This window comes from Rissa tridactyla, chromosome 5 (genome assembly GCF_028500815.1).
Source record: "Rissa tridactyla isolate bRisTri1 chromosome 5, bRisTri1.patW.cur.20221130, whole genome shotgun sequence".
NCBI classification, from domain to species: Eukaryota; Metazoa; Chordata; class Aves; order Charadriiformes; family Laridae; genus Rissa; species Rissa tridactyla.
The window spans coordinates 28,338,351-28,605,949 of NC_071470.1; the positions used below are offsets into that span (position 1 = coordinate 28,338,351).

The 267,599-nt window shown below is 39.1% G+C and overlaps 3 protein-coding genes across 8 annotated transcripts; 2 read left to right on the forward strand and 1 right to left on the reverse strand.

The window, feature by feature from the left end:
- Positions 1-1,115: 1,115 nt before the first annotated feature.
- Positions 1,116-101,198, reverse strand: PPP2R2C (protein phosphatase 2 regulatory subunit Bgamma). 2 transcript variants are annotated; one of them, XM_054203910.1, is made up of 10 exons: positions 91,947-92,005; positions 91,253-91,331; positions 59,951-60,048; positions 59,192-59,357; positions 54,873-54,985; positions 53,028-53,205; positions 31,979-32,143; positions 17,892-18,061; positions 13,194-13,285; positions 1,116-2,573 (listed from the first exon to the last, which is right to left on the reverse strand). In XM_054203910.1, exons 2-10 carry the CDS (start codon positions 91,329-91,331, stop codon positions 2,282-2,284), a joined length of 1,353 nt encoding a protein of 450 aa, XP_054059885.1. In that variant the 5' UTR covers positions 91,947-92,005; the 3' UTR covers positions 1,116-2,281. The 2 variants fall into 2 exon arrangements, with proteins under 2 accessions (XP_054059885.1, XP_054059886.1); XM_054203911.1 differs by lacking the exons at positions 91,253-91,331; positions 91,947-92,005 and adding an exon at positions 101,031-101,198.
- A 97,646-nt stretch (positions 101,199-198,844) lies between these two features.
- On the forward strand, positions 198,845-234,867 carry MAN2B2 (mannosidase alpha class 2B member 2). Of its 2 annotated transcripts, none has more exons than XM_054203109.1 (21): positions 198,845-199,284; positions 199,443-199,481; positions 201,800-202,029; positions 205,539-205,685; positions 209,388-209,493; positions 211,943-212,115; positions 213,466-213,581; positions 214,577-214,754; positions 217,875-218,073; positions 222,931-223,121; positions 223,980-224,166; positions 225,049-225,182; positions 227,321-227,577; positions 229,514-229,705; positions 230,656-230,908; positions 231,014-231,124; positions 231,240-231,432; positions 232,095-232,247; positions 232,615-232,727; positions 233,620-233,737; positions 234,635-234,867. In XM_054203109.1, the coding sequence occupies exons 1-21, from the start codon at positions 199,278-199,280 to the stop codon at positions 234,727-234,729; spliced, it is 3,192 nt and encodes a 1,063-aa protein (XP_054059084.1). In that variant the 5' UTR covers positions 198,845-199,277; the 3' UTR covers positions 234,730-234,867. The 2 variants fall into 2 exon arrangements, with proteins under 2 accessions (XP_054059084.1, XP_054059085.1); XM_054203110.1 differs by having other exon boundaries at positions 232,098-232,247.
- A 134-nt stretch (positions 234,868-235,001) lies between these two features.
- S100P (S100 calcium binding protein P) lies at positions 235,002-265,068 on the forward strand. Of its 4 annotated transcripts, XM_054203115.1 has the most exons (7): positions 241,585-242,158; positions 243,845-244,177; positions 245,625-245,738; positions 246,825-246,958; positions 249,708-250,028; positions 260,630-260,816; positions 264,371-265,068. In XM_054203115.1, the coding sequence occupies exons 5-7, from the start codon at positions 249,970-249,972 to the stop codon at positions 264,518-264,520; spliced, it is 396 nt and encodes a 131-aa protein (XP_054059090.1). In that variant the 5' UTR covers positions 241,585-242,158; positions 243,845-244,177; positions 245,625-245,738; positions 246,825-246,958; positions 249,708-249,969; the 3' UTR covers positions 264,521-265,068. The 4 variants fall into 4 exon arrangements, with proteins under 4 accessions (XP_054059087.1, XP_054059090.1, XP_054059089.1 ...); XM_054203112.1 differs by lacking the exons at positions 260,630-260,816; positions 264,371-265,068 and adding an exon at positions 235,002-239,863 and having other exon boundaries at positions 242,074-242,158; positions 249,708-250,841; XM_054203114.1 differs by lacking the exons at positions 260,630-260,816; positions 264,371-265,068 and having other exon boundaries at positions 241,585-241,856; positions 242,074-242,158; positions 249,708-250,841.
- Positions 265,069-267,599: the final 2,531 nt, after the last annotated feature.

Here is a 267,599-nt window from a genome sequence, read left to right on the forward strand (position 1 = left end):
GGTTTCTGTTTATTTCCTCTATAATCACTTCACGGTATTTTGGTCGGGTATTTCATTAGTTTTATAAAGCTCCGAAGATATATTTCTTTCTTTAATTTCAACATGTTCTTTTTGGTACCCAAAGCTGTAACAGAGTAAGGTACTTCAAATTAAAAACAAAAAATTGTCGTATTAAGATCTGCTTTATAATAAGTTACTATAGAATCTTACTTGAGAATGTTAAAAGCTAAATATATGTTTTACAGTACTAGCTGTAAATGCCAATATGAGCTGATAGCGTTTTATATTTTTTTTTAGCTGCAAAGGTTAATGGAGGAGGCCAAAAGTCAAAGAAATTGTATGACACCCTTGAAGCAGTAGTTTGGCATTAACAAGTTTTCTATACAATTTACCACATTCTTAAACCTTTTTACAAGGAAGAAAAAAAAAAAAGGAAAAGCGATTTTGTTAAATTTCATTAGAATAAATATGTACATATACTGTCCATGCCTGCTTCAGCATACAGTATTTTATAAACAAACATTCCTCATTCCCTTTAAAATGAACCTACACATTTCATACCGTATGTGTTTAGCGTGGCTGGAAACTGATGCACATGCGGCTGTGCTTCTACACACAAAATATACAGCGTTGGTCTAGAAAACTTCAAACATACATGTTTCATGTGTTGTGTTAAGAGGTCATATAAAAGCTGTGGGCTTTGTTTTTCTTTAGTTCTTGTAAGCAGATTTTTACCCACTCTTTCCCTCAAACCAAAATATAAAAGCATGCAGATCCCTTCAGCTGTCCGTTCTCCACTTACCAAGAAATCAGCGCGTCATGGCTTAAAGACTTTTTTTGCTGAGGAGTTTTAACATGGGCAGATTACCACGTCATCTGAGTTGTGCTCTTTTATTCATGGTTTGAGGAGAAATCCTTTGGGATATTAATTTTTTTCTGCCTGAGCTGTTAGGGATGCAGCAGAGCTTTCTTTTCCTGGATTAAGAGGACTCCCTGCCCACTGCACCCTTCCCATACAATCCCTGCACACCCTACACCCATTGCGTGTACCTTCCTTTTCCATTTACATCATTATTCATTTTAAAACAGAGATAGATCTAACATTGTGTGGTATGGAGGTTTTGATTTTTCGTGTTTCTCCAGGAATAATTTTGTCGCCCAGCAGTGGACTCATTTAAAAGCGTTAGAATTCACTGAGCAGGGCCGCGTCTCACAGTACCATTCTTTTTTACAGGTACAGATACCACGGCATTGCCCGCGTTCCCCAAAGGCCAGGATTAAAATAACCATGCTGCCATCAACAGGCGAGGGACTTTCTGAAGCGTCTAGCAGTGATGTGGCTTTGTCCCCACTGAAGGCAATGGTTGCCTTCAAGGACAGTACTTCTAGCCAAGGGTTTCCAGAACTCCAACCCCCAAACGGCAGGACGGGTTTGTGTGTTACCTGCCAGGCTACGTCTGAGCAGCCAGTCCCTCGGGAGTGCCAACACCACGGTTTTTCAATAGTTCTCCACGTGACGAAGATACTAGTTACTGTTTTAAACAGAGCAAAGAGTTCTACGAACTTCTAAGATCTATGAACTTCTTAAAATAAGCTGGCTGAGTAACTGTGCCATTCTGTCACTTATTCACTCAAGAAGTTGAAGCACAAAGTTAGTAATGTGAATAAATAAATAAATACGAGGGTGTTGTAAAGAAGGGAATGGGATGGGTTGTCAGCTTTTCACCAGCAGGGATTCTGCTTCCAGTTATAATTGTCATGAGGCCCCCTCCAACGTGCCACGTGCTCCAAAGGGATGTGGCTATTCATTCACTCAAACAGGCTTGGCTTAGTTGAAAGTCAGGAAAATGTTACTAAAAAAACCCCCCAATAATCAAGAGACTGAGGCAAAAAGCTCTAACAATGTGGTAAATGCTGTGGGCTGCAAAAGCAGGCAGTGCACCAGAACAGCATGGTCCTGCGAACCACTGAGACGCTCAGAAGGACTGACGGGGGTTGAGGAGTCTCAGCCCTCCTCAGGAACACCCCCAAAATGGATAAACACCCCTGTTTGTTTAAAGGAACCAATACAGACCACAGAACTGGATTTGCAGTCGTGCCTTTTACTCATACAGTTGCAGTGATGGAAAAGAGTTGGCTTGCCACCAATAATGATACAGGCTGAGGGATGAAAGGATGCAACCTACAAATCCCACCACAGAAGCCACAATTTTTGTGAAGATCACATCCTTCTACAACTCTCAAGAGGCTGGTTTGCAAATATAGAGGGATATTGATAAATCTAGTGCATTTCTGAGTTCACTTTATCCTGAAATATGTACAGATTGTTTGTCGCTGCTATAGCAATGATGTTCTCAGTTGGGTGCCACGCTGTGTGCAAGATCTTCTTTGTAAAGTCCAAACTGTCAACACTGATGTCATCTTTCCTCCGTTTGCCTCCGACGCAGACTCTCCGGGGCTTAAGAATAGCTCGTGGTTTACTGCTCTCTCGGGATGCCTCCAAGGTAACATCCCGCTTGGTATTTCGGTCAAACATTCGAAAAAAGTTGTTATATGCACCTGTCATTATCACACTGTAGAGAGAAAGAGAGAGAGAGAGAGAGAGAGAGAAAACAAAGACAACATTAAACAGCAGCTTGTGGGATGTCTGGGTCAGGCCAGTTGAGCTTTAACCTTAAGATGAGGCATCTTCTGGTTTCAGCTGGGAAAGCGTATAAACCAGGATATTTCCCCAGTACTCCGAAAGCGAACAGTTCGCTTTCACCAATGTGTTCCCCTTCCCTATTGCAGCATTCGATGAAAATTACAGGTACCCCCAAACTGGCATCCTGAAGCATGCGCAAATGTCAGGACCATCACGAGACTGACTTCCCAAGACAACAAATGTAATATGCTTTAATAACTTATTTTTAATTACCTTCCAGCTTTTTATGAGCTCTTAGGGGTGATACATTTCAGGTTTTTTTCTTTCTCCAGAGCTTTACCTTTTCCGACAGCTGAGATTTTACCCTGATTCCAGAAAAAGTCTTTAAAAAAAATTTCCAAGTATTTCAAACCTTGTGATACAATAGCAAGATTTAGTGCATAATTATGTATTTTAGTATTTTGAAGAAAGGTGTTTTGAAAGGTTTTGAAAAATCGCAGAGTTTGCACAAGTAAATTTATTTCCCTTCTGAAGCCATAGGCCTTGCAAGTCTCAACACCATTAAAATTTTTATCTATCTGTAACGCTTGTTAGAATTAAACACATTGATAAACAGGACTCTGTCATCTCTTGTACGGAGTTTGAATGAAGCTTCAAGTCAGGATATATTTCTGGGTCTGGGAGAAAGGGACAGAAAACATCCCTTGATCTGTATAAAAATTACCCCATTAATCAGCTTGTAGTTTGAAATAATGGATTGCCAGTTGCTTCAGTCCCCCAGTCCCTAGGGGAGGATATTTTGTCACTAACTTTAATGAATTCAGGATTTCATCCATGGCCCTCAGGTTATTGGATTAGCATAATCACGGGTTTCAGAGCCTTGTTCGAAAGCTCATCCCCTGTGAACTTTTTCCATATGTGAAACCAGGGCCACACTCTACTCTCCTGTCTCAGCCCCAAATAGGGCGTTTTTTTCTGAATTTCCATTCTGGAAGGGGAATCCACCCTGAACAGTCAGGTCTCCACAGGAAAAGCCATACCCTTCTAAGACTCAGGCAATCAGGAGCTATTTGCCTTTCTAGTACAGCCCAACAGAGCACATTTCACGTGCTTCGCATTTAATAAACTAACCTCCACCTCAAATGACGGTTGCTTTAGCGCTCTGCTGCTGCTTCCCACTTGGGGGGAATCTGCACCGAGCAGCATATTGGCCCCGAAACCATGGCACGTGCAACTGTAGGAGAAGTCAAAGGCATAAAAGTGTACTCTGCCATACAGACGCTCACTAGCTGATTAGATTAAGACGCTCCTGGATTCGGGAGCTGTCTTACACCATGTGCACAGCCTCCAGCCAGCGTTGCCTTGATCTCATTTGGGGCCATTAGGAGCTACCATAATACAAATGAATAATACACTGAAAGACGCACAAATGGGAGCTGTGCAGCTAACTGCTTTTGCACTACAGCTACCACGCGAGTGCCAGCAGCTCCGCTCCCTTCAGAGCCACTGTGGGGTAAGCGGAGCGGATGAGCTGGATTTGTACGCTATGAATCACCAGCAGAACTGCCAGCTCCATCCCGCTCCCATGTTTGCGGGTGGCATACTGCAGTTTGACGGCAGATGATTCCACACTGAGCTTTTTTTGCAGCTCCTGAAGTGCTAAAGGAAACTGCTGCGAATGGGAGAGGCGTAGCACGGAGGCACAGCGTGCGCTGCCCTCAGCGATGCCTCACCTACAGCCCAGAGGCTGCTTTCCTGAGGTCTACAGGCAGCGCACCGCTGGCTGCACGGCTGATGAGTTTGGGGATGGGTGACAGAGGCACTTGTCCATCCGTAGCCGCAGCCAGCCCTGGCCAGGAGCTGCCCTGATGCTCTCCAGAAGCAGCACCTGCCCCTGGGATGGCCCCAGCGAGGGCTCCCTTACTTCCCCCACCCGCAAAGGCCTGGCACAATCCTGCTTAGTACAGCACAAGTTAATCCCACCAGCTAAAGAAACAAAAGAGTCAGTGTGACAGCTTGATAAAACATATCCCAGAAGCTGCAGAAAGCCTATTGATCAAGCTTAGTGCCCGCTTCAGAAATTGAATCAACAGCAGTAAATCTAATGCTTCACTCCTTCCAAATCACCATGTCTTGTCATTACGGCTCCTGCTGTAACGGTTATTCACAACATGAAAAACTTGAGGTTATTTCATATCTCGGTGCTAACAAACACGATTTGTGACACAAACAGCCTGGCACAGTACTGCGGGCTTTCCCCGCCCCTCCCCCAGGCAAAATTTTGAAAGACGTTTCTAACGCTGAGGCACCCCGTGCCACGGGCTGCAGAGCTGTGGCTCCCAGGGGAATGAGGAGCATCCCTCCCGCTGAGGGCAGGAACTGTCAGGGGAGCAGTTTTCATGCAGGCAGAGAACCAGTGCGCCAAAGGCACCGAGAGGTGTTTGTCTAGAATATTATTTTTAGGAGGTTTTGTTTGCAGTGAAACTGCCTTTACAGTCCATTTGCTTTTTAATTTCTTGAACTCTCGCGTATTTTTAAAAGTCTGCTTTCCTCAGTTGGATTTACTGCAGTTATTCTTTTTAACATATGTAGATGACTACTTTTCATGCTGGCCCTGTTTTTCTGCAGTTTAATGGCTCAGTAAAAAATAGCATTATGTAAATGAGAAAGTGCCCATTCTTGTTCAAGGTCACAAACACAGATGGATTATAACCTTACCTGCTGCTTAAAATAACAATAAAAGAGAGCGAGAACTAGATGTAAGCCTGCAATTTATTCCCACTCAGGAAAATGTAACGTACAATAATGGGATGTATGCCATAAGGAGAATTTTTAATATATATATTAGAATAAAAATTGTGGCTGAGTATAGGAAGAGTCTGTTCTGTATTTCCAGACTCTGCTCTGCACAGCAGTGTCAACGACGAGTGATTGCACAAAACCTTTGCAAGCGAGGATGGTTCAAGAAACCAAACACAGCCCGTCACCAGAAACACCCTACACTAATTCAGGGGCGTGTAAGGGAGCAGCCTGGAAAAGCTCTGCCTAACCACCTTTAATTTTATTTAGCAAGCAGGTTTACAAGTTGTGCTCCACGTGGTCAGAGGTACCCCCATCTCAGCCATGCAGGGGCACTGAGGACACAGAACACACTCCAGCGCGCCCCGAGGAGCAGCATACTGATAGCGAAGCTGCTGATAGACCGCACCCAGCTCAGACCGCCACAGCTACTGGCTGCATGATTGAAAAAAGAAAATTTTTTAAAAAGGAAAAAAAAAAGAAAAAAAGGAGGAAAAACCCCTAACGGCAGCGACACAGCTACTGTTGCCTACGTTTCACGCACTGGCAGCCTCGCCGGTGCTCTGGAAGAAGAGGCATCACCCCGTATCTGCAGGTCCCCAAGAGCATTCGCGCAGCTCCATGCTACCCGCCCTGCGCTGCCCCACGAGGGGAACATGTTTTCCTCTCCGCGTGGTGCAGAGCGCACGGAGTACTTTGCACTCCCTCTTTTAGAGCTGCTCCAAGCAAGGTCAGAGGGTTTCTGGCAAGTCTTCAGGGATGAGTGTTTTGAGTGGCAACACAAAGCCCTACTAGCGCGTCCAGGCTGCACCGACACTGGGGCATTCTTGCTTATTAATGATGCATTCTGAGGCATCTCAGTGACAAACTTTGGTCCTCATGCAGGGTCACTACGGCCCAAAGTCTTACCCCACTTTTCTTTTTTTTCTTTACAAGCAGGACAAATATATTCTTACAAAAGGTAAAAGGGGAAGGAGAAACCCCAGTGCAGACCAATCCTACTTTTATTCATTGACTTTTCATCTTACTCCCTCCCTAGTTGCCATTCTGTTCTTTTTTTTTCCTCTTTCTTCCCCTCCAGTTCTGACTCTGGTCTCTACCACAATGTCCAGGCAGGTTTTCCTTTCCCCCTCTCTTCCTTCTCCCTTCCTCTTTTTCCATTTCCCTCTATCCTGCTCTACAATTTTATAAAACACGTTATCTGCTTCTCTCTCCTGCCAGTAAAGTATCCTCCCTAGCTTCATCCTCCATTCTCTGCTCTGTCCTGTCTCTTTTGCTTCACTTTGTCATGTCCCTTTCTTTGTTCCCTTTTTCCCCCTTCCACCTCTTCATTTTACCTTTGGAGGTCTCACCGCTCACCCTTTCTTTGTGATCTCCCACGACCTCCAGTCTTGCTTACTCTCACAGACAACTCACTCAGCTCTCAAGGGGTTTGGGCTTCCACCCTTGCCTTCTCCTGTGGGCTGAAGGCCGGAGAAATGAGCTGGTGGGTGGGTCTCCTCTCTCATCACATTCAAATGACTGGTTCCTGTGCTCTTGAATCTGGCAGGAATTTGGTAGTGGAGGTTGTGGCACCAGAGATGTCAGGATGCTGGGGGCTCTGCAGGGCTGGGCTGGTCATACACCAGCTTACCAGGGGATGCAGGGAAGGAAAAGCACTGCGGGTTGTCTATTTTGCAGGAAGTTTTATTCTTGCCAAGGGCTGCAAAAAAGCAGTTTGCATGCAACTGTGTGCGCCATCTGCTTTTCAGCTGGGCAATCACAACCCAGACATTGATGACCTTCCAGCAAACTCCCAGGAACTGAAGCCCATTTGGGCAGGACAGGTTGTTTCAAAATTAGCAGAACATTAACTGCTCCCTCTGTACAGTACACACATGATTCAGGTTTCTTCACCCAGTGCGAAGCTGATCTGGTAGCCAGCAATATTTCAGGTAAGGTACTTTTTAAAAAAAGTCGATTTCCACTCTGTAAAATTGTCTGGAGCAAAGGATTTGAGAAGAAAAGTTCTTCCTGCTTGCATTGTAAGAAGAATACGCCAGCAAACTAAACTAAAAACTTCAAAACTAAACCAGCAAATGTTTACCTATGGACAATTTTCAAAACCTTTTTATTTTGCATGACACCAGCAGTTGTACCACTGATGTTTAATTTAGTGACAGAGTTTTACGGTCTACAGAAGCACCCTATCAGCTATTGATGGCTTCAGCATCTTTAAGCATCCTAATACTTTAAAACATCTGGCTTTCAATATTTTGGTTTTGGTAATGACCCTTTGTTAAATGAAATGCTTCAGTACATGGCTTTCCCCTCTAAAAAGTTCTGCATCTTTTGGAAGGTCAACAAATTCCCTGCTTCACCAGCCTCAGGGGTATCTGAATAGGATTTCATCAGTTGTACTAAACTGCAATGAGATCCTCCACAATACTTTTTAGGCATTGAGATTCCATCAAACATGCCAGTCCCTAAGAACTGTCATATCCCTGTCTTTCTCATATCTGTTATTCCCATACTTCATTCAGATTTCTTTATTGCAAGCCAAGCTCTTAAATGTCATCCATGTTGCGGCCATCCTTGCACGCAACAGTTTTATCAATATTGCTCCATTCAGCTGCCTTCCTGGATGCCAAGGTTTACCCTGAAGCTCTGGGGACATCAGCTGGAATAATTCAGGAATAAAGGCTTGCTTTAAAACCAAACCATACTCGCTTCACATGGTTTTGTTTTGGTTTTGTTGTTCTTGTTGTTGTTTAAAGACTCTTTTATAACAATTTTTGAGCTAACTCTGGCCCAGATTAGTCTTTCTAGATGCATCGAAATTTTTATTGACCCACAGGTTCCTATTGTCCGGAGAAATTCAGCTCATGTCCCCTCCTTCACTGTTCTCAAGAGACTGTGGAAGCCATGGGGTGGTGTGACAGCACTAAGGCTGGGCAGGGCTTCAAGGACCAGCACACACGAGGCTTAAGGATGATAGAAAAACTAAAACAGCTAACCAGCCCCTCACGATAAATGTGGCAGCAGAACATCATGCTCTGAGGCAAGAGAGGCAGGACATCGAATCCAAGCAGGTGTGAGGGAAGGAGACTCAGAGAGCAGCTTCCAGCAGAGCCTGCCTCCAGACTTGCAAATCTCTGCAAAGGAGTCTCTCAAGCCACCCAGTATAAAAAGGGACCTCTTCTTTGACCTGAAACTCTCTCCCCAGTTATATTTTGAGCCCCTACATTTGCAAGGTTTCGCTAGCATGTGCACCAGCACAGAACAGCGCATCTGCAGCCTCCTGGGACTGAGACGCAAGGCCCACCAGATCTGGTTTTGTGAGAAGCTAACCTCATGAGAAGAAAGGATTGGTTCCAGGAAAACGCTTCAAAAACATAGGAATGAAAAATGGGATTTATTACAACAAAGGGAAATGAGGAAGCACTATTGCAAGCAGTGGGGGCCTGCTGGCATATTGGGGAACTTTCCTTTACGCTGCGCTGTGTGAAGCAACTGACTCCTCATCACAAAGAAGGAACTTCTTGAAACCTCCTGAGCAGTACACTGATGGAAAAGCTCAGGACACCAGATTCAGGGTTGTGGCACTCCGGTACAGCTGGCTGGGATAAGACTGGTTATAAGAACAGGGGATCCCCAAGTCCTTCCAAGCTAATATTTGATGTGCCAAGCCTTGAGAACAAAATGATGTCTTCTAGCTCTCCAGCATGGAGCTGCTGCCAGGCAGGAATAGACTGTTAACCACTGGGACCTGCCAACTCCACCTGATTAGAGTGAAGGCTGACGGATATTCAGTGGAATGAATGACAGTTCAGTAGGAACGGACTGACTGAACAGTTGTATGTGACTTCACTCATCTGCTTACAGCATATCACTTATCATGATGGCATTCAGAAGTCTCCCTGGAAGGGTTCCCATACACCCATTCATTTGAAATCTTAAAAAAAACCCCAGTAATTAAGGTATTCACTTACTACCATGTAGAATTACTACGTTGGGTTTGGTTTGTTTTTTCTTTTACTGGCTTCTTCAACGCACAAACAGCTGCAAAATTGTTAATTTTTGAGGTAAAACTGAAATAAAAAAGATGAGTTTGGTTGACAGTGGGAAGAAAACAGTGTCTCGCAGGTCATTACTAAAAGACCTGACTTTGGAAATGAATGGAAGAACTAGATTAAATTGCTGTATAAATAGATCTCAAACGTTCTACATAGTCATGTAATGATGTCCATACAATAAAGGTAGCATGATTTTAGTGTAATATACTCAACTACAGATAATATGTGCTCATCTGGTTGAATTAGCGTAAGACCCCTGCTTGACTCCCTCCCCTGACCACTGTTGTTGCCAAAGTACATAGTGATTAATGTGCCCTTCAGCAAATGAGATCGGCTCTGTCTGATCGTATTAGTTCCTGTTCATTGGAGTAACTGAGCATCAATCACGTTCTAATCAGAGCTCACGTACATTGATTTTTTTTGTAAACAGCCTCACCATCAGGTTCTATCATAGCCTAGATTAACTCCTTAGCAATGACAAAAATTAATAAAAACTATTGTCACCTAAACAATAAACATGCTTTCATTTTTAACTGAACAATCCTGTCACCCTAAATTGTCACTGTAGCGTTAAAGTCTTCAAAAGATAAAAATAACATGTTTAGAACTGCAGTTATTACTGTGATGTATACATTTCAATAATATAAGTACTGTACTGCAGCAACTCTTAAGAGTACCATTAATACGCATTGCTTGCTTGTAGCAGTAGTCCTTTTTAAAAAAATACATACCAAAAAGATCAAATTAAGTGACTTTACTATTCAAATGAACTGTTCTTTAAGAGTTACCAAATATAATTTAAACCAAATATAATTTAAATTATGATCTACCAAAAAGACATAATCCTTGTGGCGTGTAGCAAAACAATACAATACTTCTCATACACAGAGGCAAGAAGCTCCAAAGAGCGAATGCTCATCAAAAGATGAACATTGGTGCTGATACGTTTGACTTTTTCAAAGAAACAACTCCAATTGAAGAGAACCCTTATCTTTTGTCAAATGTTGCCAGCTACTCTACTCAACAGTTTCTTACAGTCAAGAGCAGTGTATTGTGTTTAGTGACAGATTTGGTAATTGTGCACGACTAACAACGCCTCAGTGTCTGGGCAGTACAATAAATGAAGCCCTCACAATCTAATGTTCCCACTTCATAATTACTCACTGCATTGATCTTTCTGATCAGTCAAGTAGGAATGAAAATATTATGCTCACTTTAAATCCTGATATTGAATAATATTTCTATTAGTACCAGGCAACTATCCAGAGAGTGGTCTTACCGCACACTGATGAGGACAGCAGCGCTTCATTTGACTGCAGGAGAAAGACTCTGGGCCTGGGAACAAGTGGCTGTCCGTCCTGTACAATGCACTGGGAATTCCCATCAAGGATAACCAAAACGGTTTGAAAGGACCTGAAAAGCCTTGAATCTTTGTCAAAGTTTCATGGTATCTAAATGATCTGACTGCGCTGTTCTCCTGTGCCATATTTAGGCGTGGGTCAGCACTGTCCCTATTTCCAATAAATGCTTTAATTTTGGTATTACTCGCAGGACCAAACTCAAGCAGTAACCGGCTACTGAAACAACCCTCTGCTAAAACATCCATTTGTGCGTGGGTTTGGGAGGCTCAGAGAAAAGCCCCAAAACCCACATCTTCCCCTAAAACTTCAGTGGTTCATTCCCACTTTCTGACCATATCAAAGCCATTTCCACAACAGCTGGTCCCCAGGTTGCAGACACAGCAATCTGGGAAGTATTTTGCCCAGTGTGGTCCACCTATCTCATTTTAAATGGACAGCACTTTGTATCACAGGGGATACTCAATGCTGAGTTAATCCTTGTCAGAAAACACATTACCCTGGCATGCAGACAACAGAGATAACGGAAGTATGTAGTTTCAATTGCATAATAAATGATAGAAGGTGAAAGTTTTATTTCTTAGTAAAGACAGAATCTCTCCATTGGGTAGGACAGGAACTGAGAAAAGGGAAGCAGTCCAAAGAGAAGATGCCCCTTGCACAGGGTACAGCATTACCCTTTATCCGCGTTTGTGGAACACAGGACTAGAAGAGATGTTGTTCTGCACTTCCAGGATCAGACACTTGTTTTAACCAATGTCTCATACAACTGCTTTCACGAATTTCCTGAGCGCCATCACCAAAACAGTTGGGCTTCTTATATCTCCACTACTTAGGATGGGAAGACTGCTCCATACTGTCACTGTCTGAACAGGTATTTCCAGGCTATAATTACCTGTTGTCACTCAATACCTATTTGCTGTTGTGTCATTATCATTCACATTTATCTTTAATATTCCCTTCCTCCCTATGTATACCTCCTTGATATACTTAATAAAAGCAAGTATAATCTTGGCTTCTCTTCTGCTAAGCTGATCAAAACCAAACTCCTGCCCTTTCCTCTCTTTAGAGCAGCTGTCCATTTGCCTGATTAGTTCATCCACCTTGGAGATGAGGGACAAGAAACGTGTAACTGCAGTGCAAAGGCCTTTGAATTAGACCCTAGCATAATGTCACCACTACTCCTTTCTCTGCTGGATATCCTAGTCTTGCCCATTCAAGGATCACATTTGCTTTTTTCACAGCTGTCCCACACTCTGTTTCATAGTCCCTGCCCAGTCCAGGGGGGCAGGTCTGCTTCAAATACAATGAGATGGACCCTTTTTCCCAAATGAGAGGCTAAGTGAGCTGAAGGCACCGTTCCAGGCTCTCAGCGAGTGCCAAACTTTTGCCTTTTGGCTCCTCGCTCTGCTCAGCCAGAAGTCACTGTGTGCCGTTGAAAATTGGCTCCTGTGCTCTCTTTCACATGCGTTTTGTAGACTGCTAATCCCTTCCACAGTCACCTAGCGTATGAATGCCCCTGTGAGTTGTTTCCAACTGATAAGGTGAAGGTTTGTATTTTCTTTTAACTAAAATCCTCACCTTGCATTATACTCTTGGACTTCATCCACTTTTATTATGCCAGTCTTCTCGACTGATCAGTTCTTCCTGTACAATATTCCTACTCCCCAAAGTACTGTCACCATTTGCTAATATTATGGCATTAGCACATTTCATCCTTGCTCGTGCTCTCTGGCTTCTTGTGCCAATATTTCTTATGAAAATATTCGACAAGATATTATGTCCCAGATAAAAACCAGGACCTCTCCTTCAGTGCACAGGGAAAGCAGCTGCTCCAATGGGGGGTAGGTATCAGAAGAAACTGGCATTTATGTCAGTGGGAAGGTGGCAGCGGCTTGGGGAGAATCAGTGGGTGCCTGTGACTGCCTTTCCTCGCTCCCTGTTTCCAGTAAATGAACTGGATTTCTGAGGCAGCTCACGTGTAAATACAGGATCACACAAGCTTCCTTAGTGTGCTGGTGGGGCTGTGCAAGTTGGCAGCATTCTTTTTAACTTTTGCAGCCTACTTAGGATTTTGGTGAAAACAGACAAAATTGGAAGGTTTCTTCCCCTCTAAGGCATGAGCCAAGGTTAACCAGTTATACGTTGTGTCTAATGAAGTCAGAGACACAACTGCACCACTATCCAAACACCTTTTATCAACCTGAACACTGATACACAAAGATGTAAATTGATGTGGAAAATAACCACGTGTAACACTTTACTTTCTGACTGCTCCCTATCATATGGGAGCTCTTTTGCTAAATGAAGACAGTGATGGACACAAGGATGGATTACCTGTCTGATCCATTCCATGCACATTCAAACTTGTCAAAGATGCAGTCATTTTCATAGAGGGAACACAACTTGCTCCTAAGGTAATCATGGACCTGTTTCAAAGAAAATAACTGTTGTTGTTATTGAAATAAAACGAAATATAAAAATCCACAACCAGCCCCCCCACTTTACCTCCCACGTTCCCTTTCCAAATATGCTGCACAGATTGGTAGCTTTGCAGAAGATAGATACTGTGTTTAAACTCTCAAGAAGCTATCTGTACTTTTCCACAGCCCAATTAACCAGGTGCCACAGAATTATTGTTGCAGGAAGGCATGAAGCATACCTCCCTCAGCAGGCTGCAGACCACCCCTCTTCAACATATTTGTTTCCTGCTTGGCTGATTTTCTCAGTGCTAGCCTAATTCCCAAAGACATTTCACCAGCTGATACCCTAGATGTGCTAATTAATGTGCAAGAAATCTAATTTAAATAGTAACAAAAATGTCATATTCCAAGATAAGTGGACTCTCACTTGTGGCAGAAAGAACTTGGCTCTATTAAAAGAATCTGTAATATATGGGATTACATATATTTGGGTAAGGTATTCCAGAAGCCAAATACGCTACAAGGTTGAAGTTGCACAGGCTGCAAATTACAACACTAATTTAGCTCAAGGATATCTCCTATTTGGCTGAGAATTAAAAACAACATTGTAAATTCTCACTTACATACTTGAAAAGTGGGACTAACCAGCAGAAGACCACTCCTCTGGGCCACATACATCTCAGCTGAACAAGGGTTATTATAAAAAGACAGATCTCATGCAAAATGTTTCAATCCTTGTCTGAGTTTGATTAGTTTTCCTTCTGGATGACTGGTTTCATTCCACAAGGAAAAAATGAGCTAGAAAACTCCTGCCTAGGCAAATTTATTAATGCACTTTCACTCCTGATGTCTCCTTCTAGCTGTTGTAGAAAGATGTGTAGATGGCCTCTCAGAGGGCACACACCAATCCAGTAGCTGAGGGGTGTAATTTCACTCTGGCATACAGAGGTACTGGTTCTTCTAAGTCCAGGGAGACTGTTCCTGGTCAGGGATGCTCAGCAACCTCCTCTCGCCTGAGGGCATAAATATTTGTTCTCATAAAATAACTTCTATCAAGTCTAGACTAGGTACAGTAACCTTTCACTTATATTTTCTTTAAACTAACCCATTTTCAATAGCCAAATTGTACAGTATCCTAAGAATATTTGTAATGTGAGGTTACTCAAGAGTATAAATTTTAGTCATGGGCCAATTCTCATTAATACATGAGTGAACACTGAGCTGTATTTCAACAGATAATGTCTTATACAGCAAATAATAGGTGAATGGTAGATGCAGATAAAACATTTCACAATTAAATGCCTTTACCCTCATGGTGAGTAATAGGTCAGAACACTTTTAGTACTGATGCAGTTTCTTGCACCCTCTGTAATCAAATCCTTTCATTTTCTCTTTACTGAAAGTCTTTTTATGGTAGCAGTGTACTTTGTTACAGAACTGGAGATCTTTCCTTTATCACCTTTGTGAGCTCCCAACACTTGGAAGACATCGAAAGGTTGGGTAAGGCAGAAGTAGATTGCGTTTGCCTTATCAACTGTCATTTCTAGGTCTTCCTCTTGCTACCATTTCCAGCAGCCATCTGTCATGGCCACCGTCACGTATGCACCCTTTGCAAAGTGCATCCAACTCCACAGCTTGGAGCCGTGCCTTTCTATATCAGCTCTGTCAGATTTCTTACTGATCTCTTCAAGGTCTCATCTCCTTTTTCTCAACTGACTCTGCCTGCAAACTTGCACTGCTGCCCCGAGCAACTAGCTTGCTCTTCATGTGGACCCTCTACCACATTTTGACTACATTCAGACCCTCAGAATGACTGAAAAACTAACTGGAAGAAACAACTTCTACCTTCTTTGCACGTTCATCAGCCACTACCAATTGAGGGTAAAATCAGATTTGCCTTGTCTGTTACATATTGTTCTTACCACACATGAATAGTACTTGAATCCCAACCAAATTGAGTCCTAACTAATTACCCTAGGCATCCTTCTTTTCTTAATTGCACTGTTTTAGGTCAGACCTTCATGGAACTATCTAGTCATTCTGTGCTCCAGTCTAACACAGCGACATGACTACGCGGGGAGCTACTTCACTGGGACTCTATAGTCACAATGAGGAATTGCACCGGTAAGTGACACACGAGTCCAAATCCCTACGCAACAGACGCTGCCAAAAGTGGATCAAGCTATTATCAGCTATGAACGTGTTCACCTCCAGTTGCTGCTGGGGTAATTCACCCGGGCAGCATCAAAAGAGCATCCTGTTAGGCAGGGCTGCTTTGCAACTTTCAGGCACTGGCCATTCCACAGGAGAAAAGCATGTTCAATCACCATCAGCAGATAAAGTGTTTCAGCAAGCCTGCTCTATGCAATAGACTTCTTTTAGCCACAGCATTGATCAGGGAAAAAACCTGCATGAGGAATATGTCTGGGTTTTTTGTGATATTAAGATTGTAACCTGATAATGAAGCAGTATAATTATAGACTTTGCTCTTTCTTACAGCTCTGGGGAAATCTCCTGTTGTGACCCTCTTCATGAGTCTCTCAGCTAGGCAATATCTAAGTGACTACCATGTAGGGGATGAAAAGAGAAATTCAGTCTTTTACTTAGTATCTTTTAGTCTTTTAATGACATGCATGTCATCATAATTATGTGGATACATAACTGAAAATGTTAGGTTTATTTGTTGTCTTTGGGTGATCCACCACAAAAAACATTTTGAGAGATTTCCAAGTTTATATATGAGATTTAAGTATGTCAGATAGAATACCTCTAAAATTTATTTAAAAGAGTAATTTAAACCAATTATTCTTAAGAACACCATTCTCTACCCTCTGCAGTTGAAAAACACAAAAGGTTGCCCAAAGCAGTTGGACAGTGTGAATTCTATGCAATCCTGTGCTATTGGCTTCCTAAGACCCCTGAGTTCCAGATTCTCCTTTAGTCCACTGTAATGCTCAGGAATGCATCTGTATACTTTTTACAAGGCACTGGATAAGTATTTCAAAATGAAATGCAATCCATAGGTTAAAGTAAGGCAGCAAGAACAGTTATATTTGCAGGGGTTTTGTTGTTGGGGATCTTTTATTTTCTTTAATAAGCTTCTGCAATAATCAGTACTGAAAAATTTACACTATATTCATTTTCCACATCTTAGCATGGAGAAATATAACTTTTTAATTGGGCCCACTGCTGGGTGTCAGACTGATTTAAATGAGGCCAGCTTGTTTCACAGATACCTACATGAGGAAATAAAAGCAGATGTCAAAGTCAAGACAAAAAGGTTGGCTTGACCAGCTATTCCTCTCCAGAGATGAGGTTGCCTACTCCATTAGCATAAGTATAAAATAACATATTACCTAAGTTCCTAAAATCTCATATATGTTTCTGTTATATAAAACACAGTCTCACCCTTGCCCTCCCACTTCATTTTCACAGCATACCAACATTTGTACCTTACTTAGCATTACAAGTACTGCCATTTTCAGAGCAAAACCAATTTTGTAGTTTTAAAGTTATACAGGCTGAGACTTTCCAATGCTAACAAGAGACACACCGAAGAGTATCCACCGAAATCCAGTGAGTGCATTGGAAAATACTGGGGCCCACTTTGTCTACTAAACACTAGCTAATAAACACCTCCAATGTTACTGATGTCAAATTCTAGTTATCTTGTCAAGTCACACTACCAAACTCTCACTACATCTTATTTGAAAACCAATCTTAATGATAGTTACTGTGAACTCCTGTACCCACCCTGCCATTATATAGACACAGAAAACAAGGGATTGTTCCAGCAGTGTCACAGGACTGTCTCTACATAAGCAGTACGAGCCAGAGGAATGACATTTTTCCTACTTTCCATACTCTTCCGTAGGTAGCTTAACAGCTTTTTCCCATTGCATTTTCATAACAAGCAGTTTCTGTGTCACAGACATATTTTCCTTCTTCAAGGCGGAGTCAAAAAATGTAAGCTCAGCCCTCTATTGCCAAACAGAACAGATGTCAGCGTACAAACTCAGCGCTGGCTGGAGCCACTGGCATTTTGTCTGGATAATATCACAACGAATTCAGGCAACCAGATGCATCTGTCTGGCATTCGCAAACTGCTGTGTCAGTGATGACGTTAGGGTTTAACACTGATCGCTTCTAGAACTAGGCACAAGGGAGAAACGCATAGATGAAGTTTTTAAAAAGAGTTTTGAAATTACAAAGGTGTAAACTCTCAGCAGTCCCAGCGGGAGCAGAATACTAAGCAATTCATAAAATCCTCTCCTCAGGTTCTTTTAAATTTTAATACTGGAATACATCATTTGAAAACAGATGCCCGAGTGAAGAGATGCATTCTCTTGTAAAAAGCATCGTTTCTTTCAAGAGCCCAGTCCCCAGCGAGTGTTAACCCTGACCACCCAGGTCTCATACTTCCTTACTAATGCTGAAATTGCTGTTTTCCAACTACAAGGATGCCACTGTGAGGATTTTAACCACCTTGATTAGCAGCTCTCTTAGCTAGCTGCTTCTCAGACCAAGCAATGAGAAGTTTAGGAAAACATTCACTGTTTGAATAATGAGACGCTTTTATATTGCTGCATTTCAAGACATAGGAGATACCTACCTGGTACGTTTCTACAGGCTTTGTTTCCATGTTCAGATCCCAAACCTTGACAGTGAGGTAATCTCTTGTTAGCATGTATCTACCACTGTGACTGAATTTGACATCTGACACTGAAGAGATAATTTCTGAAAAAAATGATCTGTTACTGGGGTCTTCTGGTTCTTCATAAACTGTTCAACAAAAAAAAAAAAAAAGCAAGAGAAATTAGAATTCTATACAAAAACGCTCTGTTGTACAATCTTTACTGTGCATTTCTTGTGCAACGATGTAGTTCAATGTATCAATGAACATGATATGCCCAGCACTTGATTCTTAATTTATTCTTTTATCTTTATATAAAAATACAAACTGTAAACTTTAAATATTACAATAATTAACCATATAGCTACGGGCCCAAAGCATCACTTTGGAAAATTACATAAATACACTAGTTAGTTCACTACAGCTACCTATAGCAAGGCAGTTCACCTACATTCATCCTTTCTGGGGTTCCCATATCCTGTTTCCTGACACATAACCAAAATTCATGTGTCCCTGTCAAATAAAAGGTGTACACGTGGTCTTGCAATGGTCTTGGCATCCTTGGGAAGGGTGGTTACTCAAACCCTGCCCTGGTTGCCAGAACCAGCTGGCCACTCTGCAGGCTACTCACTGGTCATGTCTTGAAGGCATCTGAGATTAAACATGGGAATTTTGAAAAGCAATTACAAATTGCAGTTACCTCTTCCTGAGAGGTGAGCAGAAAATAGACAGTGATTTACCATGTGGATACATGAACTCCTTTGTTCAAGTGCAATTGCTGACAGCTCTGGAAAGCACTAAACCCGCGGTATGTGCTGCTCAGCTGCTCTGTGTGCTGCACGATCCAACGAGGCAGGGAATCATCAAATATTGCTTACAGTACCTCCATACAGGGAAATCCAGCTCCTGTAGCAAGGAGATTGGTCATCCCCGTTCAACTGTACATAATAACGATGCTGGATAACTCACATTTAATTGCAGGAACTTGAAAGAACTGGCATTAGTGGGCTCTACTTCATCTGTTACAAGTCCACTAATCACCAAGGTCTCTTCATCCTACTCCAGAAGGCCTGCACTAACTCCAGTCCTGCCTACCACATGCCTAGAGCAACTCTGTTGCCTTTCTGCAGGTATCTGTGGCCCCGTGATCCAAACAACCTCATACGAAGAATTTTTGTAGAAAGTCAGGCTTCCGGGGTCTTTCAGTTCCCCGCAAAATCAGTAGGCTTTTGGCAGCTACGTCTAGAAAATTCTTTGAAAACTGGCAATTTGGTGAGTGGCATTTTCAAGTTTCAAAAGCGGGTGAAGAAAAGCCACGTGATGAGACTTGAAAGCGCACTGAAAGTTGAACAACTTTTTACTGTCAGTCAAAACAGAGTTTTTTGTGTAGTCCACTGTAACATTTCTCTCTCAATTAATTTATCTATGACTATGATTCAGACTGTTGAAAGCAACAAGGTTACACTTTCCATCAGGTGAAATAATGTTCTGCTGAAAGTTAAGGGTGAGTATGGGGGCGAAGTATGCGGGGTAATGCAAAAAATTATTGGCAATTTTCTTTGGGGGTGGGCAGTGGAATGCAGCCAGGCGTGCACATGAGAATAAGGTCTATATTTGAACAAGTACCACACATCTAAATGGTAATGAACTACTTCAAAAAGGGGGAAAAATACTTTTCTTTTCAGACAGACTGTAAACGAACAACTTTAAATAGCTTTCTAAAAATTTGCCTAGACATTCTGCGACGCAGGTATTTTGTAATTATCCTGTCAGATTTTCAATAGAAGTTTGACGAGCACAAAGCAATTATCATTTCTCATACCTCTTCCCTTTAATCTGTCCAAACTATGTACTTGGCTGGCAGGAATTTCATCCTCCTAATTATGATGTGAAGAAGTTGCTATTAAAACCAGGAAAGAAAAAAAAAAAAAAAACCAACCCACACTAACTGAACTATACCTTCATTTATAGCTGAGATTTATTTTCTGGGCTCTATGCGTCTCATCCAATTCTCAATGATTAGAAGAGCAGTAATATTTGTACCTGGATACTCTGTATTTTATTAATTAATGAGATTAAACCATTTCATCTCTTATCTCCACTGTTTATTGCTTTTCTATCCTTACCACAGCAAGTATTAGAAAGACTTAATTAGCTGCAGAAACTAATGCAGGCATGAAAGCCTCATATCACTACAGAAGAAAGATAGTGGTGAAATTTTAGTAGCAGCAATTCTTAGCAGATAGTTCCTACAGTCAGCATAACCAAGCCAGGAAAATTGTTACAGAAAATTAAGCAGCAGCTCCCCGTGTTAAAGCTTAGCAACTAGAGCAGCATACGCCTGAGCAACCAGAACAAGGCACTGGCCTCAGGAGATGAAGGTGAGATACGGTGTCCTTGGGTCTTAGCTATTTCTGGTTTAGCAGCAACAGAAGGTTATGCACACACTGCAAAAAAAGCAGTCTTCACTCTGTTCGGCTAATACAAGTTGAGTAATTGGAGACAGGACGGCAGTGACAGCCATGTGCCCTGGACTTCAGTTCAGGCAAGCAATTCAAATTTGACCCCGGCCTCTTCAAGCTGATTAGGAGCAAACATGGTGCCAGCCCACCGTTTGCAAAATCAGGTTTGCCAGCCTGCACGGGAAACACATTTTCTGTTCAGTCCAGTTTAGACTTATCTTTTGGAGGTCGCTCTTATGCCAGGGGACAATCAGCACCCAAAACATGAGACTTCAAATCTAGCTTAATTTTCTATATCTAAATAAATCTTGTTAGACCAGGACTTGGAATCAGAACTTTACTGACATTCAGTTACAAATTCTATTATACTCCTCGATTAATTTCTTTATTAACTTCTTAATAACTAACTTTTGCCATGAAAAAGGGTATTTAACTTCCATTAATATTATTATTATTAACCTTCACAGTGCGAATTATATGAAAGACACAAAGCTACCTGTCTAGTTGCAAACTAATGAATATAGCAACCACCAATGGTGTGGTGGGCTGAGCTTTCACATGACACTGCTCAGACTGAATATGACCTTGATGACAGGACTGCGGAATGGAGAAATATCATGGGATTACAGAGGGAAACTGAGCATATCTCTAAATAGAGCCAGTGTTGCAAAGAAGCCTCTAAGGAAGACGCCTTTCCTGCCCCTTACTCCACTGGCAGATACGTGGGTAAGCTGGGAAGTTGGCTTAGGGAAATAAAAATACCCAGTCCCTTTCTGCACAGCTTCCTGCTCACAAATTAAAAACCAGGGTAGCTTTTCACAGAAGAAGCCCAGACCTCGGTGAGAAGGATGGGTTGGGTGAGGGATACTTGCCAGAGCACTGTTTTCCTGAATCCTGAAGAAAATCTGCAGCATAAAAATATGCTGCTTCTTTCTCAAAAGGAACTGCCATCTGCTGAAAAACACACTCTCATCTCCCCTAAAAAAAAAAAATTAGTGTTTCTTGAATTTCTCTTATCTAGGGTAGACATGGAGACTCTCCTTAGAATCAGTGCACAGAAAAGGTATCTCTAAGGTGTGCATTTAACACACAGAAATATATAGAGATGCCTGAAGTGGAAGAAAAAAAAAAAAAAAAGTAGCAGTCAGGAACAGCTAGAGTGGGTGGGAAGGTCATCTCACTAAGCTTCCCTTCCAGCCACTGGCCAAAAGAAAGCAGAGGCCTTGGGCAGTAGCTAAGAAGAGTGTGGTGCTTGGGCACTTCCCACAAACACCCCTGCAGCTCTCATCAAGCCAGTGAGTTGCAGTCTGGGTGTTGGAGGTGCTGCCACTGCAACTTCACATTTATTTTAATATGAGCCCAATTCCACAAATTTGAAAGCTATACATTTTGGCCAAGATACATCCAATAAAGGAAAAAACCTAACTAAACTTATCTTCAAGTTCAATTCTAAACAAGAACTAGTGGCTGACAAAAATGAGGGCTACGCATGTGAATGTAACCTTTCTTACACATCTTGTTTCTTAGTTTTACATTAATTGCCAAATAGGTCTGATTATGTGTAGACTGGAATGTCTCCCTCCACTCAACAAACCTCATACAAACTACAAGGGCCACAAGGTGTGAATGCATGTTTTGAAATCCCACTGTAACGCTCTGGAGAGAGGCTTGGTAGTCACCGATACTGCCTTCCCTCTTCAGCTTTGCCAGCTACCTTTTGCTGCTGTACGATATTCCAGTTGCCTAAATACCTAATTGTGGAAGAGGGATATCAAACAGCTAGCAACAGAGGAAAGTGATAAATCAAACAAACAGCACTACTGTGCACACTCCACTGAAGAGCAGTGAGTAGATTGTAACTAAAATATATTTTAGGAGTCAACAAACCATTATCTCAAAAATAACTCAGCCTCAGAAAACATGAAAATCCACATTCTCATAAAAGGTTTTTCTCTTTGTTTGTCTCATTTCCAAAGACACACATTTTCAATGGAGTCATTGGTATTTTCCAGACTCCTGCACCACTGAAAATTAATATTTTGTTTGCTGGACAGAGCTTTAATCATTGCAGCGTGTAAATTTTGGCATATGTGAACTTCAGAAAAAAAAAAAAATGCTAAAAATGGCTCATATGGTGGGTGCAGTGTCAGAATCCAATATAGCAAACAAAATTCTGCATTCCTCCCAAAATCATGGCAACAAGGAGTATGAGCTATTCTCTACTTTACAGTATAGGACCTTGGGTAATACCTCATCTGAATTTTCAAAATTCCTTCCACTTCTCCTTTTCCTCTTACCTTCACTCTTTTGCCTGGATGAAATAAAAACACAAGCACTCACAGCACTGCTGCAAGACACATGGTTCCAAAATACAAATAGCAATAATGTTTAAAAAAAACCAAACAAAGAATGATCTACTTAAAGGCAAAGCAATAACAGTATCTGAGATAATATGGGGCAGGGGTTAGAAAACCTATCGATCTAATATAATGAAAGTTTATGTGCAGCTACTTTTTTTTTTATCTGAATTTATGAGTGTATAATGGATTGATGGGATAAAAGAAATGTCAAATGCATTCAGTTAAACAAAACTCTCATTGCTTTTAAGAGAGAGAAACATAGAGTATAAGCTTTGGCAAAGTTTTGTTATCGTGGCCTGAGCACTTGATAATAACTGCAAGAGTTTCCTGTGAAGTATCAGTAAACTAAACAAAGAGAAAAAGAGAACTAACAAGGGAGAAGACTCTTGATGATAACGCTGTGTACTCCTTAAAGATGTGAACCTTGAAAACTTCTATTACTGCCAACCAAAAGCAGAACTACAGATAAAACCAACTTTTTGCTATTACAAAGCCAAATGTATTTTAAAAGAAAAGCAAAGATGAATCATGCTTACATATACTGCAAAACATGTGATTATCGGAGGTAGGGGGGGAGGTGTTGAACAAAAACAAAACCAGTGAAAACTCAGAGATGAAAGCTTACCAGCTCCACAGATTTGGTAAGAAATTCCATCATTCATAGGATAAAATTTTAAGCAGCCTTAAAAAGTCATTCCCTATAGCAGAAAAGCCAAGCTTATTCTGAAGCTTTTTTTTTTCTATTATTTATGAACAAATAATAACTTAATAAAGCTTTTTTTCTAGCAGATACTGGTAATAGTTTGCATCCTGTCCTGAAAACTTCTGTTTTTACAGCATTTAAGTGCTGTTACTTAGATTTAAGTCCTCGGAAATCCCGCACCATGAAATAACTCTCTCTCTCCCTACAAAGACAGCTAATGGATGTAGAAAGCTGTCCAGTTCCTGTTCAAGGGTCACAGCTACAAACGGGTGAAGACAGTTTTGGCAACACTAGAAAAAGAAGCAACAGGGTTAATGAGGAGGGAGAAGACCACAGAGGCCAGAGCCAGCAAAGATGCTCAAACAACAGAGGGAGAATAACTTCCTTTTTTATTATCCAAGCATGCAAACAGTCTGCAGTTAGGCTGAATTAAGGACTTAATACAGATAACCTCTGGGGTACACACGCAAAAGGTGTATTTCAACTGGACCTGGAAATACTGGTGGTGGATCAGGTAATCTCCCAGCGGGCTTTAAGTTTCATAAACACAGAAAACAGATGCAGTCCCAGGCCAAACAATTTATCATCTAAATTAAGTTTCTCTCTCATTTCAGATCCCAAATGAAAATGGATGCAATACCAGATTAAAATGTACTGGAAAACAGCACTTTGATATGTATGGAATTTCACCCATCTTGACAGACTAGCCACAGCATCTTGCAAAAAGAAGAACCACCAATATGCTCTCTCAATACCTGATAAACAAACACTTTTAAATATTCTCTTTTTTTTTGTGCAATACATGGTTATACTAATTAAATGTTTCTCACAAAACATGATCCGAACTTAAAAATCTTACAAATTATTTAACTATACTCTAATATGTTTAGATGGCAAATTAGCACCACTCCTCAGGACAGCTGTGATTTGTTCCACCACATATATCTCATAAAGTTTAGTATAAAAAAAACTAAGCTAAATTTCACTGAATTTATATAAAAATACTAATGATATTAATTTTTTTAAGTCCATGACACTTATTACTATCCTTCAACATAGAAAGCATTATTTATGCTTTTCAAGATGTGCTCACATCTTGAGCTATGTGTAGTTCTAGTTTTGTCCCTAATGTGGTAGGGGTCTCAAGAAGACACAAAAATGGGAAGTAACAATGACGAGAAATATCAAATTACTTCCATACAGGGGATTACTAAACAGACTGTGACTCCTCAGACTAGGAAAGACTGAGGGGCTTGTAATTAAGAGTGGCATGGAAAGGATGAATAGGGAACGACAGTTCACTTTGTACCCTGTCTCTTCCAATCAACAAGTAGGGGTCACCTAGTCAAACTAGGAAAGGGTAAGTACACAGCAGATGGTTCTTCATGCTACGCCTAATTAAGCTACTAAAGATTTTACTGAAAAATATTGTGAATGGTAAACTTTATACACACATTCAAAAGTAACTGCACAAACTCAAGGAAAAAAAAACCAACCCCAAACGTTAGTTTAAGCGTTGTTAAATGCAACAAAGTCCCTGAACCCAAAGTTTCCAACTGCAAGTTGCAGAGGCTAAGGATTACACGCTTGCTCTGTTCTTACATTTTCTGCTGCTGTTGCTACTGCCCACTATCAGAGCCAGAACACTGAACTAGAAGGACCTCTGGTCTGCCCAGGTATAGTCATTATTATGCACTGTTTAATTTTCATTTTCATACTAAAGAGTTCCTGAGTTCATTCTAAGCGAATCAAGATCAACTGCAAAGCTCCCTTTGACATTCATGGTCTCTTTATGCCTTTTAGCTTCATTCTTTATGATAATAGTTTGATTTACCATTATTATTTACCCTGTCTTTCTCTATCTCTGAATGTTTTATTGTTTTGTATTAAGAAAATTCACTAATACATACAACTCCTTCAGAAATTATCTTTCAAGATCAGGACGTTTTGTTGTGTCCATCTTGCCTTCATGTTCTACACTGATTAATATGGTTATACGCGTGTAGGAATTTTAAGTCCACCTTCATAAGCAATCTAAAATACACTTATTTTATACGACATGAAGTATAAACAACCGACCACAATTATTTAACATTTTATATTACCATAGCCTGTAGTTGCTTATCCTGTTTTAAGCTGGAAAAGTAGTATCTTTTTATATTTAAATTCTCTATTTGTTTTTATATAATTCAGAGGGCGCTTCTTCAAGCCCTAGTCACTTACACATCGTTTTCCTTCTCTGAGTAAAGGCAAGTTTCTGAAGCTACCTCTACCACAAGACTGAAATTCCACCTACTGTAAAAGCATTCCTTTATCCAATGACCCAATATTAAAACCAGGCTTCTTGTCAATACCTCTAGAGAGTATGGCTTTTAAAAGTGGAGCCTCAAATCAATATTTAAGAATCTGTTTTACCATCTGCAGTGAGTTGCTGCAGCTTGTCGCAAACCACAAGGGATAGTGCATTAGCGCTGAAAGGCAAAGCCAGATCAATAGCTAAAGAACAGTGGGTGGGAGATTCACTACCAAGTTGCTTATATTAATGTAACTTTGCCAGTGAGTTTGTTAATAAAGAGAAATGGTGCTAAAGAGAGCAAGGAAGTGAAAAAAAATACAGAGCTAATCTGGAAGATCAAGCCTCTTTAAACCTTGGTCTCACAAAGACTTATGTGCGTGTTTAATGCCACGTGTTGTGCGCAATCCCATTGAGTTAATGGGACATAAAACTACTACTGCTTTACAGCCAAACTCAGGCATTAGTCTTCCCAGTCTTGATATATAAGGTTAGTGATAAGTGAGGGGTTTTTTCTCCCCAGTGAAACAGGATCTTGAAAGAATAATGTTGGTTTCATGAGACATTGCAAAGCAGTATTTGTTGCTATTAAAAAATTAAGCAAACAAGACAGGAATTTTAATAGACTGAATAATTAAAGCAATCTTACAGCGATTATTTGCTTTATCTGTGTGTGGTTGGGGGAGAGGGTTAATGAAACACCTCTTCAATCATAAATCATTTACCACTGCTTCAGGCTTTTCTTTTTCCTCTTACTATTTGATAGCTAGAGGTACCTAAAATCAGTTTTTATTTCATGTGATTTAATTCTAACACATCTAACACAACTGGAGGAAATACTATATAGACATAATTGCACTTCTGTAGAAACACTTTCAAATTTTCATTAGCCATGTTTTAAATGTCTTTATTATACATTCATCCAAACTGAGCAGAACAGAAGCTTTGGAGCCCATGCTAAAGGCAATCTTCTACCAAATTTCAATGGAATTCCTGCACAAGGAAGGATCCCTTCCAGGATCTAGTTTAGCATGCATGAAATTGTAGTAACAGATCTTTAGCGGCAGTCATAATTACAAAATTATCAGGATACAGGCACATTTTTTCATTGGGGATACATAATCAGCAATGAATTGTAGGTAATGAATCAGCCTTTGTGGTGCACACTTACAAAATAAATCCAGAATTAGGATAAGGAGAACAAGCCTTTACTAAAGCACAGGGTCACATCATTACGGAAGCTCAGATAAGTTTCACTCCTGTCACTTGAAACCTTGCAGATTTTGCCTAAAGTGGACATTACTTTGACAGTGGCCTCTCAATGCACAAAGGGAGAACGCCAGCTGTCGCTCTCAGATGATAACCTGACATGAGACCAGATGCAGAAATAAAAAGTGTATTTTAAATGTAAAGCTCACAAAAAAGAAAAACAAGTTGTCTCTTTTGCCATCACACAATAAGCATCATTCATTTGGAAAGGTCAATATTAATTAGCAAATCCAGCAGGGGTATTCTGTCACAGGCTTTTTTGTGCATCTGGTTGTTCTCTGTTGCAAATGAAAGATAATCCATATTCAGTTAGAGGTCTGAAAGCTGTCTTGTCTCTGAAATTCCAACCTCTAACTGACTGGTAAATATAATTAATTTAATTTAAAAAATTCAACATGCACAAGTAAATTATCCTTGATTTCTTTTTTGGCTGCTTCCACAGTTCTGAATTCTTAAATTCAGAAAAACCCAACAGATAACCAAACTGAGTTACACGTCAGAATGACAGGACAGAGGCATTTATCCTTAGGGAAGGGACGGCATTTCTTTCATGCCTGGTTTTCAAAAAAAAATGTGGAAAAGGACTCTCAAGGAAAAAAGACACCACCACCATCTTTGGGTGGCATCTTTGGGTCAGAAACCAAACCCCAAATTCACTCTGCATTGCTCCAAAGACTATTTTATACTTTCCAGATAGTGATTACCCATCCCAGGGAAGGCACCAGCTGAGATGCTTTGCCCCTTTGAGGGAGAGTGCAGAGAAGATGGCTGTTAGGATTGCCCGTCATCTACAAATGCTTCTTCGGTCAAAGGGACGGGGAATCTCAATGGCCCTTGAAGTCTGTATGGAGGATGGAACACATGAACTAATGGTGACAGGGGCTAACTGCATTATGCAACCCCAAAGTTTGTATTTTAAAGGGCACCACGGCACACGGAGCAATAAACTTGAAAACGTAGCTCCTCCTTCCTTGAAGTATTTTGTTGTAAATTTTGCACATGGGGAATTAGAAATAGGGTTTTAGTCTACAAATATAAACTAAGAAATGAACACTAAAAAAACCCCTTAAAGCAACATACTGCATTTAAATAGATTACAACTTCTGAAGTATGCAATGACTTTAAAATATTAAGGCTATTACATGGAATATCAATAGGAGTTATACTCTTGAGTGACTTAAATTTCCATGTTGCATAACTATACAGTTTCTATTTACCACTTAATATTGAATTTAATTATTCTGATGAACAATTGAAAAAGATCTTCATTTTTTTCCCCAACTTCACATGCTCAAGCTCAGTTTTCTTTCGCTGACTGCGTTATTAGATGATTAAACAGCCATATGTACCTATCTAGTCTACAAGCTGTTTGGAAGAATGATATTATCTCCATGCACATTTGTAAGGAGCTCTGAACATAATATTAGCAAGAAAAGACCAAAGCTAAATTAGCAATTATTTGTTAGTTGAACAGTTGCATATTATACTGCTATAAGCATTTTTTAGTCGGGACGCTCTTGCTGTAACAGCGTCCTTACACTTGTCTCGCTTGTCACCCAAATCCCTTGCGTGAGAATGTATGGAATTTGGAGTGGGGGGTAGTTCTTTTATTTCTTGGATGTTCCCAGGTAACTGCTCAAACAATGATACTTCTGTAGCTGTTAGTTTCCCTTGTTTTCCTGCTGTCACAGATGTCCCATATACTGCCTTCTTTCTATACTGCATTACCACGTATGTTGCCTGAATAACACCTCAAAGATGACCTTACACTATTTAGATGAAAGCTTCCATATTATTTAAATGAATTCCCTATTTCTTGCTGCTTGAATCTGACTTTCATACCTGTTTTAAATCTTTACCTATAACCCCGTGGACTGCAAGAACACCTTCATCCTTATTCCCATCCCTCTAATACTCTAAATAAGCAGGGACATTCATCTCTTTTCACCTCTTCTCCGGAATATTTTGATAGAATTCTCTCCCACTACTTGTAAAATCTGATACTAACACAGAACAATGTTACGTATGTATCTCCCCTATGGTTACAGATTGGGCTTTCCTGGATATCCATTTGTAACGGCCCCATATGTTTTGCTTCCAATTGCTCGCCCAGCATTGCATGATCTATTAAAGAGGTGTTATAAAAAGCAGTTTCAGGTAGTCTATTAGAAAAACAACACATTTTATCACACCTTATCGGTATCTCAATGACCATTTAAAACTCAGCTACTGACCTGATATTCTTTCAATGCCTTATGGATAGATTTGGTGGTCTGAGATAATTTTTCTAAGGGACAGAGGTCCCCATTACAACTCATCACACAAATTGGCAGCTTGCTAATAAATCTCGGCATAGGCACCAAGGATGAGTCGATATGGAAGAAGTCTCTTGTCTCTTCCATGTCAGAGCCATGAAAGATTTATAAGGGAAACCTTGTAATGTTGCTGTCACTAGTGCCAAACAGATTTTGCCGCTGAGTTTAGCAAACCAGAAATAATATATAATATAAATAATATAATTTATTAACATCCTCTGTCAGTGATTTACGCTACAGATATTAGCAGGTAATTTATTTATACCGTATGGCATAGTAATTATTCATGGCACTCTCTAGACTTGTACAAATGGAAGGGCCCATCCCCCAAAACCTGCAACAGACTTTAGCCCAGCTATAGAGATTTGGATAACAAAGGGTCTTGAAAGGGAGTAAACCCAAAAGTTCACAACACATGCTCAGTATCCAGGCATTTTTTATAAGTTTTACATTGGATCTTTTATCCCTAAAAATATGTACATCCTTTGCAATCTCAGAACAGCATCTGAAATACAGCACATAGTGATATTAGACTGAATTAAGAAAGTAGGGTTGCACGGCAGAACGTGAGGATTTACAGTGACTAGCAAAGTGAAGTCAGTTACGGGGAGAGGTGGAAAGGCGAGATGAGGAGAGTAGGGCACTTATCATGTGTATGCACCACACGTAAAGCAACCATAAAGAGAAATGAGATGCACAGTGAAGGTCCTGGAGAGACAATCATACAAATATTTGATTTCCCAGACTGATTGTTTTTTATGATATATCCTTTTAGGTTGCTATGGGCTTTATATAATTAGTTTTGCTTGCCTCCGAGAGCTATATTCAAACCACTCTAATCAGCAGTACATGGGCCTATTCCTTTGAATGCTTTGGAAGTTCTACCATTGCTGTATCAATTTTGTATTGTACGTGTGTGTGGAGACACATGCAGCTTCTCAATGAGCTTGACTTGAGTTCAGTGCAGCAATGCTACATTAAATGGCTATTTTCTAACTCATAGATCTGGAAAATAGGGTTTAATCAATGACCATTAGACCTTGCGCTCCCTTCTGGCATAAAATGCCTTCTTTCATCCAGGGTTACTCTATTGTTGTTTTAATAAGTTACGATTGGCATTTGGCACTGAGCTACAGGGGCACAGAGGCCTCGTTAGCAGGAAGAAATGAAAGTATTATGGAACAAAACAATTAAGCGGGACAGGATAAGTCACAACAATGTGCCAGATTGTGTCATGCTTGCATTTCGCTTCATGGTACTGTATTCCCCCTACAAGTACAAGGGGATACAGCTAACAAAGGTAAAACACTTCTCTGCTTAGGAAATTGTCCTGAAAGGTTATTTTCTGTAACTGAGATCACATCCTAAGAGGTTCTGAGGATGTGCGCTTCTCCTTGCAGCAAAAAGTCATAAGCTCTTTACTACATTTACTTCAGTTAAAAAAATAGCTTGCGTGCTAAATCCGTGCACCACTTATGTCTCACTTAAATCTACAAATGTTTTCTTCCCCCCATTTCCCACCCCTACTAATAAGATCCGCCTACCTCAAAAAGGTTCAAGTAGGAACTGACTGACATAAAACCTCTTACGTGCCCCTGGCACTAGGAGAATTTCTCCTGAATTTCCTTCCCACTGTTTCAACATTGCAAAAAAAAACTAGACTCAATTCTGGGTGAGATGGAAGTATCCTGGAAGCTCTAGTCCTGAAGATGGCTAAAGCAGAGCCACCACAGTTCATTCATTAGGTTCTCAGCTCCTCACAGGAACCAGCCACACAACACAATGACTTTGTCTGGTGGTTTTCAGCCTCAGAAGACCAGGAATAAAGAGGTTGTTTGCACCAGGCAAAATGCCCAGGCTTGCCAGGTTACTGGTGGGAAGAACCGTATTCTGTCTTATCTAGACTATAAAAAGCGGATAGCAAGACATTATGAACATGCATATTCCTTCATCCTTTACTTCAAGAACAAAGACAGCCCCACACTTTAACATTTCAATTCATTGTTCTTACGTACGTTTCAGATATGAACTGTCTGAATTGGTGGCTCCATCTCAAAACCTTACAGGCTACACAAAGTCACTTTAGGATAGATGACACATTCTATACCAACACAATATTTTTTCTTTTTTCTTTTTTTTCACCAATATTACTTCTTGCATTATTTCCTCTGTTTCTGTACAGACACATTATTGAAAAAGTACATATAGGGAATGCTGGGCTAAATTTTTAGGAAGGACTCCAACATTTTTTAATCCAGAAAATGGATTCAAAGTTTTGAAGGCAGTCTGAATGACAAAATTTACTTGCTGCAGTATTCAGAACAGTAATTGTGTATTCAGAACAGTATTCTCACCCACTTAAGTATTTCCCCTCCCGCGCAATACTTCCTTTGTTGGGAACCATCTCTCTTTTGCTAGAGAGTTGTGGGTTCTTCACTGATTCCTGCAATAAGAACTACAAGGGCGGCCAGTCACAGACATGACTGTAATCAAGTTTGTACGTAATACTCGTATAGATGAGAAAATTTTCTTGCTTTTGCCGTTTTGTTTTCAACTATGCCTGTAACTGAGAAGCTAATACACCGGGGTATGCACACATCTACGTGCTGTCCGTGAATAATAAGACTTTAATGACATCTGGGGTTCAATGAAGCAAGGACTTACGCTTGGAATGTTTGTCACAGAGAGCCGATGCCCTCATGTCGCAGAGTCTCAGGGATCCTTTGCTGCTGCTGTAGACAAAGAGATTGCAGTGATGGGGATGGAACTCAGAGGCTGTAATCACTTCCGTCAGGTCCTCCATATTGGCTGGCTTTATATCTACAATGTCTGAATGGAAGTTTCATTAAGGAAAATGCAGTTGTATGCAGGTAAACCACGACTCTTACTGCCTTTTTGAAGGAAGCACGATTATCTAAATGTCCATACATTTAATGCTTTTTGATAAAGATACACTTATTTGTTTAGCAGTAAGGTGTTTTTAAATTTCTATACCTGCCCCATCTACACCAAACTCAAAGAGCCAGTAATCAACAACGGTTTTACAGCAGATGCCATTAGTAGGTCAACATTTGTCCACGCTGTGCAAAAACATCAAAGAAACAGTATTCCAGGGGATTTGGAATTCTCACCTTCATTAAAACTAATAAGAGAGCAGGTAGCTGTATCTCCTGTAGTTGCTATTGAAATCGCTGCTCTATCCCAGATAATACTGATTGACAGGGAACAATGTACTGCTCAGATCTGCACACTCCAGTACAGACCAACTGGTTTTTATGATCATGCAAGTTAAGCTAAAAAATATATGTAGCTATATGTATATAAAAAATATATGTAACACAGAAGCATTTATGCAAATAGTTTTGTGTGAATATATACTAATATAATATCCTTTCTAAAAAATTTGTGCACAGTATTGGTTTTGCTATTTGAATTCTTGCAAAAGAAGGATCTGAAATGGCATTCTTGGTTTTTTATGTAAACGATGCTCACTACTGAAATCAATATGAATTTCTGTGACTGAGAACTGTACCTTTGAATCATTTAAACGGATATATCTGGAACAAAAATACATCTAAGACCTAGTTTCACAAGCACAAACCTGTCAGTTGGATCACCAAAGATTATCCACCTGAAGTACAGCTCACATAGTGCCTCCACAACACATATATATCTACTCATACACATTACCAGCCTTGGTGAGCTTAAAAACCAGGACCCAGTTAGCCTGTATTTAGAGAAGGCCAGCCTGTGCAAGATTGCTCATAAAGAAAAGAATGAAAGAGTCCCATGAGGGGGCTGTAAGAAAGCAGTAGGTGTAGAAGCATAAAGTGAAAGAAGGATATATATGTAAAGCAGTACATTTAAATAAGATTGTACATTTTCATATGGCCCTCAGCAATCCACTGTAGATAAGCCATCCAAATGTCAACAAATCCTTCGAACAAGAAGAGTAACATTACCCTATTTTACTGAGGAGGCTGTGTGAGAGGCAATAAAGGATTTGCATAAGACCACCTGGGAAATGCATGACAGAACAAACCCAGATCTACTGAGTCCCAGTTCAGTGCCCTAAACACAAATCATCTCAGCGCCTGGATTCCCCAAACATAAAATTTGAATCAGCTGACATTCAAAATTTAAACATCTCAGAGGATAAGATAAATGAGAAAATCTGTTTTACTGATGGCAAGAGAAATTATATATCATGATACTAAGCCTGTTTCTGTTCCCACGGTGCCCACTTCCCAAATGGAAGACCTTTAATTGATTTCTGTGGGAATGGGGTACAGTCTATCACCACCTTTACACTCTATTCTTTGATCTTTAAAAAAAATGCAGATCTGGGACACTGCATTGAAATTAAACATAATACAAAAGATTCGGAGATAATTATCTTGACTTTGCATAGACAAATACATCACACTGGTGGTGTTGGTTTTTTTACACCAAGTGGTTTAAAAAGGAAAATATCAGCAAAACTATGAATATCTTGTGACATTTAATAACAACTGGGAATGAATTAATGTTGCATTTCAGCTGCATTCCCACTTACTTGCACTATCACGTTTACATCCATCTCCCAGAATCCATCATGATTAGTATTAGTGCAATGAATGTTAAGATGTAGCAATATTGATTTACCCTTTTTAAAAAGCATCACTAAATATTCTTGAAAGTCAACAGGAAAAAATAACCTTTATTCAGTTATTTGTATTTGGTGAATCTGTTTCAAGAAATATCTTTAAGTAAAAGGAATTGCTTTCAGAGATTGAATTGCTTTCCGGAGTTCAGAGAAATCATAGTAACTCAATACAAGAATCTCACCTCTCAGCATTGCTAAGATGAATAATTGCTAAGTGATGAGAAAGATATAAAATATAAATAGAGTATGTGAAACAGTCATGGTTAGTATCATTTTTCTGGATGCTGAAGACAATATTGATGAATTTCCCTTCATTGTATGAAATGAATAACCCTACGCTGCATAATGAAATTAAATATTCCATTCTCCTGCCAGAAAAGCAGAAAATACTTGAAACAGACTGCATTTCCAGATGTGATCTAAATCTCCACTGAGCAAGAATGTCATTGCCTACTGAGGATCACAGAGAAAATGCACTGAAAATTCATCGTTTCGTTAGATTTAGACAAAATAAAACAATACCACTTTTATTGAAGTAAACAATCAAGGGAATAGAGGGTTGCAGAAAAGATTTACCCCAGATGCATTTGTAATAATAGATGGAAAAACAGCCTTTGCTTTGACAGCTACAGAACCCAATGTATCAAAAGAAGAACATGTCACACAAAAGAACATTTTCCTCCTCTCATGATTTTTGCTATCTATTTGAAAATAATCAAGTACAGCTTGACATGTGATATGTGGGAACTGTATTTAAACTAGCATGACATGGTAAGGGCAAGCACCTCTCATGGGACATTTCGCATTTCTATTTTTCCATCTTCTCTTTGTGTCTTTTTCTTCCTTTTAAGCACGTCTCATGGCAGGAAAATATTAAAAAATTGGACCAGACAGTGTGCTTCAGAAACAGGCCCTTTGGTGAACTTGAAGAGCTCAAAGAAGAGGGAATCTGGCAGACACTGATTAAATGAAAGTTTCATTGCTAAAGGGAAAAGTATTCTAATAGCACAAATCTGTAGAGTTCCCTCCTATGGTTATGGCTTCCCCTTGCAATCATATCTTCTGCAGGGATGTCCTGAGTGGGGCACAGTCCCTCTCCCCCAGTTCACTCACATCTGAAATACCAGTCACATCTGACTCCTGTTGTACCACACGTGATGTGGCTCATTTTCAGAGTGTTGACAAAACAACTAGGACCAAAGCTAAGACAGGAAGACCAAAGAGTTCACCACTAGCCCTGGACTAGGATATAATTCTGTTGTCCTAAAAAAGCTGGTGTTCCTGTGCCTGAACAGGGTAGGAATTTCCCTTACAAAATTGAAAAAGATCTTCACACTGCTTTGACTCCCACACATTTGCCAAGAACAAGGCATTTCGATCCCTGGTAGATACTTCCACTAAGGGAAGGCTGAACTGGTGCCTTGCCAGCAATCGGCTGGAATTTTAATTCATTTACATTAAAACAAGGAACAGAAAATATCTTCTTGCTCACAAAAAACCAGAACAGGTCTGTCCGTCCTAACCCAACTGTTTGCCATCTTATATCCAAGGTTTCTCCTCCACATCCTCAGTGAAACGGGATAAAGCTATGAAGAGGACAATAGATTTTCTAAATGCTCTTCCCACAGCAAAATGGAGATAAAAGCTCTAGCATGCTTGGAGACAACAGGGGTGAGAGGTGATGTTCTTACAGTCGGGTTACTAGAGCTACAAGACCAGGAGTTATTCAAGAACAGAGGTATAACATAGGAGAGGGAGCAGGCAGGACAGGACAGGACCTGACTTGAGAGGAGAAAGGAGACTTCAGGGAAAGATCTGAGGGAGGGGAGGGAGGGAAGCAAAACAGTGGTAGAGGAAGGAGGAAAGAGCATAAGGAAAGGCAGGCATGATTAACAACTTGCAACAATACGCAGTGTGAGGGATGCAATCTGAGTACACGATTCAGTTATATGGTACGTTTAGTTCTAATCCAGTATTTTGTGCTGCTGTTGTGCAGCTGATATTAAAATGAGGATGACAGGAGGAAGAAGATTTGTTCCACTGCCTCTGGGCAGTGGATCTAACAGAAATATCCTCCTCTGGGAGAAGTCACTCCATAAAGTTCCTTTTAGTGCAGGTTACAAAGATGACCCGCACCTTGATCCAAAATTCACATTAATCAGACTTCTCCACTTGATCAGCTAGAATATAAATGAGCACGCCTGCTTTATGCTCATGCCAAAACATGTATAATGAGAATGTGGAAAATACACAGGGTTCCTGCTGAGCAGAAAAGGTTCCAGAATGAATTTCCTTGTATGATAATGGAAACATAGCAGTCTCCTCAAAACAGATTAAATTCCCTTTGAAGTGAACAGTATGAATAAAGAAACAGCTACTTCATCTTCCTGAAACCATCAAGGAATTCTGTAAGAAACTGAATTTGTAGACAACAAACTTGCAACTCACAAGCTACAGCATACAGAGGACTGAATCTTATATCACTACTTTGGAATAACTTTTATATGATGTGAGGGTTCACTGCAAGAAGGAAATCATTGATATAGTCAGACGAAGGCTACAGGAAAAAAATTAACTGACTCCTCTTTATTCAACTGCAATGAAGGACAGAGGCTTTCTTTAGAAAGCCAGACAGAATTTTCCATAACAACTTCATAAAAAGCCCAAATTTCTCATCTTTCTTATTTCAATATATGCTGATGTGATACTTCATTTTTACCACTGCGTGGGACTTCAGTTTTTGCAATTTTTAAGCACTTTCAAAAAATAAACTTCTGCATAACGTATCTTGCCAAACCTCGCTGTTCCCTCTGTTTTCCACAGAGGTTTGTTCCAGCTCCTAATTTTGTCTGCATCTCACGCCTACATTCTAGCCTAGTCCTAGAAAGATTCACTGACTAGTAGTTGAAATCAATAGCAATTCATAGAAGCTGCCAAGGCTTCAGTTTAGGGTAATTGATTACTGTGGTCCTGCTGAGGCTCTACGCTTTTAATATAAGCATTTCTGTGAGTGGTTTCCTCTGTTAGCCATTTAGTGCACACTATTTTCATTACAAGAAGGGAACTGTGATGCTTACAAATCAAGCTCTACCAGTTTTACACTTCCTACATGGTGGTTATATCATTCCTATAGCGTGTACCAGCTGAGGGAATTAATTCCAAATGGCTACAGTTTTCTTCCAGTCTTCTCCTCCCATCAGGGGAGCAGAGACAGAATCAGGCCTCAGCACGCTTGATAACACCATGATGTGATTACATCAATCTTATTATGAAAGAAATAAGCAGGCCCTAACTTTTAAATAACCACCCACTTACTCCTTTTTTCTCACTTTCCTAAAGATGCGCCATATGTTTTCACTGCTGAATGACAATTGGATAGCGTTCAACTTCCGAATCTCTGTCTTTAAGACTTGTTGTCCAAGAGTCAAGGGTTTCTGGAATGGATTGTCAATAGGTTAATGGATTTGGCCTTTTCTTCAAATTCCAGTGTTTTACCTTAGGCAGAGAGATGACCCAGTATTTACCTAATAGCCACAGTGTCGATGCTTTTTATCACACAGCATTCACCCACCGCTCCACTAAAAGCGTGTACTGTATGGGTTATATTAAAAGCCTGGAGAGTTACAATTACATTGTCTGTACCATGTGACTCTTCTGAACCACAAAAGCAGAAACTGCTGCAAAAGTGTGGGCTCCTTCAAGCTGCCTTGGACCTAATATCTGCTAATGCAAGGTATTGATCCGTACTTAGTAGTAAAATGTCAGCCCGACTCCATTTATAGTTCCATGGTCTTTATAACAGCAATTCTTTAGACAACATACTGGAGTTGGGAACTCTGTCAACAGTCCCATAGTGGTTGTGATTTGCTGAAAATATCAATTTAAATGGTTTGATTTTCATTGGCAATAAAACGTCTCCATCAAAGGTGTTTAGATAGTGCCATTATGACAGTACAAAGGCTTCTGACAGCTTTTTTTCTGTATTTTTATATCACGATTATGAGATACATAAAGAGTAAAAACTGCTATGAGCTTTTAGCTCTGTGTGGAAGGCCAAGTCATAGACAATTATGTTAGGTGCTGTGCAAACATAAAGTAAAGGGATTGTTCATAATATAAAGAACAAGTACAAAGTGCATACAAAGAAAAGATTAAGTAATGGTAACACAGTTCTGCGGACTTCTGAGATTTCTTAACTCAAGGATTACAGCCTAAGTTACGTGAAAAAGAAATGTTACCAGCAGAAGAAAAGACATGGTCATAGCTAAGAGGCTCCAATAGCAACAAACTTTCCAGCTACTCAGACAGACTACCCACAAAATAGAATTTGGCCATGTTAGGTAAACAAGAGGTAGAAAAGCCAAGCTACTGTTGAGATCTAGCTCACACAGAGATAGGATGATATATTGAGTACATCCTCCTGTCTTATTTTAACACACATTCATACAGCGTGGATACTAAGGAGGTCTGCGTGCCGGAGTGGTGCTCCTTGGGCCTCACATTTACGCTCAGCATACCACTGCCGGCACAAGATGGCCTGTGCTGCCTCACAACCTAATATCTAAAGCTTCAGTCAGACTCATGCCTAATTTAGCTTTCTATTTCTGTCCTCTGTCGTGGTTTTGGTCAAATTGGCCAATGGTGGGTGACAGATGCTCCCCCCAGTCTCTTGTGCATGGAGAGGAGGAGTAGAGATAAAGAGATGTACGAGTTTAGAAGAAACCAAAGTACTTTAATGAACTATTAATAATAAAATAAAAAGGAAAATAATTAAATAGATACAGTATATACAAAACCGTATTAAGCTCCCAGGATGATGTCACCAGCAGGCACTAGGTAAGTCCCAGGATGGACTCAGTGATGAGTGGGAACCAGGTTCCAGAGTTGGAGTCAGGAACACACTGATCGGGATCAAAGGCAGACAAACAGACAGGGTCCTCCTCGGATGTCAGCCATTGAAGGAAGAGAGTTGACCCTTTGATCCCTCATCTTTTATACTGAGCATGGGGCAGATGGGATGGAATACCCTGTTGGTCAGTTTTGGGTCACCTCTCCTGTTTGGTCCTCCCCACAGGTGCGACCCTTCTACGCTTTTCCGCTTCCAACCCTCCAACGGGACACATAATGAAATTAGCTGACCTTGATTGTTATAGCAGTAAGTATAAGCAAGAGCCCTTCTGCATACCATTCCTTGGCACAAACTGTCTTATCACTCTGAACGAACCATTTTAGACACAACATGCTGTTAATTTCAGAGAATTAGGAGAGGCCTAGCTAAGAAAATAAAATTACTGAACAGAAAGTTGGTTCAGTTTTACCTCAAACCAGGACATCTCTAACACCATAAAACTTACAACACAAGGAGCACAGAGGTGAACATTCAGACCCTTTAAATGTGTTTAGGAACCAAGATGTCACTGGCTTAACTGTCAGCTGACAGGGACCAGAGACCCTCAGGACTAAGGGACTAACAAGATTTGTTCAATGCCAAACAGGAAGCCAAGGACAGTACTTAAATACCAAACTTCTGAACCAAAGCTGCAACTCCTGGACTTTCTGTATCAAGTTTCATCCACAATTGGAGATATCTGGCAAGAAATTAAAAGCAGTAGTAGGAAATATTTTCCATTCAGTAAGGTCAAAGCAAAGGAGAGTCAGTATTGGCATCAATGTTTTACAGATAATGAAACTAAGGCATGAAGTGGCAAAGATTTGGCAAAGGTCAGTTTAAGGGCCAGCAAGAGCAATAGTTCTGGATTCTGCTTTAGTGGTCTCTCCCCCTCCCTACCCACAGTTCTCCAGGCATGTGAGTATTCACTCAGTTCTTTTCTTGGTTAGTTGGTTTTGAGAGGTTCTTTTGTTACTATTACATTTATCTTGTGGAATTTTTCCCCAGAATGCAGACCAGTCCAAAGACTCATTCTGAATTGGAGAGATCTCATTCTGATCTTTGTACATCAGAATTATTTTGCATTCCTATTATGTTGGTAGAATATAATCAGAAAGCAGCAAGAAAGTCCCAAGTCTCCATTAAGCAAATGCTACTTGAAAAAAGAATCAACGTATTTCAAATGTACTTAGTCAAATTTTAGGAAATTGCTTTTACTGCCCTACATTCAGTAAACGTCACAGACTTTGCTGTATGCCAGTTGAAGAAAAACAGATCTGATATCGAAGAGAAACTGCCTATGGAATAGTTGCAACATTTGAATAAGTGTTGAAAGCAGAGAATTGTAGAATAGCACTGCTAGGAAATAAGAGTATTTAAAATGGTGCAAGTCACATCCATCTTTCTCATAGACAGGCCTGTTCATATACATTGCAACCATTAACTTAGAGAATAATGAATTTAGAAGTAGATACTGGAGAAATTTAATTTATTTAAGAAATTAATTTTTGACTTGTGTTTCAGAATAGAACAACCACATTTTCATCTGTAGACACAGTCACGCATGCCTGTGTTAGCCACAACCATAAGCACATTCAAATTTTCATGAGCAAATAAATCATTACCTGCATATACACAGCTGAGAGCAAAATTAAGTGGATGAGTCAACAGAGGAAGACCTGTCTTCATAAATGCACATATGCATTTTTCTTTGTACAGTATTCAATCCTTGAAAGGCTGCAAAGTCATATTTAGTTTATATATTTGCATATTAATTAATTATTATTTTATTGTGGGATGCTTAATGTTACATTTGGAACGTATCGAATACCAGAAGAACCTCGGGTACATATAGATTATTAATAGAAGAGACCTATTAAGTCACCTAGCTCAGCTTCTCCAGGCAGTACTCTTCTATGTAGTACGATAAGTGGCACCATGTACCACATACTAACTAGAAAGGTCTCCAAGAAAAGAGTGCAACTTTAACATAATAAGGCAAGGACAAATTATAAACTAAAGCAATATCACCTCATCATTCACAAACCTGCTTTCCTAAAAACAATGAGGTGTTTAAAAGAGAACTGAGAGGGACCTACTTGGTTTGCTGAATCCAGTCCCTCATAATATGGTGAAATACAATATACATAATTTCCTAAACTCCATCTTAAAAGTAGCCAGGGATTTTATCCCACATAACTTACAGGAAAAAAGAGATAGAAATTTCTTCTCGATAATTATTAAAATCCCATGCAGCTGAAGAAGATCTGCCTATTAAAAGGCAGACACAGAACTTCCAGCTGGAGGGTATACACTCTTTAGAGCATTTTGGTGGGGATTTTTCTTTCCCTATATGCAATTTATTCTTCCATATACCTTGCAGAAAACCCCAATACAGCAGTATTTGTACCCCAGTAGAGCAGAATAATTCCATATTTGAACTGAAGTTACAATTCAAGTCACAAAGGACTTATTTTTTGCAAAACTGAGCTAGCTACAAGTGTCTTCTAGAGCATAACGCTCTTCCTTTCCCTGAATGTTTGTTATGGAAGCAGTCAAATGTAACTATCTTCAAAAATACCCAGATAACTTCTGAAAAACAGGTTCATTAAAATACCATTCAGAATTTATACTGATATTTCTGCCTGTAACTAACTTTGCACTGCCAAGAAATCCTTGAACATGAGCACTGTGAAAATGAATATGAGGAACAGATTCAGTTCTCAAGAGAAACTCCATAGTGAAATTTTTCCAAATCATCTATATTAAATTATATAAGACACTTGATTAAAACCTTGGCAGGACTGATTATCTAGTTGATTAATTTATGTGAAAGAATTTACAAAAATGCCCATCAGCTTGGTCTCTAGGCACTGCAGAGAAATACGGATTCCAGGAGTCTGAGACACCAAGATCATTCTCCAAGGCAAAAGGGTTCAATATTCACAGCTGTATGCCTGCTTCTTTGCTTGATCTGCTTTCGGAACACTGATTCCAGACAAGTCACATAGCTTGTAGTCAGTATGAAAACAGTCAAAATAGTCTTATTCTTAACTGTTAGTGTTGTAACTTTGTTAAAGTTCATATTGCCTTTATTTACAGAGCATTTTTATGCCAAAGGCCCTAAAAGCGACCTCCCTTAACTGTCGCAATTTCACATGCAATGGCACTACTGAAGTGCAGTCCTTGCCATTGTGTATTACAAAAACAAAAAAGAGAGAAATGCCCACATCATTGAGAAGTACCCTCAATAGTGAGAAAAGCTTCCACAGTCTCAGGTTTTAAAGACTCAAACAGAACACAAAGGCACAGACTGCAACATCTGCAATACCGGAGATGATCGTGTGAGGGTTTTTATGACACCTCCGTTCTTGTACGGAATAATCTTCAAGCTAAAAGATTTTAGCCAATGAGCAAAGCAAGTTATATTTTCTTCTTTATGTTAATACTCTGCAAAAGATTGTGCTTTGCAAGGTTAATTTCAAGTCCAAACTCACATGGGAACGAGAATAATTAGACTCATTTAAGAGAATTCTCCCCTCTGGCAGAGCTGATTAAATTATTTATACATTATCTTTTCGTATAATTGTACCTAGAACTGTGTAAATGGTTTTTTTGTCAAACTTTCAATAAATTTGTAATACGTGTTTTTCAAGTCGGATACACCACCTGCACCTGTGACAATAGAGAATGGCTCATTTTTAAAATGCTTCAATGAGAAATTAAACCAGAGGGAAACAGAAGCATGCAATTTAAAAGCTTCCACAATGACACCATACTGATTAAAACTCATCAACTGAAGAAATAAAATTAGTAAGACAATAAATCTTGGACTGAATTCTGTAACCCATTTCCACAGGAATAACTTCAGTGACTGCAGCCACATTACACTAAAATATGAGTGCTACTTAGCTCAGTATCAGCTCCGTGATGTGACCCTTTATCTGTAATTTAATATTCCTTGCTATCATTCCCAAGTCCCTCTTTGCCAAGGAACTCAGACTCCAGATAAAACCTGAAAATTCTAGTGGAATAAACCACTATGGTGAAAAAGGAAGTCTGTTTGGTGATGCTAACATTCATTTCAGCTCTACTAAGTGCTCTTTCTCTCTTCAATAGCAATAAACTTGAGAAAGCCCGAGAGAATGATATTTTAAAGGGCATTCCTGGTCCAAAATAGTAACTTGTTTGCTACAATCAGAAGAATAACAGTCCCAATTAAATTGGAAAGCAATCGGCTCTAAGGAGATCTGTGAAAAGACATCTTTGCACCTATTGTAAAATTCTAAGTACCTTCTACAGTTGCATTGTCTAGGTCACTCTACAAACACATGAATACAATGGAATCCCAGTGCTGTTCTTTAATGTACTATTAAAGAGTTCTGAAATGGCTTTTACAGGCCCAGGATTTCACACTATTCTTTATCATTTGCTGCAACTCCAGTCAATTCTCTTTTTCCTTTTTGCAATTCACTATACAGTTTTAAAAACCAAGAGTATTTTAATGCCTCTGGCTATGTTTTTCCTTACCTCTGCAGCAACTGAATAATGGGTATGGCTCTCCATTTGGGGACAACTGCATTAGAAAGGACAGAGGGTTAGATAAAGAAATCCATTAAAAGGATAACATAATCACATACTTATTCATTCAAGTTGTGTATGGACAGGAGTGATAAGTAGGAAAATTATGTATTCTGATTAACGAATTAATATTTTTATTAAACAATAAATCTGTAGTGCAGTAATTATCCCAAGGCTACAGCTATGGTCAAATCACCTTAAATTAACTTCTTTACAAGCAACTCCAGAAAAAGGAAGCGACTGGAATTTGCCAAGAATGCAAAGGCCTCAGCTATAATTAGTTTTTCACAGCCGGGCTCAACTCTTCCAATTTATTTATTTTTGGAGGACGGCTAGATAGGGAATATTTTCATAGCACTATCCCATGCCCTGAAGACACTGATATCTGACACTCCAGCCATGTATTGTTTGCTTTTGCTGCAATGTACGTTTCAGCTGTCTGGCAGGAGGGTCTCAGTCAGTGATTCAATGCTAAAGTACTGTTTAACTACCTCTGATATCGCTCCTTTGGCTATCAGATGTGCTCTGTCATCCAGTTCTCTCTGACTGGCTGATAGTCAAATTCCTGAGACAGGAGTCTATTTAAGGTGATGAGAAGAGTTAAAAAGCAATTGTTTCTGACAAGGATCATAAACTATCCTCTGGCAAGAAACAAAACCAAACAAAAGTCTTGAAAGACTACTTTTGCAAATTTATTCATGGTTTTCAGAGCTCCCTAAATCTGGACCTAAAGTCTTCTAAAAGATGTTGAGACTTCTCTGTAGTTCTTGAAAAAAAAATAATCTTTAAGGTCCATATAGTCCCTAGTCACATAGTCTTACTGCTATAATTATTCTCTATTATTTGAATTACAGCAGTTAGTTATAAAGACTGCAATTTGCACAAGATAACGTATAAACACACAACTGTTCCCGCTCTGAAAAGCTTAAAAACTGTACTCAATTAAGATATTCTACAACAGATGATGACCACATCAGAAATAATGTTGTGTCCAAACTGGATGTAGTTTAACCTCAAGAGAAGCAGAAGAGCCGATTCAACGCCTGTTGTAGAAGCTGTATCTATATTAGTGTCTACAAGACGAAGTCATTTAGGTGATCCTAGACATGCAGTTCTCTCTTGGCACTTTGCATTAGGGACACACAGAATTTTTCTTACAAATGAGACTGTTGAGACTTCATGAAAGGCGCCCTTTTACTATAGGGACTCTATACAGTTCAGAGAAGATGACAACTTACAGTTACACATACTTACCTATTTACTAATTTTATTCCTCGATTGACACTAAAAACATTTCTTGTTTGGTTTTAGTAAGAGAATCCCTACTGCATTATTCCTAACAGACAGCCAAAACACACATCAAGGACTTTCCCAGCTACATTTCTAAAATCCTTATTCTGGTGGTCACATGAGATATTTCGTTTAAAGCTTAAAATTCTTTACCTTATGCCACGTTTGACTACGGTGGTTACAAAGAACAGGTGCCTGATGCATTGTTTAATTACACAGCTACAGAGCCAGCGTGGTCCCCAGTCTAGCAGTGAGAGACTTCTTTCTTCCTTTTATATTCTTCTTAATTATTATTTATCTAGTATTACATATCCAATTAGCGTGGACCCCTACAGAATCTAAAACAGTTTAAAGAAAAAATCAGGCTTTATTTGATCATTGTTATCTAGTAACACTGCTCAACAGCTCCGTTAAAATGATGACTGGGTTTATTCTGTTAATTCTGTTCTTTCTCCAGTTTACTGTATATTAAAATATTCTTTTTACAGTGTATACACAATTTTTGCATTGGAACTCTGTGTAGCTTTGCTTGTACACATAGGTAAGGTGTGGTATGTAGTTAATATTTTAACATAAAGTGGTTACTGTACTTTGTTTAAACCGTTCCAGTTTGAGGCTTAATGTTATAAACATCATATAAAGTATATGCAAATTGATACATGAAAAAAAAATATAAAAGATACCAAAATGCATCTCACTATACCTTTTTTGTGTCCAAAAACATTGATTAAATTTACTTTAAGTCTTACATTGGCTAACAAAGATTCAGTCACCTTCCTAGCTCTTGGATCTCCTAGGATGATGCATAAACTCGATATTTGGAAGTTCAAGCTATCAAACCCACCTGACTACAAATCTGTGTCTTGATTTCCAGTGGGGCTTATTTCAGATACCATTATTTGTGAACTTCTCAGCACAATGAGGAAGTCCTAAATCATTAAAAGATTTCCTAAAAAAAAAAAAAGTCCTAAACAACTAAAGAAAGCACAAAGCGTTTTTTACTTTCATGCAATCAATAATGTATTTCCGAATAAGCCCATCAAGAGGAAAATAAAAGGAAAATATTAGAATTCAGGTGGGTCAGCACTTTAGACAAGAAATAACATATATGTACTTCACCTTGACAATAGCAAAACATCCTTCTTTCCTCTTCAGTAACTAGTGTAGTCAGATCTAATAGTATAGTCACACTTACTTTTCCAGGTCCACAATACTAATTGAAAAAGCCCCAAAATACTGTATGGAACAGCCCAGCTCAGGCAACCATTTATAAATTTGATGTGTTTGTTAAGCTTTAAGTCAGTATGGAAAAAGCATGAAAACTCTAGTCAGATATGAAAGACACCTCAGACCTCCTTACAAAACAGAACTTTATCCTCTAGTTTTCTGGGGCATCTGAAAAAGACGATATGAATTGCTTATACTACTTAATGCAAAGAGTCTTTCCAGAGATGAGAGACTACTTTTCACGATTTCAATAATTCCCTTAAGTACCCTTAAAAAACAACCTGAAATTAATCACTAATTGTTAAACGGATAACCATGAATTTCCATCTACTTCTCCACTGTTTCAGATACGAGTAACTTAATCGGGAAATTCGTGGGAGTGATAAGCAGGCTTAGGTACTATGACACTTTTTCTAAATTCATCATCAAATGACTAAATGCTAAGCATTGTCAATGTAAAGATTCATTTCAGTTGACAGCAAAGGTTTTGCTTCTGATTACCTTTTGCAAGGTGAGAATTGTCATGGATTTTTTTAAGAACACTAAATTATTTTTCTCTGTCCATTAAAGCAAGTGATCTCTAGCAAAAAGCCTCTGTTGGTTCTCAGCAAAATTCCATCCCATTGCATTCTGGCAGTTAAGAGATCTTTATGGAGCAAAAATGCACTGACACATATTTTTCCAAAACAAAACACCTTCCTACCATTCTTCATTGCTGTTACCTGTTTTACAGGACTATTCTCTCTTCCTTGCTTTGCCACTTTATCTAATGCAGAATTAGAGTATGGATGGAAGTAATGGAAAGTGGGAGCTCACCAGGCAACACTCAGATTCTGGGCTGAAATTACAGCAAACTTATTTGGTCTAACAGTCTTTGTTTAATTGAGTATAAAGTGGGGATAAGACTGACTAACCTCAAAATTTTATTAAAATTATTTTAAAATATTTTTATTGCAAACTATTTGGTTGTGTTAAAGTATGCCAAGTACTTCAGTAATACAAAGGAGGAAAGACCTCTATCATGACTCTTTACAATGTAGTTATCAGCAGGTGAGAAATAGCAAGGCAGCAAAGAACATGACAGTTAATTATTGATACTTCGTGTGAACTTCATGTATTGACAAGTTTCATGCAATAGCAGCATTTCTTCTTTTTTATCCCTTTTCGTCTACATACTGTCCTTCCCCATGGCTTTGCAAGATAGGAGCCTTTAATCAGCATTTCTAGTAGTTTACCTCAAATTAGAGTACAATTCAACATTTATCAAAACACATAGAAAACCTCCAGTTGACAGTACTCAGATGTGACTTAGGTGTCAAAAATCTTTATTTTTACTAGTGTCAACTCTTATTTTCACTAGAAGGTCGGTATTCCCCTGCTGAAAAAAAGTGGGGACTAAAGAGTGCATTACATCAATCCAGAATCTAATCAGCTTGTTGAAAATAGCCGTCTTCTCATCCGTTGTTCAGGTAGGTGTGTTTTAATTAGAAAAACAAAGTAACCATTTGTCAATAGATAAACTTTAAAAGAGCTCACCAAACCATGAAAACAGGGTACATAGTACCTTGCAATCCTCTACTTCTAACTTACAGACCTGATTTTAGCTTTGCAGACGTTTTCATTCTCCTTTAAAGAGAGCGACAGAGACAATGTATGTGGGAGAGGGACAGACTCTGGGAAGTAAAGAATACAAGAACACAAATTTGAGGAAAAGCTACTCAAATGTTGCTGGTAGCAACTCAGCTAGAATATTACTCCATGGTATAATACATGATACGGATGGGCAGAATCTTTCTTGACAGAATAGGAAGTGCTAAAATGTATTACACAGAGCTCTCAAGAGAAATAATGTCTGCCATCTCTCCAAACAGAAAGTGGATGCTTGAGGAAAGCAGTGCTGCGGGTGGAGGTGGCAGCAGGTTCTCACACAGTAAACGCATTTTTTCGCGAGTGCAGAAAATGCATCCTCGTGCACACAGCTTGTGCACAGTCATCCTGGCTGAGGAATTTTTATAGAAACAACCTTATCACACTCAAGGGCTTAAACTTGCCAGCTTACAGCTCCCCAAATGCCAAGAGAATATTGCAGATTTGCTTTCAGTTTAGCATTCAAATGCTTAGCACTGATGCAGGTAACAGGGATTTTGTAAGGCTAGCTATCTTCCCCAGCCTGGGGGCTGCTCCCACAGCACTATATATGCCCTATATATGCACAATATATGCCCTATATATGCACTATATTCAGGTGCACAATGGGCTGCCACAGACTTGGTCTCCATCAATGTACCATGTTATTTTCGCTTTTCGATTTATTTTCTTTTTTGTTGTTGTTTACTTCTCAAGTAAATTAATTTCCCCAAGATACAGTGCCTAACAATCTGACTATCCATGATATGCTTCAAATACTGGAATACATTAGACTATAAGAAGGCCCTATGGTGATTTGCTAATTAGCTTAACACTTTTGGGACACGGAAGAAGGAATTTTTTATTAAAACAGGATAACCCTGGACTATATCGATCTGACTGAGAAATGAGTATTTTAGTCAAGATGAGTCTCAAGATGAGTACATGCTGGAAACGGTGATGTTGTTTCCATAGCAATGCCATGACAGCCTCTAGAGTGAAATAGTGCACTACCAGGAAATGAAGGGAGTTCAAGTGCTATGAGCTACATAGTTCTGTGAGCAATCCCAATACATTCTCATAAAGAATATTTAGTACAGCTAGATAGTCCAAAGATTGCTGCTGATATGAAGTAAGCCTTATCAGTATGCTTCCAGCAGTCCTGTTTTCTCATTCACTGCACCCAAGATGACTTATCTAAAGGCTTAAGCTATGGGCAACACTGCTAAGCCATTTCAGACCAAACATTAACAAATAGAGTAACCTTTACTTCACTTCTTTTCCAGTGAGGAGTCTCATCCATAATTAAGGACACTGACTCTCGTTCTCCATAACACAACCAAACACATTAAACCTTTTAGCGAAGAAAAGCCTCATATGTGCAATTATTTACCAGCTGACCTTCCCCCTTCCTCTTCTCTCACCTCCTCCTCTCCCTTGCCTCCCCTGCCCGACTGATACTGAGCAGATCTGCTTGCAAGTGGGAAGCAATTTACTGAAGTCTTGCATATTCCTCATGAAAATTTACACAGACATAGCATAAAACTCACTTGCCTGCTTTTTACCCCAGTTAGTGTTTATGCTAATACAGAAGCAAACCAGAAAACCACTAATTGTATTTTATTTGCCTAAGGCTTTACCTAAGGCAAATATTCTGGTCAAATTCTGCAAAGCTGATTTAAAACATTTTCCAAAGGAGACAGAAAGAGAATTAACTTAAGATCTGCATTGCTTTGTGTTTTCATTTTCAAAGAAATGAACAATCCTCAGTGATTTGTAAAACTGCTAAAATAACGATAATAACCCAACTGTTCTCAAATAAAATTCTACAAGACAAAATACTTTACTTGAAAAACACCCTAGCATACTGCTGCTAATCCATTCTTTCTCCAGCATTTCCCATGCAATTTGTAAAGATGGTCAAACATGAGCTGAATGTCCAGAAACTCTACCACTGTATTTGTTGTTTGTGTCATTGTCACAAGCAGCCTCTTGGGTAAACAGATTGTAGTTCATTATATGTAGCAGTGCTGCCTCTGAGGGAAAGCAGAAAGTCAAATACACATCACTGCCAGATCCCTTATTAACAAATGCCACTTCAAACCAAAATGTTTTCTATTTATTGTTTTAAACATGTATTTCAAGGAATCAAGCCTTGCATGTCAAACAGCAAGATGCTTCATTTCCATTTTGCAAAGATGTGAAGCAAGCACTTCTGAAACTGCCTGAGCCCCCTCCTGCCTGTCCCCCCTCAGTGTGTTGCAGAAGGCACCAAGCCCAGCAACATTCATTTATAATTTAAACTGTTTGCTTGGCAGAATTTTTTCATCTTAATATGTTTAGTCCTAATTGCAATCGGCACACCCAATGTTTTTCCCAGAAGCTCATCTAATTCCAGGAGAGTTTTATGGAACTGGGTATTCTGTAGGACAGAAATGCAATTTCTTTATGGGACAAATGTTGGAATCTAGTGGAAAGCGTGCCCCTGGAATTTTACAATGTCTTACAGGGCTCTGCATGGACAAAAAGATACCTGTGGAAAGACTGATGCAAATTTAACTTACTTATCTCCCCGTCTTCCAGCTATTGTGGTCTCCCAGTTAATTCCCCAATACGAATAATATTCTGTAACTACCTCACCTTCTTTTGGAATGCTTATCTCAACTTTTCTGTTTATCAAAGAATTAAGTAAAAGTAATCTGCCTGATGACCTGTCTTGGACAACTGAGCACAGAGACAGCTTGTATTGTCTGTGACAAACAGACACAGCCTATTTAACTCAGTCTACTCTCTTGAATACATACTGGTATCCAGCCACAAAAGTCAATCTACTGCCAGGTGAGCAAGAACAGGTTGCCCCTAGCATCAATCATACCTTTACCTAGTGTTCATTCCTATCACTGCCTAAACTCTCTCATCACAGCTCTCACGGATGTTCATTCATGTGGATCTAAAAGAAGCAGCAATATCTGTATCCCAATCCAGGACAGAAATCCAGTTATCCCAAAGCCACCCATGTAAGCATCCCAAAGCCACCATCTCAGATACAGGAAAAGTTTCCTACCCTAAACCTCAGAAACACACTCTTCATTTCCCCCCTCATCATCACCCTTGGAACATACTCAGAAATTGAGTGTGCTACTATACATTGTATCATGTTTTAAGAGTTAAAACAATGATTCAATCACAAACTCTAAACCACTTTTTATCAGTAAATATTCAACGACAGGAGTGTGCTAATGCTTGAAACAGAGTCTGTGCAGTTGTCAGTGAATACAACAGTTGAACACGCAGGAGTAGAAGCACTAACATCCTAAACGGTTATTCAATCTCAAATAATTTTGCTGTCCATGCTTTTCCATCAAGACATATGGTAGCAGTTGAAAATCGCAAGTCTGTTTTTCAGCTCTTTCCTAGTATATTGCTAGAATTTGAAATATCATTGGAGGCCAAGTACTTCTGAAGCCTACGTACAAGTGTTTCCATACAAAGGGCAAATGAAATGTTGCTAATCAGGGCTATGAAATGTATAGCTTTCATAAGCAATTTCTTTACATCTTCTGCCTCCATTTCCTCATCCACAAAATGGTAGACAAATTCATTTATCTACCAGCCTCTTAATCTTTTGTAAGGATAAATTGATCAACATATACAAAGATGTGAAGATAAAAAGCTCTGCATAAATGCTAAGAATTGTTTTACACTACCATATTCACAATAATTTTGCTCTGATTGTATCAATACTCCCTAGTAAGCCTTTTCTTTTCAAGACTTTACACATATTGGGGGTTTAAAAACTCATTTGGGGCTGATATTTCTGTCAGTAAGCTCTTAGCGTGGCAAATGTCAATAAAACCTCGTGTTGTGCTCACAAACTGTAATAACTATTTATTTGGGTTTTTAAAACTGGTCAGAAACATTTCTCTTGGCAATCTATAGTTTAGAAAACAGCTTTTAACACAATAAAAGGGACTGCCAAAAACAAAGACTTATCTTGCGTAAGTATTCTGGAATGTGATCTGATTATCATACACAGACATGCAGAGATTGCTGTGCCTGGTCTCACTCACTGCTTTGCTTTAGAAGAAAGAGGACAATGCACAGTAGAGAAGAACAGACAGTTGCCAGGTATATAGGTGTCCAGGATAGGGACAAGACTGTCAGGTGAAGCTATAGCGAGGATGACACTGTCAGAAACCACGCTGCTACTCCACATAGGCATGCTGGAAAACAATTTTCTCCACTCTGTTCTCTCTTACTAAAGAATGGAAATACAGTTGCTTGGATATCGAAGGCTGGACTTTGATGAACCACATATAAATTGGTCCTATATAAACAGTAACATTAAAGAGGGCACCATTTAACTTGCTTAACCTAGACAGGTGAAAGACAGAAAAAGAAGATGAATTTGGAAATAAATTGAGGAGGTACTCCCTACAATCCCTAGGGTAAAGGCATCTGTCACTTGATCCTGCAAAGGCAGTTTTTTAAGGACAGAGTTGTTTGATTTAATGAAAATGTTTCCTGTCACATTAGCAAAGCCTGGGTTAAGCTCCACAGATGATCTGGCCTACGAAGGAAGAAATATAAACAACCACCAGAGACAGGGAGAACACCCTGTCACACTGGTGCTTTCTTTTAGGAATTTGCCCCCAGTAGGACAACTTCACTTTGACATCTAATAGTCCCTCATACAAATCCACAGAGAAATATGCTTCTAACTCCTTTTGAAATGCTTAAAAAGAAATCACCAAAAGAACACAACATTCTGAGCTGGCCCCATAACCTATTTCTTTTCTTAGTGGCCCTTTTATGTTCTGAAAAACACAGACAATCACTTTTCTTGGCTACATTTTCTTTCGCTTCTCCTCCAAGCCACCCCGTTGTAGTGCAAGGGGCAGCCTCACAGATGACCAGAATGATCCCGCAACACAGCTTTCAGGATGATGCCAGCACCTGATACAGCAATGACTGCATTAATCACAGACATAACTCCTCACATGAAGCAGCTGAGCCTTACCCCCCAAACCGTGCACTTCTTGGACATTAGGGTTCTGGGAAGCAGGGTGATGGAGAACAGGGGGCACGGTCATGGTAAGGACTAACCTTTCAGCAAAAGAAGATGGAGTAGCTCAGCGTGAAATGTCTTCAGGAAATAACAGTACAGAGTATTCTAATCAGGTGGACAGTTACCATTCCTATGGTATGTATTTTCCTATTTCCTATTTACTTGTCATTAACCAACTCCAAGACTGTAATTCTTCACATAAAATTCCCTGATTTTTGCAACCCCTTAGCTGTCTCCCATGATATCTGAGCATTTTCTGTTACAAATACTGCAGATATTCTGATAAATAAAGGTATATTTTAAAATCTGCAGAAAAATATTTCAAAACAGCTCTCTTAAGCCCCACTAATACTATCAACACTGAGCAAGGAACCACAATAAAGGATACTGAAGCTCCTATCTGTGATTGCTAAATGCCAGAGGTTAATCCTGAGATCATCCGCTGACATGTATGTCTCACAATCACTGTTGACGGATATTGAGTTGACATGATAGGTGTGACCATTAGCAAAGATTCTCCGTGGAGTGACTTCTACCATCAAATCCATAGGCTTCAATACAGGCACCTGCCAAAAAAAACAAAACACAAACCAGAAAGGGAGTAAGATTTTAAATTATTTTTGCTAGGGTGATGAGAGTTTCAATGGAGAGCGAGCATTCAAAGACTGTAACATTACAAAACTTCTCCACAGTGTATGGAAGCTGAATTTCCCCATGGATGAATTGCTGGGCAAGGCCATCCCTGCAAGGGAGAAAGGGAGAGACAAGAGAACCATGGACAATCAGGCAGAGCAATGGAAAGCCTGGGCTGTGGAAAGGGAGGCACTGGCAGCTGCCCCAGAACAGGCCAGTCCTACAGCAGGAGCTACTGTCCCACGTATGCAGGAGGCTCTGGCTCTGACAAGCAGCAAAGTCCCAGTATTTTGCTTTTGCCAAAGAGTTTGCTGTTCGTTGTAAATCACTTACACTATTTATTTTGCTACTTGATGTCTCTATTTTAAAAAAGTCAAGTGGTGAAAAGGTTATCATCTCAGCAAAATATATAAATAAAGTCTTGGAAAACAAAGCCAACGTGTATATACCGTACCTACACACATACTCCTGAAAAGCCAAGACCACAGACTATCACTCATCATTGCGCCCTTGTTATTTCCCTGTGTGTCACTTCAGTGTCATGCTTCAATAACTAGACACTGTCAATTTATTCTCTATTGTTGAAGCATTAAACGCTGTAAGGCTGTGGTCCATGATTGGGACTATTTGATGTTGTTGAACATGCATCAGAAACAATACATCATACATCATTTCACAAGATAGTTTAAAGAGGAACTTAACCATAAGAAGTTAAAGCTTTGAGTTTAGCTTGCCACTAAAGGAACAAAACAATAGTCCGCTCAGTGTTCGAATTCTCAGACTATAAGCAATCTGGAATGGTTTTGTTTGCCTAATCATATAGAATGGATAAATATTCCATTAATATAGATATCTTTACACTTTGGAGGCTTTTTTCATAATAGACAATATTGGCCTGGTTTGCAGGTGGGGGTTGTTTGTTTGCTTTTAGTAATAAAGAAATGCTAGCTTTTATACCACGTAGCCTTTCAGTTCTAACCTTTAGCCACTTCTTTTGCCAAAACACCTGGAGTTGATTCAGCCATTAAAGTGTGAGAGCAAAAAACTATTACGTTGTCATACACGCTTATATGAGTTCTGTGACTGCGTCTGTTCAGCAATGCAGAACCTGACATTCACTGGAGCACAGACTACTGCAAATCCCACTCTTCAGATAGACAGAAGATAATTCTTTTATACTACTGAAATAAAGATGAGACTGAAATTTGGTGTACTGTCTTTAACTCAGTTGCTCTGAATGAGGCAAGAACATTGTTTAATATTAATTACAAGCTTCTGCATTCTTGCTTCCAGCACACCAGGCTAAATAATCCCGTGTGAAAGCACTTTAAGTCATGCTGATAGAATTTTATCAGGAAGAACAAAACTGACATAAACCCTCTAAACATATTTGCGTTGTTCTCTATATAAAATAAAGTATTTGTGACTTGAAAATGTGTGACATATTCAAGACCGTTATCGGTCAGCTAAAACATCAATGAGAATAATCATACATATGCTTATCATTAGGTACATATTTACATCTCTTACTGAGTTAGCACCCGTGACTACCTTCTTCACACAGAAAACAACTGGATTTTGGACAATGACAGCAGTTTACCTGCAGTGATGTTACTGTAGAAAGATCTTTAAGTTTTCCTTCTTCATCTTTTAAGTTGTACCCCTCTGGTCTCTTATCTCTTTCAGTAATTTTCCATAACTTGATTGTTTTATCTTTAAAAGAAAAAACAAACAACTGTCAGCGTATGAATTCTGAATGCGTTACTCACCTTTCACAATATATTCCTTAATGAAGTTTCTACACCTTCATTAGACAAGTCCCACGCTGAAGCAGTCTGGGTCACTTAATTTTGCGCATCCAGAAAATGTTGCCAACAGAAAAAATACTCATAAAGCACATCCCATATCTTCAAAATGAGCCAGAGGTTCCTGGCAGCTGACAGACCATGTAGAGCATGTGCTGCTCTCAGATCCAACTTGGCAGTTTGCGGGTGGAATAGACCAAAAACACTCAATGCTCACTGCTGAACTTCAGTTTGACAATTTGACTTTGCAAGGAAATCATCTTGATATTATAACCAGTTTTCTAGGTTACTTATAAACAGCACAAGAAGAGCATAGAGTGGACAGTCAGACCAATGATACCTGCCTAGCCCATTGTGGGAATGGGCAGTGGTGTATTGGTGTAACACCAGGAGCTCCAGCAAATGTAAGGCTGTGGAAAAATGAGACATTTCTCCCTCCTAAGGGAAAGTGTCTGAGAAATAACATAGAAAAAAAAAAAACCTGAGAGAATTGTGTTGTAAGGGTAAGAGAGAGAAATGGGGAGAAAAATATATTAAATCTTACATGGAATGGAATTAAATCTAAACTTGCCCTTTTTCATGATGGGTGAAGCATATGCTGATAGAGTAAGTATGCCTCTTATTTAGCAAAGAGCTTCTGAAGCCAACAAATATAAGTTTGAAACATTACAGATGGAGTTTGTCCTTGGTTTTGTAGTAGCTGAAAATGCAGTTTTCTCTAACTTTGATTGTCCACTCCCACTCTGCTCATGCACCCAGCCTGCCAACCCCAACACTCTCTAGGCTGAAAAATCAATGCCAACTCTTCTCCTGCAAAAAATCTGTCCCCGAGCTTCTAATGGTTGTTTCATTCATCTGTTCATGGAGCAGCCGAAGCCTTTCCAAAGCTTCTGCACTTCAGCTGCCACCACAGATTTCATTCACCTCAGTTCCTGCATCATTTCTGATTTCGCCCCACTTTCTTCCTTTACCCCTGTTTCCCCAAGTACATCAAAGAGCATAATTCTTTCCCCAGTTTGGCTGATCCAAATACCTCTTTTCAAATGCTAGTACAAATAATTTTAAAGGCAGGATAGGAATACATGAATCACTTTGCATTTCTATAGCAACTTTAACTTTGACCTTTTTTTATTTCAAAATCAATCCCTCCAGCACTCTGAGTGTTTTTACTATTATGCAACTCCTAACGATATTGATGTGTTAATTTGCAAGCAACAAAAATATTACAGTTGTTAAAATCTACAGAACAAGAGGTTAGTTCAATCTGCAACTAAAAAGCTCCATTTAGATATTCAATACATTTCATTTGTATTGGTCACATTAATTAATTACTAAAAATACATATAGGCCATGTCATACACTTTTTATTTTTATTACATGTAAATAGTGCATTCCTGCTTATCTATTCTAAAATTTATAAATACAGCATTGTAAAATGAATTATAAGAAAAAACACAAACAATTTTCCATTGTTGGACTTGACTGCTATTGATAAACCTATCCCGTTACTGAGTGAAAACTATTTTATCAGAGTTAAGGGTATTACATGTGTTGGTTTTCTTCTCCTTCATCTGCCTCTGGACTTTAAAAACTCCCTAGAAATTCTAAGCACGCTTACATTTTGCAAAATATAGAAACATCTCTGTGAGGTTCAGTATTCATTCTGTCTCAAGGGTGTTGTGAAGTTTAAATTAATTAATGTCTGGTAAGCAGTCATAAATCCTCAGATGAAAGGATCTGTATGGGCCAAATTCTGATCTACCCGATGCAGTTCACATCGAAAGTGGCCCCAATATATTCTGGTACAAAAGGTACCAATGCATCCTAATAATTTATTATTATACTACAAAATCAGTTCAGTTTACAGTGCAAACCAGAAATTTGCTAACTGCAAGCACTGTAAATCCACAGTGGGATTCAAAAGCCTTAGTGGTTTCCTTCTGCTTCCACTAACTAAGAGGCTGCAATCAAAGCTTAGCTGATCACTTGTTGGTAACGTATGACCTGGAAAGGAATCAAGATCCCCTCTGAGAGAGGTGACCTGTGCAGGAACAGCTTCAGACAAAAGTTTTCCTTAGAAGGACAGAAAAAGATTTGGGCAGATGCAGACTTGTCAAGTCTCATATATTGAGGGTGAGATTTAGACAGACTCTTCCCTCATGTTCCCTAACAGAGGGATGCTCCTCCCAGAAAATTTAATGGGCACTGTCCATGTGCCTGCGGAAAGAAAGGGTGCTGTTTCACAGTTATTTTTCTGACCAAAACTGCTTTAGAACCTAACCCACCAGAGAGCAAAACATCACAAATCGCATCAAAACATCAGGCTCAGAAATTAATAAATATAAACCAGTACTCAAGATGTTTCTACAACCTGCCCAATATGAGCATGTGTGACAGGTAATGCCCTCATACTCTACAAGTCAGGAAAAATTCTACAGGCATGAAATTGATATACATTGTCAATGACTTCTCAAAGGTAACCTATGAATCAGCGAGGAATTCAACATGGGCCTACCGTATCCTAAAGTTAAAACTATCTTTAAGAGCTTTAAGAGTATGCCAAGCAGTGAATCTTCAGACTTCAACCCTGCTGTGCCAGGAAGCTAGGAATCCTCCTTGGCACACAAAAAACGTTTGGTAATTCAAAGTCAGAATCCATCCAAAGGCTATGCCAGTGGCACCACTTCTGTTCTCCTCATCATAATGAGGTCTGCCACGATGCTCAAGAATTAAGAAGGGGGGAAAACAGAGGCCGAAGTATTTTTCCAGGTCCTACGCTTGCTCAGTGGTGGCTGCAACTGGCTTAACCCATAGCAATGCTAAGACTGATTATTTCTTCCTTTCTCTCCTCCCATATTAGTATCAACCAGAAAACTGATATAAAGGTCTATTAAGCCAACCGTAAAAGCAGCGTATCTGAGGACTTGGTGGTATTCCTCAGTGTTTCCAAAACCAAACATTAAAATTACAAGGGAGAAGCGTACTTTTAATAATCTACTTTTGTATCATGCACTTGGAAGAAGCCATTCTTAGTTAAAGTTATCTGAAGTAGAAGGGATATTTTGACCAAGGGAGAAGTGCGGCAGTAATCTCCTAAACTTCATAATTAGCTGACTAATCATAAACTAGCACAAATCACCTAGCTATAATAGATATGTTTAATTTCAAATATTGCAACAACGCCCCAAAAAAGTCAAAAGACAACCGTAAGGAAAACAGACTACAAAACATAAAATTATTTGCTATCTACTGTGAATTAATGTAAATATTATTTATTGCTATAGATTTTAACTAGAAATAATCACTTTGCCCTAAAGCGTCAATTCCCAAATGTGAGATTACACTATTTTTCTATCAGCAATTCCCAATTATGCTCAAACTTCTACAAGAAAAATTCTTGTCTGATTACAATGAGACCTCAGATATAAAATGGGATATTTTTGTCTCATGCATCACCAGCAGAAATAAAGGTTGTGGGTGTCGAAATGGTTCCTAAATGACACCTGTACATGTTAGGCTCCATTCATTTTCTTCCCCCTATGTCTTATCTGCATATCCCCTCTTAGCAATAAGACTGCATTTTTTTAATCAACAGGCCTTAAGCATGCTTGAAAGATGAATCGGTATCAATATCCTATTATTATTATTCCTACTGCCTTCCAAAGATTTGTCTAACTCTTTAGAACTTAAATAAACCATTCTGATGATAATGAAAGAAAAGAAAAAGAAATTCATCTCTCACCTACATTCATTTACACATCTACAAAGAATATAAGTTATGACAAATACAGCAGACAAAATTCTAAATCCCCAGTGAAACACAGCTGCTGAGTAAGGTGATGCCTTGTCACAAAATTTATTTCAGGATAGCGCTGAACGTTAATAGCTAAAATGGATAGCTTTCTAAATGTCTATGGAGAGTCAATAGGAAAAACCCTATGACTATGAATAAAATACATAATAACAGAGAACAGAGTCAGTATGACAGTCTTGGTAAACTCTGTAAGAGGAAATTACTAAAAGAGTAAATTAAAATCAACAAATATATACAGTCAGCACAAAAACGCACATGAGCAAAAAGCTGATATGTCCTGTATACTCTCATCTATCTTACCATTTGTTGATAAAAGTGAGTGAGCTGCATTTTGCTGTGGTAACCACTTGATCTTGTTTATTTTTTCTTCTATCTCCAAGCTCTTCAAATAATCAAATTCAGGTTCATGGCTCTGGAAAGTGCTGTAAACATTGTACTCCCCCTGATTGTAAGGCTCATTTTTACTCTATGGAGAATAAGAACAACAAAAAATTGTGGTTTATGATAACAATCTATCTCCATCTCTTAGGAAAGCTGTATAAGCAGCCTTATAAATATAAAAATTTGGAAAATGCAATTTAATTTCTCATTTAAAACATGATATTGACAGATTTGTTTCTATCGGAATGAAATTTCCTGTAAGTATTGAAGCAACGTTTAATAAAAGGCAGAATTTTTGAAGAGATGTCAACTATTCAGGAAAGCTTTCTACAAAAGATACTGCAGATAGACTGAATTTAGAAGTGAAACATAAAGGTATCACAGCAAAGGCATTGTTTTAAATGGAATGTTTCCATCAAACAGGCAAAAGCTATTACAACAATGTATAAGTAAACCAAAAATAACCTTTTTTCTTAACATTGAAGCATTTTTGTTTGGGACAGTAAACTACCGAGTAGAAGATGCTTACCCTCTTTCACTTCCTCTCCAAAGGGGTGACATCCTGTTTTATTAAATCTTTAGATTATAAACAAGTTTGTTAGTTAGATCCAATTGAAGTCTTAAAAATAAGGCCAGGTTTTAGCAAGCTATTAAGGACTACATTGGTAACTCACATACCTCAGGTTCCCTTTGGAATATAACAACCCGACCCCCCTTGTCACCAGTAGCCAGCAGTTCTCCAGTGTGGTTGAACTCAACTGTAGAAATAATATCAGCTGGAGGGAAAAAGAGAAAAAAGGCAAATTTTAGACTGCTACTACAACACAAAGCCATTAGAAATATCAATCACTCCACAAAAAATGCAACAAATGAGGGATTTGAAGGAATACAGATGAATTCAACAGCAAGTCACTAATGCAAACAGGCTGCATGCCATTACAATCTGAGGTTGCTACACAATGAAACAAGTGCAAACATAACGAGGCAAATTTGTGTTTCCAGCACATCTGCAGTTTGGGAGTGGAGGAGATCTCTGGAGAGGTTATGCTTCAATAAGAGCAATCTCAGGCTGCTATAAAGCTTTTTCCAGTATTGGAGATAGCAACGGCATTGGCCTCCTGCTATTTCCTCTAGCAAGGACCAACATAACATCTCAGTCCTGTTGTATGTATTATTTACTCTTCACCCTTTATGAGAGTTTTAATATAACCCCCTAACATTTATTTTCTTAAATATGTATTTGAGCCAAGAGTGCAAAAGCAAAGTACATGTAGCCTGTCCTACCACAGAGGAATGAAGGCAAAACCAGAATTGCTCACTGTGCAATGCTGGCAAGAGCCCACTCAAATCATCGTTTTTGGTAAATCATTTCAGCACCATAAAAATGTGTCATCAGAAGATAAAAAGATCCCAGTCTCTTCTTTTTCTAATTTTCAGCAACTCCCTTTCCCTAAGCAATTGCATCAGCTTAAACAAGAAACCTCATCAAAACCCGAGGCCAGTCTTGAGTACAAATTACTATACATCAGGATGAGAAGGGAGAAAGAGACTGTAGGAGCAAAAGAACTGGTTCTTCTGCTTGTATGGCAGTAAATGCTAGAATCATAATCCACAGTTAATCCTACACTATTAGCATAATTTAAATTAAAATGCCTAGTGCAAGAGTAAATTAAGAAGCCATCATACATACAATCACAGGCAAATGCAGGGTATTACTCAGAGATTGCATATATGAATCCTCTATAATGATCAGTATTCACTCATCGGAAACATGGGCCAGATTTTTAGAAGCGTCAGTAGTTTGCAGCTCCCCTTTAGGCATAAAAAGCTGTGGATTTCAAACACGTTCATCATCCATCAGTTTATACTGAGAACAATGAGGTGACAGTGGGCTAAGCTCTTTTGAAAACCTAGCCCCAAATGAGTTCACTAAAATTCAAAGGAATTGAAATAACAAGTGGATGTACCATTTACTTGATACATTTTATGAATTGAAAACATCTGTTCCTATTATTCTTTTAATAAACTAGCAGTTGAGTGTTAGAAAGCTTCTATTGCCAGTAGCTCTCATCAGCAACACAGCCATCCAAAAGCCAGATTCTTACTGGAATGTTATAAACAAGTCACCATCTAAAAAAAGAAAACTATACCCTAATTATGGTAAAGAAAAATATCTTTTTTTTTTTTGAAGAAATATTCACCATCAAATTGTTCCGTCTAAAAAAAAAAAACCAACAAAGCCAAACAAACAAACCAACCAACCTTCCTCTTTTTTTCCTCCACACACTACATGTATAAAGGAGGAAGGGGGAATCATAAAGCGTGTATGTCATTCTTTTTTTTTGCTGGATAAAAATGTATGGATTCTCTGAGAAAAATAGAACATGATGACTTACAATATTTTGGGTCTGAACCCAAGCCTTCTCAAAGTTAATGGCATTTGATTTTTATGTGGACTTCCACAGACTGTGTATTTTATAGGTAATAATCCCCAAAGCCCTAGTCTTATTAGAGTACAGTAAGAGTAGAAAGACTCTGCCTACGGTAGGTGATTCTCTGGGGCTTGGGATGAGTTGAGTTTGATTTTTAAAATTGCAATTTTTTTTAAACGCAAAAATCCAATCAACTTTCCTGGCATGTAAAGTTCATTTGTAGTGCCTCCAGTCGAAGAACATTTCTTGGCTATTTTGTTCTTATCTTGCAAAATTCATACTGATAGTAGGTGCGAGCTCCTGCTTATAAAATGATACCTGCATGATTTTACTCATTTAAAGTTTATCTTACCCCAACCAGAACTGCAGAAGTCTCGTAATGACAGTCCTTTTAGAATGGTGACTCTTATCTTAAGCATGCAATGGGGGAGAAGAGTAAATGCAGAGGGAAGGAATGTAATATCTATTAAAATATGTGTCTATTTGTGTGTGTATGTGGGTGCCTGCGTAACGTGTATGTGATTTTCTCAACAGGTCACAACAGAATCAGATAAAATAACTGTGCAAAAGGAATGAATGGCATTTGAACTTCTATGTGTGAATACACTTGCTATTGGCCTGGAATACTTCCACGATGGCATGAAATACTCTTCTCTGTGGTCACAATGGTCACAAAATATTATATTGCACTTTACAGAGGGTATCGGCCAATGCCCAGTAAAGTCCACAGGAGTATTTGGACAGACTTCAATAGTAACTGAACCAGGGTTATAATAAAACAGCTCTGCATTTTGCTGTATTGCATGTCATTAAAATACTGTGTGCGGCTAAGTGATTATTGTTTAAAGAAAAGCAGCTCAAACACTAAGAATCTGTAGGCAGTGTGCAATGATGTTGTTCTGAGGCAAAATTCTCTCCTCCCCAAGGTGTTTCTTCCAGATGCATCCCTCCTTTCTATTAGAAAAACTAATTCTGAACTGGAGACTACCTATCATTTTTAAATTAACTTGTTCTGAAAAAGAGCAGATCCAATATTCCAACCTTAGAGGCTACGCAGCTTGTTGGTAAAAAAATTATCCTTGAATTGGAAAATCAGTTTTATTGATCCTGTAAATAACAGCAGAAAACAACAGCTCCCCCAAAAAACCTTATCCAGCATATCTGTTAGCAGGCAAACATTAGTCATGCTGTTTTCATAAGAAAGATTAGCCAGGCTGGCTCTTCCTAAGACAGAGGAGATAGGAACAGAATCAACCAACAAAGCTCTTCGTACCCTTCTGCAGAACATTCACCTACATATTTATTAATGCTGCAGCAACATCAGCCACTATGGTCCCACCCTGCAGATTCTTCCATTGGAGAATGGCCGCCTGAGTGTACCGAGCAATTAACTGCCAGGTCTCACCCTCTCCAGGATATATAAATGCTCCACAATGGAAGAGCTGATAAATTTGCATGTACAGTAAGCCCTTGGCAAGGGATGGCAGAGATGAAAGACTCCTTCCAGCCTTCTTCTGCACTACACCTTCCATATCTCTGCTGGCAGTGCCAAGCTTTGCGCTAACGATTAGGATTACCAGAGACAGAGATAATTTACCTATTAAGAACAATTATGGGTAACCTCAATGTCAACTGGCAAGCATTTCCAGTCAGGTTGGAAATCCCAACTTTTATCCGATAATAATCTTCCTACTCTGTTTTTTAATTCCCCATTTTGTCTATGCAGAAATGTATATAAACTTGGATTTAAAAGTCATGATGCTCAACATTTTCACTCAGTTTAAAAGCAAAACTTGGACACTCAAAATACAGATGCTGACTGAGAAAAGCAAACTGAAGACCTCCAAAAGATTAAACTACTCTGGGGGATGGGGGGAGGAGTATACACCTGGTCTTCTGTTCCACATCCTGCCACAGCGTTCCAGCAGACGCATTACAGACTTCATTCCCCGGGCTAATTTTACATATTCACAGAAAGACATCACATTACTCTATAGCTTAAACTGACAGGAAGTTTCTCCTGATCCAGTCTAAAGTATTTCATTCTCTGACTCCTAGTCACCTCTGTGCTTTTGTACCTCATTAACTAATTCTGCTGCAGCTTCACAGTTTACACTCTTTAAATGTGCTTAATGGTTATGTTGTACCCAACAGCTGCTGCTTAGCTAGATATATTCAGCTTTTCTATTAGACCTAAGTCTATCAATGTACATCTGGGCACATCAAGATATCTCTAGCTGATTGTACTGCTCTTCCCTCAGCTTCACAAATATTGTTCCAGCTCGGATGGGGGCAAACGAACCCTCCAGCAGCTCCCCTCAGGTTCAGTGTGGGTGCGATGAAAAAAAGGTTGGTACACGCTGCCCAAATTAATTCTGGCCTTTATTTCACACTATCACATTTTGATGGTCACTTTCTTGCCTCTTACAAGTTTATTTTAAGGATTTTAATAGTTTATTCCTATGTAACACAAACAGGTCCAAATACCTTTACAATAATTAGAAAAGTGTTACCTATATAATAAATCTTTGCATCATTTTGGGGCACTCTAAAGCAACTGCATGCCATTGTCCACCTAGTATGCACTCAGTGAAGTAAAATCTGAACATACTTACACATCTTCATACAGTCTTTTGGTCAGAAACCTCAAGCAGCTCTAAGAAAAGCTCAACTATAATTTTCTGTATGTCCCATTACTAATAATTTCTACCTTTCTGAGCCCTTTCATTTGAAGGCTCTGGTATACTTTATTTTGCTTCATAAGATCATGAAAGCAAAGAAAATTTGAAAACTCTTTCCCCCAGCACACAAGTGCAGCTTTTGGGACAGCAGTAGCAAGTTTTGAGGGCAAACAACATCACGCAACCACACAGGGAAAAGAAGATCAGAGAATATAATATTCTATTGAATTGCAATGTAATCCTGATAGAGAATTAAAGGATTTGGAATGGGCCAGAACACTGGAATTAACATCAGTATTTTTCTCAAAAAAAAAAAAAAAAAGCTGTGAAATTCTACCAGCCAGAACAGGTCAGAACTTCTCCTTTATATCACAGTCACCGCAATCAGCATGGCAACGCTGTCAGCCTGAGCTGACTGGATCAGCATCTAGGCCAGGTTTTTGCTGTGCATGTTCCCAGTGGCTAGCAGGCAATCTTGTAGTCTACGTTATTTCAACCAAGTTCTGACCTGGCCTAACCTTGGTTTGTGAAATCCAATAAGATCACAGTGCAATCTGGCATGGCTGCAAGCAATGTTCAGTCATACTGATACAAAAGTCCCTGAGGAGCATAATGTGGAAGAAACAACAGAGAAGCCTGCAACAGAGAGAGCCATAAAACAAAAGGAAAAATGGTAGATAAAAGAGGAGCAGTATTACAGTATCTTGTGTGAAGGCAAGGCCATTACACTGAGCTGTGTTGTCAGAATTTAGTTGAGACTTGGACACCAAAAAAAAAAAAAAGTAAAAGAAAAAAAAATGGACGGAAAGAAAAAGGCTGCTACATGTTTTTTTTAGGCTGAAGTTTCAGAGGTTTTCTCAAGCAGCTAGAAAACAAAGCATGCAAAACCTCAAAAGTATGAGGATCAGATGAATCCCTTCCTGAACTAGCTGTCAGAGACATCCTTGACAACAGAAAAGTTTTCTACTTGAAGCAGCAGACTGTAACACACATTCATTCGTGTTCATAGCAGTGTTATTCACCATCTTGGATCCAGGGCTTGTATGACACCAGAAAGTAAACACAATGCAAAGTCTCACACATCACACTGCCCACCCTGGCTGGGTCCAAAACTTAACACTAAAAGCCAACACACCAGAAAGCCAACTCCCCTCTACTGGTACACATAAACTACCTGATCACCTCTCCCAAGTCACCAAAACAACATAGGATACAAAGCCAGTATGCAGTTGGGTGGCCATATGAGAAGGACAGGTGAGAGAAAAAGAGAGCGCAAGGATGCACAAGATGGAGAGAGAAAGAGAGAGACCATCCAAACACATTAAAATGAGCAAGAGCATGAGAAAGGGCAAAAAAGAGTGTACGTGAGAGAGCACATGCACACACGAGAGCATGAGAAAGCATGAAAGGGCATAAGGAAATGCCACAGCAAAAGATAAGTAAGTAGTTTGAAATGAAGGATCTATCTGTCACTTTGCTCCTGGGATTATCTGTCACCTTGGCAAATCTTTTACTTTGCTTTTTTTCTCATTTATTGTGGCTTTAAAACCTGATGGAGTTTACGCTGCAAAATAGTAAGCATTTGTTTCATGTTAGATGGGCAATGCAAAACACAACAGTTTGGCCAAACCAAACTTTGAACATAGATGCTAATAGTGAAGTGCTTCAGGGATGGGCGTAACAAAGTGATCAATCAGTAACAGAATGAAATCTGGAGATGTGTGTCTGCTACACTTCATGGAGTTTTTTTCTAAATGACACCTTGCCTGGCTTCATTGCTAGCAAGGACAACCCTATCAGGGCAAAATCCACACAGCCCCACTTCATCCTTTCAAGCAAAACCAAGGAAGTTTATCGAGCTAAATAGCACCATCTTCCTAAGTGTAACAATCTCTTCCTAATGCAAAATCCAAACCCACAGGGTCGAATGCTGAACAGCTTTTGAAAGGCTGCTTGGAGTACGAACGCTTCAGCTGGGGATGGTAGTAAATAATAGTTTAAAAAAAATAATAAATAGAAGCAACAAATTTCCTATCCTCAAATCCTGGCAAGCACTGAGCAGATCTCTCCCTTTTTTCCATCTTTAATCTCCAAACTTCGGATTTTAGAAATTCTACACATGCACTGGCTGATGCATGAGACAATCACGATACCACTGAGTTTCAGAGGCCCATGCATGCCTGTATCCTCAGTGACCAAGGAAAGCACCTTCCCATTCCGAACATTTGAATGTAGGTTCAGTGCTCACTCAATGGGAGAACTGACTTGAAACAGAATCTAAAAACTAAAAGCAAAATTTGCACCCCTTCTATGAGCACCTATGACTACTGTGATTTATTGTTTCTAGCCTCCAGCTTTAATAGATTTGGGGTTTTTCTCCAATTTTTTTTAATGTATTTATTTCAAGACCTTAGAAAATGTTTTCAACAGCTTTTTAATCACATGCTAATTTCTAGCTGTATTTCTCAAATTAGAAAAGCAGGAAATGACACCCAACTATTGGAGCACAGTCAATGTGAAAAAAAAACCTGCCTACAGCACAAATATGTAAAATAGATTATCTGAGTTCTGTGCTCTGTGCTAAAAACACTTCACACCGAATACAAGTCACCAAGATTCAGACTTTCATGAAGTGACCCCCCACTTCTATTCCTAATTTAAAATCTTAAAGCCCTCATTTCAGAGGTTCTGGCACCCATCTCCCTCCTGCAGAGTACAAGGCCTCCAGGAAAAGACGCCAAAAAGATTTGAACTTCTGCCCACTGAGGTAAATGGAACGTTTCCCACTACTTCAGTAGTAAATAAGGTCAAGGAACATTTGTCAGATGTGGCGTAGCTGAAAATTAGGACACATTTCTCAAAATTTTGGCTATGGTTTACATGCACTTCAGTTTCTTCATGTTCAAGGTGACCTGCTTAGATCATTGCAAAGATTCAGTTGTTAGTTCTGCAGAATACCTAAATTAACATTAATGTTATCCTTACTGAAGTCACTAAGTGCACTGTTTGTGCCTTCATAATCTGAAACACTCCATGGACTGACAAAAAGCTTTCTATAATTTTTTTTAATACCTATTTAAGGGCTCCCAGGTAGTGGTACTGCACCACCCGCGGTAACGGAGCAGGCTCTCAGTGCCGTGAGGCTCCCAGTCCTCCGTGGGCACTCTGCTTGTGGCAGGTACCTCGGCTGCTGGGGATGTCCAGAGCAGCCAAGCCGGGAAGCACCGGTTCCTCCATCCTGTTCAACCTGAACAAACTGGAAAACTCACTGGAAAGCCTTTCACCTTCAGTAACACTAAGGCATTCGGTAACACTGCTCGTAGCTCTTCTTAAAAGCATCACTTAAAACTAAGAAAACACTGCAGATCAATCTTTTTTTTAGCATAAAGAAACTCACAGAAAGCTTATGAACTTCACATCCGCAAATAGCTTCTTCACAGCTTACCCCTGCATAACACAGGTTAGCAATTTATTTTCCTGATATTTCTAGAAAAAATTGCAGCTGGACATTGGTTTTTTCCTTTCTTTCTGTGTTTGCTGTCAGATGAGGCAGTCATCTAAGCTAAGGATTCAGCAACAGGCTTAAAAATGCTCCACTTTATAAACAGCACAATTAGGAAACGTGCCAGTCCACTCCTTTTACCAACCAACGCTAAAGGGCAAAAAGGGAAAAAATCGCCACAGACACCACATTATGTATTTATGACATCCAGAGCGGGCTTTAAACTGGTAGTCACAGAAGGAAGCCTGCCTGAGCTGGGGGCTTCTGCTCAGCTCCTTGTTACTTCCCACCGAGGAGCTGCAGAGCCTGGCTGCCAGCAGAAAACAGATTAGAAATGGTGCTGCCAAGTGTTAAAAATGCTAGGCAACCGGGTTTTACTGAGAGCACAGAAAGACCTTGAACTTCATCCCTCATTTTGGAGCAAATAAATGCCAAAAATGGAAAGTGTACAAATTATTAAAATATACTAATTTTACTTTCACCGTCAGAAGTGATTATGCTTGTGCATAATAATTGCAGTGTTCTACAATAAGCAAACACCAAGTTATGCTAAAAGGCTATTATAAAACAAGAACAAAAAAAATCCCGTCCATATTTAGAATTCTAAAGGAAAATCGTTAATTTAATATATATCAAAGAGTAATGAAAAGTCATCCAAAATTTAAAATACAATCCTGAATAACCAGATTCAAAATGAACATTATTTCCAGTGTATTACATACAAACTTCAATAGAATTTCACTGCCAGCTGGTTCTGTACTACTTTTTCTTTTTTCCCCCTTAACTGAGCAATTAAATTCCAGAAGCAAAGCTCTCAGTAATTCTGTCACAGCAGTTCTCCTGTTCAAAGCACTTTCTGGGCACTAAACCCCCCAGCAACCCAAGGAAGTCAGTAAGGAAATGTTAGCATTCCCATTTTACGCACAGGAAAAAATGAAACAGATCCTCCAGAGTTTTTATCCAAGATCAGAGAAGCAGTTTTGATTATACATATACTAAGGGACAGATAATCCAGGCTGTAGCTCTGCAAAACATTTCTATTTAATAAAGCTCTTAATCACTTGTCTAGTGATTTAAACATTCCGGTATTCAGTTCAAATGAGTATGCATGTTGTTAAATGAATATACTGCCAGAGCCCTAACAAATGAAGCCTCCCAATAGCATGCACTAAGGAAGAGTGAGCAGGCTTTTGGGTGAAGCGGGGGTGATATAACCTTAAAAATCATGAAGGGCGGCAGGTAGGAGCTGGACTAGAGCCAGAGTCTTTAAGCACAGAGAAATGACAAGGAAAGCAGAGACACAACAGCCGTATCTGCACTAGTAAATGAAGGAGAGCTCCAGGACGTTCTTGGGCTCTGCAGTGCTGTGATGCATACTGTTAAATGGCTAAGAGTGGACCTTGACAGGCTTTTGGCTGTGATAAATTGCTCTCCCCCAAACACCACTTCGGCATGGCTCAGGGGTTATCGCAAGCCGGGGACATGTCTCAACAGGTAGCACACACACAGCCGCGATGTTTTGGAAACAGTGGAATGTCACCCTCACAGGGACTGGGCCCTCCGTGCCAGCTGGGTGCAGCGCTCCCAAACATTCCATTACCTGGGCAGATGTACTTAGTTACTGCAACTCATAGGAATCAGTGTGGCACATAGACCAACAACGCTCACATTCTGCTATGTCAAACACTATTAGGGTTTTCTGCTACAACTTTCAGGGGCCAGGGGTTCCAGAGCCTGCAGAATTAGAACAGGGAGAACAAACCACATTTGCTTTTCTCAGTCTTAATGCACAAGGGTATTTAAATCTACTGCTCGGACACTTTGACTACAGAATCCAAATAAACTACATCCAAATACTGTGAGCAATGTACAGCTCTAACTTAAGACATCACTGGACACCTCCTCTGTGGCTCCCAGCAGTGGACCAGCAAGCTAAGGTCACACACAGAGCTTGTTGGCTGTCACGGGAGCTCAATGCCAAGCCGTGTAGATACTTAGCTAACATTAGCATCTGTTTGCTTAGCAGGCTCCAAAGGCAGTTCAGCTGACAACTCTGAATTAGCCTGTGGGTCTGTCACAAGATCATGTAACTGTGGGACTTCTGGGAGTGCCTAATACTTCTTTGATTAAGATCACGCACATCATAATATATTACATCCATTCTCAGCATCCTATGAAATCAGTGTTTGTGACCCCTCAGAGTTATCCAGGTAGTGTGGCTGGCTTAAGTGTGTAAACTAAAGCCAAGCTCAAGATACCTTCAGCAAGTTTATATAATGATCCCAAGACCAGAAAAATCTGGTTTTTTGGTGTTAACAGGGGTTGCTGCTACTGATAGAACACCAAAGGCTGCTCCTAATCTCGTCTAAAAATGAACAGGACAACTGTTCTGTATCAGCTTCACTATCAACCCTACTGCTTTAAGGCTTGATATGAATGTGGAAATAACATAATATAAAAATTTAGTAGTGGCTTACACAACTTTACTTTGGTCTAAAAGCTTATCTCATAAGATTCAATTCGCGAAAGGCCAAAGTCTTTATTTTACATACATATATATATATCTCTCCAACTAAATAAACATGAGGAAAGATGGGATTACTCATATGCTTAAAATGAAGGGCATGCTAAATCACCCTGCTATGTCAGGAACTAGAGGAACTCCTGTCCCTGAAAGATTTAATTCTAGATAGGTGGAGTATGCAAAATCCAATGATAAATTTATCCTCAAATTTAAATGCATCATATTTCTATAATTACTCAATTAAAAAAAATTACTTAAAAGAAAAGAGGACATTAAAAATCAATGCACCTTCCTCAGTTTGTGTCTGATAAAGAAACTTCAAACACTGTTAAAAGCCTCAGGAAATAAACATCCCTGTTTTGAGATAGTCCCAAAGGACACCAATTAGATAACAGGACTAGATCAGCATATATTACAAATGCTACGGACAATGTCTAAAACAACAACTGCTTGCTGGTCAGGCAGTTTCAGATATTTTTTCTACAAAGGAAACGTAGCTGCATGAAGGTAACCCAGTAATTATGTAAAACAGCCCTAAAAGCTCTTTCCAGTCTGATAATACAATATTGCAAGTGGGAACTCAGATCTTTCCCACTGCATTCACAACTGGGGAACGTGGAGTTCAAAGCTTCAAGCCTGTCATGTTTTAACACTAAGCACAATCATTCCTTCTTCATCAAAAAGTTAAATGCAAAATACAGCTTCTGCCAGCGTACCACTAAGGATGAAAAGTTAAAACCAAAATAGTCTGGAAAAACAAACATCACTAGGTCAGATTTCTGTCTCCTCTATAAAGATAGACCTAGAGGAATTTTCTTAGGAGCCTCCCCAGATCAGGAGGCTTCAAAGCACATGGCGATGTCTCATGAATCTGCAGGAACCTTCCCCAAGGCCATGCCTCCTGGAGCCATATAGTTTGAGAGCTGCTAATTTGCAGCCCACACAGATAACATTTAGACATCCAAGTCCTTGATAGAAGTGCAAGGCTTCAACACCCCCCCCCCCCCCATATTCTTGAATCTGTGCTGTGCAATCATCGCCGGTTGTTAAAACGCAATCCACAGTAATTATAGCTGTGCTCTGAAAGCAGAGCGGCCTTTGCTGCAATACAGCAGTTCTGAGGCATGAGGCCAACTGAAGCCTCAAGTCTATTTTAATCCCACTATAATTATAAATGATGGATATATAGCTGAGATGCTTCTGAATTTTTGTTTGCATGAAGGTGTATTTATGCATTGCAGAAGAGCACTGCAGAGGAATATCTGAGCTAGCACTGACTGAATTGGCATCAGAACCAATATAACGTTAGCGTGACGCTGTGCCCGAGACATCGCTGCTGTCAGGACACACCGCCACGTTCAGAGCTAACTACAAAACATACCTTTTCACCATCCTGCATTAAGCAATGTTGACATATCCATTAAATACAGAATGAAGAGAAAAGGTGTTGACAGGTTTCTCCGAGGCAAAGCAGTAGAGAAACACACTGGTTAGTTGTTCAAAGGACCGTGATAAGGGGAAAGTTTTACCCAAGTCAGAACCGCAGAGTAGATGCTGGAAAATTTGCCAAAGGCTGGTTGCGTGGAGAGACATCGTGTTCCCCAGCTTGCTGTTGCCACTAGACCTCGCACTGCAGTGAAGGGGACTGATGCAGACCCAGACACCATTTCTTAACCCTGGAAGAAACTGGCTCACTACAACAATATTTTTATATCACATTGTTATCCCCTAAGTGGTGCGGTACTTATCAGCGAAGTACCAAATAAACTCTTTTTACTTCAGAAAGCAACACATCACTGCACTTTGCTACAAAGACCTCAGATCAAACTTATGCTGGTTTTAGTTTAATAGCCTCGTATGAGGTTGCACAATTACCAGCTAATTCATGTGAGAAAGAGGTTTGCTTCTACACACGCTTTGCACTAAACTGGAGGGTCCAGTGTGAAGCAATATTGTATTAAATACATTGTTAGTACCTTTCCACTCAAACCAGTGAGGAAGAGCTCTGGAATTATTTACACTACAGGCCTTCCTCAGATTATAGCTGTTGCATATTGTTTTCTTCTCAAACATAGAAATTTTGTAGAAACAAAAGAATTTCCTCAGGATGCTGTCATTTGGAGAGGATCAAATAAGCCTCCTAAATCTTCATTTGGTGCCTTAGAATATATGTCAGCTCAACAAATTATTGTCTGTGAGCCGTTCATGTAGGTGTTCTTGAATCTCCTCAATTTCCAAGCAAAACGTGGACTTTTACATTATTGGAAGGTCATTCAATTGGCATCAACAAAAAATTGTGTAATCAATGCTTCATGACAGATTTGGGATGTGCTACCTGAATATTCAGCCAAGACGTTTACAACATGTAAGGGAGAAATACAAATTTCACCTTAAAAAAAAAAAATAAAATGAAAAATCACCAGGAGTCCTGCCTCAGTCTTGTCATGAAGGGAACTAGCTCTTATTTCAGTTTTCCGTATGCTTGGAACAGATGCCTGAAGAAAGCAGCCAGGGCCTGCAAATTCTTTACCTCTATCTCTCTTTTAAAGTCCTACAAGGCTCCATATTACTTAAGGCAAAAAGCTTGCAGCAAGACATGAGGAAATACGGGGACACTGCTCCAGGCTAAACTAACCTACCACAGGGAGGTCCAGTTTTGGAGGCACAATCCAGCCCTCAATAAGGACCTCAGGATTTCATCCTGAGTACACTCACACAGGGAAGCTGAAACCGGCAGTAAAGCTTCTTTCACAATGATTTTGCACCGATTTTTGAGTTCCTTCCAATAGAAGATATTCTTATATCTGCCCACTTTCATCACACTATTGCGCATTCCAAGTATACCCTGGGAAACTGTCTGCCATAAACATCCAACCATCAAGCAGTCACTAAAAAAGTTCCTTTTTCAGAAAATAGACAAAGGAGAATCATTATCATAAAGGCCATATTCCGAGGAAAGAAATTTATTGTTGCACTAATGCTTCTCTTGATGATGTGAGATGAAGAGTCATTCAAAGATGTCAGAGCAGTATCTGGCCAGTTGGAGTTAAGAGCATACTGACAGCTTCAGAAACTCAGCATGAAACCATACAAAAATGGGTATTTTTTGGTAAAGGAAAGCAAGACACTATGAACCACCCAGAAAAATCTGATGCTTTTCATCTGCTTTTTCTGTAACTGACAAGATTTACTAGCCAGCTGGTAAAATAATGAAGGAAAGAGGCCAGCAAAACTATACAAAGCTAAGAGAAACTGCTTTGTACTAATTAGAAACAACGTGCAGTCTGATGACACTTTATAGACTTCAATTACCATACTCGGCAGGAAGGAGCTTTCAAACATCTGTATGATGATTATTCTCCTCTGGGATGTCATTTACAGTGCAAAGTATTAAAAACAGGGCCAAAAAATCAATTATAATCTTTGTAAATGAGCATATTCTTGATCTAAGGGATTTGAACTGGTGTGTGGAAATTGGCTTTAAAAGGAGAGACAGAAACTGATTTGACAATGAAAAACAGGCAGCAACCCCCCCCATATCAGACTTGCACAAAATTAAACTTAAGGATCATTAAAATAATAATTTGTACATAAAGTGCAAGAACAAAAGAATATTATTAGAAGTCAAGCCTAACAAAGTAACGTCTAACCACAAGCAAGGTTCAAGCAGAGGCTTGCTTTATTTAAGTTTTCAGGTGAATACCCAGAAAGACTGTCCATTGACCAGGATGACTTGGATGAGTAAAGATATGTACACACTAGGCGAGAATACAAAATCAGATCTTTTATTGTTCTAAATTGTTCTAAAGAATTATTTTCATATTTACATAGAAAACCACAAATACACAAAAGTAATAGGGAGAGTAGGAAGCAACCAATAGCCAATGAGAATGTTACTTCAGCTGGTCACTATTTAATAAATTAGTGCAGAGAATTAAGGATTTTACCCTGTAATCAAAGGAAACCAAACTCATGTAGAAAAACATAACTTACCAGAAAAAGATGTAAGTATAAAATTATAAAATTTACCACTGCAAAATGAAAAAAAACTAACCAACCAAACAAAAAAGGTTATTTGAATGGATTGAAGGTTTTCTTGTCTCATTTACTGATTTTCAGGTGTCTGTTTTCTCAGAGAATATGCTTAGAAGGTATGTGAAAGCAATGCTGAGTTTTATTCAAGAGCAAATGGGAACAGCAATGGTCAACTGCAGAAAAGGGCTAGAAAATTTGCCAGCCATTGCATCAGAATCCCTAATCACAGAACAAAATCTGGCAGCGTTAACCTGACTTTGCTGACCACCGATATGAGGGAGCACCATGAGTATTTTGTACACACAGTAAGATAAATATAACTTTTTCTCTTGGAGGCAAAACTTTCTTGCCTTTGTAAGGGGAGATTAATGACCTTCCGATATTCTGCTGTAGTTCAAGAACATTTCAAAGCATGAACTAATGCAGAGTGCAGATACTTGCTTGCTGAGTAATGCCAAAAGCATGCTATTACAGTGCTCTAAAGGTTGTCTCCCAGTAATTAAGGAGGTACTAACCTAAAGTGTTGGGTTTGACCTTTAAAGCCCTAAGCAATCTGGAAATCTAGGCAAGAGACCAGGCTTTCTGTGCACTTTCCCCCTCTTTCTTCTCTCCTTTTGCTTTTATAGCGATGATTAGAGAGAAGCTGTCAGTCCCCCTCTGACATTCTGTCATTTGGTCAGACAGGACCTGGACCTATTAAACTCTCATTCAAACTTCACAGCTCATTTCTCCTGGTGGGTACCTGGGGAGAAACTAAGAGGATATCCTAGAAGAGTCATTTTATGAAGCTACCACTCAGTTTTGTAGTAGGCTACTACGCAGATGAGGAATTTTAAAATGCTACTGCGATTTTTACAGTTAAGGCAGTCCAGAACATAGGGTGGGATCCCAACCAGCTGTGTATAATCAAAGATGGAGGATGCTTTCACAGTCGCTTGCCCTCTTCATTGCCATGGATCATCATGGCTGTCACTGGTGTTCTGGAAAAAGGAACTGCACAATGTATTTAATGTTGTTTACTCCACAGCACTAAAATAAAGTCTGAATTTCACATGAAAATTCAAGATAACTAAGGTAATGCAGGATGTCTGCAGCAGAATCTCAGCAGCACAGCAGTCTCCGAAGCTATTTTGAGCAGCAGCAATTACTTAAGTAGAATCAGCGAGTGGCCACATTCCATATTGTTGGGAATAACAAAGCTTGAACACCTCTAACAGGCTACCTAGGGATTACTTCAGCTAAATGCAGCTTTGTTATCAAAAAAGAAAAGGATTTTTTTCAGCCTGACAGCACCATAAAAACTCTCGTTCATACTGAATGACACATGAACAGAGATTGGCATTTATAATTTTCTGCTGGTTAAAGACTCATTCTTGCTCCCATTGAACTAAATGAGGCAAAACTGCCATTGATTTCAATCAGATTGTCAGTAGACCTTAAAGATACTAACCATCAGCACTTATTAATATGGAATTATCAGTGGAAAACATATTGACTGGTTGATCTAAATACTTTATCTTCATTCATCAAAACGCTTACTCCAAATGAACAAAGACAGAAAACTGAACCCAGACCAAAGGTCACGCTGCACTTACAAATTGCACTGACTGCTGATACACATTACCAGCAGCAGAATGTGCATTGCGCCCAATCAAACCCACGGACATAATATAACACAGGAAACACACAGCACACTCCCCCCTCAGCTTCCCAGCACTTCAAATTCTGCCTCAATCAGAAACATCCTCCGCCTTTTCACATAAAAGATGAAAAATACATAAAAATAATTTCATATAACTGGCTACTTATTTGCTGAAGACCTTGAAAAATAAAAGCCAAAATCAAGTTGTGAGTATAAATGCTACAACTCTCATAAAAAGCTCTTGAACTCCATTAGTATTATTTTTAACTTCAGAGAAATAATTAATGTACTACAAAGGAGAAAAAGAGTGGTAAAAATTCTGAATTTAATTATATGAATGGTATTCTATATACACTTAATTGCATAGCAGTAACACAACCACTTCCATTACTCTTTATAGCTTCAGATGCCCATTAGCACAATCCCCAAGGTTCCTTATGAATAATTAGATCAGGAAAGGGGGACTCTCTGATGAAACGCAATAGGATGTGATGCTTATGAAACAGCACATCTTGAATCCAGATGCTGACATGACAACATCATGAAGAGCTAATTTGCACATCCAAATTAATACCATCAGGATGATAATATAAAAGAAAGATATGCATATAAAGTGAGCTACAGAAAATAATGTCAAAAAGAATTGAGGTACTTATATTACAAAAATACATCTTTTTGACATTTTAACCCAGTTGGAAAGGTGTAAATAGACTAAATGTCATATTCATGAGCACAGAGACTTAGGCAGACTTACTAGAATTTAATCCACTATTTGGCAACACATGGGCAAGCTGTTTAATAAATAGTTATACCCATCAAACATGTGCAGCGCTCACATAAACAGGTGAATAAATTTCATTACATTTTATTAAACATCTGTTTCCATTTGATACACAGAATGTCTTTGTATTGTTTGATGCTTCTTAGGTATATACCATCAACAAAATTGGCAGCGATATATTTTTAGAAGGATCTCTACATGGGGCAAAAAAACCACAAACAAATGGGGTTTAAAAATATTTTGAAGAGAAACAGATATTTCTGCAGCTGTCATGAGTTGTCTGTCTGCGTATTTACACGTCTGAATAGATAAGAAAGATCTCCCTCAAAACCACTTAGCAGAAAATAACAGGATCTTCATGGAAAGGGAAATGGTTTTCTTCTGCTTCTGTATTTCTCCTTCATGTAAAGTTTAAAACACAAATATACGTGTTACAAGGCAGACCCTACCTTTACAAGGCTACTCAGATGCAAATGTCAAAGAAGTCTGCTCCTCTCTACACATTTTACAGCATGTAACATACATGGATCCTATTTGCCCTATGCATTTGAGAATGTGTTCTGTCAAGGCAGAGCACATTAGCCTCAAGGATTTTCAACCTTTAAAAAAAAATAATCTAAATTCCCATCAAGCTGATGGGATCCCTTTGGAATAAAGAAATATATAAACTCAGAAGAAATTATAATACTGCCGAACAGGATATGGCAGAAACAGAAAAAGGATAAAAGTGAACAGATGGAACGCAAGCAAGAGGCATAATACACCAGGCATAATATTAAAGACATGATAAAGCAACAATTTGTGCAAACTTAACCATTCGAAATTTTCTCAAGATACAAGGGTAAGAAAAAACTCATTAAATGAAAAAAATACTTAAAGCTAATTATAACAATGGTCTACACTAAGTATTTAGGAATCTACTAGAAAATATCACAGAGACAGGATCAATAGGGTTCAGGAGAGATGTATGCACTTATCCACAGCACTAATTATGACAAAAGTTTACTGACTAGGACAGAAAGATAAATTTTAAAAAACAGGAAAAAAAACCACAACCAAAACCATTCTATATCCTCACAACAATCATCGCAACATTGTGGAAAATAAAACATTTTTCTGGACAAATGACAGACACTTCAAGGTAAGCGGCATGCTAACAGGGGGAAGAACAACAAACCTTTCCACTTTGCACTTGGGTAGTTATGATGAAGCATGCATTATTTTTGTACATAATATTACACCTACTACATGAACAAGGAGAATTACAGAGTGCTTCATTATTCATTCTAACAAAACACTTCCTTTTGAAAGAGGTTTAAAGTGCCAGCTTCTTCATTAGCACATCCCAACAGTCTTTGCTTACTGAGATTGATGCAACACTGTTTAAATCACTAGGAGTTCCTTCCAGGGACTTCAAGGGAAACAACATCAGGACCAAAGTCTACGAGTAGAATACGTTAACAAAACCAAAAATCAAATAACCAGCAAGACACACAGGCAACATGCAGTGAGGAAACATATGTGAGGCATAGGTGAAAGCTTTTATTGGTATATGAAAGCATTTTCATGAGCTTTTGCCACAGTAACCTCCACGCTTCCTGTACTTATCTGCCTTTTTTTTTTGTCACCTCTTGCTGTGCACCGTCTAAGTTACAAGATTCCGGTGGCATGTTTATTTTAATCACCTGTAAGGCATCATACACCATTTGTGGCACTGAAGTGAATAAATAACACAATGCCTCTTATTTTGCAAAGACACAACTAACTGCTCTTAGTCATGATGTATGTCATACAAATGAAAGACAGCCTCAATTCAATGTAGTCCTTCACTTCAAAGGCCAAATATTAAAAAAATATATCTTTAAAAGCTTCTGTGCATCATCCTAAAGCCAATAGTCAATGGTCTCCCAATGCATAAATTCACAAAGTACCATGCCTAAAACCAGAGCTGTCATGCTAGTTTTTCCTCCTCAGAGTCTACCTGCCACACAATCTGTGCTTTGCAGTAGCACTGAGACCAATTTTGGGACTTCCGTGGTGTAAATGGATGAGATTTTAGGTCCCTCATTCCCTCGTCTGCTTTCCTATAATTTTTCATTATGTCTGCACAGGTTGGAAGTTCTGCCCCAAAACATGCTGCTCCTGAAACACTGACAGATGATTTAGGATGGTTTTGGCAGACAATGGTTTCTGAAGTTACATCAGCCTAGGTCTGTACAATAATTGTACTGGCAAGATCCAACTTAAGTCCATGTATAATTTCATTTTATGGCTAACTTTTCTTGTGGAATGGTCTTACACGAAATGTATTATATAACACTAGAACTCACTAAAGTCAGGAGATACGTGAAATGTATCAAAAACCTAAAGAACACAGATACTAACTTAGGAGGACATATCAAAACATAACCTGGCATAAGAAAATTTGGGCAGGCAGTTTCCATGAAATATTTTAACATTACTTTATTAGATGCCAAAAAATACAGTAGGTAACAAATGCTAAAACAGTTCTGGAGCAGGTCCTAAGCCTGTCAGTATTTTCAGACTACAGGCAGAGGACCGATGGCAGAAGAACACTGCCACTGTGGCAACTGCCATTGTTTGGCAGAGCTGGCATACCACATGGCATGGATGTAACGAGTATTCTCTTAATATAGTAGTTATAAACATAAACCCTTTAAAGAGATTTAAAGATATTGATAGGACAAGAAGAGGACAAGGGAAGGTTGGTTTTACTGCTACCCCTGTTACATCCCAGCTGCATTCTCTTCTTAGATCAGTCTAGCACCTTTGCACAAGGACATTTATGCAGTTTTTTTTTAATATAAAGAAATAACGTACAGATAAGATTTGCAATAAAGCTCATCATTCATTCCTCCTCACTAGTCTCTTTATTACCCTCATTAATATTGCTTTTCTGTCTACAGACCTGTGCCTTCAAGTGGTTCCTCATCTTTAATTTCTCTCACCTGAATAGGCCCGTGGGACTTATCACAAGGGTAATATTAAGTATGTTCACATGGCTTTCCAGGATTTTTATGTATGCATCTAAGTCTCTGACTTGCAGAGATCATAACTGGAGCTTTAACTGTCCTTCTCTGGGAATCAACTAAATGCATACTAAAAGAGATGCAAATTTGCCTGATAGTGGTAACATTTCAGTCTATTCAAGTGCATTCACAGTTCTTGGTAGCCGAAGTCATTATTAAAAGAAACTCTTGGGAATCTATAATGTTAAATTTTCACTGAAGCCCCTGTATCTTCAGCCACATAGATTTTATAGTCGCCTAAACACCACGCACATTGAAGAGAGAAGTGTCTTAAAGACTGCATCTTTACGTTGTCATGATACCCTGCCCTGAAATAAAAATTAATGAACTTTAAATAAAAAACTCCTCAAAAAATGAACTACTGGCAGAGGGGGAAGATAATTATTGTTTCCCATCTGTTTAAAGCAAAAAAAAAAAAAAAAAGTGTACAAGAAGAGCCATTTCACAAGTCTTCAGCTAGATGTGGAATTTGAGAAAAAAAAATGTATCAGTTGATGAATTACAAGCTTAATTACATCTGGGAAAGACATTTTAGAACCCAAAGGAAAAATGATTTGCTGAATGTCAGTATGCTCAGATGCCCACCAGCGAGCAGTCCCTCCTCTATTCCAGGGTTTCAGTGAAGACAACATACATGTCAACCACAGTAGAAGAAACACAAACTAATGAAACTGTGTGTAAGCTGTAATTACACTGTCTCAGTGAATGGCACTTGGGGTATTGTGAACAGATTGTACATGTTAATTCACACAGGGCTTAATGAAGCATTCCCTGTTCTACAAACTTCACCTCTTGATTTAATTAACCTTCATACCTATACATGTACTACCTACCAATCATAAATGTTGGAAAACCCTTACATAAACAACAATGCTTTTGAGCTACATTAGAAAACTAACAGAGGTTCAGTTTATGTTCGGTTTGGCAGTTCAAAAGGGAAATGCAAGCAAGTTATAAGGTTCTTAGATGATAAAAACTCACACGGTGAATTTGGCCCTAAATCAGCGCTCCCAAACAGAAGACCTAGTCCCTTAAAATTAAGCTGCAACGAAGCAGAATCAATTCCTTCACAACAATAAAAACTGTCTAAGATTTTACTAAAAGAGAAATAAACATTTCTGCAGGAGGCTTTACCTTATAGAAGACTTTTAGATATTAAAATATGTTCTGTTTTGCAGAACAAAACAGATGGCTAACTCGCATCTTAGGTTTGTAGCCACAGATCTGCATGATACAAATATATAAATACATAAAACTATATCATTTTCACCAGCTCTTAAAAATAGAAAGGACACTCATCATTGTTGTCTCAATTGTAAAAATCATCATCTTGGAGACCACAGCAGTTAATCTTTTATGAGTTTAGGACTGAGCAGGCTGTTTACACACACACTGCAGGCCTCCCATTAGCCTGCATCTTCATCTTTTCCAGTACCACAAGGGCTGCACTTTCCAGTCTTGCAGTTTTGATCAGCTTTAGAGCCTGGATTACATGAATTCTCTGCTCTAGTCATTTATGGCAAAACACTGGGGCACTGCAAATAAATGGTGTTTTCCTGCTGACTTCAAAGAGTGAAACATGCACCAAACACAACCACTCATTTCATAATTTCGTCCCGTATGAGTATAAATTCACACAACCGCTCATTTCATAATTTCGTCCCATATGAGTATAAATTCCTAATCTGACTCCAGCACTCAAGGACAGGTATCTAGAGGTGCGAAGGGAGGCTCTGTCTACTCTCCTTTTCTGGTGGGAACAAACTGAAGAGGCAGGGAAACAGCAAAGCCTCATTTTGTAGATTTCTGCTATTGAAGGACAGCAGAAACTGCTGCCCTTGTACTTTGAGGGAACAAAGAAAAAGAACTGCACCTCAGAAAGGCACCTCAATGGCACAGGAGCTACCAGGGCTGCTCCTGGCAGGCAGGGCTCAGCTGAATTTACTTCACAAAGATTCAGTAGCTGTGTAAACAACAAAGCAAAACTGACACACTTTCTCTGATTTCCCTTCCTCCACGATTTACATAATATACTTAATATTTTACTTCATTAAAAAACCAAGCTGAAATTTCTTAATGCACAACTTAGAAAAACACTCGGTACTGACTTAGAGAACACAGGCTGCATTGGAGGAATATTAGTAAATTCTTCACAACAACGAGCAAGTGAAAGCTGCAGAGATAATTTATGTGAGTCTCCAAAGTAACTTTAATAGTATCTCTCATAAAAAATTAATCTGCAAAAGTTAGCAAGCATGACACAGAGGAGGAGAACCAGTGGACTGGATAGAAGTTGGCTGAGGGATAAAAAGGAAAGTTTGTCATCCACAGAAAATCAGGACTGTGTTTGCATTTTAAAATTGAATCATCTGTTTTTTCATCCAGTGCTAAAGACTTACATTACAAGCAAAAGGAAGCAGAAAGACCTCCCTGCAAGCCTCTGAAGCAACACAGATTGCTCCTTTAAAAAGAACAAAACCAAAACCACATAACAATAAAGCAGGGAAAAAGCAACAAAAAGCAACAACATTTATGGTTACATTCTGTCACTCCAGAAGAGAGATTTCAAGGAGGGGGCAGAAACCTGTGTAATAGAGGCCATAAAGCAGGATTTTAAATTAACTGAGAATTCAGCCAACCTTGACAACTTAAACAGAAGGTACCAAATCTGTCCTTTTCCTTGACTGGAGCTATGCTATTTGGTTCACGTGAGAATCTCGACCAGTGTCAATGTCATTTTGGCACAAAGGATAATAATAATTGTATTTATGATATATCCCTCCAAGGCAGCATGCAAGATCACTCAACCAAGTTAAGAAACGCCATAATACATCAAAATATTTAATATATTTTAAACCTGTACTTACTATTTTTCACTCCAGTAGGAAATCTGCAGCTACTGTAAAGCAATATAGGGTTTTGTCTTATGCCATTTTATTGATGCAACCAAATGAACGAGTGTGTTGCTCATTAATGTAACAAGAGGAGTGGCTAAGCACACTTGCTTACCTGCCCACACTGCTGCTAATTACACAAGGGCCAGCTTTCACCTTTGTTATTCTCTCCCTGACTCTCAGTTCTTGCATCCCAGCTGCGTGGTAGTAATTTGAACCTTACGGTACCAATACAGAAAGAAATATCGTGGTGCCACACTCCAGTGAGAACAGGGACACAGAGCAGGATGAATGATGGTGCAGTTGGTGTTGAACAGCTTGGGGGAGCATTTGGTTCGGGATGTGCTTAGATCCTGCTGTGGTGGTGGTATCACAAACCCTGTCGGCAGATTGTCTGTCACTACCCAGGGCGGTGGCTCAGTTGACAGCAGGGACACTGAAGGTCCCAATCCAGTTTTGCCTCTCAAATGGTAAAAAGCTAAATTGGAACCAGTGTCTTCAAACTCCCCTGGGATAAGTCCAAAACCAAATTCTCTTAGTTCCCAAGTAGCGTCAACGCAAGTAGTACACAAAAAAGGGCCCCCCCTTCTCCTGCCATTTTCTCCCCTTCTACAGCATTACCGAACAAGGTAGACAATCACAAGGCAACTTCACAGAGCTCAGCACAAGCTCATGGAATTCACTAAGACTGAACACATCTACAGCTCAGGACCCTCCACAGATTCAGTCTGAGTCTGAGTCCACCTCAACCAGAATTAAGTCAGAATTGGGTGGTTTTAAGTCAAGGCACTTCTGACTCGCATACTTAAGCATTTGGGGATCTTGTGTTTTAAAACAGAAGCGGCACCAATTTTTTTTAGAAACCTCCACAGGCCATGTGGTATTTGAGAACAGGCATTCCTATTTTGCGAGATTTAGACTCGTATAGACCCATTAACTTTGTGTGCACCAAAGGGGACTGAAAAGTGAGACATTATCCAGGACTTTGCAATCCTGGAAGCCACAGGGCAGAAGGTGATCTTTTCGGGGATGTCCACTTGCGCTCTCCTTGCAACAACTGACTCACAAACTCCCCTTACCGGGCTTTGCATTGCGTGAAGGTTGCTGCTACCCAACTGAGAACGCAAGGCTGCTGCTACCACCTTACACACTGAGACGCTTCACCAGGTGTTCACAGCTCTTGAAGGGCAGTACAAGCATCCAGGCTGCCATGGCAGGGACCTGGCTGGCTGGCAGAGTTTGACACAGTAGTACTTCACTGCTATGGTCCATACACTATCTATCATAACTATGAATAATCCTGGAAGACCTAAAAAAATCAAGGAAATGGTCAAAATGTGGTGATAAAAATTCTTGTTCAAACTGTTTTTTTCAATATTGAGAAAGTAGCTATAGCATTTATAAACATCAACACGAAGATGTAGATCCCTTAGGGCGATCACTTCCTCAACAGTCTGAAGTTCATGTCTTGTCTGGAACAGTGAAAGAGTAGTACACAGGCTATAACAGAATCATAGAATTGTCAGGGTTGGAAGGGACCTTAAAGATCATGTAGTTCCAACCCCCCTGCCATGGGCAGGGACACCTCCCACTAGATCAGGTTGCTCAGAGCCCCATCCAGCCTGGCCTTGAACACTTCCAGGGATGGGGCTTCTACCACCTCCCTGGGCAACCTGTTCCAGTGCCTCACCCTCATGGTGAAGAACTTCTTCCTAACGTCCAGTCTGAATCGTTCCATCTCTAGTTTTAATCCATTCCCCCTAGTCCTACCATTATGCGACATCCTAAAAAGTCCCTCACCAGCTTCCTTGTAGGCCCCCTTAAGATACTGGTAGGCCACTATAAGGTCTCCTTGGAGCCTTCTTTTCTCCAGACTGAACCACCCCAACTCTCTCAGTCTGTCCTCATAGGAGAGGTGCTCCAGCCCTCTGATCATCCTTGTGGCCCTTCTCTGGACACGTTCCAGCACATCCATATCTCTCTTGTAGTAGGGGCTCCAGAACTGGATGCAGTACTCCTGGATTTGTAAGAATTTTGAACTGAACAGGTAGAGAGTTAAGCTCATGGGAATTTTAACATCCTCAGATTCTAGTAACTGCAAATAAAGGAAATCTCTCTGGAGCTATCCTGGGCAGCACATTGGGTTCATTAGTGTAAAGGCAGAGTAATTGTTAACAGCAAGGAGAGCGGCCTCTCTTATTTCTTAACAAAACAAAACTCTAGATGAAAAACATACCATGGTACATGTACCACAGAAAACACTATGGTCTTCTGGGTTTATAATCAGACCCCTTTTTCAAAGTCCAAAGCTGCAAACTCATTTATGGCCCCAGTTCACTTGTATTTGCTATTAGGACAAAACATAAAGCAAATACAGCTGATACCTGGCTTCACAGTAAGGGCTTTTCATAACCCTAACTAAAAACCCTTTCTCTACCCTTACTGGTAGCATTATAGATCTTGTTCAATAATTAAACCTAGATTCCCCTTTCTTGCTGTTGTTGACAACAATCACAGGTGACAGAAACAACAGGTGTGTGGTTTTTCCTGGGACACTGAAAAATTAGCGGTCAGTGAACGCAGGAGTCCTCCATTGTTTGTGTACCTTAAAAATAAACCTTGGTCTGCAAAAGCCAAATCTTTATCATGCACTGCTTCAGAGTGCAACTGACTGGAGACATTTTCACACTGGTCGGCAATTTGACAATACAGTGCAGCACAGAATAAAGCAATAGACTTGGAAAAGCTATTTATAGTGCATATGCCCCAAGGAGATATAGCTAATAACTAATTCATTTCACATCACACATTTGAATGCAATATGAAAACTTCCCAGTTTCTTATCAGCACAGGAGAAAAGACTCCACTGTGGCTTTCTTTAAAATAATTAAGGATTCTTTACCAAAACATTTTAATCAAACTAAGTCTCCACAGCAGTCTTTTTTTTCCCTGCCTTACATAGGTTTCCTTAGGAGGTCCATGCCTATTAAAGTTTTGATAAAAGCATTTCACAACATAGTAGTTTCCCAAGCAATTAAAAAATGACACTCATTTTCCTAGATAACACATTTGTTTATCAAATAGTTTTCTTCAAGATGGATTAAAATCCAATATATTATTGGACATATCAACAGGAAACAAATGGAACAATCTGCTAAAAAATTCAGTGAGTGATTCACCTGGAATATCTGCATATGAGGAGGTTTTGTCTGGGTTTATTTTTTTGTTGTCGGGAAAACAGATCAGCTAAGTGTTATTCTGTGGACTAGATAGATGAATATTTTATTACTAACGATGAAGAATTAAACAACAGATAAGAAAAAAAGATAAGGACTTGTAGTACTCGAGACATGAATAACCACACTGAGCTTCCCTTCTGCTGCAACTGTGGCAGAAACAAAGCAGCAAGCAGACAATGCTCAGTGCAACGAGAGCCTTCTAATTTCTCCACACCCACAATTTTTATTTTCTTTCTCTCTTCTTCCACACGCTGACACCAGGTGTTATAACAGCTTGACTTCAATGAGAGTGTCCTAAGAACAGTGTGGTTTCAGCAAATACTGGTGCCAAAGCTGTATCATAAATAAACCGGTAGGGGATGCTGCAAGGAGCCCCAGCTGGTACTCCACAGGAGCTACTACTGTCATGGGACTGGGATAACTCATAGAAAAATAAGGATCCTTGTGAACAAAAAAAAAAAAAAAAAAAAAAAAAAACCACACCAAAAAATCCCCCCCAAAAAACTAACAAAAAAAAACCCAAACAAAAACCCAACAACCCCAAAACAACAAAAACCGCCAACATAGACTATCCCTATGGCTCAAAATCTTAGCAAACAATGACTCACTATTTAACTCGGGCCTTCTATTGCTTTATAATTAAATGACAAGGGTTTTTTTAACAGGTTTTATGCTTAAATTGTAAATAATTGCTATATGAAACAACGTGAATTAACTCCACCAATTTGTCATCCAGTGCCCCTAGGGCCCCTAATTTTTACTGAGTAACATGACAACATCCTAATTTTACTTTTGCCACAGCAGAAGCAGCATGAAAATTATTTAAAACACATGTTAAACATAAAATGTAACTAGATATTGTGAGCTTACACAGTCACTTATGTTGTAGGTTCAGTGAAAATGCTAGAAAGCAACAGGGAAGAACATATACATACACATCCTAATGACTTCAACATAACTGCCTTTCCATTTAGCAATCTATTATCAGAAGTAGTTACCTTATGGATGGAATGCTTGTTTTCAGATTTATGAGTCATAAAGTTTAATGGGTAAAACCTGGATAAACATATTCTAAATCCCTAATTAAATTTAACACAAAGAATGCAGATCTCCTTCAAGAACCCTTAGGGCCTTTTAGGGTTTGGTTTTTTTTCCCCTTTAGCAGAATATTCTGACAGCATTAGGAAGTACTGCCCAGTGACAGCTGAACATCCATTTCCAGATCAGACCTTTTTTTAGACTGTGAAAGGACACTACGTTGTGTGTGTGTGTTGATTTTATTTAGGAAATGAAGATGAGTCGATCTGAGATTTGCTCATATTTAGCTCGGGGGAGGGCTTCTGGGTTGTTTTTTTTTTTTTGGTCCGTTTTCACTGTTTGGTTCTGTTTTCACTTTTGCTGTTTGTTCATTTCATTGTATTTACTGTATTACGTGTTTATTGACCATGTGCTTTAGTCTAAATCATTGTACTACTCAGAAAAGAAATATGTCCCCATTGCAGAGCAATTGAGCAACAATATATTAACGACTAAGATTATTAAAGCAAGCTATCGAAATTATACTGGCAAAAAGCAGGTAACAAAAAGTTGCAAAGTGTAGTTGTAAGAGGGCTTAAAAATAACTACTGAATAAAATAGCATCAGCTGCTTACTTTTTCAAATTTTAGTCTGAGCTAGAACACGTCCAAGCTACATGCTGCACAGAACACGCAGAGACTCCACGCAACTTCTAAAGTCAGCTTAGCTGTTTAGATTTCTAAATATATTAAGATAAGGGTACAACATCAGCTATTGAAAGTGATTACCACTGTTTAATTTTTGCTCACATGGTATTTAAAATTTTGAAGAGCAAATGTGCTGCCTAGTCATTATATTAACTCTTTCATCATGACTTCTCCCTTCTGCTAAGTGGCAGATGACTTTTTTTTAAGTTCATATTTAAACTAATCTTCAATAATTGCTGCCACAATGTAAACTCGCTAATGGCTTCATTACACAAATAGATGAAGAAACAAAACCCAAACAAAGAAAATACTAAAGTGAAATAAGTAATACTAGTATTTGATATAAGCTTTTCTGTGTTTTCTTCAAAGGTCAGAATTATCTGTTTTCCCAAGGACATTCCACGTATTTAACTTTTAACTATTATAACAATGGAACAGTGCAGAAGTGTGTAAAGTTGCCAGAAATGTAAGCTCTTTAGTTATTAAACTTGAATATTTTAATGGCAAAAAACATAATACTGCATAATCAAAGAGACACGACAGCACATCAGGTTTTTGGAATCTTTGATTATGCAGTACGAAATTGCTCACATTAGCCCATCTCCATAATACGAAAAAGTGAAAATATCTTTGGAAACAGCAAGAAGAGAAGGCTAAGAATTGATCTCCTCCTGAAGTGTATTTATAGCCACTGCCCTGCGAGGGAACATGGTTACCGATCATCCTGTCTCCCTATGATGTACCAATACAGGATCCTGATGTGCCAGTACATCAACCTGTCAGAAGCGGCTAGAGCAGCATTAAATAGCAGGGCAGCGCGCAAGCCTTCAATGACGTTACAGTGCTGAGCGTACAAAAAAGTTCATCTCAGTATGCTGCTGCTGAAGAACCATCACTTTAGCTGCTAACCACGTTTGTTGTGTTTTTAGATGGGAATGCAGTGAGATAAAATGAAGCACTACAAAAGCAACACACTATTATATTCACTCCTCGTAGAGAACAGGGCAGAATAACAACAGTCCTGTCGCCTATCCATTGGTGTGAGGAACTGAAGCCTCATTTGGAAACCTTCCATTGTGCCAAATTCATGCTCTTATCATGAATTTCAATGAGATTTAAAGATCTGTTTATTCCTGTTTTTCTGCCTTATCTCCCACCATGTTTCCCACTCTGCACCATTTCATCAATGCAGCAAATCCATTAGGCCCATTGGTTGCCTATACAGACTGCTCTTTCTAAATGGATCAGATTTACCTTCTGTATTAAATCCATGAGTTGTTATTAATAACTGCTTTATCTCCAGAGAATTCCTTTTAATAGCTGAAAATCCAAATTAACTTTTCTCTCCTTACGTTGTAAGGTCTCTCTGTCTTAGTGTGTGCTTATTACATTAGCACAGCCAGCCCTCTCCAAAACCAACTTAGAGATTTCTTCCACCGAACACTTCAAATCTGCATCCTTTCCTACTTGCTTCCAATGATATTCTCCTCAGCCCCTTGTGCTGAACAGTTGGAGCTAATAAGATGATTTGTACATCATCATGCTCTAAGTCAAGCTCATATCTAGCTGGAGCATCTTGAGTTTTATTAAAAAAGTTTAATTATATATGAAGACCTTTCAAATAAAGGGAAAACTTTTGGGTCAAGCTCTCAAAAACAATGACAGAAGAAGCTCATTTGCCATGACTATTTTTCAAGATACCTTTCTATACATTTAATTAATTCATTGAGTGACTACTAAGCTACAGTAAAATTAGCTTGTGATTATCATCTGAATACAAAAGCAGCTGACATAAAACACGAGCAAATTTCCAACTTTTCCTAACTTTTGTGTACTTGACTTCATTAAACATGTTTTTAATTAAAAACATCCCTGGGTCTCCGGTATTTCTAAATTATGTAATTTGTGACTATTAAATCCCTTTCATTTATCAGCTGGATTTTAAAACTTCAGCATCTTACTACTGTTATAGTACTATCTATACTAACAGAAATCTGTCATCCCACACAAGCCCTAGTCTTGCTGCAATGTGTGGTTAAGGAGAGCCTAACCTATCCTCTCCTCTCTCCTTTATCAGGGGCTGGAGGACAGCCTCTCCACATCCAGCACTTCCACAGCAGGCATCAAAGTCCAGAGGCTTGAGCCAAAGCCTAAGGTTGGCTTCAATTTCCTTTAACAGCTCCCAAATATTTCCAGTGTGGTGTCCATTGTTTCTCTTGCAGGAGACAGAACATCCCTAAAGGCCTTTCCTGTTCAGAAATTATTTTGTTGGCAGTCAGAATTTTCCTAAGGATTGTAAATAAAGAGAGGAGCATGATACTTTATAACCTAAACCCATCATTAAACAGCATCAGAATTTCCTAGAACAAAGAAAATGAATTTACCTCACCCAAGTGCTTTGACCTGCTAAATGCTGAATAGATAGATACACGATAGATATAAAAACTTATCACAAAACACGGACGGTGGACAAGGAAGGGAAGCGTTTGACACAGACCACTACAGGCCAGCTGAATGTCATCACAGACACTATCACAACCCAGCAAACAAAGATGTACTCATATTCCTGTTCCACTAATGATACGCACAGAAAATTACCCATTATCTGTGTGCCAAAGGTGTGACCTGTTGCTGTCAATTGAAAAGACAGACATATTCTTCAATTATTTGCTGTATTGTACTAATTACGTAGGAGAATTATGGGAACTTTTCATTAACCTCTCAGCAAGTACATATATCTTAAAAGACTTATATTCAAAAAGAGAACCATCTGTAGACCAACTCTGCAAGGCTGAACACGAGTGGCATTCCTTCTTAAATCTAATATTCTTTTGCCAGACAACCGAAAACAGATTTTATGGAGCAACTTCAAAGCCATATGCAACTCACAAATTGTGTGTGACCTACAGACTTCTTTATTGTGGTCGGCTGATGATTTAGGCTATAGTTGGTATAGATAGGAACTTCCTTAGCAAGACCTGGACGTTCACAAGGGAACAAATATGCCAGCCAATCTGAGCTTCCAACCATCCATTCCAGACCCCAGATGCTCTCCCAAGTAGTTTGTGCAGTAGGGAGAAGCCACTGGAAGGTTTTGTATCTGGGCACAACACCAAAATAAGTGTAAAGCTCAACATTTGAAGATGGAAGCAGCAAACAGCCGCAGCCCAACATGCACCATGAAGGAAAAAAGATGACACACGCAGGAAGCATTCCCCCCCATCTCTGGCCAAAAGAAAAGACAGCTCTGAAGTCTTCCAACTCAGTATCTAAACCATGTAAAAAATCAAAATGTTAATAGCTTCTGTGAAATTGAATTAATATTCAACCAATGTCATGCTCAAATAAGACAATTTAAAAATATGCTTAATCAGCCTTAATTTTTAGATGTCACGGACAATCCAAGCAGAGCAATATATTCTATTGGATACCAAAGTCTTTTAAAATGTGAACCAACACCACCACTCCAAAAACACCTTGAAACTGGTAGCGTTCTGTGTTATCTCCCTTATAGTTCAGAGGAGATGCAGGTAGGAGACAGAAGATTTTTCCCATCTAAAACAAAAGCAAAGAAGTTCTGACCTCAGAAAGCAGGCCAGTTGGCACTGAGATTGCCTGCTCATTCCAACAGCTAGCTGAGGTACCAAAGCAGATATAAAGAAACCTGATTATTAACTATCATTTAGAATAGTACTTTATTGGTCTGGTTTTTCTTTTGATGATACAGCTGTTATTTTATAGTCAAAATCTAGGCTTTGTTAGAACATAGTCTGTTTTCATTTTATGATTGCTGAGCATACAAAGTCAATATAAAATATATGTCAAAAAAGGAAGTGGAGTTTTGTTTTAGTTTTTCACTTTTTTCTTTTCCATGGGTAGTAAACACAAATAAAGTTGGCTGCCAACAGTCCCACTGTCTACCTGCCACTGAAGGCAAGTTTGTAAATCTCAGGAGAGGCTGTTTCCCACCAAGCTGCAGACTCATAAGAAGCTGGAAACATCAAATGCCAGAGGCAAGCCACAAGTCTCTTTCAATTAATTTTTTTTTAAAAGTACTGATGAAAAGATAGTCCACAACAACAGGGACAAACTGTACTGTCACAACTACCCAAAAAGTAACAGAATCAAGAGTCAAATGAGATCAAAAATGGTTAGTATACATAACTGTACCTTGGTCTATCATTTGGAAGATATAATTTATCAGTGCAAGCAGTGCAGCTTGTCTACTATATTTAGGGCTAAACCCAGATGGATTCAGTCAAGGAAATCTGAGGATTCTAGATGCCACCAGAGTCGCCTTGTGCACAAGCTTCCTTATAGCTTTCCCTAAAAAACAAAGAAATTCAAGACAAAAAAATGGTGAAAACTTTCCTCATCTAAGGATAATTTTCCAAGCAGGAACAAAAATATTGACCCTGTAAGCAAGCAAGCACCTTGTTCTCCCAATCACTTTCAATAGCAGAAAAATACTTCTTCAGTGGACATTCCCAGACTTACAAGAGCGTAAGTCACAAGCTGCAGCCCCGATCTTTCTGTCTCTTATATTCACTTCCATCAGTGTAATTAGCTGAGACTCAAGAGAATTTCCTCTCTCATATTCCTAAACCCAAAGAAGTAGGTACCATTTTTAGAATTACCAGGGAGGTGCTGATAGTTCAGTCCTGATCTAAGTTACTGAAATAATTCCCTGAAAATTCCGTAGTGTGAAACCCATTGTAAAGCTGTTGAAGGGATTCCACTCAGATTAATCAGTTTACCCGCTATCAAGAACAGTTCAACAGAATGCTTCTTGAAGAAGGGTTTTAAGAAGCATTGACTGCTTCAGTTGATAAAATTTAAAATGGACCCCAGAAAATTAGTCTACAGGATCTAGAGAACAGGTGCTCTTTCCCTTTTAAAGGGAGGATCTTCCTAACAAAAAATGAAAAAGTGATAAGGAAAAAAGTTATCACACAAGCATAAAATAAAATGTTTTATTTCAGAGAAATAAACTGTATTTCTGTCATCAGAACATAAGGTGAGGAAGTTAAGGAACCCATTTTACATTAATATTGGTATTCAAAGCAGACCAGTCCAAGCTATCAACTCTTCATCCCAGGTCTGTATAGCATCAAAGAGAAAAACCTCATGGATCCGTGTGGAAATATATTCTCCATTTTCATTTGTATCTTTTACTTTTCTTCAAAAGCCTTTCTTTACTAGAAGACACATTGGAAAGCAAATACATACAAGTATTGAATAGGAAAAAAATTCTATTATACATGCCAGCCAGGATGATTTCAATGCTTATTTACCCATGCTTATATTTAAATTTGCAGAGCTTTGGAATTCACAAAGATGAAGTGCTGTATCAAAGCAGTCCTTTTTATGAAGGCATTTGTCATTATGCGAATCTAGTCCAGACAGCAGCAATCCATTCAATTACTCAGGTGTGTATCTGCGTGCATCCTACTCATGAGTTTTCTTTCTACTTATATTTGCACTATTAAAAGCAGTATTTTTGATAAATTATGAATCTGAATCAAGCCCAGAGTATTCTTTTAGTGGAAATGGGGCAAGTTCTCTGGGTATGTAGACCATCATTTCTCTATCAAAATTTCCAAAAGCAGTTGAGCTACTATACTTAGACCAGCAAGGAACTTGCAAAGATTCAGTATAAGCAGTGAAGAACTATCAGTATGCGTATACAACATGTGAAAGGTAAATAGGTGACATGCAGCAAGCCGTGTCTTTGAACAACAGATCAGTGCAGAGTATTTTTTATATAATCAAATTTAAATACACTTCACATCTCTACATTGTACTTTCCTTAAAAAGGCAAAGCTCTACTAAATTAAATCCCATCCCTTATGACTTGCCTTAAAAGCTGGGTGGTAAGTAGACATAGGCAGTTATTAGTCAAGGGCAATTTCCAAGTGAAGTCATATAGCAATAAACAGGTACTTTAGATGTGACCCTGAAAATGACTAAAATTAATATCTTAAAGAGATGTTCTTGCAAAAGTATTAAAATGTAAGGGCTGCTGCAGAAAATACTTTCAAGAGCTTGAATATTCTTGTCTACTTTCTGGTTTAAGAATTTTAGATGCTCAATGCTTTTTAAATTATATGATCAATGACTGTGGTGCTTGAATAAAGAATAAATTAATTTATCTCTAGATCATCTACGCCACCACTGAAAGACCTCATCTAAGCATTTATTTGCAGCAGACAACTATACGAGAACTCTGGCAAGTTGTATTTCTGTCGTTTCACTAAGAGTCATTTATTGAGGTTTTTCACTTTTACATATCAAACCGTCATCCCTTAATAAACTCACTATATCCCTGACTGCTGATCATTTGTACATGTCTTGTAACTTAGTAAATAACTCAAAAATAAGTTAAAGAACAATAATAAATGATAAGAAGCTCATCTAATAATAAAAAGCTCATCTGAAAACATCACAAGATAAAACATCAGTGAACTGTGCCATTAAAATCACATCTGTAGAAAGTGGACATGCTTAAAAACTCTATCACATGGATGTATGTCTTTTATGTTCTCAGACATCCAGTGGCAACTAACAAATGTGAAACACCCCATACATTAAATTTGGCTCTCCAAAACCATAAACTCTAAAAAAATATCTTGATACATCCAGATTTTTCTAGGGTTTTCATTTTACTGAAAAACGTGGGAGTTTCTCCCACGAGTATGTGTTTAAAGCATAGATTTGATATAAATAAAAATTAATAATTGACCTAAAAAGACTTCAGCCTGTTTAGCTAAATAGTCAATGGGGAGCTCTCCACGTTCCACTTATTAGGATGCAGGAATCCCAGTGCAATAAATTAAGACTTACTATAAACAAGATTTTTACTCTTCCTTTTAGTTTGCTGTGACAAGTTGTCTTTGCTCTGCCTTTTTTTTCTTTTTTTTGGTACTATCTTGGAAGGTGGATTTTTCATTCTATTTGATGAGCTGATGCACATCTTCCTCTTGATCTCTTGCAAAGTCATGTACACATGCTTAGAAACCTGTATTTCCTGAACATCACAGCTGCTTTACTATTCTGGTGGCATGTACTGAGGTCTACCTGGATGTCCAGTGACAATAAGGAATTCAAACACTGAAATGGGGCTATTAAAGCCTCTCCAAGATTCAAGCTCGTCATTCAGTTACTATTCTTAGACCAACCCTTGATTACTAGGTGGTTTCGTTTGTGCTCAGTGAGAGCAGAGATATCATTATTCACTGCCAGCATTTTAGTCCACAGTGTGACATTTTTACCTTCATAGAGAAAAAGAAAGGGTACCACATAAGGCTCTAGGAAAGAAAATGAAAGTTCTCATCGCACTTCTGGGAGTAATACGCAAAGGCTTCTTCAGTAGATCCTGCTATCCACTGGAAAAGGATTGTGCCACTGTATTGTACAGAGTGCACAGACAAAAGACATTCCTAGATTAAATCTTTACTTTTTTTGCATAGTTATTTCCAAATATGTGTTTTCACACATTGTTATCAGTTGCACTGTCTAGATTTTGATGGTGTTTTAGTATGTAGCACTGCATTTACAAGCGTGATTTCTAGTGATTTCTAAATTGAATTTTGAAAGTTTTATTTGTGGTATAGCCATGACTTCTGGAAGAAGTTGTTTTCTGCAAAAGAAGCTGTATCTTATATTTGTCCTGCTGATACAGTTGCAGACCGGGTGGGTAGGAGAACAACCTTGCCTCCAAGCAGACAAGAGCTTCTTAAAACCTGCAGAAGACTTGCAAAAGTCTGTCCTCCCTTTTTGGATAGTTCACGTATCAGAATATACCTCTCTCTAAATACCTTGTCTTTCTTATATCCTTCGATCACTGCAGCTACGTATCAGCACCACTATGACTTTAAAGTCCTTCTACATTATCTAGCAGTCTTCCAGAATTTTCTGATTAGCCAAACAGCAACACTAAAATTGAGAATACAAGTAGCAAGGTCTGGTAATCATCCACTAACAAATAATATCCTGTCAGAAACATACTACCATTTACTAACACAACACAAAAAAACCCAATAAAAAACCAGCCACAGAATAAAAATACCTGATCATTCTTTAGCTGGAAACTACTGATGCCTTTGGGGTGATAAAACAACATAGAGAAATTAGTCCCGTGATTAAATTTTTATTATCATCCTGAAAAAGGACTACTGCTATTACCACCATCACTAGCATTTAGTTACACATTAGAATATATAACATAAACACAGACTGTGGTAAATATTTTCTTGAAAGTCAAATTCTGCTGTTCTCCCAACCTCTATAGATTTTCAAGCCAACAATAGCTGCTCTTTTGAGCTAGCTGCTCTAGCCTGTGTGACTGATTTCTTATTCTGGTCTGAACCATCAAAAAAGCAAGGCGATTGGTTAAAATAAAATAAAAAAAAAGCTGAATACCATAGCAACTAGCTCGCAGCCTTTCTAACGTGCAGAAAGGATTTTTTACTTGAACAAGAGCTACAAGTGAAAACACTAGGCCAAAAGCAGATCTGGTGTAACATCAACAATACAACAGAACCACAAAAGTTCCTTAATTCCTCCTCAATCTCTTCCCCATAATACCTTTTCGGCAGCAGCAGATCTTCAGGTTCTTATTACAGTACAGTACAGGGAATAAGGAAAAATGCGTGCTATGGTATTGATTCTGCATATATGTATGTAGACACTGCAGACTCCTTGCCAAAACAAACAGGATTACATTTTGAAAAATCAAGTCGTGGAGGCAGAACAATAACGGAGCTTGACTTTTAGTTTTAATTAATAATCATATCACTCCATAATTAAAAGGATTAAAAGTTTCCGAAGAAACATCCCTAAATATACTTAACTCTACATTGTCCAAGTTAGTGACTCCTTTTAGGGACACATTAAAGTAATCAAGATATTGATAATAAAGACAATCACTTAATGACAATACCCTCTAAGAATTGCATTGGGTCCATAAGGAATACACTTGAAGCTGTATATTGCTCTGGAATAACAGTTAAGAGTCTGTGTTGGGCTTCTGTGGCAAGGTTTTGGTGGTGGAGGGTCTGCAGGGATCTCTGTGAGAAGAGATCAGGAGCTACCCCCTCCAGGGGCAGGAGCTGTGACCCCTGGAGAGGAGCCCACATAGGAGCAGGTTTTCTGGCAAGAACTGTGGCTTGTGGGAAACCCATGCTGGAATGAATCATAGAATAGAATCACAGAATGTGTTGGGTTGGAAGGAACCTTTAAAGGTCATCTAGTCCAACCCCCCTGCAGTAAGCAGGGACATCTTCAACTAGATCAGATTGCTCAGAGCCTCATCAAGCCTGACGTTGAATGCCTCCAGGGATGGGGCCTCCACCACTTCTCTGGGCAATCTGTGGTATGTCCCTAATGGTATCTTCCCTGTGGAAGGGGTCCATACTGGAACAGTTCTTGAAGAACTGCAGCCTGTGAGAAGGACCCATGTTGGAAAAATTAATGAAGGACTGTATTCCCTCAGTGGGACCTATGCTGGAGTAGGGCATAGGAGAAGAAGCAACAGAGATGAAGTGTTATGGACTGACCGTAACCCTCACTCCCCATCCCCCTGCATTGCTCAGGGGTGGCAGGAGGTGGCAGAAAAATCAAGAAGGATGGAGTGAAGTTGAGTCTGGGAAGAAAGGTGGTGAGGGGAAGGTGTTTTTAGTTTTGGGGTTTTTTGTCACTAGCCTACTATATTTTTAATTAGCAATAAATTAATCTTTCTGAAGTTGAGTCTATTTTTCCTGTGACAGTAATTGATGAGTGATGTCCCTCTTCTTATCCTTTTATCTCATTTTCTTCCCCTGCCCTGATGAGGAGGAGGAGTGACAGAGGAACTTGCTGGGCACCTTGCAGCCAGCCAAGGTCATCCCACCACAGAGTTCTTTTGTTTGAGGAAAGCAGAAATCTCTCCTTGGCAACTGAAGCTATGAAGTCTTTGCTTTGAAGTAGACGTGCCCATCTGTTCTAGGTTAGCTATAATAGGTTTTCAGTGCACTGCACTGTGAAGAATTACAGTCCTGCCTCTTCTCCACCATGTTTGGGGTGGCTTGTACTCTGGAGACCCTGTTTGACTGCAAAAGGACCTTCACAGAGTTTGGCTTTAAAGGCCAGGAGAAAAGTCATCTCTCTTCTTCTTTGTGCATTATTTAAGAGGCATTCAAAACCTGCCATGAAGTAACATCAAGTCAAGAGGACCAGGTACAATCCCCACAGCACAGGTACCTTAACTACTTTTAATGTTAGGGCTAATTTTTAAGCTAAAAAAGACTGTGTTAAGTACGTAACTCCACAGTATCAAATTAATTTACTTGATCTCTATAAGCATCATTCCTGAGCTTTCACTGGCGTTAAGGAGTGCCATAAGCCACCCACACCTGTGAAAATCCAAACAATTTTTGCAGTTAAAATGAGGGGAAGAGCTTTACTTTGGGTTCCTGAATCTGAAAAGAGTGGCCTGATTTTCTATTAACAAAGTAATGAATTATGGGGTAATATTTGTGTTAATTTTTTTTTTGATCTGACAAAAAATGGCCACAAAATTCTTAAGGTCGTTTGATCCTCAAGCTCATGCAGTCTCACAGGGAGTTTATAATCCCAGGAAACTCTTCCATCAGAGACCACAGACCTTGAATTAACAAAACACACTTTGGTTTTTGGAGGCGATTTCATCATACTAGTAAATTGCTTCACATGTACTACTCACTGCTGAAAATGGGCACATTTCTGGTTTGTTTCAGGTCTCTGATACATCATAATTCAGACACCAGATCAGTCTAACTGTAACCATACATTTGTGCTCGACATGTATATATCTCAAAGTATGTCTGTATTTATAATACAGAAGGTGTATACAGACTTTGTTATATGCCAAGAATACGTACCCATCTCAGAAGGTAGGCATGTCCTTTAGCTTCCAAAAGATATTTGCTTTATTTTACAGTCACATTTTTATTTAAATCACATTCTATAAAACAGTGCAAAATTCCCCAGTTTCGCTCCATAAATAGCATATACTCGTCATGTTGGTATCTCAAATAGAAGTAGGAAAAGCAGGACAAAGAGAATCCAAGAAACATAGCAAAGCTACATGCAAAGTTTTAGCAACCCTTGATTTTAAAACACTGGAGTTTCCAACACTTCCCTTACTCATCAGATTGTGTGCTGATCACAACAGATAGCTAGCTCTTGCCCATTCCTGATACTTTGAGAACGGGAATTTTTGTTGAGTTTGGTTTTATATACCTTTGGTTTTTTAATAAGGGAAGAAGCAAGGAATTGTCTTTTACTTAAGCTGATATCCAGCAATTCACACAGAGAGAACATACCGGTTTTCTGAAAAACCTGAAATGGTACTCTGTTAGCATTACTCACGCAAGCACGCTTTGTCCAAAAAAGCACCATACACGTAGTACACTGGAGACACTGAAATGCTGCTGTAAATATGGCCCTATCCCATAATTTATGGCAATGAAAATTTATTCTATTTCCCCAAAATAGTAAATTTGCTCTGAAGAGCTTACAATCTTAAGTCAGAATTCAAAAAGAAAGAGAGCAGGGCAAGCCAGACAAGCCAGTACCCATTCTGCGTACTTAAACACACACACACTCCCTCTTGCCTATATAAATTAGAAAAATGTAGATCAAGGACAGTAACTTATTATAACAACAAAGACTCAAGGAGGGCCGGGATACACAACTTTGACCTCAGCTCTGAAAGATTTTTTCCATGCTCAAAGTCGCATGAAAGAAATTATAGAGATGCAGTACTGCAGCAGAGAATCAGCAACCGAAGGACACAACGGTAAGGCCAGAAAACTGGCACCTGAGACAGGTTACAAAATAAAAAAGTAACTTAACCATTAACGGTTATAACAATGGCTCCAGATGTTTGAAAAACTATGGGAGGGGGCAACACAAATGGTCAGAAAGTCAACGGAAATGCTGCAACTCTATTACCCTTCATTCACCTAGCAGAAAGACAATACTTGAGCTTATACTTACAGTGTTCTTGTCATAAAATTTATTATGACAAAATAATTATTTCATAGACAGTATTATCAGGAATTTTAGAAGTAATTTGAATCACCAGGTTTTTCTTTAAAAAAAAAAAGTAAATTGTTTAAGGATACATAGCTACATGTTAGTCCAACTGACGAGCGTCTGGAAGCAACTCATTAATAAGAAGGAAACTCAGTGATAAAAGAGTAGAAACTGTTCCTCCTAGTACATAGGACTGCTGATACAGATAGGGCCCAGGAAAACTATTACAAAACTATTTAACACAAAAGAAAGCATCTTAGCACAAGCACAGTATACTCAGACAAAACCCAATCTGCCTGATTACAATCCAGTCACAGGAAAACATCTAAACCATCAAATTGATGGGCAGCACCCCAAGTCTTTGTTATTACAGTGTTCTGATGTAGAACCTCATTCTTTCCTATAATCTTTAGATTCTGAGTTCAAAAGTGAGTTGACCTAGGTAGTTCAAGGTATTCTGCAAACTAAATAAAGGTATTTGTTTAGTTAATCTCAGAGGAAGCTATGTTAAACAAGGAATTTAAAACAGATGGATCTGCCCGAAAACTCTGTCAAAGGTCCTCTGCATTATACGCAAAGAACAGCATCCATGTGGAAGCATGCAACCTTCTCTTAGAAGACGTTCACCCCATTATGAAGATGATTAACCACAGGAATGAAGTTAGCTAAGTTGCCAAAGGACACCTGTAGAATAGTAGCTAAGCAAGAACAAGGACTCTTTATTTTAGGTCAATGAAAAGTTTCCATCTACACGTGGGTCGCTAGTACAGAAGACAGAGTCAGTACCATTTCATGATGTTTTCTGCAGTGCAGTTCAAAAATACAAACAAAACAGTGTGTGCAATACAGTTACTCAGCAGGTGAGAGACAGAAAAAGGAGAAACAAAGAAGGAGAGAAAAAGCTACATGCTTTTACTTTTATTGTTAAGTATTTAGGGTTTGCATCATCTTTGGGACATCTCAGACTCTAAGTAACAGCATTTAGAATGTGCAGCATCTAGATGTGCCACTTCCTCCAGGACACAGTTGTTTTCAAAAATTTTTATTCACTGCTTGTAAAGTGACATAATACAATCAATGAACTTAAGACATCTTTATCACATACGCTTTTTGCGGCTTCTGAGATCCACTGTCATAAGGGCTTCCTGTAACCAGCCATCTGGGATGAAAGCAAAAATAAGTCATAGGCAACCTTACCTCCAAGACCATCTCCAGAATCAACCTCATAGAGGCTCTCCCCTTCCATGTTGTCTTTAGGATGCAGCAGAAAGCAAGATCTTCCTCAAGTGATTTGCTCAGGCTCCAGAAGGAAGCTGAATCCACCCACTCTGCAGCCAGCAGGTAATATCTTTCAAAGAAAAACATAAAAACAAAGCCATTGATTCACTTCTGCTATACAACAGAGAGGTCATTTAATTTCTCCCTTTCGCCCCCAACTTTTCAAAATTGTGTGTTAGTTAGTTCCACATCCAATATCTCAGCTCCTTATATCAACACAGTCTTTTCAGTGGGTATCTGAGCTCCTTTTCACATGTAAATTCAACTGCCATTCACAGGACAAACCCTCCACCTCATATAAAGGGATTGCATCAGCCAAAGTGCAGGACTATACCGAGGGGGGAAGCCTCAGCACAGAGGCCTGCTTATTCATATGGCCTGACACAACTAGGCATGGGCAATACGGAGAAATATACTACCCATCTACAGGATCAGCTCTTCTCTGGCACACTGTGGGTAGTGTGAAACCAAATCACATTCAGGTTGCAAACAGCAACACAGACTGAAAGCACACGGATCACGTGGGTTCGCTTTCCTAAGAATACTCTTACAGTCACTTTAAGTCTAGGTAGAGAGAGCGTCTCAGTTTAGCAATGAACTTGATTTGCAGATGAGTGTAAAGAAGAAAAGTGTAAAGATGGGTGTGGACAAAAGAACAAACCCACCTCCTGGCTTATTTAAGAGAAAGACAATAAGAGAACAAAATCTCTTTTTCCTGAATTGAGCCTGAATAGCTAGTTGTTTTTCTGTTCCTCTGCTCCAGTGTAGCTAGTTTTTACCACCTCCTTCTCTTTTTGAATACAAGAGAAAGAACTCTCAAGGAATTTTAAAAAGCACTAATGAGTCAGGAAACATCCACGCATCAGTGCCTTGAGAGGCAAAAAAAGACAAAAAGCAATCAGAACAGCATGGAGTTACTAGAGTAGTTTCGCAGCAAGCGGAGAACTGCCATGTATCAGGTACTCATGGTCCCGACAGTAAAGCAAGGATGAGCTCCACCACTCATCCCACCATGTAAGATTTGCAATCTCATTATTTTTAAAACAAAGGAAAACAGAAACTAAAAGCCATCTGAAAAGAGCACAGAGGCTTGTCTCTGCCACAAGTCCACTTGGACAGGCCAAGAACATAAAACACAATGAGAGAATGATGATCAAGCACATGACTGATGTGATACATAAAACATAGTTCAGGTACCATTAATAACTTAGAGCTAATCATGCAGCAACGTATTGACTGTCTCTTTGCCGTTTCAAATGAGCAAATAACAATTAAGTTTTATTTGTAAGTCTGTGGCCTTCTCTTTTGCTTTTCCATGTCATCGGGATTGCATTCAATTTTTCCCATGCCAGTGCATTTTATTGAGAGGGTGGAAAAGGCAAAAAAGTTCTGTATTAACATGAACTGCCCTATATGTTTTGTTCAACTCCCTTCTTCAAGTTTCTATCAACAAGAAAGCAATAAATATTATAAACAAATCTGTATTCAGACATCAAGTAAAAGAAAAATCAATAGTTCAAGTACTATGTCATTTTGTTGATAAAAAGAAGGGCATACCTAGAAGCTTCACACCAGATGACCTCTACTTCTTCAACTTCTTCAAACATCTCTCTCAGCATCTGCATGATTTGTCGATTTTCCGCTGGTTGAGCCAGTGTAGGTGTATGCCATGTAACAGAGCATGCATGGCACTGCAAAACACTGAGCAGACTTTCCATGGAGTGAAAATTGTAGTATAGCCATCTTATACTGCTGATGCCTCTTCTTAAACTCACATCAGTGATTCAAGGTGTTCTTCTAAATCAGCATTCATGTTTTTCAGAAGGTATGCTACTGCAATTTGCAAAAGACTGAAGACTGATAAAGGACCCATGATAACGCCGATTTTTAGTGATGAAGTATCCATTGCAAAAATTTTAGTTTGGGAAAAAAAATCTATACATTTTATTTTAATTTGAAAATACTTACCAAATAAATAACCGGAACACAACAGTTAAAGTATCAGTCTCTGGCTGCATATTCGCAACTGAAATATGTTTGTTCCAAATGCTGATTTAGGATACTCACAAGAACATTAACATTCACAGTTCTTGTTTATAAAAGCAAATGCCATCAAGCAATGAACACTGGATTCCCATGATCAAAAAAAGCTCTACTGTAGATGTCACAGGATTTAGTACTCTTTTTACTGGGTAAATGGGTCAGATAAGCAAATAACCATAATTTGAGAAAGTCAACCACACCCTTTCAAATAAAAGACCTTTTCTTGCAAGTTTCCTTTTGGAAAGGTCTTCTTACTCTGCTCAGATATTCTCATTGCCAGTCCTGGGTTTTATGATGATCACTACAGTCCTCCTGCATGATAATACAGAAACTGTGTTTGTATAAAGTAACTGCTGACTAAAGGACATTGTGCAATGTCTAAGAACAAAACACTGCATTTTTATTCAGGCTTTATGCTTACATATCTGGAGAAAAACAACCTGTGCCCAGCATAAATACCTACTTCTACGTCTGCTTAGACACAGGTGTTACACAACTTAATATGCCCATCCATCCGTAAACAAAAATGTGTGTCCTTATGAAAAAATCCATAGTCTCTCATTTTGCCTTATCGTAATGAACTAAATGAAGTCTGTGTGCCTTTATCAAAACCTGTAAGTGTAGAAAGTAGCAAGTATCGAGACATTCAATGCATAAGAGCTGACTACTAAAATCAGACATCAGTATTCCGAAATACTAGTATTTCAGTGCAAGGTTACTGAGACGTTAAGTGGAACCAAAGTCTTTGCTGCCTTTTAGAAAGGCCTAGTTAGAAAACTATTATTCTTCTTATGGATGACTGAGATTAAAAGAAGAGAAACAGAAGAAAACCTGTTTTTAAATCATTTATTATTTTACATCTGTTCCTTCTGAAACAAATTAATTGTTCTTTATTACATGCTTGCTGTCTCTTCCCACTTGGCATCTGTACAAATGTTGCTTTTAACAGCATTTCACTCACAGCTGAACCTTTTTTTTGAGGGGAGGGGCTGGTGGTGGATACAAAACCCCCTACTGTTCTGTTCCCTGGCTATGAAAACTTTTTAATTAACAATTGAAAGCAAAACGATGCAGCAGTATTGAAATCTAGAGCTGCTCAAATGTAATCACAGCAATGGTGTAACCACAGAGGTGGAATGGCTTAGTGCAGAACTGCTTCACACTTGGCTTTGTTGGCTGTGAGCTTACCCCCTCTTCTAGGGAGAGAACAACCTGAAATGTTTAAAGTTAGCCTTATCACAAAGGAAAAATTCCACAGCAGAGAAGCAGTGAAGAATGAGGTATGACTAAAGCTGTTTTAAAACAGATAGGATGCACTAATGAGTTTGATACTTTTTAAATTACAGAGCATTTGAAACCTACAGTACCAGGACTCCTTTGGTCCCATAGTTTCATTTTTTGGCAGCCTTTGCTTCTTGCTCATTCCAATCCTCTCCTTTGCTAACATCATACAGTAGGTCCCATTTTCCACCATCACACCAGAGAGTCAAGCCACCTGGGACCAAACCGTCATTTGGTGCTGGCATGTGGTCCTTGATGAAAATGCCATCATGAGAAAAAAAAGCAATGAACACGTTTGCTTAAGTTTTGTAATCTTAAGTCTTTGTCAGTTATTGGGGAAGTTGTTTCTGGTGTTGAGGGAACAGCACATGGAAGGAGGCTTGGGAAGAGTCTCAGCAAGACTGGCTGTTCACAACTTCCGCTTGAGTAGAGTTCACAGAACCACCCGTGTCAGAGCAAGGCAGTGAGTGGCAGGAAGATGAAGTCAAGAATGCATAACTAGATACTACTTGCACGATTTAACACACACACCCAATCTCAGAGCGGTAACAGAAGTCTTACTGCTGTTTTAACACGTGGCAAGGAGTTATATTGCTGTCGTGGTTTAACCCTAGTCGACGCACAGGACACACAGCCGCTCGCTCGCTTGCTCACTCTCCCCGGTTGGGATTGAGGAAAGAATCAAAAAAGTAAAAGTGAGAAAACTCGTGTGTTGAGATAAATACAGTTTAATAAGTAAAGCAAAAGCCACACACGTGAGCAAAGCAGAACAAGGAATTCAATTGCTTCTTCTCATCGGCAGGCAGCTGTTCAGCCATCTCTAGGAAAGCAGGGCTCCAACACGAGTAATGGTGACTTGGGAAGACAAATGCCATAACTCCAAACATCCCCCCCTTCCTTCTTCTTCCCCCAACTTTATATACTGAGCACGATGTCACATGGTATGGAATAGCCCTTTGGTCAGTTGGGGTCAGCTGTCCCAGCTGTGTATCCCTCCCAACTTCTTGAGCCCACCCAGCCTGCTTGTTCGCAGGGCCATGTGAGGAGCTTGACAGCCTAGCAACAACCAAAACATCAGTATTTTACCAACACTATTTTCATCCCAAATGCAAAATATAGCACTGCTAGTAAGAAAGTCAACTTCATCCCAGCCGAAACTACAATCCCCAAGGAGATGTGCAGAAAAGAGAGTGATAGATAAATTCCTGGTATCAGTTGCCTTCTTCAGACCAGTGCCTGACCCCAAGCACTGTATAGGGGTGCACAGAACCTTCATATGCTATCCATGTACTGTCCATGCAATCCCACAAACTGGTAAGAATATTTGTATTTACACACTCTAAACTTCCGGGGAACTTTACAGGTTTAATTCTCCAATTAAAGTCAGAAAGATCATAGAGTTTGCGAGATTTTGCATCAAGTGCTGAGATAACAAACATGCCAGAATTAAAATGCAAAGAGAAGACCAAAGTCACCACAGTAGCACCGCTTCTCTGCTAACTCAAAGACCCCAGCAGTCTGAAACACATTGTGGATGCACTTTTTCAAGCAGCATTTTTCACAACAGATTCCTACATAAGCTGAAACTTCTAGGCTGCAGCTAGACAGACCTTCCCCAGATTTATACTGCTGACTCCTGTCTGAAAATCTCAGAGGGTCCTGTCAGGTAGTTTATATACGAAGTCATTCATCTCCTTTCACCTCCCTCCATTCTTTTCTCTCTTTGGAACACACTGCAGAAGGCACAAAAAGGTAAGACTGCTTTCCTCTTCCTGCTCACCAGCCTTTTCTCTTCTGTTTGTTGGAAAGACCATTTTTTAATGTTTTGCACTGAGTATCACTGGAGAATGGTTCCATGTGAGAGCGTACTGGGCATAACAATTAGGTGACTGCAGAAACTGACTTTGGAGCTTTTAGGCACACATCTGGTGTCAAGGAGGACACAGAAGTAGAACAACATCATATTTCTAGCACTATAATGTTCTTATACCAACCTCATCACAGGAGCAGAATAAAACTGATTGGTAATTCTTCCAACTAGTTCGCCTGTCTTGGGGCAGGGTGAGGAGGAAAAAAAATAAATCTGAAAATCTGTACTACTACATCACTACAGAGGAGACTGGTCCCAAGATCTACTTCTGGAAAGGTTCTGTTCCTCAAAGTTTACTGTCAGGTGGAACCTACAATGAACTACCAGTGATACAACTGTCAGCTGTACTAGCTCTGTGCCTCTGCAGGCAGCCAACCTCACACAAGGGGTCCTGCTCAACCAGTTATTTTTGCTTTCTCTTCATTTCCCTCATTTGTTATAGGAATTTATTCAAAGTTAATGAATCAGTCAAAGATTCTTCATACATATTTAAATGCTTTTAAAAAAGAAATCTACATTCTGGAAATGGCTGGAAATCTTGTATTCAGTCAGGCATAACCATGCTTGAGTTAGTCCTGCTGTAATACCCTAACAGGAAGCTTTTCTGACTACCAGACTTGATAATCATAATTCCTTCCTAACAAGGCTTCCAGTGAGATTGTTTTGTTATTCACAGAAGTCTGAGTTTAATAGATTCACCTCATTTCATCACAAAGCTGAATTTTTTTTTGAGATATCTCTATATGGAAATCTTGAGGAAGTCAAAAGGAAGTTCATTATGGACATGGGCATTTTAAACTGACAAAATTTGCCATTTTTAATACCTCAAAATAAGCTCCAACTCAAGATTTTGCAAAATAAGATCAAGTGCTAACAAAATGGCTTGCTGGGAACAGCTGTGAAAGGAGATCCAACAGATGAATTTCCACAACTTCATTCCTCCAAAACATCCATCTGAAGTGGAAAGAAGAATGATTTCTAAGTCCAAAGTACTTCATTTCTGCACATATTTTTTTTTCCCTTAACAAAGTTTGTATTTTCAAATAACTGCATACCTGTTTTACCTACCAAACTGTTTTACCTACCAAACTGTTTTACCACTCACCACACACAGCACTTTCCAATTGCTTTCCTTTACATACATATTGTGACCACTGTGAAGAAAGTTATTTCATGCACTAGTGTGCAACAGGATTGGCAATTCAGTTTCTATTTTAGTATAACAGAGTACCACAAAACTTTTGACACGCTAGTCTCTTCTTTGTGGGCTAGTGCTATAAGGTGAACTGTGCACTGCAAACCAAGAATTCCCAACAAGCAAACACAATGTTCTCTGTTATCCTAGAAAAATAATTTTGCAATGTGTTTCCTCTGCTAATGTCAGAAACAGTAACTCTGACGTGTGCAGGAACAGTAGAGGCAAAGCTAGTGTTTGTAAAGCCACCTGATGATGTTGATTATGACCTGAAAACATACACTACATATTATGGTTTCTGCTCTAGGCATACTAATTCAAAAAACAGAGAGCAGGGGCAGGGTATTATATAAGAAATATTTTCTTTAAAGCAAATATGTCCAAGAAGCCAATTTCTGTAACTTGAAATCTGTTATATAGCCACTAGGAATCTGTGTATTGCAGCAAAGATTCATGAAAGGGTTATACATCTTTGACATTTACACAAATTGATTGCTGTGCACATTGTAGCTCTACTATCATAACCAACACAAAGCACACCTTAAAAAAAAAAAAAAAAAGAAAACAAAACCCCATAAGCCACAAAGAGCACCTTAAAAATACCCCCAAAACACCCCCTTGATTTTAGCGAACTTTCAGTTTACAATCTAAATACTCCTTCAGTTTAACAAGACTTATTTCTCACATTAGAGACAAAGCTAACAAAACAGCAGATTTTTCTATTTATAGTAGGACTATTTCCAAAGGAGAGAAACTATATGCCATTTGGAAACCCACATTCTTATTGTAATTAGCAATGACTCTAGGAGCATATAGCAAAACCAAGGAACTAATCAACATATTGATCAAAACATGATTTGCCAAAAACTGTACAGAAAATCTGGTTTAAAAAAATAAGGGAGACTAATAACAAGAAAAAGAACAAATGAAATAAAAAAAACCCCAACCCTTCAGTACTAGCATGTTTTAACTTGGAAGCTTGCAGCATTTGCTTTCCTTAGGTTTTAGCTGGAGGCCTAAATTAAACACGCAAAACATACTTAGAGTATTTTCTCATTTGCTTTAACAGTAATTTTCAAGAAAATGTTGAAAAGCTGAATTTATGCCTAGCTGTAGTTTTTATAACTAACCAAGAGAAATTCAGTTTGTATGCTAGAGCAACTGTGGAAATCAATTCTTAATCTATGACCTTGCTTACCACAGCTTGAAGTCTTCCAATAAATAAATGCCTTGAGCCACAAATAAGAAACATTTGGTGAATCAGACAGACAAATAACACAAATCTATATGTGTATATATAGCATTAGAAAGGTCATATAAAATACAATATTGGCTCTTTTCTTACTCTAACATAATAATGTTCGAAAGGCAGGACACAGTAATTGGCAGCATTAATACCCAGGTGGTGAACAGCCACGAGTACCTATTTTCTTTTCAAATTACAATGTTCGTCCCTTTAAAGGACTTCTTGTAGCCTGGCTGTTTTGTTACTATGGACTAGAAATACATAATTTCTGAAAAATATCTATCTTCTTTGTCCTAGCATATGCTAAGTTTTTCTCTAATGCACATTTAAGCTTCCTTGTGAAATTGCTCAATGTTTCATCACTAAGAACAGGGGATAAAATGCCAGGGCTCATGTATTAACCTGCACTCAGTCACAACCCCCCTTCTTTGTAAGCCAAATCTCTCAAATCCTCACCCTATATGTTATTACATGTTTCTCACAGAAGTATAAGCTAAAAGAAAAAAATCTTTAGTAACATCTCATTATTAGTATTTTACAATTATAATTCATAGAACATTCCTGTAAATAAACCTGTACCTCTTTAAAAACACATCTTCCATTCTTTGACTGACTGCAGATTTTAAAATCAAAAAGTACAAAATAGCACTAGTTCATCTAATTTCCCTCTTTTAATTGCCTAGTTCCTGTTACGCTGGAATTCAAATGTGACTGTGACTGACGCTCCTTTTTAGATTAGCATGGCGTTATTAGTTTGCACAGCAGGTGAACAAAGTAACTGATAGGAAGGTTTCCCTTATTTTAACCCTAAATAAAGGAGATAATCTAATAAGAAATGAAAGATTTTGGAGATTCATAATTACCCTTGAATTGGAATTTCACATAGAAACCAAATCAGACAAAAACTTGCTTTCTTTAAATACAATGAAAGTTTTAGTCAAAGTAGATCATTGGGTCCTTTCTCATTTTCACAAGACCCTGTAACATGTTGTGATCAGTTCTCAATTGGTGAAAGTTTTGCCATTAATACAAACAGAACCAAATTGAAATGCCCTTTTCAGTTCTTAATAAATATCACAGCTGCAGCATCCAAATGAACATATTTGAGCTCCTGTGGCTATCAGGCACTAACGTCAGATGCCAACACTCCCTGTACAGGACAGAGAAAGACATTGTACCTCCTTGTACAGGACAGAATTTGGAACAATTCTCAGAATACGTGACCAAGCACTCAGCATAATGGTTAACCGTGTGTGTACACAGTTTGAAAAGAAATCATACATTTCTCTTATTGTAACATCAACTTCTTTTTTTATACTAGGTGATGCTTTTCACTGAAAGGACACTGATCAGAACAGCAGCTTAATCCATTTTTGTTTTCTTTATTGTGTCCACAGTAACTGTAAATCAGCTACTGAAAGACAGGGAACAACATTTTTGGTTTACAGTCTGTGGAAGAGGGGTAAGTATAGTAAAAGAACAAGGTTGAAGGAACCAGTGATAGGTCACAGTCCATTTCAACTATTTTCAACTACTTTTAACTTCTTACTTACCGGAAGCCTTTAAATAAGTAGCAAGCCACTTATTTTGGAGCCAGAATCGTCATCTCATTTAGGGAGGGAAGATTAATTAGCAATGAATTATATAGCTCACAAGCATTATGCTTCTTGAGAGCACCCAGTCTGGGACAGCAGTACTGATAAAACCAAAAATGACATCAGAGGAGAAGCTAGACTTACACTGAAATTACTTGGCTCAGCCCACTTATTTCTACCTATGAGCACAGGCATGCTCAACTAATATCAAAAAACCAACTCGGGAGATTCTGAACTCTTCTCCAGGGAAGCAATGCCTTTTGTCCTCAATGTATGGCTTTATTCCAGACTAAGGGCAACCTTTGTAGAAATGATGCCTAGTATTTGCTGGTCAGAACTGATGTCTGGAAATAGAGGAGAAACTATGACATTCCAGATGCACGCAGTGTTTCCATACTGAAAAATAAGCCGAGCTTGAGCCTACTCCAGAACAGACCAATCTTACCAACAACTAAAGCAGAGTAGGAGGAAGTCTGATTTCACACGTGCTTTTCCATAGCTCAAGAGCAGGAATTTTAGCTTGGTGATGACCTGTGTTTTACACCTAGCTGCAGAGAAGATCTCGCATTCCAAACTGAAGCCCCTCAGGTAATAGCAGTAATTTACAGGTATAAAAGCATACACAGTTCCCAAATTTCCAAAGATTTTGTGAATGGCATTAACCAGACCTCTCCGCAGACATTTGTGGGAAGGGGCAGTATTAGCACGGCAGTTGCAGAAGTGGGGGAACCTGCCCAGCAAGCCCTCCCAAGAGGCAGCCACCTGCACCGTCTGGAGTCACCCTCGCTAACTTTGAGACCCTCTCCTCAGCACTAAGCATCAGTTGACAATGACTCCCTGCCCGACTCCACCTGCTATGGCCTATCTTGCATTTTAAATTAGTTTTCCTGTTACAGTCTTAAACTGATCTAAGTTCTAACCACAGGAGAGTTGCTTGGTGTATTAATTCGGGTTAGAGGAAACTACTTCCCCACCAAAAAACCAAGAAATTTACACTACAATGTGCAGCTGATTATAACCAATGACCCTTACAAAACAATTTATGATTCAATATTTGTGAAACAAAGCAATGTACTCACTGATGGCTTTGTATCAGCATAAATGACTAATTACTTCAATCAGGAAGCTCAACAGATAACGAACTTGATTTATTATAAATACAGGGGCTTGCCCTCTTATAAAAATGACTTGCTCTGCAGTTCAGGACACATTGATTTATGGCAGTACTTGTAATTCTCTTATTTTTTATTTTAACATTTAATAATAGGTGAAAAATCAATTAAAAGTAAACCAGAGCAAGACACGTTCCCAATATAATTGTATTCAATTCCACAGTAATACTCATACATTATCTATATCCTAATATTTCATTAATAGTAAAGATACAAAACTATTTTGGAAAACATGCAGAGAGTAAAAGATTAATTTGGCCAAGGTTACAGAAAGAATCAATATTCTTGACTTTCTCAGACATGACTATTCATTATTTAGTGATACCTGACATCTGTTGCTGAGACCAGCTAAACGCAATTCGAATCCAGTTTCTCTCTCTCTAACAGACAGTCATAAAAAAATCTCTGAAGATAGATTATGAATCAATTATGGCATAGGATCCCATCAGAGAGAGAGACTGAATCTGCCTGGAGTCTGGTAGTGGACAAGTAAGTATCTTAACATCTTTGCTGCAAAGCCACTTTGGAAAGTACTTTACTGTCTCCTGACCCCCAGTCCTTTACCTCACGTAAGGGCTGTTTATGCACAGATAGGGCACTTATTAGGGCATGTCAGGTCCCCATGACAGGGCTTGTAGATTTACTGCACTACATTCAAACTACACAATATAGTTACTAATTTTTACAGTACATATCTTTTAAATAACACAAAAAACATCCACATCTGATCTACTTACACTAATACTAAATTGTTTAGGACACTTTCATCCACCTGAAGTCCTCTAATTCTGTCCAAACAAGACAACTGCCATGGATTCCCTCTTTCTGCATATTTATGCTGCAGATTTTTGAGGAACGCCCAGGTGCACTTCTATATATTTTGCTGCATGGGTGAAGGGAGAAACAGCATGCCAGAGATCAGAAGAGACTTTTTTCATAGTTCACTGGTAACCAGCACTATTCTCTAGGTTATCTTAAGTTTTTGGGGTAAGCGCTGGAGCTCCATGGTGTCCAAGGAGACTGTCACACAACTGCGTGAGTATGAGTACAGTTGCTCAGTCAGTTATTATAGTGGTAATGATTATTGTTGCATTGGTACGTGCAGAGAACAGTGATTAAGGGCAACGTAAGAATATTTTCAACATGAGGAATGTTTTCATAGACAGGAAGATTTGCTTGATCTAACTTCAACTCTGAGCTCAGCTAAAACAAACTGTATTCCTCAGGGCACTGCAACAAACGGATTATCATCAAATAAAGACACTTGGCAGCCAGGTTCATATTACAGCTGCTTCTTGTGCTGACCAGCACAGTCATTGTGACCCCATGTTCCCCCTGTTTTAATATATCCTCACATTATCTCTTGTCTGATACTTAACACCAACATTCCTCCGGGCAGAAACCACCTCCTTCTCATGTGTTTACAGAAACATCTGCGCCTAGTGACTCTTAGCGTTTAAATAACAAGAAAGATATAAATCTGATTATGATTTATAGCAGAGAGTTGAACAACAGAATTAAATTTCTGCATTATCAAAATCAATGGAAATGTTTCTTCTTGAGGCTAGGGTTTTTCCTATTGCATCGTCATGGTTGGCACCTTGTTGGTAGAAATCTTTTTTCACATAAAAAACTTTTTTTTTTTTAGTCACCCATCAATTCTTATACCTTGCAGTTATTAGCACAGCCACATAAAACGGCAGTATGATTCATATTTTCAACAGCACTTTTGTTAAATAATCTCATTCTATCAAGCATTTCTTCCAAGCCCAGTGGCGCACAGAGGAAGTCCCACAATTTGGATTACTACAATTCAGAAGATATCCATCAAAAGATTACTAAAAGACGTCTGCTTTGGTCTGTGAGGAGCACACATGGGACCGACTTCTGCTATATTCTGTAACCACTCACTGATGCCCAGACGCCAAACCCAACTTCTGCATAGCTGCAGAAAATCAGCATGCTACTATAGTAATTAGAAAAAAGATCAGAAAGTATGGGATATCTACCAACATAATACAGGATTTTATGACTTTTAATCAGACTCAGATAGTTCTGATAGCCTGTGAGAAATTTGGGAGATCTTTACAAGTCTTTAAAATCTGATGTCATGCTACCACTCATGGATGTCTGAAACTACATACATAATTCTTAAGGACTGCTGATTAAGATTGCTTATTTTCTTTGCTGGTGATTCAGATGACTGGTTTCATACTTAAATCCTTTTCAAATAAAGGTGCCCTCATTCTATGAAGTGAACCATCTGGAGTTCTGCTTTTTTTTAATCCACAGTATTAGAGGTCAGGCAGATGCAAGTGTTCAGGGGAGGATTTGGAACAAGCTAAAAAATAATGAGAAATATAAATTCAAACAGAATCTGACATAAAAACAGGAAATCTCATCCACAAAATGAAATTCCACTATTTTACACAAAAAGAAACTGTCAATTACTAAATATACATTCATTGGTTATATCTGGGTTATATACAGAACTATTATGGCAGTGAGAGCAGAACTCCAGATGGTTCTCCAGAACAGAACAGCATTTACTGGCATCATGAAAATTAATCCAACCTGCAAAACTCTTTTAACTGAGTTTGTGTTTCAGAAGGAATATTTGTTTTGAACAGAAATTTTACATTATAGCTTATATTTTAAAAGGTACCTCTGTTGTTTCAGAGAAGCATTAAGACTGGAATCTCCCTCTTCCAGGCATTTATTTTGTAACAATCATTTAATTTCATATGTTGTTATGTTTGACAACTGTCATGGGGAGCTAAACACTTTCCTCTGCAGCTACTGTGATTACTGAGAAAAAAAATATGAAATAACTTTGAAAATTATAGATCCGGTTCTGCTGAGCTCAGCAAGGAGGAAAGGCTGCCCAATATCTTTACTGGTGCAGTCACTCCTAGAGGCTATTCTGACTTGCACTTGCTGGCAAAAGTCCCTAAAGGACCATCTGCCAGCAAGAACAGTGGGGGGGTGGAAAAAAAATAATCGTTCATGTGCACACTCACATAGTGCCAATTTCTTCCCAATTCTCAAAAATTTCAAATAGCAGAAGCTACCATGAGCAAGATTTAGGACTTTAGTACACCAACTTTACCTGCTGGGGAGTCCTCAGTATAGAAGCACTTCACCAGAAGAGACAGAGAGCCTCCATAAAAAGGGGAGAAGAAGAAAATTGAACAGATAAAAGTATTTATCTTTTATATTCAGAATGTTATGGTTAAGGTCACAAAGCCATGGTCAATGTTACCAAGCACTGCAGGTTAACTATATTGAAAAGGTATGTCTACAAAAGGCTTACTGGGAGGGTGGGGAGAAGTGTCGAATATACACAACAGCTGCGTGCACACTAAGGTCTTATCTTCAAAACTGCTGCTACAGGTCTATTTATTTAACTTATTACTATAGCAACCCATAACAATCCTAAAGCATTCAAAATAGGAGATGCATGCCAGAGTAGCCTAAGTTTCTGTAACAGAACATGCTGTTTCCATCAATCAGATTTGAAAGATGCAGATTAGAGAGAAAGCATTTAAAATTAAATGCAAGGCCTTATTCTGATTTCAGGAAAGAAAGAAAATAATCCAAAAAACATATATTGCAAATACATAGATATATGTCTTTTACATATATATATATATACACACACGTATCGCAAAGTTAGAGCTTCGTTGGCTAAGCCTTTCCTGTTATGTGTACCCATTCCCACCTTCACAATTTTATTTTTCTGTAAAATGCACTCTTGAAGGCATCAGCTTGTATAGAAGGGCAACAGCTGTTCTGTTCTGGGTCAAAGCAGATGCAGTACATTCCACCAGAGTTGTCTCTATATGATGCTTTCTCAAGAATACTCATAAAGCTTTTCTTTTTTTTTTTTTCCTTCTTCCTTTGCTATTTCTACTGAAAACATGGCTGTGCATGCTCCTGGCATGATTAGGATTTTCTTCCTCTATGGTACTGGCCGAGGTGGTTTAGGTGATCCTAAATGACTACGCTCTACAGTTTTACAGAAAATCTCACAATTCTAGGGTCTCAGTATTTATTCTGTTAACTTTTAATTTGCTGCATACTAAACTAGAAAAAAACTCTACTGAAAATTTAGATCCCATTAACCTCAATACTCTTGAGCCGTTAGGTCTCACTAGTCTTCCTAGGAATAAAACAACAAAATCGAAAACACTTTACATGGGGTTTTGTGGCTGATCTGAGAGTTTGACTTCTATGAAAACTCAACTCATTTGTGAGTTAGGTTTTTATGGAATGCAGAGGATGACAGGTACCTGTATTGTATTTGTGATGATGATAATCAGGTGGCATTCCCATAAGGCCCCTGAAAGAAGATTTACGTTCTGTATCACCTTTTCATTTTTTGTGTGTGTATCTCATCTTGTGCTTGCAGTATTTTGTCTGTTAAACTGTTTTCAATGTCTGAGTTCAAATAATTTGCTACAAGATTAAAGGTGACACCCTCAAAAGCAATTTCAATAGGCCTCAATTTCCTAGGTGCTCAAAAGAAAATAATTAAATGGTTGAAATTTCTGTTGTGGGATTTGGTGGACTATTTCCTTGTTTGTTCCTTGCTCAGAAACTGCAACAAATACATATTTCCTTATTGTCTGCATTACAGGAGTATCCAAAGTCTCAGGCAGGGTTGGGTTTCTGTGTGCAAACAGAAAAATGCATTTCCTGCCTTGTAGGAGTTCACAGCATCGGCAATGAGCCTGCAGTAAGTTCCATGTGTGCCAACGCTTGAACCTTTACAGATGCCATAGTAACGCTGCAGACTACTAGGAACTCAATAAATGCATAAACAACCATTTTTCATATACATTGTTACACAGCCATTGATTGATAATGATACCCTGGTCACTAATGAACTTGACTAGACTAAAACTGCTAATCTAGAGATGAATGGAGGGTAAAAACTTGTCCTTCATGAAACTGGAGAGACAGGTGACAAATTCCTTCTTAGTAAACAGTAATGTGTTAAGAACCTATGATAACTACCTGGTCAATCTATGAAATCAGTTGCACAGCCTGATATCTGAGCAATGAGTTTTCATTTTCGACAGCTTTGGTACTTCAGTCTCCTTTTTACATACAGCCACCAGTGACATAAAGTTTTGATTAGAAGGAATTTCCTTCTGCTACATCTCAGTCAGTCATTTTTAGAAGTTCAGTGCTGACACATGAAATATTTCTAAGTGCATCAAATAAGCACTTCCTTTTGAACAATCTAACATTTCACAGTTCCTTCCAGATCATCACACCGCGCCTGACGTATTCCACCCTGGCTCCAAACCTGCTACGGAAAGGCTTTTCAAGAGATACCTCCAGCCAACTGGGAATAAGCTACGTCCCTTCTGGATCACCTACATATAAATACAGATCTGTTTTATCTTCACAGATAGAAAGACTTCAAAGAGAAACAAAAAACATTTTAGCATGGGGGTTTCCCAACTGCGACCAAGCACATTCCACACATTATTCAGTGCAAACCTAAATAGACTTGCCTATTCTTTGTTTGCAACTTCTGCCTCCAACACTTGACACAAAATTCTGGGTATGTCCCTTAAACCCTGCTGTTACCTAGTGGTCGGTGAGAAAAATGAGTTTGTGAATTGAGCCTGAAGCCTCAAACCAACAACCCTGTAATTCAGGAAAGAGATTTATATACCCTCTCTGAGGACTCGTGTAACTTTCCTCTACCCCCAGTCCTCGGATATTACCAGTGAGGCTACACAATTGCTAGGATATAACTGGAGGTAAAGAAAAGGTGATAAAACTAAAGCTGGTAAGATAGGGATCTATAACTATGAACCTAATGCTGAAGCCTTTTCTCATGTGACTAGTCATAGTGGAATCAACGGAATTACTCGTACAAGTTAGAACTCCAGCATCAAGGCTATAAGAATTATGCTGCTCTGAGTAAGACATTATTTTACAAGTACGCTCACCATTATTCAATGTAAATATGCAGAAAAATCAGACTCTGTATTAATTAGAATTCACAGAAAGCATACGCAGAGACAGAAAGATGAGTATGGCATGAAAAAAATACAGTATGACGAAAATGGTCTCTGACCATTCTTTTGTGTTTGTACTGACAGTGATTTAACTGTATTTTTGTATTTGAATTTAAAATAAAGCCTATTATAAAAAAGGTTTAATTGTGATAAGGTATATAATTATCTTGAAAGGTATGTCACATAGACATAAAAAACAAACTCTGGACCTCTAGACAAACTCTGGACCTCTCTACGGCTTGGCCAGTGACAGTAAGAGGTGAGCGATCTGACTGCAGTCAGAAGAGCTGAAAAATAAAATCCATGTGATTTATTGTCACCACAAACATTAAGTAAGGTGACTTATTAGCAAATATGCCTAATATTATACTACCTAATGCCATGTATTGTCATGACATGGATCCTTAAACTGTTCTTCACTTAAAATGAATTTATGGATCAGTCCCAAATTACTTCCCAACAGGAGTCTATCACTCATTTTAATTATGAGCCAAATTCTGTATCTCCTGCTACCCTGACAAAAAAGAAGTCTGGAACTGTTTTAGCTGTATATGGAATGAATACTATTCTGATTCATATCCTTTAAAGTAACGACAGCAAGAAATGCCTTCAGGAATTCTATTCTGGTTAGGAAAAGTAACTCTTCTTATTCTAGATCTTGTGGAAACAGTCAGGAATAATGCTAAATCTATACAATTACTGAATTGGGCTACGTTGTCTTGTTATCATACCTGTTTACAAACAGCCATAGATACAGAGTTAAACAGACTTATGGGCCTCAACTACAAATGACAATCAAGCCGTTGCAAATCCTTCACACAGCGTCTGAAGCTACAAAAGTAATTCACCATGACCTAACAGCCTTGTTAAGCCTTTGTTTCCATTTTCTTAATTGTATTTCTATATTTAAGAGATGTGAATTTGGTTGAAAACAGAATACTTCTCACTGTATTTGAAGTATGTCGTACTTAAATAAATCCAGGTATGTATATGAGAATTCATTTGCCAAACTTGTGAGTACTCATTATTTTTGTTCTGAAAACTGGCATCAGTCATATTAATCCCTCTCACATAATTTATCACACATCATCTGGTTCAGATGACAACTATCTATTGTCACCACAATACATACCCAATACTTTCATAATGTAGAATGTTGCATGTCTAACTGTAGATAGGCAGATTTCATTAATTGTAAAATAATCTAAAAAAGAACATTAGTTTACCAGCTTAATTGGTGTTAATATCTAAATTACATAGTAATTATGAAAAGAGAAAATGTTAAGATATGGCTTTACAACAGAAACCTAATAGTTCATTTAGATACTGGAAACCAACATTCACTTTCTTATCACTTTTTGGTGCATTTCAAAGCATGCCTCCTGGTCTAGTGCTCTAAAGCTCCTCTTGCACACATGGCTGCCACCAGTAGCTGCTTTTCTGTATCACATTTACAACCAGACTGCATTCCGTTATTCGCATGCTACTTTGTAGACGTGTACATAAAGCATTGACAAAGTCTCTGAAAACAAAACAGTGCAAAAAGAAAAGAAAATGCAAAGGTGCCATCCAACCACAACGAAATACCAAAATGTGACAGCAGTCAAGCAGAATAATGCAACCTCAACGAATCCAGCCCACGCCGCTTTACGATACATAAAGTGATTATCTGTTAAAGACTGGTGGTTCATTCAAGACAAGGGGGCAGTCTCCGTCCAACAGCCTGTCCTGTAAGAACCACTGCCTGGCAGCTGTAACTGCATGGACAGAGACTCTTCCACCCACTCACCTCCAGAAGTGACCTCTTCAGAACTGGGCTGAGGAACATTGGCAGGACAATGTGGGGAAGCTTGCATTGCTGCCGCCCTTGCTATACCTGTCCTGTGGAGAAATAGAGGACTTAATTTCCAGGGCTGTCAGTCAGCACCTTCCACACTACAAGTGAAGGAAAAAGAAATGAATTTGACAGTGCCTGCTTCAAGCGAGTACATTTTGGGGTGTGGTGAAGAACCCCCATTTTCTACTGAAGTATTTGGGTTACTTTCATATCTTCTGTGGAGCTCCATTTGTTTGCCCGGCCAGCAAGCTGGATTCTTTGGTTCATGAGTTGATGATGCTCTTGCCAATTACCTATTACCTAGCTGGGATATGGCCATTGAGAATCAACTTAACTAGACAGCCTAAATAAAATAAATAAAGAAATCATGTTTAAATTAATCTCTCAACTCTGACACAAACAAGTACTTGCCATTGGGTAATTCTCTCCCTTCTACCTCCCTTTCGAAATGGCAAGTTTCTTAGTCTGCTCTTTATATATTTCCTTTATAGAAACCATTACTATATGAATTACCTAGCAGAGAAGCAGTTTGTTTACTTCTCCTGTCCCATCCATTCCATAGAGGCATTTTATTTTACTTCCACATTATCTAAATAGGGTTACCAAAAGAATTGATCCTAACAAAGGCAACTTTTAAAGGAAAAAAGGAAACTTTCCACTATGCTTATGGTTTCCAGCAAGGACAATGGTTTCAGCCACCAGTTTTTACTGTGACGCATACAAATGGTTTGTATATACCAAAGTGCACTCCATTAGAGAGACAGAGACAAAAAATCTCTGTTTGAAATATGTAAATAAATCATTCTTTTGAGTGTGGTGATGAATGCAATGTTTTACAAATTCAAAAGCAATTCTTCTAAAGCCTTACTAAAACAAGTGTGTTTGCTTCCAAGAGTGATCTCTGTGTATCTTTCAGGAGTATCATGATGGTTTTTGTTGGAGGAAATGTCAAGTTTAGACACAGAGAATTGGAAGCTAATGACCAACCATTTTACTCTGGAAGGAGTGTGCCCTGAATACTGATGTTGACAGGCAGGAACAATTTCCAATAATTAATTGGAAACATATCAGCCTTCATTGCATTTGCTTAACTTTGGTCAACAGCAACGTTAATCTTGCAAGTGAATTGAGAGACAAGACAAAGCCTATACATGTGAGGTTTATATATAATTCAGAACTGCTGAAAAGCATGGAAAGCAAGCCAAGAAAATGATGATTATAAAAATATGGCAGAGGAACTCTATTAGGGGAAAAAAAAAACCACAAACAACAAACCCAGCTTTTATCATACCAATTACTTCAGCTCAATCTTTCAGCTAGGTGTATGCTGAAGAGTAAACGTAGGGATAAATCAAATTGTTCACTTCTTGTTTGGGCAAAACAGACTTATGCATCACTCCCTTCCTAAACAAAGATGCCAGACAAAGTATTTTCTTAATTTTTATTTCTATGTGTTTATTTGCCACTGTGTACTGCTTTTCTCTTCACAAAGTTCCCAGTTTACAACATACTAACCACTTCAAAGCAACAAAACAGTTTGTCTCTCTGAATATCTACTACCTTGGACTATGATTATGGCTGTCCATGGGCAATGATTATAAACAGACTTTGGCCAAGATATTTGGATGAGGCATCTCCAAGAGAAATAATAACAATTGGTCACATATATAATACCACATTTAATAAACCCAGTATTTAAATATAAATTAAGATACAGAAGGTTGGCTCAAAGAAATAGGACAATGATTAATTCTGTCCTGAGCACTACAGATAGATGTTCAGTTCACTTTCTAAGACAGTGATTATTCTAAGCACTAACAGGAATTTTAGTAAATCTGCTCTTTTTCCTTATGTGACAAATGCTAGAAAGTATCAGAAAGAACAAAAATCATCATGGAACCCTGATGACCTTAGGTTTTACATACTGCCTGAACCCCTCTCAGAGTCATAAAAAGCTGCCCCAAAAATATCATGATACCTAGATAATCTGTTACAGTAACAATGCACAATCATCACTGATACTTTTCTCTCCAGACAGAGAAAAGAACTCAAACAACTTGAAATGTTTGGGGATAGCTTCTAATAATCCTTGGAAAGACTGGCATTAGTGGGAACAGGTTTCACCCCAAACCACAACTGTTAATGTGTTTACCCTCCCTCAAATGCAAACTGGTTAAAGCTAAAACTGGGCGGGGGGAAGCTACAACTGAAAGCAGGAGCTAAAACAGTCACAGTGGGGATTTTTGTTTGTTTGCTTTAGTAATCTACAAAAACATAAAATGCCAAGCATTTCACACATTTAGGGTGACCTACATTTGTTTCAAAAACAAGCCTTAAATTTTCAAAAACAAGCACCTTATGCATTAAATGCTTCGAAGAGCGTTTCCTTTGCTTACATCCTCCTGATTTTCTCCGAAGTTAACTATTGTTCTTAAACCTCCCCTACAATCTATGTTGACCTATGTATCCCAAGCACTTCAAAAGGCACTTTAACCATATGGGATGTTTCTATAAGGTAGAATCACTTTCACTGTCTGGGAGAGTAGTTCATGGAATAAAAAAGAAAACAATTTTGCCACAGGAGAAAGAGGTATGTTCCGGAGATTAGGAAGTTCTTCCATGAAAGAAAGCACATGCTATTTTTAGGATGACCTCACATCCTGCCACCATATCCAGCCTAGAATATCCCCTCTTCTTCCTTGTTTACATATTGGGCGGAATCTATTGTATTCATAAGGACTGTAATATAGTTTCTGGACTTAGTTCTCAGAACCACCAGAAATTTTCCCGCGAGTCCTATGGAAATCACTGATTTTTTTACAGATCATTTTCCATTTGGTAAATGAAGAAAACCTACTTTTCAGTCTCCATGACTGGAAAAAAACAAACAGTGAGAAGTCTATTGTGTGGACCTTTAGATGAATGAATCCACGCATCTATGGCTGCAGCAGTGGATTCCTCATCTCCATTCTTCACCCAGTGACAACTTTCAGGTGGTGGTTGAACAAACCTTTCCCGTCTCCTGCATGTGTGCGAGGACAGTACCAGCATGGACTGTGGTCACACCTGGGTCTCCTCAGCCAACATATAGCTGGTGAAAAAAAAAAATGAGCCTGACAATTTGTACCTACAGCCGAATCGTGTTGGTCATCACTGCTAGGGAGCCCATACTTACATTCCAGCATCCAGAAATGATGTTGCTAGTACCTGAACTTTCATGGATAGTCTCTAAAGAAAAAGGAATAATTTCAATATACTATATGCTATGCTAAGAACCTGTGAAATTTTTTTTTTTTTTTTTTTTTTTTTTACACAAGCTAAAAAGAATATTGATTTCTTTCAAGTCCACTGCACTCTAAATGCAATTTCCACTGTTGCTATTTGAGGTATTAGATAAAAATGCCATCTTTCTCACTAAGAAAAGAATCAATGAGTCTTTCATGAAGCAGAAATGTCTAAGGCTCTTTGGCATATTTCAAACAATCTTTTCAGCTGGCAGTAGCCAAAGAACTTACATTGATTCATGAACAAACACACGGAAAATTCACTTTGGTGCCATCCCAGCTTAGTATATATTCACCATGCACTGTGGACTGCAAGACACTGCCAATCTAAAAATATCCATAGTGATATAACTAACAATACAAACTCAGTGCTTCACATCTCCGTTACAAACTAAAGGAAGTCAAGAAATGGCTATAAATAACACAAAAAAAAGCCATCTCTGAGGATCTAGATGGACCCTGAGAAACTTCAGGAGGCTCAACAAGGAGAAGTGCAAAATTCTGCACTTGGGGCAGAAAAGGTCCATGCATTTGGCTGAAAAGCAACTGGCAACGTAGCAGCCTGGCTGGAAAGGTCCTGGGGTCATCCTGGATGCTAGGATGAATATGAGCCAACAGTGGGCTCACATCAGCAAACCATCAGGAATAATGTGGCCAGCAGAAAGAGGGAAATCACTGTCTACTCATCATCGATGAGTGTACACTTCAACCACTGTCCAGTTTCCAATTCCCCCTAGCTGAAGTGGAAAAACTGGACAAAATCCAGCAAAGTCTTAAGCACCTACCAAGTTGGTCAGGTGCTTAGGACATTTGCATAGACTGAGGGAGCTGGGGTAATTTAGTCTGGAGAAAAGAAGGCTGAGGGTAGACCTTATCGCTCTCTACAACTACCTGAAAGGAGGCTGTAGCGAGGTGGGTGTCAGTCTGTTCTCCCAAGCAACAAGTGATAGGATGAGAGGAAACAGCCTCAAGTTGCACCAGGGGAGGTTTAGATTGGGTATTAGGAAAAATTCCTTCACTGAAAGGGTTATCAACCATTGGAACAGGCTGTCCAGGATAGTGCTTGAGTCACCAGTCCTGGAGGTATTTAAAAGACATGTAGATGGGGTGGTTAGGGACATGGTTTAGTGGGATTTAGCACTGTTAGGTTTATGGTTGGACTTGATGATCTTAAAGATCGTTTCCAACCTAAATGATTCTATGATTGTGACTATTTCTGCATTTAGCACACAATTTTTAGTCTCAATGATGCAACTGTGTCAAAGCTTCAGACATAGGCTACTCCTTGACAGTGTGTTAATCTCTGAGGCGATGCCACAACCAAAGCACTCTGGAATGCTCTTAACAGTAATCACCAACTACAGGGAGACTCCTCAGCAGCTTAAGATTAAGTATTTACCTAAATGTTTTGCATATAGCTCAAAAAAACTCATTGTGTCATTATGATGCTACCACAATATGAACTTTTTGGAAGCTGTAAAAGCATAATTTAGGGAGACAATATGAACCTAACAAATAAGTACACACCCAAAAGCACACGAATGGGCAGGTCAAGGGAAAGAATTATTGTTTTGTGAAGACATGTATATTTTTTATAGTTCTGGTAGAGATAGCCCTGAAAAACATCTGTAACAAAGAATTTTATTTAAGGGCTGAAACTATGTTACTGACATTCACGAAATATCCTGTAATTTTTTTCAGAGAGATTTAATTATACCTTTCGTTCTACTCATCCATTGAAAGATCTTCTGGTTAGCATTAATTTGAATTCTATTGCAACATAAATTAATACAACTTAGACACACTTATCAGCCCTTTAAATAACAAACTGATAATGTGTCCAGGCAGTATATTCTTGAAAAGAAGAAAAAAAGACATACAATTAAAACCTGAACTACAATTATTTTGCATTTCAGAAAGTTAAAAAGTAGCCTGAAGCAAGATTACCTCAAGGAGAAAATCTGGACAGTAGCTTTGCTTCAAGCAAAGACATAAGATTATTTAAAAGAAAACAATGTGCAGCAAGGATAAATCATATAGGAGGAGTAGGCAAAAAGGTCAAAGAAAAAGAAATGCGCTTGTACCCATTCGTTATTATAAATTTGAATATATTAAGCTCCTAAGGACACTTGCAAAGATAGTATTAGGCCCACAGTATTCAACAGAATAACTTAAATAATACCCTAAATTTAACAAATTATATTATGCAGGAGAATTTCCAAGTAGATTTCCTAACCCATTATGCAAAGAAACAAAATAATAATTCTAAATGCTTATAATAGCTATGGAAAAACTGTTCTTTTGGCTAAAGAATAAGTTCTTGATAGGCTAAACATTCAGTTTGCTGGTGAACAGGAATGCAGTAAACCCTAAGAAAATTAACTACCACCTTTAACAAAACCACATTATTTCAGCTCCTGGGACTTTTTTCTTATGAAACTGCAGAATGTACTTACGTTTCCTGACAGTGTGTAGAAAAATCTAAGCTTTGTAGAATCTAAGATTTCTGAATATAGTGAAGTTAGGCCAAATTTCCACCTTTATCTTTTTTTGTCCCAAAGAACAAAACCAGTAATGGAATTAAAACTCTGAAGATTCAGCGCACTGAGATTCCCAGAAAGGTTTTTTGTAAATTATTACTTCATCCATTCTTGCAGTAAGTTAGATAAACTCTTCAAACAAAACTCTTGCAGTATCAGGGATTATACACTACATCACTACAACGTATATATTGTAGTACTGAAGACAAAAGTAACTAAGGTTACTGTACAAAGTCATTAGAAAAAAATAGGTGTAGAGATTAAAATCAGGACTGTCAAAGCACAAACAAAATATGGGGTTTGTGTATACAGACATACATTTTCATGGACGTAGAATACAGCTATGCAAAGCCACGCACCCTGATCCAATCCCACTGGAGCCAGCGGCAGGTTCTGAATAGACTTCATTGGATACTAAATCACAATTACATAAAGGCTGTAACAACCTGTGGGGATTTTAAAGAAGAAATTGTTGCTGTTTGATGGAAATGTGGATCTTAGTGTCCTAACAAAAATAAGTAGTGCATTCCAGTTTTTTAAAAACCTACCAGAGTGGAAAAAAATAAAACTGAATTTAAAAAAAAAAAAAATCTTCATACAACTGCCATTATTTCCAGTCACTTCCAGTTCTATAATAGAGTGATAAACTTAAAAAAGGAAACACCAGTAGCTTTTCCCTTATGATAATAAGGTAAAATCCTGACCCTACTCTTCAGACAAGTGTGTTGATACTAACCTATTTACCTAGCACCTTACCCAGGAAACCTGCCAGCCCTCCTTACAAAGTCAGAAATTCCTACTCAGTAGAACGGTGTAGAAGCAGTGACTTGAAATTTCAAAATAACCCTCCCCTTGCACCTACGGTCATATACAGATTAACCAATCACTCCAAGACCAAAATGGTTGTGAGTGACATCTGTGTCCTTTTATGACAGTAAAAGAATGGTACCGGGTGGCAATCCCTGGTCTTGCACTCACAAAATTCAATGGATATAAGTACAAAGAGCAGAACAAACTTGTCAGAGAGTGACAAATGAGTTATTATGGTTCTGGCTGGATTTCCGTTTTTTTCAGTAAAGATTTCTGGAGCTTGAAGAGTAGCAAGTACTGCAGATAAAAGCCAAGTATCACTACAATCAAGTCAAGCAGCAAATGGAAAGAGAACAATTGCAGTCAAGGAAGGAATGACTGTATTTCTGTCTCCTTATTTCTCTCCCCAGCACTGCTTGGATCTACATATTCCTGACTTCTCCAAAGTCTGAGCAGGGAGTATTACTTCCAGAAAGAGACATGTTGAGAATTTAAAGCTCTGGGGCCCTGCTTGAACAGAGATGGAACAGTTACCTTCTGGCAGGAATTAAAGGTGTACGGAAATTTCACAAAAGGAATGAAAAGATGGTCTGGAAAGTGGCCAAAAGGAGATTAAAGGAACTTTAGCAGCATGAAGACACATACCAGGAGCACATGAAAGAGGACTTCAAGGCAGACCATTAGGTTTAAGAAAGTATCTGTTGGCTGGGTAGCAGGCTATGTGAACCAGGGGAAAATGTAAATTATTCTTGTGAAATATTTAGTCCCATACTCCCTTGTATAATTTCCAGTCTTGACCATATCTCAGACACCTAGAAGAACAGATGTATTTTAGATTCAGACCAAATTTTTGAACTCTAAGAACTGATCAGCATATCCTTCATCCTCTTCTTCAAGTGTGGTATGTTACTGGATCTGAGATTCAGATTCCGGAAAACAACAACTATCTGTGAGTTAAAACACACAGCAACTATAGTTCACATCTTATATCACATTTATTGTGGTAAATATATGATACAGCACAAGTATGAGACTTTCCATAAACACTGGTATGATGAATTTCACCTCAACTAGAAACAGCGATAGAAGAAATAAATTTGGGAAGACTACATAGGGTACAGATGGACCTAGAGAACTTTAAATTAGCTGAAGACTCCAGTAAGCTTGGTTGCTGCTAATAGACCAACTATGGCAGCAGAGAGCTGTTATTTACCCCTGCTTTTTTGTAACATCATTAAAGACTTAATCTTTAGAAGTAGTATTAAGGGTAAAAAATGTGACTGCTATGTTTCCAATGTTGTCACACAAAGGGCTGATAGCAGCAGCAATTCAGGGGTGCATTGAAAGGATGGTGAAGTCACCACCACTGTGACACACTGCAAGCAGGAAAAAGAGCAGCAAATGGAGCACAGACAGAATCTGCATGCTTATCCACATATTTACTGAATTACCAAAGTAGTCGTCTTCTGTGCTTAGTTTGTCTGCAACATGGAAAGTCTCTCCTCTCTGACACATAAGCTAATAAAACTTTCAAAATTATTTTCTTGTCCTCTCTTTTTATACAGAGAAAGTATATACAGAGGGGGAGGACAGAACACGTCTTCGCTGAGACTCACTCACAGAACTGCAGTAACAAGCTGGCCCCGGAACAATCAGTTATTTTACAGAAACACAACATCAAGATTGGCCAGTTTTTAAAGCAGCTAGCTTCAAAAGAAGAAATGGACTATCCACGGATATGATCTGGGTAGCCCCAGAGTTGAAAAGAGGGGCTCTGGGGATTCTGAATTGGATAAAAGCTTCAGGGAACTGTTGGGTTATTGCTTTTAAGAGCTATTAGGATGAACAGGTGCTTTGCCTCATCTCTGTTTCTGCCCTACGTGCTAATATTGCACTTTGTCAATAAACTGTTCATCCTTCCATCAGTAAAAGCAGTTTTTGAAAAATAAAATGAAAACACTTACAGGAAAATCTTCCTGTGCTCCAGCAGAGGTTTCTCAGTGAGCCACAGAACAAGGAACAGAAAAAACAATGACTCTCTACATAAACTCATGCGAATCACAACTTACAAGGTAAAGCACAAGACTTCCCCATATTCCTTGTCCAGGATAAGCAAACTGGTGAAGTTCTTCTTAGGTGAAAGAACTGTGCTCAAGCTGGCTAGAATTGTGTTGCACCTCTTCCAGCATCAGGTTCCATCCATGAGGGTAGGTCCTAGTTAAAATGTTTGGGTATCGCTTCTTGTCACGTGTAGTCAAAATTCATCTAGCTACCTTTTATTTATTTTGGATGCAGGTATTAGCACTATTTAACTAATAGTTCTTGCCTTGCAAACTCCTACAGGGTTTCACTTATACAAAAAAGCCCCAAAGTTGGAGTCACCATTTCTGGACATTATTCCTCTCCTCAGGTTCACTTATTTGGATTCTATCATTGTGACAGAGCATACCTATCACAATAATAGCACCAAGCTGAGTTGTGTGGCTGACACACCTGAGGGACAGGATGCCATCCATAAGGACTTTGACAGGCTCAAGAATTGGGCCCATATGAACCCTCATGAGGTTCAACAAGGCCAACGTCAGGGTCCTGCACCTGTGGTCAGGGCAACCCCGGTATCAATACAGTCTGGGGGATGAAAGGATTTAGAGGAGCCCTGCCAAGAAAGACTTGTGGGTACTGGTGGATGAAAGCCAACCGGAATGATGGAGTACTCCACCTGGAGTACTGCATCCAGCTCTGGAGCCCTCAGCACAGGAAAGACATGGACCTGTTGGAGCAGGTCCAGAGGAGGGCTAGAGGGATGGAATACCTCTGCTATAGTAACAGGCTGAGAGAGTTGGGGTTGTTCAGCCTGGAGAAGAGAAGGCTCCAGGGAGACCTTATTGTGGCCCTTCAGTACTTAAAGGGGGCTTTTAAGAAAGATGTGGACAGACTTTAGGTAGGGCCTGTTGCGATAGGATGAGGGGTAATGGTTTTAAGCTAAAGGACAATGCTTTTAGACTAAATATAAAGAATTTTTTTTTTTTTTTTTTTTTTTTTTTTTTTTACAATGAGGGTGTTGAAACACAGGTTGCCCAGAGAGGTGGTAGATGCCCCATCCCTGGAAACATTCCAGGTCAGGTTGGATGGGGCTCTGAGCAACCTGATCTAGTTGAAGATGTCCCTGCTTATTGCAGGGGGGTTGGACTAGATGACCTTTGAAGGTCCCTTCCAACCCTATGATTGGATGATACCAATTCTATGATTCTATATATTTTAGGCATCTTCAGTTATGAACTTGTTAATTCAAATACTGACCCCATTAATATATGATACAGATATTTCAAAGCATGTGAAACTACAGAGCCAGTATGCTCTCATAAATTACTCTAAATCTGTCAAGCTGCAGAATGAAACAACATTTTAGAAATGGTAGCCGACAGATGAATACATCACAGAGATCAGACTTAAAGCCAGTCAAAATGGTTAGTGGCAGCTCTAAAGGTTTTTAACATAGGTTTTTAACATAACATTCCTATGTTTTTAACATAGAAATTTACATTTTAAGTCTTGGCAAAATTCAGAGAAAGTTTTCTATTTAGTCTTAAAATTTCAGAAGAGTTACTGGATGCAGTACTGTCTTGGACAATGAAGATCCATGAATGTATATGCTCATACGCACGAACAAATTTATGAATGGAGATTTCTGGATCAGAGGTGACTTAGCAAGAGGAACATTAAGAGCTTAGAAACATTTGCAACATTTCAGGAAAGGAAACTCTGCCAAACTGGATATTTAAAAACAAACAAACAAACAAACCCAAAAACCTGTGTAAATTAAATTGCTAACAATAATATGCCAGCCATAATGACTGAGTTCAGTCATTAAAAAGTAAAATAAAGAAACAGCTTCCTGTGCTAGCCTCAATATAACTACATCTATCAAGTCTCATCTGTAATAACCCAGCTGATGTTTGCTCTGTGGAGTCCGCATCGCTAATTCCTTCAATTTACACCAACTTCTTGGCTTTCAGGAACAAAAATCGTTTTCTGTCTAAATATACTTACACTTAACAATGAGAAATGAATCCCTCTGCAAACAATTCTCCACATTGGCAATCACCTTTGTTAGTAATTATTTATAGTGCGGAAGCACCAAAGCTTTCCGCTTTCAGATTTAACATTACTACTATTACTACCATTTCCGAGGTACATCCAGGATAACTATCAAACATTTTTCCAATATACTTATAGCTCATATTTTCCCCTTTCTTTCTACTGTGCATAAATATTACAAAAGCGTCATTAAAAGGTGGTTTTGAAGAAGCATTACAGTAAGCATCACTACTATGTAAGTCTTTACAATACTGACCAAAACATTAACACTTCTGGCGCACATTTCACAGTTTGCGTGGAGCAACAATGGGACCCTGATGACAAACAGCAACTTTGCACCTGCAGAAGTCAGCACTGCTCACAGCAAACTACTTGCTGCCAATAACTGCATCCACAAGCCATTTCAAATCAACCCCCAAATTTAAAATACCCTGAAATTAATGTGAAGGAATGAAAAAGTAAAATAAACATTCTCAGTATTTCAACCTAACAAAAAAACTGGGAAAGATCAACACAACAAACAACTGTTTCTGCTCCGTACAAATCATATTCTGCATTAATTTCTGCAGGGCAGTTCAAAGTTTAAGCAACTAAAAATCTTCACTTGGTCTTGCAGGTGGTCAGTCACAAAGATTTAATACAATTGGCCGTTTTGCAACAGATGCAATTCATTATCTGTTTTTAATCTAGCAACTTTTTAACATTTACATAGTGTCACAAAAGGCCTGTAGCTATTTTCCCGAAATGTTGAATCCAACAACTAAGTACATACCTAACCCTGGAAAATAAAATCCATGTCCAAGTAATCCATTTTTCAGAGAAACCGCATCTCATCACCGCCACAGGGGAAAATCAGAAATGCAAGGACACTGCTTCTCACACCACAGTATAAAGAAATCTTTGCTCCAGTCACAAACCCAGTCTCACTTCCCTGTTTAGCAAACACTGACATACATAGACCAAAATAGTCTATGAATCATAAGGGACTTGAAAAACTTACAGTGTCCTACATACAAGCTCTTACTGGCCCATCTCCCCATGCTGAAACTTCTACATAGCCATACTAATAATTCTAGATTCACATTTCAAGCATAGCAACTGTAGGGAATACAGACACACCAGAAAACATATACTAGCAGTCATCCACAAGACTTCTGTGAGTGTAACATATATAAAAAAGGACAAGTGAACTCAACACGCACAAAATCTTATTCACATTGCACCCCAGCAACAAGAGGCACCACCACCCTATGGCCATTACCTGACTCTTAGCATCAGGTGTTCTAGGATTTCCATAAGACATGTAATAATATACAGCTACCTATTTCAAAGACATTGCCTATGTGAATTCGTTTTTGAGCTTCTCTGCTGATTAAAGAGAATATACTTGACCTAAATCTTCTATTCAAAAGACGACTACAGAATACACATCTGACTTCATCTTGTACTGGTTATGCTGTATCACATTTCTGCATGCAGAAATGAAAGACATCAAATCAAGCAGTGTGTCAAAATTAACATGTAGTTCAAGAGCCTTTTGTGCTACATTGGTAACCAATTCTGCCCTGCATTTCCCAGTCCACTGTGCCTATTTGTTGAATTTTAGTAATTAATTATTATTACTGAATTTTTTAGTTGAATTTTTCTTTTTATCATATCATGATGTAGAAATAAAGACATTCTATCAGAAATTATTTATGAAATAATGACAGGCAGAGCCTGATTTACAGCTATACATTTGAAAACCCTGGAAAAATTTATTCAAGACGTTGTGCCAAGTTCTATCATAAATTGAAACCTCCTCTCAAAGTTAATAGAACGTGAGGTTGCATTGACTGGATAAAAGTTTAGAAATAAATTATTGAAAATTGGTGACCAGCTCACTGTTTGAGAACTACTTTTATTCTATTTGAGATACTCATTTAAAGTCTTAGAACAAGGAGAAATAATATGGATCCATTAAAAACAGAGAGAGAAGAAAATAAGCAATGATTTATTTTTAACTGAACACTGATGATCTTTATTTTTTACTAGAAACTGGCCTAACAGGCAGAGCATGCTATCACGGTCTTTAATGCAATCAGTACTATCACAGGGCAGCATTAACCTCAAATTTATGCAAACGGTGTTATTTTGCACAGTCATCAACCACTTGCAACGCCTGAGTCACATGAACAACGGAAGTACTACAAACGGGAAAAATTAAGGTGACAATTAATTAAGTTCTATTCAGACTTGAGCTGAACTGGAACTAGAGGATAATAAACCAACTCTCAGTCCTTTGCTTTCTTCTGTACTCTGCCGTAAGTATAACACACACCAATGTCATTATATTACACACAGATGTTTCCATCTTTTTCTTTTTCAAACAGATGAATCAGTAATTATGAAAGGAAAAGCACTGCTATAGTTAACATTGCAATTCACAAACCCCTGTCATATTAATAATTCACAAAAGTCACTGAACTGCATGACTTGTTGTGCTGAAAGATTTTATTAGGAATTGAGTCTCTTAAATGTACATTTTTATTACCTGTATTTGCACTGGCAAAATACAGTCTGCTCTCATTTGCATTTAAGCAATAAAAATAACAGGTGCAATAGTTTTTCATCAAGGAAATGTTCCTGAGAGCTAGGTGTTTTTTTGTTCTTGCTAAAGAACTGGGGATCTTTCACCAGGAACTGGTAATATAGACCATATTCATTAGTAAAGGCAAGCTTAGCGTTGACCTAAAAACTACAGAAATAGTTGATGAAGAATGTGCCTCAATATGGCTAGAAGTGGATTTAAAACCCTTTCTTGTTTAAAAGACAAAAACCCCCATAATAATTTCCACTGTTTTTCTGAGATAATTACCTACTCTACCATCCATTCCCTGGGCAAAACAACTACACTGATATTAGCCAGAAAATACCTTGCCTTCTCCTAGCATATGCTCCTCTATACAAAGCCTTACTGTGGTGGATGAAACAAACTGTGGAAGGAAAGTCTCAAAGATCCAGAAACTAGTAATGATGTAGTAACACAACATAAGCAGTAATGATTGATTACCTTTTTATGGCTGTAATAAAAGATACTCAGTTCTTTTTCTATTATAAAATATTCAGTGTTATTGTATCGTGTTTCACACTTTAAACTGATGTACGAATGACATCTATTATTCTCTAAACTCACCATTTAAATATATGATGCATTGTTGAAATGTCTGAGGTCTACGTAGAAAACAAAATATATTGCAAAGTACAGTTTTATTTCCATAATGATACATATGCTAAATAAACTGCTCCCATGGTGAATGATGACACTGACTCTACCTGCACGGTGTTGTTTAGTTTTACATTAATTCAATACTTCTGAATTGTCAGTTTTAATTAGAAAGAAATCTGGCACAGAGAGAGTGCTTGCACAGATCACATTTTATGTCTGCATTTTATCCTACACGTACATTGTGCTGTTGACCTCTTGAACTTAACATTTTTAAGGTTTTTATGTAGCTAAATCTATTACATATAGTAGTTATATGGTTAAATATACTATCAACATTTCTGTTTATAAAGTTTCTAGTCCATATTTGTCTATATATCGTAAGTATGGATAAACCACATATAGACTAAATTGCTGAAACTAACTGGTCTTTTGTGCCACTTAGACACTGCTGGCACCTGAGAAAAGCCCCACAAAAACCAGGTTCTTTTGTGGCTCTGCATACTCACTGTCACAGAAGCAGTTTGGCTTGTTTATCATGTAGCTAATATTCTGGATGGTTCTTTTCCTTTGTTAATACATCTTATTCACTTCTCCAGCACCTCTGACACTACACAGCAACTATACATAGTTATTATTTAGTTAGTGAGTGGGAGATATCTGTTCCTTATATATGCATGCAAAGAGAGTCAGGGTTGCCATCAGTTTCTGGGGGAACCCACAAAAACCAGCACTCCACCATTAGAGATTTATGCATGTGCAAATGGGGAGGATCGCAACCCAGTTTAGTCACACTTGGTAACATTTTACAGGGTACATGTGACACTGGTGAATAATTGTCATGTGGAGGCAGGACATTAAACGGAGATCCAAACCAAGTTAACTCCATGCTTTTTAAGCACATCCTGCAGCTCTGAGTGGCTTGAAGTCCTCTCTTAGGAGGATCTTACAGCCAGTCTTAAAACTAACGTCTTCCTTGAAGAGGAAGGTCTTTTGAGGAGGCAGTAAGAAGTTAATACTAACGTGTCCCTGCTCTCTGGGAATGCTGGGAACAGAAAATTGAGAAACTCTCAAGTCTCAGTCTAGGGTCAACTGTCCTAAACCTACTCCTGATTGTGATTTCTTCAGGAAGCAGATTTGGCCAGTAAAATAGAGATGATGATATTATGAGTGCCTAACAGATGTAGTATAAAAATTTTATCTATGGAGTATTTTGAATATGTAGCTGGTACTGTATAGTGATATGAGTTGCTGACAGTGTAATTCACTTTGGCTGAATCTATATTGCTTTTCCCACGCTTGCCTGAATGAATTGCTGTCCCACATTGCCCATGGTGGATGTTGCCTTAAATGTCTGTGCCATGCAGATCCAAGCTTCGGGTAATACCAGTGTTTGATTTTCCTGCACGCTGAACCATGTACCCAGCTGCAGGCTTGAGCGGGTGAGCAAAAGGTTCGGGTTTCAGTGCAAGTCAGTGCGACAGCCGTGCTCTAGGCCTCCCTCCATAGCTTCTCCCAACTAAGCTGCATGAATAAAGATTACAAAGTCAGCAACATCACTTGGATGGAATAAACTTTATTAATCCAAATCTTCAAGGCTACCCACAACATTCATCTTAACAGCATTGCGAATGAAAGACAAACTAAATCTGTGCACAAAAAGGCATAACTATATCCTGTTTAACAAGGGGCAAAGTTATGCTTTAACAAGGTTTACCTCTGTTCATACTTGACTTGAGGAAAAAAAATAAATAACACAAGTGACTAGAATAATAATGAGCAATAATTTCCAGGTTCACTCTAAAACTGTTTCTAAATGAGTTTTGTAAAAAGATAAAAATTATTAATATTCACAACATAAATCCTGAATTGCTGGAGGTTAAGAGAGGAAGAGTTACCTCTTGCACTTTTCTTAATAAACTTGTTACCAGCCATTCTCAGAAATAAGTGAACAGACTGGACTGATGGTGAGCCTGAGCCACTAGAGCAGTACCTGTTTGCTATATTCATCCAATGCTCTCAGGTAGTCAGCTCTTATTCAAATTATATTTGAGATGTTTATGAAAGCCAAGTTCATAAATAAATTTCTTCTTGGTAGATGAAAATGGATAATTTCCCTTAACTTTGATTAATGAGATACTAATTTCTTCAGTTAAGGGGAAAAAAAATTTCCTTTAAAATCATTAGGAAAAAAAGAGTCTTTTTTCATTCTCTATAATAAACGTTTCACATGGTTATGATTCAATATGTTTTACACTACACTGGTAATTCTCATTATTCTTCAAATACCATATTTGAGGAGGTTAATACACCATTAACATGATTAACTTTTTAATAGAAGTTAAGCCATATGGAACCAATCTGCACCATTCGGCCATATAAATGACTAGATAGTCAAGGTCAGCTTCTGCCCCACTGCACCTGTGCAACTTCACTGGCTTCACTTGAATTTGCAGGCCTAGACCAAGGGAGGAACCTGTCTCTAGAAACTGAGAGTATAAGCAACTTTCTATTTCTTCCCAAAATGGGGATAGTCCCTAAAATGGCAGGGATGGATCAATATGCTAAACGTGTCTGCATACAACCTGCAGAAAGGAACGTTGTCACCTGCCTGGTGGCTTCACTGCCACCAGAGAAGCATTTCTCCAGATAAATTTAGGTTCATGGATATGAATCACATCCTTTAACAGAGTTTGATAAGGATAGTGAATTTTGTTCATTATTTCTGTCAATTGTTACATCTGTAAAACACAGAGTAGCTGAATTAACAGTGCAGTTGCTCAAAGGAGCAGCACCGTTGTCTCCCACAACTTTTTGCCCCTGCCAGGAATCCAGTGACCATATCACGCAACTCACTGTTCTGAATGACATCCTGTGTGGCTGATCCCAAGGTCGTGAGACAGCAAAGCACACCCAGTAGTCCTGTCAATTTCACCGTTAATCTTAAACACAGGTAATGTCAAAGGAACTCTCGGACTGAAGGACATTTGCTGCCCCCAAAAGCACACAAACCTTTTGTCTCTTTTATCCCTTCCCCCAAGTCACTGTCCTTGCCAATTTTCTTGCCATCTGCCCTAATAGACTTTGCCTGTAAGTAACGAAGGCTCATGTTCCTCCTGTCCAAACCATCTTCTTCCCCATGTTACGTACACTGTGCCTCCCCTCTCCTCTCTGTTCTTCTAACGGTGTTGTGGAAATAACACATTTTCCTGACACACCACCTCCTGGGTAGCTGCTTCCCACAGCTGGGGTGCAAAAGGCAATAAAGATAAAACAGAGCTCGGCGGTGAATCACAAGCCTGAACAGATCTCAGAGGTCATCTAATCCATCCCTTTGCCCCAAGGGAGGCTCAGCAATCCCCATGTCATTTGTTACAGACATCTATGTCACCTGCTTTTAAAAACTTCAGTGACAGAAACTACACAAGCTCCCTAGGCAATATAGTCCAGTGTTTCACCACCTTCCCATAAAAAAAGTTCAATCTTTCCTCACAGGTCACATTTTCTAGGCTTCAGGTCTTTCTCCTCTCTTTCTTTACAAAGTCTATTTTTCTCACACAAACAACTCCAATTAAAGCAGTTTCCTTCAAAAACTACTTTTGAAAGTGATCATTGAAAAAAAAACTTACTGTATATTGCTGCTGGAATTAAATTGCCTTTTTCCGTTGTGCAACTGTAACATACTTTTAAGACTTACAATGACAAAATTATTCAAGTCCTGCTTGTTTCAACTGTATTGGGTTTATTGCAAATATGCATATGTAACAGGAGAAACAAGTCCAGGTAGTCATTGTTGTCATACGTGTGTTTATAATGCCTGTTACTAGAAACAGTATAACATTAACAGTAAAACATGAACCATCAAATGAAGGAATTTTTGAGATTTAAAGACAAATTCAATTTTCCATAGTCAAGGTAAAGTCACGTTTGATACAGGTAACCCCAGTGTCACAAAATAATGACCTATCAAAGAGATGAAATTTAACTTTGCTCAAGGAAGCACTTTCATTAGCAACACACTAGATCCACTAGCGAGAACAGAGCAAATCAGATTTGGTTCACATTTTTCCTATACTATACCCTGTGAATTCATATGTCACCCAATTTTATTTTTTTTTAAATCACTGAAGAAGTAAAAGAGGAAAAGAACTAAAGCAATACTATAGTTAACTCACATCTTCTTGGTTATTGTTGGCTTTACTATACTCGAGGAATAGAGAGAAAGAAAGTGCATGTAAAGGTCACATAAAGAAATACCTCATTTTGTAAATGAATTTAGTCTGCTGCGTGGAGCAGCAAGGACAGAGGACCCCTTACCAAGATTTAAAAACTCTGAAAACAGAAGAGAAAACTGTAGTTATTCACAGAAAACAATGGATCAGGAACTTCTCTAATACACTGGTTACAAGGTAAAGTATTTCTTTGTTTTAAATAGTGGATTTCAAAAGCCAAAGACTCCAGAAGAAAGACTTGGGTTTGTCCCCAATACAATTGTTTTCCAATATAACAAAGCAACTCATTAGTGCCTGCAACTGCGTTTCTATATGTATGTTACTATCATACACGCAGCACTAACATATCAAAGGATCAAATGCAAGGACTGGGAAAGGACTTCAGGTCTTTACAGATGAGAAGTGTTAGAGATTGTTTCATCTTTAAACAAAATTTGAAAAAAAAAAAAACCCACACAAAACTAATCACAGAACAAACAAAGCACATTTTAAGAACCAGTTTAACTTACATATTCATTATGCAATTTAAACAAAGAATATCAATGAGAAATTAAAATTTGTGATGGTCCTCCTTGAGCTTAAGGTGTCCCTGGAAAAATTTCAAAGATAAATCCATTCCCTCATGATTTTCACAATCTTTTAGAAGGTGTGGCAATGTCAGATATAACAGATGTGAAGAATTTTATTACAGCTGACCAACTGAGCATTCCCAAGAAACATTACACAGTCGGAGCTGAAGAACTAACACTTTGCTACTGAAGGTTTCCCGTACTTCTTATACCTCAAAATCAGATGCCAGCATGTTTCATGACGACTTCTGATCACAGGGAAAATATAATACAGGCTGACACTGATACTCAAGGTATATTTTGACTCATTTCAGACAAGCCACTCCATTTACAATCACAGAAGAACATCTGGTCCTTCTGATCCAAATATCAAGTGAAGATAAAACATGAGAAAATCTAAAACGTGCATCAGTAGTGACCCCAAAAGTACTAAAAATCTCCATCTGATTTTTAAAACACCCATAACATACAAAAGAGGAGAATATTGATTTGCAAAATCCACTAGGGATTATTTTCCTCAGATTACAAAACTGACAGACTTGAAAGTCCAAATTTTAACATCACTACATATGCCCATTAAATATACATCTGAATCTCAACATGTAGCAAGTACACTGCAGTAATTATATTGTGCATTTAGCAGAATCTAAGGCATAAATTTATAAATTTAAGACAAAGTTTCTTCAAATGTTATTACAGATGACTACATCTCAAAACATAAATCATCATTCAGACAAAAAACATTAACCAAAAACTCAAAACAAACTAAAAAAATGAACCAGAATGCAAAGAATGTCCTAGAGGCAAGATTAGCAAACAATTACACCAGCCAGTGGTAACAGTTACAGTACACAGCTTTTTCAATTTTTCTTCTGAAAAATCTGCTTTGTGCTCTCAGTACAGCAAAATCATCCTGCTGTTTTCTACCTTCTAAAAAAATGCAAATCATCAATAATCAAGAGAGCATCAGCTGATCGCATTTCAGAATGCAGCATGGGAGTATTAAGTGACCGAGCATTGATCAAATGACGACAGAATCTGGAGACTGAGTCTCAAGTAGTATTGGTTGACCCTGATGTTAAGTACGTTCATATTATATAAGCCTACACTGAAGTACTGTTTCTGCTGCTGGAAAGTGCTGTTAAAACTCTGCACACACAAATATATTTGCAAAGTCAAGCACCTACAAATACATTCCACCTCTTCAATCAATCAATCAATTTTAAAATGGCCTGCTCTTAAACCAACTTTCTGGCAAGGAAACATGGATCAGTACCTGAGCCAACCATTTCACTGGTCTCAAGGTAAATTCTCTCAGCATTTAATGTGTGTCACCTGCAGGAAAATTCCTTTTTATGTAATAAGCTACCAGCCACTGAATGATTTAAAAAGAAGGTACCTTTTCTTTTTTCACGTACCTTGCACATACACAGAGGATTGAAAGAAGGCAGCAGTATTTCAAAAGATTATGCTTGCATATCCCTTCTAAATGTATACGGTTCTCTAGGGAACAATCAACTCAGCAACGTCTGTGATGTTCAGGCTATAATTACCAAAATGAGATGCATAACCTTTATTACACCAGCAAACAGTTAACTTTACAGATTATTTCTCTTACTTTAGTGCTCTCAAACCTTTCACCTTTTTCTAAGTAATCAGCTGCTTCCAATCTTCCACATTGCAGCTACTGTGCATTCAATGCCAGGTGCTGCACACCTCGCTAGCACAAACTCAGCACAATGCAAGACCTTCTTTAGCCCATATAGTTTCATACACTGCCGTAGCATGACAGAATGCCTTTGGGATTTAGCAAATTCAAACATATTCTGTTGCTACATCACACAGAAAAATGCCTTGAAAGTCTCCCTGTTTAAAAAAAAAAAAAAAAAAAAGCAACAGCCTACATCTCCAAACATGACAGTGCATTCCTGGCATAGAATATGCAATGCAAGAAGAGAATAATGACAGTATTTATGTTACCTTCAGTCACATAGTTGTGGTCTCGAAGAAAGCTGTGGTTAATTTTTCGTGTGTCCGTGTCCTCGCCCATTTACAGCAGGATTACTCAGCATGCCTATCCGCAGTGGACTGATAGCATCAGCAGAGGTCGTCACAAGAGCACCATCCATGCTGCCACTGCCTAGCAGAGGCGGAGAACGCACCGGGCTACTGAGCACAGCATAATTAGAGCTAGTGATGCAGCACAGATTTGGGGGGGGGGGGGGGTGGAAATAACGATCAGGGAAAAAAAAGAAAAAAGAAAAAAAAAAAAAGAAGTAACAGGAGAAAGACGGAGGGAAAAACGGCTCCGATAAATTATGAATGCAGAAAGCCAGTAGGGAGCTTGCGTGAAGGGAATACAGGCACTTCTCCCGCAGTTAAAGAATAACCCAATTGTTTAGTCAGGTACTCCTTAAACAAGTGCCCACGCAGAGTCTCCTCCAAGTGCCTGCTGCTGGGGATCTTGCTGGATGCTGTAAAGTGGCAATCAGCGTACTGCAGCAAAACCCGCCCGGCGAAGGGCTCTGGCTGCTGTTGCTGCTACTGCTGTCATATGCCGGTGCTGCATCAGAGCAGGCCCCTCCCAGTCAGCCGCCCGCTGCCCAACCGCACAGGATCTGCATGTAGGAAAGTGAAAAATGAGACTGCAGGTAATTATTTTAGCTCTTCTGCTGGTAAGAGGGGCAATGGGAAAAAAAAAAAATTAAGGGAGGAGATGCGGGAGAAAAAAAGTTCAAGCTCCTTAAATGGGTCTGCATTGACACGCGCTGCACACTAACCCGCGACCACAATTTCGTGCTGGTTGATACTGTCAGATGCAGCAAAAGCAACAGTCGTTCAGTGTCAGCCTGTATAAATATTACTGGAATTGCCGAATACCTGCCTATGCAAACGGAATCATTAGAGGCAAGGAAACCATTCAGCAAAGCCAAGATAAAATAATTGCTCTTTATCTTTCATTTTTTGCCAGTTTTGTAGATAAAATACAAATTACAAAGTAGAAAAAAAAATGAAGGCCAGAAAACAATCTTCCCTGTACCAGAAAGGAAGGCTGGACAAAGGGAATGTTTGCAGGTCATGGAGTTTTTAGACCTGCTGCTTTCATTCACTGCATTACCCCATCACCTTGAAAAGCAATGTTGAAATCTGTACACTCAGAAACAGGAAAACAAATAGAACAGAAAAATTACTCACTTGCATAACAAAATAAATCTTGTTCTTTAGTCCGAGTGTTTAATGGCTTATATTAAAGCAAAATTCTTTCAACTGAACAGACAAGCAGTTTCCTTAAACTTTCAGTATCTGTTCATGAAACCATGAACTGTTTGCTGCAGAAGGCATGTATTCTGAAAAGGCATAAGCACCACTGAAGTTTAGAAATTTGAATAGAAAACAAATAGCTGTGTACCAAAGCCACCACTACAGCATGAAAAGACAGTATGCAATCACAGAACCAATTTAGAGGGCAAAAGGACGGTCCTGGAATCGAACACAAAAACACCATTCAGTTGTCAGCATTACTACGGCATTTTGTGTAATCCTGCATGAATCTTGCACAGTTTTTTGGTTTTGGTTTTGTTTCTTTTTAATGAAGCTAGGGCATATGGTTCTTGAAGGTAAATTCAAGTACCCAGCGATCACTATAAAACGGACGTGTGACTTTGAATAAAAGTCAAGAACCTGCCCAGGGATAAACATCTGATTTCAGGATGAAGTAAGGTTGTGAGAGACAGAATAATAACAATGGAATGACCTTCTCCCCTTTCTCATTGATGAAGCAAAATAAAACACAACCGTCTTCAACCTGACAAGTAAATGTTATAAAATCTTCACATTTGAGAAGGTGGGAAAGTAAAAGAGGTTATTCAATGCTTGCACCTGTATAGAGCACATTTTATTTATATGCAGCTTTTGTAGATGACAATACTAGAAGCATTATCTCTGCATTGAGAGCATCAGTCAAGACTGTGGTGGTACCAAGAGCTCTCCAGTGCCTGCCCTATCCTCTTCAGCCATTTGCTGCCTTTGCCAATGCTTGTTCATGTACCAAATCCTTTCAACTTCAGGATATCCTGTCTGCTTACACACTGGTACCATCAACTTTTCAAGGCTGTGCACAAAACCAGTTTAGAGGGTAAATGAGCCAGCAAGCAACACCAGACAAACCAGGACATGCTGCCTCATAATTAGCGTTTTCCTTATGGATATGCACGGACTGGTACACAGCTGAAGCCTTAGCTACAAAGTGGTACACCAAAACAAGGATCCAGTCCTGCCAGCAGCTTTGGGTGGACAACAGTGAATTCTATTATTCTGAATTTTCTACCTATCTTTTGGAAGCAAATACAGCATCAATACTTGACAACAATACTAGCTACAGTTCAGAAAGTAACTGTGAGAACCTGTAAATATAACAAATGAGAAAATATACCTAGAACTTAATTGAAATGAGGAAGGAGGCCTTGGAAATACTGATATTTATTTTGTAGAAAATAATCCTAATTTATGTGATGGAGCTCGTTTATTTTTTCCTTCCCTGCCACATTATTTTGTCATCTTGTATTTGAAATATGAAATCCCGACTCCGCTGAAGTCAGTGGCAAAGAGTACAACAAACAGCAAGTTTACACCCAACTATTTAACGCCACAGTTAGACCAGTCTGGGTCAAGAAGGCACTTCCCTTCAGTATTTGTGCAGGAGATAGACAGTCAAACTGTCTGGTCTTAGAAAAATAACCTAGATGCTTCTGTTAGGAACCTAAGCTCCCTATAGACTCAGTGTAGCTTTTGGAGGGCAATTAAGAGCATCTGAATCAGAAGCCTCTCTTTCAGCATTTTATATATTGATGCTCAAGTTTCTGTCAGGCACCCAAGTTAGATATGCAGCATTAGAGAGTGGGGATTCTTCTGTGGAGGTAACACTGAACAGCCTCCTCCCTTTGCTGTGATGACTGCTGAAACTGGCTTTGATCCTCAAAAATCCAGCAATACGGTTAACTAAAAATGCATAGGAATAATTTACATCTACAAATACATGGAAAATGAGCATGTGTTCTTTCCAAGGAAACAAATTATATAGAACATTTATTCTTGAAAATAAATAGATAATAAATTATGTGAACGATGTGTAAAGTCTCAAAAAAGCCATGCTGACAGTCTGTGAAAAAACATTGCAAATCATTTTCGTGGTAAATGCCTCTAAATTACTGTGACCAGGGTGTCTGCAATTTCTACACTGCCTCAGAGAACGTTCCTGCCCTTCCACATAAGCTCAGCAATCATTGCCCCTCACTTGTCCTCAATCAGTTGAAACTTTATGATTTCTATGGTCTATCATTTTGAGCCTCCCCCCTTATTTGTTAGGTGTAATTTCAGCAGTTAAAGAGTGTTTTCATTTATTCTAGGAGGCAAGTGGGGTTTTTTTGTGAAGTCAAAATAATAACTCCCATTCAGAGATTATTTTTTCCTCTCACCATTTGAATTTGAGAGGCTCAAGACAACTTCCTTAGGCATCACATCTGGGTGAGATCATGCTTTCCCTGTTCTTCCCACTCTTAAATTAAAAAAAAAAAAAAAATCTCATAAGGAGGAATGGAATGAGGAGGAAGCTTTTAACAAAAACACTAGACAATATTCCCTGTGTGTATGCAAATGCTTTCCCAAGATTATAAGCCAAATCCTTACTGTGTGGCAAATATTACTAGTCCACTGACTTAAGTAGGTCAATTCACATGAGAAAGATTAGCAAAATTCTGGTCTAAATTTGTAGTGCAATGCAAATTTGTGAGACAACATTTGTGAATAACTAGCTGTACCATTTTAAAATGCTACTTATTCTCAATCCCACTGATAACCTACATAAATTGATCTGGTCAAATATCCAGGGAGAGGGTGGGGGGAAAGGGACCTTTGATAAAAAACATATTTGTACTTTCACGGTAGTTCACAGTTCTACTCAAAAAACAACCCACTAATTGAGCTTAATATTATATAAACACAGAAAAAAAAAAAAGAATGCTCTATCCTAAAGAATTTACAAGCAAACTATAAAAGGGAAGAGCTACATCCAGATTGGCAGAGACATTTAAGTAAACAGTGAGTCAGTAATGAGGATGGAGTCCTGGTCTTGAGCTTTCTTCAAAAGAAGGTCATTAGAGACTTTGTGGAGAGCAGCAATAAACAACAACTGGATTCAAGAGGTTGAAAAATAACTGGATAACAAGAATACAGTGAGCTTAGAGGTAAAAGGAGGAAGACTGACTAGCAGGTCAAGAGCTTTTTTTTCTTTTTTTTCCTCCTCACCAAAGATGGAAGAGACTAAGCATATTAATACGCATTCTAGATTTTCACTGAAAGTGTCAGTGGAGAGTGAGAGGTAAGGAGGAAAGTAAAAGACAAGGGCAGGCATGACACAGATGCCAATAGAGTCTTCAGGTGTCAGTAGAAGAGTTAAAACGAGCACAGCAATCAAACACCGGATCTGTGCCAGGAGGAGAAAAACCTGATAGGATAGGAAGAGAAAATCATTTGAGGAGAGGAAGACACCTGTATTTCACTTTGTCAGAGTTTTGGGGAGAAGCATTAGAGAAAGGAGAAGGTAGAGAAAGAAAAAAAAGAGGAGAGAGAAATTGAAGCAGGAGGCAGCCAGTACCCTGAGGAAGGAATCAAAACTAGCAAAGATACAAATGGGATTGAGAATGTAAGATTTGGTAACAGTGTAGCCTAACAGTGGTCAGGAATTGAAGAATATGAGAACAGATCTTTGGATGAATGACTGTTGATCATGTTCGCTCATTGCATTTCCATCAGGAAGCTCTGCATCATGAGAGAGGGAAGAATTAGGTGTTAGAAGGAAATTGGCCCTGAGTGTTCCTGTGTGAACCTGTTTCTAAACACCTGTGGAATGAATAGTCGGCCTGCTTTGCTCCTGCAGAATGTTTTTGTTCCTCTCAAACACATTCTCACAAAAAGCTTCTATTTTAGCTTTGTTAGATGCTTACATCAGAGCACAGCCTTTAATAATTTAAATTCTCAATATCTGAAATAGAGCATCGTCAGGTACTCCAAGTCTCCATTTTACTACTCCCAAATTCATCACTCAGTCTGAATTAGAACAATTAAGCTTGAACTGCAATTTAAAGAAATAGTGGTTGAATACTTAAATATTTTCTTTGTCTAACCAAGCTTTTCATACACAGGTCATTCTGTACTTCATTTAGTAAAACACAATGACTTGAAATTAAATGCAATTAAATTTTGAATTGGCACAAAACTTTGAATTAATTCTCGTTAAAGAACAACAGATTTAAAGCACTGTGATGTTAAAAATCCTTAGAAGTTACAAAAATTGCACCAAAAGCAGACTATCTTAAAATATTACCTTAATTTAATATTTGTGTAGTCATTGGAGGTTTTTTAGCGCTTTGACAGAATTTGCTTCTAACCATATCCTAACATCTGCAAACTGTGAAACAGGGCGAACTTTCTCTTCTCATCTTCAAATGGAATAAGATAACACATACAATTAGTCAGCTACAGAAAAATACAAGAAATATTTAGCTAACCCTTTACAGTTATATTTCATTGCAATTGAATTTGCTCACCAAAAGAGAATATTTATGAGCCAGATGCTCTCTCCCTTTATGCATATCCAGTTTATGTACAGAGATGTAAAAAGCTTAGCTACTGATCTCTCCAGTTAGGCCATCAGCAAATTAGCTTTGGTGTTTGTTCATTTATTTATTCATAATGTCCAGGAAAATAAGATTATATAGTACAGTCATACTCCTGTTCAGAAATACTGGAGCTTTTCAGCTGCCTTTCATTTAAAAAGGTAAAGCAACACGGAATCAGAATGTGATAAAAAGCTACTTCCCTAGTTTTCCTCCAACCCTATTCAGCGTGACAGAGAAGGGACTCAGAGACCTGGGCCTGGGATAAGATAGCAAATCCACTCCCTTGGGTTTGAGTAGTCTTACTTCTATTTAAGAATGCTAACTTTAAAATAGTGTTTTTCTCTGCTATCTAGTTCTCTTTTCCTTCTATCCAGAATGAACATTCAGTCTGGATCATACCCTCCCCTGTATTTGAGACTAGATCTACATTGCAAATTGCTGCAGAAATACCCAAGCTAACTTTAAACAAGCTAGGTCTTAGAAATAGTCCGGCCCTGATGGCAGAGACCTCAACATGAGCTGAATGCTATAGAGAGAAGTTACCCCACATGTGATTAAAGTAGCAATGGTACAAACATCTTTCCACCATTGTTTATTTTGAAGACATGCGAGTACATCTCATTACATGATGGCTACTTGCAAAGGAAGTAATCTAATAGCTTTGTGATAGTAATGAGTGTATCATCAATGACCCTGATAAGAATTTGCCTTAAAAATAAAATTCTGTATTCCAAACATTTCTGAATAGTCCCCTTTACATTTGTCTAATAACCAAATATAACATAATATACGGCACTACCATGCAATTCCATTTTTGATTCTTCAACAGCTAAACAAACACAGATACTGCCAAGATTTATTTGGCCATATATATTATGCCAAAAGTTAACATAAAGAGTAATAGAAGAAAAATTATATCAATCATAGCTATCTAGTAAAAAGTAAATAATTTTGTCTTATTCTAACACCTCAACAGTAATTGTTTAGAATCTTTAAATTTGTAACACTTAATTTATGTTTTTATACGCACTCTTCAGTTACTGTATATTAAATTGAATACTTAATATTAAAAATTATGATGTAATCCGAGAATTCTGAAAAACCTAATAGCTGCTATCACAATTGGAAAATACTTTATTATTCACAAAGGGTAAGTTTCTTCAACACACTACCTTTTGCCACGTTAAACCTAAAAATAACACCGCCCCAGAAGAAATCATTTATTTTTAGCCTACATACTCTAGACACAGAATAAAACTAATGCCTCCCAGCACCTGGCGATTTCAGAAAGCAAGCAATTAAAAATTAACATCAAGCAATTTAAATTACAGAGGCCGACTTCCTTCAACATCTTTCACCCTATCTGTTCCAGTGAACATTGCATAAGGATCGCTAGCAGAGTCAGTGCCACTTTAAGCTTTGCAGAAAGCCAGAGCACATGATGAACTGAATGCACACCGCGCTCATAGTTTTTCCACACAGGAACCAGCATTTTTGCTGTTCTTTTTTGTGGTGTGCTGGTGATAGTGGTGGACCTAACCAATATGGAGAGCTCTGGCCTAATTTAATGATGTTTTCCGAAACTGAGAGAATGCAGCCAGGACATCTGGATGTAACGGTTCCTGCAAGCAGTCCCCCTGAAGCAGAACAGATGCCCTCAGCTATGACATCCCTGCGCCCCCAGGGTGTTCCCTGTGATACAAGCTCCTCTCTAGGGCCACTGTATCACTTTAGGTGGGAAGCAGTAGGTTTCCCCATCCTATCACAGCAGCTGCATATGCTACGGCCCTCTCCTAGCTCCATAATGGCACATTAATCCACACTCTGGCAACCCAACAGCTTTCAGGTGTTCCCCTCAGAGAAAGTAAGAAATTGGAAAGATAAAGAGTTTCCTATCTACTGGCTTGAGTGGTCAGAGCAAGCCTGCAGCCAAAGAGCCAGAGCTACCAGGCAGAAGTCTTAGTAGCATCTGGCAACCAGGAAAAGTGCTGAAGGGCCCAAATCCTGGGAGCTCACAACCTTGGACAGTCCTAGAACACTGTATTAGAGACAACGACTGCATCTTCGGCTCAGCCATTAGTGGTTTAAAAATCACATCAAAACCAAATCGTGCAATCTAACAGCTAATGAGTGCAAGGAACCAGTTAACAAGAGGATGAAGAAATTCCAGTCCATATGAATGGAGTGAGTTCTGCACAGTCTAGGGACAAGTCTTCATTTGGCAAAGTTCAGGATACAGTAACAGATTCCAGCAGGATCTAGGTTTGGCTAGAGATGGAAAGCAAGGTTGCAAAATGATACAGAAAGGAAAAGCAGAAAGAACAGGCAAAATGCAAAAAGGAGAAGCTGGAAGTTTTCCCAGAACTTACTAATTTGGAGATTAAGCCTATTCAGTGACTGCATCAGGAAAGAGTGGTCCAAGGGAAGAGCAGAGGACAGGGAATCAAAGACCAAGCATTAATCCTGGCTGTAAGGCTTTAGCCAGGTCATTTTCCTTCCTTGTGCTTCTTTTTCACTCTTCCACTGTCTTGCCTATTTAAACCAAAAATTACATGGGCATAAACACTATCTTCCCTACTAAAGTCATCAAATGGAGACTGATGCAGGACCCCTGAGCAATGCTGATACTTACGAGACACTGTTCCCAAGCTAATAAACCTCATCTGTTCCTAAAACAAGCTTCATGTCCTCTAAAACACAAGTCAGATAATTTACTCCACAGCAAACAGCATCACAGAAAAGGACAATGTAGAAACTACAGCCTCCTAGAAGAAAAGTTCAAGACGAGTCCCAGATAGAAAACCGATTACTGACAGGGCCCGTCACAGCCAAGCAAGCCAGGCACACTGATGGACAAACAAAACTGGAGCCTGAGGAGGAAGGCAGGGTTGGGAGCAACTGTTGAAACAAATGCTTTTACAACAAAGGTTACTCTGGTCCCAACAGTTTCTCAAATTGAAATACAAATATAAATATATATATATGTCTATATATTCCAAACAAGAAATAATATGTTGGGGTTGGTCTCAATGCATTACATGCTGGGAGAAAACATACTATTCATTTTACAAACTTAGTTTAGTTTTATAGATATTTTATACAGATGTTCATTAACTTACAGCATCACTTGCATGCTGCCTCATACCTAGTATATAAGGCAGCACCTACCTTGTTAGCACGGCCTAGCGTGTATGGGACACTTTCTCTCTAAAGTGATACCTGGGCTAGCATCCTCTGTCTGAATTACCCTACATCATCAGCAACTCACTACCATGCTCTACTGTTATGCAGGGAAGAAAAACTTTTGAAATGTATGCCTTTGCATGCAAGCCTATAAAATCACGATGCATGTAGTTTATTCAAACTAACATTACATCCCTTTATGCACACAAAAAGCAGGAAATCTATCTATGCTACTAAGAAACTACGAACCTGCAAAGCAGAAATTGGTCCTAAGAAGGACAGCTAAAATCCTGCTGGAAATCATGAAGGGAAGATATCTCGGTGCTTGTTCATGATGTATGGATCACAGGCACCAGAGCATGCAGCGCTAGAGGTTGCTGATGGGCACTGTCACAACAGTGGAGCCTCAGGAGCTGAACTGTGTGCTGCCTCCCTGGCACTTCACCCAGCACACTGTCAGAAATGGTTTCCAGGCAAGACCTATCACTCCATAGCCAGGCGAGGCAGCAATTAAAAAACTAGCTTCATACCCTAAGACAAGATGACCCAGATCCCAAATAACTTTGTAGATGTCAGGCTCTGGAGTGGGATGTGAAACTAGCTAGGACAGGAAAGCCTGACGAGAGACTAATAGAGAACCTGCAAATAAACACATGGTGTGAAATAATTATAAAATTTTCACTTGGAGGCACTGGACAACCCAAAGAAATTATGCTATAAGACACAGATCAGAAAGTGGCCTGAAAAAAAGGACTTTAGAGGAGGGATACAAGCACTGACAGAACTCCCTTAGAATTTGAAGACATGCTTGTGTGCATGTTTGTGCAAGAGAGGAATTGGGAAGAGAGGGAGGGAACCTAGTGAGAACAGTATTCAAACCCATGCTAAGGGTCACATACATCCTTGCTGAATAGCAATGGACTAAAACACACATTTAAGCAGTCTCCTGATGCTGCACCTGTGTGGTGAGGCTACTACACAGTCAAAACACTGCAAAAGGAAAGCAGTTTCTAAAATAGCTTCCAAAAATCAGGGTAGTGAAAGGATTAAGCTGATAAGATATAGAAATCCTGGAGAGATGGAGCTTGAACAATTTCAACAGGAAAAAAAAATCAAGGGAAAAGACATCAAAGCAGGTACAAAGAGACAAACTTTCTGTGCAAGATCAAGAGAAGAAACAGAGGAAATTCTTTTAAATACTATGAGCTCTCATAAAAATATCAGAAGCTGCCTCAGAATTTGTAACACCTCTAAAACATTTTTGAGATTTAAGCAAATAATAAAAAAAAACCCAAATCAAATTAGCAGATTGTATTTGTTTACATATTAAAAAGCAAACCACAGACACTCTTCCTAACATTTTGCTAATTCAGAACTTGAAGTATTTCAGGAAATAATAATTCAGGAACACTTCCTGCACATGGCAAGTCTATTAAACAAAATCAACATACAGACTCATTTATTAATGTCTTTGCATTCTACACACAACCATACAAAGATGACAGCTTTGAAGGGAACTTAGCCCAAAAGACTATGCTTTTCACCAGACTGCAGAGAAATGACATGACATATGACAGGGTATTCATCCTGACTCCTTCCTTCCACCAATGTGTTTAATTAATTCAGGTAGGCACAGCGCAAACAGCTTTTTCTCCAGCATTACCTTACACCACAAAGAGTAGTTACATATTTCTCTGTTCTACAATAACTAAGGAAACATGCAAATCCAGCAATTCAGGCACACCTGTAGACCCCAGCCATCCTGGGCCAGTGAGAAGTAACTGCTGCAGAACAACAACAAAAAAAAGCTGTCCTAGAAAATGATACAGCGCTAGATTTTTTCTTGTACATAAAATTTACTGCAATATTATTGGTACAGCTTCAAGAGAGAGGAAACATCTCAAAAAAACAAATTGCGTGAATATAAACAATGATTTTGCTGTTAGCCTCTCCTCCAGATCATCCAAATATTTAAATTACATGAAGTACAGTAAAAAATGCTGCACCTGCTGTAAGAGCTGCAATCTCTGAAATAATAGTCACTTGGTAAAACAAGAACTAAAAATAAATTCAAGCTCTTAAAAGAGAAAAAGAAAAACAACACCAAACTAAACAAACACAAGCATTCAATGGTGTGAGAAAAAAAAGAGTAATTTCTAGGCAGAAATGCACATAGAAAGCTATGACTGAATGAAAACAAAAGTTTGCAATCCATGCTAAACCCCAAATTTTGAGGAGTTTGAAACCCCATACTACATTGCAGTGAACAGCAAATGCACCTAAATATTGTGTGCCACTTCTGGCCACCCTCATACTAACAAACAGGAATTAAAATTCAGAAAAAAAGAACAAATCACAGAAGTGATTTGGCATTGGAAACACGGAATTATATGGTAAACAGTGACTGAGAGGACTTGTCATAGGAATAAGCTGAAAGGAATGGAAGCACAAACATCAAAAGGAATTATTTTTATTGCAGCTCAAGACATAGTAAGTGCAAATTAAATAAAGGAAAACACATTGCTTATTTTAAACTATACTTACAACGGAAAGTATAACTGGAAAGTTATTAATTGATTTTGCAACGTAATAAAGGACTAAGCACCTATCAATTAAGTGTTGCAATGAAAACAGCAGAAGCGCCTGGCCCCAAGGGGAATCTTGAAACATGGGGCGAAGTGCTCAGCTTATCCCGTGCACAAACTGCCAGCTCTGGGGGAGCTCCGCAGAATCAGCACCCTGAAACACTAAGTGCAAAGACATGTACATTCCGTTCTGGAGTTCAGAGGTCTCAAATAAGATCACAAAAGAGACATGCTTGCTGATGTAAGATCTAGAGCCTGAATATGAATATAGTCTTAACAGTTGGTGCCACTAAATATTCCCTGAAAAAAATGGGAGACAATCTTACTACATAATAGCATGCTCATAACTTGTATGGGAAATCCAATATAATTTCATTTTGGTTCGAGAAAAAACATATTCTGTGTATGGACGTTTACCATACCTCCTGCTGAAGTTGCACCAGATGTCAACAAAAAAAATGCAGTATTTGTGGAACCAGAAATGATCCCAACTAGAAAGTACACAAATATGTGTCTTAGTGATTGAGACACTCACCATAGCAAGGGATATTTTGGGCTTTTTGAGCCCAACTTGAGGTCAGTTCAAGTTTTTGCACTTCCAGTTACTCTACGCGCATAAAAGAAATGGTCATCCAGATAGGATACAGAACCACAGTTATGTGCAACTGTGTGTAAGAGGAAATTCAACCTGGTAAAGGAGGGAACAGGACCCCTCACCCAACACAGGCTAAAAGGCACCACCATAATTTGCTGTCGGAAAAGAAAGGTCTGCTAAGCAAAACCAAGCCCTAGCATGTCACTAACCACTTTAACAGAAAAGAAGGGGAGGGGTGGCTGCTTAATGGTACAATTTTTGCTAAACTCTGCAAAACGATATTTAACCTTACTTACAGCTAGACAGGGACTAACGCAGTTGCTGAGCAAGCATAAATATTAGGCCTTAAAATATCTGTAGTCTGTAACAGAATGAACTAATTTCAACTAATGAACTGCTGAGCCAGCACAATGAAAAGACCAGACCATGGGAAAAGTAATGCAATAATGGTATGCTTAAGACAATTATAAATCAAAGAAAAGAGAGCAATGTCTCTAAACTTCCAGGAACTACTCTCCAGGGAGGGACGAGGAAGACCATCTATGAGACACCATGCCTAAGGGCAAAGTGACCAGTGATCTAAGGACTGGAACAGAAGCAGTAAAACAAGAAGTGAACAGTATGGGAAACCAGGGAAGTAAGACGTGGGTCATGGCTGTTTTCAGTCATCGAGGTGGATGCAGTAGAAGAGGATCAACACTACAGACCCCAGCAGCAGAAAAATGACTGTTGTAGAGACAAGTATTCTGAACAACTTTGATGCACCAGGAGGGATGTCCTTCAATCCCCTATGCCATGAGCGTGGTCTGTAAGGGCCAAGAAAATGGTCTTGTGTACCTTAGGGTTTGGGTGAGCTTAAGCGTCTAGGAGTAAAAGTGTCTACCATAGCCACAAAATTACAAATACTAATGACTCTAGGCTGTTCCTCTTACCCACTGTCATTTCTGTAATCTCCTTATTATAGCATTCCTCCACCAACACATCCACGGCCATTCTTACCTCATCACTATCTACCTCATGGTCTGAATACTGAGATTGCTTGTCATCCTTAGTTGTTCTGGTTCTCCATAGCTAAGTACACTGATTCTTAGCTGTCATTACTCTGCTTTGTCCATAAATACTGCCAACCTGTATAAGCTGTTAAAAATCCTGCCTCCTTGTATAACTAGTCTTCCTCACCAGATATTACTGTTGCACACTTCCTCCATAGAAGCTAACCCACACTAACACCGTGTCAAAAACATAACAAAAAGGAAACACAGTTCCATTTTCTTACAGACTAAATATATACATGCAAGAAATACTCTAAGCCTGGTTTGAGCTTCCAGGATAATTCCCTACTTACTTCCAGAAACACAGCAAAGCAATGGGAACAATCTAGTAAGTTTAGCCATTTCCACAAATAGGCAGCCAATGAGCTTGATTGCATGTATTTGTATTTATCACATTTGTATTTAAGCATATACCTAAACCCTGTTTAGGATCTAACCATAAATCTCATCCTCACAACAGTTAAGCGCTTTTAAAAATTTTAACAAGACGCAATTAGTTTATAAAAAATTCTTTAAAATAAGATGCGGCAGAAACCTCTGGCAGTATGCATTTTGTGTAGTTCTATTTGAAGAAATTTAATCTAAAGACTTACTTGGTAACACGCTTAGAAATGTAACTTCTATGACTTCTTGGACAGTAATTAAGAGCAGCCTCTTAATTATTCAATTTATCTATAACAAAGCAGGAAGATTTATCTTTAATTTGTGCCAATGTAATTGATAGATGTAAGTATTTCAAGTTCACCAGAAAACACACGAATAAACGAGTAATTTCAGAGAAAAAAGCACAGAGAAAACACAGTAAACTATCTATCTATCCATATGTATTGGTAAGTAAAATAGAAAACACAAAAACATATAACCTGAAAACTTAACTGTTCTTTAATAGCACTGTGGCAAACCAAATCCCTTTCTAAAGGCATGCCATTCACTTGCTACTTGCTTGCAGTGATGGAGACGCTGAGAATGCAGAGGTTCGATTTGTACTTCATATTTATAAAATAACACTTAAGAACTGCCGTCTTGTTGGTCTCTCTTAGCTGGGCTGAAGTGGGGTTTGAGCTTGAAGGCTGTGGGGAGAAGGGCTCCTGCAATCCCAAGGAGGCAGAGCCCGTCGTTTCTTAGCAACAGCTACAGCCCCCAGAACTGGGGCCGATGCCCCAGATTTTTGCCAATCCACCCCCCCTCATTTTGCACAGCAGCTGTGTCCAGCCTTTGTATTTCACTGAAACAACTATTTTTAACTGTCAAGATTTTTGTTAACAAAACTGGTTTCAGCTTATTCTGTTCTAGTCGAGGCTTCCGCAGAAAGCTTTTTTTTCCCTTCTTGCAACACTATACCAAAATCACCTGATAAAAGGTCTAATGTTCCAAGAATCCCAGATCTGTCATTTTTATTTACTGAGTGCCCTCTGAGCTCGAGTCCTTTGCCCTCAGTTTGGCAACATGACCCTTAGCCACAGGGCACTCACCGCAACAAGGATTTATTAAGATTTCACTTTACTGCAAATGATTTCCTATAGCCAAGACTCCTAAATCTCAAACTTCTGAAAGACTAACAATTTTTTTGGCAGAAATAGCCTTTATGCATGAAACAATGTTCACTGCAATGATCCTGTATTCTGAGCAAAAAACCAAAAATCTTTGCATTCCGCCATTTTGAAATTCATCATTTTGTTGAAACACAAATTGATTTTTGGGCTAAAGCACACAAGTAGTAATATTGGATTTCCCTCTTTTGCCACGTTATGTAAATTTTCCAAAATGGAAATTGTCCAGAATCAAATGGAAAGACATGTTTAATTGGGGTGAAAATGTTAATCATGCTTCAGAGAGTATGGAAATTCATGTAAGATGGACACCCAGTATCAATCCTTCCACCTTTGAGGTGACAGTAATCAGAAAGAGGAAGAAGCCCGTGAATAGTCCCATACCTCTTGCTGGCAAACAAAACTGTGGATAAGCCCATTCACAGCTTCCAGCACCAGCAGTGAGGAACCACATAGAACCAGAAAACAGTTTGGGAGCAATAAAGATGATTAAAGAGGCAAAAATCACCCCAGTCCTTGGAAATAACTACTGTTATCACCATTGTAAATAAATGAAAAAGAAACAATACAGACATAGGACTGTAGAAACAATGTGGCTAATGGAAAATTTGTTATATGAAGCGAGAAAAAACTTCAATAGTGTTATCTAACAGCGTGACATTTCTGTAGCACTGACGGACTTCTAGCCAATTGTTGGGAAAAATGCAATAAGAACTAGTATATATCATACCTTACCTTTTATGGATACCTCATTAAGATTTCCTATTTACTTTTGACAGTTTTGTGTTTGAGATCTGACCATACCAGCAATTGATAATGCTTGAATTACTGTAAGTCTGTGAAGTCATTAAGACTTTTTGATTACATCATTCAAATACTATAATATGAACTCATGAAATAATGATGGCGTTCAGTTGTAATCAAAATCAAATGAAGGAAACACTATATAACACTCAATAGGAAGAAAGTTTTGAGAAGCGGTAGTTGTCCTTGAAACACAATGGAGAGCACACGTGGGAAAATTTGATATTCTCAACTTATGGGATGATCTTTGATTCCTTCTACTCTTAGAAACTCACCTTACATTTCCACATCACCAGTCACCAAAGCCAGCATTTTGCAGTGCTGGGGGAGGGTACATTACCCAGCTCTTTAACAAAAACTGGGTTTCTGCCAAATTAAAGAGGGTGAAAAACTGTGAAAGAAGCTCACAGTGAAGAAAGCTCACAGTTATTCACTGGAATACCTGGAATTTGCCCAATAACTCTAAGATCACGAAGTTCAACAAGCTGAAGTGCAAAGTTCTGCACCCGGGAAGGAACAACCCCAGGCACTAATATATGCTGGGGTCACCCAGCTGGAAAGCAGCTTGGCAGAAAAGGACCTGGGGGTCCTCCTGGACAGCAGATTGAACATGAGTTAGCAATGCACCCTTGTTGCAAAGAAAGGTAATGGTATCCTGGGCTGCATTAGACAAAGTATTGCAAGCAGGTGGAGGGAGGTGATCCTTCCTTTCTACTCAGCACTGGTGAGGCTACAATGGCAGTGCTGTGTCCAGTTCTGGGCTCCCCAATACAAGAGAGACATGGACAAACAGGAGGGCAATCCATCAAAGGGCTACAAGAATGATGAAGGGACAGGAATATCTCTCCTATGAAGAAAGGCTGAGAAAGCTGGGACTCTTCAGCCTGCAGAAGAGAAGGCTCAGGGGGATCTTATCAATGTCTATAAATATCTGAAGGGAGGCTGTAAAGAAGACAGAGACAGGCTTTTCTCTGTGGTGCCCAGTGACAGGACCAGAGGCAATGGGCACTGACTGAAACACAGGAGGTTCCCTCTGAACATCAGGAAACACTTTTTTACTGTGAGGCTGACTGAGCACTGGCACAGCTTGCCCAGGGAGGTTGTGGAGTCTCCATCCTTGGAGATATTCAAAAGCCATCTGGACACGGTCCTGGGTGACTGGCTGTAAGTAGCCCTGCTTGAGCAGGGGTGACCAGATGACCTCCAGAGGTCCATTCCAAGCTTAAATATCCTGTGATTTTGTAAGATCACCTTGTTACAGGTAAAGTTCAAGAATAAAAGAGCAGGTAAACATATGGTTGCAGTATTTGAAATAGTAACAAAGAAATAAAAAGAGAATAAAAGAAATGCAATTCTACATTACGTTTAACGATGAGATTTTGTTGCGTGAAAAGGGGTCAAGCAGTTTTGGCAGAAGATATACCCCCTTGCGTTCTAACACTCCTCACCAAGGTGGAGGCCAGGTGCGGCTAGGTTTAAATTCGGAGTGATGCCCAATTCAGCACTATCAGTCCAATCGCGTTTAATATGTATTAAACTATTACGATTTGGATACACTAATAGTGGACTGCACCTTCAGTCTAGTCGTGTTCCTGAACTAGCATGGCCTCTCTGGAGTCTTTGGTCACGTTCAGTGAGAAAGCAAAATGAATAGCTACTGAAACAGTGCAGTTTATTTAAACAACAGATATACAGGTTCTTTAGGATTGCCGGTGATAAATACACTGTCTGCAAAGCACGTGCAAATAAAGATATTGTTAAGTACACAAACACGCGACAAAATTATAAACGATACAGCCTGGCTATAAATGTAGGGTAGAGATTCTCTAGAGAAATTTCTAAGTCCCCGAGAAAGCACTCTGTGTAATCAAAGTCTTACCCAAAGGCGTCCCTATGGGGGGGAAGAAAGGCTCAGCCCGTCGACTGATCCCGGAAATCAGGGATGGAATTCTTCGCGATGGTGTCTTCCCTGGCATCCCCTCTCTCTTGGGCTATTTTTATACTATTTTTTTATCTTCAAAGTGGATTTTGAGTGACTTTAGTCATACGTACTTTTATTATGATTAATGTACTCAAGGAGGAGTGTTCACACCTCGGGGGCGGATAGTCTCCGGGATGGAGGTGTGTTTTGGTACGTTGTAGTAAGCAAACTTCGCACAAAGGACAGCATTTCATCAACATTTGATGAAATGTTGGCTCAGGTGGCATGTAGGCTGCTTATCTGTTCCGTAGTACCATCTTGTCCCCATATCTGCTATTCGTCACAAGGGAAAGCCACGGAACAAGCGCGTTCCGTTCCATCCCTCGTGTAGTTTCGCAAACAACCTTGTACAGGGAATCATAGATATTGCATTCTTCGCGTGCCAGCTGCAGCTGTATTCTACCTCAGAAGCCTCTTGATTTTATGAATTTCCTTAATGTGTGAACAATGCTGTATTTTTGTATTCTTGGCCAATTTAGTAATTATTCCACAGATTTCCCCTCAGTCACTTCAACACCACAGAAAATTTGTGAAGATGGTAAATTTGTCCCAACCTCTGCTCTGCAGCTGAGTTGTCCTACAGCTTGTCTGTGCAGGCAAGCATCAGCACAGTTACGTCCTCTAAGACAGCTCTGGACATCATAGGTGGCAGGGCTGATTCAGGGCTTTCAGACCATCCATCCCCATCCCCAGCATTGAGGACACCTGGGGATCTCACGCAAGCTGCAAGCGGATGAAGAGTCATAGAATTATAGAATGGTTCGAGTTGGAAGGGACCTTAAAGATCATCTAGTTCCAACCCCCCTGCCATGGGCAGGGACACCTCCCACTAGACCAGGCTGCTGGTCACTCTCCTCTCTTCTCTTCCTCAGCTTTTGGTGTCCCTGAACTAGAACATTCTTTCAGCTTCAAGATCATTTTGCTTGTTTATCTCTTATAATACCATTAAGACTCTTGAAAACTTTTAAAGGCACACACATCATGAGAAATACTAGTTGTAACAGTAATTCTTCTAAATTCTGTTACTGCCACCAATGTAGAGTTTCTGCCGTTAACAATAGTCTAACTCACTCCTACTTCATTTTATGGTGAAGAGCTGATACTATTGCATTGCGTGTATCCTCTTTGGGAAAAAAAAAAAAAAAAATCCAATCAGAATGGATTCACTACAAGCTCGACTTTGACCCTTAGTTTTGACTTTGCCTGCCTTTTGTTTGTTTGTGAAGCACTGTAATTGTCTACATACAATATATATTGAATCTGTGGCACATGAAATCCCAACTCTGCAGACTCTGTAGGTAACCTAGGGTTATAGGTTAAAAAACATTGACATCATGACAAATTGCTGTAATTTGAGGAATAATCTGAAATCCTGCTGGGACACAATTGAGTCTGCGAGCCTAGTTGTTAATGATAATAAAAGCTGACACAGTAAAAATGATAAAATTAAAGAGAACACCCAGTAATGTAAGTACCTCCAATGTATGACATTGACAATCCAGTTAAGAGTGCTGGTAAAAATCTCATTGGCAAGTAACTTAATGCTCCATTTCCAGTTACAAAAAGCTCCACTCATTTGTGGAAATACAACCACTCAGTGCTTTCTTCTTTTCTTGCTTTGCATGCTAACTGTTTGTCATAATTTTAAAAACATGCAGTTTTCATAATATCTTCAGTAATGCAAGGTCATAATTCCGCTCTCTGATTAGCTTGCATCTATGTACCAGTAGGTAAAAACTGTATTTTTAATGTAGTACACCCATGATACCTTTCTCTGTGTCTTCGACATATCATAAACCAGCTGGCAACATAAAATATAAATTGGCTAGCTATAAGAACAGATGAATCATTAATTACTTATTCTGTACCAAAATAAGAGAGACCAATTTCACAGTATCAAATGGCACGTGCAGCTGCTAATTAAAAATTATATTTTAAAAAAACTCCAAACTCAATGAGCATTATTTAAAACAATAATATAAATTGCTATATTAAAATATTAATATCTCTCAGAATTTAAAACCATAGTTACTGGATTTTGCTCTGGCTTTACTTCTTTATTTTCCGACAATACCTAGATATTATGGATTAGTGCATATCATTATAAGCATCATAAGGTTTTTATTCACTCTTCATACTGAATTGTATCTTTCACAGGCCTCACACTTCAGATCATTATTTTCAGCTTAGCAGGATCATGGGATGGTGTCTTCTCACAAACACAATTTACAAGACAAGTAAACCATATGCTGCTACTGTTAAAAATCACATAAATTCTGAGACTAAAGCTAACAGGATTCTGACATCCCTTCCTTGTGATAATACAGTTAACGTGGGGGTGAGGAGTTTTCCATCAAAAATTGGCTGTAAAATAAAAAAAAAAATACAAGGGAATAGGTAGATTGGCAAAACCTAAGAAAGCACTTGGATTTGCTTTAGAAGTGCAGGAAGACTCAGATCCATCCTTTAGACTGGGTGCTGTGATAAAGTCTAAAACAGTACCACCACTGACACTTGGCTTGCTTCCAAACCTTTTCCAGCTTAATCCCTAAAATAAGCACTCAAAATTGAAGATTGCAAGGTTACAAAATGCTATGTCTTTATTCATAATTAGCAGCCAACTGCTACTGCTACCCTTTCTTATCATACAGAAAATGAATGCAATTGATCTGCCTTTGAATGGCAAATTGCATTTGCAATTATTTCCAGGGGTTTTTTTACATGACTGAAAGCTGTGCATGGGGATCCAAAGCTGCACACTCAGCCTGTTACCTTCATGCAGTGGATTTCAATGGCAACGACGGTTACACAGAACGTGCAGTATCTTTCAGCACACTTCTATGTTGCAGAAAGTGTAGGTGTCTAAAGTTTAATATTACTACTTATCAAAGACATTCTAAAATTTCTACTAGTTTATTTTCATAAGTTAGTTATCTTGTTCTCCTCGGGTAATTTCTCATAAGATCTTGTCTTTCCTCTACTCCTTGCCATATCCAGCAGCTTCTCACTGACACCTGCCAGAGCAAGCAACAGGGCCAGGCCAACCAATTTTCTTCTTAGTAGGATTTTCTTTTATTGAGGTGGGAGCCTTATCAAAGGAAATGGCTTCCAAGAGCCCATCCACAGAACAAAAAGGGAAAATACTGCCCAAGCAAAAATACGTACAAATTAGGTTTTCATTCAGGCCACACATTTAACCACATCAAGACTGATAAGGCAAAGCAGCGCAAAGCCCTGCACTGGTGCGAAGCACACCAAAGAAACAGCTGTAAGACAATTTTATCAAAAGCCACAGGTCCCCAGGATAAATTGATTGATTTGGTCATTTCTTCACCCGAAGTTCTGTCACTGACCTCTGTGTTGCCCAATAGGCTTCTGTAGAGTTCTGCACTCTTCATAAAGGTCTCCAGATCAAAGAGTTAGAAGTTCCAAGTTCAAATTTTGAAGTAATGTTCCAAGAGGAGTATTTTCTATCTAACAAGACTGTCAGAAAAATTTCTACAGCCAAGCGTTCTGAACTGTAATTGAACACACCATTAATTACAATGAAAACTGACCTTGCTCTAAACACTCCAGCATATGGGATATAGCTCTAATTATTTAGTCAAAAAAGGTGAATTCCTTTAATTGATTTTAATTTTCAGTAAGAATAAAATATTCTAAATTTCTAAAATATTCTAAACAGTATTTTTAAAATGTACTACAACAGAGCAATCATAAAAATACAGAGTTGGTGAGCGCTTTGTCCTACTTTTTACACCAGATTTTTGCAGCATTCTGCATCCATGTTTTTATCTGTTTTCTACCAATACAAAGCAGCACTATATAAAAAAACCAAGGGTCCACACCATGGACCGATCCCATTCTTTATTTCACAAGGACCTTCACTGATTTCACAAAGGACTCCCTCTTGAAGATGGTTCATTTTAGAGGAACTTTTGCACAGATCAGATTATGCAAGACTGGGGCCCATCTTGCTTTGTTCTTGTACAAACAAGCATCTGCTTTAGCACACTTGGGACTAACCCCACATTTCTAAAATTCAAGTGTTTTTCTTGGCACACATCCAGCTCTTGAAGAGAACCAGAGATGGAATAAAACTGCAAGAGTGGCATAGCTTCTTATTTTGACAGTATCATTTTGAAAATTCTTATACATTATAAGATGTAAAAGTTGTAATCTTACTTGCCCTAAAAACAACAAACAAAAAACTGCAACAAACTCAAAGACAAACTATGCGCAATTCAATTACACTACACATGCTATAGAAGAATATCCAGTACATAAGTGAAAGAACTTTTACCAAGATATTTTGAGGACCAAATCATAATTTATGAGAAAAGACAGAAAATAATTTCTAGGAGAGTTGCACTGTATTTTTACAGAAACTAATGACAAGTTTGAAAAATTATGCTAAAGGTAGACAACACAAATGTGCAATAAAAGGTCTCAAAAAATACATTTGTCATTAAGGCATTAGGCCATCTAAAGAAGGAGCTGATCTTTACTACACAAACAGATTCACTCAAATCAAGCCTTCCCAACTTTCAAATCTGTTTATAGATATTAGTGATCAGAGAAACATCTATATTGAAGAAAACAGATGATAACGTAATTAATATAAGCATAAAATGGATATACAATAATGAAAATATAATAAAATAAAATCGATTTTAAAGCTTTTAAAAAAGTTGCAGAAGGAACAGTTGAATGTACCTAACACTTTCCAAAGAAGATTTAGAATAAGTGAACAATGGAAACCTGACTCTTTCTTATTAAGAGTACTTAGGTATTCTGGGGTTCATTGCAAAGGTGAAGAACACAAAATAAACTTAGATTTTATAACCAACTCAATAAGACATTTGAACTGGATTTACAGTTCCCACTGGGGACTTAAACAATGAAAAAGAAGCCAGAGCAATCCATGACATGGCTTTTTTATGACATGCCTGCACGGCTATAAAATGTTAACAGCTAAACAGAAGAACTCAAAAGTTATTTCCTCTTCTTAATGCAAGCACCACAGTTTAAGAAAGTGGCTACCTCTAGGTTTCAAAGTGAGTCTAAGGACTTATAGACCAGAGGACAGGCTCTGCAGTTATTAATCTCAGGAACGCCCTTGCATGAAGAAATTTTAAAGGACAAAAGGTGCAGAATCTAATAATAAATAAAGATAAAACATAAATTAATATTGCAAGGATAGACAGGACCCTGACCTTACTAATACTGTTTATATAATATACCGAATAAACTTAGTAGATTTAAAATACAAAATTATATCTCTAAAGGTATCAACTCTTGTTCAAAATCAGCTACACTTTTGGAAGGTTATGGAGAAATAATTTGAACAGCACCATCAATATTAAACACTAAATGAAATGTTACCTTAAGGTCACATTTAAGCTAGGTATATGAAGGTGCACATATTGTGTAACTGGACATCGCCCAATATTGTAGATAAATCTGAGATCTTTACTAAATGCACAAGTTTGGGAGCTGGCTTTTGTGTCTCATCAACTAAATAATAGCTAGTAAAATGACTTGGTAATGCAGAAGTTTTAGGGAGAAATCAGGAAGAACAGACCCTCAATTAACGGTCATGATTTTTATGCAATTTGTGAATTGACAATATAGTTATAGGTAAATTTCTCACTTTCATATCATATTAGTGTGGCTTCCATCTCTCATTTTTAAAAATATGCTGAACTTCAAGTAAACTTTAGTCAGGATTTCAGGACATGACCCATTTTGAAGATGCACCTTATTTTATACTGAAGATGTATATTATCTAACACAATACAAATAGGTCAGTGCTTCTGTTCTAGTTCTTTTTGTTATAGCTAAAATCAGTACAGACTAAAATTAATATACACAGCAGATAAAGAAAATAGAAGTTATTACCATAGCAATACTCAAGAGATACAACCAGGTCACAAAAACTGGAAAAAAAGCAGAAGCATCAGTTCAAAAATCAATAGGTGCTACGAAAGGATTAGTTTAGCAACTACAAAAATTGTGCATTAAGCATACAACCACTATACAAGGAATGGAAAAGGTGTTCAGCAAACACTCAAAAATATTAAATCAGGAATCCACATCACTATAGTATTACCAAAGCATAAGTTGATATACCAGCAAGCCTCTGACTTTTAAGCAGAAAACCATTTGAGCAGAAAATCAGTAACTTACATTCATAAAACTTCAAAAATAGAAAGGTAAGGAGCTGCCAGGATGAATTTAAATCTATAAGCCAAAGCGGTTTATACTTAAGCCCAAAAATGCAACTCAAATGCATCTCTTTCTAAAGTTACACTATGGTCAGTAAGGCACGAAAAAGTGTTTTTCATCATACAGATGACGCAGAACAAGTTAAAGAACAAAGTTTAGCCATGGTTCTCAATTTTCTTGTAATCACAACTGATGGTCAAATAAAATCCAAAAACATTGTGAAACTGTTTATCAATTGCAATTTACAAGCCCCTATTACTGGTATCATGTAGAAAGCTAGCACATGGATGGGGAGAGCCATGTCTGTTCTTGACAAAGTATTCCCCAGACTTCTTGTGCTGGCCCCTTCCCCCTCCCTCTTCCTTCCTAGCTAACTCAGTTCTGGGCACACGCCCTCTGGTTTAATTGCCAATATAACAGACATATAAGTTAACATTATAAAAATTCCTTACTTCTAGTTTCATTTTAAAAACATGCAAAAAGACTTATGCCACCACTTGCACATAACCAAACTGTGCCAATTCTCTAATATGCTTCTTTTCCTTTATGTTACATTCTCATTCCAGTCATCTTCTGTTTGTGTCTTTCAGAAGATCAGCCCTAAGGGACAAGGATACAGTATTTGTACGCTTTGCAGCAACATTTATGTACCACCATTCTCTTACGTAATACTGCTGTGGTATGACAAAGTTTCCAGCTCTGTAAAGGACAATGTCAACACGATGCACATTCAGAATTTACCCTTAATTTGCAGCAGTTTCTTTTTTAAACAGCCCTTACTTCCTTTACTAAAACAAGATTGAGCATGTTTGAGCATGCAGAGTGGAAATTCAACAGTTGCAATGGCAGGTATTATTGAGCAAATAAGAGTATAAAATCAGCCATACGTGCTCAAAGACCCCTGTATCTCTGCATCCTGTCAGGAACAGCAGCCTCAAGAGGAACACAAAGAACAGGGGCAGCATACAGAGTCCTCTCCTGGGCTCCAGCAATTTGTAGGTCAGGGACTACCTCAGAATACAGCTTTTGGATTTCAGTCAGTCTCTCCTGGATCTTTCTTCCATGAATGTATCCAATTGTTCCTGAGCACGTCAAAACCACTGATGTCCTGTCCTGTGGCAAGAAGGTCCACAAAGTGTTCTCTGCCAGGGCATTTTTAATAGTGCATAGGGATACTTTTGCATGAGCAATTTTAGCCCAACTTATTTTAATCAGAAAATAGGGGGGGTGCATTTTTTGAAATGAAATGCTTTTTAAATATATTATCTCAGAGTTAAATATAGTGCTTTTTAAATGCAATATAAATCAGGGCTTCTAAATCTGAACATCTGCATATTGCAACTTTTGGTAAGAAATGGCAACATTTGGAACACCTGCTGGCTCTTAACAAAACAGAGACAGTCTTGTGTCTTATTCCAGTTAAAGTGGGCTGTTTCCCATACACATTGCTGTGGACTAGCACCATTCAGATCAGCTAGATTCATGTTCACATCGCATAGCACTAGGCTTCTAACTCCTCGGGGCTATATATGGTGCCCCTGAGATGCAATGACTTGTTTTGTGGGGGGGATTTTTTTCGATTCAAAGTGCTTGAAATGCTGAGGAAGTTGTGTTGCACCACACCAGAACTAGAGCACGAAGCCAGAGGCACATGCACAGAAGTAGGTCAGGCTAGGGTGTACGAAGATGCTAGTAGTGCTGGGACAGTGCTGAAGCACAGTCAAACTTGGCATGGTTCACACCGGTACTGCCTAGAGCAGGCCCTGAATACACTGTATTGCTCGCTCTGCCTGAGTTTTTCTCTGGAAGGGAACCACTTCAAAAGGAAGTGCAGGAGCTAAATTATCACATCAAGTGAGCTAAGCGTGGGGTCCGGCCAAACTGGCACCGTGGAGACATTGTGGCTTTGTCTACACTGCTAATACTGCTGTAAATTACAAAACAATTGGAGGGGGTGGGGGGGTCAAGGTGTTCACAAAAGCTTTGGATTGACATTATTACATCTTCTGGTTCATAGAATGGGTTGGGAGAGACCTTTAAAGATCACCTAGTTCCAACCCCCTTGCCACGGGCAGAGACATATTCCACTAGATCAGGTTGGTCAAAGCCCCATCCAACCTGGCTTTGAACACCTCCAGGGATGAGACATCCCCAACTCCTCTGGGCAACCTGTTAAATGTAACCTGTTTCCAGGTTACACTAGGGACAAGACATTTTCCACAATTATTTTGCCCACTGTAGCCCATAGGTTGAGGTAGGTAGAATGGCAATAGGTAGCTGCGATCTCTTGCAGGAAGCCTGAATTGAAGTACGCTATCTGAGGTGAACTCCTATTCAATATAGAAAAATCTTGGTCAAAATGGCAGTGAAGAAGGCAGGAAGATATGTGCCACTGTTCTTTAACAAGATGAAAATCCCCTTTTCTAGTACGGAAGTGGAACAAAATCAATGGCTATCCAAGAAGTTCCCAGACATCTGTTTTGCTTTGCAGCATATGTGAGACAACAGACTACTTCCTTTATCTTAAGTTCTTTTTTTTTTTTTTTTAATATCTGCAAAACTTACAGCATTTCACTGCAGTTGTTTTATATACAGATACAACATTTAGAAATGTTTTGATTTTATCATCTATCAAAAGTGGAGTTCATTAACAAATACTTACCTGTATTTTTTCCACTTCCTGTACCAGGTACTGTGGAGACACTTACTATCCACTCTGTAATTGTTTTAAACCATTATGTTACCAACCTCTAGAACAGGAAGAGCTATGGGGAATTGCAAGAGGAAGGAGAAGAAGGGCAAGAGAAAAACAGACTCACAGAGAAGAAAGATGACGGGGATTGTAAGGGCCCCAAATTACAAACTATAAAAAATATCATAAAAGCTCACACAGATAAAGAAAAATTAATATACATTTGACCCAAAGCAAATACTGCAGCTTGGTTCTACAAGTATAAAAATGTCACAATTGGAATGAAATAAATCACTGCTTCATTTGAGCGAGTTGAGTATGTTTACTTAAAAATAATAAAAAACCCAACAATAATAATAAATGGATTTTATATATAAAAATGTTTCCCCAGGAAACCCTCAATATCCTTTAATGTTCCCTGTCCATGTCCTCTGCAAAGAACAAGAACATGCCAAACATGCATGCCTCCTGTTTCAGTTTGTCTGCAGCTGCTGGTAAAAGAAATACAGAGTAAGAAATTGTTTCAGTTCTCTTCTGCCTTGTCTCACCATTAGACAATGATATTTCAGTGCAAAGGCTGCATAATCAATGTTTATTTCCAATCAGGATTCTCAGCCCTTCAGGTTCAGGCTTGTCTTTTACAATCTCACTGTTTACCTCCTCTCCCACTAGCACCACTCGTTATGGTTGACAGCATAATTTGCTATGCTAATGCTTACTGTAAAAGCAGCAAACGTGGCTTCTCTCCAAAATAGCAAGAAGGAAGATTATAAAGTCATAATTCCTGATCTTCTAATAAAATAACTGTCCGGGCATTCTGTTCTCCATCTGCTCTGTGGTTACCAATCTGCGACACACCACCCCGTAGCAAGCACTCAAGCTGTGAGGGAGGTGCCATGTCAGATGAACACAGAAAGACAGACTTCCTACCTGTGCAGCATAAGACGACTGAAACAGCGTTGCTAATAGTTTTTTTCAACTTCTTCAAACAGGGACAACTACATTTTAAGTAAGAGGATGGAAATCAGTATGCAATTTCAGTTACCCAAAATAACCTCAGAATATTTAAGTAGGAGCTGTATTCCTTGTAAGCTTAACCTAAATTACATTAGACTATTTCATTTTTCTGACTAAATCTCCACCCAACACTATAGCTGAAGCCAGATCTTATCATATCAGTTCTCACTGGTTTATATTGCTCCCAGCTTCCAAACACGATGAATACCAACATTTCTGTTTTAAAAAGACTTCTGTGACTCAGTACATCTCACGTTGCCTTGGTTAAATTCTTCGTGCTTCTGTTTCAGCTGGCACAGCAAAGACAGAGTTGCTGTTTGTTCCCTTATACAGGCTGAAGCCTTGCCGTCTGGGCTTTTGTTTTGTAATCACCAAGACAGGAGAATGAGGGGAGAGATTTCATTATAAATATTAGGAAAATACTTTAATTTGCACTTTCAAAGCTAAATAGGCCATAAAAAATAAAGACCCCAGATAGTCCCCATTTCCTCTCCATAACCTTCTAATTAATTTTCCATAATAAAAGGAAGGTTAAAGATAGGGCAACTGGCAAAAACTTTACTGCCAAAGACAGAGTGATCTATTATGCCCCCAGAAAACACAACTTGCATGACCCCTTTTCAAGCACAAAAGAAGAGATCTATGAACAACTGCTGGTGATTTCATTTTAATTGAAGCTCTCTATGCAATACTGCCCTGCTCTTCCTGCATTTGTGTTTGTAGGCTTCCGAAAACACCAAGCCTTCTCATATGCGATACAGCAGCCACTCAGCATTCCTCTGAGCTCTGAATTCGGTGTTTTCAGCCAGCCATTGCAGCTCATTCACAGCAATGCTCATGTCTTTTTTCCAGAGATTCAAAACTAACCTCTCAAATGAAAAGAAAAAAAAAGGTCTAATTACAGCTTTAAAAATCTTGGATAAAAGGATTCTGGAAAATAGCTGGACTAGACATATCTAATATCTGTAACCAGTATACACACATGAAAATCATCCATTTCAGGAGTCTCCAAAAAGGCCACAAGACCCTGGAAATTGTGGCTATTTCATATCCATTTAGCACTGCTTCTACTTACCACAGGTATTCTTTTGCTTCTATAAAGATCAATGGAAGAAAGATACAGACTGATGAGTTTCAGCGATTCCAAGATTCATAAGCAAGCCACTGGGTGACTTGGCCTGACCTCCTGAACACACCACGCAATTTCTAGCCAAGTAAACTACATTGTGCAGGGCAGCAGGCCAATGCGTCCCTTCAGCTTCCACTGCCTCTACGCTGCTCTGGCTAAATAGACCTCTTGCATTTATTCTTGCTAACAAGCTGATTTTTCATTGGCTGGTTACCTGAAGAGACAAACAACCCATCATCTACTTCCCAATTACAAAACACCCTTTTGTTGTTGTTTTGCCATTAAAACTGTCATAGATTAGCTATGTTTTCACCCATTTCTATCATCTTTGTGTCAGCTTAGTCATCCAGTTCTACTGGAGCTACTTGATAGGGATTCTCTCATTTTTCTTATTTTATGCCCATGATCACATTTAGCTCCATTTTCAAAAACTAAAACTTTTCTTCATCAACATTTATTTAAAGATTTTTTTTTCTTTCTTTTTTTCTGTGTCTTTTTAGGAGCTGTGGCTATCATATTTAGTCATGCTATTTCTTGAAGCCAAATCCATGTCCGCTAAAACATCTCACATTTTTAATGAAGTTCCTGTGTTAACTTCTATTGTCCAGAAATTGTGCAAACCACTTTGTTTTATTTTTATATAAACAAATAACAAAATCAGTTATTGAAAAATATTTTTTTCCTATCTTCATTCTCAAGATCAGGAAGCTATTAGTTAGCAGTTCTGTAAGTATGATGAGTTAGTTTATTGCCTTGCAAGTAGTTTCAATACAGACAATAGTAGATTATGCAAGCAATCTTCAACAGAAGTGAAGAATTTATGATATTTTCCCATCTGTGAGGGAAAAGGCTTCAAGCAGATAAGGATAATTTGAATGACTTCTTATTGGTACAGGTTTTCTAGTCTTTATAACAGTGCAGTCTGAACCTACATGTTGCCAAGCAATAAAAAAAGTTTACTGGATTGTGTGTCGTTATAAAATATTTGAAGAAGCAGTCAGACTGAACTTCAAATTCATAAACAGGAAAACATCTTTAGATCTCAACCCAAATGCCACCCTTGAATTCTAAAATCAGCACTGTCTTACACAAAGGTGGTTCTGAAAGGCTACAAGAGGCCTTTAGGACACTGCTGAGCACTCCACTGAGTAAAGTAAAAGCTGAAATACCTGAAATCTATCCTGTGTAAAGGTGACTTTTAGCATTTGTACTTTACTAGTGCCTAGAGATTCCTGTGACAGACCAGAGCCTTATGTGCTGTGCACCACAAAGAAGCAGTACTGTAAATCCTCCAGAAATTTATCCTCTGAACTAGTTAGAATGATATTCCACTCCAGTCGGTATTGCTGTGTGAAGCTTAAAATGCAAACAGGGCTTTCCACTTCTGACAGAGAAATATGCAGTCCCTGCACGCTACAGCCTGGCAGCTCCAACCTGTCAGCAGCCCTAAAAGCAAGCTAGTAATTTCACAGAAAACACAGCCAGATGATAATCATAACGGTAAAACAGACAGTAAGAGCTTGAGACCAGTTCCACAGGCCAAACTCAGAAAAGGAAATCAGATAGAAGACGTATACATCTAATAAATTAGTCTCCATTATGCAGAAGATCAGATTAGAGGCATACTCTACCCACAGCACAATGCTCTGCAGAGACGAGCAAACTAGTTTAGATACTACAGACAGTAGAGAGCAGTTCAGACTGCTCAGAACAGCACAACTGAGGAAAAGGAAAATAAACCCAAAGCAGGCTAAAATGAATCTCTTCTTTTACAGCACTACAGCTCAGATCTCCCTGCACCATACAGACAGATTCTTGATGTGCCCACACTGCCTTACATGTAATGAATCATAGCCAGAGAAAAGGCCCCTGTAGCAGCAAATATACCCACAGACCATCACCAGAGGCAGAGCTGGTGTCATCAGCAAGGATTTGGTTTCCTCAATCACATCATCTTGCCTGAGGTGAGGAACCGCAGCTGGGGAGAGACAGACTGCACCTAATCTGGACCAGGAGAACATCTTTGCAAACAGGCTTGCTAAAGCAGTGAGGTGGCTTTAAACTGGTTTTTTACAGAAATGGAGACCAAGGTCCTGAGGCAACAGAGGAAAAGCTTTTACTGCTGTGGGTAGGGGTGTCTTATGGACTTCTTGACCAAGTAAGGGGAGGGGTTTTAACCACCTGGACATCTGAGAGGACAACACAGAACTACACTGGCCGTTCACATTCTTGCATTGCGTTGGTGACCATTTCCTAACACAAACACTAACGAGGCTCACTAGCAGTAACAAAGCTTAAGCCACCGCTCACAAATAGGGATGAACTAGTAGGTGGACCTTGTCCAGTGGCCTGAGTTGCAGTGACGTTAAGATGACTGAGCTGAGGACACGGAGAAAGGATGGAAAGGTAAGCAGCAGAGTGGGGAGGGATTTTAGAAGCATGGATTTAGGCTTATTCAAGGGAACAGCAGGGTAAAATCCCAGAGGAATAGGCACAAAGAGGAAGAGTCCCCAGGAGAGCTCCCTGATTTTTACTGAGAATTCAGGAAGGAAAGAGGCCCTTGTGTGGGAAGGCTTGGATTTGGCACTTGCCTTAGGAAGAAGCTTTTTGATGAGCTAAAATGATGGAAAGGAAATGAAAACAAGGAAAGGCAAAAAAGGAAGAGTATAAAGCACTTAAGGACAAAATCAGGGAGGCCAAACCTCACCTGAAGACAGACTCAGAGAGGGACATTTCAGGTAATACGTAGGGAAGCCACAGGCATGACAGCTGTAAAAAGAAGTTCAGAAAATATGTGGGTGACAGACAGGCGAGAGAACCCAGTGACAGACGACAAGTGAAAGACTCAAAGTCTTTTTCATCCTGATCTTTACAGGAAAAGCTTCTGCACACATCAGCATGCTTCACGTGGGAGGCTGGACTACGTAATGTGAATATCCCCTCAAACTACCATTTTTGTGACTAAGCCAGCAAGTCAAATAACCAAAGATACTGCAGAACTGAAGTACAATAAAGGATTACCTTATAATCACAGTGCACTCCCTAGTCCTTCTTATACTGACTCTCCATACTTGAAGCTAGATACACCCTTTAAAGAAATAATCTTGGGGGATTTGAAACATGTAATTTATTTGCCCCAATTAGAAATGGGTATCAGCACGAGCAAGCCATTTTGAAACACAGTTCTGAGTTTGTTATTCCCTGCAAATCACAATCAGAGATACACAGACTGTCTCATCAATCAAGGCACGACTGAGGAAATATGTTGCCAGTAGACTTTAACTGCTTGTAAGCGCTGATAATTTTATTGTGCTGAATTACTAAGTGCCCTGTAACACTTCTGTAAAGGACAAGCAAGACAGCTAGAGCCAAAGCCAGAAAGAAATGGGGGAAAACGAGGGGGAAAGCACTGTTCCTCTAATCTATAGAGGTCATCTTCAAACCTTACCACCAAAGCACCTGAAACACCTCCTACTGTGTGTTTCTAGATCTTCTGTCATGTCAGGTGATGTTTGCTCTCTTACTCTCTCCCCTGGGTATGCAATGTTTCAGAAGAAAGTGTTTTTAACACTTATGCAGTTGTCTGTGACTGGAACTTATGCAACTTATGCAGTTGCCTGTGACATTATTCATGCAAGGAAGACAAGCAAAAACATTTTAAGAAGAAAAGGTGCTTTTATTGTGTTTAGAGGGAATAATTTGGTTTGGGTTTTTTTTTTTCCACCGAGAAATCATAAAACCTTCTCATGCTACAGAAAACACAGAACATGAGAAGATTATTTAAAATTATCTTTTCAACTTCCCACAGTAGCCAAGATCTAATTATATTATTGAACTTGTTGCTTTTAAGATAATGTAGTTCAAAAATATCAATGTATAAGAACTTATCTACAATATACGTACTTGCCTCTGTTCTCACCTAACCTGAACCCTCGAAGAGGCCTCATCCCTTCCCCCAAAATAGTCCTGCAACAGTTGTTTCACACCATCTTGAACAGAATGGCAAGCACCACAGCTGATAACACTGTTCCTTTAGCTTGACAGTTACTTTCTAAAATTAACCTTTCATATTTAGTTACTTAATCTTCCTACAGTCCAATTATGAAGGCACTTCTTATTGAGAACAGTATTAACTTATAAATATTAATGAAATCATAAGCCTTGTCTATTGAGCATGATATTGACCTGGTATTCTCCTGATTATCATTTAAAACTATATAAAGAAAATTAAAATTCTCAATTACACTGACAAAATCCTGCAAAAAATCTTATACTTCTTTTACAATTTGGAGAACATAGGAACAAGAAAATAAGCAATACTGGGTTATATTAGGAAAATTTTTTTCACTGAAAGGGTTGTCAAGCACTGGAACAGGCTGCCCAAGGAAGAGGTTGAGTCACCGTCCCTTGGAGGTATTTAAAAGACATGTAGATGTGGCGCTTAGGGACATGGTTTAGTGGTGGGGTTGGCAGTGTTAGGTTTATGGTTGGACTCGATGATTTTAAAGATCTTTTCCAACCTAAATGATTCTATGATATTCTTTTTTTTAACTTCAAGGCAAGATATGTATCTGCTATAGCTTAGAATCAAATTCCATAAAGAAGGAACTATTCTGGAGATGAAACTTATTTTCCATTTGGATTTAGAATTTGATTTGATGTTTTCCACTTAGCAACTACTTTGTTGTTTGGTTTTTTTTAAGTTACTAAGCTGGATAAATTTTTTAACACTGTAGTAGGCATTGCTACATTTTCAGTTTCTTAAAGGAACATTCATATTTAAAATGCCACATTGGATTAAATCAATAGAAACAAACACCATTATTTCTGTGAGGAAATCAAACAAACACGAACAACAGTAAAAACATCTGCTTCCAAATAGTCAAACTAACTTAATACTCAGAATAAAGATGAGATTTCTTCTTCTATCAACATTATATAAACTCTGAGGCAGCTGTCAATAACACTCCCACAGAGACATACATACAAATCTGGTTAAAACTGGACACTTACCCCCTCAGAGCAAAACAAAAAGGAATCAACCCTGTACCCTCCGTGATCCACAAACCAAGTCTTCGTTGCAAAACCTCATGCTAGTGAACCTCAGCATTCATCAGGCAGACAGACCCTTAACGTCCACAGTTCCTCTGGACTTCACAGCACTGTGAACTGCCAAGGCATATTGTGGAATAATGGAAATCACATCCTACAAACACACCAAAATAAAAGGAACTTCTGATGTTTTAGTACATTTTTAAGGGGTTTTTGTCTTTTTTTAACTTTGGTGACAAGAAGACTTAGATAGGTCTTTTGGGTGCTTTAAACAAACAAACAAAAAAAAAAAAAACAAAAAAAACCCCCACAAATCAAAAATCTCATTACGCTTCAATTCCCAATCAAATCACAAAAGTGCAAAAATCACCACAAATGTAGCTTTTTAAGAATTCAACCATGGCTGCAGCAAAACATAGTCCTGATCAAAGCATAGATATAGATCAGAGACAAAATGAGAATACAGAAGTCTCTTCCCTCATACTCGATCCTAATCCAGCTCCCAACTATGGCGACACAGCTTCACAGCACCTGAGTAACTACAAAGTCTGATTCATATGACACTGCAGAAAAAGCTGATGCAGAAACCTTCTAATGCCGTACCTCAGTTTAGAGTCCCTATGTGGAAGGCAGCTTCATAACCCCAAAGATGTGATGAGGGACAAAATTCAGACCCAGGGAGAAACAACTGTGGCGTATTTTCAACCAGCTCAATTTTTCTCATCCACTGAATTAATCCTTCACATGTACTGATGCTTAAAAGCCATAAGGCTTTCAGTGCAATGAAACAAAAGGGTCAATCAAAGTGGTCAGCCATGAAGCAACCAAGGGCTCCACAATCACTGAAGGGAACAGAAACAGTCATCACTCCAAAGAATTGAAGCACAGTTACACAAAGCTAAGCAAAATAATACGATTTTTTCCACAGCTAATTAAAAAACCTCTAGTACTTCCAGCAATGTGCATGTGTGTCCTTAACAAATACTCACAAAGGGCCAGGATATGAAGGGATTTTGTTGTGTGCCCAGACTGGGACAGAAAAGCACAAAGAAGATCACAGTTAGATCATCCCCCTCATCAACAGGGCAGCTGATGGTGCCAGCTTCCCCCAGCCCGGTGAAGCAGGAGGAACACAGCATTTGCAGCCAGCAAAGTTGATTTTATGGTGTTATACTGCAAGAGAGTCCCCAACAGAATTTTATCAGCAGCAAAGCTCTTCCTGGGGCTGCTGGCTCACAGTCCCAGCATAAAAATATCTTCTAAAGGTGTTCAGAGTGCGGTGCCACCCCTCTGAAATCAATTACAGTTCCTTCCTTCACTGATAAAGTGATACACAGTCGTTACCTAATTGGGCATAAAGTGTACTTATATAGGGCATCACTCATCAATAAACTGCTCGTGCTACCTGTTTGATTGCTAGAAGCCACGGGAAATGTTAGGGCCTTCTCCCTCCTTCCTAGCTCTAAATCCACACCTTGCAAAAGCAATCATGACAATAATTTATTTTGATTACATAAAAGAGTTCCTACAGACTGAAGAATTAACTGATTATATTTAAATGACATATACAGTTGAACAGAGGAGTACCAAATAACCGAATTAAAAAGAATATTTGTACTTCACTAGCATGTTTGCTAGCAAACTAGATTTTATTTATAGCTCCCAGCCTTTCTTTGACTATAAACAGAATTACAACCCTAATGCCACCAGCTGCCAAACTAAACCAGAAATCTCTCTAGTGTCCTAATATGCCAATCCACAGCACTGTATCTTTGGGATAATGAATTGCTTCCTTCCTTTGACTTCAGAAAAAAAAAATTACCTTGCCATAACTGTTTCTACGCCTGTTTTTTTTTTTTTTGTTCAAACACACAGAAGCATTTTATCTCTACCACAAGGAGTTACTGATGGTTCCTCTAAAAGCTTGAATGTACTCCCAAAAACTGCAGTATCTATGAGAGAGTAGGACATAGCTAGAAAGTGAGTTTTCATATGTCATTTACAACAAATTTCACTTAAGACAAATTAAATACTAAACAGAAAATTAATAACAATATTTTATACATAAATCATCTGAATAAACCAGTAATTACTTACCGTATCTGGCACATAGAGATTATCTCATTTTCCTTCATAAATAGCTTTTAGGGAAATCAATTTGCAGGGTCACCATCTAAGCCCTGAAACAAAGCCTAGCCAAAATGCCAAAATCTTTGACGAACACAACCATTTTCTAATGCAAAATAGCAAGCACTCTACCTATCTAAACTTATTCATGACTTAGTGGAGAATAACTTAGACTTCCCTTAATATCTATGAGGTCAATTCTTTAACATGCACAGCTTCAACTCAGTGAACAAAGGTCTTCAGAATTCCATGAAGCCATGTCCTTGGACTGGAGATCTGCATGTAAGCCAGAGTTTAACATTTTTACTTAATACTTGTTCTGAGAGAGTAACTCACAACTTCAACTTGACAATTGAACTACGCATTGCGGAGACATTTGAAGACATAAACCTTCCCCAAATGGATCACGGTACAAGTTAATTTTAAACTAGTTTAAAAGCTAGTTTCAGATATAAAATTAGAGCTTCAGAAAAAGCAAAGAGGCTTGGTGTATTGTACCAATACACTTACCACAAGTCTAAATCCTGCACGATATTTAAATAGATATCATTTGAATACTTAGCTAAATGGAAAGCACTCAAATTATGAGTTACAGCTGTAAAAATAACAGCTGCTCTACTTATTCCTCCTTGAGGATCTGGTTAGATTAACACATATGTAACACTTATGATTTATTCATTGGTTTCTGAGTAGAAACATAAAGTAGCTAGACTGAACTATAAAAAACAGGTTAGTATAATTTCTCCTTTTAACACACTTGAGAAATAGCAATATGAACCCCCTCAGCTTGTAGAACGCTTTTTTTTTTCCTCACTTTAGAACAGCTAATTTATGCACATGATTCAGTTATCACAGCACTGACAGATTAGGCCAGGAAAACACAGTCAACACCACTTTAAGAACATCTCGATTCTCAGCTTCTAAAATTCAAATACAGAACTGTAAGCTCTAAACACAAACCAACAAACAGTTACACAAACAGGACAGGAAGCTTTGCACTTCCCTATGCACGCATCCTTTAAGCTGCTAATTAAAAAGAAAAATAGATCATTTAGGAGTCTGATGATTAATACCTAATGCACTGAAGTGGTTACTATGAGGAAAAATAGCACAGTTCTCCCTTAATGCCCTATTGGCTCAATATGGGCAAGTCTGAAATCATCGTGTGGCTTTAATATCAGCTATACTAGCAAGACTTTGATAAATGCTGACAGATGTTGCATTCATGCGGCATTTCTCAAATTTTTATACAAATGCGTAGAATTGGAACCAGAGGTGACAGGCTTCTGCAGCAGAGACGAGACTAGAAAAGGCATTTTCCATGAAATAAGAACCCCTCCGTACCTCAGCAAGTTGCTCTAAGGCAAGTGCAAAGGGCTTCAGTGAACAGCAATTAAATCTCTTTCATGTAATTTCTGAAGTTCCTCTGGTAAGGAAAAAATAAATAAATCAGTACTTATTTGTGGAAGCACTCTGACTCTGTTCTCAGGCTGTGTGCAAAAGCCTGACAAAAAGGAGTATTATGACTTTCCTGGTAAAAGACACAATGATTTTGGCTTATTATGAGAGACAACTGGCAGAGTCACCAAGGTTGTTTGGGCTTTTCTTGGAAGAAGATGATTTGGAGCTCCATGTTCTATTGCTTGAGATCAGACAGAATTTCCACATAAATACATACTATCTACAGCCTAAGTTATTTTATAAATTGGCCTCAAACACACTCTAAAATCACATTAAATTTTCCCACAGTCTTCCACATGAAGCTATGTAGTACAAATGTTCCTAATTTTGGAACAATCCCTATGGAAGTAAACATAATTTTTGAAATGTTGTTTTAGTAAAACCTAGTAAAATAAACTTCACGGTCACAACACGGTTGGCTGAGTTACATATGTAACTTTATAAGCACGTAACAATAGAGCAATGGGACAAAGAAGAGTAGGTAATCATGATGCAAGCTAGGCTGTGTCCACAAAGACGTGGTGTACAATATGTAGAAACAGAATATGGCATATGGGGACTGTCCCTCACTAGATACACACTCGAACAGTTGGCATTATGGCAGAAAAAACGTTTTAAGAATGGATTCTAAAATACTGTGGTATCCTTAACTGATGAAGCACAGAACTGGATTTCACCTTTTATGGATGAAAACCATTCATTCAAGTAAAAGATCACTCAATGCGAGAAACAGTTGTTGAATCAGGCTCAGTTAAGCACCCAGGATGTACAATTATACTGAACAGATGTACATGGGGAAAAAAAAAAAGAATAAGAGCAAAGAGAAATATCATAAAGCATCTTAACACACTAAAAATGATGTCTATACACCTAGGTATTTTAAAGTAAACAAGCCAAATCCTTTCCATTTTCACTTAAGCAAATTCCCAATAAAGCCAACAGTTTGCTTGTTAAGGTCCTTTGTTATAAAACTTGAAACTTACAGGAGGACTGCACTTCCCCACACAGGCCTCATAAAATTAAGATCTGTATTTCTTACTGAAAGTAGGATGAATAATGTAGTTTGGAGCCTAAAAGTTGTCTTCAGAGAAAGATAATTATTCCCTGGCTCTATCAAAAATCATTCATTTAACACCGCAATCACTGGGTAGAAATCCACAGTTTGTGTTATGAAAAAGGCCAGACTAAATTGTTAAAATCACCTCCCTTTTCTGATCTTCAGTGTCTGTCTGAAAGCTTGGTGCTGTGACATCAAATCAACACATGACAACTTTTGCCAACAGAAGCTTTCATAAATGAAATCTGAAACAAAAAGCAGAATAAACATTTCAAATATTAACTAGTTTTAAATTATCTTAGTAGTATCTTGATGTTAGAGATCTGATAGATCAAATGCATACCAACTGTCATCAAAATAGGCTAGCTACCGCTTCTAATTTATCAAAGGTCACTTACTACATATACCCTAACCATGTCGGCAACACTTTACACAGAAGAACCAGAGTAACCAGTATTTCCTAACTATGTACTTTCTCTAGCAACAACGAAGTGTGGGGGTCTTTTTAACTTTCCTGAAAGCTACTGAACACACCTCCCTTCAATAATGAGTTACTATCAGTTTCATGCTGTTTTTTAAACTTGTCTAATAAAAACATTAACTTACAAGTAGTGACAATTTGCAATTACACTGAGCACAGTCTTTCCTACACTTTTATTTTAGACAATTCTCCCCTAGGTAGTGTAACAACGTTTTCCTAATTTGTATATATGAAATCTAGATTACACAAAAACAAAACTGCAAGATCTGTATCTATTCTGCTCATACTCTACATTTGATCTACAACTATAGAGTATTTTCTAAATTTTACCCATAAATATCCCTATGGAAAAACTGCAATCAACACAGTAAAATTCTGCATGTCTAGTCAAGCAACAAGTGATAGAACTAAGAGAAAAAAAATAAAATAGAAAGTACAATTAACTATATATTCTGCGGCATGTTTATCCACAGAAGATTATGATACCATATAAAAGGACTGCAAAAAAGCAACAAAAAAGCATTTTACAAATTAATGCGAGACTTCAATAATGCCTACAATTATAAGTATTCCTATAAAGACTGCTATCCCCGAGTGGAACTATTTTGGTTTTTACATGAAAATAAATGTAAAAATCCACAAAGGGCAGGGTTTTTTTGTTGACATCTTCACCTGCCTGATCTCTGATGATTTTGTCAAACATTTCAGTACCAAGGCACAGTGAGCACACCAAATAAGCAGGCCTAAAGGAGTCTTCAAGCTAGACATGGATAGAGTTTTCCCTAAAGAATAAAGAGTTCACACTCTTCCTCCTACCAGCATAAATGGCAAACACTTTATTTTATTCCATGCAAAAACAAGAAAAGCTGAAGGCACATGCCACTTCTTTAAACAAACAAAAAAAGTACAGGTGCAGAGGTACACAGTATATACACCAAAAAAAAGCTGTAAAATAAGGGTTGTGTTATTTCTTTTAAAAAATAACTGATTTTAAAAATCTATTAAAGGTTGTCCCTGATATTTAAAACACCATAGTATTGAAAGCAGACAATTGCCTCTGAAATCTAGTGTACTCAGAAATGTTTGGAGACTAAAGCCCTGAGTCTTTGCATAAAATCTAGTATGTATATTTACACAGTATCAAGCTGAGAGGCAAGCTTTAAATAATGTCAGAGTACTGCTCATTGAAGTTACAATTAGACTAGATTTCTCTGCACAGGATGCCACCAGGAATTTGAATCATTCTGAGCAGCTGGAGGTGATCAGGGTGGTGGGCTGGCACCACTGCTTTTCACCTCTGGAGGTCTATGTGCACAAAGCCCACCTCAACTGGGCACAGCTATCATTGTCTGACAAGAACTAAACTATACCTCTAACTGGATCCAAAGACTGACAGGATTTCATAGAGCTGGATGAAATATTATATGGGTGCTACCTGCATTCTTTATATATGCCTGCAAAGAAATCATGACTTCAAGTTTAAATATTTTTATAGTCAGTTAAAATGTGTAATTGCAGCCTTAGGTCAGGAGTTTCCATTTTCTGTACATATCACAAGACCTGCAATAGCCCATGCCATTGAAAACACACTTCCACAGGATTTAAAATAAAGAAAAGAAACCATGTTGACTGTTGAGTGGAAATGTCACTATGACGGACTCAAGAAAAGATAACATCCTCTACACGCCAACATGGAAAGAAGAAGTGGCTACAGGCACAGTTATAACCATAGTAAATAAAGAATGAAAAAGATTGAAGAATAAGAAGAAAAGCATAAGTTTATAAACAAGTATTTACGGAATTCAGAAAAAACATGCCTTGAGGAATACGAATAGCTAACATATAAGAACAAAAACCTGATGCAATATCAAAAGATATTTGTAGGAGATCAAACTCTTTGCTACTCAAGACACTGTAAAAATGACATTTTAGTTATCTGTGTATATCACAGCACTAGAATAATAACCAGTTTAAGTCCTGCACATTTGTTGCTGTATTTTTGCAGTATTTGAAGGACACACAGCTTTAAACCTTACCACATACTCATCTCCTACCAGTTAAATTTTCCTTCTATACATGAGATATTGTTACTTTGCTAAAAGCCAAACCACTGCACCTGATCTGGGAAAATCAGAGAAAGTCTCCCATTAGCTGATCAGCTGCATCAGAACGGGCTGGCAAAGGGCCCAGTGGACCAGCATAACAATGCAGTTTGGTAAGAGCAAACACATCCCGCACTGCGGAACTGGTTGTGCTATATTACACTCCTGTCACCCCAGCTCTTTCTATCAGGACATCTAATAATTAAATACATGACACGGCTGCCATGTTATAAGTCATCTAAGCTGTAGCACTCAGAATTCCCATTTGAATAACGTAAATCATGATAATGCAACTTAAGTCCCCCCTCTACAACCAGCAGCACAAACAGCCATTCCACAGTGCTCAGATGTCGACCTCTGAGACTTCAGGCAGTGCTGACTGTCCACTGACAAGTCTGAAAATATAATATGACAGACTAAACCATAAAAATACAACAAATAACCCTTCTGATTTTATTACTTGTCATCTGCTGCATGTATTAAAAAAAAAGAAATCCTAAGCAAATCTCCTCTGGGAAGATTTGAAAAGCATTTAACAGACATTTCAGCATTTTCAGAAAGCAGAGTTATCTACATTCTATATCGCCAAATCCCACCCCAAAGAAGGGAACAAAGACAGCAGCTACTACTTCATAGTTTCAAGCAATACTTTTTAACTGTTCCCTACAGAAAAGCAGATATCACCTCATCAGCAAGAACTGATATGAAAAGCCAGATTTCTGCTCCTACTGAAGTCCGTGAAAGTTATACTGTAGCATTCAGTAAGTTCTACATTGACTGCCATTAGGGTAGAATTAATTTTTGAAAGATTTTCTCCTTTTTTAAAAAAAGCAAAGTAACTACGCAGTTTTTTTTAACATTAATTATTATCAGCCAAAACCAGTTACAATAGAACCTTATGACTTCGTAATAATGACAGAGATGCTCCAGGAAACTTACTGAATTTTGCAAATTAGCGATCAAGTGAAAAAACACAATAGGAAAGCAACAATAATTTAATGTTTCATTTAGTTTAAATTGTTTATGCCACTTCATAATGGATGAGTCAATGTGCTATGCTGTCTCTTAGCTTTCAAATCCTTCACTCACATTCCTGTATGTTTAAGTATTCACTGTTGTGGAATGGAAAGACACTGTTGTAAAGGAAGGTATGCCAACCTCCTGAACTCAGTAATAAGCTTTTGATTTCTCACCTAAATCCAAAGATTCACGTCTCGCTTCAGTTCCATTTTGTATTCAATTAGAAATGAATCCAAAGCCTTGAGACAGGAACAGAAGCTAAACTTGCACAAATGGAGACTGAGTTCATATTTTCTAAACTTTAAATACTACTAGACTACTGTGAAGCATGATGCCTAAATTTGACTGAATTTTTCACAACTATTGCTATAAGATAAATACCACTTAAAATTATGACATAACATTATTATATCTGAAATAGACCTGTGAAAAATATATCCCTTTCATTTAATTTTGTCTTTTATTGCAATTTGTGAGTATTTATACAAAACCTCCAGTACCTTTCATTTTTATTTTCTGTGTTCACACTGCTGTTTTTCTGTATTTGTATGGACCTTCCAAGTAGCCAAAGGCAATTGGAAAAAAAGTTAAGATGATAAAACAGTATTTTTTTAATGAGCAACAGACTACATAGGAAGATATCTTAATTATTTCAACTTAGTAGTTTAGTATACTCTTTTTCATGCTAAATGTTTCTTTAAAGCAAATGATTTTCATAAAAAATGATTTTTTATTTATTTAATTATGTTAAGCATCTCTCTCTCCCCCTCATACACACAATTCTTAAATTCAGAGTTTCGATTTCCTTTCCACCTAAGCTCTGCAGTGCCAGTCCATTCCTTCTCCCCCAGTATCCTTTTCCAAGGTACTCCTGACAGTGAGTTCCTGCTCTGTGTCAAAACAGACATTCTTCCTTGACTCTGCCTCCCTCCACCAGACAGAAAGCTCCAATGCCACCCGAAAGTTGAAGGACTTTAATACCAAAAAACATCTCTGATCCAAATCAGACCAAAATTGCAATTAAGAGAAAGGTCAATTCAGTTCTACACTGTGGCACATTCACTGTATGAGGAACTGCCAGAAAAGGAGGAAAAAAAATTTTTCAAAAAAAATCTGCCTATCCACCTCTACCAACACTTAAATGAGAATATTTGAACTGTCATTTTTCAGAGGTTTATCAACTGGTCAAAACAGAGAGGGTATTCACAGGGACAGTGGAAGACACTTCTGAATATAGTCAAATTGACTATGTTCACTTTGTCAAATTGAAGTTCCTACTGCAAAGCATGCAAGTACTATAGCTTTTCAAAGGAAAGGCTGATGGGATTCTTTATTTTTTTAATGGGGAAAAAGATACCAGGCATTTTCTTGTGAAGCTTATGCTCAAAGCCAAGTAGATAGTTTTGACTAGAAAAGATTGGCCTGAGGCAAATCCAGAAAAGAAATTATAATTGTTAGCCTCAATGGTTAAGATCTGGTCAAAGCTGGAAACCAGAAATACGATCTTGCAAAAGGAAGTGTCTCCCAGCTTCAGCAACAGAGCACTACCAACTCCTCTACAAAACTTCTATCAGAGTTAACAAGTATAATTCAAATATCTTTGTGGTAATTTTGACTGAATAAATGACAGATATTCTGATGACAGAATAAATGATTGCAGATAGAAGTAAAATACTCTAAATTCTGAAAAATTAACCAAAAAACTGCAAAAACTTTTCACTAATTCTTTCCAGCTAATTATAATTGACAAAAATACATATTTTTAAACAAAAAGACAAAAATCCCTAACAGATGGGACATTGTATTCTACATACCAACTCTCCATCTACTAATAGCGACTAACAAATTAAAATCAAATCATATCTCACACCTAACAGCCCATGACACAAGCAGATGGTTTTAATCCCACTGAGGAAGATTTTCTCCTCCACTGAGAACTGCGAGGTGACATGACCATCCACTTTCATCAAAGCCCTGTGTTCCACCAGGAAATCCACATCTCTGGGGCTATACGCGTGCAGAGGAAGATACATGCTTGAGGAAAAATATATACATTAGTAGAGTTACACCAACTTTCTCCTCTGATGGCAGTAACTGGTGAAACTATGACCCTGTTCACAACACCAGGAACTTTTGCCACTGCACCGAAAGCAGTTCCTTGCTCAGACATTCTCTCCCACAGGATCCCTATCGCTTCAAAACAAAATGAGGTAGCCGAGATCACCAGTAATCCCTGGCAGTATTGACCGTGCATGTCACTTCTCTGGGCCTAAAAGCAGAGTGATCGATTCTATAAAATAACTGCATATCGCTGCACCAAATCATCCAGCAACACTGTTATTAATCAACTTGTAATTAAATATGGATGTGAAGTTAGTGTTTTCAAGACCCTCTGTCTTTTTATGTATTACTATTTACTAGCAATAGCTCAATTTCAAGTAGAATGTTTGGCTGCTTTACACTTACCTCTAATCATCCCAAGGCAGCTCTTAGTTTCCACTGAAGTTTGACCCTATTTATTTCAGTTCAAATATTAACACCACAACTATTAGGTGTAAGAGGATAAACAGAAGAAAATAAAAAGACCCTTGTAACTATTCACACTTTGGGAAAGCCCCAAAATATAAACTAGATACATTGGAGCAAGAAATGTCATCAGAATGTCGATACAAGATTATGACCACAACATAGTTCTTACACAAAACCTACACCCGAGGTATTCACTATATCGAAGAGGGTCTTGTTTCAGCAGTACATGCAGCCTTATGCATCAAATCTTTATCCAGGATTACACTCAAATTCCAGCACTCTGCCTGCCCCTTGAAGAATTCCCACGATTCACAATTCCCAGTCCCCTTCCTCATTTCAGAAACAGTACGGTCCCTGTTGAAAGACTAGACCAACTCTTGATCAGATGGTAGCCAGAATTTAACTAATCTTTCTGCGTTTATCTATTAACAAATTGTTGAGCCACTGGGAATGTTTTGGTATAATTTTCAGCTGGAGTTCAAACTTCAGTCCATAAATTCTTACACAAGAAAACCCACATTTCATACAAACTATCTTTATTTTAAACCCATGTACAGTAATATGCATGCAGTTCCTAACTAGCTTTTGAACAAAATGAAACAGAACAATAAAAGCTTTGGGAAGGCAGTGGGCTGCAGAGTGAATTCCCTTAACCCTGGCTTTGAGGTAGGCTGTGACGGTCCCTATAGGACTCTGCCTAGCAGAGATAACAAGCACTGTCAAAACAGGTTTCCTAGAGCAGATTGCCTAACTATCTGGGAAGGACAGGATCCAAGGATTTCCCAAGGAGAACATTTTCACATCCAATCAGTCTTTCAGCTCTGCCCAGACCATCCATAAAAGGGCTGATATTGCAGGCTAAAATGTGATGGAAGGCTGAGAAAAATCAGTCCGGTAGAAACTAGATGAAGCCCAAATTGAATTTTTTGTAGTCTACTGAAGAGAAAATCTTATCATTAACCTTCCCTATCCCATGTCACTTCCTTCTTTTTTTTTTTTTTTAAATGACTGGTGAGATACAGTTACATCGTGATTATTTTTTTTTCAAATAAATTATGAGGCATTAGCATATGCCTCAGTCAAAGGGATTTTTTTTTTAAGTAATCATGAATTTTCAATCCAGCCTACAGATATAATAATCACCCATGTGAATGGGACTTAATATACCAATCTTCAAACATTACAGTGTCTCTCTCCACTGGCCAGATCTGAAAGGTTAAGTAAAACATACCATATAGCTATTTCAGCCAACCAACTTCTGGAAAAACTGTAAACGTTATTTATAAAACATTTTCTGTGCCAAGTAAGTACAATAGTTGAAATATTTACATATTTCTCATTTCAAAACAAGGACACTTCCACCTCTTCACTAACTGTGATAATAATGAAACATGTCTAACATGACCAAATTAAGGAATTGGCAGACTTATCTGGCAAACAAAGAAACCAAAAGAATCCTAATAGATATTGAAAATAAATATATTCCATATGCTTTGAGATATTTTATAATGGAACCTTAAGCTATGGATGTGGTTGAATAACAAGATGTATGACTACATGTGGATATGTGGTTTATTTATCCTTGGTAGGCAAACGAATAGACCTCATTAGCTGCAGTTCAGGAACAGGGCTAAATAAAGAGAAAAAAAAAATAGAACCAGATAAGGAAGCAGGCCAGATTATATTTCACATTCAATATTACTCACTTAGACATAAAGGAAAACATGACAAAAAGACAGAGATAGTAATATAATCTATTGTTTGTACATTACAAGAAAGCAAAAATATACACTAATACAACTGGCCCCAGTTTTTCATTACTGCACTGTTTTGATAAAACACAAATAATACTAAAAGATATAAAATGTGAATCTAAAAAACCTCTGGAAATTAAAATTTATGGCTCTCCTAGCAACTGTATCTCACACACTTGCATATATGCAGTATTCTGCATGGTATTTGGTGTAGGCTTTTGTGCTTTCACAGCAATGAGGTTGAATTATGGTTGCTGTGGGAACTGTATCTTTGAATTTCTTGACTTATGCTATCATCTGAACTCAAATGTTACATTAACATAGGTAAGCATTTGCTGTTTTTTTCCCAGAAAAAGGAAAAAAGAACCTACATGGATGGTTACATATTTAACTACTCTTACCAAAGAAACAACACGCAGCTCCATGTCTGGAGAAGTACAGCACTATAATTATTCTCACACTGCATACACAAGTAGTAAAACAGAGCCACATAAAACCTGTGAGTCAAATGCAGCAGGGAACCCACAGAAATAGCAGTGTGCCATGATGTCATTAAAAGTTTGGTTTTGCAATCTTCCTTTATTTGTTCAACTTTTTAACCACAGGGTTTGAGTACATGCTTTCTTTCAGGTATCTGATGAGAGGATACACACACACGTTTGTCAGATGCTTTGCAAGTGAGCGAGTGTGCTTTGCAAGTGCGACAGGGCTGTCAAAGTCAGTATTGCCTAGCCCCACTCAGCACGGGCATTGCTCTGGATACTTCATGAAAACGCAGTAAAAGGAAGCGGTTTCTGCCATAAGAGTATTGAGGACTGACATTTGACGTGTAATATAGGTCACAGCCTGCTACAGAGACTCAACTCAGCATAGAAGGGAGGCAGCCTCTCACTGTTACTAGAGATATTCTTTAGCAGAGGCGTTTTGTCTCATGGTAGAATCAAGAAGCTCAAACTCTGAGGTCAGTTTCATTGACTCAAAATATTCTTTTTACTATTCCTTCACTAGTACATTTTACATTCTGACATCATCAGGAAAAAGGGAGTCAGTCCTTTAACACACCTCTGTGCATTTTTGGAATTGTCACTGAACAATTATGCCTCTAAAATCATCAGATTAGAAATCGGAAATACCAAGTTAATAATTGCACTATTTTAAAATTGAAATAAATTGCATTGCACAGTTGCTACTTCCAGAAAAGTCAACATAGGTATTATGTTTTAAGTAAGATTTTTAACTACTGTGGAGGAGCATGAGGAAAGGGGGAAATCAAAAAGCAACATGAAGCCACAAAGTTCCTGAGGCACGGTGGCACCTTTCTGAAGAAACACCAATGCACAGCTACACTCTCAATGCACTTGGCACACCCACAAGGTCTCCTTACCTTCCACTTAGACAAGGTGAACGTTTCACTAGATCAAGTGTTTTTAGGGAGCAAAGCCTCTAAGGAACCCAGGAAAGGCAGTCAAAGTAAAATATGGCTGTGCTTTCCTGGTTTAGAATAGAGGAGACGGCATGCAATGAACGTAACAGCTTGTCAAGCTTAAGAAACAAAAAAATCAGTTCATATAAAAAACCTTAAGGGAAGAAAAACACATTTGGAATTTTTCAAATTGTAGTGCATGAAAAGTAAGAAGTAATCTTAAAATGTGAGCTCACCCTTATTTTAAATTGATTATATCTACTTTGCATATCACTATGGACTTAAAGTTAGGGCTTCTTGCAAATAGACAAAATCTGAAACGTAGGATATTTCCAGAATAAACATTCCATTTCAAAGCAGCATTCAAAGCAGCTAACACAAAAGCTTATCAGAGAACCTTCAAAAATATGAGTTATCTGATAGACAAAACCAGATATCAACAAAAACCAGTCTTTGTATTAAAAATGTTAAAGTTCTTGGTGATTACTCAGTAAGACAGATCTAACAAGAAACCATTAAGTCTTGCAAGAATAACACTTCTACTTTGCATCTTTGAGACTAGTCATAACACAGTTTATTCTAGGTATAAAGACAAGGAACATTAACGTAATTCATATCTCCCAAAGAAACTGTGGGTTCCTTTTGTTTCCGGATTCCAAGAAGACTCTACTAAATATGGTAATTAGTTATGGTAGTTGTTTGAAACGGAAAAGCACATCACAAAGGATGCAACTGTGCTAAATAGTTTTACAACTCCCTTTTGAATGACACATGCCCTCTCTATGAATAGAATGTCAAATCAATGGCCCCTTTTACTGTCTAGACATAATTGTCTCTGAATTGAATACATCATCTTTAACTGCAATACCAAAATGGTTCCAACTAAAATAATGAAACTGTCTCTTGCATCATACTTCTGAATATTTTGTAAAAATTATATAATACGATAGGTGGAGAAAGATTTATGAGGTTAACATTTCACGTATTCCTGCAATCAGCCCAGCTGTCAACCCTGTTCACTGTGACATGAGCCTCTATAAAATATGCTTGTAAATAAATATAGTCAAAAAATCTGGTGAATGTATGCATTCTGAAAAAAAATTGTATTTAATGGAAGAATTAAAAATATACAAATAGGTCATCAGTTTTAAGAAGATACAAATATTTTAAAATACTATATTTTTGAACTATAATAGCCATGTATCATACACGTGCAAAATATTATGTCTATAAACCAAATAGTATTTATGTACTTATTCTGAAAACTTCTGGAGGAAGAAAAAGTCAAACACATGTACATTGATTAATTTAACGTCCTTTGATTTTTATACAAATCTTGCATGAACATCAGAAAAAAGTGTGTGCATGTGTACATTTGTGTGCACGTAAAAAATACATAATGAATTTCCAAAGGTATTTTACAAAATAACTCAAAATAAGCCACAGAGTTCCTTGTGTTGGTACATTTAAGTTTTGGAATGTTGTACACGACTTCTTAATGTTACGTCTAAGTGCTCTAACAGAGCAGTTTGCATATGTAACCTGAAGGCCACATGACAATATACCACATGTATCCATTACAGGTATGAATGGAATCCTGTGGTACTCTCCCTGAAAGCAACCATATTTAGAGATTTACTAATTGGAAATCTAAGTAAGTCAACAGCAGGATACTACAACATGCAGCAGTTTTCAATGTCAACAACAAATGACATGCTTCATTCTCACCCTTCAGAGGCACTGCAAGGACTTTTACTACCCCACATTTACCTCCAGAAAAAGAAGGCTCCATTGACACCTCAAAATTCACCTGAAATGCATAAGGGTGATCACCCACAAAGAAATAAGCAGCACAGTGCTGTATTCACCCCTATTGATGAAAAACAAAGACAAGCGTCATAATACTAAGAGCATTGTCCTTAGCTCTTAATGACAAAATACAGGGAACATATTATTCAGTTGGAAAAAGACTCACCTGTTTCTCAGTACTCCGGTTACCTTAGGAAATTAAGTCACATCACTGCATCAGTTCTCAACCCAAAATCTCAACCCAACAATGAACCTGGAGGTATGATAGCTTTGGCAAGATTTAACATTATAGCAGGTAGCAATCTAGACTTCCAACCACCAACAAATACCATAACATAGCTAAATCATGCACTTTAAAATATGCCCAGAGAAGTCTGGTCTCCCTCCTGACCATTAGTACAAGTTTTAATAAGTGCCTGTTATAACGCCTTCTCCCTGTACCTCATAGTCCTTCACTTTTATAGCTCATAAATGGTGTACTAATGCACTCTAAATTGCACTGCAGTTCAAAAAAAAAAAAGAAAAAAGAAAAAATAAGAGAGAAAGACAAAGGGCATCATAGTGTGCACATTCATTAGTTTGGCTATTTTACTTATATATTGCTATTTTCAATGTACCATCTGTATCCACTTACTAGGACAAACAGAAGAAACAGAAAAAAATTGTACAATGGCCCAGAAGCCACCTCCATCTCAGATGGAATTGCACTGAGGAAGGCCAGCCACCACAAAGTTCTTCCTGCTTGCTACAGAAAATGTCTATAAACATCCATGGCATGCTAATCAGAAACATCTATGTTTAAAAAGACTCATCAGATCAAATAAAAGGGACTGCAATCATTGTATCAACAAACTATGAACAGAGTGACCAAAAAGGCATCACATGAAATCTCTGGATCCAATCTTAAATCAAAAAAAAAAAAAAAAATCCATGAGGGGTTTTAAAAGAGACTTTGTTAAGTTCAAAACTGCTAGAAATTTATGAGGTAGCTCCCTCTTCTGGATCACCAAACAATGACAATTCAACTTAAATGGCAAGATGCGGAATTTGGCCAGTAAACACCACCTTTCACTATTTGGGGGTTCTGTCACATACCATTAGGTGATCACATAGAGACTTAAAAGGTTGTGAGATGCTATTACTTAGAATAAGGAGTTTATATCTGAGTAGCACAGTAGGAGAGAAAGGTGGTTAAAACCCCCGAATAATTTGGTATCATTTTGGAATTTTTTTCATCAGATAGTGCAAACATGCAAAAGAAAAGATATTTTCTTCTTGCTTTAAATCTCTCCACATTTTGATGACAAATGCATTTTACCGCCTTTCACAGAAAAGAACTGATAAATAAGAATATTTAAAACAGGTCACTTTCCCACCTGTATGGCTTGCAATGTGACTTTTGATTTCATATCTGCAGAAGTTAAGTTTCTGGGTTGTAATTCTTGAAACAGAAGAATCTTGTCTTCTTGGAATTTCTTTCCGTTTTGACAGGTTCACACAGAAAAAAACTGGACAGCGGGAAAAACTTCTCTGCACATGAGCTATTCAGCCATTCTCCAAGACAGCTCGGGCAATTTCTGCACACATTTATAAAGTGGAACTGGAAAGATCAGAAAATGGGTACTCTCTACCCCTATATAAAACTCAACTCCATAAAGGAACCTTGGCTTTCTGACTTGACCTATAATGGAAAGGAAGGCTTTGTGAAAGCCTGGTGATTTTTCTGCCTCTCAGCTGGAACCACAGGCACTTCTATACTCTTTAAATTGTCCGTCACTATTCAAGCTGAATGATAATGTTTGACTTAAATACAAAAATTAGTCTAAATGCCAAAGTTGTGGCCCCAATGAAATCACTGTTTACTTCATCAGCGTTATTATTTATAACAAAATCATTACATAAATTAAATTATTGCACATTTAATGAGAAAAGGGGAGCATAAAAGATGTCCCTGTTAAATTCTAGACTAGATAACTTGAAAGCATGATTTTTGACTTGCTAATACCTGCATAATCAGCCCCACAACAGCGTGATTTCATCTTTCATGATATGTATTACCAAGTGCATCTTAAAGGATGCGGCCAACTGAAACACCCAAGGAAATTCTGATCATTCAAGCACAGATAAAACCAAAATTGCCAGGAGTTATTTGGATGGAACTGAAAGGATCGCATAAAATGGTAAGCCTTGTAGACCTGGAAATAGTGAAAGACAGAGGGAAAAGAGCTAAGATTTGCTGTGCAGGCACCTGCTGCAAATGGCAGACTTCCAGTGACACAGAGGGGAGACCCCTTTGCCAGACTCTGCAACAGTCAATGGACTGAGACCCCCCACAATCCCCTTAGCAGAGAGAAGAGTTACAGAGGACAATGGGAAATTAAAACCAGAGACGAGGAAATCAACAGAAACTAGAAAATCCAATCAAGTGTGTAACTAAAGATATTAAAAAGGGGAAGACTGGAAGGAAAGAAAAAGGATCAATGGGAGATTAGAGACTAAAAAGGCAATTGGCTGAAGACCACATCCTGGAAACTGAGATGATGAAGGCCGCAACTTGTGGCATCAAAGAGCCAGAGCTAAGCTAAACAAGTACAGCATGTTAGAGGGAGTGAGTGGAGTCCTTGTAAAGGGCAAAAAAATCTGAAAATCTGGTTTTAAAAAAAAAAAAAGCTTAGTCCATTTTTTTTAAGCTTCATCTAAGTAGCAGTACCACTTTTCAGGTTACTGGAAAGGAGCTAACGTCTTCAGTCAGATATTTACAAAAGAAAAGAATTAACAAAGTGTTAAAAAAGTATTTGTTTTATGGTCAAATTACACTTAATGACTCTTAGGAGAAAACACACTCTAGCACCCATATTAAGTTCCAATAGAAACACTATGAAAGCAAGTATTTTATAAATCACTGCAATTAAATAACCTTAATGTACTTAATTAAATTAATTTACTCCATAAAAATCAAACCAACTCTTAATTCAAAACACAAAATGAGGAAACAGCATTTGAGAAATGTAAATAATGCACTCACCTTTTCCTTTTCATAACAAGGACATACCTTCCGGTATTTTATTGTCACTCAAGAAGTATTTTATTTTTTTTTTTTACAGTAATCTACAGAAATATTTGAATCAGAGATTCTTACAAGACCCATGCCACGGATAAACAAAGACTCCATAAACAACAGATAAAAATATCACAGAATCGACTATTATTGTAGATAAATGTCACTAGAAGTAAGCTACCATATAAATAAATATAACTTCAACATACCTTAATCCTTCCTCTTTGTCTATCATGCTGAAATTTTCATATTGAAACTTAACGTCAGATTGTGCAGCAACAAACAGAAGCATAATCAAATACCCACGTTTTCTTGCAAAGAGTTATTTATTGGGTCTGGTCTTACACAGCCACATACCCTCCGCTGGATAAAAAACTGGCTGGATGGCCGTGCTCAGCGAGTTGTGATTAACGGAGCAAAATCTGGCTGGCGGCCGGTCATCAGTGGTGTCCCTCAGGGCTCAGTTTTGGGGCCAGTCTTGTTCAATATCTTTATTGATGATCTAGACAAGGGGATTGAATGCACCCTCAGTAAGTTTGTGGATGATACCAAACTAGGTGGGAGTGTTGATCTGCTTGAGGGTCGGAAGGCTTTACAGAGGGATGTAGACAGGTTGGATCAATGGGCCAAGGCCAATGGGATGAGGTTTAATAAGGCCAAGTGCCGGGTCCTGCATTTTGGTCACAACAACCCTGGGCAACGCTACAGGCTTGGGGAAGAGTGGCTGGAAAGCTGCCCGGCAGAAAAGGACCTGGGAGTGTTAGTGGACAGCCGGCTTAACATGAGCCAGCAGTGTGCCCAGGTGGCCAGGAAGGCCAACAGCATAGTTGTGTGTAGTGTAGAATAGTGTGGCCAGCAGGAGTAGGGAAGTGATTGTGCCTCTGTACTCGACACTGGTGAGGCCTCACCTCGAGTACTGTGTTCAGTTTTGGGCCCCTCACTACAGGAAAGACATTGAAGTGCTGGAGCGTGTCCAGAGGAGAGCCACCAAGCTGGTGAGGGGTCTGGGGACCAAGTCCTATGAGGAGAGGCTGAGGGAACTGGGCATGTTTAGTTTGGAGAAGGGAAGGCTGAGGGGAGACCTCATTGCCCTCTACAACTACCTGAAAGGAAACTGTAGGGAGGCAGGGGTTGGCCTCTTCTCCCAAGGGAATAACGACAGGACCAGAGGAAATGGTATGAAGCTGCGGCAAGGGAGATTTAGATTAGATATTAGGAAGAATTACTTTACTGAAAGAGTGGTCAGGCACTGGAACAACCTGCCCAGGGAGGTGGTGGAGTCACCATCCCTGGAGGTATTTAGGAAACGTGTAGACATGGCTCTTCAGGGCATGCTCTAGTGCCCAAGATTATTGGTTTGTGGTGGGGAGTTGTGTGTGGGGTTGTGGGTGTGGAGTTTAGTTGGTGGGTGCTTTTTTTTTTTTTTTTTTATGTGGTTGGACTCGATGATCTCAAAGGTCCCTTCCAACCACTGAGATTCTGTGATATAATGTCATAACGGGAGCAAAGCATGATGATAACGCTTTTCAGACAGGAGTCCTTTTCCCGTGCCGCTGCAGCTCCCAGACAGCAGTGATAGTTAACCAACTAAACACCAACATAAGCGACTGTAAAATATAGAGGTATTAAACACAGGGAGTTGCTGAATGTATAAACAGGGATGTACGAAGTAGGACTGGAATAACAGTATCATCCACACACATGGCATCAGAGGGGACACTAGGGTGCACGCAAGCCCTGTGACGTACCTTGCAGTGCTGTATGCAAGATAGTAGTGTCCTAAACGTACACTGGGGTGAGACAAGGGGTATGCCGGTCCCTTCCAAGCACCTTGGTTACCTCTGGAGAAATCCAGAATTGTGGGGTACAGAAGAGGCACGTTTCATTTCGCTACATCTCCAAATTAGACAGCTGGGAGCCCAGCACTGCAAAGCGTACCCATCTAACTAAGGCCTCATGGAAACATAACATCCATTCATGGTGATCATAGTATAAACGAAATGTTGGTAAACCGTGAAGTGTTAAGGAAAGAACTGCTACCATGCCTTTTTATGAGACCAAGGAAAAATCAATTGTTTGGTTCAGCTATAAAAGGATGGAGATGCGAAAGCATCTACAGATGGAGCCTTCCTATTTAATTAGGCCTTACTAATGAAGGCATGACTCACAAGGACATTACTTCAGTTCTAAGTTTGTGCAATCACATTGCTTTCCATAGAATTTGTGGAATAATGGAAAAGACAGTATTGAAACAAATCCAGACTTATTGTCTTTGATTGAAAATTACAGTAAACAAAAAGCTATTGGAGGTAAACCTGAAAGTGACTAAATTCAAATGCAGCAGTTCACAAGTCTTCTAGCTCCTTCAAATGGTATATTATTCAAATGTACCTTTACAACAAAATAGCATATTATCCATTTTATCTTCTCAATAAATCTCTCTTCAAATTACTCAGAAATAAAAGAGAAAGTTAGAGAGGAATAAGGTAAGTAACAGGAAAGTTCACATCGTAATTCACAAGACACTAATGGTAACAGGGCTTTCAGCCACACAAGAGCATAAAGTTACAAAATGGATGATAAGAAAATTCACACTGTAAACCAATTTCATGTTTCCAATGAGCTAACTTCAAGAGTGAAAACTAAAAATATGATTTTTGACTCAATCTTTTCATTAACCATATAAACACTACTGAATGTAATGCTATCTAGAATAACATAATGCCAGCTTAGAATTCACAGCATAAAATATTTCAAACTGGCTTTAATTTATACAAATTTTTCAAGAAGTTAATGTGATGTAGAACTTAAAGAAAAGAGTTTGGAATAAGCAGTCCTGTTAGCAGTCCACCAGGTAGTTTGGGCAAATCACACAAGATCTGACTTTTCAGAAGTCCCAAGTACTAACTGCTTAATAGCTGACATTCAGCTTCTGTAAAAATTACATCCTTAACTTCTATATTTCATTTTGCTAGCCTGTAAATGGATACTCTAATACTGTTCTTCATATAGCTTTTGTGAGGCTGCACTTAATGTGTGCAAAGTGCTTTGAGATCTTTAGCATGAATAAAATATATTTTGCACTTAGGCGTTAATTATAGAAGTAGCAATATTTGAAATAAGGTTTTGTATCAAGGCAGCAAGACTAAATCAAACATGATTATCTTGGCTTTGATTCTGATGTTTTACTTACTAAACTATTTTTCCTTGCATTTGAAATATGCAATTTTGCTTTTCTGTTATGTAAATGAATGTTTTTCATCTAACACATCTATTTTTGGAAATAGAATAGTTTTCTTTCCTAGTCTGAGAGAGAAATGTTGTAGAACACAATTCTGAAGTCTAACTGACAGAGTGCCATTGCATACATTCAATAGCAAAAGCAGCAAGAGGTGCCCAAAGGACTCACTGAACTTAGAATATTAATGCGTGTTTATATATAAAGATATATATCTAGACAGATAAACACACAATAATATTTAATATAGATTAATTACTTCTTCTGTCCATTGATTAGGTGGTCCTAACCTGCAGCCTTTATGAAAAGTAAAAAAAAATGGGATCAGGATGGATAGAAAAAAAAAAAAAAAATCAGCATTGGAAGTCATAGGAACAATCCATTTTAAGCTAAGGATTCTGTTTGGCTCTGTGTAATTTAAGTTATTTTAGAGGCAAATTTCAGAAAAGGAAAAGGTTTGGACTTAATCCAAAACACTGGCATGCAAAAGAGGTCAAGCCACCTGCCATAGTGGTCCTTTCTTTTAAATGTTGTTTTCACTTCTGCAAAGTGTGCTGATTATATTGCTGTTTCTGTTCCTAGATATTAGTGGCATTTAATAGACAATGTGTATCCTGGAAAATGCATGTTATATTTATATATAATCCTATTAACATAAACAGGGTTTGCTACCTGCAGATGACTTTGACTCTATAGCTTATGTGAGCAAATTACACTGCTTCAGACTGTTTCCTGTTCTCTGAATTTCACATATTCCCATGCTGAGTAAAGAGAAAACGCGTAAGATTTCCATTTAAGTCATGGAGTAAAATTGGGCATCCATAAATTGCCACTGTTAAAGAGAACTGAAGTCCAAGTTAGCAAACTAATTTAAAAAACTATGTCATGTGACGAAAGATGACCCAAAAAAATCAAAGGAATAAAACACCTGTTGAGAAGAAAACATAATAGTCTCAAAGCAGTGCTGAAACACTGGTATTTACACAAAGGTTAAGCAGCAGATTCTACTCATTCAAATCTTTAAATGAAAGTAAATGCCAACCTAAAGCTTGTTTTTCACATTCTATGACGCCTAAAAAATGCTGTCACTCACTCATTACACTCCCTCACACGGATGTAATTTCCACCCCCACCTATCGTCATCACATCTGGTTTGGTATGCAGTTTCACTCAAAAAAAAAAATCTAGGCACAAAATCATAACATATTTTGATAATTGCTTTATTATGCAATTACACACGCTATTAAGTATACCTTGAAATATAAACCACTATGGAATAACTGGAGGGAGGGGAAGCAACCACACTCCAAAGCCTTGTCAAGCTGTAGCTTATTATTAGTACACTGGGGTTTAAATCACTTCTCCAAACAGCAAAACACAAGACATAACACAAAACTTCACATCCCGCAGAATTACAGATAATGAAGCTAAGAGAGACCACAAACAGGTAGTCTATCCACCAGCCCCTGTAGCTTTATCACTCCAACCCATGTTTGTGAAACACACCTTAAATATGTCGAGTGAGATTTCGTTGTCTACCTATCCCATATATTTTAGTGCTTCACTGTTGCAAAGCTTTCCCTAATGTCTAACCTGAAGCCAATCTATTAAAGAGCACCACTTTCCTCAGCATTGGGAAGTTTTTCAGTCCAGCTGAGCTTGTGATGCATTTTAAGCCCTTACAAACAGTAAATGCACTCTCCTCAGAAATGCATAACACCAGCAGACCAAAACGTCGAGATGAAGTCCCAGCTCCACTTAACTCACTGAAAACAGACACTGAAATATGCTCGTGGACACTGCACGCTACACATCTGGCATGCTGGAAAATACAGGTGACATCTTAAGTTTAAATATTCTGCATGTTCAAAACCATAAGCGGTTCAGAGACAGAGGGGAGACTTTCTTGCCCTGGCACCCAAAGGCTGTTCCTTTTCTGATCACAGAATATTTAAAAAAAAAACTTTCCAGGTTCTCTCACTCCTCAAAGTTAAGGGGAGGAGAAAAAAAGGCCAGAAAACTTTCCAGCAGGTACTACACAGCCTCCCTCACACCAGTAGCCACCAATGCCAAGGCCAAACTGGCTGATGCCACTAGGCCGCTATCTGCGAAACCTGATTTCTCAAAAAAAAAAAAAACAAAGCAAAACCAGATGAGACACTTAGACGAAGACCGACACACGCAAACCATCATCGGCTGCCCCCTGACAGCCCACCTCCCCTCCTGCACTAGGCCCACGCGCCATCTTCATCACCCCACAGGCACCATGCCCGGGGCGGCTGCCACGTTATCCTGCGGCCGCTCTCCCACCGGTGGGCCACCTTCCTCCACACGCCTCCCGCCAGGGCAGTGGCCGAGGGGACGCATCCCACCTCAGCACCCCCATACTCACCTTCAGAGACCTCGAATTCGGCTGCTCCATTGAGCTGGTAGAGGCACCAGTCAACCGCGCTCTCGCCTGGAGGGCCGCCAGCTGGGCAGGGAGGAAAGGCAGAGTCAGTCCGGGGCACCCAGGGCCGGCCGGGGGGAGAGAGAGGGCTGGGGAAGGGAGAAGGAAAAAGGGCGGCGGAGGGGGGCGGCAGAGCCTGGGAAGCGGGGAGGGGAGATGGAGGGGACAGAGAAGGGAACGGAGGGATGAGAGGGTACCGGGGAGGACCGAGGGAAGGGAGAGCGTTTCCAGATACCCTGCTTGTGGGACATGTGTGTTGCCCTCCGAAAGGCGCTCAGTGCTCTGAACTGTTATTTGCTTTGCTCCCAACGCCGGTAGCTCGGGGCGCCGCCTCCTCCTCCCAGCGGAGCGGGCGGCGCAGGCAGCCGGCGCTGCCTCGGGGCGCTCCTGGAGCCGGGGGAGGGAGGACGGGAAGGAGGGAAGGCTCCGCCCGGAGCTCCCGGCGGAGGCGGCGCAGCCTCGCCAGGACCCGCCGCGCCTGGCACCGCCGGCTGTGCCGCGGCCACAACAGGTGTGAGCGGGCGGAGGGTGACCCCGGCACGGCGGAGGGGCTCGGGAGGCTGCCGGCGGGGCCGCCCCCAGCGGGGCCGGGCGCCCATTCTGCCTGAGGCGAGCCCCGGTCACGACGGCGGCGGCGGGATGCGAGGCCACAGCCTAGCTTTCCTGCCGGCCTCCCTGAGCAGAGGCTCCTTCCTGCTCTCGGTTCAACTTCAGCCATGAGCCGCCCGGCGGGGGCCGTGCCCTGTCCCTCCACAGTGCCTCGGCCACACCTGCCTGTGGTGCGGCCAGCCCGGCGCCCACGGGTGTCCCCAGATGCACCAGGAGGTGAGGACACCACACGCCAGGGCCATGCCACGGTCACCCAGGCTAGCGTCCGTATGGATTCTCCTGGCTCTCCACACCAAGCGCCGGCAGCCGCATTTTCCTCAGGACATTCACCTCAGCTCTCTTGCCATCCCTGGGCCGTGTAGGCTGTCTGACAGGAAAAGGCTGCAAATACCACATAAATGGTCAATGCTGAAATCAATGCAAGGCTAGAAAGTGGTTTTCACCTGGTCCCTGGACCCCTGTGGATCCGCAAACTGCCTTTACAGCATCCATGAGAGGTAAGTAAGAAAGCAAACCTGTGATCAAGTAAGCTGAAGTACTCTGTGTGGTGACCTTTGCCTCTGCTGGAAAATGTTTAGCGGAGTGGCAAATTTTAAAACACTGAAACAGTCAGCTTGAGCGAACTTTACATTAATAAGTGCCTTTATTTTTACAGACATCCACCCCAAAAGCACCCCAGGAGGGAAATGCAAAGGTATGTTAATTGTTCTGTTCACCAGGTGGCTTTCTTGGTATTTAATTTAACACGATTGTGACTGCTTAGCTTAGAGCTGGCAGTATCCTGCCTACGTCTTCTCTCTTTTTGAGGTGACAGTGTCAGAGGCCCACGTATACCACTCATGTCAAAGAGCGCACACACACTTTGTATGGGCAAATGAAAAAAGCTTAAGAAATAATACAGGAAGACTATAATCAATCCGTACTAAGAGATTAGGAGCCAACAAGAGGATAAAATATCAATGTAGGCAGCAGTCATGGCACAATTACACTGGCTCCTCCATCTGGCTTTTTGCTATTTGTGAAATGGTATGTAAAAGGTGGGGAAGCATTATTTTTGGCCTAAATTCTACTTGATATGTCTACATCCATACCTTTTTGCAGCCAGTGAAGACCCTCCTGATGCCTTGAAGTGTGTATACTGTGGGCAGGTTCATTCAGTTTTTCCTGATAAAATTATTCTGTTCAAATATTTATGTTCTTCTCCACTGCATCCAAGACAGTGTCACACTGCAGCCTTTATGAAAGAGTAAAGAGGACAATTACACTTTCTGAAGGAAATAGGTTTAAAATGGGATAACGTTCTGCAAAAATTCTCAGCTACTTTTAGAAACAAAGCAAAGCGCCAACTCTTAAGCTTTGCTGGGAACTTCACCTAAATTACAAAGACCATAATGCCTTCTGAGGTAAAAGAACACCAGTTCATTTAGACACTGTGTGTATATATATCCCTAAACCATATGTTTGCTAGATGTGCACTAGCTTTCTTGGAACTGAAAAGGTTTAAGCTGATGATTTGGGGAAAAAAAATTAGTATCATAGAGCTGTATTAAAGTAAAGCTTCATCCAGCTGCTTACAGTGGTACTAACTCCCCCTACAGACCTTGACTGTTCTTCATAACAAGGTATTATCATAAATAAAATTAACCTCAGCATTCCAGTGTTAGCCTCTTCTTTTTGGAGAAAACTTGTCTACCATATTAATTAGCAAACAACGTCCCTGTTTGGGGAGGATCCATTCATATTAGATTTCATTTTTATAAAATGTAACAATTTTATGTGGTTCAACTCGGTATTACTGACTCACATAGCATTTTTCATTCTGGACTTCAAATATTTACAAACTTTGTATGTTAAAAACTTCATTGAGTTTGTAATGTAATGCAGCACACTTTTTTTTTTTCTTTCTAAAATGAGGGGATAGTTGCAAATCGCATTTACTGTGTGTGACCAGTTTCTACAGGTATCTTGAACATTGAGATGTGTTAATTTGCACCCAAGTGCGAGCTAGTCCAGTATGAATTAATCTTCTACTTTTACAAGTGTAAGTCTGTAGATGGACACTCTTAAGCTATTTGTGATTGTTTCCTTCAGAGAGATGACTGGTTTAACTAGGTTTGGAAACTCATAATGCTAAATCAACAGACAAACTTGAATGTGGGAGTAGGTACCCCCTTCATCTGATGTCTGTTACTTTTGCGCTGTTGGAAATGAGCTCAGAGTTTGGTATGATTATTTTTTTTTTTGGTCATTTCAGGATTTTAACGTTGTTAAAAGCATGTAATTTACTCAAACTAGAACTTAAGCAAAGTAGTCAAGTTCTACTACTTGGTATTTTAAAGAGTCAAAGTTTAAAAAGATAGTTTAACCTATTTTGGCTTTTAATATCACAATATATTGGGCAGAAACTTGTCCAACTGCAGACAAAACTTCTGAGGAGATTGTTTGGGCTACATGACCCTATGACATTTTTTAATTATGGGTTGGATTTTTTTTTCCCTTTTCACTAGGACTTTGTGCAGACACCAGAATCTACCTTTTCAATTCTCAGCACAGGGTCCACCTCTTGCTAGCAGCAGTAAGGCAAGTGATAAAACCAATTTAAATGGGATCAGAAGGTCAACCACATGAAATTTAATCTTGCTACAACTTCAAAGATGCAGACAACAATCTGTAATGAAGTATTATACCCTGAAATAAAGAACTCGTGTTCAATTCAAAAGAATTTCCTCCAAAAAAAAAAAAAAAAAAAGGGTTTATAGTCGTCTGAGATGCAGAACTCAACATCTCCCTGAGCAATCTAGTTCTCTAAGAAACCAGCCCCAGCCTTACCAGTGAGGTACCACCAGGACCTCCCGGGGGCTGTGGGTGTTACCTGGCTCTTTGCACCCCGCTGGAGGCATCTCCAAGCAGAGCAGCTCTGGGCTGACCTAGAGTCACCCCAAATCCTCTGATTTAAAGGAAAACTGACGTAGTTTTATTTGTTTGTTGTTTGTTTGTTTGTTTGTAACAAAGCAGCTCCTCCCGACGCGCCAGCCCCGCTCCCCGCCCCGGGGAGGCGGTGCCAGGCCGGCGGGACGCGGAAGTGCGGCGGGGAGCCCCGGGGAGCCGCCATGCGACCCCCCGTCCTCGTCCTCCTGCTCCTGCTCTTCAGCCTCCTCCCGCGGGCCGATGGCCGGGGAGAGCTGCGGGCCTTCGTGGTCGCCCACAGCCACATGGACGTCGGCTGGGTTTACACGGTGCAGGTGGGGCCCCCGCGGAGCGGATCACGGCGCGGCTGCCGGGGTAGGGGTGGACTTGTCGGCCGGTGGGGCTGGGGGTTCCCGCTGCCCGACCTTCGCTCGGCTCCCTCTGCCCCTTCAGGCTTGCAAAACCATCCCGAGTTGTGAAACGCTGGCTGCCGGGGGGTCTGTCTGCCCACCCCTAACACCCACCCGCCTGCCGAGAAACGCATAAATCCTTGTAAATCCTTGTAAAGTGCATCTCCTGCCCTAAGGCTGTCCCAGAATGCCCTCCATCACCTGGGATTTCGGGATCCCGACACTCGTTTGGAGGCAGCATTGGGAGCTGTGCCCATTTGCCCGTTAATTTTGGGTTTGTGCGTGCCCGTGTTCTGCAGGATGCTCCTGATACGTTTTCTTTTGGTAAAGGAAAATCTTCAATCTATTTGATTATGTGGCAGATTTTTCTTGGTCTTTTTCTTTCTCTTGTTACTAAGACAAAACCCCAGGAGAAATTTCTTAGAGAGGAGAGCAGGATCCCAGGTCCTCAACCGCTGGGGTGGGGTTGGAGCCTAGTCCCACTGGAGTATAATAGCAAAGTAATTTTTGCTAAATAAATGAGATGTAGAGCAAAATAAATCAGGTGGGGCACTAATACCTTTTATATTTGTTTGTCAAAATACTGACTTTTATATTAGTATGAAATTCTTTCATTTATGTGAAAAATGCGGTGGATATGGCATCAGATTTCTAAGAGTAACTAATGAAAAAGAGGTAATGGCTCACCAAAGAATCTCTGATGTGGATATATTTTGTCTTCCCCTTTTAGGAAATGTTAGTGAATTTCTCCTTTAATACTTCAAATTCCTAGTCAGAAATTGCATTAGAGAACAAACCTAATTTTTATTTTGTGTCAGTTGGTGGTCAAAGATCTTTTCTGAGAGAAATGAGACACGTTAGCTTTTTTTTTTTTTTTTTGAGAAGATGCAATTGCTTGAAGCCTCAGTTCCTCTGCTGTTAAAGCACAAGCATCAGCAATTCCTGTAGTCAAAAACCACAGAGGCTACCCCTGTGGATCATTTCGAATGCTTCTGTAGTAAAGTGAAACCTAAAGGTAACTCTCTGTGGAATACTAATGTGATCCCAACCAATTTTACATTTTTAGTTTCCTTAGTTATTAGGTTTCACTCATGACTGAAAACATACTATTTTTTAGTGTTTCATTTCTCCATTTATAACTTGGAAAAAAACCCCATTTTATTTATGATATCAGAACAGCAGTCTTCATTGTGTGTTGGAAATTATAGTATTGATGGAGAATTCCAGCACTGGATGTATAAAAAAAAGGTTTTTTTCCCCCTCTCGAAAAGAGCCATCTGTTGCAATCTGATAATAACAGTAGTACCATAATTTCCATGAAATGTGCCATCTCACTGACGTATCCTACCATAGGTGTGAAAGACACCTCACTATTGTCTAGAATGCAGTACAAAACTATTTTTACATCATGGTAGAAGTTTAAAATCTATATTCAAATAAGTAAAATCTTACCTGATTATTTAGACTGGGTCACTGCTTATTGTTTCAGAGTATCTCATTAGCAGATAGAGGCCATGAATTGGAAAGAAAATTCTTATTGTTGCTTGCAAAATGCAACAGGATGCAAAAACATCCTGGTTTGTGAGAACAATTATTTTGAACTCCTACCCAGACGACTGGGGTTTATAAACTTTGGGGGATTGGGTAATATCTTACTGCTTAGTTCCAGTACAGTTTGAGTCAGAATAAAGACTAGCTTGCCTAATCTCCAAAATACCTCAAGAAAATATTTTCAGTAAGTTACCACACAGAGTATTTTAGTATTGTATTAAATTTGAAAAGTCCTTGTTCAGCTCTTAAAATCTAGTGTGCTCCACTTAACTATTAAAAACTAAAATTGAGCCTAATGTTGTAATCATTGTACATATACTTGGATTTTAGAATGTATTGTTTGTAGCCAATTGCCAGTGAAAAATGAAAATTCCTTAGCAGTCACTGTTGAGTATTAGTAAAACTTACAAGCTATCCCCTTAGTTAAAATTTCACGTTGTATTAAGCATCTAGTCATAATCTTGATTTTAAAAAAACCCTTAAGAACTGATCTAGAAATGATTGAACGAGTCATTATTTAGATAAGCACCACAGTATTTTAAGCCATCCCTCCTACGCTCAAATGTTTTCACTTTTTTAAGGACACTTTAGTGTTTTTACAAAGATCGCTGGATTTCAGTTGTGGAAAGAGAGGGGTTAAGAAAAGTTCACTTCTGATTTGGATCACATCAGAAGGGATCATCCCCTTCTTATTTCAAAATGTGATTTTTTTTCTTGTAGGAAACTTGCATAAATTAATCATATTTTACATATCATGCCCATTAATTTTTAAGTGGGTGAGAGATCTGTATGTCAGTCACTTTCAGATGTATGTGTTTGTGTTGTGGTGTGCATTCTTAACCAAGTACCAGTAGCTGAAGTAGAAAAGTGTTATGGTTAGCGTTAAAATAACTGTGCTGTAACATGCAGATAATTTTCTTACAAGACAGCACAGATGTTGCAGGAAATTCTTGGATCTCTGCTGTTGTCTTTAGACATTCTGTATCACTTTGGAATTAAGGAATGGGTGAAAGACTGGATCTCGTCAGCAGAAGTTGTTCTGTCAAGGATGAATACCTGAAATATCTTGATGTGTGCGACTTTAAAATTAACGTGATGTTGTTCATTTGATACCATTTCATAAGATATAACAGTGTGATAGGTTATTTGGATGGATACAGCTGTGATGTTTGCATTCCAATAATATCCGTAGGCCTTGGAATACAAGAGACTTTAGGAATGGCATAGGGTCAGTGCACAGATTCTCGCACTGAATGTTTCTGTGTCAACAGTCAAACTCATTCTAAGAGTCCTTTGCCATTTTGGTTTTACTCTATCCTAAAACATCAAGCAAAATGGAATTATTTTTCATGACTGAAGCTTCTGGGGCCATAATAGTATAATTTACAGTATATGTATCACTGTGTTATACTGTCCATGCACATCCGCAGCACAGACTCATACTCACTCTGAACAGACAATTCTGATAGTTCAGGCCATCAAAATAGGAGCAGAAATGGAAGAATAAAGTGTGCACGTGGGGTTTTTAACTGTGTTGGTGCAAAGTCTTATCATTCATGGCATTGTTAATTTAAGGTAATCAACAAGGGACAGGGTAAGCTGTTCCAAATACATCAAAAAGAAAGCTTGTATTGGTGTCTGCTCACCTTGGGGGAAGCTACACCATGATCTAGTGAGGTCCCTAGTCAGAGGATATGTTTTGGAGCAGAAGGGCCCACAGGGTGTACATAACCAGAGAGAACTCAATCTTTCTGAGTGTACAAAGGAAGTGTGCAACTAAAGTGAGGTTTTTGATCTCTCTCTTCTCAAGGCCAATAAGTGTTCAAAGCAGCCCGTTTAATCTAGGCAAAACAGACTTTATTTTCTATGTGGTTTTTTTGCAGGAAAGTATGCACGCTTATGCAGCAAATGTCTACACATCTGTTGTAGAAGAGCTAATGAAAGGAAAGCACCGCAAATTTATTGCTGTGGAGCAGGAATTCTTTCGACTCTGGTGGGATGCTGTAGCCACAGATATGCACAAGCAGCAGGTAAGTTGTACCAGAGCCATACTTCCTCCTAACAAAAATCCACACTCTATTCAGGGGGCAAGGAGGGGCAAAGTACCTTACTGTTTGCTTCTTACATAGGTCTTGTGTAAGCTGTCTCTGAATCTGGTACTTTTTATGAAAGGACCTTAACTCTAAAGGCAGTTGTAAGCCAGCTATAGATTAGAGCAGTAGGAGGTAGTAACCTTTGCACTGAAGGTTCTTTACACTTTACAGTTCTTGTTTCATCCATGACTTTCTTATTCGGGGGCATGCTAGTATAAGATGTGGGTGATTCTGAAAGAAGCTGCACCAATATCCGTTAAACATCTGAAGCTCATAAACTGCCACCTAACGCTGCTCACAAGAAGGAACTTTTTTCCTTTCCAGTTAAGTACTGCTCAAAAACCTGCCATGTGTAAACAAGGATAGTGCAACAAAGAGGTGACTTCAGATTCAACAGCAATATCTGTTTCTTTGGTTTGTTTGTTTATAAGCTGTGATCCCTCTCAGTCTTCAGAGCTTTAATTTGGGGATTGTTTTTTTCCTAGTAAAGACATGGTGAAGTTTTATTTGTCATTTCTTAGTTCCTCTGGCCGTGAAACAAACATTCTGAAATGAAAGACTGGTCTGATAGCCTAGCAGCTGCTCATGTGTTGCATTGCAGTGCAAGAAGTTTAATTTTTGTGCCCTAAAGCCAGGGGATATACAGGTGCAGCTTCCCATAGGTACTCAGAACTCCGTGGTCTGTTTTGTTACCGTGCACCAGCCAACAGCAGCATATTACTTGAGGTACTTTGCATTTCAGTTTGTTTAAAGTGCTAGATGTTTAAAGCGTCATGTGAAAAACAGACCTCTTCTCTGTTTTTTTTTTAACCTAGTCCTTCACTAAATTCTGAATGTTCTGTACTGTTTAGTATTTAAATAATAGCTTACAACCTGTGTGCAGCTGACCTCTGTATGAGAGGTTTTGCTGTGTGTAGGCAGTTCACAGTTTTTGTGTGGGCACTTTGCCCATACTTGCCAATTGCAGGACAATTATTTTGTCTGTTTCTGATTAGAAAACTGTACTGTTATTCTGGTGGGGGGGAATTAAAAATTATAGTATTGGAACTACTTTGTGCGGGTACAGAAGAGTAATCTAACTTTCTAACGTCAGTTGATCTTATTTCAAGTATATTATCCTGCTGTAACCCAAATATGAAGGCCTGTGTTTCTAATGTATATTCTAGCTATTATGTGGAATCCAGAAGAATAAATGTGTATCACATTTGACCTCAGTAGTGCAAAACTAGTACATATGATTCAGCCTTTCATTTCCTAGCCTAATTACTGATAATTGTTGCTTTTAGTCAGTTCTCTAGTTACTTTATACTTGCTTTTCTGAAAATTAAAATTATTAAAAACAAATTCCTCTTAAACTGTGTGTCAAACACTTAATCTGTAGTAATATTTAAGAACTACGATGGTGAGCGGTTTGCTGATGAGTGGCATGTTTTTTAACACTAGCAAGTTGCAAATATTGGGCCTTGAAATTAGGTCACTCTGGTTACTGTCCTGCTTTTTCCACTTGAACTCTAGCATTAACAATTTTCTGTAGTACAGGCTCTCTGGTTTTAATTTTGCCTTTTTGTTTTTTTCTTAATTTTGCTTGGAATACAGGATTTAATTCTAGTTTCTTTTGGAATGGCTGCTTTGGATTAGAGTGGTGGCATTAAAAACTAGTAAAAGGTACAGCCTGAGTATGGAAGCTGATTTTACAACTCGGACAAGAGAATATATAGAAGTGAAATGTATTACAGCAGTATTCAGCCAGATATGAACCTCTGAGTTCTCAGTGTGTGTTATTTCCACAGTATTTTCTTGTGTGAACCATTCCTATTGCCTTACTCTGGCTTGATGTCTGGGTGTTTGAACTAGGGGAAAAAAGATGTGTAGCCACTTCTGTCTGGTTTATAGGGATGAGTTGATGTGAGGATAGTGGTAGTTGTCCCAAGGGCCACAGATATGTTCTACGACCGTAGCAGTCTGCTGCTTGTAGTACTGCTGTTATCTGTTTCCTCGGTTCCTCCTTCCTTTTGCCCAGTTCTGATCAGCAAAAGTGCTTGTCATTGAAGATATTGTTTTCTTTTTTTTTTTCCTAGGATCAGGTGTTATTTAAATTACTTGAATTATTTTTCTTGTGTTTTCAGCATCTCAGTGGTTCTACAAAACATATTAAAAAAACATTTCCATGGCCCAAAGTTTGGATCAAAGGTATCTTTTTTTGGACATCCATCCAAGTGGGGAACAATGGCCACAGATGCTTTTCATGTAGGTCAGGACCAGTTCTGTGCTGACACCAGATATCAGTTATCTGGTCTCCCAGCATGCTAATCAGTCACCACAGTCAGCTGGAACTAATTTATGAATGCTGAGCCCTGAAGCGTTTTCACAACATTGTGAACGAGAGAAATGATTATAATCAAAATTGACAATCTGGCATCGTATCTGAGCAGACACAGGGGCATTCACTGAAGGTTCCTGGGGAAATAAATATAATAGCTCTGGAATTGGCATCCTACATGACAGATTTAAAAAAAAATAAAAAAGAAAGGGTGGAGATTAAAATACATATTTGTATAAACTTTCTTTGTTGGAAGTTTGAGTTATCTTTGAAGTTCTAGGTAGTGAAGTAACTATAATAAAAACAGAAGACTCCCTAACACTTCTAGAAAGGGACACAGACTATTACTCCCTCCCTCCAAACACCACCCCCCCTTTCATCCAGCACATTTGCTGAAAGTTGTACTTGTCAGCATACTGGTTGTTTCTAGTGGCTGAAATTAAAAAAAAAAAACAACCCCCCACACACAAAAAAACCCACCTAAAACCCATAAAAACCTTGAACAGTTGAACAGGTTGTAATATATTGACAGTTTTTAAACTAGGAAAATGAGACCAGAAATGAAGGTTAGCGGTGGGTTTATCAGACAGGCAAACCTGCTACATGTGAAATAACTATTTCTTAATAAAGCATTCTGTCTCACAAGTTGAGCAACCTGTCCGTGCTCAGAAGGCAAGGTAGATGCACATAGAGTAGAAGGGATGTGATGGTACAGTCTGTCTCCCTCCTGGATCCCACAGATCTGTATCCAAACTGTTACAGAGGTAGTAGACTAAAGGAAACCCTGGGAGCCTGGCTGTTGCTGCTTGCATGGGGTTGCATATTGCTCTCTCATCCAGCCACCCAGTGCCTTCCCTAAGCCAAGACAGATGCAGCAGGAGGAAGAACTTTAGGAGAAGCACCAGTATCTTCTCTTTTAATCCTCCAGCTCTAGTTGCCTTGAGGTAGGCTCCTAGCCTGCTGCCGGTGCAGTGAATGGGGACAAGTCTGGTGTTTAGATAGTATAAAAGCATGGTGACAGCCCTACCGAGAAGCACCAGGAGGTCAATGTCTACCTGGCAGTGCATCCTTTGTGCCTGCTACCTGGCTTTACTATAAGCTGGGTAAATCAATGCACTGTGCAGTGCATTAGTACGCTTTTTTTCTTCCCCCTTTCGATAGCATTCAGTACAGACAGCCTTTTATCCTACTTTTGTCCTGGATGCCTTCTTGACGAGTGTTGTGTCTAGGTAATGTGCTGTGATCTGAAATTAATTTTCAACCTTTTTGGATAAGACTGAAATGAATTTGTGTTCTGTGTCTTAACTTCAATATCGTAGGTCCATCAGTTACTTCAGGAGGGACGACTGGAATTTGTCATTGGAGGGCAAGTGATGCATGATGAAGCTGTGACACTAATTGATGATCAGATTTTACAGTTGACGGGTATGCATATTTGCATTTAACTTTGTTGTTGTTGTTATGACCTTGGGGGTTTGTTTGGTTTTTTCATTTCTCCACCCCAACTTTGCTATTATTTTCTTACTCTTCAAGAACTGATTAAAGCATCTCTTATTTCTCTTACTTTTTACTTCTGTGAGTTATCTGTATAAAAATCTTTGCTTCAAAAAAAAAACCCCAAACCACCACACAACAGTTCTGCAGTAGGCAGAAGGGTAACTGAAAGCTGGCTTGAAGTTTAATCAATGTCAGTTATAAACTCCTTTGGAGTAGAGGCCTTTTGTGTACATGTGTGTGGATGAGAGTTTAAGCTCCTGGGATGATTGCTATGGTGAAGTTGAGGGTATGAAATGCTCTGGAAGAAAATACCTGGTAGCAATTCAGAGCATGGGGAGCTTGTATCGTTTAGGCAAAGTCTTTTGCAGAACGTGGGCCACAGAATGTCATTGAGGTCATCTGATCTTAGTTGAAAGACTTGCTTGATGAAGAAACTCCCATTTGTAATCATTAGCAGCAGCCTCTGGTAGAAATAGGCGCGTATTTCCAAGAGATGCTCTATTTCCCATTTTAAACTTCTAACTTCTGCTTTCAGCCATTTGTATGTTACACATCTCCATCTGATAGTTGAAAGAGTCTTGTAGTATTTAAGGTTATCTCCATCTGGTTAATGAAAAAAGTGCCACCACTGTGCTATAGATGCCTATAATATGCCATGAGGGAGTAGTATGTTTTTTTGGGGTGGGAGGGGATGTATTAGCACCAGCTGTATGTCATGGCTGATACAAACCCTGACCGTTTTAGGGCTACACTCTGGGCAGATTCCTACATGGGAGAGTAAAGGGTCAGAAAACACTGTTATCGTTTGCTGAATCTGACTGCGTAGCACCACTGTCCTTGTTCCTTGCTTGTCAGTGTTTATCAGGAGCACAGGGATGGAAACTGCTTTTGCATCTCAGTGAGTCACTGCATTATACTCTGGCCAAAAGGAGGAGAGGGAATGAAGATTATTTTTTTTTTTCCTCATCTGACTCCTGTGTTTAAAGGTTGTTATATGGACTTAGTACACCAAACTCAGGACTTCTCCAATGAAAACACTGACATTGACTGAAGAGTCCTTTTGTCAAATGCAATTATAGCTTTTTCTTTCATTGGAGTTAGCTGCAAAACCCATTATTTCTAATTTAATCTTTCATTCTGTGTATAAACATAGTTTTTTTAAAAAAGAAAATTCAAATTTGGTAATTTATTCAGCAGGAACAAAGATAGTAATATATTTCAAAATTCCCGTATATTTTTCTTGAAAGCACTCTGCTCAGGTTGAGTACATACAAACCGAAAAAACTGTATCCTTACATTGTGTGTGGAGTTCATCTTGAGAAGGCAAAGCCAGTGCAAGCATTTGGGGTCTACATTTCATGTCTTCTCCTGTCTGTCCAGCCAACTGCATTTTGGAAAAGCCTAGCAAACTCAGCCTAAACTGTGCTTCAGTTAGAAGGGTTAAAATGAACACATGGTTTGTGAATATTTTCTCTAGAGAAGACATTAACCATGGGAAAGATGAAGTGAAAAGAGAATGCCTTGCAACCTCAGTTATTCAAATATGATATTAAAATTTGGAATGGCGTTAGTCCAGAATGGGGAAGGTACGGTTTTATTTTCAAATAGTTCTGAGCCCAGTTCCAGAACTAAGTAATTAAAGTCTGCAATTTCTTTTTTTTTTTTTTTTTTTTTTTCCAATATGATGAAGATCCTAGTGCAATATACTGGAGTTCTTAATAAAATCTACTGCTTAGCTGGTTGTTTTACTTTGATTCAAATGGTTTGTCTGAGTTTATTGTCTGGCCTTTCTGGTTTGGGGGTTTCTTTTTTTGAAATCCATTTCAATACGAAATTAATAACATTGTTTGTAAATAACATCTTGTATCAAGATTGCTCTGAACCTTTGGGTTTTTTCTTTTTTTTTTTTTTTTTTTTTTACAATTGAGGATCATATTCATACTCATTTTGTTTATGGGATGTCTTCCCTGTCCCTTTGTCATTGATATGAGACTGAAATTTTCTGAGAATGGGTGGTATGTTTAGAGCAAACACAAACTAAAACACAGCTTATTGTTTTCATGCAGACTCCAACCTGGCTATTAGCCTTAACCTAATCTATATCTAAGTACTTTTTCCCAGGCCAGTCTCTAATCATAATTCGGTTTTGTTGTTCATCTTTTATGATGTTAATAAGTTATACTTGGCATAGCAAAATAAATACTGTCAGTATGAAATTTCCTGCTGTGAATCATTAAATTCCTGAAACCTTGAATGGTTTGGAAAACAGCAACAAAGAGTTATCCTTTTAGTGCTTATCTATAATGCTATATGTCCATTACATTTACAAAATGAACTTGTAGAAGTGTTCCTAACGTAAACAAATTTTGCTTTGCAGAAGGCCATGGATTTTTGTATGAAACTTTTGGGATCAGACCCCAGTTTTCTTGGCATGTCGATCCTTTTGGTGCTTCAGCTACAACACCAACACTTTTTGCTCTGGCTGGTTTTAATGCTCATCTTATTTCTCGGATTGACTATGATCTGAAGGCTGACATGCAGAAAAACAAGGTAAAAATACCCTTCAGAATGGAACCCATTGCCAGCCTCTACTTACAGTCATTTAAATGATGACATTAAGATAAGCATCCCTCTGATCTGTGCAAGAAAATGTAGGTATTTCTTCTCTAAAAGTGACATGTTAATTGCGTGTGGTCATAGTGAAATGTATTGAATCCATGTAATATGGTCCGTAATATTTTCGTGACTTCTGGTGAAGGATAAAATACAGTCTATCCTGAAGAAGACATAAAATGCAGGCAGTTGGGCAAGGCGTAAGTGGACATTGAATTAGGAGCGTTGGAGCTGGAGGCATCTAGAATGGGTTTCAGCTTTCCTTGAGAAAATCTTAGATATGTTGGGTTTTTATAGACTGTTTTGAAGTGTAGTGTGTATGTTTGGTCACGGTGGTTGTCATGCTTGGAACACTTATTTGTGCCTGTAAAAGTGACAGTACTAGGTCAGTTAGGGTGGCAGCTAATAGTTTTTCCTGAATTCAGGTTTTGTTTCATGTTTTGTCTTCTCTTGCACAGTGTCCCATACATAGTAAATGTTTTTCTTTTCATATGACAATACTGGACTCCGATGTGTCATCAGTTTTACACAGTAAATTACGTGAAAATAAGGGCTTTCACTAGTATGAGCTGGACATTAGGCAGTTTTTATGAATCCTGTGTGAAACTCAAGCATCTCTGAAGAAGACAACAGAATTCCTGTAAAATTTGGTGAAGCCAGAACCTCCCACCTTATGTCGGCAATGAGTTGTGATACTTCCATTCTGCGAAATTCTGAGTTTTTGACAATCTTTTCCCATCTAATTTTTTTCTGGCATCTAACAGTCTGGAGGCTTTCAAAACTGTAAAAATTCTGTTTCAGTTGATTAAACATTGATTCCCACTGACTACAGTGCAATCCAGACTACATCTGGATCTTTCCTCGCTTATGGGTGTTCAGCTTCCACTGAAACAAGTGAGGAGTAATGCCTGTGGTAAGCTAGGCTTACATCTGGATTTTAGCAATATTCTGGCACTGTGACGCCTCCTCTCCTTCTCCATTAATTGGAATAGAAAGACACAACACTATATGTATCAGGGTTGGAACTAGATGATCTTTAAGATCCCTTCCAACCGAAACCATTCTATGATTCTGTAGCCTCCTATAGTATATATCGTGTGTCACCTTGCTTGAGGTACCATTGGCTGGTCTTAAGTAAAAGCACTTATGTGTTACAAGTGCAAGCACAAGCACAAAGTGTTACAAGTGGGGGAAGGGAAGATGGGCACTCTGGAGTGTTAAGTTGTTCATAATGGTATCTCTGTGCTTCTGCAAGGGTAACGGTTTCTTACCTTTTTTGTTTTCCAGAAGCTTCAGTTTGTATGGCAGGGCTCTCCTTCCTTATCTGAAAGACAGGAGATCTTCACCCATGTTATGGATCAGTACAGCTACTGTACCCCATCGCAAATACCTTTTTCAAACAGGTCTGAAGATTTCCCAAATAGGCAGAAATATTGATTACTTCTGAGAGTTTATATTGTTGGAGTTAAGCATTTGCTTTGACTTTTTTATCTCAACAGTATTCTACTGCTTTCTCCTGACTTGCAGTAGGTCAAGGAGATGTCTAGACTCTAGATCTGAGTCAGGATTATTGAGCATCCCCAGCTACCCACCATAATACTTGACATTTGCTCAGTACCTAACAATTGAATCCTCAAAAGTGACACTTACTACTGACAGGCATTAAAAATACTTCAAAATATTGACAGGCTTAAAAAATGTTTTCTAGCACCAGGAGGCTTGGAACACAGCTACGGCTTTCATCTACATTACGTGTATCATGTCAGTCCTTATCAATAAATATAGAATAAAAATATGAAACAAATCAATTGCTGTAAACAGAAAATGTCCAAAGCAGGACTGGGTTTTTGTTTCTCTACCTGTAAAGTTAAGATTTAAAAACTCCAGGAAGCGCAGTATGGACTATTAGCTGTTAGCTAATTGATTTTTCTATGGGAGATTTTCAGCATTATATTGTGCTGAGATTGTGTAAATTATCTGTGTATATACTAAAGCAACTAAAATTTTGCATTCACTTTGTGAAAAATCTGAGAGCTTTTTAAAACTTTATTTTGCTCATTGGCTTATCCAGTAAAATACTCTTTGTAAATGAAGCCTATTTGGGGGAACATCCTCATTGTTACAAAGCTTGCTGTTTTGTCCTATGGTTTCTTTGTTCTGTGCCAGCAAACAGCAGGGACTTGGAAAGTTGCACAGTGCAAAAAACAAACTGGAGAACCTTCCCCCTACCTCCACCCCCAAATAAACTCTAAAGCCTAAATACTAGCAATGAATATAAAATGGATTTTTTTTGCTTCTTATTCCCTGTGTCTTTGCATTTTATCCCAGCACCTTTTGATGTGTTTTTCCCAGTTGAATAAATCCTGTTTATAACTTATGGCTTTTTCCTTCTATTTAGATCAGGATTTTATTGGAATGGAATTGCAGCTTTCCCAGATCCACCAAAAGATGGTGTTTATCCAAACATGAGTCTCCCTGTTACAGATACTAACATTAATCTGTATGCACAAACCATGGTGGCAAACATTAAGGAGAGAGCAGCCTGGTTCCGAACGAGTGATGTTTTGTGGCCATGGGTAAGTGCATGATCAGCATTTGCTTTAGAAATGGCAAGTACACCTACAGTAATGAGCAGTAGGTAGGTGGTGCTTTGCTACAGTATGTACTGCAAAAATGCAGGTGCAAACCACATGTCGGTAAAGTGTTTTTCTAGTAAGTGGGACCCAAATGTCTGTTTGGTAATGACTTTTAAAAACTAGAACTTCCTTGTACAGTCTGCCAGCTGCCTACCACGTCTTCCACCCTACTTAATATAGAAAGAGTTGTGACAAAATTGTAAAGATAACCTCTTGCAAAACTATGTGTTGCAATATTGCTTCCTTTTTTCTGTCCTTGTTTTGTCTATTTAAGTGATCTGTTTACATTACTGCTTAGCGCGACATAACTCTATGTTAACAACAACTGTAGCATTACAAAGAAAATGTATTGTTCATTAGGTAGACAACGTCTTTTCTAAGTGTTGTGTAATCATTTTCATATGTAGTCTTTGTATTTTCGTTAGAAACAGAAGCATATCCCAGCTTGGTCATCCAGATGCTTTTTTCAGCAATACGCTGTGTTAATTACATCCTGCATGTACACCTAGCACTGATGTACTCTTACTATTTTTAAGTCCTAGTCTTAGGAAAGAATAACATTATCTAAACCAAATGTATAGTCTGTTGTTTGAATTTTGATGGATGCTGTAGGTCTCATAATTACAATGTTAAAGGCTGATGTGTGTTCTGAAGGTGGCTATTTCACCACAATATCTGTTGTTGCAAAGAGAAGCAAACATTTTCTGACGCAGCTTTGAGTCACTGATTTGTTTTTCTCCCGTGTTTGTGACACTATTGCTTATAATGATTTTTTTTTTTTTAAGAGAGTGAGAGGAGAAGTCGGATATAATACTCTGTAGTAGTGCTATAGTGAAGGTTATGCTGAAATGGGGAGGAGGGAGTTTTGAATGGTATAAATAAATTCCAAATGTCTAGATCCCAACTTGCAGTTTTGCAGTAACGTAAGAAAATTTCAGCCTCTGATTTCCTGATTTGTGTGCTTGTGATAATGAGCTTTAAATAAAGTAATAAAAGTTTGTTACCCATTCATAGTGCTATGTAAAGAAGTAGAGAGAAATAGATATATGGATACCTCTGTAGTTAAGCTTAGCTATTTTTTTGTGATTACAAATACTTTGGAGTACTTAGATATTATTTTTTTCCCTTCAGTTAAAAAAAAAACAGGAAATACACACCTTCCCATTTAAGGTCAGACCTCACACCCAGACTGTTGGCACTTTTGTGATGAGTTATGTGGACAAACAAGTGTTTCTTCATGATCTAAAGCAGCTGGTTGTGCAGGAGGAGGCACTGGGCTGTGGGGCAGTGTAAAAGTTCAAACCTGCCTCTGTAGAGGCCATAGCAGCAGATGTAGCAGGGGGATGGAATTGTCTTAAGCACTGGAACTGATCCTTGAGACATTTTTTGGACTGTGTGGATGTGATGACTAACTACAGCAAGTTCTCTTGGAAATCCTTATTCTGCTGAACTACGGTGTTCCTCAGCTACTATGTTCTGTGTCAGTGTGAGTGGAGTCTGCCAGCCCAGCGCATCCCCTTCTGTGGTGCCAGGTGTCTGCTTTTTATGAGGAAGTCGTCTTGGATCATGAGCTGGAAGTAGTACTTTGCATATGTGAAGTAGTTTTGACTGGTAAACATATTACTTCCTCTCCACAAATTTAATTAGAGTCAACATTTGGAAGTCTGGTTTGCACTAACTACTGCATTTTTCAGTTTGGTATGTTTTAGTAGCTCATTCCAGTTTGAAGTTGTTTCACAGTTTCTGTTATATGCATGCAGAAGATTTCTGGGTATCTCAGAAGAACTTTCTGGTTTGGAAGTAGAATTTCCACTTTTCTCATCAGTGACTTACTCTGTTAGTCTGAGGGACAGTGCGTGTGCACTAGGATTCATAAAGGATGTGACAGTGACCTTACTTGACACACCTAGGAAATGGGAGGGGAATGGGGGTGGCACTCATATCTGGGAAAGAGAAGGGAGAGTAATCATCAGGTTCAGCTCATTCATGAGTTGAATGGGTTCAGCTCATCAGGTTAAACTCTTTGAACTCATCGGGTAAAGTAGAAGATGGGATTGCAAAGAAAATAGAGCCTCCTTGGCTATTTCTTCAAGCATCTGCTAAGCTTTGAAGACAAATTGCTGAGAGCATCTTTATTTTGAAAATGAGATCAGGATTAAGTTGGGCAATGTTTTCTGTCTCAGGCTCAGAGACATGAAGATGAGGATGTGTTTAAGCTGGTGTCAGTGTTGGAAGGCTTCTATTAGGCCTTTTTATGTGGAGGAGGTATCTTAGCATGTTATTGTGCTTCAGATCAATGCCTATACCGATACTATAAGAATATACGTGGTGCCGTGGCTCATTGATTTTCATTTTCCTGTTCAGCTACTGTAGTTGAACAAAGGTGTGCTTACTGACACCTTTTTTTAACTGTTTGTACATGCAGATAGTCTGTATTGAGATGCCTCCAACAGAAGGCAGAAGTTGTGCAAGCATGCTCAAAAAAAAAGATTATTTAATACACAGTGTATCACCTCTCTTAACTATTTGGATGAGCATCAGAAGTACTATAGTCTACTGTCATGATGGGGGATCAGCAACACATTGTGAGACATTTGTAGTACAGAGATCTCTGTCCAGATTGTTTTGTTTCACATCACGTCCTCAGCACTTCCGAAAGCTGTAAGCATTCTTAACAGGAGAAAATAAGGAAGTTCTTATTATATAAATTTCTTATTATATAAAAATAAGAACTTCCTTATTTTCTGCTAAGTGGGAGAAATGCAGTATGAAAAGGTTGTCTTTCCAGGCATGTATGCATGCATTTTCCAATTGCTACAGCGAAATTTCATGCTCTTGCACAATATGGAGTGTCAACACACTTCTCCCCTATCTGTAATGCTGGTTATCAGCTGATCTGTGCAAGTAACCCTACCCATTCTTGACATTTGTAACAAATAGCTTTTATATGGGCAGTCAAGATCAAAAGAAATACCACTTTGACATGGACTACTGTTAAAAAAGATCCTTCTAAATTACATGACCCAAAGTCATTTGGCTGTTCTGTTTTTGGAATTTCAGGGCTGTGACAAACAGTTCTTTAATGCATCCGTTCAGTACTCCAATATGGACCTGTTGTTGGATTATATTAACAAGCATTCTGATGAGTTTGGAGTGACTGTCCAGTATGCCACTGTTGGTGATTACTTCCAAGCAATTTATAACAGAAATCTTACATGGGAAATTCGGGACTCTCAAGACTTTCTTCCATATTCAACAGGTAATTAAGTTCACAACTGCATAATGTCTGCCTCAAATGTATGTATTTAAAATTTTAATAAAGAGAAATTGAGAAAATGAGAAATAAAGAGGAAAACCACCATCTCCTTATAACGTTTATTTACACTACCAGGTGTCATCAAATAGACAAGTTGATCCCAACTTAGTGTTATAAGAAAGATGGTAGGGCAGTGGTTAGAATATTTCTTTGTGACCGGTGGAAGAAATGGGTGGAAGAAAGAGTGTAGAAATAGGCAAACTTGTCAAGAAATCTAACTTGAGTTTTTTGTTTTGCAGTCTTTGAGTAACAATAGAGTGCAAAGGAAGGCTAAGCCCAAGGGATATTAATGTGTGTAACGTCATCCATGTTTTTTTAATGACCTGAGGAAATGTATAGATACTGCACTAATTAGATTCTGTTACAGTGAAAACAGTGAGCAATGAGATAAACCTGTAGGCCTAGGCTACCTGACTGAATTCAGTGGATGGATGAAGGAAAAAAGACTGCAAACTGATTAGCAGGCAGCAGTGGTAGCAAAGGTGCTTTGCAGAGGTGTAGTGGCACAACTAATACAAGAAGTCTCGTGTGACATTGGAGGAGTCCTGTCTGAACTCTCCAAAGCTGAGATCCTAGGATTCATTCTGCTTTAAATACAGATTTTGACTATTTGTTTCATTTTGGACATTTAACTTGGAATTCATTCTTTTGTCTGCCTCACACACGTTAGCATGCACAAATAACCTGTAGTCTCCTAGGTATTCTGCAGTATTAGATGTGTGTGTTATGCCTCTCTTCCCCAAAAATGATCTGTAGTAAGGACACTGTGCTCCAGGATCCAGGGAACTGAAAGGAAGCTGATAAACTGAAAGATATGTAGAAAGAGATGGATGCATGGCCAAATACAGCCATGACCCTACTGTTTAAAAGAACTGAATTATGCATAGATTAGAGCAGAGATGGGAAACGCAACATGGAGTAGAATGTCTGAAGGAGAAGCAAGGCAGGTAACCAAAAGACCAAGGCAATCTGAAAGCTCTTAGGGTACCTCTTTGTTAGTACAGTGGAATAGGAGTGGTCAAAGTAAAACAGTTGGTGCTGAGGATTTGATGTCCACGCTAGATGGTGATGATCAGATTCGTGACCATCTGATGAACCTGAAAGTGAACAGTCCATGGGACCTGATGGGATACACCCATGGGTACTGAAGAAACTGGCGGATGAGGTTGCTAAACCACTCTCTATTATATTCCAAAAGTCATGACAGTCTGGTGAAGTCCCCACTGACTAGAAAAGGGGAAACATAATTCCTATTTTCAAAAAGGGAAAGAAGGAGGAACCAGGGAACTACAGGCCAGTCAGTCTCACCCCCATGCCTGGTAAGATTATGGAGCAGATCCTGCTGGAGGCACTGCTGAGGCAGAAGAATAACGAAGAGGTGATTTGGTACAATCAACACAGCTTCACCAAGGGCAAATCGTGCCTGACAAACTTGGTCGCCTTCTATGAGAAGGTCACAACATCAATAGACAAGGGGAGAGCAACTGACATCACTTACCTGGATCTGCGCAAAGCCTTTGACACTGTCCCGCATGACATTCTGGTCTCCAAGTTGATAAAATATGGGTTTGATGAACTGACAATTCAGTGGATAAAGAACTGGCTTGACGGCCGCACCCAAAGAGTGGCTGTCAATGGGTCCATGTGCAAGTGGAGGCCAGTGACAAGTGGAGTCCCTCAAGGATCAGTACTGGGACTGGTCTTGTTTAACATCTTTGTCAGCAACATGGACGGTGGCATAGAGTGCACCCTCAGCAAGTTTACCAACGACACCAAGCTGTGTGGGGCAGCTGACACGCTGGAGGGAAGGGATGCCATCCAGAGGGACCTTGACAGGCTGGAGAGGGGGGCCCATGCCAACCTCATGAAGTTCGACACGACCAAGTGCAGGGTCCTCCCCATTTGGGTCGGGGCAATCCCAAGCACCGATATAGGCTGGGCAGTGACTGGCCTGAGAGCAGCCCTGAAGAAAAGGACTTGGGGGTGCTGGTAGACAAGAAGCTCAACATGAGCTGTCAGTGTGCGCTAGCAGCCCAGAAAGCCAAATCATATCCTGGGCTGCATCAGGAGAAGCGTGGCCAGCAGGTCGAGGAAGGTGTTTCTCCCCCTCTACTCCACTCTCGTGAGACCCCACCTGGAGTACTGCATCCAATTCTGGAGCCCCTACTACAAGAGAGATATGGACGTGCTGGAATGTGTCCAGAGAAGGGCCACGAGGATGATCCGAGGGCTGGAGCACCTCTCCTATGAGGACAGACTGAGAGAGTTGGTGTTGTTCAGTCTGGAGAAAAGAAGGCTCCGAGGAGACCTTATAGTGGCCTACCAGTATCTTAAGGGGGCCTACAAGGAAGCTGGTGAGGGACTTTTAGGATGTGGGGTAATGGTAGGACTAGAGGGAATGGATTAAAACTAGAGATGGGTCGATTCAGACTGGACGTTAGGAAGAAGTTCTTCACCATGAGGGTGAGACACTGGAACAGGTTGCCCAGGGAGGTGGTGGAAACCCCATCCCTGGAAGCGTTCAAGGCCAGGCTGGATGGGGCTCTGAGCAACCTGATCTAGTGCGAGGTGTCCCTGCCCATGGCAGGGGGGTTGGAACTAGAGGATCTTTAAGGTTCCTTCCAACCCTAACAATTTCATGATTCTATGATTCTATATGTAATTCGAGGGAAACTGGATATAATCTGGTCATATGGAGCCCATTAATGCTTGTTACATACTGTCAGGAATCCAGTTTGTCAGCTCCAAATCCAATCTTTTATATACTGCAAATACTAGGTAAGGATGGCTGGTAGATTCACTTCAAAAGCACGTTCGTGGTCCAAACAAAACACTAATGTAGATGAACCCTGAAAGCCTCTCGTGGCTCTAGGAGAACGATTCATCTTTTTCATTAAAGAAAACAGTTTTAAGTTCTGGGGAAAAGAAAATTGTGTTGTAACTGAAGTCTCAAAAAGTAAAAATACCATCTGTATTTCTGAAATGTCATAGTATGCTGTGACACAAATTCATTGCAGCTGCTTGTTGCTTGCTTGCTTGCTCCTTACTTGCTGTGCTACCTTAGCGTATCAAGCAGCGCTGAAAAGTACTGGGAAGATATGAAAGAAGGCATGCCATACCCAACATCTCTTTAATCCTTTTCCCCAGTAAATTTACTGGTTTAGGCCTCATATCGAAGTATGCAGAGAGAAGACACAGCTAACTTCTCAGTTTCTAAACTCGTTAATCTGTTTCATTGCCTGGATTATCATTAAAATGTCACTGGTATCATTAAAATACCTTTTTATATAATTGTAGCTACCACTACTTCATCGCATTTTTTGGCACTGGGGATGTATATCTCAGACTATTACAACCCAAATTTAGCTTATACATCCAATATTCTGTAACATGTCTGTTAACTTTTAAATGAATAAAAATAACTATTGCTTCCTATGAATCATTGCATGGACTGATCCCTTACTCACCTCCCTCTAGGGATCATGTCAAATCTAACAACTTGCTGATAAATGCACTGCCAGTTTTTGAGTGCTAATATCCTTTTACATCTGGGCTCTTACCTGTATCTTGTGGCATAATTTACAGGCAGTAGTCAATTGCCATTAGCTTGCGTAATAGCGGCACCTTCAATGTTCCAGGTGGGTGCCCACACATAGATGCAATTTCTTCCCCAAACGACTTAACTGTGCCTTGCAATTGCGGTATAGGTTTGAGTGCACTTTCTCCCACATACTGTTTTGCTTCTTGATGATTAATCCTCTCTCATTCTTTCTATGCCATTTTATTATGAGTCACTTATTGGGCTCAGTGTCACTTCTGACATATGCCTTGGAAACTCAAGTTTTAAGTCCTAGATAAGTATTTCCTTTTTCTACTCTGCATTCATTGTACCGTGCTAGCATGCATATGTGACTCTTCTGCTTGTAACCTTGAAAACTGAAATTGAATTCACTCTATTTGAACTTCTAGCATTTTTCAGGCGAAAAAGATTTTGTCCTGGAGTTTTTGAGCAAAAGATCCAGATTTCTAATTGTTGCCTTTGATCCTAGGCTGATAGCAGCTTGTTACAGTTGAATATATGCACTTTGTAAAGCACTTTCTGACATTTCTCTCTGGAAAAACTGTTTAACAGTGGTATATTTAGAAAAAAATTCCCCTCAAAACAAACAAACAAACAAAACTCACTAAGGGATTTGGAGGTTTTGAAAACAAATACTAGTTTTCATAGTTTACTGTAAGGGATACTGGAACATATTAGCACAAATTAACTGTTGAAATACTTTCTACTGGCCACTTGATGGCATCTTTTGATGTAGCTTGAAGTGCTGCAGTACTTTGGAGTCAGGTTACCACATCACTGTCTCTACTCCATTTTGAGGAAATGAAATTTAAGAAAAATCCCTTTGAGTAGAAGAGGGGAATACAGAGAGCTTGTATCAAGCACTAAGCAAGGATTATAATCCACTTTATTAATGAGTAATAAAATATCCTTCAGTGAAACTTCTAAAGTTGTTTTGTGCAGATCCACAAAGAAGAAATTTCTGCAAACACAATTTAATTGATAACGGCTTTGCATTAACACTCTTGTTACTAGGCCTGTAGAAAAAACTGTAGTTTTCCAAATTGCACGTTTATGGCTGTGCTTCTTTGTAGGGCCTATGACTATTCCATTTGATGGCTGATGTGTAAACCCACAGCAGGTTCCATCCAAGCTATACAGTAGTAGTCTAATAGATAACAAATAAGTGATAACTGAAATGGTAATTTTGACATGTATTGGATTTGTTCAACTCTTAACAGAGCCATTTCAAGCATGGACTGGGTTTTATACTTCTCGGAGCACATTAAAAGGAATCGCAAGGAAAGCAAGTTCACTGCTTTATGCTGGAGAGTCCTTTTTCACACAGTACGTCCGGAAACACCCAGCAAGTTCTATTTGCAAATGTAGAGCCTTAAGGCAACTTCAGAGCCTTAGATGGGCAGTTTCAGAGGTAAATATTGCTTTATTTTTTAATTTGAATGAAAATGTTTATTACCCAAAGGTAAAGCTTTGGAGCATTTCAGCTGGAGTGTCTCGAGGTTGCTTTTATGGTTTTAGAAATAACTTTACCCCTTAGCAAGTCATAAGTAAAAAATAGAGCAATTTTTCAAAAAACTGTCTTGAAACATGCCTTCAGCCCCTTAGCCATGCATTCAAGACATGGTTACTGGCAAATGTTTTCTTCAGCCGGTGAAAGAGTATGTGGTTTTAAACTTTGCCCATAAAATTCCTTTTCTTAATGTTAGTTTTATTATTTACAAAATGTTTTTTAAACATCAAGCAAACAAACAAAAACTGAACTAACTGAAAATTTCTGATAATCTCTACTTCTGCAAGTTAGAAGAGGAAGGACAGATTTGTTTCTTCAAAGTTCAGCTAAATGATCAGCCTCATACCGTTAACCATTTAGAGGCCTCAGTGCTTTTGCGGGTAATAAATATTTTGTCAGCTAAGTTATTGACCAGATCTTAGTAGGAAATGAAAAACCTGTATCATTACAGTAGTTTTGCTGCATTCTTGTTTTTCGTAACTTGTATTTTTTTTTCCTCTAAGTATATAACTTCAGTAATTTCTAAATATTAAAATAGGAATATGTATAGAGGGAAATCTGTGTGCCTCTTGTCTTTGACCATTTCATTCTATATATAGCAATTTGTAATAGGCAAAATGTGAATCTGTGAATATCGCTGAAATACCTTACTATTTTAAGTAATATGTCTGAAGGTTAGTGAACCATGTTAATGCAAATGCAAACCTGAAGTCGTCATCCTGTTGCATTGAGACCTTTCAAACTACTCTTAAATGTAAGGTCCAGCACCACGATGGTATAACAGGCACAGAGTCTCCCAAGGTGAAGGACATGTACACGAATAACTTGATGTATGGAATGTTCAACGTAAAGAAGTTAATGGCTTCCATAATTATGGACATGAACAATGCAAAGAAGAACGGAGAGGTCTATTCTTCCATTTACATTAATGACTCAGGAATACCAGGTACTTTTTAACACAGCTTTTCCAATTTTAGGCTAGCTTATGAAAGCTATCGTGTTTTCCTTCAAAATAATCAACATGCTATGTACCACCTAAGTTTCACAAACCACGTCTGGAAAATCCTGTTTGCCTTATGAGACCTGCTAGACCTGAGGCATAAACTGATGTTAGGCAGAACTCTACCCCAGTGCATTAGATCTGGCTCCCAGACTCAGACCTCAGTTGTAAAACAGAGGGGAGAAAGAGGTGCTGATCGGGGTAATTACTGAGCTAACCTTACTGTGCAACGTAAGATTTCACGTGGTAAGAAGCAGAGTCACAGGTAAAACAGATCTTGTTATAGTGTACTGCCGACTTGTGTAAAAAATGTAAAATAATTTTCAAGGAGTCTATTCTAAAGACTGTACATTCCCTTCTATCTTCACTTTGGAAACTTTTTAAACTGTCAAAGTAAGCAGTGCCGTGGTTCTGTTTTCTGTTTTACCTCAAACCAGGACAGCTGCGCAACAAGCTGATTTGGTTTTTTACAGGCTTGTTTTCAGATTAGACTTCTCATTTGATCTTCTGTATAACTCTGATAAAGTTAATACTGCTTGACAATAAGTTGTGGTAAGCTGCTTATTTTCACTAAATGCATTTACATTCAACTCAGGTGTCATTTTCTGAACACATGGTCTCTTTTTATTGAGTAAAGAATAGAAGAATAAAGCAGAAGAGGTTATTATGAAGTACTATAAAGTGTTTCCTTTTTTCAGTCATGAAGTTTTACTGTGGGCCTTCATGTTAGAATTTTGTAAGATGGTTGTATCTTTCAAGTACTTTTTAATACCACATTTTAAAAATAAATCATTTTAGTGACTGATAGCTTTGTTTGCATTCACAAAGGTGCTCCAGATGTTGACCAGTATGTTGTTGTCTATAATCCACTGGCATGGAACATCACTACCTTTGTCGCAGTTTCTGTCAGCCACTTGGAAATGAGTGTATATGATGAACTGGGACATTCTGTACCGGCACAGGTACTCCGACTTTGTGTCTTTCTGCTGCTGTTCTTCTGTTCTTTCACTTGTCAGTTTTTGATGACTTGATCCTACCTCTTGTCAAAGTGTGGTAATACATAGTATTACAGTGAAAACAAGTATTAGTTCAAACTGAGATTCTCCAAGTCCTCCAAGTGATTTTTTTTTTCACTTGTCTGTTCTCTCAACTAGGAATTTTTTTTTAATGTCCAAAAGGGCTTCCTGCTCTTCTAGTGTGTTTGGTTTGTCCCTTGCATGCCTGCTGTGTGTGACCTGGCACTTGTTATCTTGCTTTTCTTTCTATAAAAAACAGTTTCCAATAAAGCCTTTATGGTTGAAGCCCTGCCCTACAATTCACAGTCCTGTTTGTACAATTGACAGATTGCCTCGGGGAGGAGAAGAGATTTCAGAAATGTAGGTCTTAGTTACGAGCTCAAAAGAAACTGGTGGCAGTCAGCTGACATGACAGTTCATTCTGTCACAGACAAGTTCCAAGACAAGGCCAGGTGTTCCCTTGGAGGGAAGAAAGTGGCCTCAAATGACAGCTATCACTAGCCTTTCTCAGGAGCATCTGCTGTAGAGAGTGGCTCATCATCAATGGCTTGATAAACCTGTAGGAATCCCTCCTGCACGTAAGGCCTGAAGAGGTGTGACACAATTCCAGATGCTCTCCTCTGTCCCTGAGATGCCAGGTAGCTCAGCAAGTTGTGCCAGCTGGACAAGAGTTTCTATTATCTGTGGCTTATGACTACCGCTATGCATCTAGGCACATTGTAGTCAGGTAGTGATACACAACGGCTGTCTCCTGTTCCTGTATATATACGTAATGGTGGTGTAAGACCATACTGCCTTTATCTGGAAACCATCAGTCTCTTGGGTTAGTACATGATCATGGTTATTTGTCAACCACTTACCTCCCAAAAGTCCCGCTGTGTGAATTACTTTAGCCTTGTAAGATACAAGGAGGAGATTGACATGTATTTAAAGCCTTCATTTCAAGATTTAGCATGCCCTGAAGTCAAGCTGTTGTTATTTTAAAAAGACAAAGTTCTCTGTTCTAGAGTTGGTCTGTACTCTCTTCTGCTAGAAATTACCCATATGTGCATGTGGATAGTCACTTGAGGCTAAGTGAAGTCTCTTTACCAGTAATGAGAAGGTGGTTTGGGGTCTTTTTCTTCCAGTATGTACTGTTCAAAAGTGCATTCATATCACACACTCCTTCCTTTTGAGAGAAAGAAGTCTTTAGCTCAGAACCCTGATGTATGTGTCTGAGAGGAATTGAGGGTTGGCAAGTGCTCTGCCGCCTTCTGCACTGCATTCGTGAGTTGTACAGTGAAGGGAGAGAATGGGAGTAGGCCCTGTTGATACCACTAAGGTTTGGAGGTCTGCGACGTGAGTAACTGGACATATGCCAGTCCACAATGGGAAGGTACAGACAACTTGTTTCAATTTCTGGTTAGTCATAACTAACCTCTTTGTCCATATAATCTGTACAGTATTTATCTAGTCCCATTTTCTTGCCCAAAACTGAAAGTAGTACTAAATTAAATAACATTAATGGACAGGATACATGTAATTGAAAGGTGATTAAAAACTGTTGTTTAAGTTATTTTGATATTAAGTAATACGGGTGTTCTGTTTACTGTTCAAGAGTATGCCATGTGCTTCTACCTCCCTCTCCACCTTAAGGTGAGGGGCATATCTGGGTACCTCCTCCTCTTGCCATGAGTTTTCTCATACTTGCAGTAGTCACATCCCTTATGTTTCCATCTCTTTTCTGTCATGGCTGATTAGTTTAATTTGTGATTATTTCTGCTCATATAGACATTTTGCAATGCAATCTTAAATCAAGATCTACGATTCCATATTCACATTAAAATAAGATATAACTTTGTCATTTGCTTAGTGACTCTCTTTCCTTCACTAGAAAGGCTAAACTTAATCCAGGTTTACCAAACTCCCAATTAAAGGCAGCTTGGATCTTCATTATAATTGAGAATTATAAGAATGGCATGTTTAGAAACTTACTTTTAAAGTAGTAGTTAATTTTTGTGATTTAGTGCTTATAACACATGAAGATAGTTGCCTTGCTAATTAATTTCCTGTAACGGAGCATTGTTGTGTATGTTAACGTACAGGTTCAAAGCTCAGCGGAGTCCCATTCTACCTATGATCTGTATATCCTAGTTGAAATAAGTGGTCTGAGCTACAGAAAATACAATGTTAAACCCTTGAATGGTAAGCAGTCTGCATTTATTGGAAGATCGGTCAAGTACAAGCGAAAAGACGTAACTCGTGCAAATCAACAAAATCGACAGTTGCTTCCTGTGGTTAACAACTGCTACCAGGTCTTGTTTGACCAAAACACAAATCTAATGCACAGCATTACAGAGAGGTGAGATTGCCTGCTTGTTTTTAATAATGTCTTGGATTCTGTAAAACCCTGTGTAAAAATAAGTCCAAGGACAGTATCATCTACCTTAATTCCGAGACTTAACAAAAAAAAAGTTCTTTACATTCTTTACAATTCTGTATCTCCAGTTCACACACCCACCTTTTTACAGGAAACATACCACTAGCACAGGTGTGATTCCGTGCTATTTATGTAATGTTGTTGTCCTGTTTAACCATGCAATCTATCTAAGATGACATATCACAGTATTAACTAGTAGATAGCAGAATCTCATTGTACTTTAGAACTAAAGAGGGTTATGAACGTGTGTTTGTAGTAAAAATAAATAAGTAAGCACATAAACTATAGCTACACAATGACTCTTAAGTGATAAAGCAAGAGCTTTCTCTTACTCATCAGTAGCGTTTTGCAAGTCCTGAATCACTCTTTCTGTGGCAAAAAACTACAAAGCTTTATGACAGCAAACATTTAACTAAGGATACTCCATTTAATCAGGCAGATAAAATGGAAGAACAGTCAAGATCAGTGTGAGATTTGGCTTTGCAGATTGTCTACTTGGCTGCTCCAGATTGGCCCAATTCCTTCAGCTTCAGTGGAGCTGTGCCACTTTTTGCCTGCTCAGGATTCAGATCATCCACTATGTACTGATAGAAGATTTGACCCCTTTGACATTGACCTAGTGACTACTAGACCTCTTTCTGCCTCCTAGACCAAGAACTTGTTTTACAGTATAGTTAAATTCATCTTTTAAAGTACAGATGGGCCTTAACTAAGAGCCTTGGAGTAAGTACTTTCTCAAAGTGCCTCTGGATCTTGTTTCCAGATTCCATGAGGAACATAGTAAGCAATATAATGAAGAAGAATAAAAACCTAAATGCAAATTCCATTTTTCTCCATCCTGTTCTGGCAGGCAGCAAGAGCTGTAATTCAGTGTGTAGGAGAAATGGGATATTCACTTCCTTCACAAACGTTCAGGTGAGCCCAGAATGTTTGAGTTTCAGCAAGTTTGCTTTGGATTAATGGGAAAGAGCAAGGCATCAGGTCAGAACGGGAGGAAAGGCCAAAAAAAATTGGGATCTTCAACTGTGAAGCCTCATAGAGTTTAGCTGCAACAGTTGGAACTTCTAGGTCCTGCCCCTGCACTGGAAATGTCCTATAACAGGAGTAGTAGAAAAGACTTGGATATGTGTTGCTCTTCAGTCATTACAATTTGTAGGTGGTTGTATTAACACTAGCTTAAATGGTTGGCAGTTTAAATTTATATGCCGGATGAAGTGATTTTTTTCTGTTTTGACATCAAGGCTCCAAAGGAGGAGCAGAGCAGGTAGCTAAGGGTGATAGCCTCTCAAATTGCCTTCATGTGACTTTCCAAAGACTGATACAGAGTCATGAATAGCTAACTGTAAGCTTCAGGGGAGAAAGGAGGGAATAAAGTAGGTACTGAATGAGTGTAAATTTTGTTATCCTGTTGCCATTGTACTTGTTTACCAGCGTTAAATATGGAAACTTGCATCGTGCTGATTTACCTAGCTACAAAATCATTTAAATGAACCTGATTATTTATCAGTAGGTTGCAGTGTACCTCATTTTTGGGCAATGGGTAAGTTTTGGTCATGTAGCAACTCTTGCATCAAAACAATGAGCTAATGCAGATGTTGTTTCTGTTTTATGAAAGTATAAAATGACACAAAACCTCCATTTATTTACACACTGACAGATGTCTTAATGGGAAGCACTTTAATTCTCTGCCGTCCTCATTTCCTAAATCTTATAAAATCAGTTATCCACTTTGAGGAAACAGATTTTTTTTTTTTTCTTATGTTCCCAGCCTAATTCCTGTTGCACTTCAGCTTTGCATCTATTATATACAAAATGTGTTTGTAAGTAACATAATTTTTCTCTTTCTGTGGATTCACAGAGAGTCTAACCAGACTGTCCAGTTGACCCAGGAGTTCCTTGAGTACCATGTGAATGGAGATGTCATGAAAGGACCCATTTCAGATAACTACTTATTTGCCCCAAATGCTTCAGCTGTTCCAGTATCAAAAGCAGTGGGATTGGAAGTGGTTTCTGGAAACTTGATGACAGAGATACGGCAGTATTTCTACAGGTACAACACGATTACAGGTTCACTTGACTAGAATCTTTTAATTCTCTGTAGATATGCATGAGATTGATTCTGTATAGTTACTCATAAACAGTGAGCTCTGTGTACTGTTTAGGATTTAGACAGAAGAACTAGCATGCATCTGGTAAATGTAGTGCTGAGGATGCAGCTCCTTTAAATAGCACATATTGCTGCAGGGAGGGAGAGGTGAAGATTGTTCAGAGTTATCTTTTGTGATTTATTTTGTAGTGCAGCTTCTGTTGGGATCCTAGTTCCATACGATTCAATGAAAATTGCAGCTAACATCTTTGTACATAGGTGGAATTTGGACATAATGGTTCATTTGTACCACTATGAATATCTTTCTTACAAGCGGATTAGAGAAAGGAGAAATAAATCCAACACAAGGTCACTCTGACCCCTGATGAACTAGCTACTTTTCTGTGTTAAAATTATATCAACCTGTAACCCCTTAACCCTCTTTTCAATCTGGTTATTTGATGGAAGCCTTTTGCTTTACATGGCATTGTACAAGGATTGTAGTTGAGAAGGACTTTTGGAAAACAGTGGAATTCTTGCATCAAAATTAACGTTGCCCAGATTGAAAAAATACATGTGTTGTGTACAATGTAAATTTGTTGCTTAGGGGAGTCATAATTATTTTAACATTTGTTGTTAACTTTGAGAAAAACAGGGCATCTGTAATCAAATTAAGAGTCCTCTTTACACTTGCAACACTAAAGAAAATTGTAGCATATCAGAGTTGAATATCTGTACATTTGAAAATGAAACTGAAATTTAAAATAATTGTACTTGTACGTGAAATATATAGAAAACAGGCCAGAAAGTTGTCTGTGTGGAGGGTGACATCATGAATGACTGTCAAGTCTTGATATAACCAGTCAAGTGCTCCACTTTATAAACTCTGCATATCTCTTCTCTGATTTTTATAGTAATGTTACTTCTCAGGATTACATATATGCAGTGTATACCAGGATGTACACAGTACCAGAAGGCTACGATGGGAAGTTGCTTTGTCACAGGATAGAGCAAGAATACAGTGTTGGGCCTTTGGAATTAAATCGTGAAGCAGTTCTAAGAACAAGCACAAATTTGAACACTAGGCAGCTACTCTACACTGACAGCAATGGATATCAGATTCAGAAAAGACCATTCAAGGCATACGTGAATAACACAGTGGCTCGGGTAGGCACAAAGGCATAATCCAAAGTCAGTTGTGTTTTATCTTCGTTCTCTGTTACTGTTACCTAGGTTAATATTATCACTGCATGATTTACTGTGTATTTTCAGAACTATTATCCTATGGTCCAGACTGCCTACATTGAAGATGATACCACAAGGCTGATGCTGCTTGCAGAAAGAGCTCATGGTGTCTCAAGTCAAGGAAATGGACAAGTGGAGGTAACATATAAATTTTTATTTTTTTTTTCTAGGAGAGCATAATGTTACGGCTGCTGATAATATAAGTAAAGCATGATGGCTGATTACTGTAGTGACATTTACCTTCCCAATACAGGTGATGCTTCACAGGAGACTATGGAACAACCTTCAGTGGGACCTGAATTACAATCTCACTTTGAATGACTCTTCAGTGGTTCGCCCTGTGATTTGGCTTATTTTAGGAACCAAGTCTGTCACCAATATTTTGTATCGGACAAGTGGACTGGCGTTAGAACACAGGCCAGTAATAACGTTTGGAGCATTTTCAGGTAACTCATTCCATCTCCTGTGCTATCTTTAGCATCTGAACGTCTTATTTATGTTGCAGTGATTTATGCTGTTAAGTTTGTAAACGCAGACTTCAAGCCTCCCGTGTGGCAAAGTTAGTATACAGTGAGTTAGGAGGCAGATTTAGAGCCTGCTAATTACTTTGCATTAATTTCAAACGTGAATGTTGTCCAAGTGTATGAAATGCTTCTCTTGTTATGTAATTATCTCTACTTTCAAAGGAGTATAAATTTTGAAACATCTAATGAGAACAAAATGTCCACACAGGGAATTAGTGCAAAGTAGCTAGTGCACCATATATCAACTTCCTGAATGTGAAGTCCTTAATTACGATTTTTGAGTCATTATTTTAAAAAATATTTGTTTGACTTATTAACTAAAGCTGAAGCCTGGTAGTGGAATAGCAACTTCAAGCTGCAGTGAAATTTGCTTTATGGAGAGCTCTAATACACTTCTCCAGTAGTTAAAATCATGCTGATTTCTGCTTTATATCTCAGAAGGCCTTGGAGGAGAAAGCATAGCATCAGCTTTGCATCTGCCGTGGCAGAAAAAGCAAAAATCTCTTTACCCTTCCACAGTACCCTAGCCAGGCTTGTGTGTGTGATGGATGTTTGATGTTTGCTTTGTTTCACTTTGCATGGAGGAGATAAACCAAAGCTACCCGGACAACTTCAGCAGAATTCAGTCCATGGTTCACCTGTTACTATCCCACCTAACCTTCATCTCCAGACTCTGAGCATTCCAGGATGGAGATACAGCTCTAATCATGCAGAACAGGTCCACAGCATCCGCTTGGGTAGGTGCTTTCAAAAGTGTGGCTGGATGTTACACTTGAAGAAGCCGACTTTCTTTTCTGTCTGTCTTCTGTGGCTAGTACTTTAATTTAATCAAAGTGTTGATCTCCTCTATCAAGAAAGTTAATTGTACTGTATGATTTCTCTACTCAAATATTAAAAGATTCCTCGTGCATGAGTTCATCATGCCTGTTATAGTGTCTTTTGCTGTCAATAGTGGGAGCTGGGTATTTCTTGATGTTAGTCCTTTTGTTAATTTTAAGAAATGGGAATTAACTTCAAATTATGAGCGTGTAAAGCTAAAAAAAAAAAAAGTTGGTTTTATTTATAAAATGAGGAAATGTTTGAATTTTTTTTTTTCTCTGAAAGGTAAACAGAAGGAAGGGGATGCAGACTTCAGTCGTGTCCTGCTAAGAATTAGGCACTTGTATGAAGTTGGAGAGGATCCTGTGCTGTCTCAACCTGTGATGGTAAATCTGAAGGTAAATCTATTCCTTCAAGACCACTTGAGGTGGTTTTGTTCCAGAGAGAACTGGTTCTGGAATGAAACATCCCATGTCCTAGAGACTCCACAAAAGATGGATGCCAAAATACTGGTATAACTTTAATCTCAGAGGGAAGCAGGTCTTATTTTTACTCAGCTTTGCAACACAGAAGCCATTACTTCAGATGAAGTTGCCATAGGCACAGCATGAAGATCTGCATAAATATTGGTGGGACGGGTTTTGTTGAGCTCTTGGTTGTATAACACTGCCTGCAGTACCTTAACCAATGCAGAGAGTGGGATTCCATTTTGCTGGTTCTTTAGTTATTGCAAGTTGTACCTATAGTTAATAAAATGTGGACAGGATTACAGGAAACAAACATTTATTTCCTCTATAGTTTATTTCTGCAAGTTGTTGAAACTTTGGTCACTTTAATCATGTACTGTGTATTTTCAGTTTCTTGTTTATGTGATCTTTCACATAGAAGTAGATTATTTTATAATACATGGCAGGGGTTTATTATTTTAAAATATGAAATTTTGATTGCAAGGACAGAAACATGGGGGACAAGGTATAGGATTCTTTGTTTTGTTTTTAAAAGTGCAGTGTGCATTTCAGCTTTTGAATGGAGAGATTAGTAGACTCTGAACTTTGCCCCAACACAGAGGAAGCTCTCAGCACTTCAGCTTCTTAGTTTGAAGCCTGGTGAATCTGTAGCTGCCCTTGTGTTGCATGACCCAGCAGATTTTTAAAGTCTCTACTGGTCTGCTTAACAAATCAGTGCTCAAGATAAAAGTTCTGCTCTGGTCTAACTGTGTACTAGGCCAGTGAGTGTGATGCTCTTCTCAATAAACTCTGGTTTGATTCCTTGTGTTGTCTTTACTCACAGTCTTTGTTAAAGGGATTAGGATCAGTGATGGCAGTGGAAGAGCGATCACTCACAGGCACCTGGGATGTAAACACTTTGAAGCGGTGGAAATGGAAGACTGCACGATATCCAAGCAAAGGTAGGTGGAATAAGGTGGTCGATGTCTGTACTGTTGTTGACTGTTGAAGCTTGATGAATAATCTAATTAAAAATATATTTGCAAGACTGAAAATGTGTTGTTGTTCTATATGACAGACACGATATCTGGCACAACCTGCAAGTAGTAGCATTTAGCAAAGATTCCCTGCAATTACTAGACTGCTGTATTTCTCTGATGGTTTGTTTTGCCTAGAAGAGTTAAAAAGCTTGAAATCTTTCTGGAGCTATCTTTGTCCAAATAGAAATGGCTACTTTATGATGGTGAATTCACACTTGTGACACAGATTGATTTAGATTAATGCAACTCATCAGCATCTAACAAAGCTTAAGCCTGTGCTGCAGAAAAACAGACAGCTGCAGTTAAAAATCCCCACTGTAATCAGCTTAAAGGACCGTGTGGATATGATTCAAGTTAGGGCTGACACTCAAGTCAAATGCTGTGGGTGACCTCATTTCATTTCTCATTCAGGTTAGTCGCTTGGACGTTGTTCTTACTGTCACTTACATTCACATATGTGACTTGTAAAAGGCTTGCAGAGGTTTTGGGCTGGGCTAGGTGAGAGTTTAGAGCTCGGCTTCACCTGCAGCTAGGAACTTCCTTGCTGTTTACTCACGATGAGGAAAAGGTGCATGACTGGGGAGTCATATCATGTTTTATGTGCAAGTCAGTGTGTGAAAAGTAAATGAATTCTTGTATATTTTAATATTATGACAGATGTGTCTTAGGCTCCATGCTACTTACAGCTTTATGGAGGAGAATCTGCTCAAACAGTAGCTTTTAAGGAAGGAATGAGTTAAAACTGTTAAGATAGAATAATAGGTACATTTGAGTAAAGCTTCTTCTTTAATACATTACCAACATTTTTGTGTTTTACAGGATTCTCCAACAGCACAGAGACCTCAGAAAACTGTATAGTAACGGTTCACCCAAAGGAAATAAGAACTTTCTTTGTATACTTCCAGGGTCAATAAGGTTTGACATTGTGTTGCAGGAGTGAATATGTAATAGCTTCCAATTTTTGTTTCAAGATATGAGTGATGATCTTGAAAAACATTCTACTGTTAATGAAAGAAATAGTCATTTTGGAATAAACTCTAAATTTAATTAAACTGTTGGCCAGAGTTGTGGGTATTTTTGTTGGTTAATTATTTACAACTCTTTTTTTTTGAAACGTGTTCAATTCAAAATTGACCTTGGTGTTGCAGTGCAAGCATATTGAACATTTTCATGCTTGCTGTGGGTGGTTTTAAAGTGATTGCTTCTATGATGCTTCACTGTTGAGCACTGACAAAGTCATATTAGTCCTACAGTCTTGAATTGTCTTTCTAACTAACATTTGCCAAATGACCTTCTGTTTCTACACGCAAGGAGGAATGCCTGTCATGTGTTCCAGCTACTTTTACTTTTGGACAGCAACTGCAAAGTTTCTGCTTTGCTGTAAACTGAAATTGAATGTACTGTTTGTATTACACTAACTTCATTCAAATTGTGTCTCTTAAGGTTCAGAACCGATTGGCTTGGCTTCACAATATCCCAGTCCTGGCTGTTCAGTCTTGTGTTCTGGGTAAACTGGAACGAGTCTGTTGACAGAAGGTGTATTGCCACATGGCCAGTAACTAACCCATCACATAACCTGAAGCAGGAACACTGTTCTTATAACACTGTGAACTTTCATACTTCTCAGGCTCAAAGAATGTGTGCAGTGGTAGCAGGATATGTTTCATTAGGATCAAGTTAAAGTTAATTACGGAGGACTGTGTTTAGGGTTAAACTCTCGGTTAAGTGCAAATTCTAAGCAGATCTGATTGAGCAGCAGCTGAAGGAAACTTTGACAGCAGCTAGCTTTCTTAATAGCTGGTACGTATTTATAATCAAAAGAAAAGTTGCATTTTTCTATTTTTCTTCTTAGCTCTAATCAATGTGGAGCTGTAGAATCTGATTCTGTTCACGTCCCATTGGGCATCTCTACTTATTTTACTTATTCACCATGAAAATGCACATAGCTGAGATGAGAATCAAGTCAGTCATTTTGCTGCAGTGGTAATGATGAATTATGCTTGCTGCAACACTGTACAAAACTGTATTTCTGACCAGTGGAATGTAAAACTGAAAGAGGAAATGTTTAAAAGAGGAAAATAGGTGGAAAAGAGGACCGGTTTAAAAGAAGAAAATAGGTGGAAAAGAGGACCGGTTTAAAAGAGGAAAATAGGTGCCTTTTCAGTCAATTAATAATTCCAGATCTAGAATCATGTAAAAATTACATTTTACTGTAGTAATTGTTCTGATTTACTTTGACTGTGCAGCAATAATTTCCTCCATGTGGAGACACTACTCAAGAACAAAGGAAACAGAGTGAAAAGGGCTCTCCCATAATAGCTATTGTGAAATAGTTATGCTGAAAGAGCTGCGCTGGTGGTCAGTTTTTCCGTGCAGCCAGCCAGTGTATACTAACTGGCTGCATCTCATTAAAATCACTGCAGAAACTGCCGTGTTCAGTTATTGGATGAAGAAAGGTTGTTTTGTATTTTCTGTTGGTTATTTTTCATACTTGGCTATAAATATTTAGTGATATGCCAATCTTACCTGCCCTGCTACAGTGAAAGGCATTTTCCTGCAACATTAAGCCCAAAGGGGAAGCATATAGCACTATAACTAGGCTGCAGTAAAGCATGATGGCAGCTATTTTTCGTTTCATTTTGTGTGTGTATTTGGAAAATGAAATGTGTTCAGCTAGGTCATTTTCCTTACTTGGTTATGCCATGTAGTATAATGGGTACACTGTGTAGGTTACACAGTGGTATGATTACAATTCTTATTTTTGCGACTGAAGTGGAAATCACTAATACACATACTGGTAACAGCAAGTCATGCTGCTAGGTTATAAAAATTGAACTGTATCTTCACTGGGCAATTACGTGGTCAATCCTGGCCAAGCAATAAAGGATCCTACAGCTGCTAACTCTGGCGCTGCTTTCCCAGATGTCAGGTTGATATGTTTCTAGTAGGCCGTGTTAGAACAAATCCTACAAAAATCTTCTGTATGCAGGATACTATAAACAGGAATACCTCATTACCAGCTGATTTATCTGTTGGGGGTTTTTCTACTTCAATTTGTGGAGACTTCCTGATTTAAAAAAAAAAAAAAAACCAACAAAAAAACCCCCCAATATTTTATCTGGAGTTATTTCAGTGCAATTGGCCATCAGGGAATGATTTGCCAGAGCCAAATCTTGTATTGCACCAGAGGCATCCGAGACTGCAGTCTGTAAAAAGCATGGCACTCCTGCTAGAAAAAGATGTCATTGCATATTTTATATGTTCTTTTTCCTGAGGAATCTCAGCCCAAGCAAATGGGAGCCTGCAGGCATTCAGATCTCTGTTGAGGGACATGTTTAGTAATCATCCTTTTTCTTCCCTCACATGTATCAAGATAGTGAGGAGAAATATTGCGGTGCTGCATCAAGACTTGATAGAAATCGGGCCACTCTGTACTTAAATACTACTTCAAAACATACATCAAATGGGACACACGAAAGAAAAGAGGGTGGATGTAGTGTTATAAGCAGAGGAAGAAGTCTTGCATGCATGCAGTATGTTTGTGTTACGGTAAATAAGCTTTGTTTTTTGATTTTGATTGAAGTAGCAGTTATAGAGTGGAAGAGGTAGGAGGAGATAGCAGAGCACTTGAATGTTGGAGAAGGAGAGGATGTGACAAGCAGAGCGCAACTTGTAAGTCTGAAATACAGAATCTTCTCATAACAGCTTATTTTGTCCACAGCTTCTGGCTGCGGACCCTACAAGACACTGCTGTTCTGGGTCTTGCGGGAGATCAGGGGGTTTTTTTGCCAGGAAAGCCAAATTATATTCATTCCATCATTCTATGTAATTTTGAGGAGCAGAAGCTCGAATGTCCTCAAGAGCTGGTGGAGTTCCATTTATGTCCAGGGACAAAGAGTGACTCTCAATAAACTCTGTTTTATCATCTCCGTTTCCAGTGCCCAAGGCCACTTTTTCATGTTTGCTCTGCTGGCTCTAGGCTCTGCTGGCTGTAGCGTTGCTCAGCACCTGATATAGTTTGGGTGACAAAAACGTGACCTCAGTTACAAAGTAGAAAGGAAACCACTCCTAACCACTGAAGATGACGGGTTTTCCCCTTACTTGGCAAACATGTGGTCAGGTTTGTTATATTCCACTTTCCTTCCCATTGCCTTGTTCTGTCTCAAATACTTGTACTTACATCCACGTTGCTGAAATACAGATATCACAGAATCATAGAATGGTTTAGGTTGGAAGGAACCTTAAAGATCATCCAGTTCCAACCCACCTGCCCTGGGCAGGGACACCTCCCGCTAGACCAGGCTGCTCAAAGCCCTATCCAGCCTGGCCTTGAACACTTCCAGGGATGGGGCACCCACAGCTTCCCTGGGTGACCTGTTCCAGTGCCTCACCACCCTCACAGGAAAGAATTTCTTCCTAGTATCGAATTTAAATCTACCTTCCTTCAGTTTGAAACCGTTACCCCTCATCCTATCATTACACTCCCTGATAAAGAGTCCCTCCCCATCCTTCCTGTAGGCCCCCTTGAGGTACTGGAAGGCCGCTGTAAGGTCTCCCTGGAGCCTTCTCTTCTCCAGGCTGAACAGACCCAATTCTCTCACCTGTCCTCACAGCAGAGGTGCTCCAACCCTCTGATCATCTTTGTGGTCCTCTGCTGGACTCGTTCGAACAACAGGTCCATGTCCTTCTTATGTTTGGGGCTCCAGAGCATTAGTTATTTGGTCTCACAAGAGAAGTAATTTTTTTGTTTGTTATTTTGCTTTCTAGGAAAAGTTAATTCATAACCTTTATTTTACATTAAGCCAGGTGCAAACCTGAATTAATGCTAAAGAGAATAGGTCCTCTTTCATGCTAGCATTTACCTTGTTTGAAAAACTCTGCAGATGGATGCATTGAACCCAGTACCCTGATCATTTTTTTTCTATTGTGTAAGAATTATGTGGCTGCTCTTTTGAAAGGAAGTCTTTGCAGATCACTTTAATCACTAAATCAGGTGAAAGAATCACTTGCACTCTTAAAAATAATTTCAAAATTAATTGTGGCATCTACAATTTGCGTATGTGTTTTGACAGTCCATTTGTGCTATGAAGCTGTTTTTCCTACTGAGACGTAATTTATTATTCACAGTTGGAAAATAAATGAGGTGTGTTTTTTCTGTGCTAATAAATGATTGTGGTAGGAAGAGTCCTAGAGTCAACATCAAATTAATGTCTTGGTGGTTTTGTTTGGGTCATAGCTGGACCAAATTAATCATGTGTATGTATCATACAGAGCACACAGAACACCACTGACTGTCATGAGAAGTTATGAGGTCCGTTATGTTGAAGTTAGGTAGTGGATAAAAAGCCCAAGTGATAGCATGCTTTTCATCTTGTGTTTGAGTCAGAAGAGGGGACAATTCATGAGTTCGTCACAACAAAAGTAAAATTTCCATTTTCACCAGAACTTTATTTTAGCACACCTGCAACTTTCTAAAGTGTTTGTTATGATTTGAAGAAGATTGTGAAAAGGTAAATGTGAATTAAAACTTTAATCTGATAACGTGTCTTTGACTTAGTACTTTAGTACTTCAGTACTTTCATACTTTCTCAAGTATGAAAACTTCGGCTTAAGTTTTCATAGCAAATAAATGTAAATGGGTTTTGCTCCATCTTCTTATTCCAATGCAGCAGAATTGCAAACTCAGTTGACTACCTTGAGTTTCACACATACTCTCCTCAATGCTGCTGCAGATTAATAAACCTTCCCAGCTGACAGTAACACCTCAAAGATGCTGCTGTCTCGTAAATACTTGTGTTACAAGCTTTCAGACAAGCCTGACATATGGGTAAGGAGGAGGGAAGTGTTTTGGGTCCTCTTTGTTTAAAAGTTTCAAATGCATTTTTCAGTATGCCTCCACTGGTGTCTTTGAACGCCACAGAGAAAAGTTTCGGGTAGATGGATTTGCGCAAAGCATCCAGAAGAGACTTGCTATAACTATCATTGCCTCTCCAAGAACAGAGTGCCTCTGCGCTGAGCAGCTGTTCCGCAATCATCTCCAGCACACAGGTGAGTAAAGTTCCGCATCTACAGAGTCCAAATTCATCCTTGCAGTTTCCAAGGTTAACTAAGATTAAGTTGAAGAAAGAAAAGAAGACTTACTTAAAAGGATCTTTCTGTTGTAGATGCTTTCCTGACCCACATAGTCGTTTTGTGTGATGCAGTTATCCTGGAAGCACATTTAGCTTAAGAAAATTTGTCACCATATTTTTCCACCCACTCAGTAGTACTGTGATGAGCGTTTGTGGGCTTGTGTTGTAAAATGGTACAATGAAGTAACCTGAGCTAAAAATAAACCTTTTTCCTAACCCCTTTTTCTGTGTGCTAGTTCATTTCATCTCTGACAGTAGATGTTTTGGATTAGAACCAAAGCATCTTTCAGAGTAAATATAAGCTGCTATCAGCACTATTGAAAAAGCTTTACCCAGTCTCTAGCCACAATGTTCTGCATGCTGGAGCTGCCAGCTGCAGAACTCAATGATAAATGCACAAATGTAGGTATTTAAATACAAGCGAAACTATTTTTTTCCCTTGAATTTACACATGCATACTTCATTTATTCCATATCTTTGATCAGTAGTACCAAAGGTAACATGAATGTCAATGCTAACAGAATGATTTAATATAATTAAATAATATCCTTAAGTATAAATTACTTGCTTTAATCTATCCTTTCATTCATTTGAATGTAAAGGTATTTGTTATGTCCTCACTAGCTCTAAAAAGTGATAACTAAATCAGCTGTGTGCCCTCAGAAATGGAGATAGCCTACAGCAAAGTCCTAGAATTCACTCTTTTTGTCATTTATATTTGCTATTATCTCATTTTTATTTTACTTGGCAATATAAACAACACTGGAAACTACTTCTGTAAGTACTGAGAAGCAGGTGAGCTCATGCATCGTGCTTTTGTTGCTGACAAATGGAAAGGAACAGTGCTTTTGGCTTTAAATGTGGCTGTATCTTCATTACAAATTGCAGTTCAGCTCTCCTGCAGAACTGGGCCGTGCTGCTAAAACCTCATGTTAGTTCTAGGAAATTATGTAGTTGGCAGGTTCTTATCAAGTTCTTAGTTTAACTGATTCATAGTCTCAGCATGATTTTTCTGATTTTTTTTTTTTAACTTCTGTCATTGCAATTTTGATGTTATCCAACTGAACACATTTGTGGGACAATTTTGTCTGGCCTGGTACTTTTCCATTTGAAACATCTGTCCAGGGAATAAGACTGGATAAGTTGAGAAAACAGAAGCGATGTTTTGTCTTCCAGTTCTCTGGCCAGGCAATGTAATTGGAGACAAAAATCAGTACTGGAGAACATTAAACAGCATTCAGTTATCTATATTCGTAGAATTTTTTTTAGTAATTGAAGGCAAATGAGTTTCAACATGGCCCTTAACTTGATGACGCAACTGTAGTTCATTTTATTTAACCCATGCTTATAATCTTCCTGAAACAAGCCTTAGTTAATATACATGACACTGGTATTGCATTAATGCAACTGCACCCATAGAGGTAATAGTGAGATGCATTGTATACACGGCATAGTGTCCTGGATTGTTTCCCGCTGATGTTGTGGAATGTTGGGGCCACTGCGAGTGTGGTCTTCAAACTTAGCCTTCCTCCATGGCTCCTGCCCATGGAGCTACCCTACCGTTAAGGCAAAAGTAGGAAAGTACTCTTCATAGGAGGGAAGAATTTAGGCAAGATTTCAGCAAGATGACAATGAAAAGTGTGATAAGGAAAGATAGGAGTAATATTTGGCATCAACGTAACCTATGTACAATCGTTGTGGTTTTGTCTTTGGATAAGATTCATCAGATTGTCTGGAAGAGGCTGCTGAGAAGCATGAAGACAGTAGCTAAAGAAGTCTCATCTTCATAAAATGCCTTTAAATGAAGGATTGCAGAAGTGCAATGGCAAACGTTAACCTGAGACCACTGTACGGATGCAAAAGCAGTTTTTCATGTCATATCAGAAGAAAGGCTAATCTAGTGTTGAAAGGTTAGGACACAATTTAAAATTTAAAGAAGAAATGTTCTGATTTCAGGCAGGATAGCTGGGCCCTAAATGAGACACATCTATGATGGCAATTTCAAAGAGCATGGGGAAAATTTGGGTTGCATTTAGGTTTCTATCATCCTCACCACACGAGGGAAGAGGAAGTTAAGTTACGAATCTGACATGCTTTCATTTGTTGTTTTGCTGATCTTCGACAAAGACACCCTGATGCAAGTGCTAATAGTCCTGCGTGATGATCATCATTTCACTGAAACTTCTTTTAACAATGTGCTTTGGCTCCTTAGGTAAGTGCTCTTTATTTGCTTTTTTTGTTTATAGTCACCTGTAATTCTTGAGCTGGATTTAAAAAAACTTCTCAGACTATACCCACCTCAAATAGACTTGTGTGTGAGACAAGGAGAATGTTAACTGTATTTTCATAATGCTGAAGTCAAAATTAAAATGTGTGGGGAATCAAAAAGCATTTTCACAAAGAGATTGTTGTAGAAAAAGCGTAGAGGAACAAATCGTACACTTCAACACCCAAAATGATGTTAGGTTAATGCAAGCACTGTTTTTCTTAGACCTTCAGGCTTGAATGGTTATTGTGACAAACGCTGAATGTAGAATTTTAAAATGTTAAGGAGGTTTTGTTCTAGATCACGTAGGTACTGAAATACAAAGCAGACAAGGTTTCGTGTTTCTTATTCAATACAAATTGCAGTGGATAATACTGAAGGTGTTCAGTATAAATTAAAATATGGAACTAAAGAGACAGATTAAGCAAGGGCAAAAGAATTTTTTCAATGATATTTTTCAGAAAGACAGTAAAGTCGTAAGAGAGAAATGTAAAAAAAGTTTATTTGCATAATTCTGATAAAACTTATCAGATGCCATTTTAGGACCAGACAGAGGCGAAATCGTCCCGTTACTTATATGTTGGTGTGAAATGTGCCTGAGTTACAAACAGGATAAAATTTGGAAGAAAATAATGCAGTTTACTCTCATTATGAGTAGCTCTTCACTTTAATATTATAAGTGCTAGGAAAAAGGAAATTCTAATTCTTCACATAGCATATGAAACTAATGGTCTCAGCAGTCACGAGGATAGATTTTTATAGTATTAGCACTTTTGTGATAAGCATCAATGTCATTAGAATAAAAACAAAATAGTTATCCAATACCCACACAGTCGTTTCACTTCAGAAGAAAATATTTTGTACAGTATTGCACAATAGGTCATGTAGATCGCTTTGCATGTGGACAGCGAGTGATAAAGAGATTCAAAGCACGAAGGAGTAAAATGTTTGATTTCCTCTGATACTGTCCGAGTCAGCCTTAGCTAAAAGCCAGGCAACAGACCTGATGAGACAACTGTGGTCTGCATGGCACATTGTATACTTTGTTTATTAAACTAAGGAGGAGGTGAATTTGTTGCTATAATATTTGTCAGTAAAAATTTAATGAAAGAAGTTTAAACAAAATTAAAGAACCCACATCAAAAATGCTGTACATTTGACAGTAATTAGAAGCAGTGCAGGACAAGAACTCCTACATGGTGACAAAAATTGTAGTGGAGGAGTTTTCTTTCGTCTTGGTGAGTCTATCCACTGATGAATCATTCTGAATGACTCCTTTCGGTCATTCTTTATCTGGCAGATAAAGTGTTTAATATGCTTCAGATTCAACCTCTATTATAAAAGCTTATTGTTTAAAAGAAAAAATATCGGCGAGTACACACACAAAAAAATCTTCATTTATTGCACACAAACAATGATGGAGGGCTTCAACAGACCAAATTAAAAGTTTCCTTTAGCCAGAGAATAATTGCCATTGTTCAAGGGAGAAGTTGGTAGTAACTAATCTTAAAAATTTATCTCATAACGATTTTACAGTATTAACATTATTTTACATACTGTGTAGACATTACAGCTGTAATGTCATCTCTTTGCTGCTTTAACTTTCAAATCTATGTGTATTTCTCCACTTAGCTACAGGTCCCAATAATGTAACAGTCACCCAAACACCAACAAAAATACATCTGTCAGTTGGAGAGTACGCCGAAATCAGCTGTGTTTGGGACAAATCTGCATGTTTACGGTATAGAGTAAGCTGGTATCTTGTTAATAGAGAGAACATCACCAAAACTGTATCATCAAAACTTTGCTATGTATCCAGCGGCACCTTTGAATGCGAGGATGTGCTAGTGATAAAATCTGCCACTGTAAATGATGCTGGATTTTACTACTGTGAGATAATTATTGAAATACCTTTCTGTAAGAAAGTATTTGGAAATGGGACGACGCTGATTGTTGAAGAGAAAGGTAAGCTAGCAAGAACCTATGCATGCCATTTAACTTGTCATCACAAAGATTCTTCAGTTCGAACTATTTTATACATTTCCTTCCTCTCCCACATCCCTCCCTCAACGCTGTGAATCTCGGGATGAATGAGACAAACACAGAGAGGATCTGAACGGCTCTTAATGACAATTGACTTAAACTCTCTGCCTTAATACCCCCAGTGTAGTGTGTTTTCTTCTGTAAGGGTTTGCTAATAGGAATTATTAGTTAAGGTCTACCAAAATAGCTGTGCATCGGCTGTGTATTTCAAAGATGACCCAAACACAGTTCCTCCTCAGAAGGGATTTGGTAGGCTAGGTGTGAGACAGTAAATGAATCTGCCTCATGGTGAGGAGTGGCTGGAACAACCACATGGTTACTCTGTTCAGTAATACGTACCCTTTACTAACCATTTTATCTTTTTGTTACAAGTTCTTAATAAAAAGTGGGAGATAAATCAATATGAAAGGTAGAGCAGTATGGGCTCTACATCTATAAGGATTTGTGTCCATAAAGTTGTTGTCACAAAATGTTTTATATAGTCTGTGTCTCCTTATTTTATTATAGTCGTATGCTAACCTTTACAGGGGAGCAATTTAAAGCCCCAATTCTGAATTAAGCATGGAAAAACATTAATACAATGAGTATTCAAACACAATTAAATTTGTCAGTAATAGAAGTGAGGTATGTTTCACCTTAAATTATGGAAAGAATGTGACATACCTAGAAAAAGCATTTATCTCACTTCTGTTACACAACTGTCTCAGGAAACTATGCATCACTTCTCGAAGATGCTGATCTCTACCTCTCTCTTTCTGCCTCTCAACTGTAGAGAAAGACGAGGGGACTAACTCTGACTAGACCTTTAACATTATCAAACATCACTTGTATATCGACTGGTCAAGTCATGGGACGTAATCTTTCTGTTCATGCAGCACAGTCCAGTTTTGGAAACTGTTTTATAGTATTGGCCAACTGGTAGTCCAAAGGGAAGCACAAAAACTATCAAAGATTTAGAAAACATCAGTGGCAGAGAATGAATGGTGTTCAAAATGGTGGGAAATGAATGTAAAAGGCTGCTAAAGAGCTAAAATAATTTAAGCTCCTAAAATGAGTTAGGTGATCTGATCTCTTACTTGATCAAGTAGTAATAGCTTTAAAATACAAGCAGAAAAGACTCACATTAGACACCGGGGGGAAAAAATTGTCAAACTGCAGGAACTATAGGAGGGATTGATGTTACTGCTCATCGGGCAGGCATCCCTCAGGGATGGTAAAGTATGGATGACCTTGCGCTTGGGCAGGGGGATGGACTGATTCACTCCTGAAGTCACTTTTGATTTTTAATTTTAATTTTTTTTGCTATGGTGTTATTCTTCTATTGTATCTTTGAATAGTAAATAACTTTATTTAAAATATATAATTGCAGAAGCTCACTCATTGAAAAAGAGAGATTTGGCAATATGGGCAGTCATTCCTTTCCTAGTGGCAGTGGGAAGCTTGTATCTTTGCTACAGAAAGAAACAGTGCTCAAAACATTCTGGTGAGTGACATATTTCCATTAACACATACTCTCTAAGTTAGGTGTTTGTTTTAAGATTGATGGACAGGTGCACTTAAAAGGCATCACTAAGAGGAATTTCAGTGTATAACTTTTGCTCACCTGGTCCTGATCTGCTAGGGACACCTCAAGCTGCAAGAGGGGGGATCAGAGGCACTGCTTACAGTTCAAGCGAGTGTTCTTGCAGCCGCTTGCCTCCATTATTTATCTTTCCAGGAAGAGCGATCACTTAGAGTGAAGACCTTGACCTGGCTAGGGTATTGAAGGATAACAGTTCTGCTCTCATAGCAGATTGAAAATGTGAGGAGCCAGAACTTAGCTTTGCATCGTCTTACTCCTGGTAGTGAAGTGACATCTGAAAGACCCAGCCTTGGGGACTACATTCTGAGCTATGTTTTTTAAGCTGTGAATTTTTTTAACTAATTATTAATTTTGGGGTTTTGCAAAATCATGAAGTGAAAGATGGAATAAGTCACAAGAAGAAACAATGACTGGGACGGGTACAGGACAAGTGTAAATGTAGGGCATCTGCAGGCAGTGGGTACAGATCAGTGACATATAACCTAAGGCAGCCTCTTAAGTAACTGTAGCATGAGTATTATGGTTGCAATGTGAGGCTTACTCAGCTTGTGAGCTGACAGGGATATAGGTGGAATATCTATGACTTGAGATGCAATTCAACTTGCAGATTAAAAAAGCAGGGGGAGAGGATTTAGACAAGCAAAGTCCCTAAACTCCTATTTCGGTCACTGGAATTGACACAGATAACCATATGAACCGACCTGTTGTAGGTGTCTACTTAAGAGGGAGCTGATAGTTCTCTTGATCAGTTTTCATGGCACAAACCCTATTGACCAGGTCTCCATCGCATAAGGGGTGTTCAGAAATCTGAAGGCAGTTGATTTTGTCTACAAACGGAATACCACTCCAGCGCCTGTCATCAAAACTAGCCATACAAGGGCTCTGCACTCTTCATTTCAGAGCTTTATAGAGCTCTGGTAGAGTACCAGTGTGACTCTGGAAATGGACAGTAAGCGAGCAGTGACTGGAACTTGTTTCTTTTCTGAGGTTCTGCACAACTTCCTGTGCCGGCAGGCAGGCGTCAGGAGGAGCAGATGCTCAAAATCGTAGAGCTTCATGGGAGAAATGAACCCACCAAAGAAGCATCTGAGGAAAACTCATCATGTAATTCTGTTGAATGGGTAAGTGGTTTATAAAAAGACTCTCGCTATGAGAGAATGGCTTTCAAAATGAGGCACTGGGGAGTGCGCTGAAGAGAACGGACACAACAAGTTACTGTTCCTAAGATGGCATCTTACTACACATGAAAAAGGTTTTACAAAAAAAAAGTTTTCTTGCAAGAGACAACGCTCAGAAATAATAAAAAAACCATATATTTATGTAATAGGAAAGTATTGGATTCTGTTGTTATGTTTAAAATTGCCCGGAGAAGAAGACAGCAAAAAATGGAGACTGTCAATATAGAGACTGAATGGATGAAGTGTAGAAGTAGTAAAAAATGGCAATAAAGTCCCTTTACATATAATTGTATATCAAGCTCAAGGGGCATGGACCAGCTTCAGCTCGCAGGGCCATTAGAGCAGGCAAAACTTGCTGAGAGCAGGCAGCAGATTTCAGGCAAGCTCTTTTTTCCAAGCAGTTATTCATCTTTTAATTACATTAAAACATAAAGCAGGCAAGAGAAAGAAGTCCTAATTTAACTCTTGCATACGCAGGCACAAATTCCCTTACAATCAGCTGGACAGGCTTGTTGGACAAGCCACACAGAGGTGACGTAAAATGCTAAAGCCCATGGTCGCCACTGCAGTTATTGAGCTTACAGATTCCTGAATTCTCCTGTTAGAGAACCTGGCTTCAGTCTTGATTTGGTCATATTGGTACTGAAATCATGGTGAGAGGGAATACCAGGATGCAGGTAGTAAACCAGTAATATCTATCTTTTATTGTGCAATAGTCATCATTCTAAAAAAAAGAAAATTTATAGCTGGGAAAATTCATTCCCCATAATACGTAGAATCTCACTGAAGCAAAGAGACTTGCTTTTACAATTACAAAAGGTCTTTTGTTGCTGCTTTATAATTTAGCAGCTGTTAGCCAGAGTGACCTGTCAAGTTCACTGTTTTCTTTCATGTAACAGACCTTTTAGCTATTTTAGTGAAAGCAGAAAGTGTGATTTCATAGTGGTATCATTTTAAATGTTAAAGCATAATTGGATCTTATAAATCATTCAAGAGATCCGGTAGATTATTAAAACCCGCACACATGATGTGCACGGACACTATATTTCAAACGAATATAAGCCAGTAGTCATGTGCAAATATTATGGTGTCTCTGGAGCTGCACTCATTGCCTTTCAATTGTGTTGCAGAACACGAGTGATTTAATTTAATTTTTTTTTATGTTTGTGCAGAAGTAAGTCTCTAGAATGTTTGCAGTAGTATTTTTACATTGCTTACACTTTTTTTAAGCTTGGAAAGCATAAAAAAAACCCTTTTTTTTTTTTTTTTTAAACTGTACATTCTGGGTATGTTTGGGCACCATTTCTAGAACAGCAAACGTTGAAGGTTCTGTACGCCTCTGCAAGGCTATTTACAGTCTCCAATCTATGTCATGGTTTTTTCCAGTTCTTGGGGTTGCGAAGGCAGTCTTGTATCACAGAACTTGAATCCAGGCATGGATTTCTTTCATGCTTTTGCCAAGACAGGTTGGACCAGATGATCCTTGAGGTCCCTTCCAACCTGGTATTCTATGATTCTATGATTTTGTTCTCACCTGTATCAAATGTCATAACAGGGCTGAACAATTAGGTCAGGTGGCAACACATACCTCCAAGTATCTAAGTTAGCTTAACCTGAGAGTGAACATCCCCATGGCAAAGCTGGGCACTCTAGTCATGATTTTACTATATAGCACTTGTCTCTCTCTCTCTCTGGAGATTCATCCCATATTTCCTGAGTTGAGAAGCTCAGGGAGTGTTTCCCAGACAGTTCTGCCAGCTGCAGGGGAATTTGGCCCTTGAGGAGGGAATTCTTGGAGCAGTTGATAATTTTTTTCAGTGCTAAGTTCTGCAGGTTTCAACCCAAATCTAAGCATGGCTGCAGCATTAATGCAAACTTTCAGCTCATGGAACCACACAAAAAGCACGCTCCTGAGGGGCTCTGGTTGTGCAAAAATGCATAGAAGCATGATCCAGATTAGTTGGCCGTACCTACCATGCCTCCTGTTTGACATTCAGCCATCAGGTACCTCTCTCTGTTCTGAACGTTCTTCATTAAAACAAAAATAGTAAAGCCCCATTGTAAAGTATTGGTGTGAAGACAAAAAGCTGCATGACTTCCACCTTTTTCCTGGTTTATGCCATGTCAGCTTGAGAATTTGATTTGATCTGTCTGTGAGCACACGTCTTTGTGCACGTTTCAGGCAGATCTTTAATTCACAGGTTTTGCTGAAGGACTTACCGGAATCCACCATGGTCTTAGAAAATGAAAGCAGGATGATTTTTGCAGTCCAGAATAACATCTGAATACTGCAGCAGTTTGCTAGTTCACTGCATCAGAGTATCCATCCGGAAGGAACAGAGTGATAAAGCTTTTTGGAAATATTGGAGTTAAAGGATTAAGGGGGTAAAAAAGCTTTGCCATTTCAGATTTCATAGAAGCTGGTTTACACCGGAACTTGACATCTTTGGTATTCTAAATAAGTACTCTGTGCCTGGTACCTAATTAACTAAGAGAATTGAATCCAAACATAGGAAGACTTTGCTTTTCAATGTTAGTATTGAGACACTCCCTCTGAAACTGTAACTCCGGGGCCCGTGTTTCTCTCTGTTCTTTTGGGCTGGGCTAGGTGCTGTGTCTTGGGTAAAAGTTCATTTTAAACAGACTTTATGGGTAAAAGTTATTTTGACTGGAGTTTTCATTGCTTTTTAAGGCTGTGTCTACACTTTATGAATCACTCGATTCTTTTCTGAATGAATCAAGAGGAAAAGATGACAAATCCACTGCGACTATTGTATCCAATGCAGCATATGAGCAAATCCCACAAACTAGGGCAGCTGAAAAAGTCTAGAACAAGAGGGAGACAAGCATCCACCACCTACTTTGACATTTAGAACTAAAAGGACAATGTCATAAACAAAATATGGCTAAATAACTATGAAACGGAAAACAATATGATAATTTGCTGCTGAAGGATGGATTACGTGAGTTTCCTGTCAGAAGCACATCAGTGGGACAATATACAAGAAAAAAGGTTGGTTCCAAGCAGTCTTTCAATTTTTTGTCACTAACAAAACACTGTAAAGAGTCTGAATTGGGAGGGTTTGTCATTCTAGAACACTGTCTTCAGCTCTTCCCCCTGTGTCCAGAAATAATAAAGGATGTATTATCATACTTTGAAAAATCTTCTGGACTGAATAATGTTCTCCAACAAAAGCATTTCTCCAGCCAGCCCATGTATAAATAGCAGAAGGTAGAGAAAAAATGTACATGGTGGTAATCATTTGACCAAATAGGCAACACTGCATATAGGATGGAGTGTCATCTCTGAACCGATCATCAGTGCTGACCACATCATAGCCAGAGTGATGTGCCAGAAAGTCCCTGTAGAAAGGGACTGTTAGTGTTAATTCATTCACACGCTAGGAAATCTCTTCCAGAGAAGGTAGTCTCCTATTCACAATGAAACACTGGGTTTAAATGAAGCTATATGTATAATTATTATGTATAATTATTGTCTAACTGGTAGAGGAGGGGTGCTTGGAGGAGATGGGCATGTAAACACTTGTTCCACTTTTGCCAGCTCTAAAACTTTAAAAAAAAAAATCACTGAAGAAAAATCAAAACCGAAAATGTAAGTAAAACCTGGCTTCCAGGGTCTGAACAGAGCTGAAGAGTATTGACAGCAAAGCTAAGGGCAGTTGTCCAAGGACTGCTGAATAGTAAGAGCAGATATCTGAAACGTGAATGTATTTATGTACCAGGGTTATTTCGTCTTTTGTTAAAGTTTTTCAGAGCTTAGCTGGAGGTTAGATCATCTTGCCAGCAAAGCAGGGAGAAACTACTTCACTGCTCAAGAGGATTTTGGGCAGCGCAGTAGACGCAGACTAGCTTTCCCGGAGCCCTTAAAAACAGTTTTTTGGTAGTCTAAATGTGTGACTGCCTTGCTACTCAATATTCTGTAAAGATATCTTTGACGCCTTGCAGCATGGCTTGTGCTCTCGCTCTGTCTATGCTATAGCGACTGCAGTTCACAAAGCTACCTCTGAAATTACTGTAGCTCAGCTGTGGTCACTGCTTGCTGAGGATCCTCTTTCCTGGGCTGTTCTGTAACCTGCCCTGAATGCCCCTCTGCAGTGAATATACTGCTATCTGAAATACGCTGTAATCACTGCACTGTGAATATGCCCTGTACAAGAGAAACTATTTGTTTATAGTACATGTCATGATATTTATGTATAAATTGAATAATGCAAGAGGATTTTCTTTTCTTCCTTTTGAAGTTCAGTCAGGTTTTTTTGTCCTGAAACTCATTGTTACAGATTTGTTTCCTTTACTGCATGGTGAAACACTGTCACGTGTCATATTCCTTTGAGGATCACAAATGAGACTGGATTTCCACAACCCATGTAACTTTGTCCTTTGCACAAGAACGCCAAAATCAGCAAAAAGGGTGATGACCTTCATCCCAGGTCCCTGATCAAGGAAGCTCTCAGTTACGCACCAGCGCTATAAGTGAGTGCAGTAAATTTTGGCATTTCCATATATTACTGGTTACTTCTCTACTTAAGCACAATGAGGAGATGTTGAGTATTCAGGGAATTGTTAAAGGAAAACCACTAAATGAAGAGATTGCCACCAAGCCACAGTTTAATAGTCTCCAAATCATATTTTCATTGCAACACTATTAATAAATTGTTGATTAAATGTGGTTCCTACCAGTCAAGAATGCTGACATATTAACAGCTGCTCATATTTTGTATGCTAACATGGCAATTTCCAACATCTGGCAGTTGAAGACTACACTCAATTTATCATGACCTATTTTTATCCATGTCTGACAGTAGCTATGAGCCAGCAGAGTATTTTCAGAGCTCAACAAGAGTTTGACACCTATGCATCATGTATATCATCTCTGCTTCTGTACCATTTGGGAAGCAACGAAGCCTGATGAGGATTTTCCAGGGCAGGCGGACTTCTGCTTTTTATTCTTCATGGTTATTTTGGTAGCTTTAAAACAAAAAAGAACTCTGTACTTAACCTCAGGACATATTCTAGCGTCCAGTATGATCTCAATTTTAACTGTCTGTTTTCACTGTTCAGTATATAATGAAGCCCATCTGCCTAATAACAGAACTTGAAGAGAATCCTGGGCCTTTGCTTTTAGCCAGTTTTGGTGGTTATTCCCTCTTGAACAGGCTGCTGCAAAGTGATGGTTCCATTCTGGTTTAATTTGCAGTTCAAAGTGCTGCGTTAAGCACACGCTAAAAGACGCTAATTTAAGAGCAAGACTGGCACAAGCCCAGTATGCGTTCTGCTGTGCTTTTACTGTCTCATCAATGTACTTGGTTTAGTCATAGTCCTACAAATGGAGGCTCCCTCTCTGTTTCTGTTACGTTCATGACCCTGGGTTGGAGAGCTAGTCAACTTGAGAGTATAGCCCTAAACTCTCTCTCTTCCTGCTCCATTGCACAATCATCCAGGGAGTTGCAGTTTAATTAATCTACCTAGCATTTAGGCAGCTCATCTTAGCAACTGGGTACAAATTATTTCAGTCTGAATTGAACCACACTTTTTTCCCAAGCCCTGGGTTGGGGTTCTTTCGTCTCATAGTGCTTGTGGAAGAAGCGTATGGAGCAGGTATTCCGGGCTCCGTTACACCAAGGATCCTCAGTAGTAGGCAGGATGATGAGGCACTCAACCAACGTATTGGCAAAATAGTCATGTTTGTGTGTGATGCTACAGCTAATGTTCTTGTGCCTGATAACAGTGCTGTCAGAACAGCAATGACGTTTACTTGGTTGACTAAACTTCATTTGAAACGCTGATTTTATCTAAAGCGGTTTCTCTGTACTGTTGACATCAAAACCACTGCAAAACTGCCACTATTCTCAAAAACTCAACAGCTACGGCCCAGGCTTAAATCACCTTAAGGATGCCTTCATTCAACTAGTTAAGAACACTCGCAGTTTAAAAATGCTCCTCCATTAGACAGGCGCAACTCTGTAGACAGGCTATATCTACAGAGAAAGTCTGATCTATGCAAACAGAAAGGGGATCGTTTGAATTGTAATTCTTGCCTAGTTCCTAGCATTGCTTGGGAAACAAAAGTTGAAATCAATACTTTGTCTGAGCTAAAATGTCTTTAGCCGCTTCTCTATTAAAGACTGCAGTCTTCAAGTAGATCCTAAATTTAAGGAAAAATACCACCCGAAGGGAAAGTGAAGTGTGTCTTGGGGTCCACAGGATCCATTTTTTCCACTAAGCTAAAGAGGATGGTATGTTGGTTTTATTCTGCTATGATAAACTGGGCTTTCAAACCCAAATGCAATTTTGTGTGCTGCATCTATTTCACCATCAGACTCCAAATCAAGATATACTGCCACATCCTCTATAAATAACAGCAGGAAAAAAACAAACAGAGAGTAAATCTATAAGATGTTCAGAATTTATTTTTGCCATCATGTTTGCCTTGAGTAGTTACAATGAGGACAGCTGTAAAGGTTGGGAGTTTTTTTATTATTTCTTTTAATAAGGGGTCTTGTCTCAGTGTTTTGTAAACAGGAAACTCTGAATACAACTGACAAACGAATGCACATATCAAAAGAGCACTAACCAATTTCTCTGACCAAAAAAAAAAAGCGCAGGTGATAATATTTCTCATTTTCTACATTATATTAAATACTGAGATGGGAGGAAGGATTTTGATGAACTACTATATTCTAATGACAAGGCTCTGGCTAGGTTGCTGTGGTCTGGTGCTGGGCACTGGTGGATTTTATCAGCCAATAGGATGTGACAACAATTAATTCCTTGTCCTTTTTCCAGACCAGACCCAGTTGGCAGGACGCAGCAACATCTTATACAGCCAGAGCTGCTCTTATCAAATTTACTTCATAACTGTGTCTCAGGAAGTATTCAACTCCACAGAGGTCGAGGAGCATAAAAAGGATAAGGTAGAGAGGGAGTGTTTCACATTATCAGCAGACTAAAGACAGACAGAGGTTAGAGATATAACTGAACAACGTAAGGGTTCAAAATAATAACAAGGAATTGGGTCTGTCACGTCCATCTGCTCTGAAATGCTCTATGTTCTGTTAACTGCTGATGGGCCTGTCTTGTCCTAAAGCTGAATGGTCGGTTCCACGAGCCAGGAGTGCTGTATCTGTACGTTGCCAGGTATAACAGGGTTGCAGTTCACAGTTGGGGCTTCTAAAACTGCCATGGAAATAAACCATGACAGCAAGTAATAGGTATTGCTCCCTTTTTTACTTTATAGTTTTTTCATTCTGTAAAGAGGAAAACCAAGATAAACATCTCTAATGGAGACAGCAGAAAAAGGTCAGGTGTTAAAGGTGACAGACACTCCAAAAATATCAGTGGGCTGGGTGGGTTTGCTCGGATAGAATAACTCACCTTTCTCAGATCAGCAGCTGTACCATATCAAATACAATTCGTCCTTTGAAGTTTCTTTTTAAATACAGTCTAAGCTTAACCTAAAGACTCTAGGTCTAATCTAAACAGGGACTGCTATCGAGCAAGAAAGGAAATGGAAAGAGTAGCTACCATTTCATTTAAGCTCTGCGGGGAAAATATGAGCCGATTGCCTCTGTGTAGAAAGAATAACAACTGTGTGGTAGCAGTGTGGTAGCAAAGTTCTGTGAGCGTTGGGCCCGGGTACTGAGTGTGAGAACCTCAGACAGACACAGGCCATTTCCAAGACACTGTAACCAGTAATCGTCACGCAAATGGCTACTCTATTAAATAGCACGTAGTCCATCTAGATGGATTTAAACAGATTTAAAAGATAATTTGGGGGCAAAATAATGCAAGACCTGTGTTTATATCCATGACCACGTTTCTTCAACACACCGAAGCATCCTATGGGTTTAGGTAAGAGTCTGTTCATGGTTGGAACCCCCCCTCCAAGTCAAGGACTCTCCCGGTCCTATACAGGTCTGGTTTTTATTTCCCTGTTTACTGAAGGTCTTCTCGCTTTCTGATAAGCAAAACCTAAAGTCAAATCGTCTGTTACAAAAGCACCCTCTGGTTCACATTTCCCACCCCACCTGTGGGGGGTGTTTCGGAGCCTGGCATGCTCATTTGCTGCCCCGTTAACAACAACAGAATGGTGTCAGTGTTTGCCTACTGAAAAATGCCTACGTCTTCTTATCAGTTGCGCTATGCCCCATCGTTACTTTCTGGAAACCAGAAGGAGCCAGCTCTGTGAAATGTGTGTGCCTGGGGAACTTCCACTCCATCAAATTGCCTTGGAAATCTTCCTCACAGTGTATACGGGTGTCACCTCACTTCACACACAGTTCTGTGATAGCAGGTCAGCCCTTCTCATTTCTTCAACGTATGCATCAATTAGTATTTTAAAATGAAAAAAAAAAAATTATGTTGGATGCAAAAGGTTTTTCTTGATGTGTTGCCCGCACAGACGCTCAACAGGAGGACACTTTCTCTTTGGGATTCCTTCCCTTGGAGAAAATGTTTTTGTACAATATAAGAGAAATAGTATTGTTTAGTTCATGAGAACTTAACGTGGCCAAAATATTCTTTGAATGTGAAAGTCTTTTGAAAGCTTTCTTGGAATTGACTCAGTCATTCTTTTGTGTCTTTATCTCTCTCTAATAAATAGGAACTTCCTTTAAAAGGTTCACTCAGTCTGTTTAAACGTTTACAAAACAATCTTACCCTCTCACAGCTCATTTCTTTTTCTTTTCTTTTCTTTTGTTCTTTTCTTTCTTTTTCTTTTTGTCTTTGTCGTTTTTTTCTTTGTCGTCTTTGTCTATTCTTTCTGACCATGCCATAGAACAACTTTTTACAATGGCGACCACAGCTCAGCATGGTGGCCCTCTGTTTGAGCAGGGTTTTACAAGCATTAAGGTAGAGCAAATGACAACTGGACTGCCTGTGTGAGACCAGCTGAGGAATCATGGTACTTACAAATCATGACTAAAGCACTTGAGTGGACAATATTCAGTTGCCTTAGGGTGTGACCTCTCTTTCTGTCATTACAATAAAAAAAAAGAGTAGTCTTGGAAGCCTTAATATCATGAACCTTAAAACTGAAGTATAAAAAAACCCAGTAAAGATCAGCATCCAGGAAAGTATTCAATCAAGGATTGAAAACTAGGCAGAAGTATTTACACTGCAAATATTAATTTATTGGCTGTAATGTATTCATTGGTTTTGCAGTCTAATATGGCTATGCCTAGTGCACTAATAAATGTGTTTGAGTAGAGTCAATATACAAGGATGAAAGTATGTTTCCCATGGTGCAGCTTTGCCAGACGACAGTGTTATCACCCCAGCTCTCAACTCGGAAAGTCACACAGCCAGTTAGTTGACCTCGGCCTTCCCCATTTTACCTGCCTTTAAACTTCACTTAAACAGTAAGTGAGCTTATTAATTGCATCTGTGAAATACATTTTAAGGATATTTTGAGAAGTAAACGATAATCAAATAATGAAAACCTATATGTATAGAATTTACAGAACCTATACAGTGTCACAGAACATCACACTGTGCTTACATGAGCTCCTCTTCCGTCTACGCCTCATCAGTGCCTGTTTAGTCTAATCTTTCTAACTGTGTTTTGCAAAACAACGTAGTAATTGCATCATTTAATCACTAGACGTAAATAAATTTACCACACATTCCGGAAATGAAATGACCTTTAAAAACTATTAACCAGACTTAGAGCAAGTTTTCAGAAGCAGTGCAAAGGAAAACCTTGCTCTTTAGTAAATAAAGTGTGTTGATACTCTTAAGTTCAACAAAGAATCCAGGACACTGGAAAATTTGAGGGTTTTGATAATTTTGTCTCAGTGTGGAACATGCAATGCTTGTTTATGGTTCAGATGTTATCCTCTTGCTAAGAGAAAAAAAGTGCTTTTCATGCTTCTGCCAAGATACAACTTAAGAAAAACAGTGAATTCATCATTTCAGGTTGTGTTTTCTTCCTCTCCTGCTGCTTCTATTCAGATACATAACAGATTTGTGGAAAATGCCAAAAGGTCCTTCTCACGTAACTTCCTGCACCTTTTGGAATAAGCTTTAAGGGATGATAAGCTCTAATAGAAGTTTAACATTTCAGTTATTCATCTGGCTGTGACGCAAATGGCTCTTTAGAGTAGAGCTGATAAATGTATTTATTCAGACTTCTCCAAAATAGACGCTGCTGCAAAGAGCATAGGATAAAATTTCTTCTCTAAGAGAAAATCAGCACAAGGTCACACAAATCTCACGTAAGCCTGAACATCTGGCCAAATGCCATAAAATTTGAATACATCTGAATGGGGTTTGAAAATTATGTGTGTGACAGTCAACGTTTGTATCACATAAAACGGTGAGGGTGACAGAGCACTGGAACAGGCTGCCCAGGGAGGTTGTGGAGTCCCCTTCTCTGGAGATTTTCAAGACCCGCCTGGATGCAGCCCTGAGGGATGTGCTTTAGGCAATCCTGCTCTAGCAGGGGAGTTGGACTAGATGATCTCTAGAGGTCCCTTCCAACTCTGAAGTTTCTGTGATTCTGTGATAAATAATTTAAACTTTTGGCCCAAGTTAGGAACAACAAAACCTAATTCTGTGTAAACCCTCAATAAATACTCATCCAAGCTGTTGCTCATACTATTCTTCAAAGAAAGAAACCTGAAAGAAGCAAATAGTGAATATTGTTTACATTAAAATAATAATATAAAATTTAAACAAGCCCACAGATAATGGCTTATCTCACTGGAGAGCTGACCAGATGGGTTGGCATCAAAACACTGCTTGCTTTCCTGCGTGAGCCTCCTATTTGTACTCTGCTTTGGTTTCGCAAACAGTTGTAACAGTCTTGTGCCTTGTGCACAGAACTGCTATTTTTAACGAAAAACAAATTGTAAGAAAATATTTAAACAATACAGCAAGCGTGATTTGAAAAGTCTGAGCAGTACTGATGTGTGCACATGCATGAATACAAATATGACAGTTTAAAAAAAAAAAAAAGCCAAGCAGACAGTGCTACTATGGTGACCTTTCACCTTGTAGAAATTCAAGCCCTCCGGTTTATTTTCAGTTTTAGCACTTTTGGAGCCATCTTCTCAAAATTTTTTTTTGCAAAGGAAAATGGGTCAAGAATGAGGACACCTTTTCTGCCAGGTTATGTGTCAAAGGTGTGGACATACTGACATATCCTGTTGACTGAAGCTGATGGTCTTCCCCTCTGCCTTTTCAGGGCACTTTTGTTCCTCTTTCTGTGTAACTGCACTTTTGTTCCTCTTTCTGTGTAACTAACACCGATGTTCATGATTCAGAGTCATGAGAATGCATGAAGTAGATATTTTATTTTGTTAAGTTTTCCTTTAGAGGGAGGAATTTCTTTTTCTTTAATGGCCATATATAATATTCATGTTACGGAAAAGGACAAAGAAAAGGTCGTGGTACTTGACACACCAGCGACTGCCGCTGCGTTTGTATGGAAACACCAGATGATATTCATAGCTAACAAGGGCCAGTTATTTGCCCTCTTCGTGTTCCTTGTTCTGAAGGAACCCTACAGGTTTCAACATGCACTTTAATGTAAAAACTTCAAACCTTGCTTAAAACTGAATGCAAGTCAGTTGCAATTATGTCATGAGGCTGAAGTCACAGGAACAAATAGTTCTGATGAACTGTTTGAATAAAGCTTACAGCCTGAGATGTGTCCCTGATTTTCTAGGAAATGCAAAAATCCCTTGTTGGAGAATGTAAGATGGAAAATCATGGGTCTTTTGTTTCAGAAAGGTACTAGATTTCCTGTACTTGTGGTGTGTAGTCTTGCTCTGAGTTGTTATAGATGTTACAGGACAGATTTTGCCTGGGGAATAGGTGGCTATAGACATCTGTGAGAAAGGAATTTAATTTTAAATTTTTTTCTCAATTAAAACCCATTTTTTGCTAATTTCTCTATAGCATAACATGAGTGGAAAATTGTCTTCAAGCATGTTTTCTGGGGAGACCTTATAGCAGCCTTCCAGTACCTCAAAGGGGCCTACAGGAAAGATGGGGAGGGACTCTTTATCAGGGAGTGGAGCGATAGGATGAAGGGTAACAGTTTTAAACTGAAAGAGGGGAGATTTAGATTAGATATTAGGAATAAATTCTTTACCGTAAGGGTGGTGAGACACTGGAACAGGTTGCCCAGAGAAGTTGTGGATGCCCCATCCCTGGAAGTGTTCAAGGCCAGGCTGGATGGGGCTTTGAGCAGCCTGGTCTAGTGGGAGGTGTCCCTGCCCATGGCAGGGGGGGTGGAACTAGATGGTCTTTAAGGTCCCTTCCAACCCGAACCATTCTATGATTCTATGTCCAAAGACATCCAAACTTGGATTTAATTTGTGGAATCCATAGTCAGGGTCTTCTACAGAGAACACTGCACCCTTGGATCCATCAGCATTATTCATGCATGATGCCCTAGTTTTGATAGGTTCCCCCAGATAATTTGCTCAGATTGTGTCCAATCTGCAGACTCTAGTGTAGGTGTAACTCACCTGAAATAAGCTCCGCCAGGACTAGCATAGCCACCTGGAGTTTGACGGGGGCCGAGTTACCTTGCTGCTTGGCCAGAAAATTTAACTTGTTCAAAACTCAGTGTAGCTATTGCTGATCAGCTTCCACCAACTGAGCTAACACTGTCCATGTACTGCTCAGCTCCCAGCGCAGACCCTCAAACAGCTCTGTTGTATGTAAACATGGGTCCAGTGTTTGGCGTTTTAATGACGGGGGACCACAGTTTTCAAGCTAATCACAAAGCTCACCATAAGTCACAGAGGACCACAGGACTTCAAAGTGATCTTTTTTTTTCAGCACAGTCCATTTTATTGCAAGGTTTGATGCTGCATAATGTCAATAACAAGTTATTTCACTGCAGATGGATTTTGATACTGGCTGTTTGCTGAAGTATCAGATTTACTCCTTCAAATATCCCCCTCTGAGCAAGTTCTTTGTGGAGCACCTCTGCAAAGTTCCCTTTACTGGTCCTGGAGAGATGTTGATTCAGCAGATCTGTTTCAGACATCTACTCTGGCCCGAGTGCAAGGCCAGGGGAACCAAGTTAGCTATCTGCATCACAGACCTCTACTTTTGATCCAGTGAAACTCACTCCCAGGGTGTGCTGGTGAGCCATCAGGTCTGCAACAAGGTCCTCTGCATGGCAGAGAGGAGAGTCTTGGCTGAGCACAGCCAGCACCTCACAGAGCCCCTAACTATGGTAGTGAAGAAGTGAGATGCTCCCCTTCCTCCTGAGCATATATAGCATATACTCTGGTGAAACTGGGCTATTGACCCTCTGCTCAGATGGGGTTATCTGAAGGAACAAATCTGATTCTCGAGCAAACAATATCAAAATCTGATTTTCGTTTGTTAGTCACACTGTGTATCTTGAAGGAGAGGCTGGTTTCTACGGGTGAGCAACTGGTTGTACCAGCCACACCAGGGTGATAAAGCCAGAATCTTGAATAGCTGTTAGCACAGAGGTGTGTGCTCCAAACAGTGCTTAGATACGGATGTTTGCTAAGGGATGACCATCCCTCTGGTGTGCCACCGTTGATTGGATGGGACAGTTGCATAAAGAACCCCAGAATAAGAGCAGTCTCCATCCTCCGAGAGAGCCCTGAGGCTGTTCCTGTTCAGAAGAAAGCCAGACTCTAGCAGCAACATGTCTCAGCTGGAAACTGCAATGGGAATGACCATTGCGGTCTTTGACAAGTACGCAAAGATGGATGGCAACAGGCAAACCCTCACCAAAGCAGAACTGAAGACCCTCCTGGAAAAAGAGCTCCCAAACTTCCTCTCGGTAAGAGAACAGCACGGCATCATTTCTATATAGCGGGTGGAGGGGCTGCCTGCAGACATAGCTTTTAGTACATTACAGAGGAAATTACACCCAGAAACATGCAATGGTTTGTAGAAAAAATTTCCCAAAAAAAGTCTTTGCGCATACTGTGTAAAACTGATTCTAATGCTCAGGGCCATTCCCTGTTTACTAAATTCATCACTGGAGTTATCAGGACAACGGCTTTGAAATAGACTGGGTTTCATCTTCAGAACTCACCTACTTCTTCTGTTTATCCCTGGATTTATAAGCTCATCTCACGTCACAACTGCTGTGAAGGTACTTATGTTGTCAGCAATCGAAGATCTTGATTGCAGATGGGGAATCTCTCTAAATATTTATACACTTACTTTCTCTAGGTATTTCTACTACATACTCTGCATGCTCAGCAAAATGCTGCATAAACAAGAACAACAGATGAACTCAGAGCAAACTGTTTTGCATTTGTCTTTAATAGTAAAAGAAAGACTTGAAAAAGTATTTGACAACATAGATTTGTATGTAATCATCATGTGCATTTAAGTAGGGTGTTTATATATATATATTTTATATATATAAAAATAATTTCTCTTAGTAGGTATTCAAAATGCTTAATATGTTATAGCAAAAAGCTCTAGCTGCCTGGGAGACAAAATGCTTCTAATTTTCAATTGTTTTTTATTTGCTTCCCTTCACTAAAAATCCAGAAAACACTTTTAAATGTCTTGTTCTTTCCACACAAGAGTAATGTTTATCTGTCCCTACAGTTATTAGTCTTAATTGCAAAAGCCTAGAACCACATGTTCCAAATGTGGCTACCACTTTTTGTCTCCAGCTTAATTCAGTTTTTTAACAACTATTTCAGGGCACTGCAGCCAGGGTACTTGATACAATTTAGTATCTTTCCATGCAAGCTATATGAAATCACCCTATGACATCCAGGCCTGCTGGATTTATGACTCACAAACGAAACACAGATGCGATATTCAGAATCAGAACCTGGATGGCTCTGGGAGGATAGATGAAAATGTCTCTGAAAAAAACTCTGGAAGAGAGATCAGTGGTTGTGACCCAACAGTGTCATAGGAACCATCCTGTTCCTGGTCATGGAGCTCTACGTTACCTGTAACACTTACACATAAAAAAAAAACAAAACCAACAACAAAACGGCATTTCCAATGGGGCGTGGAAATCCCCCAGAAACTTGACATTTGGTCTAAAAAAACTTGGGGAGCTGCTGCGCTAGACAACTACCAAATGGGGCGATGCTCAAAGGTCGTTCCTCTCTGTGATTACTGGCCAGGCACCACCTTTTCTAGGCCCCCATAGTTTCTTTTACTGGTTCTACTTATTTTCTGAAACTGATGGAAAAAATGGTATTTTCCAGGGAGATAATTAACTGAATGTCCTTTTATATTCTAGTCTCCATTTTTCTTCCCATTTTACCTCTTCTAGAAAAAAAAAGCAAACCACAAAATAACATTTTATGCCAGTACTTACAATAAATTTAAACCAACAATGTCTTGTGTTGCAGACTACAAAAAAAAAAAAAAAAGGCAAGAAAATAAGTTTGGCTTCAGAAAAGAAACTTTTACCTGCTGTTTATGGACATATCAATATTTTTTTTTAGTTGCAAGAATGTTCTGGGAAACAGAGTCTTTTAAATATTCATATATATTTCTGGTCTTAGAATTGATTATACCTGACACAGCTCACAAGTACCTGGAAAGGTCTGGAATCAATCGGAGGCAGCAATAAATCCATACCACAGCACTGAAGGACTGGACTCAGAGTTCACAAAAAAAATAATTCCCACGTTTCAAAGTACTTCAGAGGACGAGTTCATATCTTTCACTAAACTTAAAATATTCACTTATAAAACTAAAACTGATTGTAATTTGCAAAGAAATAAAACCTTCCAGACACATTCATCAGTCAGATCTATGGAACTGGTTCAATTTTTAGTGATTTTAAAAGGGCATATATTTAAAGTGAAACACGAAATTACAGAATGAGAAATTTAGTTGGTTAGACCATGATCAAGAGGTGCCATCAGATTTCAGTTAAGGTTGTCATTATTTAAAATTCCTGTAAATATTCCAAAAGTTTATATAATTTCTTCCTAGTATAATAGCGGATTTGTGTTTTGTTTAGCTTCAACAAAATGCACGCAGTTGTTTCCTACATTAGATAGATCTCTACTGCCATCCCTTGTTTATTTATAAAATTGCGTTTTCTAAAATCACCGTAGTTAATCAGTGCCGGGACTCAAGCCGAAAAGCCCTCCTGTAAGCTACTTTAGGAAAATAACCTTTCTTTTTTATTTATTTTGGAAAGGTTAGGGAAAAAAAAAAAAAAGAAATCTCTTTTTACTTGGATGGTGCCTCACTTAACATCAGCCTTGAGATGGACTTGAGTCAACCCGCCAGAATTATGGCAATTTAGAAAGAAAAAGATTTTCCTGATATTTTTTGCTGCCATGGCTCAAGCTCAGCATCAGGGTTGCTTCAGGAGGTGCCTTCCAGGGCGCCAGCTCCTGTGAGCAGCTTGTGCCGGGCACCAAGGCCAGAGGGAGCACTCGAAGCACTTTTGAGGCCCTTTGCATCTTTGCTGGGGTGGCGGTGCTTAATGAAGCTTAAATCTGACATTTGCCCCAGGAACGCAGCATTTTGCAGAACTGCAAACCACCCGAGCTCCAGCCCAGCCATTCCACGGGAGCGGATGGGGAATGCGTGGCATTTAGTTCAGCCGGGTAACATCCTCCAGGCTTTGCATTACACAGCTTAGCCACCATAAATGTTGTTTTAAATGTAGAAAACGTGCCTGTCCGTGCTGGTGACCACAGCTCTCAGGTGTAATAAACACGGGAGCATACACTTTCAGAGGTGCGATGTGGTCATTCCTGCTGCGGAGAGGGTGGGAAGATGCAGGTGTGCGCCCGTGCCATGAGGATGCCGGGATTCACGCTTGCCCCCGCCATCACCCAGAGCCCCCCAGCCTCTGCCTGTTCCCCACGTGCATGGGCCTGATCCCAGCAGCGGCCCGAATTCCTGCGGGAATGATGTGCTTTTCAGGCAGCTGGAGGAGGAGACGTGCAGCTCTGGCTGAGATGGGCAGGCAGAGGCATGGCTCCCCGGGGATGTGACCTTCGTCCCATGCTGGGCGCTGAGCAGTGATCTCAGCCAAACACGGTGCAAAGGAAATCATGGCTTTATACCCAGAGATATGATGCACGAAACAATCAGAGAGAATTAAAAAAAAAGGCCTCACTAGCAGAAAATATGATAACCTGACACTCCAGGCAGGCCTACGGCAAGGCTGCGTGCAGGAGCCGTTACACCTCCATCACACCCCCACAGGAAAGGTACAATGTACCTGAGCTGGCATCAGCCTCATGCTCCCTGGGTGCCCCCCTGCATGCCTCGGTGAGGGCCTGGACCCCAACCAGGACCCTTGCTTTGGGGGTACAGGTAGTTACGATGCTGCATTAGGGTTTGTGCCACCTCTCACCTAAACCTGCTCCTTTTCTTTTGCAGTCAGGGAAGGACAAGGACGCCATTGATAAAGTCTTCAAGAACCTGGATGAAAACGGCGACTCCCAAGTCGACTTCAAAGAATTTGTCATCTTTGTGGCATCTCTGACTTGCTACTGTCACAAATATTTTGAGCAGAAAGCAGCCAATTAATTGTCAAACTGCTCTCAAGAAGCCGTCTTTGCCTGTGCTCCATATGCTAGTAATATGGATCCCTTCACTTCTTCCATGTACCGCCATGCAGTTTACAAGCGTGCTGGGCTGTAAAAATAAATCCTACTGTGTTTCCTTCCCTGTCTCGAATGTTAATTTCTGCTCCTTTGTGGAAGAGCCTGGGTTTAACGGCTCCCACGAGCTCTCACTGAATATTTTCTCTCTTTTGCTGCTTTTTAAAATTCTGTTCTTGGCCAAAAGGCTCAATATTCATCCCAGCGCAGAGGCCACACAAGGGCTGGAGCCATGAGTCAGCTGGAGGCTGCTTTTCTACAGCAGCATCTCTGGGATGCAGCCTGCCAAGCCTCGGCTGATGGAGACTGCAGCCTAAATCTTCACATGTGCCACCCCGGCTGCACGGGACGGGTCTCACGGGAGCTGCCTTGGAGCCTGTTTGGTACCCACGGCTGTGGGGTTGTTGCAGGCCTGCCATGAAGGCTCCTTCTTAGTTAAATAAAAACAAAACAAAACAAGTCTATCTTTTTTTGCAGCGTGGAGGATTCTGTGCAGTTTTATGTGCTGGTGACCCACCCCACGTGGATTTACTTCCTATAACATGATAAGGCTTCTCTACCAATACAATATTACTATACCATTGGCAATGTTGGGTTGCACGCTGTAACCATTTTATTTTAAATAAATTTAAATACCCCCCAAATCGCATGCCATAGGATTTCTGCATAAAGCAAGACTTGCTTTATGACATATAATGACATGAATAATGACAGCAGTTCTTGCTTCTTTACCTGAAAAACGTCTGCGCGGAGAAGTGGAAGAGTTTGCTTTCAGCGGAGCAAGCAGCAGACATCAGCTGTGACTCTGCAGCTGAAGCAAGACTGAACCAAATAGAATTTTGGAGCACTTTGCAGGTGACCATCCCAGTGCAAACTGCAATAAGTGTCAATTTCAGTTCCTTTATCTTCAGAAGGGTCCTTTTTGGTGCTATTCCCATCTTATGCCAAGAGTCAAGTCATTCCCTGTCCGACTGCATGTGTAAACGTGCTGTGCAGGTAGAGGTGCTGCAACTCCCTGTGCAGCTGCACCATGGTTCTGTGCAGCGTTGCAGCTCCGGCTGGAGATCACGCTGCGCAGCAGACATAGGAACAAGAGCTCTGTAGCTGCAGAGCGCTGCTTTAACTGCAAAAACACTTTCCTCTCCCAGCTGAAGCCCGGTACGATGAGCTAACTGGTCAAGTCACATACCTAGAGCTGTTTTCCTGCATTTCCCACTTCTGATGTTAAGCCACAGGGTTGATGCATTCATAACTGTGTATAAGCACACATATGTTTAAGTGTATTCATCTTTTTTCAAGATGAATCTTCATCTTTTGGGGCCTATTTGATTGTTTCAGCATGTTTTAAGCGTTACAGCTGTCCTTTCATTTAGCCACATTTTGTCCCTTGGTTTGGCTGTACTGACTAAATGGACTAAACACCACTTCAAACTTTCTTCCTACTATCGGGCACAGGGTCCCGAGGCCCTTTAATGGCTGTGACTGCCAGCTGCTTCGGGAAAGGCTGTGCTCCTCTCTGCCCTGCCACTGTTGGGTCACATCACGCCAGGGGCCAGGCTTGCCTTGGTGATGGTTGCTCTGTGCCCATCAGAGCTGTCCGACCCCGGTAAGACCTCAGAGTCCCATGTTCCCCTCACGCTACGTGTGCCTGGCATACCCACCAGCGCCGTACCTGGCCCAGACGCCCGCAGAGGGGTCCCCCACCCAAGAAGCATTAGAGCCACGATGGCTACGAATGGGAGCATCTCACTGGTGCGGCTGGAACTGGCACTGCAATGGCTACTCTTAGCCTGTGGCCATGGTTAAATCATAGAATCATAGAATCACAGAATGGTTTGGGTTGGAAGGGACCTTAAGATCATCCAGTTCCAACCCCCCTGCCATGGGCAGGGACACCTCCCACTAGACCAGGCTGCTCAAAGCCCCATCCAGCCTGGCCTTGAACACTTCCAGGGATGGGGCACCCACAACTCCCTGGGCGACCTGTTCCAGTGTCTCACCACCCTCACAGGAAAGAATTTCTTCCTAGTATCGAATCTAAATCTACCCTCCTTCAGTTTGAAACCGTTACCCCTCATCCTATCATTACACTCCCTGATAAAGAGTCCCTCCCCATCCTTCCTGTAGGGCCCCTTTGAGGTACTGGAAGGCCGCTGTAAGGTCTCCCTGGAGCCTTCTCTTCTCCAGGCTGAACAGCCCCAATTCTCTCACCTGTCCTCATAGCAGAGGTGCTCCAGCCCCCTGATCATCTTCGTGGTCCTCCGCTGGACTCGTTCCAACAGGTCCATGTCCTTCTTGTGCTGAGGACTCCAGAGCTGGACACAGTACTCCAGGTGGGGTCTCACCAGAGTCGAGTAGAGGGGCAGAATCACCTCCCTCGACCTGCTGGCCATACTTCTTTTGATGTGACCCAGGATGCGGTTGGCTTTCTGGGCTGCAGGTGCACACTGACGGCTCATGTTGAGCTTCTCGTCCACCAGCACCCCGAAGTCCTTCTCCTCAGGGCTGCTCTCAAGCCGTTCTTCACCCAACCTGTATTTGTGCCTGGGATTGCCATGACCCAGGTGCAGGACCTTGCAGTTGGCCTGGTTGAACTTCAGGAGGTTCATTTTCGTAGAAATCAATAAAGCCCATACTTAATATGCAACCAAAAACTAGCGAGTGTTGCCCACATTCTTGATTTCTCCCTGGCACCTTGCTGAGAACAGATTCCCAGCTTAGCATAGCCATACAACAAGAAACTAATGCTCAGTTATTCCTCATTCTCTAACAGACTTCATAAACTAGTACCTGCTTTCAAGAGACTGCTCGAAAAAGAGAAAGCATGTGGCTGTGTGTCTGCCTGCGTGTGTGCGCAGGCCTGTCCCTGCCGAAAGGGGCAGCAAGGCTGTGTCACCACCATTCCCGTGCTGCTACTGACGGAGCTGGTACAACAGACCATTTTGAGCAGGGGTCTGCCTTCTTGCCCCCAAATCCTTGCGGCGTGACAGCGTGGCACAAAATCA

Bases quoted from the DNA above. Each gene is read 5' to 3' on its own strand.
- PPP2R2C (XM_054203910.1), bottom strand. From the start codon at position 91,331: ATGGGAAAAATCTTCTGTCTCCTACCTGCATCTCCTCTGAACTATAAG. The intron at 59,358-59,950 runs GTATGTGAGTTA...TATTCTCCATAG, and splicing joins TATTCCAAAGGGAACCTGAG to AGTAAAAATGAGCCTTACAA. The intron at 13,286-17,891 runs GTAGGTATCTCC...TCTTTGAAACAG, and splicing joins AGCCTGTAGAAACGTACCAG to GTCCATGATTACCTTAGGAG.
- MAN2B2 (XM_054203109.1), top strand. The intron at 230,909-231,013 runs GTAGGCACAAAG...GTGTATTTTCAG, and splicing joins TGAATAACACAGTGGCTCGG to AACTATTATCCTATGGTCCA. The intron at 232,728-233,619 runs GTAAATCTATTC...CTTTACTCACAG, and splicing joins CTGTGATGGTAAATCTGAAG to TCTTTGTTAAAGGGATTAGG.
- S100P (XM_054203112.1), top strand. From the start codon at position 242,107: ATGATCATCATTTCACTGAAACTTCTTTTAACAATGTGCTTTGGCTCC. The intron at 244,178-245,624 runs GTAAGCTAGCAA...ATATAATTGCAG, and splicing joins GCTGATTGTTGAAGAGAAAG to AAGCTCACTCATTGAAAAAG. The intron at 246,959-249,707 runs GTAAGTGGTTTA...TTGCTTTTTAAG, and splicing joins CATGTAATTCTGTTGAATGG to GCTGTGTCTACACTTTATGA.